The sequence below is a fragment of the Uranotaenia lowii genome, chromosome 2 (genome assembly GCF_029784155.1).
Source record: "Uranotaenia lowii strain MFRU-FL chromosome 2, ASM2978415v1, whole genome shotgun sequence".
In the NCBI taxonomy this organism is placed as follows: Eukaryota; Metazoa; Arthropoda; class Insecta; order Diptera; family Culicidae; genus Uranotaenia; species Uranotaenia lowii.
Genome location: NC_073692.1, coordinates 131,714,127 through 132,002,484, shown reverse-complemented (window position 1 = coordinate 132,002,484; position 288,358 = coordinate 131,714,127). Strand labels below are relative to the sequence as shown.

At 38.7% G+C, this 288,358-nt stretch overlaps 19 protein-coding genes and 1 long non-coding RNA gene across 27 annotated transcripts in view; 11 read left to right on the top strand and 9 right to left on the bottom strand.

Moving 5' to 3' along the window:
- Nucleotides 1-414, top strand: part of LOC129744114 (uncharacterized) — an 865-nt gene extending 451 nt beyond the window's left edge. The window contains exons 3-4 of the mRNA XM_055736498.1: nucleotides 1-180; nucleotides 263-414. The exon at nucleotides 1-180 is cut by the window's left edge and continues 88 nt beyond it. Coding sequence (XP_055592473.1) covers nucleotides 1-180; nucleotides 263-306 — 224 coding nt within the window. The 3' untranslated portion in view covers nucleotides 307-414. The remainder of the gene's footprint in view (nucleotides 181-262) is intronic.
- A 4,702-nt stretch (nucleotides 415-5,116) lies between these two features.
- On the bottom strand, nucleotides 5,117-5,948 carry LOC129744528 (uncharacterized). 2 transcript variants are annotated; one of them, XM_055737098.1, is made up of 4 exons: nucleotides 5,855-5,948; nucleotides 5,668-5,787; nucleotides 5,284-5,554; nucleotides 5,117-5,216 (listed from the first exon to the last, which is right to left on the bottom strand). In XM_055737098.1, exons 1-4 carry the CDS (start codon nucleotides 5,933-5,935, stop codon nucleotides 5,170-5,172), a joined length of 519 nt encoding a protein of 172 aa, XP_055593073.1. In that variant the 5' UTR covers nucleotides 5,936-5,948; the 3' UTR covers nucleotides 5,117-5,169. The 2 variants fall into 2 exon arrangements, with proteins under 2 accessions (XP_055593073.1, XP_055593074.1); XM_055737099.1 differs by having other exon boundaries at nucleotides 5,141-5,223.
- A 6,458-nt stretch (nucleotides 5,949-12,406) lies between these two features.
- On the top strand, nucleotides 12,407-13,317 carry LOC129744223 (uncharacterized). Its single transcript, XM_055736636.1, has 4 exons — nucleotides 12,407-12,511; nucleotides 12,575-12,694; nucleotides 12,865-13,135; nucleotides 13,199-13,317. The coding sequence occupies exons 1-4, from the start codon at nucleotides 12,431-12,433 to the stop codon at nucleotides 13,249-13,251; spliced, it is 525 nt and encodes a 174-aa protein (XP_055592611.1). The 5' UTR covers nucleotides 12,407-12,430; the 3' UTR covers nucleotides 13,252-13,317.
- An 8,542-nt stretch (nucleotides 13,318-21,859) lies between these two features.
- On the top strand, nucleotides 21,860-22,818 carry LOC129744337 (uncharacterized). The gene is made up of 4 exons (XM_055736810.1): nucleotides 21,860-21,955; nucleotides 22,019-22,138; nucleotides 22,321-22,594; nucleotides 22,666-22,818. The coding sequence occupies exons 1-4, from the start codon at nucleotides 21,875-21,877 to the stop codon at nucleotides 22,716-22,718; spliced, it is 528 nt and encodes a 175-aa protein (XP_055592785.1). The 5' UTR covers nucleotides 21,860-21,874; the 3' UTR covers nucleotides 22,719-22,818.
- Nucleotides 22,819-40,948: 18,130 nt separating this feature from the next.
- LOC129741970 (uncharacterized) lies at nucleotides 40,949-41,916 on the top strand. Its single transcript, XM_055733802.1, has 4 exons — nucleotides 40,949-41,044; nucleotides 41,108-41,227; nucleotides 41,410-41,683; nucleotides 41,756-41,916. The coding sequence occupies exons 1-4, from the start codon at nucleotides 40,964-40,966 to the stop codon at nucleotides 41,806-41,808; spliced, it is 528 nt and encodes a 175-aa protein (XP_055589777.1). The 5' UTR covers nucleotides 40,949-40,963; the 3' UTR covers nucleotides 41,809-41,916.
- An 8,094-nt stretch (nucleotides 41,917-50,010) lies between these two features.
- Nucleotides 50,011-50,793, top strand: LOC129741872 (general odorant-binding protein 68-like). The gene is made up of 4 exons (XM_055733683.1): nucleotides 50,011-50,101; nucleotides 50,169-50,288; nucleotides 50,387-50,657; nucleotides 50,726-50,793. Exons 1-4 carry the CDS (start codon nucleotides 50,021-50,023, stop codon nucleotides 50,791-50,793), a joined length of 540 nt encoding a protein of 179 aa, XP_055589658.1. The 5' UTR covers nucleotides 50,011-50,020.
- A 3,691-nt stretch (nucleotides 50,794-54,484) lies between these two features.
- Nucleotides 54,485-55,284, top strand: LOC129749109 (uncharacterized). The gene is made up of 3 exons (XM_055743985.1): nucleotides 54,485-54,586; nucleotides 54,646-54,765; nucleotides 54,838-55,284. The coding sequence occupies exons 1-3, from the start codon at nucleotides 54,506-54,508 to the stop codon at nucleotides 55,156-55,158; spliced, it is 522 nt and encodes a 173-aa protein (XP_055599960.1). The 5' UTR covers nucleotides 54,485-54,505; the 3' UTR covers nucleotides 55,159-55,284.
- A 7,446-nt stretch (nucleotides 55,285-62,730) lies between these two features.
- Nucleotides 62,731-64,530, top strand: LOC129741871 (uncharacterized). The gene has a single exon (XM_055733682.1). The coding sequence runs from the start codon at nucleotides 62,731-62,733 to the stop codon at nucleotides 64,528-64,530; it is 1,800 nt and encodes a 599-aa protein (XP_055589657.1).
- A 75-nt stretch (nucleotides 64,531-64,605) lies between these two features.
- LOC129741870 (uncharacterized) lies at nucleotides 64,606-65,064 on the top strand. Its single transcript, XM_055733680.1, has one exon. It carries the CDS (start codon nucleotides 64,606-64,608, stop codon nucleotides 65,062-65,064), a length of 459 nt encoding a protein of 152 aa, XP_055589655.1.
- A 42-nt stretch (nucleotides 65,065-65,106) lies between these two features.
- Nucleotides 65,107-66,120, top strand: LOC129741869 (uncharacterized). Its single transcript, XM_055733679.1, has one exon. It carries the CDS (start codon nucleotides 65,107-65,109, stop codon nucleotides 66,118-66,120), a length of 1,014 nt encoding a protein of 337 aa, XP_055589654.1.
- Nucleotides 66,121-69,885: 3,765 nt separating this feature from the next.
- LOC129743934 (uncharacterized) lies at nucleotides 69,886-70,708 on the top strand. 2 transcript variants are annotated; one of them, XM_055736176.1, is made up of 4 exons: nucleotides 69,886-69,977; nucleotides 70,046-70,165; nucleotides 70,231-70,507; nucleotides 70,575-70,708. In XM_055736176.1, the coding sequence occupies exons 1-4, from the start codon at nucleotides 69,903-69,905 to the stop codon at nucleotides 70,625-70,627; spliced, it is 525 nt and encodes a 174-aa protein (XP_055592151.1). In that variant the 5' UTR covers nucleotides 69,886-69,902; the 3' UTR covers nucleotides 70,628-70,708. The 2 variants fall into 2 exon arrangements, 1 of the variants encoding a protein (XP_055592151.1); XR_008736741.1 differs by having other exon boundaries at nucleotides 69,899-69,977; nucleotides 70,041-70,165.
- Nucleotides 70,709-80,070: 9,362 nt separating this feature from the next.
- On the bottom strand, nucleotides 80,071-83,800 carry LOC129747223 (uncharacterized). Its single transcript, XM_055741319.1, has 3 exons — nucleotides 80,311-83,800; nucleotides 80,193-80,257; nucleotides 80,071-80,129 (listed from the first exon to the last, which is right to left on the bottom strand). The coding sequence occupies exon 1, from the start codon at nucleotides 83,637-83,639 to the stop codon at nucleotides 80,502-80,504; it is 3,138 nt and encodes a 1,045-aa protein (XP_055597294.1). The 5' UTR covers nucleotides 83,640-83,800; the 3' UTR covers nucleotides 80,071-80,129; nucleotides 80,193-80,257; nucleotides 80,311-80,501.
- A 1,356-nt stretch (nucleotides 83,801-85,156) lies between these two features.
- LOC129747425 (uncharacterized) lies at nucleotides 85,157-85,766 on the bottom strand. The gene is made up of 3 exons (XR_008737507.1): nucleotides 85,687-85,766; nucleotides 85,569-85,633; nucleotides 85,157-85,505 (listed from the first exon to the last, which is right to left on the bottom strand). It is a non-coding gene; the product is annotated as an uncharacterized LOC129747425 (long non-coding RNA).
- Nucleotides 85,767-86,291: 525 nt separating this feature from the next.
- Nucleotides 86,292-87,081, bottom strand: LOC129744242 (uncharacterized). The gene is made up of 4 exons (XM_055736668.1): nucleotides 87,003-87,081; nucleotides 86,824-86,943; nucleotides 86,458-86,731; nucleotides 86,292-86,391 (listed from the first exon to the last, which is right to left on the bottom strand). Exons 1-4 carry the CDS (start codon nucleotides 87,045-87,047, stop codon nucleotides 86,333-86,335), a joined length of 498 nt encoding a protein of 165 aa, XP_055592643.1. The 5' UTR covers nucleotides 87,048-87,081; the 3' UTR covers nucleotides 86,292-86,332.
- Nucleotides 87,082-111,371: 24,290 nt separating this feature from the next.
- LOC129744935 (uncharacterized) lies at nucleotides 111,372-112,130 on the bottom strand. Its single transcript, XM_055737697.1, has 4 exons — nucleotides 112,100-112,130; nucleotides 111,878-111,997; nucleotides 111,545-111,812; nucleotides 111,372-111,475 (listed from the first exon to the last, which is right to left on the bottom strand). Exons 3-4 carry the CDS (start codon nucleotides 111,807-111,809, stop codon nucleotides 111,429-111,431), a joined length of 312 nt encoding a protein of 103 aa, XP_055593672.1. The 5' UTR covers nucleotides 111,810-111,812; nucleotides 111,878-111,997; nucleotides 112,100-112,130; the 3' UTR covers nucleotides 111,372-111,428.
- A 7,282-nt stretch (nucleotides 112,131-119,412) lies between these two features.
- Nucleotides 119,413-120,660, bottom strand: LOC129749794 (uncharacterized). Its single transcript, XM_055744877.1, has 5 exons — nucleotides 120,556-120,660; nucleotides 120,391-120,423; nucleotides 120,189-120,308; nucleotides 119,860-120,127; nucleotides 119,413-119,797 (listed from the first exon to the last, which is right to left on the bottom strand). Exons 1-5 carry the CDS (start codon nucleotides 120,616-120,618, stop codon nucleotides 119,751-119,753), a joined length of 531 nt encoding a protein of 176 aa, XP_055600852.1. The 5' UTR covers nucleotides 120,619-120,660; the 3' UTR covers nucleotides 119,413-119,750.
- A 749-nt stretch (nucleotides 120,661-121,409) lies between these two features.
- LOC129741866 (uncharacterized) lies at nucleotides 121,410-127,600 on the bottom strand. The gene is made up of 3 exons (XM_055733678.1): nucleotides 124,905-127,600; nucleotides 123,226-124,054; nucleotides 121,410-123,107 (listed from the first exon to the last, which is right to left on the bottom strand). The coding sequence occupies exons 1-3, from the start codon at nucleotides 127,598-127,600 to the stop codon at nucleotides 121,410-121,412; spliced, it is 5,223 nt and encodes a 1,740-aa protein (XP_055589653.1).
- A 606-nt stretch (nucleotides 127,601-128,206) lies between these two features.
- LOC129749960 (uncharacterized) lies at nucleotides 128,207-155,547 on the top strand. Of its 2 annotated transcripts, none has more exons than XM_055745115.1 (4): nucleotides 128,207-128,505; nucleotides 154,928-155,056; nucleotides 155,124-155,400; nucleotides 155,472-155,547. In XM_055745115.1, exons 1-4 carry the CDS (start codon nucleotides 128,494-128,496, stop codon nucleotides 155,516-155,518), a joined length of 465 nt encoding a protein of 154 aa, XP_055601090.1. In that variant the 5' UTR covers nucleotides 128,207-128,493; the 3' UTR covers nucleotides 155,519-155,547. The 2 variants fall into 2 exon arrangements, with proteins under 2 accessions (XP_055601090.1, XP_055601089.1); XM_055745114.1 differs by lacking the exon at nucleotides 128,207-128,505 and adding an exon at nucleotides 154,755-154,861.
- LOC129749961 (uncharacterized) lies at nucleotides 148,660-149,572 on the bottom strand. Its single transcript, XM_055745117.1, has 5 exons — nucleotides 149,470-149,572; nucleotides 149,375-149,407; nucleotides 149,171-149,290; nucleotides 148,841-149,108; nucleotides 148,660-148,776 (listed from the first exon to the last, which is right to left on the bottom strand). Exons 1-5 carry the CDS (start codon nucleotides 149,521-149,523, stop codon nucleotides 148,730-148,732), a joined length of 522 nt encoding a protein of 173 aa, XP_055601092.1. The 5' UTR covers nucleotides 149,524-149,572; the 3' UTR covers nucleotides 148,660-148,729.
- A 6,865-nt stretch (nucleotides 155,548-162,412) lies between the features above and the next one.
- On the bottom strand, nucleotides 162,413-277,070 carry LOC129749959 (locomotion-related protein Hikaru genki-like). 5 transcript variants are annotated; one of them, XM_055745110.1, is made up of 13 exons: nucleotides 276,853-277,064; nucleotides 220,596-220,689; nucleotides 217,674-218,217; nucleotides 197,911-198,711; nucleotides 175,497-175,697; nucleotides 174,760-175,097; nucleotides 174,252-174,414; nucleotides 174,015-174,188; nucleotides 173,616-173,813; nucleotides 173,392-173,535; nucleotides 166,877-167,086; nucleotides 166,620-166,814; nucleotides 162,413-166,203 (listed from the first exon to the last, which is right to left on the bottom strand). In XM_055745110.1, exons 3-13 carry the CDS (start codon nucleotides 217,990-217,992, stop codon nucleotides 165,989-165,991), a joined length of 2,958 nt encoding a protein of 985 aa, XP_055601085.1. In that variant the 5' UTR covers nucleotides 217,993-218,217; nucleotides 220,596-220,689; nucleotides 276,853-277,064; the 3' UTR covers nucleotides 162,413-165,988. The 5 variants fall into 5 exon arrangements, with proteins under 5 accessions (XP_055601085.1, XP_055601084.1, XP_055601086.1 ...); XM_055745109.1 differs by having other exon boundaries at nucleotides 220,616-220,689; XM_055745111.1 differs by having other exon boundaries at nucleotides 173,616-173,750; nucleotides 220,616-220,689; nucleotides 276,853-277,060.
- Nucleotides 277,071-288,358: the final 11,288 nt, after the last annotated feature.

Here is a 288,358-nt window from a genome sequence, read left to right as displayed (position 1 = left end):
TGGAACCAAATGCCAGAGCCACAAGAATTGCCGCTTGGAAAAATTGCTTTGAAACTAGGCTGAACCTTATTGCTAAAGCAAAAATACACCCATTTGTGTGTTATCCGTTAGCGTTTGCAGTACACTTGTGGGTCAAAACAATGGTTGATCAAAACTGTCCCCCCGAATATTTCAATGATAGTAAGCGGTTCATTTGCCTTCAAAGATATTGTATATCTACCTACCTTTTACCCCGTTTTTTAAAACTTTTTCCGCCTTTCAGCTGAAATGTGTCGCAAAATACGTGCCGGTGTACCATTGTGCTAGTCACCCAAATATAACCTGAATCAATAACACAGTGCAACACTAGAAGTGGAAACGACTTCTCATTTCGTTTGTATTGAAGTACACAAGGAAATATATTTTAAACTTCAAGGGTTTTTTTTTTCAAACACATGAATAAGGTCCTTTTTGTTTCTTCAGAAAGTTATACTTGTAGAGTTTAGATATACTTGGTTCTATATACGCTGTCCACTTCCCTATTTGCTTTATACCCAACCAACATTTTTTGCTGAACAACCGCTGAAACATTATTTAGTTCTAATTTTAAATCAGCTATCTTGCTGAAAGAAAGCAACCAAAATTCAGGGAGAAGCTGCTGTTCAGCTCCTAAACATCGAGATTTGGAGAAATTAATCAGCGAAGATGCCATGAAACGTCAATTGACGGATCAACAAAAAAAAAAGAACAAAAAGAATGTTGACCGATGTATGTCCGATGTCCGATCATTCGGCAATTGTTAACTGGACTAGTGCCATGCTATTAAACAGAACCATTTATGCAAGCTTGGGAGGACTTACAATCAAAGCCACACCAACGAAGAGATGGACATCCCAAGGCGTGGTTCTATCACCGTTGTTGTGGTCCTTTATAGTGGACGACCTCCTAAACAAACTTGTATCCATGGGATTCGAAGTCATTGGCTTTGCAGACGACGTAGTTATTATAGTTCGGGGAAAACATGAGAATGTGTTGTCCAATAGAATGCAAACTGCACTCAACTACGCACTATTTTGGTGCAGGGAAGAGGGACTGAATATAAACCCTTCCAAAACTACTGTGATAGCCTTCACTATGAGATGAAAAATTACACTAAAACCTCTTACATTAGATGGGGAAGTGTTAAACCTCGAATCACAAGTGAAATACTTAGGCATAGTACTAGACTCAAAACTATCATGGAATCCACAGATAGAGCTTGTAATCGCTAAGGCTACAACAGCTCTATGGGTCTGCCTTAAAGGAGTAGGGAAAAATGGGGACTACAGCCGAAAATTATCTACTACAGCTATTATAAGACCCAAAATCTCTTATGCCTCCTTAGTATGGTGGACCAAAACTATGCAAATTACGGCCCAGAAAAAACTAGCGAAGCTCCAAAGACTGGCAACGCTAGCTATAACTGGCGCAAAGCGAAGCACACCGAATGAGGCTCTAAATGCACTACTAAATATTTTTCCTCTACATCAGTTCATTGAGTTAGAGGTGGAACGTAGTGCCTTGAGACTCTCCAAACACAAAACTCTCTATGAAGGAAATCTTACAGGACCACTCACAGGGACGTGTGGGAGTCAGCTGGACCTGCGGTTCCTCCCAGATCGATCCTATTCTTCACTGATTGGTCAAAAATGGATAATAGAACTTGGGCAGGGGTCTTCGGACCTAGAATCAGGATCTCAATTCCTATGGGAAACTGGCCAACAGTATTCCAAGCTGAAATTCAAGCAATTCTAGAATGCACTTTAGCCTGTTTGAAAAGGGGATACAGGTACACAAGTATCTGCATGTTCTCTGACAGCCAGGCTGCTCTCCGAGCACTAAGTACGTTCACATGTTACTCCAAACTAGTTTGGGAGTGTATAGTTGCACTAAGAAACCTGGCCATAAGGAACAGAGTATTTTTATTCTGGGTACCAGGCCACTGCGGTATTCTAGGGAACGAAGAAGCAGACCAACTAGCTAGGGCAGGATCTCAGGGACTGTTGATTGGACCTGAACCTTTCTGCGGAGCATCGAAAAGTGCCTTGACTATGGAGCTCAAGAACTGGGAAAGCACCACTATTCTTTCCAAGAATTCATTGAACCAAGCGCACGACTCTCAAAAACATATTGAACTTAAGTAAGCACGAATTAAGTACTTACACAGGTCTCTTGCCCGGACATTGTCCAACAAAACAGCATCTCAAATGGATAAACATAATTCAAAACGATGACTGTCGGTTCTGCGGGTTCGAAAAAGAAACTGCAGAGTATCTTCTATGCAACTGCTGCGCCCTCCTAAATGGGAGAGAGCGTGTACTTGGGGCAAAGTTAATAAGCCCACAAGACATATGGTTGCATATCAGCCCTATGAGGTTCTACTAATTACATGGAATTACCCAACATACGGCTATGCGACACAAGACTTACCTTCAGCAAGGTTGACTGTACAATGAGCGTTGACTTAGAGACAAACACTCACTTGCACTCATGCGCCCCAAGGCATAGCTCCTGTTTATACACGCTAAAGGACAAATAGTCAAATAGGCTTAATATATATCACACAAGCCCTAAGAAGGTTATATCATACATCTTTGATATTATACCCGATTGGGATAAAATGCTTAGTCAGCAATCAACTGTCACTCCAATCAATAGTGCAGGTGAACCTGAAAGCATATAGTAACGCGGGGTAAATACCACAATAGATCAGCTACTGGTCGCAGTGGGCTCTCCCCTACAAGGAAAAAAAAAGGACCGAGGTCACCTCTTCATCCTAGCAAAGAATGTTGTTTTGGAGTGTGGGTGAAAGGATATGATCAGGAAACACTTTTGACCAGTGCGATCTTTTTCAAAACCTATTCTCAAAATTGTTATTTGATGAAAAACTCTAACCTGCTAAACCTATTTTTTTTGTAAATCCTTTATTTGAAACGGCTAAAAAAAACATAAACAAAAAAAACAAAGTTCTTTAAAAATTTAATTTTAAAAATCATTTAGGTGGCTTAGTTGAAAATAATACAATCATCTCGCACTTCTCATCAGTTAAAAGGTCATAATAAAAAAAATATCAGATCATTATAACTCAACTCAAGTTTCACACACAAAAACTGAAACAGCTTCATTTTTTTCGAATATTGTGCAACACATTTCCTTACATCTTTGTTTTCATGATTATGACTGAAATTTGTAGTAATCGTGCCAATTCCAATGAATTATGAGATGAAATTTTATCTGAACACTAAATCTTGAGCCCAAGTCCTAGCATATTTAAAAATATTAATTATAAAATCCCTGTCGACTTTTTGACTTTTATGAAGTGTATATATGATACTTTTTCTGACAGTTTTTATGCCCTCAAGATTTATTGAGGGAGCGATTGTTTTTTATAATCTCGTTTAAGATATATTACCTGATTAGTTTGAACCATTTATCAATATACTTTTTACCACGGCCTGAATGTTTTCTAAAAAGCTTAATCAAACACCATACAATTTGAAAAATAATCTTAATCGTTACAGAATATATTAAACCTAATTATTTTAAAACAATGCATGTTTGATTACTTAAAACATGCAGCTGGTAGAATGGGATGGGATTGGAAAAGTGATGAGTTCGATTCTCATCTCTTATCGACATTTATCACAAAAAAAAAATTGATTTTGAGAAAAAAAAATGACGAAAATGACAAAAATGAAAAACATGACAAAAATGACAAAAACGACAAAAATGACAAAAATTACAAAAATTACAAAAATTACAAAAATGACAAAAATGACAAAAATGACAAAAATGACAAAAATGACAAAAATGACAAAAATGACAAAAATGACAAAAATGACAAAAATGACAAAAATGACAAAAATGACAAAAATGACAAAAATGACAAAAATGACAAAAATGACAAAAATGACAAAAATGACAAAAATGACAAAAATGACAAAAATGACAAAAATGACAAAAATGACAAAAATGACAAAAATGACAAAAATGACAAAAATGACAAAAATGACAAAAATGACAAAAATGACAAAAATGACAAAAATGACAAAAATGACAAAAATGACAAAAATGACAAAAATGACAAAAATGACAAAAATGACAAAAATGACAAAAATGACAAAAATGACAAAAATGACAAAAATGACAAAAATGACAAAAATGACAAAAATGACAAAAATGACAAAAATGACAAAAATGACAAAAATGACAAAAATGACAAAAATGACAAAAATGACAAAAATGACAAAAATGACAAAAATGACAAAAATGACAAAAATGACAAAAATGACAAAAATGACAAAAATGACAAAAATGACAAAAATGACAAAAATGACAAAAATGACAAAAATGACAAAAATGACAAAAATGACAAAAATGACAAAAATGACAAAAATGACAAAAATGACAAAAATTACAAAAATTACAAAAATGACAAAAATGACAAAAATGACAAAAATGACAAAAATGACAAAAATGACAAAAATGACAAAAATGACAAAAATGACAAAAATGACAAAAATAGCAAAAATGACAAAAATGACAAAAATGACAAAAATGACAAAAATGACAAAAATGACAAAAATGACAAAAATGACAAAAATGACAAAAATGACAAAAATGACAAAAATGACAAAAATGACAAAAATGACAAAAATGACAAAAATGACAAAAATGACAAAAATGACAAAAATGACAAAAATGACAAAAATGACAAAAATGACAAAAATGACAAAAATGACAAAAATGACAAAATGACAAAAATGACAAAAATGACAAAAATGACAAAAATGACAAAAATGACAAAAATGACAAAAATGACAAAAATGACAAAAATGACAAAAATGACAAAAATGACAAAAATGACAAAAATGACAAAAATGACAAAAATGACAAAAATGACAAAAATGACAAAAACGACAAAAATGACATAAATGACAAAAATGACTAAATATTCTAAAAGAACTCAACTGCTTCTTGAAAAATCTTCATCGGTTGACTTTTTGAGCCTTAGTGAGCATTATCTACTATTTACAAAGCCATTCTCGCTAATTAAAATTTATTTATTTCATTCTTTTTACTTTATACAAGGAGAGAATGGGAAATCGTTTAAATCGGATAAACAATTTATTCAACTTCTGTTCGGATCAGTTAATGACAAGGCGGCACACCGGATCGCAGTTTTCGACAAATTTCACCTAAAACCTGGAGAATGTGAGAAAACGAACAAATAAATAAAAAAATCGAGGCAAATGAACCACTTACGTTTGTCATCGAAATACATGGAGGGGCAGTTGGAATCGATCCCGTAATCGACACAGTCTTGGATATCGCGTGGAAACGTATCACATTTATATGTTCGCCATTTTACAGCTTTGAGAATTGTCGCCTTAGAGCGCTCACAAGCATCCCAAGCGCGTATATTTAAGTCTCTGGCATTCATTTCCAACTTTTCCATATACTTTTTGATTACGTCCATTTGAACAGTTGTACCTTTGATGATGCCGAGCCCTTTCAAATAACACTCGTAGGCGCACTGCAAAAAAAAAAAGATACAATCGATCGCGACGCGAAAATCGTTCATTTTAGATGCATTCTTATTATATGAAAAAAATATCTATTTTTGCGTGTGGCCTTGTGTGGCCTTACGTCGAGAAGACCGTCCGTATTTTTGTCTGGAACTTGCTGCTCTGCTGATTTTACGCAGGCCGCAAACGATTCCTGAGGTAATCCGAGCGGCATAGAACAGCATTTTTCAGTTTCGTTATCCTGTAGGTAACAACGAATTGATGATTTAGTAAAATGAACGTCAAAAGCTACCGGAAAGAACCCTTACATAGTCTCTAAAATCGATGCACTCTTTTGCATTAGCCAGAGCTACCAAGGGTAAAAGCGATAAAACCACTTTTGTAAGCATCGTTGGATACTGAGGTTAGCAAACTTTGTCGAATACAGAAAGCGAGACCATCGAATTATATTGACAATGCCCGGCTGAAGTGGGGATAATTATCAAGTTACTCGCTTCAACTTAGAGGAGTGGACGTCCGTTAGATCTGGAATGAACAAACATGCTCAAATCTAATGCATTGTATCATTTTTTCCCATCAATATGTTCTGTATTAACAAAAACAATCTCATCATCTGCAAACTGGGAATTTATTGTTTTTCAATGCCAAAAGACATACCCTAGTGTAACAACTAATAACTTTTTTCCCTAATAATATACGAAGTAACGGTCTGAAACAGAGTTGCTCAGTGGGAAATTTCCTTGAAAAAAGTTATAAATTGGCACAAAACCATAAATTGACTCGCCATAAATTGACTGCATAGAAGAAACAAAAATGATGTTGATTTTTTCAGAACATAAGATTCAATCTTCCCTCACAAACCTAAAAGTTTAAATTTACTTATGGCAAGGTTACCTAAAAGTTATGCGAAAAATCATGGAGTTATAAACGAAAACGAAGCTTCTTAGCCCCAGGGTTTCACACACACACACACAAACACACACACACACACACACACACACACACACACACACACACACACACACACACACACACACACACACACACACACACACACACACACACACACACACACACACACACACACACACACACACACACACACACACACACACACACACACACACACACACACACACACACACACACACACACACACACACACACACACACACACACACACACACACACACACACACACACACACACACACACACACACACACACACACACACACACACACACACACACACACACACACACACACACACACACACACACACACACACACACACACACACACACACACACACACACACACACACACACACACACACACACACACACACACACACACACACACACACACACACACACACACACACACACACACACACAAACACACACACACACACACAAACACACACACAAACACACACAAACACACACACACACACACACACACACACACACAAACACACACACACACACAAACACACACACACACCGGAAGAACTGACGAGGGTTCTAGCTCGCGCTTACGATGCGGCGATGCCGAGAAGGGCCAAGCATAAAAGCACTAGGCCACCCGTCTATTGGTGGACGGAGGAAATTGCGGGTCTGCGTGCCGACTGCCATAGGGCAAGGCGCAGGATGCAGATCGCAAGGACCCAAGAAGAGCGAACGGAGCGTAGGCCACTCTTCACAAGCGCGAGATCGGCCCTCCGCAGGGCCATCAACGCAAGCAAGAGGGCACGTTTCAAACAGTTAAGCCGTGACGCCAACGACTGTCCATGGGGTGATGCCTACCGGATAGTCATGGGCAGAACTAAAAGTGGGGGTGCACCACCTGAAACGTGCCCCGATAAACTGAGAGTCATCATCAATGAGCTGTTCCCACAGCACGATGTTACCCGCTGGCCAACAGTCCCGTATGACTGGGACACCAGCGCTGAAGAAAGGATAACGGTGGAAGAAATTCGCGAGATCGCCAAGTCTCTCCAACCGAGGAAGGCGCCCGGACCGGACGGCATTCCGAACGTCGCGGTGAAGGCCGCGATCAGGGAATTCCCCGATATGTTCCGAACATCGTTGCAACGATACGTGACGGAACGGGTGTTTCCTGACACGTGGAAACGGCAGAAACTTGTTCTTCTGCCAAACCCGGGCAAGCGTCCAGGAGACCCATCGGCATATCGGCCGATCTGTCTACTGGATACAGCGGGTAAGGTCCTGGAGAAGGTGATTCAGAACCGACTTCAGAGATACACGGAAAGTGAGGGCGGACTCTCGGGGAAACAGTTTGGTTTCCGTCGAGATCGCAGCACCGTAGATGCCATCCGCTCGGTCATCGAGGTAGCGGACAGAGCCAGGCTGACCAAGAGGAGAGGGCTCCGCTTTTGCACGGTTGTCACTCTGGATGTGAAGAACGCCTTCAACAGTGTCAGTTGGACAGCGATTGCGTCGTCGCTCATCCAAATGAGGATCCCGGCATATCTGTATAGGCTTGTGGAAAGTTGTGCAGTATATGACCGGCGAGGGTTTGCGAACACAAGAGGTTTCGGAGGGTGTTCCACAGGGGTCAATACTCGGCCCGGTTCTGTGGAACATCACTTACGACGAACTTCTACGAACGAGCCTCCCATCGGGAGCCAAACTCGTAGGATTTGCAGATGATGTAGTCCTCTTGGCGAGGGGCTCCTCAACAGCGGAGGTTGGGCTACTGGCCATAGTAGCTATCCAGGCAGTGGAACGCTGGATGCACTCCAAGTGCCTGCGTCTAACCCACCACAAACCGAGATGGTGCTTATTGCCAACCTGAAATCACCCCAAACAGGTACCATTGCTGTTGGACCGTGCAATATCGTGTCCAAACGCGCAATCAAGTACCTAGGGGTGATGATTGACGACAGGCTCAGCTTCACGAGCCATGTCGAATACGTGTGCAAGAGAGCGGCAATGGCCACGGCCGCACTCACACGAATGATGCCGAACTCCTCGGCCATCCAAAGCAGCAAAAGGCGGATCCTGGCAAGTGTGACCACTTCGATCTTGCGGTACGGAGCAGCGGCCTGGAGGCAGGCCTTGGAAGGAAGCTGTAACCTGCAGCGACTTAGCAGCGTTCAGCGGCTGATGAACCTGCGGGTTATCAGCGGATACCGGACCATGTCGTCCGAAGCCGCCTGTGTAGTAGCGGGTGTTATGCCCATCTCGGTTTTGCTTGAGGAGGATGTCTATTGCTACGACAACAAAGACACGCCCAACGTTCGAGATCTCGCCAATGAGGACTCGATGTCCAACTGGCAGCAGCTGTGGGACAGCTCAACGAGAGGAAGGTGGATCCATCGTCTGATCCCGCACATCGGGAGCTGGATCGGAAGAAGGCACGGTGAAGTGGACTTCTATATGACGCAATTCCTGACTGGTCATGGATGCTTCATGAAGTACCACTACCGGTTTGGACATGTGGCTTCGCCATATTGCCCAGATTGTGGTGACGAAGAGGAAACACCCGAGCATGTGGTGTTTGTTTGTCCGAGGTTTGCGGCGGTACGTACTTCCATTTTTGCCGCCTGTGGACCCGACACGACAGCAGATAACGTCGTACGGAGGATGTGTGCGGATTCCAACACTTGGCATGTGGTCAGCGATGGGTTTACCCGGATCATGACTGCCCTGCAGAGGAGCTGAAACCAACGGCAGTCCGCGAACGGTGTAGGATGACTCCATCGGCGGGGAGCATCTGAGTAGTGTGCGTCCGATCCCCTGATCGAAGCTACAAAGATAAGGCATCATCTTCTGCGTAGCGGAGTTCAGGGGTGCGCCGCGAACGTGTGTAGGATACCCCAATGTCGGGGGGTATCCGAGTTGTGCCGCTTCCTAAGAGGGAAACTGCGGGGATAAGACTTTACCTTTTTCGTAGCGGACCTCGAGGGAAGAGGGTTAACCACTGTCGGGGGATACCCACGGGTAGAGAGGCTCTCGACGCCGGGCGAGCCTCTCGAGTCGGTGTAGGATGTCGTCACCGTCGGGAAACATCCGAGTCGTAGCGTTCCAAGTCCCGAATGTGTGCCGTGACAGGCGCGAGTCTAGGATAAGCTGCTCTCGATTTGGCACACAACGGGCAGGAAAATCCGCTGGCCAAAAATCCTAGGGTTGCCAACCAAAGGGGGATAAAGAAGACCGGACAACGGTCGGAGTAGACTGACCCCATCGACGGGGGGCTGTCGAGTAGAGTGCGTCCGACCCCACGGTTTGAAGTTACAAAGATAAGATAATACCTTCTGCGTAGCGGATGCCGTGGGTGCGCCGCGTTCGTGTGTAGGATGCTCCACCTTCGGGGAGTATCCGAGTAGAGCGGTTCTCAACGACAGAAGCTGCGGGGATAAGACTTGACCTTCTTCGCAGTGGAAATCGTTGGGAAAGGGTTATTCCACGTTCGAGGAATACCCAAGGGTAGAGTGGCTCTCGACGCCGGGTGAGCTATTCGAGTCGGAGTAGGATGACGTCTTCGTCGGGAATCATCCGAGTCGTTGCGTTAAGTCCCGCGCGTGTGCCGTGATAGGCGCGAGTCTAGGATAAGCTGCTCTCGATCTGGCACACGGCGGGCAGGGTGGCAAACTTCGAACCCTGAAGATAAGGAGTCGGGCTTCGAGTCGTTAGAGGAGAGGTCAGGCCTCAAACCTTCAGGCGGAGAGGTTTGTGTGGTCAACCCCGAGTCTTTATGATAAGAGGTCGGGTCCCGAGTCGTAAGAGGAGGGATCAGGCCCCTTACCAACAAGAGAAGGGGTACAAGTGGTCACCTCGAGTCATTACGAGGAGAGGTCAGATCTCAAGTCGTTAGAGGAGAGATCGAGCCTAGAATCGTGTAGAGGAGAGGTAAACCTCGAGTCGATGCGAGCAGGGGTTGGGTCTCAAGTCGTTAGAGGAGAGATCAGGCCTCAAGTCGCGAAGAGGAGAGGTTTGTTTGGGAATCTCGAGTCATTGTGAGGAGATGTCGGTTCTCAAGTCGTTAGAGGAGAGTTCAGGCGTCAAGTCGTAAGGATGAGAGGTTTTGCTGAAAGTGGTCTCGTTAATGAGTATTGCCTTGGAGCGCATTAGCGCGAATAGACCTCCCACTATTGAAGCATAGTGTACTAAACAGTTCGAGGTGGGAACCAGGTCTGCGGCCCCAGGTGGAGTTTAGGGAGTAGGGGGTATACACGGAGTATATCATGAGTCTTCCCATTGTACCCATGGACCCAGAGTAGCAAACTGGGGGGACGCGGTGGCTCGCCGTGCCTTGGAATACAATCCGTAAACCGGGATTTACCACCTGTGGTTACCAACTAAAAAACACACACACACACACACACACACACACACACACACACACACACACACACACACACACACACACACACACACACACACACACACACACACACACACACACACACACACACACACACAAGGTTTTTTAAATGCAAAATTGAAAGAAATACGTCAAGTTGATATTGACCTAATTTTGACCGTATCACCCTTTACATGTAAAGTTTTCGATTTCTTTTTAATTTGAAGTATGAAATCTTTTATTAATCGAAAAAAATTCTTCAAATCATTCAATTTCTTTTTTTTCTTCCTTCCATCGGCAGTATTATTTTTTAAATAATTTTTAATCCATTCTGCATTTTATAAGCTTTCGACAAAGCTTAAAATTTTCGCTTCTTTATCAATTTCTAAATCATAAAGTTTTTTATTTTTCACTCATCTTTCCTCGTCAGTTTGATATTCTGGTGTAATTTTATTTTTTTCTAATCATTCTGTTTTCCCTTTTTTCCTGTTTTCTCCTGTCAGCAGAGGTTTATTTTTTGTTTCCTTAAAACTTCCACTGCTCTCGTCAAATCTGTTTCCTTAACTGTCTTTCTTCCTGCTCAGCATCCCACATGGCACGAGACGAGACTTGCCCGAATAGGATTAGTTCACCAATACAATACTAATGCTTGCAGCTGCTTTTGTTCTTCAACCGCTTTCGCTATACAGAGAGAAGAAGACCGTATTCTCAGTTCTCTCTCGTATCAACAATGATCACAAACACACGCTTAGGCTTCGGTCTCTAGTAACGACGCATAACGCTAACGCTTATTTCTTATAGAACACTTTCTAATGGTTTCAACCTACGTTAACTATGGGCTCATATTATTTTACGCCTTATATTCTATCCTGATTCCTACAATGTCAAATACATATTTCAACTAAGAAAGGAGATATACTACAAGATATCCAAAATAATGCCTTTTTCAGTAAGTTACAACCTTAAGAGTTCGGACGAATTCGTAAATTTTTTCGTATTCCTTTTGCTTATAAAGTGCTGGCTTTTTTCTAATAATGAATTTCATTTTTTTTATTTGTAGGAAATGCATTGAATATTGAAAAAAAAACCAGATTCCATTTGCACTAAAAAAATTTTATTGTTAAAATACAATATGACTCAACTTTTTGGATTACCGTTTGCTGGATACGATCTGGTTAGAACAAACGAGTTGATCGAAGGGGTAATTCACTATTTACGTAAACAAAGTTTTCCTCAAACCCGTGTAAGACACTATTACTATTATTTTTCGCTGCATTTTTTCTCCGTGTGTTTAATCTTATTTAAGTTTCTAGCATATCGGCGAATTGTGATTCTAATTAGAGAGTAATTAAGACAGAAAATGAAAACGTGTGTTTACGTAATTAGTGAATGGCCCCTAAATATCAATGATAAAGCGTCAACGGATGTTTACTCCTCAAAGCTGAAACAAGTAACTCGATAATTATCACTATACTTTAGCCGAATTTGTCAATATATTTCGATGGTCCGGCTTTCTGAATGTGACATACTTTCCTGAACCCAGCATACAACGATGCTCACGAAACTTGTTCTCTCATTTCTACCCTTGGTAGTTCTGGCTAATGCCGAAGAGTGCATCGATTATAGTGTCCATGTAAGATGTCCTTCCAGGGGGTTTTAGCCTTCATTTTACTAAACAGCAAATTTGTTGTTTCAGGCCTCAGAAATTCAAAACTGCTGTCCTCTGCCGTTCGGACTACCTCAAGAACCGTTAGAGGACTGCATAAAACCAGCAGAGCAGCAAGTTCCAGACAAAAATAAGAAGAGTTTCACCGCCGTAAGATTTAAAATTGCGATGCAAAAATCGTTTGTTATAGATTAATTTTACATGTTCATAAGTTTTCTACCAAAACGAACAATTTTTGCGTCGCGTTCCTCGTGTTTCTGTCCTAAGTCTCAAATAGAGGTAAAAAGTTTTAGAGTCTAAAAGAGTGTGTTCTTTGACAGTGCGCTTATGAGTGTTACACGAAAAAGCTCGGCATCATCAATGGTCAAACTGTTCAAATGGACAAAATCAAGGAGTATATGGAAAAGCTGGAAGTAAATGCCGGACGCATAAGAATAGCCGCTTGGGATGCTTGTGATCAAAATAAGTCCAAAATTCTCGATGCTCTTAAAGGGCATACACTGAAATGTCATCCGTTTGCGTTCAAAATGATGACCTGTGTCGAGTATCTGGTCGATCGCAACTGCCCTGCCGAATATTTCAATGACAAAAGTAGGTGGTCTCTAAAGATATTCTATGTATTTTTTTCGAGTTCTAACATTCTCCATGTTTAAGGTGAAATTTGCCAAAAACTACGTTCCGGCGTGCCATTTTGTAATTCATCATAGAACGAGCAATGAATGTAATATTTATCAGATTTTAAGCGAGATCCCGCTTTGTAGATTATCTAATATATAAAGATGAGTTGGACTATATATGTTTGTTTGTTTGTATGCACCTTATACAAATCCACACCGCTGAACCGATCAGCCTGAAATTTGGTACAGAGATGTCGTTGAACCAGGGTAAGGTTTTAGTAATAGTTATGAGCCCCTCCCACCTAAGAAAAGGGACCCTCCCATACAACTTTCGGTTTTATTTACACGAACCAAAAGTCATGGCACCCGTTTTGGCAACCGCGTTTTTTCCTTTGGCGGGGTTATTTTCACCATCATCATGGGCCGGGCATTAGAAACGACCGTCCAGGAGTTCACGTGTACTGGAAAGCAAATCAAAGCTTGCTCAGCATTAAAAATTTTAACGGTAAAATTTTGGCGGGTTTTTTTTTTGTACATGCTACTGCTGAAAGCATTTTTGGAAGCAATGATGAGCTTACATTTTGGATTGATACAACTAGCCTGTTAATTACTTACTTATTGACTAGGACTTGAAGTGGTTTTCAGAGTACTGGGGGACTTCGAGAGTCTACAAGAATATAGAGTGAACTGAATAGTGAATTTTATTATGATATTTTTATATTTTTAGAATTCCTCAGGGAGAAAGAAAAAATAATAAGATTTATAGTTAAAAATTGAAGGCTTCGATTTCATCGCTTTGATAGCCGTTGGGGAATTTAAACGGGGAATTAGAAAATCGATCAGATAATTAAATCTGAGATTTTTTGTGGTAGGTATACATTTCAAATTCATTGACCAATTTATAATTTTTGAGTTATTTTGGGTTATCAATGTATTCAATTCTACTTTCAAATTTTGAAAACACTTATTGTAAAACCATTTAGAACTGCGAATTCAAACAAATGATATCTAAAAAATTTAACATTGAATTTAACAAGAATAGAAACTTTGAAATAAAACTCAAATAAAACCTTTTTCATAACATTAACATTCAGTTAAGATGATTCGTTTTCGAAAACTTCCAAAAACTATTAGTCCTTATTTAATTTTTGGCATTTCGGCGAGTTATGAAAATTCAAGGTAGAATATTTAGAAAGAACATGAAAGTATTATAGGTGGAAAGATCAAAGCTAGAGCGCTTTGGGTAGAAGAAATTGAATAGTTGGTGAAAATGTGAGCAGGGCTTTTGTTGTGTGAACAGCTTTTGAACTACTTGCGTGATTCTTTGCCGCGCGCCATTTCAATGTTGATAGGAAGCGATGAAGAAACCCATCGCATTCCTACCCACATTGAAACACGGACGGGTCGAACACATGTGAGATTGTGTCCGACCGGGCAAAAAATCACCCAAGCAGCGCTCACATGTGCTGTTCTATTGCTAAGCCAATTCTATCGATGCGTGCTACTTTTTTAGGTACATCGGATGGTTGCTACTTTTGTTTTTGCATATTATCCATCCGATGCCTTACTTTTTTGCCAAATGCATCGTGGTGAATTGTGTTGTAATTTTTGTTATCCCATCGATAGAATTGGCTTAGCAATAGAACAGCACATGTGAGCGCTGCTTGGGTGATTTTTTGCCCGATTTTTTGCCCGGTCGGACACAATCTCACATGTGTTCGACCCGTCCGTGTTTCAATGTGGGTAGGAATGCGATGGGTTTCTTCATCGCTTCCTATCAACATTGAAACGGCGCGCGGCAAAGAATCACGCAAGTAGTTCAAAAGCTGTTCACACAACAAAAGCCCTGCTCACATTTTCACCAACTATTCAATTTCTTCTACCCAAAGCGCTCTAGCTTTGATCTTTCCACCTATAATACTTTCATGTTCTTTCTAAATATTCTACCTTGAATTTTCATAACTCGCCGAAATGCCAAAAATTAAATAAGAATATATCCCAGCGGCGATTAAAATAAGATAACAAAAACTATTAGTGGAACTTTCAACATTTAAGAACAAATACTCATAAAACAGTGTGAAATTAAAAAGCGGTAAAGGGAAACATACAACTGAAAACTTGAAAAATGGGTTTTCAACATGATTCCACAAGATTCGGAAGTCTATTAAGAAATTTTTCAGTAAATTAAACTTTAATATACCATTGTACAGGGAACCATCATGAAAATTGAGAGATTTTTTTTAGAGGGGGGGTGGGAAAAATAAATAACAATTTTACCATTTGAAGATAAAAAAATAAGACGAAATGAAACAAATAAGCGCAGTGAAAACGATAAACACAGTGAATAACCGCAATAAAAACTTTAGAAAGACTAACAAATTTCTTATAATGATGAATATCTTCCACAGTTTTGAAAATTCAAACGACTCATTTTGATTTATTTTTTATATGAACCCGAGCAAGGCCGGGTAAAATCTGCTAGTTCCAAATAAATAAAATATTAGTGAGCAGTAAAAAGATTCTCCTTACAGATATAAAGGGTGAACACGAAATTATGGCGATACCGAAAATGTCATGCTAATTTTCTTATTATGTTTAGAGTCAAACCAAGATTTTAGGGAAGTTTTATACATATATTTACTTCAAAAATCAAAAGAAAAGTTAATCGATGAAGCCTGAGCGTAAAATAGAACGCATTTTCGCTTTTTTATCTTTATTTTCTTAACATACCCTACTCGTCTATGACTGTCTTCTAGCTCTTCCGATGTTCCTGCTTCATTATTTCCCAGTACTGCTCCACCAGGGGCAGCTCCGGACAGTTTGACGGGTCTTTTTTTTTATTAGTTGATCACCCAGGTGGTAAATCCTTTCTACGGATTGCATTCCAAGGCACGGCGAGCGACCGAGTCCCCCCAGTATGCTACTCTGGGTCCATGGGTTCAATTGGACGACTCATGATACTATGTACCCCTACGCCATAAAATCCACCTGGGGCATCTGGCCATAATTCCCATCCGGACCTGCAACGAAGGCTATACCCGAGATGGGAGACCAAGTCCGCGCTCAAGCGCTCATCGGCTAACTCCAGTTCGAGTCAAAACTCCAGCATATATAGATACCCTGCCTCTTGTTACGATTCAAGACTAAGGACCTCTCCTCTAACGACTCGAGGTCCGGCCTTTACTCGCAACTTGAGACTAGCTTGGTTCCCACGACTATCGTGCGCTCCGCCTCTGTTCGAGATCACTGCAAGAGACCAATGACCTCTCCTCTAACGACTCAAGATCTTGGCTTCCCCTGGCTTGGCTCGAGGCCCTTTCCTATTTGCCCGTCCGTGTGCCGAATCGAGAGCAGCTTATCCTGGACACGCGCCTGTCACAGCACACGTTCGGGGCTCTACGAAAAACTACTCGGATGATTCCCGGCGAAGAATTCATCCTACACCGACTCAGGTGACTCACCCGCCGACGACGTGAAGTCACCCTACCCGAGAGTATTTCGCGGCGTAAATACTCTTCCCCCTACGAGTTCGACTGCGAAGAAGGTATTGTCTTATCCCCGCAGCTTTCCTCGTAGGGAGCGCGTTTTTCTCAGATACTCCGCGGCGGTGGAGGTACCCTACACAACGATCACGACGTACCTAAGCAGCTCGGCATACGCAGAAGGTATTTTCTTATCTTTGTATGCTTTACTGCCAGGGTCGGACGCACACTACTCAGGTGCTCCCCGACGAAAAAGTCACCCTACACCGGTCGCGGACTGGTGCTGGTTCCAACTCCTCTGCAGGACAGTCATGATCGGTAGTATTGGCGTCCTCACACATCCTCCTCACGATGTTGTCGGCTGTCATGTTTGGTCCGCAGGCAGCAAGCATGTTAGCACGTACCTCTTCGAACCTTGGACAGTTGAACACTACGTGCTCTGGTGTCTCTACTATGTCACCGCAGGTTAGACAGGATGGCGAGGCCACGTGTCCAAACCGATGGTGGTACTGCATGAAACATCCGTGACCAGTCAGGAACTGTGTCATGCAAAAATCCACTTTTCCATGTCTCCGATCCATCCAGGATCCGATATTAGGGATCAAGCGATGGGTCCCCGGCCACGTTCCGAGCTGTCCCACTGGTGCTGCCAGTTGGACATCGAGGCCTCTCTGGCATGTTTCCGCACATCGGGCATGTGCCTGTGATCGTAGCAGAAGATATCTTCATCTAGCAAGACCGAGATGGGCATGACCCCCGCCACAACATCAGCAGCTCCCGAGGACACCGTTCGGTATGCGCTAACTACACGCAGGTTCATCAGCCGCTGCACTCTGCAGAGCTTTTGCAGGTTACACTGCCTAATCAAGGCTGCCTTCCAGGCTGCAGCTCCGTACCGCAAAATAGACGAGGTCACACTCGTCAGGACCCTCCTTCTGCTGCAGCGAATCGCCGAGTTATTCGATACGGCCCGTGAGAGGGCTGCTGTCGCCATTGCCGCTCTTTTACAGGCGTAGTCTAAATGAGCCGTGAAGCTCAGCCGGTCGTCGATCATCACTCCCAGGTACTTGATCGCACACTGGGATTCGATTGCGCACGGTCCAGCAGCTATCGTCCCTGATTGTGCTGAGATCAGGTTGGTGATCAGCACCATCTCGGTCTTGTGGTGAGCCAGACGCAAGCTCTTGGAGCGAATCCAACTTTCCATTTTCTCAATAGCTACTGTGGCAGTAGCTGGACCTCTTCGGTTGATGGGCCCGATGCCAGGAGAACCACGACGTCGGCGAATCCCACAAGTCTCACACCTGTGAGGAGACGCAGTCTCAGCAGTTCATCGTACACAATGTTCCACAATACCGGGCCAAGTATTGATCCTTCTGGAACATCTGCCGAGACTCTCACTGTTTCCAATCCCTCGCTGGTCATATACTGTTGTTGGCGGTTACGGAAGTAACACTCCGCCATGCTATAGATATATGCCGGAATCCTCATTTTGATGAGCGACGACGCAATTGCTGCCCAACTGACGCTGTTGAAGGCGTTTTTCACGTCAATGATGACCACTGCGCAAAACCGGTCTCCTCTCCTCTTCCTCAATCTGGCTTCATCTGCCCCTTCAATGACTCGTCGAAAGGCATCCACCGTACTGTGACCTTTCCGAAAACCGAACTGTTTGTCGGATAGGCCGTTCGTACCTTCGGTGTAGAGCTTGATCCTGCTCTGTAACATCTTTTCGAAAACCTTGCCAGCAGTGTCCAGGAGACATATCGGGCGATATGCTGATGGTTCACCTGGTGGCTTGCCTGGTTTTGGCAGGAGCACCAATCGCTGCCGCTTCCACACGTCTGGGAAAACCCTATCATCCACGTACTGCTGCAGTGAAGACCGGAACATTTTGGGATGTTCCATGAGCGCGGCCTTCACTGCAACATTAGGGATGCCATCCGGATGCTGAAGGGACTTAGCGATGTCGCGTAGTTCCTCCAGTGAAATCCTCTCCTCTTCGCTCGTATCCCAGTCGTATGGGACCCTCGGCCATGTCACTTCCTCGTGCTGTGGGAACAGCTCGTTGACGATCTCACGCAGTTTTATCGGACACGATTCCTGTGGTGCACCTTCGCTCCGCGTTTTGGCCATGACAATCCTGTAAGCGTCGCCCCAGGGGTTGTCGTTGGCGTCCTTGCAGAGTTGCCTGAATCGTGCTTTTTTACTCACCATAATTGCCCTGCAGAGGGCAGACCTCGCAATTGCGTAGGGTACTCTTCGCTCCGCTCTCGCTGACGGGGACCTCGCTCTCTGCATATGTCGCCTAGCCCGTAGGCAGCTAGTACGCAGGTCTGCGATTTCCGCCGTCCACCAGTAGACGGGTTGCCGAGTGTCCTTCCGCTTGTCCCTCCTTGTCATCGCAGCGTCGCATGCGCGTGCGATTTCCCTCGCTAGGTTTTCCGCGGACAGGTTTTCCAAGCTGCGCTCCCAGTTTAACACCTCGACAAAGACGTTCCGGTCGAATTGTGTTGTCTTTCAAAGACTTGCTCCTGTTTTCGTGCCTCTACTACCTGCTCGCGAACTTGTGCCCACACGATAACGAATCGCAAAATGATCGCTATCCGTGAACCCGTCGCTTACCCTCCAGTCACACGTCCAGCCCGGACTGCTGAAGGTGACGTCGATGATGGACTCGCTCCCATTCCTGTGGTAGGTCGTATTGCCTACATTCCCCAGGTCAACGTCTAGCCTTGCCAGGGCTTCCAGTATAAGTTGTCCCCTGGGGATTGTAAGGCGACTACCCCATTCTACGGCCCACGCGTTCAAGTCCCCGCCTATGACAACGGGGCTCCTACCCGTAAGACCTTCAACGATTCTGTCCATCATGCCGCCGAACCTTTCCAGAGACCACCTCGGGGGGCGTAGCAGCTACAGACGGAGATCCCGTTGACCTTGTCTATAACGAAGCCTTCCTCACCAGCGGACACCACCTCTTGTATGGGGTTGCTGCAATCCGTGGTCCTGCGAAAATATTAAAGATAAAAGTTTCATTGACTTTTTTCTCCATATAAGTTTTCATTTCACAGTTTAAAATTGTCAGATAATCATTATCCTGAAACATACTAGGAATCCTTATTTGAAATTTATTTATTGGGACCTTCAAAAAGAGATCAAACGTCGTTTAAATTTCATTCGTAATGAAAATTTTGCAAAACCAGTAGAGGACATAAAACCCTACTCAAAGCCGTTTTGGAAATTAACTAAAATTCTGAAAAAGCCACAGGAGCCAATTCCTACTTTGAAGGATGGAGATAAACTTCTTTTAACTAATGCAGAAATAGCTCAAAAATTAGCCCAACAATTTGAGTCTGCTTATGATTTTAATTTAATTTTTGTAAGTCCAATCGATGCTCAAATTACTCTTGAATTTGATGATATTCTTTCTAAGCAAAATATATTTGAAAGTTGATGAAAATGATTTAAAAAATAAAAATAAAAACATGAAATCACCGAGAGAAGATGGGATTTTCTATATTCTTATGAAAAAGTTGCCTGAAAGCACTTTAAATTTTTTAGTAAATATCTGCAATAAATGTTTTCACTTGGCTTATTTCCCTAATAAATGGAAAAATGCCAAAGTAACTCCAATTTTGAAACCTGAAAAAAGTGCTTCAGAGCCTTCAAGTTGTCGACCAATTAGTTTGCTTCCTTCTTTAAGTAAACTATTTTTTTGAATAGAATGATGATTCACATTTTCGTCATGGACATTCTACTACACATCAACTTTTGAGTGTAACTAATATGATTAACGCTTGCAAATCTGAAGGTTTATCAACTGGTGTTGCTCTTCTTGATATTGAAAAAGCTTTTGACAGTGTTTGGCACAAAGGTTTAGTAGCTAAATTAGCTCGATTTGATTTTCCTGTATATCTCACCAAAATTATTCAAAATTATTTGACTAGCCGAATTTTACAAGTAAGCTATCAAAATTCATGCTCTGAAAAGACACCCATTAGAGCCAGTGTCCCTCAAGGCAGTAAACTTGGGCCAATTTTATACAATAATTTTACTTCTGATCTTCCTGATGTACCAGAAGGAAAAAGTAGAAGATAATTTGCTGATGATACTTTGCTTTCAGCCAAATGTCGGAATTTACGGGCGGTACGCAGTAGATTGCAACAAAATTTGAATTCCTTTTTGAATTACTTGAAAATGTGGAAAATTTCTCCTAACGCTTCCAAAACTCAACTTATTTTATTTCCCCATAAGCCAAGAGCAACGTTGGTCGTTTAATGGGGTTTCATTAGAATGGTCTGATCACGTGAAGTACTTGGGACTTACACTTGATCGGAATCTAATTTTTTAAAATCACATTGAAGATATTCAATCTAAATGTGATAAATAAACTAAATCTTTTTATCCTCTCATCAACAGGAAATCCAGACTTCGCGTGAGGAATAAGCTGCTCATCTACAAACAGGTGTTCCGCCCAGCGATAATGTATGCAGTTCCGATTTGGTCTGGCTGCTGCGCGACGAGGAAGAAAGCCATCCAGAGGATTCAGAGCAAGGTTCTGAAAATGATTTTGCGGCTTCCACCTTGGCACAGCACCGAAGATCTTCATCGGATTGCGGGCATTGAATCGATCGAAGAGATGGCTATCAAAATCATCTCCAACTTCAGAGGCAAATCGATGCAGTCTTCCATCGCAGAGATTCGTTCTCTCTACAATTAGTTTAGTTTAAGATAGTTTTAGTTTTGAGTTGTAAGTTTAAAATATTATTGACATTAGAGGATGTTCTCCTACACAAAATACTTGATTGCGCTCAGCAAATTTAAGTCGAATAAATAAATTTTAGTGATTAGTAAACTATAGGGCTCTGGACAGTTCATTATTGAACTGAACACCTAATTTAATGTAATAATGGATTATAAATGTAATGATGAATTGGTACGAATAACGACATGTTCAAAAAATGAATTTCTAAAACTATTTTTCTGTTGGCCTACTTATACATATGCAACCAACAAAGTAGTTTACCGAAGGAATTTAGATATCCTGCTGTGCACTCACGTAACTTGTCAATGGTCTTAAATTTAAATTATTAGGTTTGAACGGATGTTCACTCCTCTTAGTTGAAGCGAATAACTCGATAATTATCATTATTTTAGCTGAGCTTTGTCAATATAATGCGGAGGTCGCGCTTTCTGAATTCAAAACAGTTTCCTAAACTCAGTATTCAACGATGTTTACAAAATTGGTTCTATCGCTTTTACCCTTGGTTGTTGTGGCTTATGACAAGAGGTGCGTTGACTACATTGCCCATGTAAGATAGCTTTCCGGGGGATCCTAGTGTTCATTTTACTAAACTATTTATTTGTTGTTCTAGACCTCAGAAATTGAAAACTGTTGTTCTATGCCAAGCGGATTACCTGAGGAACCGTTTGAGGCCTGCTTAAAATCAGCAAAGCAGCAAGTTCCAGACAAAAATATGAAAAATATTTACTCCGTAAGGCCATACAAATTCCCAATGCGAAGCTAAAATCGTTTATTTTGGATAAATTTTTTGAAGGGAAGGTTTATCCAGCTTGAACGATTTTCACTTCACGTTCATTTTCCTATGTTTATTCCTAATTAGATTTTTAAAATTAGAGAAACTGTGTATACAATGGTACAAATATTTTTTGACAGTGCGCCTTTGATTGTTACACGAAAGAGCTCGGCATCATCGTTAACCAGACTATTCAAATGGGCAAAATCAAAGAGTATATGGAGAAGCTGGAGGAAAAAGCCAAATTGTTCAACACACTCGCTTGGGATGGTTGTGGTATTGTCGGATCCGAATTTCTCGATGTTGTTAAAGGGCACTCACTGAAGTGTCATCCTTTTGCGTATTCGATGAAGATTGCTTGTGTCATGAGGTTTATCATTATCCACTGCCCCGTCGAAAATTTTAATCGAAAAAGTAAGTACTTTATTGACCCGTTAAGATTTTCTAATTTTTTTTCGTTTTTTCTAACATTCTTCATTTATCAGGTGAAATTTGTCATGCATTACGTAACCAAGTGCCCGTTTGTCATACTTTTTAGAATACGCAAGCAATGGATCCGATTACGACGAATCGATTAAATTATATCCCCCTGTTTTAACTTCTTAAAAGAGGAAAGAATGAAATAAATAAATTTTGAGTTACCCAATTAGATTCCTGTACAAATAGTTCTAGAACAGAAGATTCTGCTAACAGATACGCACACCGAACCGATCACAATGTTTCCAGTTTCAATTGTATTTGTTCAAGAAAATGTTATGAAGCATGCCAAGTTTCTTAAGATTTTCTGTAAAATACAGTGAATCCCCAATTTTTTCGCCTCCATGGTGCTTTTTATCTTTTTTTGCCTTTCTTTCAGAAAGGTATAGTTATCGGTCGATTTTAGAGATCATTAATTATGGGTCTCAAATATACCTTTATAGTTACCTATCAAACCAGCTCGACAAGTTCTGACGATGTCTGTGTATTTGTGTGATTTTTTGTAAACTTTGTTCCACACAGAGGACTGAGCCAGCAGTCAAATCGCATAAAAACGCACCGTACCAAATTATTGGTACCAGAACGTCAGTGTGGTTCCCGAAATTAAACACTTCACTCCATAACAGACTCGAAATAGGGCAACATTTCGGTTGCCAAACGCGTCTGTTGTTGGCATGCTGCAGATTTAAGGGATGAATCATCCCCGAGGAAGAAAATCCCGGAAAAAAGAAAACAACAACAATAACATACTGCAGATTTAGAATTAATTTTAACAAGGATTATGCTGAAAACTCTGCATTTTGTGCTCAACCATAATTTCTTCATGTTACCAAAGATCCCTTTGATCGACATTCCCGAGCCGCAGATATCATTTTAAGGATTATTAAAAAATTGCATCTGGTTGAAATTGTTGCAATGAAGACGACCATGTTGCCCATATACGTGATTCACCCGTTTCAATTTTCTTCTTCCTGCGGGTTTCTTGACTGACAACTTGGTACGGAAATGTTTGCTTTCTTCAGCCCCTTGGTTCCACACGTTTTGCGAAACTGGGCAGTACAATAAAAATGATTTTTATCTTTAAAAAAATGATTTTTTTCCCTCTTCAATGTATAAAAGAAAGAAAAGAAAACATAATAGTTTGAAAAAAAAATTTCAAAGTTAATTTCATTAAATGATCACTCCAAAAAACGTGTCCATTTGGCTTGCCAGCCATGTCCGACATTCACTAATCAAGATGATTGAAAAACATGGCGCGATAAGCGATGGGCTCCTCTTTTACTATGTGTAATATCCCATAAGAATAATGAGGGTGCCCCCGAATGAATGACAAACATGACAAAACTGAAAATTTCATATGTATGGCACACGGTAATTTTAAATTATTCAGAGACTGATTTGTTTTGTTTCAGGAATCGCACCATGTATGAAGATGAAAACAACTGAGTGCAAAACATTCAAAATTCTGAGTTGTTTTCATCTAGCGAGTTCCAAATCCTGGGACTTTGCAAAGACGTACACTTTTTCGAGAAAAATAGATTAAAACAACTCAGATGAGATATCCAAAAAACAAAATGATTGCAAAAAACGGATGCGACGGTCGGAGTGCATTTGACGAAAAAATAATGGTGAGTAAAACTTTTAATTAAATAATACATGATGTGATAGATAATATATAAAATTCGGATAATAGTGATGTGATTTCAAATAAAGCAAGAAAAAATTAAACCGATTTATCTTTTCTTCTAGGAAGCCGGACAAAATTTCTAATTTTGTTCTACTTTGTTTCCCTTTGAGTTTGAGGAACCATGGAAGGGCAAAACTATTACGATGCGTTCATGGCCGGAAACAAATCTCAAGGAGGATAAACTAAAGTAGGAAGATCCGATGTGGACAGTAGCCGTCACGAATGAGAGCAGATTATGGCCGAATGATTCGTGTAAAATTTACAACGCCCGGCAACTGTTAACCGAACATCTTGCCCTGGTTAAAGGGCTGGCCATGATAATGAACATGGAACGGGGAGATGCCGCGAACCGATATCGTTCGAAAATATTAAACTGTGCATATCTGACTTGGTGTTCGTCAACTGAACGGGAGACACACAACCAGCCTCGCTGAATATCGTTGGCTAACTGACGACCGCTTACTTCACGGCAACTCAGCCGTCATGTGTGTGTGTAGTGAAGGCGATTGCTGACTCGGAAAGGCTATCGGCTGAGAGAGTGTTGGGCTGACAATTATAGGCTACACATCTCCCCCTACACAAAAATGAAAGATGGAAGCAAAATGTTTACACCGAAAAAACAAAAGAAAAGAGAAACATACGAATCGGTTAAAAAAAGTTTACATCAGTGAACTGTTCAGTTTTGCGAATTCAAAATTTAGCGTAGGCGGCAGCCAAACAGACTTCCCCTAGAGCGCACCAATTCACCATGAAAGTCATAAAGGCTAGATTATAAAGTATATAATTCAAAACAAATGTACGAGGGTAAGTTTTGTCTTATGGGACGCATTCGAATATTTTTGTAATTGTTGAGAAACATGGAACTGTCTATAAAGATGCTACCGTTTATTCACACTTCAACCTTGAGATCTGATTTCCGAACCACTGCTTATTAATTATATCCAATTCATTACGCATCGATGGGCAGCACAATTCGATACATGGAACAGTTTCTTTCTATAAAACCGCTATCGATGTATTTCTGTGGGAATGATTGCATTGCATGGTTGCATAAACATCTCAACCTATATTTAGTTGAGCCTCACGAAAATCCAGTTGTATACTTTCCATCTCACCTATTTCAGTTGAAGACCTTTTTTCTTAACTGTTTCTATTGAGCCTTCCATTTCAACGAATATCAAGTTGTAAACAGATTGGTTGAATTTAAATACCGGTCTCTAATGCATCAGATAATCTAACTCGGTCCCGATCCAATCGACCAGTCGAAACCTGCACTGAACTGAAAATCTAAGGCTTTGATTGGATATCTCATCACAATCAATCTTCAGTCGGAACCCTGATTGAAACCCTCATCGCAATCAAACTTCAATTGGAACTCGCATCACGACTGGAAAACTAAAGCATTTTTTAATGAAGGACATGTCCCGCTTTATGCAAATTGAACTGATTATTTGAAAACGATGTATATGAAATCATCAGAAACTTTCCTACGATCTGTCATCTCAAGCCAAAAGAAATTTTCAAACCAAGCGTTCAGACCACATATCAAGCTGGTCAGTAAACTTTCAGAACATTTTTTTTTCATGTTGGTCCTCTAGACCCAACGTAAATTCATAAAGTGAACCTCTAGAACACTCTTCATGTTGGTCCTCCAGAACAAACGAAAAATTCATGAAGTGACCCTTCAGAACACTCTTTATGTTGGTCCTCACGATCCAACGAAAAAATCATCAAGTGACCCTTCAGAACACTATTTATGTTGGTCCTCCCGATCCAACGAAAAAAAAAAACAAGTGAACCTTCAGAACACTCTTCATGTTGGTCCTCCCGATCCAAAGAAAAATTCAAGTGAACCTTCAGAACACTCTTCATGTTGGTCCTTCCGATCCAAGGAAAATTCATAAAGTGAACCTCCAGAACACTCTTTATGTTGGTCCTCCCGATCCAACGAAAATTCATTAAGTGAACCTTCAGAACACTCTTCATGTTGTCCTCCCGATCCAACGAAAAATTCAAGTGAACCTTCAGAACACTCTTCATGTTGGTCCTCCCGATCCAAAGAAAAATTCAAGTGAACCTTCAGAACCCTCTTCATGTTGGTCCTTCCAATCCAACAAAAAATCATAAAGTTAACCTTCTTATTATCGATGATCGAAAATCGTTCCCAAAGTGAACCTTCAGAGCACTCTTTATGTTGGTCCTCCCGATCCAACGTCAATTCATAAAGTTAATCTTCAAAACAACTCAGTCGAAACTCCTATAACGACCAAAAAAAATCAAGCTATTAAAAAATCCATTTTTTTGAAGGAGCTTTAACATTATTTTTGCATTTTATAACTAGACGTCAGGTTATTTTTAACACCGAGTATTCAAAACATTGGTCTCTCATCTCCAAGAAACTTAAGCTGGATATTCCATCTCAAATAAAAATTGGTACACCAAATATTTATTATTTCACAGATTTTAGCTTTTATTGATATTTCTTCCTACCTAACTGGTCCTAAAACTTTTCAACTATAAGATTATAGGAATTAAAAAATGGAGTCTCAGAAATAATTCCCTTCAGGTCCTTTGCTTTCACAATCTTCTTTAAGCTGGTAGTATATCTAATTCAGCAGAGCACATGTTCTTCAAAAAGTTATTGGACAATCGACTGTTTGTTAGATTTCCCTAGTATTGATTTTATTTTTTAATATCTAACCATCTTTTTATTTGAAAAAAAAAGAAGATTCTAAATTTGGCTTGTAACTCCGATTCCGTATTTTAGGATACGATCACAATCCTCTTCAAAAGCAGAATCTTTTAAACGAAAAGGTTTAAAAAAACGGCATCAGCAAAATTTTCGATTCACGCTCACTTTAAACCCTATGGATTTGCTCCATGAAATTATCTGCACCTATTTATTTGAGAGTATTTGTTAGAAAACGCCCAGCTCGCTGCTCTACCAAATGCGATTCCATTCCTCCTCCTAGCTTGTGTGATGCGCAGCGCAGAGCAAGTAAAAAACTTTGTTGTGCTAAAAATGGACAACGCGAGCGAGTTCTTAAGTGAGAAAAAAAAACAATGGAAGGAACAAGATAGAGAGTGAAGTTTCGGATGCTTTTTTATATTGGCTGGGAAACATTCTTTCTGAGAATTCTTAGAAATCAGCAGGTGGGAAAAAAGGATAGTCGGAAAATTATCGCTACGATGATTCTCTCCCCAAGCGGGGCCACAATCTCAGTAAATGCAAACTACCCAAAGCACCCATAGAAGAGGTTGCAAAAATCCAATGCCTATTTAGCACATCTCTGTGCCGATAATGCGCTGAAATGTGCACTGTGCCGAAGATGATATGTTTGAAAAACCGTAACTGGCATAAGGACTCGGCTCCCAACTAAAATGATGCATGACCACTACATTCAAGCAAAACAAGAAAAACATTTTATGGGATTTCGTTCCTATTGGATAATTCATCCCAGAAACAAGAAAATAAAAATTTAAACCACAACGCCCGTAGGGAGAATCGAACTCTGATCATGGTCTTGCCAGCCCGACATCTTAACCAGTGTCCTATTAAAGCTTCATGAAGGAAGAGGGATATTTTTCATAGGCATTCTGCCACCGATCAATCACAAAAGAAACGCACGACAGTGGCTTCCCGGCGTTTGGCCTCCTTTCAAGGTATTCATTTGTCTTGCGATGGAAACGGGAAAGGGAACGGGAGTGGAGGAAACGGGAAACCCATTGAATGAGAACTGTGCTTTGCTTACTGCCTGCTATTACATACACACGCTACATATACACAGCTGCTAAAGCCGGGCAGCTTGGCCGGTGCTTGTTTGCCGGTGAATTGAAGGAATATATTCTTGTTGCTTTTGCTACATACACACGCACAGCTTAGCCGTGGTTGTTTGCCGGCAAATTGAATTGAAGGAATGTTTTTTTTGTTGTTGCTTTTACTGCATACACACGCACAGCTCGGCCGTGGTTGTTTGCCGGTGGATTGAAGGGATTGAATTAGAAGGATGTTTTTGTTGTTGCTTTTGCTACATTCACACGCACAGTGCTCGGTTAGCTGGCTGCCTGGTGTTGGCCGGTATTTATTTCCATCCTTCTTCGTCTTGTGATGCGATAGGGAGGGACGTGAAAGCGTTTTTATTTTGTTTCTTTCAGACATACGCAATTCGGTTAACTTGGGAGATTAATGCCGGTGGGAGCAAATCGAATCAGCGCCGATCGCGTTATCTTCTTGTACCAATGATGCTATGTAATTGACTACACGCCATTGGCACAGAGGCTGAATTTTGGGTGAGCATAACACTCCATTAACACGGATCATCTGATTGAAAAATATCCTAATTTCACACTCCCAAGATCAAAATCAGACTTTATTAAACAGCTCCCTTTCTATCCACACTCACTTTGGCCCGTCGCGGTCATGGTTTTCACCAACAAAAAAAAATTGAACACCAATTCTTTCTTTTAAATCTATCTCAAAACAATCCACTTACTATTTAATTCCACGTCCAGGCACACTCAAGGTTTTTTGATACACTAGGTTCTCCGACTTTCACAGTAAGTAGGCGAGGAGTGAGCGGGGTTCTCAATGAGTTTGTTTATTTTTTGCTGAGTTTTTCGGTGCACCCATAGAAGAGGTTGCAAAAATCCAATGCCTTTTTAGCAAATCTCTGTGCCGATAATGCTCTGAAATGTGCACTGTGCCGAAGACGGTATGTTTGAAAAACCGTAACTGGCATAAGGACTCGGCTCCCAACCAAAATGATGACCACTACATTCAAGCGAAACAAGAAAAACATTTTATGGGATTTCCTTCCTATTGGATATTTCATCCCAGAAACAAGAAAATAAAAATTAAAACTACAGCGCTGGAGTGAGAATCGAACTTACATCACCAATTGTATCGTCTTGCCAGTCCGACATTCTAACCAGTGTACTATTCGAGCTTCATGCAGGACGAGGTATATTTGTCATAGGCTTTCTGTTACCGATCAATCACAAAAAACGTACAACGGTGGCTTCCCGGCATTTGGCCTCCTTTCAATGCATTCCTTTGTCTTAAGATGGAAACGGGAAAGGGAACGGGAGTGAAGGAACGGGAAACCCATTGAATGAGAACTGTGCTTTGCTTACTGCCTGCTATTACATACACACGCTACATATACACAGCTGCTAAAGCCGGGCAGCTTGGCCGGTGTTGTTTGCCGGTGAATTGAAGGAATGTTTTTGTTGTTGCTTTTGCTACATACACACGCACAGCTTAGCCGTGTTTGCCGGTTGATTGAATTAGAAGGATGTTTTTTTTGTTGCTTTTGCTACATTCACACGCACAGTGCTCGGTTCGCTGGCTGCCTGGTGTTGGCCGGTATTTATTTCCATCCTTCTTCGGCTTGTGATGCGATGGGGAGGGACGCGAAAACGTTTTTATTTTGTTTCATTCAGACATACGCAATTCGGTTACGCTGGGAGGTTAATGCCGGTGGGCGCAAATCGAATCAGTGCCGGTCGCGTTATCTTCTTGTACCAATGATGCTATGAAATTGACTACACGCCATTGGCACAGAGGCTGAATTTTGGGTGTGGTTTGTTTGTAAACAAACTTCATGAGTTCTGCTTAGTTGCATAGCCTACATAGCCAAAATGGCTGAATCGGGAATTCGATATTCGGTAACACCTCCTGAATATATACACACCTTGGGCACACTGGCATTCACCACACTTGAAAACACTAAACAAAACAAGCAAAAAAAATGTGAACCTCCCGTTCAGTCCCTCGAATTATTATGCTGGCAGGATACGCCATAGGCGATGGAAGCGCTGCCGAATTTGGGTGATGGTTTTGCACTAGTGCAAGTGGGATGCAGCTAAAATTTCACCCAACTTTTGACAGATCTTACGGGTTTTTCTTAAGGAGAGAAAGAATATCTTTTCGATTCCATCGCCTATTGTGCAAATCTGACTTGGTGTTCGTCAACTGAACGGGAGACACACAACCAGCCTCGCTCAATATCGTTGGCTAACTGACGCATGGTTGCCACATGTACAGATTTATCTAGACAGGTACAGATTTTTGAGCTTATTTTTGGTACAGAATCTGTACGTACAGATGACAGATTTTTAAAATTTGGTACAGATTTGTACAGATTTTTGACTTATAAAAACTGAAAAGTTTCTACATTTTGCTTTCATCCAGTTTATTGAAAAATTTATGGAAAATAAGTCAAAAGTTAGCCTTTATTATTCTGACGATAGGAATTTCCAAATTTGCTACCCATAATTAAATGTCTGATTGTAATCCCCCATTGGTTGAGCTCATTTTCTCACAAGTTATTGCCAATAAAACCAAAATTCGTAATTGTCTGAGTTTTGAGACATTGGATGCTATCCTAAGAACGAAAAGTTATTTAAGATAAAACGGCGGATCGAAAAATGTCGTATTAAATTTGACGCTCAAAAATCTTGTTAATAATATTTTGTATAAACATCATGAACATTAGGAATTTTTCGTTATGAAAAATATTTTTTAATGTCAGTTTTTTAAAGAGAGAAAATAAAAATGATTAAATGAGTTTCTCGAAAAGTGTTTAAGTAAAAAACTGTACTATGTGCAATAAATTATCTATCTTTTTTAAGATTAAAAATAAGGAAACAAAATCTTCAGATGTCAACACATTGAAGGCAGAACTTTGTTTTCTTCGGTACAGATTTTGGTACAGATTTTTGAGTTTTCGGTACAGATGAAAAAGATTTTTTCGATGAGCGGTACAGATTTCGATGTGGCAATGTTGAACTGACGACCGCTTACTTCCAGACGGCGGCAACGCTATTCAAACCGTATGGATCACATCTCTCAGATTTCCCCTTTTTTTCCGATCGTTTTTACAGATTTAAGCTTTTTTCCTCACATTTAAGCTTTCGTCTCATATGCTCTCAAGGCAAAAAAAGCTTAAATCTGAGGAAAAAAAGCTTAAAAACGAGATTCACGAGCACATATTTAAAAGATGTTGGTCACACGATACATAGACAAATCGTGTAACGTTGCAGGGATCTGCTTACTTCACGGCAACTCAGCCGTCGTGTGTGTGTGTGTGTGTGTGTGTAGTGAAGGCGATTGCCGACTCGGAAAGGGCGATCGGCTGAGAGAGTGTTGGGCTGACAATTATAGGCTACACATAAACGACGTCTGGAAGCAGCGTTGCCAGATTGAAAACCGCTCAAGTCCGTAGATTTGACGAAAATCGAAACATGAACTGATTTCGCCAAAATCAAACTTGATTACCTTTTTTTTTTTTTTTTGGTCGTCAGGTAGAATTTTTAGTCATCCGCAGAATCCCTTGAATCTATTCGATTATCCGTAGAAAATCCGTAGGAAATGCTGAAAATCCGTAGATTTCGAGCATCGATCCGTAGCTCCGTAGAAATGCTTAAAATCCGTAGAAATTCGGAGAAATCCGTAGATCTGGCAAGGCTGTCTGGAAGTGGTGAAACATAATTCTCCGTTCAGGGAATAGAACGGGCAAGTTGCAGATGACGAAAAAATCATGGTAAGTACAACTTTCAATTACTTACATAAAAGATTTTATATACGACAATATACAGTATTTACAAAAAATATCTTTTTAGAGATATATGCCTTAAATAACTAGTAAACAAGTTTTAGTTATAATTACTACATATTTAGTTAATTTTTTTTAGTTTTATTATTGACACTTTATATACAATCCTTATGGCATATTCGTGTCTTGCGATATGAAAATTTACAGAGTTTATGAATGTTTTATTCTTTCAAAAATTTGAGTAGTACCTACATGTGATTTAGAAAATATTAAATGTTATTTTAAATGAACACTCAGGCAAATTATTTTTATGATTCTCATAAGATGCATCTTATGAACCGCTTTTTAGAGTGTAAAATTGATTTTCATAAGAGTCTTATGAAATTCTTCCAATTTTCAAAGTAAATTCTTATGAAAAATAGAAGAAGCGGCATTGTGAAAAAATAATGAAAACATTCATTCCATCAGTCATTATTTTTCATCGCCACACGAAGCGTGAAACCATTATAGAGTTCCTAAAAGATAAGTGATTATCCATTCTAAATGGTAAGTTTATTTTTTTAAACGTTGACATTATTTGTAAACTCAAACACATTATTTTTTGTTTACTTTTCAGCATATTGACCGGGAAAAAGTAAAAACTCAAAAGATCCGATGCGGCAGAATAAATGTGTTGGAACCGGGTGTTTGTGTGGTGCTGTTAGTGATAATGATGTAACAAATTAGCTAGAAAATAAATAAAATGTTTTTAATATCAATTATCTTGAGTTATTATCATCAAACATGACCTTTTCTGTTTCCATAAGACCCTCTTATGAAAAGCAAAAACCTCTCAACGAAGTAGGCGTTCATTTGAAGAATTCATTCGCGTCATAAGACAATCTTATAAATTTCAATGATTTTTCTTATGGCGCCAGTTTATAAGAGAATCTTATGGCAAACTTAATAGTATTTTTTTGAGTGAACAAATAAAAAAAAATTCACCCTTAAACCTCTTAAACTGTGACAAAGTTATACCAGTGGTTATACTGTGTTAAATTTTGTCATTGTAAAAAAAAATTACGCGTTACACGGCCGTAGGGACACTAGGTTGAGGGGGTTGAAGCAAGGCATTCTACTTTACACATTCAAAATTTCAAATTCTCAATCTCATTATTATTATTATTATTATTATTATTATTTCATTTATTCATCGAACATATTTGTTTAAATGAATTCTAATATATATAAAAAAACAGATCAGATAGAATTAAATAGACTGGACTGACGAACACGACGAATAAATCGACTAGCTGGTTCATTGAACTGGTGCAGATGTTCAGCGTCCTGGAATACTCGCATCATCGCACTCAATGGCTCATTATAGCCGTAGGATGTTCGGTGGACTCGAGTTGATAGCAACGAGTGAGATCGTAAGGTCCTTAATGGCGCACTAAAGCATATCATTTCCAGCAAGTGTGGTGACTGGACCTCACCGTTCAATACTTTAGCGACGAATGTTGCTTGTTGAATCCTTCGGCGGCGTTCCAGTGTTTCAATACCCAAAAGCTGGCAGCGGTTAGGATAAGCGGGAAGATCCTCAGGATGGTGCCATGGCAGATGTCGTAGGGCGAATCTTAGAAAACGCTTTTGTATGCGCTCAATTCGTAGGATCCAACACAGCTGGTAGGGGGCCCAGACGATTGCAGCATGTTCTATTATGGACCGGACGAGTGCACAGTACAGCGACTTTAAGCATAGCGGATCAGTAAATGCTCGTGCTATTTTTGAAATGAAACCAAGTTGTCGATTGGCTTTATTTATGACGGTTGTTCGATGGCTGTTGAACGTGAGCTGTGCATCAAGGGTAACACCTAGATCGTCAACTTCCAATACCCTTTTAAGATGCTGATGATCGATGCTAAAAATTTATGTAAATTGTATGTATGTAAATTACAGCTGGAATTCCATCAGGTCCGGGAGCGAATGAGGCTTTCAATTTCTTCGCGGCATTTACAATTAGCTCCTGGTTAATTACAAAAATGTTAAGCTCTGTTGCATCAACTGGAACATAAGAGTTGGCTACGCTGCACTCAGATTCGGAGGAAACAGTGTCCGAGAAAACCGATCGGAAATGCTCAGCAAATAAATTGCAACAGGTATCTGAAGAGCTAGCAACAGCATCATGGTAAAAAACGGAGGTCGGTAAGGGGCTCGTTTTGCGTTTTGAGTTTACGAAAGTCCAAAAACTTCGCGGATTACTGCGTAAACTAGACTGTAAGCGTAAGACGTGGATCTTATACAAGGATTCATTGAGTCTACGGTAAGCAACGCTTGCTGCTTTGAACTGTCGTTGAAAATCCTCAGTTCGATTTTTTCTAAGTCTCCGTAGACAAGCATTTTTTTCGCGTCGTAGTTGCCGCAGGGTGGGCGTACTCCAAGCCGGCGACATAGGTGCTTTAAACTTCGGAACGTGCGAATTCAACCAGGTACAGATCAAATTGCAGAACGAATCTGTCATTGCATCAACTGACAAGTCTCCAAAAATTGCATCCCAGTCAACACAGTTCAAGTACTCAATGAGCAACGCAAAGTCCGTCTTTCGGAAATTTAAAGGCCTGTTCCTAGGTTCGGAGGTATTTGGAGAACCGTAATTGGTTGACAGAGCAGCGGGTAAATCAAAAACGATGGGCGGGTGATGCAAGTCTATCGGTACGAGAATATCGGGAGCATTTCTTATTACGATTTGTTCCTCACAAGGGCCAAAAACGAGATCAAGTATTCGTCCGAGATGATTACTGATAGCGTTGAATTGATTCAGATTGAGCGAATTCATTCCATCTATCAAGGAGCTGGCGGCAGCACTGATTGGTGTAACATTTAAGAGTTTAGCACCCGCATCACTCGCCTCCCACAACAAACGAGATTGATTATAATCCCCACATACCACGACGGACTCATCAGCAGAAGCACGGGTGCACAGCTCGCGAACAGTAGCTACGTGGGACTCCAAAATGTGCATACAGTTACACTTATCGGGTGGCACGTACAGTTGCGTTCAAAAAAGAATGAAATCGCGTGAAGCTGCGCACCCACTTCCAACTTTGACAAGCTGCCATTTCCCTCTCGGTTGATATTTTTTCATGAAAATTCCCACAATCTAGTTCAACTATCCAATTAACACTCTACAAAATTTGAAGTCTTTACAATGACGGGAAACAAAGATAGAGCTGTTTCCGTAAAAAAGGGAAATTTGGAGTTGTTTCACTTAACTTGCTGTATCTTCGACAATTTTCCTTGAAAATGCTTGAAATTTGGTCCAAGGATGTGAAATTATTTGATCTACTACCAGGCCAAGTTTCGTCAAAATCGATGAACGTGATCAAAAATGGTGCCGGGTAGAAAATCAGGTTCATTATCGCCCAGCAGACGATTTCATTCTTTTTTGGACGGATGTTTGTATGGAAAACATCGTAATCCATGTATTCTTGGTTTTTCCTTCCACAAAATCAAAATTTATTACAAACAAGGTTGTAAATTGATAGAAACTACATTCCTGCTTTGTTTAGAAATAGAAATTGTTCCAACAGAGCTGGTATTGAAACACAAGAGCGAATTGAATACTCGCTGTAATTGTATATCAATTTGTTTATCGGAATAATTAGCAGGTCATTTCTGAATCTCTGTTCTTCTTATTTCGAACTCTATTGATAAATTTTCTTTTCCGAAACAAAGCACGAATGAAATTTCTATCAATTTACAACATTCTTGGTAACAAGATTATGATTTTGTTAATAAAAAAACAAGAATACATGGATTACGATGTTTTCCATACAAACATTCGTCCAAAAAAGAATGAAATCGCCTGCTGGGCGATAATGAACCTGATTTTCTACCCGGCACCATTTTTGATCACGTTCATCGATTTTAACGAAACTTGGCCTGGTAGTAGATCAAACATTTTCACATCCTTGGACCAAATTTCAAGCATTTTCAAGGAAAATTGTCGAAGATACAGCAAGTTAAGTGAAACAACTCCAAATTTCCCTTTTTTACGGAAATAGCTCTATCTTTGTTTCCCGTCATTGTAAAGACTTCAAATTTTGTAGAGTGTTAGTTGGATAGTTGAACTAGATAGTGTGAAATTTTCATGAAAAAATAACCACCGAGAGAGAAATGGCAGCTTATCAAAGTTGGAAGTGGGTGCGCAGCTTCACGCGATTTCATTCTTTTTTGAACGCAACTGTATATAGCACAAAAAATAAACTTTTTCCCGTTGATATTCGCTGCAACACAGACTTGTTCCAAGTCATTTCCGTAATCAGTGGTGACAAAACTGCTCACGTGGTGTTGTTTAACGGCAATCAAAACTCCACCAAAGCTTTTTTTCAAACTATTTTTTGAGCTGCGGTCGCATCGAAAAACAGAGTACCTATTGCTGAATAGTTGGGCAGCATTGATTGAATCCGTGAAGCCAGTTTCGGTCAATATGATGACATCGTAGCTGCAATCGATAGTTGCCAAATAGAAGTCCTCTGTTTTGGTGCGTAGGCCCCGAACGTTTTGGTAATAGCACCATGCTGTGTCGTTGGGCTGAGTAGACGGAGTCCTGTTCGATGCAAGGCTAGAAGGCAAAAATGCATCACTGGGTGAAGTGCTCGAAGCAGACGAATACTTGCCGTGACATGGCAATTGGAAGCCTCCCTCTGAACCACCTGACCGATCAACGGGACGACTTGTAACAGGAACGGTCGGTCGTTGGTGGCCAGAGAAGAGAACTTCCGAATTGGCATGAGAAATGGTGCGTCCCGACGTCCAATTGAAATTTACCGGAGCAGCATCGGTGACCGTATTATCATCGGCAGCAAGCTGCAGCAGTAGGTTGCCATCATCAAATATTGGTTCGTAGTCACGGGCAAAATTGAATACATGCGGCCCATACGATGCGGGGCTGGAAGGTTGAAATGCGTGACGAGGGGGAAATCTTAACACAGACGAATACTTGCCGTTGCATGGCAATTGGAAGCCTCCCCCTGAACCACCTGACCGATTTTGATCAATGAGTAAGGTTATTCAAGAGTAACAATCTCCAGCTTCATTTCATAATCAATTCCGAAGTTGTTTCAATTCATATGCTGATTTCAAACATAAATACATTTTAAAAGTTAGTTTAATTTTAATTTCATACTTATTGACTATTATTGTAAATAACTAACATATTAGCCAACCTAATACATTTCAAAAATTATAAAAAAGAACTCAACCTACTGTTTAGATTATGTTGAAAACCGGAATTCCTATCTAAACAGTTTACCAAGCTTTTTATATAAACATCCCACGAAGTTTGAAATATTGGTTATTGAAATTTTGCTAATTTTGCATTTCAGCTGGAGCATCACGTTAAAAACGACAAAAAGGTGCGGCTCAAATTGAGATAGCCTTCTCCAAAAATGCTCAACGGGATGTCATCATTTTCAACCGGGTGTTCAACCGAGACGGGTCGGATCGGTTCGAAATCAATGGGGTGCAGCTGCCGTACAAATAATTTCTGAACCGCATCCGGCAGCTGAAAATCCACATCTACAATCTGTGTCAGTTTCTGCCCCAGGATCGGGTGCCAGATTCCACCCATGGAGACTTCGGTTTTTAGATCTGAAATGTACCAGCTGTGGGAACAGCGGCCCGTAAAACAGGAAGAGCAGACGAATGTTGCCGTTTCGTACGTGGACAGTTTGACCCGACTAAGAAGGTGGAAGCCAAAAGCGAGGAGCTACATGCTCAGATCGAAAATATGCGCGTTCGCAAAACTTCGTCATAGATCAGGAAGATTGTAATGTGCGAAAGCCTGGAAGGAGTACGAAAATATCTATCTTGAATACAATTCCACCAAGAAAGAATTGCAACTCAGCTAGAGGTAAAATTAAAAAATTGTTTTTCTTTTTGACTGAGTGTTCCGGACGTGGTGGTGATGAAAAAAAACTGATTTTTAAGAGCAGATGCTGAGCACCTTTAAACTGCAAAAAATTTTATATTTAGATCGGGTGTAAGGAAAAATAATTAAGTAAAACTTACAGAATCAGTGAATCAGGTATAATTTAACCACGCGGGAACAAACTTTAAGTTCCTTTCGATGTAATAATGGGTTTGTGGCTTTCGGTAGCCCAAAATAAAAAATTCATAATTAAGTTTGGTTGAGTTTATATTGGGGCAACAGTTAGAATAAAAATCCCACACTTCCCCGTCCATGTGCGTGCACTTACATCAGGATTTCACAACAACGACATGCTAACAGGGTGTCTCCTTCCGTCCCGCCTTGCGTGGTCCTCCTTGAGATCTGGTGTCGTGTTTCCAAACGGCTTGGATGGCGCCACCTGTATGATAGTTCCACCTGCATGACAGTGCCACTCTCCTCCCTGATTTTGCTGACGTCACTGATATGGATTTTCGCGGGACTGCCTTCGCGCACCGCTGGAGCTGCCCAAGATGAAGTCCAGCTCTTGGAACTGCTGTTGCCGTCCCGGCATCCGCGCCAGGGAAATCGATGAGCACCTTCACCTTGCCTTGCAGCCGACCCATTTATCTCCGGATGAATCATCGGGCGGGAACTTGATGGCTAGTTGGCCAAAGTCGATCTGTCTCACACCGGATGGAGAATGAAAACTTTTGATGCCACACTACTGCTGATCCGGACCCCCTTTAGCAGTTCCCCTCCTATTGTCGATCTGATTGTTCAAGTTTCACTGAGGATCGATTCCGCTCTGGCCGAAGAAGGAACTTGTCACCGAAACACCAACAAAATAGTGAGGGGATGCGGGTGGAATTATTCGCAATGTCACCGTGGTTGATGGCACGGAAAAGGCGCTCCGCAAGTGACAAGTGAGGAGAATCAAGGGTGTCAAAAAAAAGGCCGTCTGTGTGGGAAAGCGCACGTTAGATGCATTTCACTGGGTTACGGGGGTTTCACTGCTTACTTGTGCGGCCCACGATTATTTTTGCCCGTTTGTTGCTTTGAAATCCTGTCTTGACGACTCCAATTTCGGTTTCTCCTTAGCTCAACAGCTCAGCAAGCAACGTGGCTTAGTGCGCGTCTGGATGAATCTGCGAACAATGCATTCCCGTCAGAGTTTCGACTGATTACCGACTAAAGACAATTTAAGTGTGCTCATGATTTTAATTTAAACTTTTTAAGTTCAATTGGTGCTCAAATTACCCTTGAATTTGATGATATTCTTTCTAAGAAAAATGTATTTGAAAGTTCTTGTGAGACAAATTTTGATGAACTGAAATGGATTTTCAGAATATTTAAAAATATGAAAGCTCCGGGGGAAGATGGAATTTTCTATATTGTTATTAAAAAGTTGCCTCAAAGCACTTTAATTTTTTTAGTAAAAATCTTCAATAAATGTTGGAAAAAATGCCAAAGTAACTCCAATTTTGAAACCTGGAAAAAGTGCTTCAGAGCCTTCAAGTTGTCGACCAATTAGTTTGCTTCCTTCTTTAAGTAAACTATTTTTTTGAATAGAATGATGATTCACATTAATCAGAAATCGATTTTTCCTTGATAAACAATTTGGTTTTCGTCATGGACATTCTACTACACATCAACTTTTGAGTGTAACTAATATGATTAACGCTTGCAAATCTGAAGGTTATTCAGCTGGTGTTGCTCTTCTTGATATTGAAAAAGCTTTTGACAGTGTTTGGCACAAAGGTTTAGTAGCTAAATTAGCTCGATTTGACTTTCCTGTATATCTCACCAAAATTATTCCAAACGACTATAATCGAAACAAAAAAAAAAATCCAATTTTTTTGACTAGCCGAACCTTACAAGTAAGCTATCAAAATTCATGCTCTGAAAAGACTGGTGTCCCTCAGGGCAGTAAACTTGGGCCAATTTTATACAATATTTTTACTTCTGATCTTCCTGATGTACCAGAAGGAAAAGGAAGAAGATAATTTGCTGATGATACTTTGCTTTCAGCCAAATGTCGGAATTTACGGGTGGTACGCAGTAGATTGCAACAGAATCTAAATTCCTTTTTGAATTACTTGAAAATGTGGAAAATTTCTCCTAACGCTTCCAAAACTCAACTTATTTTATTTCCCCATAAGCCAAGAGCAACGTTGGTCGTTTAATGGGGTTTCATTAGAATGGTCTGATCACGTGAAGTACTTGGGACTTACACTTGATCGGAATCTAATTTTTAAAAATCACATTGAAGATGTTCAATCTAAATGTGATAAATACACTAAATCTTTTTATTCTCTCATCAACAGGAAATCCAGACTTCGCGTGAGGAATAAGCTGCTCATCTACAAACAGGTGATCCGACCAGCGATAATGTATGCAGTTCCGATTTGGTCTGGCTGCTGCGCGACGAGGAAGAAAGCCATCCAGAGGATTCAGAGCAAGGTTCTGAAAATGATTTTGCGGCTTCCACCTTGGCACAGCACCGAAGATCTTCATCGGATTGCGGGCATTGAATCGATCGAAGAGATGGCTATCAAAATCATCTCCAACTTCAGAGGCAAATCGATGCAGTCTTCCATCGCAGAGATTCGTTCTCTCTACAATTAATTTAGTTTTAGGATAGTTTTAGTTTTTAGTTGTAAGTTTAAAATATTATTGACATTAGAGGATGTTCTCCTACACAAAATACTTGATTGCGCTCAGCAAATTTAAGTCGAATAAATAAATTTTAGTGATTAGTAAACTATAGGGCTCTGGACAGTTCATTATTGAACTGAACACCTAATTTAATGTAATAATGGATTATAAATGTAATGATGAATTGGTACGAATAACGACATATTCAAAAAAAGAATTTCTAAAACTATTTTTCTGTTGGCCTACTAATCCATATGCAACCAACAATGTAGTTTACCGAAGGAATTTAGATATCCTGCTCCACGTAACTTGTCAATGGTCTTAAATTTAAATTATTAAGTTTGAACGGATGTTCACTCCTCTTAGTTGAAGCGAATAACTCGATAATTATCATTATTTTAGCTGAGCTTTGTCAATATAATGCGGAGGTCGCGCTTTCTGTATTCAAAACAGTTTCCAAAACTCAGTATTCAACGATGTTTACAAAATTGGTTCTATCGCTTTTACCCTTGGTTGTTGTGGCTTATGACAAGAGGTGCGTTGACTACATTGCCCATGTAAGATAGCTTTCCGGGGGATCCTAGTGTTCATTTTACTAAACTATTTATTTGTTGTTCTAGACCTCAGAAATTGAAAACTGTTGTTCTATGCCAAGCGGATTACCTGAGGAACCGTTTGAGGCCTGCTTAAAATCAGCAAAGCAGCAAGTTCCAGACAAAAATATGAAAAATATTTACTCCGTAAGGCCATACAAATTCCCAATGCGAAGCTAAAATCGTTTATTTTGGATAAATTTTTTGAAGGGAAGGTTTATCCAGCTTGAACGATTTTCACTTCACGTTCATTTTCCTATGTTTATTCCTAATTAGATTTTCAAAATAAGAGAAACTGTGTATACAATGGTACAAATATTTTTTGACAGTGCGCCTTTGATTGTTACACGAAAGAGCTCGGCATCATCGTTAACCAGACTATTCAAATGGGCAAAATCAAAGAGTATATGGAGAAGCTGGAGGAAAAAGCCAAATTGTTCAACACACTCGCTTGGGATGCTTGTAGTACTGGCAGATCCGAATATCTCGATTTTCTTCAAGGGCACTCACTGAAGTGTCATCCTTTTGCGTATTCGATGAAGATTTCGTGTGTCATGACGCTTATCATTGTTCAATGCCCCGTCGAAAATTTCAATCGAAAAAGTAAGTACTTTATTAACCCGTTAAGATCTTCTAATTTCTTTTTCGTTTTTTCTAACATTCTTCATTTATCAGGTGAAATTTGTCATGCATTACGTAACCAAGTGCCCGTTTGTCCTATTTTTTAAAATACGCAAGCAATGGATCCGATTACGACGAATCGATTTAATAATATCCCCCTGTTTTAACTTCTTAAAAGAGGAAAGAATGAAATAAATAAATTTTGAGTTACCCAATTAGATTCCTGTACAAATAGTTAGAGAACAGAAGATTCTGCTAACTGATATGCACACAGGACCGCTCACAATGTTTCCAGTTTCAATTTTATTTGTTCAAGAAAATGTTATAAAGCAAGCCAAGTTTCTTAAAAAAAAAGTTCTGACGATGTCTGTGTATTTGTGTGATTTTTTGTAAACTTTGTTCCACACAGAGGACTGAACCAGCAGTCAAATCGCATAAAAACGCACCGTACCAAATTTTTGGTACCAGAACGTCAGTGTAATTCCCGAAATTAAACACTTCACTCCATAACAGACTCGAAATAGGGTAACATTTCGGTTGCCAAACGCGTCATTTAAGGGATGAATCATCCCCGAGGAAGAAAATCCCAGAAAAAAGAAAACAACAACAATAACATACTGCAGATTTAGAATCAATTTTAACAAGGATTATGCTGAAAACTATGCATTTTGTGCCCAACCATAATTTATTAATGTTACCAAAGATCCCTTTGATTGACATTTCCGAGCCGCAGATATCATTTTAAGGATTATTAAAAAATTGCCTCTGGTTGAAATTGTTGCAATGAAGACGACCATAATGTCCATATACGTGATTCACCCGTTTTGATTTTCTTCTTCCCGCGGGTTTCTTGACTGACAACTTGGTACGGAAATGTTTGCTTTCTTCAGCCCCTTGGTTCCACACGTTTTGCGAAACTGGGCAGTACAATAAAAATGATTTTTATCTTCAAAAAATAATTTTTTTTCCCTCTTCAATGTATAAAAGAAAGAAAAAAAACATAAAAGTTTGAAAAAAAAAATTTCAAAGTAAATTTCATTAAATGATCACTCCAAAAAACGTGTCCATTCGGCTTGCTAGCCATGTCCGACAATCACTAATTAAGATGATTGAAAAACATGGCGCGATAAGCGATGGGATCTCTTTCACTATGTGTAATAATATCCCATAAGGATAATAGAGGGCGCCCCCGAATGAATGACAAACATGGCAAAAGTGACAATTCCATCTGTCTGTCAGTCAACAAAAACGGCTTGAATAAAATTCCAATCGGTGACTGTGATAATTAATTTTCAGTTTACCAGTTCAGCTTTCGGCCAGATCGGATTCAAAAAAAAATCTGGGGTTGTCTTTCCAAATGTATATTCATAAAAAGGGATTGCACCATAAGGTAGAACCCCGAAAGTGAATGACTCAAGCATAAGGACTTGACTCGCACATCGTATATTTCGATAGTGAATGTAAGTCCCATCCTTCGCCCAACGATAGATTCTCAAGCACATAGTGCAATAAAAATGTTTAAAGGGTGATACGGTCAAAATTTGGTCAAGGTAAAACGCGTGTAAATCGGTGAAATCGTTTATTTAAAAAATCAAATTAAATTTCTTTTTCAAGTTTAATTAGTATAAAATTCAGTAAAAATATTCAGTAAGGCTTCCGCTTTTCCAAATCCGCTTAACCCCTGCCATCAGATTTTGTACAGCCACACCTTGTCCACCTTCTTCGCCACAGAAAGCCAGTTTGCCTTGAACTGCTGCTCGTCCTTAGCAGTTTTTTTTTGTCTTCTTTAGGTTCCGCTTGACAATAGCCCAGTATTTCTCAATTGGGCGGTGCTCTGGCGTGTTGGGAGGGTTCTTGTCCTTGGGAACCACCTGCACGTTGTTGGCGGCGTACCACTCCATGGCCTTTTTACCGTAATAACAAGATGCCAAATCCGGCCAAAACAGTACGGAACAACCGTGTTTCTTCAGGAAAGCTATGAAAATGCTGCTTTTCAAGCCACAGGTACAGATGGTTTGCCAAACCAGATATTTTTTTGCGAACTTTGACAGTTTCATGTGCTTGAAAATATCTGCTACCTTTCCCCTTCCTTTTGCCGTATAAAACTCCTGTCCCGGAAGCTGCTTGTAGTCGGCTTTAACGTAGGTTTCGTCGTCCATTACCGCGCAGTCAAACTTCGTCAGCATCGTCGTGTACAGCCTCCGGGATCGCGCTTTGGCCGTCGTATTTTGTTTATCATCACGATTTGGAGTCACTACCTTCTTGTAAGTCGGTAGTCCGGCTCGTTTTTTTGGCTCGATGCATGGTTGTAGACGATACACCCAGCTTATTTGCGGCATCTCGGGAGAGAGGTTAGGGTTTCGCTTGAAACTACCGGCAACTCTCTTTGTCGTCTCAGTGGCTTCCGGTTTTCGATTTCCTCCTGATCCAGACTTCCTGGCTGTCGACAAACGTTCCCCACTTTAATTACATTTGTAACGGTTGATTTGGCAACTTTTAGCGATTTTACCAGCTTTGCGTGCGAGTAGCTCGGGTTTTCGCGATGCGCGAGCAAAATTTTGATGCGCTGCTCTTCTACCTTGGACGGCATTTTGACAACTGAAGAGTGAATTCTAGAATCAAAATAGGAGCAACATTCTACACACACACCTTCAAAATGAGGGGTGTTCAGGTTTTTTAAATGCAAAATTGAAAGAAATACGTCAAGTTGATATTGACCAAATTTTTACCGTATCACCCTTTGAGCAAATTAAACCAAATTTGTCATGGGAGGGTATTCACGAACGGGGAATGTTTCAATTAATATTTGGTACTCCTCCCTCCTTCCAATAAGGATATAGGAAGCGAGGAGGGGTCTACCTTACAGTTTTTTCATAACTCGAGAACTTATCAAGCTAATGGAACCAAATTTGGCATGGTAGGGTATTGGAATACGAGAAATGTTTCTATGTTTATTTCAGACCCCTCCATTCTTCCAGAGGGAAATTAGGAAGAAAAGAGGGGGGCTTCCATACCTTTTTTATTGCATAACTAGAAAACTATTCGAGCAAATGGAACCAAATTTGGTTTGGAAGGGTATTGAGGTACGAGAAATGGTTCTCTGAACATTGGGTACCCCTCCCTTCTTCCAATGGAGAGATAGAGAGGGCTCCTCTACATATTGTAGTATTTAAAGTAATATTAAGATTGTACTACTAGTTTTAAGAATATATATGTAGCCTACGATGTTTGGTGAAATAAATAAATAAATAAATAAATAAATAAATTTTCAGCATAACTTGAAAACTAATGAAGCAAATGGCGCCAAATTCGACATGGGATAAATGTAGCTAAATATGATATTTTTATACCATTTTGAGAACCGTCTTTTCTTCCAGTGGAAAAACATAAAGGGGGGAGGGTGCTTCCATACAATTTTTTACATTAGTCGAGAATTTATTCAGTCTGGAACTGAATTTGGAATGAGAGGGTACTTGAGTACGAGGAATGTTTCTATGAATATTTGGTTCTACACTCAGAAAAATACTATTATGTATGCCATAAGATTCTCTTATGAAGTGGCGCCATAAGAAAAATTAATGAAATTCATAAGATTGTCTTATGACGCGAATGAATTCTGAAGATGAACGCCTACTTCAATGAGAGGTTGTTGCTTTTCATAAGAGATTCTTATGGAAACAGTAAATCACTTTCTAATAAGAAAAATTCTCGATATTTCATGCTGAAAACATTCACTTTATTGTTTGCCAAATTCGTTTAAAATTAAATCCTTCATTGTCACCATCAGCAGCGCATCAACAGACGGCTCCATCAAAAATTTTTTTTGCCGCATCTTAATCCTTGACCTTTCGTTTTTTGCCGATCAGTTTGCTGAAAAGTAAACAAATAATGTATTTTAGTTTACTAATATATTCAACGTTCACACCAAAAGCATCAAATCGAACTTACCATTCCGGAGATAACAATAACATTTAACATTGAAGGAAAACTATAATAACTATGAACTGGCGATTGCTTCGTACTGTTAGATAATGAAAAAAAAACTGATGCTATGAACGAATGTGTTCATCATTTTTTCACAATGCCGTTTCTTCTTTTTTCATAAGAACATCGTATGAAAATTGATAGAATTTCATAAGACTCTTATGAAAAATTAGTTTGGACGCAAAAAAGTGGTTCATAAGATGTATCTTATGAAATTTATAATAAGATTTCCTCTGAGTGTACGCCCCAATACGATTTGGTTGGTATAACTGGAAAACTAATTAAGCTATTTGCAAATTGCAGATTTGACATGGGAAGATATATGAGTACGAGATATGTTTTTATTAATGTTACAGACCCTTCTGCCTTGCAGTGTGGAGAGGGGTGGAGACGGTGGAGTTCCATATAAGTGTTGCTGTATTGCTTAAGAACTTATCAACCAACCTAATCAACTTACTTAATTTGATATTGATTGATTTTTGTTTTCGAAAAAATGAGTTCCCTTCCTCCTTCCAGAAGTTGTGGAAGGAAAGGAGGGCTTCTATACAATTTTTGTTATGGCATAAATTGAGTTCTTATAAAGCAATAGAGACTATATTACGTAAGAGAGGTTGTAATTTGAGACCCTCCCTTAAACCTTAATATCGAAAACTTATCAGACAAACGGAGCGAAATGTGACGTTATTTAGATGCTAAAAATGTATCTATAGTATCTATAGTTTGTGAGCCCTTTCCGCATTGGAAGGGGGGAAAAATGATGATTCCATACCAGTAAACCATACATTTTAACATAATTAAATAATCAGTGAAGCTTAGAAAAATACAGCAAAAATTCCAGATCTTGTAAAATAAACTTAGAGATCAAGTTTAAGAAAGTAAGATTAAATCTTACACTTTTTTACATAACTCGAGAGCACATCAAGCAAATGGAAACAAATTCAGCATGAAAGGGTATTTGAGTACAAGAAATGTTTCTATGTGTTCAGTCCGACAAGCGGACTGAGATGAGAGCGAGAGGAGATGCACGGGAGTGGAGCGCCAGCCAATCAGCGAGCAGCAGCCGGCGCGAGAAAGGTATAAAAACGCGCGCTCCCGCGCGTTGCATCATCAGTTTGTTTTTAACCATCATCGCGGTAACATCGATCCAGCAGAGCGACCAGCAACGGAAGAGAAGGAAGAGAAGAGCCAGCCAGCAGTGGCCTTCTCTGAGACCACCCGAGGAGAGGAAGCCGACGATACTCATCGTACAGTGGCAAAGTGAATTAGTGTAAAAGGTCCGAAAGAAATAAAGTCAAGAATGTTCCATCGCCAGTAGAAGTGTTGTTGTTCCTCTGTGCTTCCTCCTCGCTTGCTTTCCATCCAATCGGCTCTTATCAGAGCCCCCCCCCCCCCCTTAGAAGAGTTTAGTTTGCGATCCCTGCGAGCCAGTGATCGATCGGCCTTGGCCCCCAGGCAGCCAGTCTTCGGACCTGCCTCCACTGGTGAGACAGCCACCAGGGGTTATCTGGAAGAGGCTCGCTCCCGCAGGGGGAGTGAGTCCCACCAGTGGTCGTTTTGCCAAGCGCCGCACCCTACAGTCCAATGGCTTTTCATGGCCACAACATGAAATGGTCCTTCGAGCCGGATGTAGAAGCCGGTACCTTCTGACGGAATACCTCCGTCAAATTGAGTGAGAGTGGATCGGAAGCAAACAGTTGAGAGTGGAGCAAAGAGAAGCTAAGTTCGAGCAGCAAAATGGCAACAACGATAACAGATAGGAAGAATCCGAGTCAATCAAGTACGAACTAGGTACTTGATTTGTTGTTCTATACCCGTGGCTTGGTACAACGCAACGTGCAGCGAGTGCAAACCATCCTGAAGAAGGCGGAAGGGGACAAAGCTGAGCTAACCCCAGTTCAGCTAAGAGTATACCAGCGGAGTGTGGACCGATCCAAGGCCGAATTCATCAGGCTGCAGTGCGAGATCATCGGCCTGTCATCACCAATCGAACGAGAGCGGCAGGACGAAATCTACTTCACCTTTTTGGTCCTCCACGAGGAAGCGTCGGTGGCAATCGAAAGTTGGTTCGACAAAGCGAGACAACAATCAGCTCTGCAACCACAGTTAGCCAGAAGCCAGCAACCGTTGGTCATCATCAAAGAGGCGAATTTTTCACCGAGGCATTCCAACGAGAGCAATCAACCCGAGGAAGCAGAACCAGATCCATCAGTATCGCCAGCTCAGGTCCAAGAATCAGCGAGTGAACCAGTGAGCAGCGGCGTGTTCCCAAATGCCGCGCCTTCGAGTTGTCCAGCTTCGAGAAACATCTTTTCTGGCGCGGAGTATGTTCAGTCCACCCAGCGGACTGAAGAATGGGAGAAACCGAGAGAATGGAAAAAACCCGTTGCGCGACGCCCAAGTAGCGAGAGCTATAAAAGCAAGCGGTCGCGTCTCCGCGGTGCGAGTTTTGATCCAACTGTCGCGCGAGCAACATCGTCCCGAGAGAGCCGAGAGCGGCTCAGAAAGAGAGCCAGCCAGCAGTGGGCTGCATTAAGGCCACCAGAAGGAAGCAGCAGTCAGCGTTGCTCGTCGCATACAACAACAATAATAATAGTGTGAATTAGTGTGAATAGCTACCAAGAGAAAATAAACAATAGAACAGCAGTAAATTAGTTCTCTTTTGCTTCGCTCCTGCTCTTGCTCTGATTCCACAATCAATCGGCTCTTTTCAGAGCCCACATTCGAAAGAGTTTGGATCTCGGTCAACCAGGCGATCGAGATCCCCCCGAGCCTTGGCCCCCAGGCAGCGTTGTGACAACCTGTCTCCACTGGTGGGACAACCATGCGTGGTTGTCCCTTTGAGGTCCAATCCCACGAGGGGGGCGGACAAATTTGCCACACCAGTGGTAGTTTTGCCAAGTGCTCACAGTAAGCATACAGTCCACCCTCTCCACTATGGTTATATGAGACACCTCTCTTCTACCAGCGGAAAGAATAGAAGGGGAGGGGGGGGGCTTCCATACAATTTTTTACATAAAGGGTGATACGGTCAAAATTTGGTCAATATCAACTTGACGTATTTCTTTCAATTTTGCATTTTAAAAACCTGAACACCCCTCATTTTGAAGGTATGTGTGTGTAGAATGTTTCTCCTATCGCTAAAAGTTGCCAAATCAACCGTTACAAATGCAATTAAAGTGTTTGGGGAACGTTTGTCGACAGCCAGGAAGTCTGGATCGGGGGGAAATCGAAAACCGGAAGCCGCTGAGACGACAAAGAGAGTTGCCGGTAGTTTCAAGCGAAATCCTAACCTCTCTCTTCGAGATGCCGCAAATAAGCTGGGTGTATCGTCTACAACCGTGCATCGAGTCAAAAAACGAGCCGGACTATCGACTTACAAGAAGGAAGTGACTCCAAATCGCGATGATAAACAAAATACGACGGCCAAAGTGCGATCGCGGAGGCTGTACACGAGGATGCTGACGAAGTTTGACTGCGTGGTAATGGACGACGAAACCTACGTCAAAGCAGACTACAAGCAGCTTCCGGGACAGTAGTTTTATACAGCAAATGGAAGGGGAAAGGTAGCAGATATTTTCAAGCACATGAAACTGTCAAAGTTCGCGAAGAAATATCTGGTTTGGCAAGCCATCTGTACCTTGAAAAGCAGCATTTTCTTAGCTTTCCTGAAGAAACACGGTTGTTCCGTACTGTTTTGGCCGGATTTGGCATCTTGCCATTACGGTAAAAAGGCCATTAAACTTGAAAAAGAAATTTAATTTAATTTTTGAAATAAACGATTTTACCGATTTACACGCGTTTTCCTTTGACCAAATTTTGACCGTATCACTCTTTAACTCGAAAACTTATCGACCAAATGGAAAATAAATTTACATGGGAGAGTATTTGAGTACGAGAAATGTTTGTATGATGAATCGAGGCCCCTCCTTTCTTTCAGCTGGAAGATGTCAATGGGGGAAGGGGGCTTCCATACCATTTTTTTGCATAACTTGAGAATTCATTGAGAAAATAAAACCAAATTTGGCATCAAAGGGTATTTCAGTACGAAAAATATTTCTATTAATCTGAAGTACTCACCCCTCCATCTAATGGAGAGAAAGAAAGGGAAAATGAGTCTCTCTTACAAGCGCATAACTTGACTAGCCAACTAACCTGCCGTGATATGATGAAATGACGAAGATTTGAGAATGTTTGTTCATCCCTGATCTAACGGATGTTAACTCCTCTAAGTGGAAGCGAGTAATTTGGCAATTATCACCACTTCAGCCGAGCATTGTCAATATAATTCGATCGTCCCGCTTTCTCGACATAGTTTCCTAACCTCAGTATTCAACGATGCTTACAAACGTGGTTTTATCGCTTCTACCCTTGGTAGTTCTGGCTAATGAAAAAGAGTGCATCAATTTAAGAGACTATGTGAGGTTTCTTTCCGGTAGCTTTTGACGTTCATTTTACTAAATCATTAATTCGTTGTTACCTACAGGTTAACGAAGATGAAAAATGCTGTTCTATGCCGCTCGGATTACCTGAGGAGTCGTTTGGGGCCTGCGTAAAATCCGCAGAGCAGCAAGTTCCAGACAAAAATATGGACAGCCTTCTCGACGTAAGACCTCACGCAAAAATCTATTTTATCCATATAAGAATCCATCGATCGCGGCCCGATCAATTTCAGAAACTATAAATTTCAATTTTTTTTTGCAGTGCGCCTACGAGTGTTATTTTAAAGGGCTCGGCATCGTCACTGGTACAACTGTTCAAATGGACAAAATCAAAAAGTATATGGAAAAGCTGGAAGGGAATGCCAGAATATTAAATATACTCGCTTGGGAAGCTTGTGACCAATCTAAGTCCACACTTCTCAAAGCTGTAAAATGGCAAACACATAAGTGTAATACGTTTCCACGCAAAATGCAGGACTGTGTCGAGCTCGTGATCGATCGTAACTGCCCCCCGAATCATTTCGATGACAAACGTAAGTGGTCAATTTGTCTCGAAGATTTTTATTTATTTGTTCGTTTTCTAACATTCTCCCGCTCTTAGGTGAAATTTGTCGAAAACTGCGTTCTGGTTTACCGCCTTGTTACGCAACTGATCAGAATAGAAGTTGAATAAATTATTCCTCAGATTTGAACGATTTTCCATTTCTCACCTTCTATAAAGAAAAAAAAAATGAAATAAAAAAAAATTTACTGCGTGTGTTGCACCCTTGAAAATGGCTTCGAATATAGCAGAATAGGCGCACTCATGCACACAAAGTCAATCGATCACGACTTCTTAAGTTACAAATTGAGTTCTTTGAGAACATGAAGTAAAAATACGTTCCTGAAACTATCTGAGAGAGTATGGCTAAGTGAGAAAACTTTGAAGGTGGATAATATTCCATTTTTTTTATGTTTTTCATCGCAATTTTCTGTCATTTTTGTCAATTTATCATTTTTCTCATTTATGTCATTTTTGTCATTTTTGTCATTTTTGTCATTTTTGTCATTTTTGTCATTTTTGTCATTTTTGTCATTTTTGTCATTTTTGTCATTTTTGTCATTTTTGTCATTTTTGTCATTTTTGTCATTTTTGTCATTTTTGTCATTTTTGTCATTTTTGTCATTTTTTGAAGTTTTTTGGTATTTCTATTTTTCTTGTCATTATATATAATTTTTGTCATTATATTTTTTATCAAAATATTCAAAAAAGGTTTTTATGGAAGCCTTAAGTACAATTTAGACTCTGCTGATAAGTTTGATGAAAAGTTTTTGATTTTTGTTGAGAATTATTGGGTTTCTACCAAATTTGCCCTGATATTGCCCGGATTTTCGGTGAAAAATTTCGAAATCAAATACCCGGATTTGGCTTGGTTTTTTGAAAACATTGCCTGGATTTGCCCGGCCCGGAATAAGTGCTGAAAAAAATCTCTAGAAGGAATAACTCGAAAAAGTAACGATTTTATCAGAAATCCATGGCAAAAAAACCGCGTGAAAAGAAGCCGTTTTAGAAAAGCTGAGCAAAATCAAACCGCGTAAAAAAAGACCTTAGTGTAATGTAAAATCAATATCTAAGAATCAGATTTTTAATAAGAAATCATAACTAGTTCTAGAGCAGCTATTCGGAATTTACGATAGACTTCTTAATAAATTTTTTTTTTCATAAAAATTTTATACCTGACCGCATGGTCGTAGGAACGGGGGCAAGCGAGTTATTCTTCTATACACTCAAAATTTTAAATTCAGAATCAAATTGTGATCATAGAAAAAGGTAAATCGAGAGTAACAATCTAGACTAAAAACTAACGCCAAACCTTAAAAAATCCATCCCAAGTCCAAAATTCTGTTACACTTTTTCAAAATTTTCTCACTTGCTCATCGATATTCTGAATATTCAATTTTGAATTAAATTTAACCCACTTCGGAGGTTCTGATTCCATAATTCCCAAAAACCAAAATTGTATTCCTATTTTCGTATTCCGGACTCTGTATCCAGTTCAGGATTCTTGATTTTCAGTTTGAATAATCATAGGAAATTAGAAATGAAAATTGGCTTTGAAATCCTGAAAAGAGATATTTTGTATTATATTCAAATTCGAAGTTCTTAAACTTGATTCTTACACAATATTTAAAAATTATAAGCTTCGAAATGCTAATCCAACATTGAAAATTCAGATTCATTCTTTGTAAATTGAGGGCTTGTGATATAGCTCAGTTGGCAAGTCTGTTGTCTCCTGAGCCGATGTCCGCGAGTTCGAGCGTAAGAGTAAATATCAATCACAGTTGTAACGGATAAGTTTTTCAATAACGATCCGCCAACTGCAACGTTGATGAAGTCGTGAATGCCATAAAGATGGTAAAACGACTATAATCGAAACAAAAACCAAATTCTTTGTAAATTTATATTCAAATTCTGATTCACAATACAGATTAAAAATACTTAATTTTAATAGTGAATTTAGATTAAACATGAACTTCTGAATTTAAATAATAGATTCATGAATGAGGGCTCTAAAACTTGGCACAATAAGATTCGAAAATCGTATTTTTGGTACTTATCAGAAATCGTAAAGAAAATTGGATACACATTCAAAGCATAATTTATAATTCAGGTTTAGAACTCAGATTTAGAATGCAGATTCAAAATTCAGAAAAAGGTTTAACTTGTAAATAAATTTTACAATCAACATAAATTGTTGAGGAATTCAAGAGATCGTGACCTTAACATATTACGGATCAAATTCGAGATATCTGGTGTTTTTGCTTGCCAACAGTGTGCTACACTTCGATGTATATATAACTCGAACAAACTGAATTTGAGTGTCAAACACCATTCTACAAAATTGAATACAACATTTGCGGTAACTTGAAATTCTAAATTTGTGAAATTTAGTATACGGGTTTCTGAGATATAGGATGCCAAATTTCGGTGTTTCATGTCATTTTTACGGTCCTGAATGTGTTGAGATTGCTAGTCAATTCAATTGAAAATCACAAATAAAAGGTAGAATTTGAGTACTTTGTTTTATCAAAAAATCCCTAATTTTATTTCAAAAAATCATCCACAGGATGTTTATTATGGAATTGATTCTTTATGAAGAATACTTGCTGTAAAAGAAAAATTTGCACCTAAAAAATCTACTCAAAATTCTATATATTTTCCCAGTGTATTGTTCAACATTACAAATACATTAAAGACACCTAAATTCGGCAGTTTATGTTTCAGAAATCAATAAGCAAAATTCTGCTATTTTAATATAGATATTTGAGTTACAGGAAGTTTTGTGTTTAATTTTGTAGAATGAGGTGTCAATATTAGATTCATAACGTTTGAATTATGCTTTTAATACGGCATACTAGCGGCAAGCGGAAAAATGAGATATGTAAATATTGCAGTTTTTTTTAAAGCCAAATTTCAAACCTAAATCATTTATTCGGTTCAAGTTTGTATCAAGATAAAAATTTCCCGAAAATCTGATGATTTTTATCTCTTAATTAAAAAAAAAAATAATTTTATCTTCATCAAAGGGCAAAATCTTTGAATTTGCAAAAGTTTGGAATATTATTTGGTTTGAGTATAGAATAAGTTTTTTTTTTCAAGAAAAGAAATACTCTATTAAAAAAAGCTTGTTTTATGGCCAAATCAACTAAGTTTGATATACCAGACTCTTTAAAAAATATCAACCTTCGATGAAAGTGAATTTATACCACCTTTTAGGTTTAGAAACAATTTTAAAAAGTTACAATTTAATACGAAAACTTTAAATGTCAAAGTACTTAAAAATGATTAATCATATAGTTACAAACATAATTTGTTTTGATTTTTTATTTCGTATTCGTGAATTTTTGGGCAAAAAAGTCATAGGTAAACATCAGTCACCAAACCCCCCCCCCATGAGTCGGTTCTTCCTACGGCCCTGCCTGATCGTGTTTTCGCAGTTAGTACACTTGTTTTAAAAATATATTTATAAAGCGGGAAAAAATTTACGTCCGTTTGCCGCTAAAACATCGAAAATGTAAGGCGTATTACAAGTGTAAAAATAATTATCAAAACTGAATTTATTTTTTTTTGCGGTAAGAACAAAATAAAGTTTGGCTCTTTCAAACTCGGTAATTTTCCTAATTTACAATTTTTGGCTCTTCTGTCCCAAAAGGTTACCGACCACTGGGCTAGTCTAATGTCAGTTATTAGGCTTCGATAGTTTATCCAGCGGATGTTTGCCCGTTTCAATTGAAGCGAATATAATTCGATAATAATAATCACCTTAGCAGAACTTTGTCAATATAAATCGGTGGTCCCGCATCGGTAGGTGACATAGTTTTCCGAACAAAGTATCGAATAATGATTACAAAATTTGTTCTACCGGTTTTAGCTTTCGCAGCTTTCGCTGTTGCCGAAGATTGTATCGATTACGATGCCCACGTAAGACAGATGTTTCAAGTAAACTACGCAACTTTTAAAAAAAAACTTTTTCGTTTTAGGCGGCGGAAATTGATCAGTGCTGCAGTGTGCCACTCGGGTTGCCCGCGGCTCCATTTGAAGGGTGCATGAAAGCAGCAGAGAAGCAAGTTCCGGACAAAGAAATTCACAGTCTTCTATCCGTAGGTTTTTTTTTATCAAAATGTTTTTGTAACGGTAATTTTACAAAAAAAAAAAATCATTTTCTTCGACAGTGTGCCTTTGAATGTTACACGAAAGAGGTCGGCATTGTCGCCGATCATGCGGTGAAAATGGACAAAATTAAAGAGTACATGGGAAAGCTGGAGGCAACTGCCGGCAATCTGAGGACGGCCGCTTGGGGAGCTTGTGCTGAAATTGGGCCCAAAATTGTTGAAGCCCTCAAGGGACACACACTGAAGTGTCATCCGTTTGCGCTCGAAATGAAGGCCTGTGTCAGTTTTCTGATAGATCGCAACTGCCCTGCGCAATACTTCAATGACAAAAGTGCCATTTGCCAGAAAGTACGTTCCGGGGTGCCACCTTGTCATCATTGATGGAATGAGAAAAGCAAGTCATCCGATCACCAGCTGAATGAACGATCAATCTGATAAACGTTTTCCCCCTTTCTAGAACAGCATAACAATTAATGTATGAGTTTAAATATATTCACTGAAAAAGTACATTTTTAAAGCGTGAAACATTTCTTCATTCAGAATCGGAGCAAAAACAATTGTTTGTATTTCAGTTATTCATTATTGGATTACAGATCTTTTTTCATATTTTTCATGAAGCGTTTTCTTCTTAAAGGGGTTTTTTTTCAATATGTCTTTATTTGTATCAATTCATCATTACATTTATATTACATTATTTCAATTAATTAGGTGTTCAGCTCAATAATGAACTGTTCAGAGCCCTATAGTTAACTAGATATTAAAAATTTATTTGTAAGAATTAAATTTGCTTAGCGCAATTAAGTATTTAATTGATTTAATGTAGGAGAACATTCTGTAATGGCAAAAAAATTTTAAACTTAAAACTAAACACTATCCTAAAATTAAACTAGTTATAAAGAGAACGAATCTCTGCGATGGAAGACTGCATCGATTTTCCTCTGAAGTTAGAGATGATTTTGTTGGCCATCTCTTCGATCGATTCAATGCCCGCAATCCGATGAAGATCTTCGGTGCTGTGCCAAGGTGGAAGCCGCAAAATCATTTTCAGAACCTTGTTCTGAATCCTCTGGATGGCTTTCTTCCTCGTCGCGCAGCAGCTAGACCAAATCGGAACTGCATACATTATCGCTGGTCGGAAAACTTGCTTATAAATAAGCATCTTATTCTTCAGGCACAGCCGGGATTTCCTGTTGATGAGAGAATAACGAGATTTAGTATATTTAATCTCCTTAAAGGGTGATACGGCCAAAATTTGGCCAAGGGAAAACGCGTGTAAATCGGTGAAATTTGAATTTAAAAAATCAAATTAAATTTCTTTTTCAAGTTTAATTAGTATAAAATTCAGGAAAAATATTCAGTTAGGCTTCCGCTTTTCCAAATCCGTTTGCCTTGAACTGCTGCTACGATTCAAAATACGATTGAGAAACTGCTGATGAAAAAAAATGTCTTCAAGTATTTTTTTTCTTGATTTGTATTGAGTATATTCCTGGGTTTTGGACAATTTGGAATCAAATGCTCGGATATTGGCAGGTTTTAGATAAATAGCCTGAATTTGTACGGCCCAGGTGCTGAAAAAAATCTGGCAACCTTATGTATAAATTTTCTGTGGAGGTAGTTGGAACAGTTTACAAGACTTCTTCAAATGCAAATCAAATAATTATTTAAAAAAAATAAAAAATAAAGTTGCTCCTCCGAATAAATCCCTAAAAATTCTCATATTATTTATGAAATTCCAAAATCAGATCCAGCACTCAGCTATATATTTTTAACAAACTTGTTCAAACCATGTTCAAAATTAGTACGAAGAACTTGATTTTTTGAACATTTGTGAAATACAGTAAGGTGCATTCGAGATGATTAATGTGCGCTTCCACGAAAAGGCATCAATATTGACCGCAATATATCTTCCTACGGATACCATACAGTATTGTTCCGATTTTGTCAGCCCCATCTTGAATTTAGGGCTGACAAAACAGGGTACCTGACAAAATCGGGAAAAAAACTTTTCTTGAAATTAATTTCAATTTGTTTGGAGCGTAGACTTTGGCCAACCTCCCCCCCCCCCCCTTCCCCCTGAAGTCTGATCAAAATGTTGTCAAGTTTCAACCTCCTTCCATTTGTCATCAATGATAACTCTTATGAACTTTCAATCATGAAGAACGAAGCGACTGATGATCAAGCAAGCCTTGGAATAGTTAGTCTTTAAGTTGAAGAGAAAATAAAAATTAGTCTTACTTTGTCCATCATCGAAACAAGTTGTTTCTCTCGATCTACTGCCTAGTCCAATAGGTTATGGGCCTACGATTTTTTCAAGTTCCCTGCAAGTAGTTTCTTGAAGATTGTTGAGGATGGACGGAAGTCGGTTCAGCATTGAAAAGCTGAGGAGCGGAGGATATGAGTCCTGGAGGTTCAAGACCGAAATGCTCCTGATTCGAGAAAACCTTTGGAAGTTCGTGAGCGGCGTTGCACCGGAACCTGCTACGGAAGTCTGGATCGAAGGCGATGCGAGGGCACGGGCCACCATAGCCCTTTTGGTGGACGATAGCCAACACCCCCTTATCCGGAACTGTACAACTTCAAAGGCGACTTGGGAGGCATTGAAGAACCATCACCAGAAGCAGATGATGTCCTCGAAGGTGTCAATCCTGAAGAAGATCTGCCGTTCGGAATTCAAGGAGGATGACAGCATGGAAAATTTTCTTTTCCACATGGACGAGTTGTTCCAATGTTTGGAAAACGCCGGTCAAGCCATGGACGAGCAAATGAAGGTTGCCATGGTGATGCAAAGCATGCCCGACTCCTACGACGCGCTCATCACCGCACTTGAAAGCAGATCTGACGACGAGCTGACGATGGATTTGGTCAAACGAAAATTACTCGACGAGGCACAGAAGCGGTTAGAGAAGGTACGTCCCAGTGAAGCACTTCTCAGAACGGGCCGAAACGAAACCGGAAGGAAGGCGGTCTGTAACTCCTGTGGGAAGCCAGGCCATTTCAAGCGGAATTGCCCCGAATCACCTGCCCAAGGAGAGCGCCCTAGAAGAGGGACGAAAATGCAACCGAAACCGAAAGGAAAAACTGCCAACGTGAGTAAAGCAAATCCATTTGCCTTTACTGCACGCAACGAGACACACCAGAAACGTTCCTGGATAGTAGATTCGGGTGCCACATCTCACATGTGCTCGAATCGAAAGTTTTTCACCGAACTACGAAACTGTACAAGTTTGACGATCACCTTGGCCGATGGTAGCGAAACGTCGGTGAAGGGTATCGGAACCGGTCATCTGTTAGCATACGACGAAGCTGGAGCGATTCAAGAAATGGTCCTGTCCGATGTGTTTTACGTCCCCGATTTGGAATCAAACCTGATTTCAGTCGGAAAACTCATCACGAAAGGGGCAGAAGTAATTTTCACGAAGCAACGAGGCTGCGTTATCCAAAGCGGCGGCCGTGTAGCAGCTGTAGCAGACAAGATTGGCGGTTTATTTATTCTAAAGACCCCGGAGGAGAATTCCCATCAAGCGATCCTGCATCCGAAAAACTGTATCCACAGTTGGCATCGAAAGTTGGGTCACCGTGATTGTGAAGCAGTCCAACGAACAGTGCGTGAAGGTTTGGCAACAGGCATTTCCATCAGCAAGTGTGACATCAAGAAGACGTGCGAGTGCTGTGTGGAATGTAAAATGGCGCGCTTGCCATTTCCCCCGAAAGCGCAGAGAGAATCGTCAAAACCTTTGGACCTCATCCACACCGATATTTGTGGTCCTATGAATACAACTTCGATTGGCGGATCAAGATATTTTTTGACGATGATCGATGACTTCAGTCGTTTCACCGAAGTCTATTTCTTGAAGCGGAATTCCGAGGCGAACGAGAAGATTCAAGAGTACGTTGCAAAAGTACGAAACCGTTTTGGCCGAATCCAGTGATAATTCGCTCCGACCAGGGTGGCGAATATAAGGCGAAACCGTTGGGAAAGTTTTACCGAGCCGAAGGTATTGTTCCTCAGTTCACTGCTGCATATTCCCCGCAGCAAAATGGAGTTGCTGAACGGAAAAACCGAAGCCTGGTAGAGATGGCACGCTGTTTGATTCAAGATGCCCAGTCGACCCAAGTACTGACCAAGTTGTGATTAGCCGTGACGTCCGATTCATCGAGATGGAAGAAGATGACTTAGCTGAGACGAAAACCGTGGAATACGAGTCGATTTTGGTTCCTGCCAACGAAGAGCCAGAACCCGTGAGCGAGAATGTTTTGTGCGAAAACGATGCATTTTCCGACGATGAAGACCGAGAATCCGACACCAGCGCTTACGATACCACGTATGAAATCGAGAGTGATGCCGAACGAACACCGCTGAGACGTTCAACCCGTAGTACCAAAGGTAAAGTACCTGTTCGTTTTCCCGAAACTACCGGTTTGGCAAGGAAGATGTTTACCGAACCGAGGTCGTACAAGGAAGCCATCAATTGTGAAGAATCCGAATTTTGGAAAGCCGCCATGAACGAAGAGATGCAGTCGTTAACCGAAAATGGAACGTGGGAGTTGGTCCCAATGCCGGCCGATCGTAAACCAGTCGGCAACAAATGGATTTTCAAACGCAAGCTGGACGAGAAAGGTGAGGTGATCCGGTACAAAGCCCGTTTGGTCGCCCAGGGCTTCACCCAAAAGTACGGTACCGATTACGACGAAGTTTTCGCACCAGTGGTTCGTCAAGTCACATTCAGAACCTTGTTGACGGTCGCCAGCCAGAAGGGTTTGTTGGTGAAGCATGCAGATGTGAAGACCGCTTATCTGAACGGGGAGCTCAAAGAGACGGTCTACATGCGACAGCCGCCTGGTTACGAAAAGGATGGTCCGAGCACCGTATGTCTCTTGAGGAGGAGTCTCTATGGCCTTAAGCAAGCAGGTCATGTCTGGAATAAGAAAATGGACAGCGTTCTGAAGCAGCTCGAGTTCAAGCAATCAGCCAACGATGCTTGTTTGTACGTGCAGGACAAGGATGGAAAACGAATTTATCTCGTCGTTTACGTAGACGATATGGTCATCGCTTGTGAAGACGAGAAGCAGTATGAAGATTTGATCCAATCATTGAACCGATTCTTCACTGTAACATCCCTGGGAGATATTCACCATTTCCTGGGAATTCAAGTTCAGCGTGACGAAGTCGGGTTTACTCTCAGCCAGAAAAGTTACATCAAGAAACTTTTGGAGAGATTTGGAATGGATCAAGCGAAGCCGTCGAAAATTCCGTTGGATCCTGGCCATCAACAGCAAAAGGAGGAGACGGAGAAGCTGCCCAACAACCAACAGTATGCCAGCTTAATCGGTGGTTTGCTGTATGTGGCAGTGAATACTCGACCGGACGTAGCTGTGAGTGTATCGATCCTTGGTCGTTCTGTTAGCAGTCCCAGCCAAGCGGATTGGAACGAGGCGAAACGGATTCTGCGATATCTCAAGCACACTGTAGACCATCAACTAGTCCTTGGAACGAATGACCAGAAGCTGACAGTCTACGTGGATGCGGATTGGGCCGGAGACGCGAAAACCAGGAAGTCCAATTCTGGTTACATTTTCCTGATGGGTGACGGTCCGATTTGTTGGGGCTCGAGGAAGCAGAAGTGTGTTGCCCTAAGTAGCACCGAAGCCGAGTTCATCGCCCTTGCAGAATGCTGCAAGGAACTTTTGTGGGTTGATCGTTTGCTACGGGATTTTCACATGGTCCGATCAAAGCCGATTACCGTTCATGAGGATAACCAATCCTGCATGAAGCAACTGGAAGGAGGGAAGTTCCACAACCGATCCAAACATGTGGACACCCGTTATCATTTCGTGCGACAACTGAAGGAAGATGGGATTATCAACATCGAATATTGCCCTACTGAACTGATGATTGCCGATATGTTGACGAAGCCCTTAACTCAAGTAAAATTAAGGAAATTCCGAGAAGCTGCTGGAATACATCCGTCGAGGAGGAGTGAAGAACGAAGCGACTGATGATCAAGCAAGCCTTGGAATAGTTAGTCTTTAAGTTGAAGAGAAAATAAAAATTAGTCTTACTTTGTCCATCATCGAAACAAGTTGTTTCTCTCGATCTACTGCCTAGTCCAATAAATCACCCCCAACCAGGCATGAAAATTTTCAATCATTCACGTGGACGGCGAAATTTATTTTGGATCACTATACTGCCGTTCTAAGCAAGAATGTCCCATGTGACTTTTGGGACATTTTCACTGTTTTGCTGGAAACGGTCTTTTTTAGTGTTAACTTTCGAATAAAAACACAAACAAGTATACTTTGTTCTGAACTTATACGTAATTTTCATCAAGATGGTTGTCTCTATGTTGATAGTTGTACGCAAGAATGTCACACTAGAGAAAATTCTATGAAAAATGCAAATTTTATCAAAAAATTGTCTTAAGATGATTTTCGTTACATCGAAAAAGTTTACGACAGCGCGCCATCTGTTTGTGGATAACACCTGTTCGAATATTCATCGTACCCCTCGTCCGTCAACGCTCGATCAACGAAAGAAAAGAGAAACGCAAAATATCGAAAAACTTGCTGCACTTCCGCCAAAGAGATTATAAAAGGAAGAAGGTGACAGCCCGAATTTCCTCTTTGCTCTGATTGGCCAGCGAGATATCAACAATCATCATTTGTTTACTTTGGATCAATCGTATCATTTTTTAGTTAAGTTGTGGAAGAAAAATAGAAATTTAAAGTTTATTGAAGTTTAAAAGTTTAATAAATTAGTAGTACCGAAGAGAATAAAGTGAAGATTAATTAAAACTGGACTTACCTGTGAGTGCGCTACCCAGAAAGAAAAATTAAAAAGAAAAATACTTACCTGGACTATGTCGTGCCTACTATGGACTCCACAAGCAACTGCGGTCGGGAAGACTTAGCCCTCGCACGAAGTGTAACCTGTATACGACGCTCATTAGACCGGTTGTTCTCTACGGGCACGAGACATGGATATTGCTCGAGGAGGACCTGCGTACACTCGAAGTATTCGAGCGACGAGTGTTAAGAACCATCTTTGGCGGCGTACAGGAGAACGGAGTGTGGAGGCGAAGGATGAACCACGAGCTCGCGCGACTCTACGGCGAACCCAGTATCCAGAAGGTGGTGAAAGCTGGCCGGATACGCTGGGCGGGACATGTTGCGAGAATGCCGGACGACTGTCCTGCAAAACAGGTGTTCGCTACGAATCCGGTAGGAACAAGACGAGCGGGGGCGCAACGAGCGAGGTGGTTAGACCAAGTGGAGCGTGATCTGGCGAACGTGGGGTGCCCGAGAAATTGGAGAACGGTTGCTATGAACCGAGTGAATTTTAGGAATTATGTTCGTCAAGTTATGTCGTGAGACGGAATACTATGTAAATAAAAAAAAAAAAAAAAAAATGGGCTTGTGATATAGCTCAGTTGGCAAGTCTGTTGTCTCCTGAGCCGATGTCCGCGAGTTCGAGCCCAAGAGTAAACATCGAACACAGTTGTACCGGATAGTTTTTCAATAACGATCCGCCAACTGTAACGTTGATAAAGTCGCGAATGCCATAAAGATGGTAAAACGACTATAATCGAAACAAAAAAAAAAAATAATAAAAAAAACTTACCTGGACTCTGGAACGTGTACCTGTGGAGGAAATAATACTTACCTGGGACTCTGGAACGTGATTGAATATAAAGTGAGTGAATTAATCTACTGCTGCCTGCTATTGCTATCGACATATGGTCCTTCCAACCGGATGCACATCGAAATCCGTGCATTAATCATCTGAACGCCGTCATCGTCACCTGGCAAGAATCACGTGTCTGGAAGGTGTCCTCAAGGCGATCCTGCTGCAATTCTAATTTACAAGGCATAGAATTGCCTTAAAAAGGTAATTACCATTCCAACCCGTTTACTTTTCCACGTTTTGTGCTACCTGGTCGCTTTTTGCAGCCCACGATGTCCAACGATCGTCGCCTTAAAAACCTAAGGACCCGGCACAGGAGTTTGCTGGCATCCTTCTCTAACATCCGGGCATTCGTTGAAACCTACGACGAAGAACAACACGAATGTCAAGTTGCTGGTCGTCTAGAGCACCTGGTGTCGTTGTGGAATGATTTCAACGGAGTGCAAGCGGAGTTAGAAACTCTGGATGAAGCCGAGATCGACAACCATCTGAAGCAACGCGTCGAGTTCGAATTTTCATTTTTCGAAGTCAAGGGATTTCTGTTATCGAAAAATAAACATTCTCCGTCGACGCCAGCATCCTCATCCTCTCATTCTGCGCCTCATAGCCCTGCTTGGTCGTCACACGTAAGACTACCCGACGTGAAACTTCCGGTCTTCAGCGGTAGCATCGACAGTTGGCTAAATTTTCATGACTTGTTCGTCTCGCTGGTCCACTCTTCTCACGAACTTTCAAATATCCAAAAATTCTATTACCTCCGCTTTTCGCTAAGTGGAGAAGCCTTGAAGCTTATCCAAACTATCAATATCAGCACAAACAACTACATCGTCGCTTGGACCCTTTTGGTTGAGCACTATCAGAAGCCTGCACGGTTGAAGCAATCGTATGTGGATTCCTTGTTCGAGTTTTCTTCTTTGAAGCGTGAATCATCTACGGAACTGCGTTTTCTTGTCGAAAGGTTTGAAGCAAATGTGAAATTCCTTACACAACTGGGGGAGAAAACGCAATTTTGGGACATCCTTTTGATAAGAATGCTTAGCATCAGACTCGACCCGACTACTAGACGTGACTGGGAAGAACACTCATCAACTCTATCGACTGTTACTTTCCACGACCTCACGGAATTCATCCAGCGACGTGCCAGTGTCCTTGAAGCCCTTTCGAAAAACGTAGAACCAGTATCGAACAATGTCGTCAAGAAACCTCCTACGCGCGTGATCGCCAGCCATGGAGCAAATCAATCCAATTTCCGAAAGTGTGTAGTTTGTTCCGACCACCATCCGCTATATTTATGCTCGACCTTTTCAAAGCTTAGTCTCGAAGAGAAGGAGAGGGAAGTCCGCCGACACCAGCTGTGCCGAAACTGTCTCAGAAAGGGCCACCAGGTTAAGGATTGTTCTTCAACAAGTGTCTGCAGATACTGCCGAAACCGTCACCACTCGCAGCTTTGTTCTACTGGAATCTCCAAGACTTCCGACACAACGAAGCAACGACAACCAACTACTTCTTCGAACCCACCGCCGTCAGTGTCACTCTCTGCTGCTTCAGCCGAGGCTCCATGTTTCACAACATCCAAAACCAACCGCAAAACTATTCTCCTGGCAACTGCATTACTCACCCTCGTAGATGACAACGGTACAGAGCACGTAGCCCGAGCACTTCTCGACTCCGGAAGTGAATCTTGTTTCATCACGCAATCTTTCTCTCAGCTGATCAAGGTCCATCGTCAAAAGCTGAACTGTCCCATCGTAGGAATCGGCCAGTCCACAACGCAAGCTCGCTTCAAAATTCGTTCTTCTATTCGCTCCCGTGTGTGCCAGTACTCCCCCACATTAGACTTTCTTGTGTTGCCAAAGGTCACTATAGATCTTCAATCAACCGAAATAAACGCATCATCGTTGAAGATTCCACCTGAAATAGAGCTAGCCGATCCGTCCTTTCACAAAACCAGTCGAATCGATATGATTTTAGGCGCAGAAATCTTTTTTGAGCTGTTCGAAACCTCCGGAAGAATCAATCTTGGTGATGGCCAGCCAACACTCATCAATTCTGTCTTCGGATGGGTTGTCTAGGGTGAGTGCGAACAACTTCCACCAACCCGACCAATTGTGGCAAATCTTGCGACAATCAGTGACCTCAACAATCTCATGGAGCGTTTTTGGTCGATTGAAGACGACAGCTCCTCGCCAAGCTACTCCGTCGAAGAAGCAGCTTGCGAAACTCACTTCCAGCAGAACGTCAGGCGCACTCCAGAAGGGCGATACTGCGTCCGTTTACCAGTCAAGAATAACGTCCTCGATAATCTCAGCGACAATCGTCGAACCGCTCTTCGACGCTTCCACATGCTCGAGAACAAGCTCAACCGCGACGAGGGTCTAAAGCAACAATACAATAACTTCCTGGAGGAGTACGAATCACTGGGCCACATGCAGAAGGTATTCGACTACGAGCAACCACTCACACCTTGCTATCATTTACCCCATCACGCTGTCATCCGTGAAGACAACACCACGACGAAAGTACGCGTTGTCTTTGACGCATCATGCAAAACTCCCAGTGGCCCTTCCCTAAACAACGCTCTAATGGTCAGACCCATCGTACAGTAAGACCTATGCTCTATTATCATGCGCTCCAGAATCCGGCCGATCATGCTGCTAGCTGACATCAAGCAGATGTACAGACAAATTCTCGTCGACGAAGGTGACACCCCCTTGCAGCGAATAGTGTGGCGAACCTCACCCGAGGCACCAATGCAGACCTACGAACTGAAGACGGTGACGTATGGGACAGCGAGCGCTCCCTACTTGGCTACGAGAGTACTGCAACAGCTGGCAGAGGATGATAATGAGAGGTTCCCCCGGGCAGCGAAAGTTCTCAGAAGGGACTTTTACGTCGACGATCTTTTCTCTGGGGCCGATTCTATCCAAGACGCCATCAATCTCCAAAAACAGCTTGACCAGTTACTTCGCAAGGGATGCTTCGAGCTTCGCAAATGGGCTTCCAACGTAGCAGCTGTTCTTAAGGATGTCTCTCCAGAAAACCGGGCGGTCCAATCTTCTGTAGATCTCGACCGAGATCAGTGCCTGAAAACGCTTGGCTTACACTGGGAGCCAGCACCGGATCACCTACGCTACCGAATCAATCTTCCAGAGTCTCCACCGGAACAACCGTTGACCAAACGCATCGCACTTTCACATATTGCTCGCCTTTTCGATTCCCTCGGACTGCTGGGTCCAGTAGTCACTTCCGCTAAGCTTTTCATGCAAGCCCTGTGGGGCTTGAAAAACGACGACGGTAAATGCTGGGACTGGGACCAAGAACTTCCGTCTGCGGCCACATCATTTTGGAAATCGTACCTCTCCCAACTTATCCTACTTAACGAACTTCGAATAGAACGTTGCATTTTGCATTCAAATCCAAACTCAGTGCAACTTCACATCTTCTCCGACGCCTCTGAGCGTGCATACGGCGCATGCGCTTATGTTCGTTCCACCGATTCTTCAGACCTCGTAAAAGTTGCACTTCTGACGGCTCGATCAAAAGTCGCACCCCTGCATCATCAAAGTATCCCACGTCTCGAGCTCTGTGGTGCACTCATTGCCGCCGAACTTTACAAGAAAATCATGCTATCGCTTCAGCTTCAACCAGAAACCTTCTTCTAGGTCGATCCAACGACGGTCCTCCACTGGCTCAAATCTGCACCATCAGCCTGGGTGACTTTCGTAGCGAACCGGGTGTCGAAGATACAACTCGCTACCGAGAATTGCTCCTGGAACCACGTTCCAGGATATGAAAACCCAGCAGACCTTCTATCACGCGGCACGACAGCTCAAACTCTCCTCCAGTCCGACCTGTGGTGGCATGGGCCTGATTGGTTGAAATGCGTCGCAGATAAATGGCCAACTCAACAACACATCAGCCAATACAATTCTGAAGTCCTTCAAGAAGCACGAAAAACACCAATTTCTGTCATCACTGCAACTTCTACGGAGTCTTTCATCAACGATCTTACTGAGCGGTTTTCCTCATTTCGCCGAATGGTCAACACCATCGCTTACTGTAGGCGATTAAAACTCAAGAATGCCGATCGTCCTAGCAGCACAATACTGTCTTGTGAGGAAATCGAAGCATCCGAAAACGCACTCATCTCACTTGTCCAACAGCAGGAGTTCAGCATCGAATGGTCACAGCTACAACAAGGCAAACCTGTCCCAACAAAGTCCCGCCTTAGATGGTTCCATCCGTTTCTGTCTGTTTGAATTCGAGTTTTAACTGTTGAATTTAATGTTATTCACTGAAAAGAACACTAAAATAGAGGGCAGAGGAGGAGCGAGAAGCCTTGAGTGTTTTATTCAGAGAAATTTTCACTAAACACTTTTCGGTAGGAACTACTTACAGGATCCTTACTCAACTATACATTTCTATAAACAAAGAGGAACGTATTTCTCAAATTACGGTTTAGCATGAGTTTTTGGGAAAAAAATAAACTACGCAAGCTTTTAAAATGATAGAAAAATTGTAGCCGTGTGACAGTTTTTCGTAGAACTAGCATCCGCAAGCGTTCTGATTCTACGCAAAAGTGTCACACGGAGCATTTTTGGCTCTAATTTGCTGTTTTTTTTAGTAGAAAATGTAATTTTTTTTGGCATGGGACAATCTTGCTTAGAACGGCAGTATACCCAAGAAAATATGATCAGTCATGGGTCATGTCATAACAGAATAATGTGAATGTAAATACCATTCATATTCACCTGATGTAAATAAATTTCACGTATGAGAAGAATGGCAATGAATAAAATTTGGGAACCAAATGGAAATAAAAAAAAGGCGTCTAGAAACGGTTATCTCTATTTTCATTTTTTATACTATTGTTAGTTAGCATTTGCCATAGTATTTGCCATAGCATTTGAAAATCAGCTTGGCAAACAAAGTTGCAAAAAATTGCATTGGTGATATTTCTCATGACCCATTTTAACTATGGTGTCATAGTCATGACCGATATATTGGAAATTTCAATGATCAATGACAGAATGGAAAAATCTTTCTTTGACAAAATTCATAGCATGCTTTCATTTAAAAAAAAAATCTTAAACTAACGACATGTGAGAAAAATAATGGGTCACTGGTCGCAATTTTGGGCTCATGAATCATGGCCGTAGGAACGGGGGGGGTTTTGGGGGTTAAACCCCCCCCATGAAGGTCCAAAAATACCAAGTGAAATTTTTTTGCTAAACATTAAATTTGAAATTTCTAATCAAATTTTGATGAACAAAAAATTTCTCACTTGTTGATAGTAATTGAGTCCCAAATATTGAATCCCAATGAAGTTAGACTAAGCTTACCAGATTGTCCGGATTTGGACCAGATTTTCTCACTCTATTTGCAGAATCAAACGAAAATTTCAGTTGAGTTATTAGAATTATGTATTTTGCGTCAAAATAGTGTTTTTTAACCAATTTTGTAAATATGAACATAAACGATTTTTTGGCAACCTTAAATCGGATTCTGAATCGGATGATATGTTTCGATTAAATAAAAACAATTTGCCACGTGTTTTTTGGCCGGATTTTGGGGAAATTTTAAAACAATATGCCCTCATTTCACAAGGTCTTAAGACAAATTTGCCCGGATGTGCCCAAACCAAATACTTGCGAAAAAATATCTAATAAGTATCCAGTTTATTGTTCTTGATTTCCGAGTTGGATCATCATTGGTATAGAATCATCAAAAATCACATTGAAAACCATATATTCAGAATCAAATAAAATATTTCTGGTTAAGGGTTCTGATACTAATTTCGCTTTTTGGTTTCAAATTTAAAAAATTTCTTTTCTGGAATTTAGATCAAGGTTCTGAATTTGAGTTCAAAATGCAGAATTAAGTCTTAGAACTAAAATCCAAGCTTTGTATTCGGGTTTAGGTCAAATTTAAGTTTTATATTCAATTTTAAAATATCAATTATTAAATTCAATTAAGGATTCAACGAGATCGCAGTTCCAAAACTTTGATTCTTGATTCAAAATAAAAAATTTGAATTCAATCAAAGTCAGCTTAGAAACATAAACCTGGTGAAAATCACTTATAAAAAATAAGATCTGGATTCATTTCAAAGAATTTGTTTTTTGAATAATCTAGATTAAAATTTTGAAAACATTAATCACATGATTAAAATTATGAAATATAAAATAATGAATGCTGATTTTTTAACTTGTTTTTTATCTTCAAGTAAAACTTAAGCTGAAATTTTCATTTAACATTTTCTTATATATATTGCAGATTCTTCAAAATCAAACGTTCTATCTAAAATCTTAAACTTTATTCGGTTTACAAGAGTAGAATAAAACTTATTTGAACAGTAAACCTTATTTTTTACTTTTATTTCTGAATATTTGATACATTTTCACCCATGCTTAAAATAGTTATGCTTTTGGTCCAAAAGAAATAGTTTCGTAATGTCAGTGAGTAAAACAGATTTTTTTTTCTAAATAAAGCGTTCGAAATCCTTTTTTTATGTTTCGATTATAGTCGTTTCCACATCATTGTTCAACTCTCGACTTTTCTCAACGATGCAGTTGGCACATCAATAATTGAAAAACTATCTGGAACAACTGTGTTCGACTCTTGGGCTTAAACTCACGGACATCACCACTGAAGGCAACTGATTTACCAACTGAACTATATCACAAATCCCCACATTTTTTAAAGCTTCATAAAAAAAATTGCCATCTCCTAGGACTTATTTATAAGATAAGTAACTTTGAATGCAAAACAACTTTTACTTGAATACTTTGTACTTAGAACATATACATTTTTTTCACTTGTGTCTACATTGTTCAAGTAAAAATGTTATGGGAAAAAAATTGTCATCAAAACCCCCCCCATGAGCCGGTTCTTCCTACGGCCCTGTCATGAATATAACATTATCCCGTCCCCGCCCCAACCCTTAAAATACCAACCCTTAAGGGGCCGTTCAAATATTACGTAACGCAATTTTCGAGCATTTTCCACCCCCCCCTCTCCCCTACGTAACACATTTGTCTCAAAATTTCTAAGCAAAATCCACAAAGCGTAACAAACTGCTATACCCCCTCCCCCCTGAAAGCGTTACGTAATATTTGGATGGTCCCTAAAATACTAAGTGGTTAATGGGTGGTTTTCTACGTGGGTCAGGACAACTCCAAAAAAAACAAATAGTGTTAAATGACTGGAAATTTTAGTTAAAAAGCAGAAAATTTCAACTAAATTCAAAGGCTGACAAAATCGGGATAAAATGCTGACAAAATCGGGGGTAGACAAAATCGGGAACTGACAAAATCGGAACAATACTGTACCATGAAAATAAAGCGTTAAATTTGATAATTACATGTGGGGACATTTAATTGTTGTAGAATTAATATAAATGCAAGCGGTTCATTTGCAAACCTCTAAGTTCTTTGTTCTAAAAATGATTCTCCTACTTTTGCTGCTGTCGGTGATGTCAGTCAACTCGCTCGAAAGATGTATAGATTATGACTCCAGAGTAAGTTTCCAGCAGCCTAATCATGTTCAGCAGTGAATCGGTGCTTAATTTGTTTATTTCTAGCTTAGGCCAACGATATAAATTCCTGTTGCAAAATAGGGCTTGGCTTACCGATTGATCCATTTCTGGAATGTTTGCAAACAGCCAACGACCTGGTACCGGATAGAGAAAAGCATAATTTTCTGGCGGTAATTTTTTCAACATTTGTTTGAGTCGTTGGATTTTTTTAAAGCAAAGTTTTTTTTTTCAACAGTGTGCTTTCGACTGCTACGCGGAAAAAGTGGGAATCATCAAAAACAATACTGTCGTATTAGAAAAAATAATCGAGTACATTGACGAGCTACTGGGGAGTCAGTTTGGAGTAGACTTGAGGAAGACCGCCTGGAGGACCTGTGCTACTTTGGCTCCCAAAATGGCAGCAGATATCTCCGGTCACAAGTACAAGTGCAATCCGTTCGCCCTGGAAGTGCAAACCTGTGCTCAGTTCGAAGTCAATCGTATTTGTCCGGCAACAGTTTTCGATGATGAGGGTGGGGGCAACAACTGTGGATTAAATGTGGCAGGTGACAACACTCACAATTGTCTTTTTTCTTCCAGTTGCGGTCTGTCGAGAAGTGCGATCTGGAATACCGCATTGCATCCACAAATGAACAGGAATATATCAATTGATTTTTATTTGAATGCTTTGTGAATAAATTTATTCCATAGAATACACCATTATAGGTTGTGGAAGTGGGCGTATTGTATTTCAATGGTTTAAGTTATGTTTAAAAAATGTGAATAATACTTCTGGAGGCGTTGGGATTCGATCCCCGGTCGTCTGGTTAGGGTATTTCGGGGGAATGAGCACCTGCTAAGGGAAATGACCGAGTATGCGGAATACATAAGCTGAACACCCGAATACATTGCAACATGTGCTTCGTATTTCTATCTCCTACTCATATTCTGTCCATGAAATTACTTTTTATTAAAAAAAAACTTTGAAAATATTCGATTTTCTACAAACGCTTTTCAAAGCAACCTTTGAAATCATTGGAAGTTAAACGCCCCAGTGTAGGCAAATGATTCTCCAAAACATTATTGGATCAAAACGACTCAAAAACATCAAACTGTTCTCAGGGAAAATAAATTCATTAAATTTGTGAATACATCCGGATAAAAATCGGACTGTTTGATTAAAATCCGGGAATCTTGGCTGATACGTGCTCGCCTCGATATTTTTCTTGAATATTTGGGCACGCCTGGATAAAATCGAGAAATCTGGAATGCTTTAGTTCTTAAAACCGGCGATATTAATAAAATTTTGAAATCGTAACTAAAGAAAAAAAAATTGCTAAATTGATAATCATTATCATTGTTTTGATGGTAAAGGTAAAATTGGACACTTGTTGAAAAAAAACATTTCAATAGATTAATCTAGCTTAATTTCAATATAGCTGAATGTCAGTTGGAACATCTGAGAAGTTTTTTATATTATTAAAATTGATCTTTTTCATTCCATTAAAGTAATTCAAAGGTTCTTTATTCAACAGTTGAGGAATGAAAATGTTATGGCCAGTTATTTGATCACAAATTTAAAAAAAAAAACTTCAAAAAGTTGCAGTATTCCTCGAAACACATAAGCCAGTTTATTTGGATAAATTTTGTTAAAAAAATTCTGTTAGACGCAAAATACATAACGCTATTTAAATTGTTGCTTTGATTTTGCAAATAAAGTAAAAACATTTGGGCAAAACCTGGGCAATCAAGCAACTTTAAAGTCTAATCTTATGGAAAATTCGATTTTCGAAACTAAGGACTGACTAAGTTTGTAGTACTTGAATCATACTTCAAGATGTGGTATTTAGTTTATGGATCCACTCACCCCATTTTATCCTACAAATAAGTAAACTTAAGGAAAATTAAACTTGAAATTGCGATAGCTTCGGAAGACAAGGTCGTAGAGACTTAAATAAGATCTAGGGCAAATTGTACGTATTGAGTGTGGCAATAAATGTTGTGAACATCATATCTATGTTAGTTCAAAACTTACAATAGTTATGTATGAAAAACATATTTTAAATATGTTTTTAACATAAAGCTTTATAACTCTGCACTGAATAGAGATAGAGCTCTTATTATCTAGGCAAAGTTTCATATTTTGATGATATCTACAACTATCTAAATGTTCTGAAGACATCTAACAGCTTAGATAAAAGACAAGAGTGTGTAGCCGATAATTGAGAACACGACACTCTCTCGGCTGAGTACTATTCCGAGTCGGCATTCTCCCTCCACCGTCCTTACTACACGCAAACATATAACGACTGAGCTGCCTTGTCGTGAGCGGTCCGCAGACAGCCAATGATATTCATTGGGGCAGGACACGAGTCGCCCGTTCAGCTGGAAGAATACCAAGCTAAGATTGCACAATGGCGAATCCTGCCAGGATAATTTTTAGTCTGGCTGAACCGGCTGAACGGGAGGCTCGAAATGTCGCGCAGTGTGTTTTTACTTTGTTTTAATAGTGAAATAAAGTGTGTGTGTTGGTGCCTTCATTGGATCGGTAAGTTTTTCATTTTGAATAGAACTCGAACGAAACGAATCATGTATTCGAATGTTGCGAAAGCTGTTATTTTTTTCTCCGTCAAAATGGCGGAATGTATTTGAAAGCAAAGTTTTCAGCGTCCATTTTTTGTGAGCAAGGGGACCATCAAGTTGAATTTGTTATTTGTCAGCTGATTGTTTGATTTTTACGGGGATTTGTTTTGAACGAAGAAGATTCATGCGTGTTATGATTGGTGGCTTGCTTGCTTGCAGCTAGAGTCGGTAAAATGGAAGAAGGATTTGTTGTTTCATTTCATCATTGCATCGAAAGCCGTTCGGAGTACGCAGTTGTGATAGTGGATTTCGCACATGCGTTTAAATTTCGTCTCTCCCTATCACTTATTTCTCTGGTCAGTTTGCTATGATTTGTTTAACAACGGAGTATGTTCTTGGTAGTATGAGTGTACACTTTGATACACATATTTGAACAAATTTTCGTTGCTTGAGAGACTGAAACCGTATTCGTTTGTGCTCAGTTTTAAACCAGGTCACAGCCAGTTGTACACCTTTTGCTGCATTTTTGTTAGTTAATGCGCTCAGTTTTGTAGCGGTAGTGCACCATTTTTGTCGGTGGAACACTGAATATTCTATCCGTGTTGCGGATGAGCGAGTGATGAATGAGATAACAATACATTGACAGCGAACTGAGCGAAAACTGAGCGAGTGGAACAAAATAATATGATAAAAGCTAACATTACCTCGTACCATCCTCAGCTAGTTTTTTTCGTTAGCTTGTCCCTCCACTTCCAGCAACGTCCGATACGTACCTCGAGAAGTTACCAAATTGTTCGGGTACCAAATGAACGGACTTATAAATTTGCAAATCTCGACGTAAATTGATGTGGTCCCATGATTGTTATGAATTTGTGCTGAGTTTATCGAAATGACGTTTTGGGGGTTAGACTAGCGAAAGATTCATAGCATCTTGGTATGATTTTTTCTCACAATAAGCACTTTCAATTAAACGAGATTAAATCGTTCTGCAACTTTTTGTCATGCTGATTTTGAAGACTTGCGATTTAATGATGTGTGTTTATAAGTTCAATCTTTATCGAACGTTTAGGTTTCTACTGCATACACACAAAACCTAGCTGTTCAGATCCAAGTTTTTCACTGGTTCCAACTGTTTTTCAGTCGGCGCATGTTTTGGCCCTTATCACTGTTTTTAATAACGAAAGTACAAAAATTTGTTAACGTAGGCACGTTAAACACAAGACAGAATTTAATCCATTGATGTTGGGTTTGTTGCTAACATGCTATTAAACTAACATCGAAATTATATGTTGGATTGGGAGGACCAACATGAAGAGTGTTCTGAAGGTTCACTTTATACGCATACATACGTTGGATCGGGAGGACCAACATGAAGAGTGTTCTGAAGGTTCACTTTATGAGCATACATACGTTGGATCGGGAAGACCAACATGAAGAATGTTCTGAAAGCTCACTCTATGAATATACGTTGGCTCGGGAGGATCAACACTTCATGAATATACTTTGGAGACGGAAGGTCTAAAATAGGCCGACAGGCAAATTTGAGATTGAACTCTTGAAATGTTTGAGTTATTCAAAAATACAGAAAGGGATCATTAATGTCATGTTTTCTCAGTTGAATCAAAATAGGTAGAAAAGAGTTATCAAGATTACATCTTTAACAAATCCCTTGAGCACACAAACATTAAAGATACAATTTGTGAGTAGTCATCTAAACAAATCCGAGCTTTGGGTTGAATCCAATTGGAAGGTGATAATCTGTTAGAGTTATCCAAGTTCTATTAAAGTATCCTATGGAGAACAATTACGAAAAATGAATAAAAAAAACCCTTTTTAGAGAAGGCACGAGAGATGTCACCTTACTCTTTGCGATTTATGAGTGTATGCGGTCTATGACAATCAGAAACTCGCAGTAAAACCATCAAAAACGAATAACCCGTTGTAACCAAGCTCCAAATAGATCGGAAAAGGTTCGATTGATAGAGGCTGTTCTTGATAGTGTACGATTATGGGCGGTCTATCTGGCTTTTGCCCTACCGCCGATATTGTCTGTCGGTAGGTAATGAAACCGATATGAATTTTCGAATTTCCTCGTTCTTAAAAAAAAAAGAAATATTTTCATGAATAAATACACAAGGAGATGTTAACTGCGCTTACAAAACATTGTTTGACTCTAGCTTTAAGAAAAGAAATCATGTTGGTACCGCAACATTTTGTTCCGTTTTTTTATTTTTGTGTAGGGGGGAGATGTGTAGCCGATAATTGAGAACACGACACTCTCTCGGCTGAGTACTATTCCGAGTCGGCATTCTCCCTCCACCGTCCTTACTACACGCAAACATATAACGACTGAGCTGCCTTGTCGTGAGCGGTCCGCAGTCAGCCAATGATATTCATTGGGGCAGGACACGAGTCGCCCGTTCAGCTGGAAGAATACCAAGCTAAGATTGCACAAAGAGCACCAGGAAAAAAGTTCCATTTCAGGCCCTTTTGGACCACTGTGCAGTTGAGTGATGGGTAGAAGAGAGGAGGGGTTCCTTTACAATTTTTTGCATAACTCAAGAATTAATCGTGCAAATGGAACCAAATTTGGCATGCGAGGGCATTTGGCTACGAAAAGTGGTAATACGGATATTTTAGACTTCTATCTCCTTCAATTGGGGATATTGTTAGGGAAGAGGGGAGCTCTCATAGAATTGTTTTGCATAAACCAAGATCCTGTCTAGCAAATGGAAACCATATGGGTACGATAAATAGTTCTATGATTATTTAAAACACCACCTTTCTTCCAGGGAGTAAAGAAGAAGTGGGGAGGGGGGCCCTATACAACGTTGTTGGAATAACAGGAGAAGTAATTAAACAAAGAAAATCAAACTTGACATGAGAAGCTATTTGAGTACGAGATATTATTATTATTATTATTATTATTATTATACTTTATTGTCCAGTAGCGTAAGGTTTCCCTTTTTAAAATTACTACATCCGATTATTATTTGTGCGTTTTAATCTACTAACGGCTGTAAAAAGCTAAACAGTCCTTCTTGAAAGCTACTTCTGTTGGTGACCTTTGTATCGTCGTAGGTCGCAAGTTATGTAGCGGGCATCCAATAAGGTTTCTTTGCAGATGAGAGACATGTTCGTATCTTTTAAGGCCGTAAACATAACGAACACATGAGTTCAGTGCGACACGAAGCTTGTTATAAGCGGGGGCATTTATGTTAACGCAGAAGACATCTCCAAAAATGAAATGTGGAAAAATCAAGCTTTTGAAGAGCAATAGCTTTGTTTCAGTTGAAGCTGAGTACGATTTTTGGTTCAGGGTCCTCAATGAAGCATATATTTTTCCGCACTGTTGTGTAACCATATCGCTCCACTTTAGGTTTCGTTGAAAAATTGTACCAAGGTTAAGGGCTCTGTCTTTAAACTCTAATACAATTCCGTCCATTACCACATTTTCCACAGGTCCGAGGTTATTATTCTGGTTTCTGGCTAGCATCAGTACATTACTTTTGCTGTGATTAACATGCAGTAGATTTGATGAAGCCCACGTGGAAACACGGGTTAGATCATCGTTCATCATCCGTATAAGCTCATCAGTCGAGTAGTCATATCTAGCTATGTATAGTTGTACATCATCAGCGAAAATTTGGATTGAGCAATATTTTAAGACATCTGGAAGGTCGTTGATGTAGCAGGAAAACAGCAATGGTCCAAGCACAGATCCTTGCGGATCGCCGGAGATGACAGATGCACTATTTGAGCGACTATTTCCGCAGAAAACTATTTGTTTTCGTCCTCGAAGGTAGGAAGATAATAGTTTAATGACATTTGCATTGAACTTGAAATTAACTGAGAGTTTTTGACACAACTTCGAATGATTAATGGTATCGAAGGCCTTAGAAAAATCTAACAGTAGTAAAACTGCAGTGCCTTTACAATCCAATACCGCACCAACATCATCACTCACTCGTAGTGTTGCGGTTTTAACACTTTGTCCAGGTCTAAATCCAGCTTGAAACATGGACAGGAGATTATTTTCGTTGATAAAAGTTCGTATTTGGATTTTTTCAAATGCTTTTGAAAGCGAACGTAGAATGCTTATTGGGCGTAGATTGTCAATAGCATTTAGATGCGATTTTTTCTTAAGTGGAAGAAATTTTGATGTCTTCCAGCCTTTTGGAAATTGTTGTGTTGAAATAATTTTGTTAAAAAGATGAGTAATGGGTTCTTGGATTAGCGGTAATAGGATTTTTACAAACTCGAGTCCCACGGCATTGGATTTAATAATCCAGATAGCATTCACGACTTCCCAATCAAACAAAGGACGAAAAGAAAAACTGTTTCTTATTTCAGGTAACACCAGGTTAGCGGTACTTTCGCATGAAGCAGTGTGATTGTTTAGCAACATTTGGTTGATTTCATCAGGATCAAATAAGCATGGTTTAGGTCAGGCATGTCAAACTGGGGGTTCGCATGCGGCCCACGACCTTAGTCAATGCGGCCCGCGTAGCCCCATCTTAAATTTTCATAAAATTCCCTACTACACAGAAGTACGCTGGCTTTCCTGCCACAAAATATTAAAAATATTTGTTTTGCTACGAGAGGAAATAATATTATTTTTGGAAATGAAAGGTGAACCTGTTGAACATTTTCAAGCAGACGACTGGGTTCAGGATTCGGCATTTGACGTTGATCTCACTGGCCACCTGCAAGATTTTAACTTAAAGGTTCAAGGATAAACTTTCGGTGAAGAATCTTTACCCACGCCTAGACTGCGAACTCGTGTCCAGAGATGTGTAGTAGAATTACATCCACGAAGATGATTTGAAACATATTCGGTTTTAGTTTTAACGATGAGTGAGTGAAGTTGCCCGGTTTCGTAGAATTTTGAAATGAGTCCTTTTTTGAGCTTCTGTTACAGTAGGAGCATTTAACCAATCTTTATAAGCAACGTTCCGTTCATAGATCGCTAAGCGCACGGCAGGCGTAAACCAAGGGTTATCTTTCTTCCGAGTCTTGGAAAAACGAACTGGAATATGCTGTTCATGCAATCATTTTATGCTCTCAACAAAAAAGTCTAGCATCGGTGTTTTCCAAAGCATAGAATTCCTCCCACGGAATTGATGTTGCAGCATACTGCAGAGCAAGAGCGTCGAAATTTACATAGTTTCGGTAGGTGGTTGGTGGGTTCTGAACTAAGTCTACTTCAAAATCAAAGCTAGCATAGATTAAATCGTGGTTCGACATCAAAGCAGGGAAGTTGACTTGATCGAAGCAAATCACGTCTTGTACGTTGTTGGAAATGATAAGGTCAATTTGACTACATCCACTGTCACTAAAATGTGTGCCCAAATCTCCTAGAGTATGTAGCGAAAATGTTCGATGAGGGGTAATTGTTGTCGTGAATACTGTTGCGCACCGCACAAAATCTCTAGAGTACACTATGATTTCTCCACCGCGCTTATGAAAACGATCGTTTCGTGTCGAAGAGTAGCCTGTTATGGAAATATCTTGATCAGTGGTATCTGAAGTCAACCATGTCTCAGTAAAGCAGGCGATTCCGATTTTGTGATTTTTAAGTGCTAGCTTTAATTCATCGAATTTCGACATTTTTCTGGCACACAAGCTTTGCACGTTACCATGACAAACATTCAGTTTTCCATCCAGTAAGGCAGCATTCATTACAGCCCCTGGGATGTTAGAGGAATGATTTGCTAAAGTGGTCATTAGACTGCCCCAAATTTGTATGGGAAATTTAAAACCTGTAAAATGTTACACACTGCAGGCTAAAATTGATCCTGGGCCTAGTGCAAGATCTCATGCCAAATTTGGGCCTGATCGGACCACGGGAAGGGGTCGCTCAACGAGCCTGAAGTGCATTTCACATTGAGTGTCCTGGTCGGACATTTAGCCGCCTCATTAAAACAGTGATGAATATCATCCTTAAAAAAGTTAGCCAATTTTTGAAGCTTAATAACTTTTTTATCTTAACTTTAATTGAAACAAAACCTTCTGATGAAATGTTTGTCATAATTTAGGCTTTAAGAAAACCCGTTTTTGAAAGAAATCGGTCGAAGGAGACAAAAGTTATTGACGAAAAACTGGTTTTTCATGTTCCTCTCGAACAAAATGTCTCGAAATCCCATACAAACTTCAGGCTTGTTGAGCGACCCCTTCCCGTGGTCCGATCAGGCCCAAATTTGGCATGAGATCTTGCACTAGGCCCAGGATCAATTTTAGCCTGCAGCGTATAACTTTTTCAAAAGTCGGGTCATTTGGGGCAGTCTAGTGGTCATTATTGGAAAGCACTAGTTTCAAGAGGACTGAACTATATGAAAACTTTAATTAACAATTATCGAAAACTCTTCTCTATCAATTTCTATCAATATTTGCACATACATATATAATTTAAAAGGATACAATCAAAATTTAAAAAGCATTGAATACAAACTTTAAAAGTGTAGGGATTCACTCCTGATTCAGCTGGTCCAAGGAACGAACGCCTATCGGGGGTCCTTCAGCGGTTTTTTCACATGGACGATGCCCATTCGGGTGTGGACGGAACTCAGTTGATTTGCCTTCTTCAACCTCACAGCAGCGATTTTTATCTTCCGAGCAGCGACGGTTAGATTCTCATTGGCGCAGATCCTGCGATCCGTAGTGAACCCAAGCTGGAGAAGGTTGAGGTTGAGTTTGCTGAGGTTTGCGGAATAGAACTCATCTCTCGTGTTCCGCAACGAAAATTGTACTGCGATCAAACTGTCGGAACCATCGGAGCGTTTTCCAGTCAGTAGTCATTCGGCGCAAATGAACTGGCGGATTATTCGTGCCCAATCCAAGTTGGGAGCAGATGCTCGCGAAATAACTGTAGAGATTTTCGTCTTTCAAGTATGGGATACCGGCGAGAATCAAATCGTTGCGATTTTCCATAGTGTTGACAGTTTCCGAAATTTGGTCGACACGTACCTGCAGGTTGATGATAGATGCATCCGTGCTGCTGAACTTTGTTGAGCATTCCTTTTTCAGTGATGATATTTCTTCGGACACGGCATATTAAGCTTCCCCTGGAGTTCATCCTTAACGGCATCAATCTTGGTGTTGATTTGGCTTATCATCGTTTTTGTTTCGGTAAACTGACCCAGCAGCATCTGTACAGCGGATTCCAGAGACATTTGCTCTTCCTCAGCGCATCTCCGTTTAGCCTTGCTTGCCGACATTGTTGAAATAACAAAGAAACAGAGCTTGTTGATCACCGTTTGTGGGAAATAAAAACTGTTCCGTAGTACGTTGTATGCGAACGAACTCGACTGTAAATACATTTATTATTAAATGGTGATAATGTAAACAATCTTTTATGAACTTACAAATAAGTTTCGCCGTTTACCCTAAGCTCTAGCTCTGGCAACCCTAAACCGTCGGATATCACCGGCTATTTGAAGCTAATGGACGAAAATCATATTTATCATCGGGTACAAAACAAGTATTCTTGCGTACTTACGCTTTTTCTTTTCTACCGCTCTAATTGAGCTCAACCCGGTACACCTAACCGGAACAACCGAACGGTCACTCAAACTATCAAAGGAAATACAATATTTTAGTGGCAAATTGCGCAGTAAGGAATTTCTATCACCTAACCTCTTCTGACTCACAAACCCGCGAGCACTCAAATCACGCGCAACTAGCCAAATAGATTTCACCTACTATAACAAAATACATTAAAAGATTATCGGATCAACTAATAATGAATACATACTGTTTTCTCTAAAACTATTCACTAAAAACTAACTAACTGCCAGGTCAGGAAAAAACGTGTCGCAGTTTCGATCAATTTTCTAACAATGACAATTCTTTTTCGGCGCCAACGCGTTGACGTTTGTCCGATCTCCGTACCAAGGTTGCCAGTTCTACTAACACCCCAACCCGTAACGTCGTAGTCAATCGACTTTACTCTCCTCCTGCACGTCCAACAGAGCAACCTTTACCGCTGGTCTTTGAAGAGTAGATCCGTCGCAAGTCTCCACCGACCTTGTGAACTTGTCCGTCTCGTCCTGGATAAGTCCTCACCACTTTACCTCGGAGCCATCCGTTGCGCACGGACTCGTCTACGATGACCACTAGATCGCCGACCTTCAGCGGCCGCGTTTCCGCGAACCATTTCATCCTGCAGGCTATAGTAGGTAGATAAGCTTGCACCCAGCGCTTCCAAAACTGGTTCGTTAAGTGTTGAATAGCCTTCCAGTTTGGTCGAAGAGGTGTAACATCGTCGATTGGTACTCTTGGTGGTTTGCTGTCCTCGCCGGAACTTAACCAAAGGAAATGATTTGGAGTCAGCACTTCTTCCTTGGGATCCTCCAGCGGCACGAACATCAGCGGATGGGAGTTGACTATCAATTCTGCATCCGAGAGCAATGTTCGCAGTCCTTCAACGTCTAGCCTTCGATGGTGCGAGAGAGTATCAATCGCCTTCTCCGAACTGGTTCTCATCCGAGGAATGTAGTAACGTAGCTTGATCTCGTTCGGTACCGTCTCGGTATTGGCATGGCCGTGCCTTTGGTGAAGTCGGAGGATCAAAAGAGTAGTGGTGACATGGTGATCTTTTGGTATTATCACAGGATTTCGAAAGTCGAACGAATAATAAGCCGCCAGGTGGTCGATTCTGCTCGCTTTCCGAAAAACACCGGACTCATCGATCATCGGTGTTAGCTTCGCTAGGACACTTTCCTTGCCGATACGCCTCCACTGCTTCGATGAGGGCTCAGAACTGCTTCTAAGCGCTTGAATTTTTCCTGCAAACACCTGTCGCTGCACAGCCCGCCAAATGGCTGTTTCCGCCGACACATAATAATCACCATTCAGACCACCACAGAACTCACTAGATTCCACAGGATCCCGTTTGAAGCGCTTAAAGCGGTGCGCAGAACGATACAGGTTAGCAATTCGGTTGAGTAGACCACCACACCGCGAGCAATTTTCCATGTTGACTACAAAATTATCTCCAGTAGTCACCCCAACCCGTTTCAGAACGTGTTTGGAGTGCGACTGCCAACTAGGTATCTCAAAACCAGCTGATCGGTTGACCAGACTCACTTCCAAAGCCAGTTTCGTTGCCTCTTCAATGGCACAGCTCGCAAGGAAATCGTCAACATATGTGTTGTCAACAATTGCTTTAGCAGCTTCCGGATAACGATCTTTACGTTCCTGGGCGTTTCCATTCTTAGCAAACTGTGCTGAACACGGAGAGCACGTTGCCCCGAACGTTGCGATGTCCATGTACACGTCGAGCGCAGCTTCTGGATTCTCCTGATACAAATATCGTTGTGCTTTTCTATCTGCCGGACGAATAATCAACTGGTGGAACATCCGCCTTATGTCCCCAGCGATGGCATACTGTTTTTGTCGAAATTGGCAGAGGACAGATAGAAGCTGCTTCACCAAATCCGGACCTTTCAAAAGCTGGGAGTTCAGAAAGATTCCTCCATACGTAGCCGCAGTATCCCAGACTACACGCACCTTTGTTGGCTTGCTCGGATTTCGCACTGAGCTGATTGGCAGGTACAAAATCTTTCTGTCGTCACTGTTGCGGAGCTCGTCTGACGCTGCTTTGTGAACGTACCCCTTCTGTAGATAATCGTTGATTTGTTTGTCAATATTAGTTTTCTGTTCGGCATCTTTCAGCAAGCGCCCTTCAAAACAACCGTGTCGACGTACTGCCATGCTAAAGTTGTTCGGAAAAACCGGCACATCGCTTTTCCAAAGCAATCCATCTTGGAACTTTCCGGATGGTGTACAAACTGTCGTCTTTTCAAGCAATCTTCTGGCCCGTCGATTTTCATCGGATTCGCGTGGATTCAATCCGGATATCGCCAAGTTTTCGAATTCAAGATACTGCTGAACCGGTTCATGGAGCTCGCGGCTATTGGGGCACTCGCAGACGTGAACGAAAGCACTACCTATCGTCTCAGGCGCTCGTCTTCCACCGAATATTGCCCATCCGAGGCGAAATTTAGCAGCAATAGGTTCTCCTCCGGATCTTTCCCTCTTCTTCAAAGCTAAGTTGAGCTGGGCATTGTCGACACCGATAAGAATTCGTGGCACGGCCGTCCGGTAGCTGCTGATGGGGAGTCTACTCAGATGGGGGAACTGCTTCGAGAGACTCTCATAATCCAGGCTCTGCTTCGGTAATTCCAAGCTCTCAACGGTTCTTACGTTCGCCAGCTGATGGATGCGATTGTTCGATGCACCTGAGATACCTATCTCGACCTTACGAGAGTTACTCTCACTTCTCGTGACGTTACTAGTCCACTGCAAGCAAAGCGGAATTCTTTCGCCCACCAAGCCCAGTTCGTCGATAAGTTCGTCTTCGACCAGCGTCAGGTCGGATCCGTCGTCCAGAAAAGCAAATGTGGACACCGACTTCCCGTTCGCGTGAAGAGTCACCGGAAGTATTTTGAAGAATGTGGTGCCTTGCTGGTGTTGATGATGGGCAGTTACCGATACCGAAGATTCCGATCCTTGACTCTTGAGAGTCGAACAACTTCCTGGATGTAGCAGTTTATGGTGGGGCTCAGGGCATCCATTGGTCCCGCAAGGCTGCTTGTTTCGGCAAGGCCACCTTCCATGCGGCGCCAGACAACGGCTACACATTCCCGTTTCACTGATAAACCTCAGCTTCTCTTCGAGCGGCAACGTTTCGAACTGCTTACAAGTTCGGACTCTGTGCGTTGTACTTTTGCACATCAGGCACGGTTTTAGCTCCGGACTAACTTTCGAAGCCGGTGGTCCAGGCGCTGAGGACACGGAGGCGGAATGTGCGTTCAAATAAACTGGCTTCTCCTTTCTCACAACACCTTTTGTGGCTTTCTCATTCACACCAACACCCGACGTCAATTTCACCTTGCATGCCGCTGTTCGATAAGCCGACACAAACGCACAGAAATCACCAAGCGATGGTTCCGGAAGAGCTGCTAACTTCATACCCCATTGTAGCTGCAAGTCGGGTGGAAGCTTAGCAACAAGCTCTGCCAGCAATAGTGGATTGTCCAAATGGGTGTTCAGTTTCGCTGACTGCATGTACGTCACCATGTTGCGTACCTCTCTGCCGAACGTCACAAGCGTCTCCAATTTCGTCACAGACGGCTGAGCGGTTTTCCGGATCTTGGATAGCAGACAGTATACAATTTGGTCTGGCCTTCCACACTCGGCTCGTAGGATGTCAATAATTTCCGGGATTGCATCCGGCAGCGTTAGAATATTCTGAACCTTTTCGCGAGCGCTACCAACAAGACTTTTCTGTAGCCTAGCAAGGTTCTCGTCGGGTTGTATGCCACACATGGCCGTTGTCGATTCAAATGAACTCAAGAACATGGGCCACTCGAGTGGGTCCCCGGAAAACTTGGGGAGGTCTCTAGAGACAACTTGACGCGCCGCCAGTTGCTGTGGCGTAATCATGCGACCTGTAGCATGAGGAAATCCTTTACCCAAATCTGCTGACACTGATGGTGGAACTGTAGGCGGGTGCTGCTCGGATGCTTGCCAAGCACACGGCTGTACATTCAAACCAAAGTTCGGATGCCTGACTGGGTTGTTGATAAAGACTCCTCCCTGAGGGTGCGCAAACTGATAATCAGCACCAGATGACGGCATGTCAGGAATATTCGGAAAATACATCGTCCCGTAGGGGTTATTCATCACTGGAAATCCAGGGAACTGCGACGAGCTCGGCGGTGGCAATGTTAGCGGATTCACTGGTACAGGTGGAACTGGATTCTGAGCCACTGGCGGAAAACGTGGATTCGAATCAAGATAATTGCTCCTTGGGCCCGGTGCTATAGCTGGGGGAGGATTTCTTACTGGAATCTCTGCTTGTTTTGGCGCAGTGCTTGGTTGAATCTGTTGACCTGATTGAATTATTGCTTGCATTCTTTGCCGCTCCTCTCGCTGTTGGATGGCGGGATGTGGGTTCGCACTTGGAGCCACTGTCTCGGGTTTCTGCTGGACTGGGGTAGAAGTATGCACGAATCCGCATTGTTGTTCCACCCAACCGGCGATACTTCGATGACTTTTTCCTCCTACGCTACGATCACATCCTTCATTGAGCTCTTCCAAAGCTATTTCTGCTTCTAGCTGCTGCTTTCTAGCAAGAAACTCGCGATCCCGTTCCGCTTTTTGATCCTCCAAATCCTTTTGCTCTTTCAGGTGCCTTAAACGAAGATGAGCAATAGCATTGACTGAGACGACTGATCCGGCATTCGAATTAGACGAGGATTGAAGTCTTCCGAAATTTGGATCGTCCTGTCTCCCTCTTATTGGACCGGTGGTATTATCATGACGTTCAGCGGCGCGAGCTGAAGCAAACGTTGTGTGTGCTTCGGGCGAGTTTATGTTGCCGGTTTGAGTCGAATTAACTGCGTTGTGACTAGCTACGCATCTGCAGCAGAGCCAGCTTCGATCGGCTATGGTAGCCGTAACACCGGCGCATCCATAATGTTGCCATTGCGAACACTCGTCACAAGCGACCATGCTCTGCGCTGAATCCGGGCGGCGACATGTCACGCAGTTGAACAGCTCTCCGGTAGGGCCTTCCATCATTGGTTCCAGGTTTAGGTTGCTCGTTGCAGCTTTATTTTCGAGATTTGTGGGAAATAAAAACTGTTCCGTAGTACGTTGTATGCGAACGAACTCGACTGTAAATACATTTATTATTAAATGGTGATAATGTAAACAATCTTTTATGAACTTACAAATAAGTTTCGCCGTTTACCCTAAGCTCTAGCTCTGGCAACCCTAAACCGTCGGATATCACCGGCTATTTGAAGCTAATGGACGAAAATCATATTTATCATCGGGTACAAAACAAGTATTCTTGCGTACTTACGCTTTTTCTTTCCTACCGCTCTAATTGAGCTCAACCCGGTACACCTAACCGGAACAACCGAACGGTCACTCAAACTATCAAAGGAAATACAATATTTTAGTGGCAAATTGCGCAGTAAGGAATTTCTATCACCTAACCTCTTCTGACTCACAAACCCGCGAGCACTCAAATCACGCGCAACTAGCCAAATAGATTTCACCTACTATAACAAAATACATTAAAAGATTATCGGATCAACTAATAATGAATACATACTGTTTTCTCTAAAACTATTCACTAAAAACTAACTAACTGCCAGGTCAGGAAAAAACGTGTCGCAGTTTCGATCAATTTTCTACCAATGACAATTCTTTTTCGGCGCCAACGCGTTGACGTTTGTCCGATCTCCGTACCAAGGTTGCCAGTTCTACTAACACCGTTTTTTGTCGGTTAACGGTTAGGAACGATGAAACGATAGTTTTTTGTCGGTTAACGGTCAGGAACGATGAAACGATAGTTTACCGGGACAGTTCTTTAGATTTGAGTAACGCGGATTGGAGTTTCAGTATTTTACAATCGGGTTTTACATCACTTTTTAAGGTTAATACGGAGGCTGATTAGAAACAACACATATCGAAACAAGTGTTGCCAAAAACTTGATATGTTTCTATGAACGTTACAGACCCTTCTGCCTTGCAGTGTGGAAAGGGGAGGAACGGAGAGCTTTCAATATAAATGTCGTTAGATTGCTTAAGAACTTATCAACCAATAAAACCAAATTTGATATGAGAAGGTATTTGATTACATAAAAATGGGATCACTTTTTTTATCTTTATTATTATAGTTTCATCCTTATTGATTCAAGAAAGTTAATTGATATCAAGCTTAATGTAATGTACACTTTTGGACCTTTTCTTTAAAATCAATTGACCCATTTGTGCACACAATGTGGCAATGTCCGTGCTTCATGACATATTTCACCTGGAAGGAAACACACGTTAGTACATGTAAGTTGTTGCAAGTCATCCTCAAAGACACATAACTTACTGAGGTGGTGATAATACGTTTCCGGACAGTTACGATTGACTAAAGACTGAATACAGGATTCCATTTCCAGGGCAAATGGATTGCACTTGTCCTTGTGACCAGCCAAAGCTGCCGCAATTTGAGAAGCCTTTTTGGCACAAGTTTTCCAGGCGACCTTCCTCACATCGTTATGCAAACCTTGTGGGTACTGATCAATATACTCGATAGCCTTTTCCAGCAAAACTGTATTATTTTTAATTGTTCCAATATTTTCGGCATAGCATTCAAAGGTACACTATTTTAACGATGAAAACATTAACAATAATTGTTGTACAATAGTTAGTAAATTTTTTAAATATTTGATTCATAACACCCTTAAATATTTACCGCAAGAAAACTAAGAAATTGTTTACGCGGGACTTTTTCTTCAGCTATTTCCAAGCATTCATTGAAAGGATCAATGGGGAAGGGATAATCCATTTTGCAGCAATCACCGATAATCCGGCCCTGGAAAAAGCAGGGATAAAAAAAATGAAATTAGATCCACAATTTAGCAACTTACCTACCTGTGTGTAATATTCCACACATTTCGAAGTGTTGACCGAAGCCATCGGGAGCAATAAAGTCAAGAGGAACTTTAAAATCATTTTTAGATCTAAGAACTAAGAGAGTAGGAAATGAACCCACCTGCTTATATTAAATTCACCTCGCAAAACAGCTATAATTATCCTATTTTCCGCTCCATTTCAAAAGTATTATTCCAGTTATTTGGATTTTTCCAGATGAACAGCCATAAGTGCCAGAAATTAGTATGGGGAAAACCAAACATGATCAATCTTATACAACTCGAGCTGAAATTCATAATTGAACCATTAGTTAGATGAATATTGTTTTGATATAATAAACTTGCGACACACTTTAGGTTGAACACAACATGGCTGAAGTAAGGCGTAAGCTCTTTGTCATAATATAGACGAGTTTTATTTGTGTTTTATATGTTTGTAGATAAATAGTGTCAAATAAGTAAGATTTATTTATTTAATATTAGTATTTTAAGTTCCTTATACTAAGAGAGTTTGAAACAACAGGAAAAATTTCTTTTTATTAGTATACATTGAAAATAATTCAATGAACAAATGCTTTTAAATCTGAATCTTAATAACATTAGCAAAATAAAAAAACTTCGAATCTATCGAAATTGTTTTTGTATAATAGCAATAAGATTTCGAATCATAGACTTGGTAGGCTGTGGAAGAACAAAACGAACGCGTTTTTTTTTCGACAGAACAAACTGCAATTCCAAAAATTAAAAATTTATGAAGTTTTCAAAGAAATTATCGAAGATCGAAGCTTTTATGATTCAAATTCTTTGAAGAAGCGATCCCGATAGTCTCCCCAACATCACCTGATCCATCTCAGCCAAGAATTTTCGACACCTGAAAGAAATGGTCAAGTGTCAAACATAGGCTCCTCCGTAGGTGCAAGAAACGTTGGCTAAGGTTTTAACAGCAGTTGAAGCCATTTCTGTGCCCTGGATCGTTCGAGGTCAACATTTCCTTTGCTTTGGTGAGCCCGTTCTAACTTTATATGTGATTTCTGCTTATATTTATTCCGTTTATCTAAACATTGGTCCCTTGTTATCATGATTTGGGAAACCGGAGTACACTGTTTCAAATTGAACGCGATTGTTTTTAGAGGATTTTTTGTGAATTTGAGCAAGTTTAAGAAGATAGAAATTTGAAAAGTTACTTGATAACGTTAAATTAAGTGTGTGTGATTTCATTCAGCTCTAGCGTCAGCGAAAATTGCCTGCACATTCGGAATTAACTGAAAATTTCTATTCCGACATTTGGTTTTTGGATGACGCGGTAACGAAAAATGTCTTAAAATTTTTGGATAATGAAGCGTTTGGAATGTTTTACTGTATGTATCTTTGTTACGATAGCTAATACTCCAAAAATTGTTCATCCTAGATTTTTTTATCAAATTGCAAAAACCTGCAAAACCTGGTTTCATGTAATTTGCAGTATTTAGTTAAATATTTCTATCATAAAATACATAATATAAATATAAAAATATTTTTTGTAACGAATTTAAAGAAACAACTCTGAAACACATTTCCACTTCGTTTACCTCAAACGAATAAAATAACCTTGAAACTAGCATGCCATTTATCAAACGAAAGTTACAATTTGATGTTAACTATATTTACAAGTAACCTTATCACTGCAAAGTTCATTCGGTTCTGAATGATCGGATGATAAGAACAACTAAATTGAATAATAGGGTAGGATAGTATTAACCCTGTCTCAGTTTACATAAAATGATTGAGAGAAATGAAACAAAAGGATCTAGTTGAAAAATACATGTACCAGTTGTGTAGTAAAGTTACAGTTCTTATGTTTGGTAAATATTTTCAACCAAACTTGTTACATCATCTGTAAATTTAAAATTTTTACAAGAATGTCACCAAAGCTTGGCAAAATAGTTTTTTTTTTAAATCTAGATCGCATTACACTGGTCAAAAGTGTCTACTGATCATATCCTTTTACCCCCATCCACAAGAAAATTATTTTGCTAGGATGCAGAGGTGACCTCGGTCCTAAAACATGAATTTATTTTCTATCATCCCTTTCTCTTATTTTCCTTTCTATCTATTGACTACTAGGACGTGGCCGGCGCCGTTATTGATGTTTAAAGAGAAAGCATCAGTTTTGTTCATTGTGAATGTGTTGTCAATCAAAGACACCATTCGTTTAACCTCTGGACAAAATTGATGGCCTCGGCCAATCACGGAGTAGCAACCATTGGCGATGTGGAACTTGTTCTACTGAGCCACGCCTACGATCATGGAATTCGAAATGTGTTTTTTTAGTAACGATTCCGATCATGAAAAAGTAAATTAATAAAACCCTACGAAGTTTTAAGTTGATGAGCTGATAAGAATGATTAATTTTGAACATAGATTATTTTATGGTGCATTTCGAGTTCAATGATTTAAGGTGGATGTGAGTAGTCAATCAAGCTAAGTAAGCTAAGCTTATAGCAATAAGATTTCGAATCATAAATTTTTCAAAACTATTATTATTATTAAGTTTTATTAGTGACACTTTACCATCTTCGTGGCATTCGTGTCATGGTAAATTTTTCAAAACGAAAATTTGTTGGAACAAAGAAAAATGCATTTGAACAAAAAAAAATAATCTCAAAATTGTTTTTTATGCATGTTTCCTTTGGAATAAAAACATTTAGCTGCTTGCATCGCTAAGCATTTTTTTATACGAGATTTACGGTCTTGCCTTGGGCACAGACACAGACTTTTTTCTAAATTTTCTCTATTTTTTTTTATTTTAAACACCAGGCATTCCTGGACCCCTTTTATGGTCAAGTCAACACTTCAGCCAGTTGTCAAAACTTTTTCCAATATGGCTGAACGTGCGATTTGGCTTACGAGGAAAGCTTCCCTCCAAAGCATCCTATCCTTATCTACTTTTTGCCAATCTGAGACCACCATACTAGAGTCTTCATAGATAACAGCCTGATGTGGTGTTTGGAATATGATAGTCCAAGAAATGACTTCTTGCCCCCATATGGTTTTTCGATGTCTTTTGGGTCACCAAGCATCGGTGTAAAATTTAAGATGATTTGGTTGATTCCTGAGTTAGCGCAACGCGTTTCAATTTTGTATGGAAATTTGTATGGAAGAAGAAATTTTTTCACATTAAATCATCCAGAAAATTCAAATAAGCTTGAAATGATACTGGTCTTTGATTTTGACTTTTCTTAAGCTTCATTATTTGCTGACATGACAAGCAGCTAAGTTTTTAAAAGTTATAACCATTTGAATGAAAATTTTGTTTTCCCATATAATTTTCCATACATAATTAAAACTTGTTGCGCTAACTCAGGACTGGATGGATCACTTTCAAAATTTTTATTGCTATTTCTGGGAGCAAAACCAACCAAAAAAAGTTATGGGAGCTGTAAAAACTTAAGAATTTATCAATGATAGGGCTTTGTAATCTTTTTTGTACCTGTTTTAAGGGACTTTTGGTTTCTAGGGTGTTTATGATGGTTTGGTACTCCTGCTTTCTTCCCGTAGGAAGTAAGTGACATGATGTCATTTTCTGTTTGCAAAAAATAAGAAAAAAAAACATTCCAAAGATAACCAAAAATGCTAAAATCCACAGACAAATGTTTGCTGTGTTCCATAGTGTGAGATATGGATAAATTAAATCGATATTTATAAATAGTTGTTGATAGTTGATCACCCCTCACCACGACAGGTTACATTCCCGATCGTTCCTCTCGCGAACTGTTCACACTCACACTAGTTTCCTTCTGTTCCTTTCTCAGCTTTGTTCTTGCACACATACACCTCCTTATGTGGCATTCCAACGGCATCAGTTTCAAACGGTAGCCATGACAATCAGCAGCGATCATTCCGTCAGGTTTCCTGTCGTAGCCAGCTGGACAACCGGAGATTTCCTGCTTGACGTTGATGCGGATTTTACACATACCAGATAAAAACCCGCGTTCTTAAATTTCATCTAGGAAATTTGAAAAAAACAATTATTTTCTTAGATTTGAACAAAAGCAAAACTTTTTGAAAACGAAGTTGAAAGTCACAAAAAAATCTCATGAATTTCACCCAATCAACCAACTAAAAGTGATTATAGAAAATGTTTTCAAAAACTTATATTAACACATTGCCGTACGTAGTACCTTTTTCCAGCACCGCCTCCCACACAAGTACACCTGGGGATCACCGTACCAAACTCAATCACAGATCGACCACGTTTTGATCGACAGCCGGCACTTCTCGGACATCATCGACGTCAGATCCTGTCGGGGCGCCAACATCGAGTCGGACCATTATCTGGTGATGGTGAAGATGCGCCCAAAACTCTCCGTAGTGAACAACACGCGAAACCGGCGCCCGCCTCGGTTAAATATCGGGCGACTGAAGCAACCTGAGGTCGCGGCAGACTACGCGCAATCGGTCGAAGCAGCGCTGCCGGCAGAGGGCGAGCTTGACGAAGCCCCTCTCGAGGACTGTTGGGATACCATCAAGACAGCCATCAACAGTGCTGCGGAGAACGTCATCGGTTATGTGGAGCGAACTCGACGGAACGACTGGTTCGACGAGGAGTGTAGGAGGGTGATGGACGAAGAGAATGCCGCGCGGGCGGCAGTGGTGCAAAGAGGCACCCGTCGAAATGTGGAAAATCACCGACAGCGAATTTTCCAGGAGAAAAAGCGCCGCCTGGAGGAGGAGGAGCTCGAGGAGCTGGAGCAGCTGCATCGTTCCCAAGAAACACGAAAGTTCTATCAGAAAATCAACGCATCCCGCAAAGGCTTCGTGCCGCAAGCCGAAATGTGCCGGGATAAGGACGGGGGTATCCTGACGGACAATCGTGAGGTGATCAAAAGGTGGAAGCAGCACTTCGATGAACACCTGAACGGCGCACATGCAGGAGATCAAGACGGTGGGGGAAGGTCAACGCCAGCGTAGCCAACGACGAAGAGGAGCCACTCCCAACGATGAGTGAAGTTAAGGAAGCCATTCGCCAGCTGAATAGAAACAAGTCGGCTGGGAAGGATGGCATCGCAGCTGAACTCATCAAAATGGGCCGGACAAGTTGGCCGATTGTCTACACCGGTTGATAGTGCGGATCTGGGACATAAAACAGCTACCGGAGGAGTTGAAGGAGGGGGTAATATGCCCCATCTACAAGAAGGACGACAAATTGGACTGGGAGAACTACCGAGCAATCACTGTCCTCAATGCCGCCTATAAAGTGTTGTCCCGAATCCTACTCCGCCGCCTAACGCCGCAAGCAAACAGATTCGTAGGAAGTCATCAGGCCGGCTTCATGGAGGGACGGTCATCGACGGACCAGATATTCACATTACGGCAAATCCTCTAAAAATGCCGTGAACACCAAGTCCCTACGCACCATCTATTCATCGACTTCAAAGCCGCATACGACACGATCGACCGTAACGAGCTATGGAAAATCATGAACGAGAACGGTTTTTCCGGGAAGCTGATCAGACTGATCAAGGCGACGATGGATGGAACGGAGTGCTGTGTGCGGATTTTGGGTGAATGGTCGAGTTCATTCGAATCGCGCAGGGGGCTTCGACAAGGTGATGGTCTATCCTGCATGATGTTCAACGTGGCGCTAGAAGGTGTTATTCGACGAGCGGTGGGCGAAATGCGGGGCACGATTTTCAACAGATCCAGTCAACTTATCTGCTTTGCCGATGACATTGATATAGTCGGCAGATCATCTGCGGCGGTGGAAGACATCTACCGCAAACTGAAACGCGAAGCAGGAAGGATTGGGTTGATGATTAATACGTCCAAGACGAAGTACATGCTGGCCTGCGGATCCGAGACCGACCGGACCCGCTTGTCCAGTAATAACAAGGTCACGATCGACGGCGACGAGCTGGAGATAGTCGAAGACTTTGTCTATCTCGGCTCACTGGTGACCGCAGACAATGACACCAGCCGTGAGATCCGGAGGCGAATTATCAGCGGAAGTCGTGCCTACTATGGACTCCACAAGCAACTGCGGTCGAGAAGACTTAGCCCTCGCACGAAGTGTAACCTGTATACGACGCTCATTAGACAGGTTGTTCTCTACGGGCACGAGACATGGATATTGCTCGAGGAGGACCTGCGTACACTCTGAGTATTCGAGCGACGAGTGTTAAGAACCATCTTTGGCGGCGTACAGGAGAACGGAGTGTGGAGGCGAAGGATGACCCACGAGCTCGCGCGACTCTACGGCGAACCCAGTATTCAGAAGGTGGTGAAGGCTGGCCGGATACGCTGGGCGGGACATGTTGCGAGAATGCCGGACGACTGTCCTGCAAAACAGGTGTTCGCTACGAATCCGGTAGGAACAAGACGAGCGGGGGCGCAACGAGCAAGGTGGTTAGACCAAGTGGAGCGTGATCTGGTGAACGTGGGGTGCCCGAGAAATTGGAGAACGGTTGCTATGAACCGAGTGAATTTTAGGAATTATGTTCGTCAAGTTATGTCGTTAGGCGGAATACTATGTGAATAAATAAATAAAATAATGTTCAAAGTGGAGGTACTTAACGAATAATTAATTTGATTGTTATTGTTTCATTTTATTTAGTTTCTAATTGGCTCTTAATATATTTATTTAAAGGTCATAAAGGAATTTCTGTTGTTGGTTTTACTTGTAGCTAGCGTACCCGTTACAACCTGTGAAGATATTTTGTTTTGGTATCCAGATGGATTAATTTGGGCTTAAATGTAACAAGAAAGTCCTATTTGTTTTCTAGTCTAAAATATTTGTGCATACAAGTCCTCACATTAAATTAGCTCAAAATATAAATTACTAAATTTTCTAGAAAAGCAAAAGACATTTTTTCATAATAAAACCCTGGAGTGGTCTTTACTTCAGATTTTCTTGATCAAATTGATGTAAAAGATTGATTTTTAGGGTGAATATACCAACCTGATACATTGAAACACGCTACAACTAAGTCCTCAGGATACTAGGGGAGGAGCGGGCTATATGCGCCTATTAAGCAGAATACTGATTTAATCAAATATCACATCGAATATGTGTACAAAAACTATAAACACGTGTGCAGGCATCTGTTTTCTATACATTGGAGTATTTTTTATGTTAAAATTTTCTTTTGTTTCCAAGATAATGATTTTATTATAAGTGTTGTCTAAAATGCCGAATCTCAAACCGTGCGGGCTAAATGCGCCTATTTATGTTTTGACAAAATTTCTGTTTTTTGGGCAATATTTCCGTATAATTTCATTGAAACTGCTAGAAAGTAATAATTCCCGTACGATAAAGCTGAAGTTTTATAAAAATCTATGTATATTATAATTTTATGGGTTGCCATACTATAGAGGCAGTTCATCCATGAGTAAAACTTTATCAAATCTGATTTTAAATCTTCAATTCTCTCTTAAGATGTTATTCAGAGCTTAGATTTGAAGTTTCAATGAAAGAAATTATGGATTTATTCTGTTTAACCTGTTATTTTAGGATGGAGGCATTTTACAAACATGATGGGGACATACAAAAACACTCTATTATTCCACTACAAAATCATTATTAAACCTCCACAAAAGCTGAAATATGTTTAATTTCTTAAGTTCATCTGAGTAAGAAACAAAAACCATCCTAGTTTTTGTTTTAAGCTTCTTTACGTATAATTTTTAAAAGTCGAAATATTACATCAAAATGTATCAAAACCTTGTATGATTTTTTAATTTTTTTTGAGGTTGTAAATTCATAAAATTCTTTCTTGCCTTATGTTCTAAGCGTATCACCCTCAAAATGCATTGGTCAGATAAGCTGTCTAGTCAGCCATTTCATCAAAAAGCCGTAGGGTCATTTAACCCGATAGGCCCATTTAGGAAACCTTTCCCCTATTTCTGATCTTGGCAGAATCAGCGATAAGAAATTTAAACACATTTTTCAAATGCAATAATAATCACTTTGTTTGCGACATTACAACTCTTTTCTCTTACTTTGTATCAATCTGATGTCTTCAACAAAGTCATAGACAAGGAATTTCCCTATTATACCATTTTATTGACATTTGGAGTTAAAATAACGCTAATGGTAAGACAAGTATTTTAACAGTTATAAGTGTGATTTTGACTTTGAACCATGAAAAAGGTTAAAAAAATCTTAAAAATAAATAAAATGTTCTCGACCCAGTTGAAAACTCAAGGTATATTCAGCATTTTCAATCAGTTTTTAACAAAAAGTTAAACCGTTAAAATAAATGGGCGAAGTTGAGGTTAGTTTTAAAAAAGAAGTTACACTAAGTAAATTTCGATATTCACGGTGTCTCTGTAAGAAAAAATTGTTTTCCGAAAATTAGCATCGCTAATTTTTGCATCATTCGACATCGGGACTTTCCCCATTCATTCTGAGGATTATTTCAAATTTGGGCTCAAATAAAAGGAGAAAGTCCCAGATTTCGAATGCTGTAAAAATTAGCGATGCTAATTTTCGAAAAATAAACTCTTTGTCCAGAGACACCGTGAATATCTAAATGAACTTAGTGTAACTTTCTTTTTTCAAACTTACCTCGACTTCGCATAAATTGGTTGAAAATGCTGAATATGCCTTGAATTTTCAACTAGGTCGAAAACATTTTATTTTTTTAAAGATTTTTTAACCTTTTTCATATTTTTTTCAAAGTCAAAATCACACTTATAACTGTTAAAACTTCCTCCACCCCTCTAGACCCGTTGCGTAGTATTTTAATGGTCCTCAAAACATCTAGAGTTAAAAATTTTACTCGGGATGTATGCATGTTAAAAATTTGTATCATAGTTTTCCGTATTAAATGTAGGTATTCACACATCACTCATAACTAAATAAAAGCCGAACATCGTAGCGAAAGCACGCGTGATTTTTTATTTATTTAAATTTTCTTTATATTGAACGTCGATGGTAGTTTTACATCGACATTGATTCTAAATGGGGTATCTTTAGCATAGTGCCCTTTAACACAACACACTGGTAGTCCTTCAACTAAAAGCATCTGAAATGTGCGTATTCTAAATTTTAGTCAAAGTGCCAATGTACATGTAAATCGACAGCCCTTTGAATTTAAAAAAAATGTTTTTATTAGGTATATTTTGATTAAATTTTTAAATTGGTTTTGTAAATAAAAGAGCTTGTCGGGACTTGAATTGATCAAACCTGTAATAAGCAATCTCAAAAAGACAAACCAATACGGAAAATCCAAGGGCACAAGCAGTACCAATCCATACCAGGTTGAGGTCCTGAAAAGTGATGATGGATTGATCAATTTTTTTCGCTGGAGTGTGTTTTAGCTCGAAAAAGTGAACCCAGTGTTGCCAAATTCCTGACTCTACCATGATGTCCTGAAAATCTACATAAACGTCCGCCAGTGGCAACATCACGTCGAAGATATAGGTCCCAGTTTTCGGCAAGAGCGGTTCCTCAATAGTGTAGTATTTATATGGATGTTTTTTCGCCTGTCTGCTCAAGCTTATCAAAATGTCTTGGCAGTTCATTTGGAAAACGAGGTCCGGGTCACTCGGTGGGTTCATTACATCGTATTTAATGACTGGATTACTGAGAGGAATACTCATTTTTGTGTAGAATTCTTTGGTCAATTCATCAGTAACTTCACTGCAAATTGTCCGACCAGATTGATTGAGCTGGGCCAACGTTTCCATTTTTGGTTCGTACTCCACTATCATCAGGTACGAAACCAGCGCAAGGGTGTAGGTATCCTCAACCACCGCCAGAATGATGTACAATCCCGTTATTACAAAAATCGAAAACTGTTTTATCAATCGGTTAGGAACAGTTTGAATAAATTTGATCAAAGCCAGAAGACAACCAATGATCGCTCCAAAAGCTGACCAAACAGAAGAATTGAAGGGATACAAGACGCGCCAAAAACTCTTGCCAACATTTTTTCTGGCCGCAACCAAACAAGTGCCGTCGAAGCCAGGAGCACGCACATGTTGAACTGCCGGGTGACTCTCGTACTCACCAGCCACCATATGGATTTTTTGGTACCATGATCCTGCATAGACGATCGTAAATACAGGCTCAAACTTGAGGCTCCAGCCTTTGTTTTTGGTGAACTCCTTCAATAATTTTACTATCGGTGTAGCTGAATCCTGAAATATTCCTCCGGACGAAACGCTAAATGTAAAATTGTTCCTCGCAGGAAGCATCCCAAAATCAAGTATTTCATCTAGGCGCTTTTTCTTCGGCGACATTATATAGAACTTTCTCGAGTAAAAGTTGAATACCATAGCTTCGTCACCAATCAGCAACGCATTGGACCTAGTTCTCAGCTGCGTGCAGATAGACTTAAATCTTTCGAAAAGTAATGGTTTGTCTTCGTATCTATCATCGCCAACAAAAATTAAACGACTAGAAGCTTTCAGCTGGAACTTCCGGAATAGATTCTTGGCGGCGTATTCACCCATTCCATTTATCAGCACCAGATACATGGTACAAATGGTCACAATTTCAGCACCTCCAGTGAACAGCAACATCTGAGGACAGCTCACACGGGTAGAAAAACTTTGTAGCAGCTCCAAATAATTCGGATTGTTCCAGGCTTTTCCCAGAAAGCACAAGGTACCGTCAATCGTTCTGGAAGTGGCCCCAACATAGTCAGCCAGTTGCATCGCTGCAGGCGTTCAGGTGAAATTCCGAATCAAAATGGGTCCCTACTAACTCATGTGTCATAAATTACGCGCACCAGGAGGTCGTTGAATAATTGATTGATCACTTTATCGAACAAATTGGTGTCCACTATCTGCAGAATTATCGAATCAAAAAGATTAAGATCAAAGGGTAGCATCATGTCAACGCATTTAGCTCTTGGGGTTTTTCGTTCTCTACAAATTGGAGGGGTAATTGGCCTATCTGTTTTATCACAAAGTTCATCTCATTTCAATGGCGGTAGGCGATGACTCGTAGATATCGCACGTGTTTTTGTTTTCGCTCCGTCGCGAAATTGATTTTTTTAAGTTCAAATAGTTTGACATTGTAAAATTGTGAATTTTTCTCGGGAATAGTGGACTATGCTTTGATCAATAATTGCTTTTTCCATTGTATGTGTCCGACCTGATTTTCCGTTGATTTCATCCACCTCCACCTGTTGACATCGCTGAATGATCCGCTGCAAGAGGAAACACATTTCCTACTTCAACAATTGGTGAGTTCGTTCCGATGATCCTTCCCTAAGAGCAAGTTCACTGGTGTTGGGAGAAAGTGGTAGAAATTTTGACACTTTTAGCACATTTTGAAAACTTTACCATGCGAAAACATTTCAAGATCTGTGGCCCTCAAGAGTTTTTACAACACGTGTTGTATTCTCGCATGCTGTGAAGCAAAAATAGCAATATTTCTATCACAAAGAGGAGATAAGGGCATAATGAGCACCCAGGGCATAATAAGCACTCTTTTTTTTCTACAAAAGTACGTATTTTTCTTGAACAAATTTTCATGAGGATTTTCGTTCTACCTATAGTATTAATTTTTCACCAAAAAAGAAATATCCTTTTCATTTTAACAGAAATATTAAATAATAACCATCTAGGTTATCAAGTGAAAAAAAATATTATAATATTTGAGCACCACCAAATAAGCTTTTATGACTTTTACATCATCTTAATCTGAAATGTACGCTTTGTAACATGATTTACACATTGTTTCTCAATTTTTTCAACATCATAAAATTTTTAATATTTCACATTAATCAATTAAAAAACGCGTTTTTACTTAAATTTGTTGACCTGGGGCGAACAGAGCACTATCCATCAGGGCAAGATGAGCGTTTTCTGCCGTAGATTCTAGCAGCGAATTCAACTCGATGAAGTCAACTGAATAATAGAGCTACAGCTTGATTTGTGAACCTGTTTGGCCTATTGGTAAGGTATCGGAGAGGTAATCAGAAGACTCGTGTTCTATTCCTGTTCGAGGGGATTTGTTTTTCACATACCATTCATGATTGATTTTTTTTATTGTTACATTATGCGGCTAGAAGCATCATCCGTCAAACAAAACACCAGAAACATAATGTATGAGCATGTGTTAATTGTTTGAATTCTACAAACAGACCTAGATTATTTTGTTATTGCTTTGTTTGATGAATCTACGCCTCACCGTTTAGTGCAAAATGCATTGATCATGAATGATAAATGGGAAAAAATCAGCTTGACCAGGAATCGAACACGAGTCTACTGATTACTTCTCCGACACCTTGCCGATAGGCCAAACCGTCAGATGAAACAAGTCAGGCTGTAGCTTTATTATTCAGTTGACTTCATCGAGTCAAATTCGCTGCTAGATTCCCCGGCAGAAAACGCTCATCTTGGCTTGATTAATGGTGCTTATACTGCCCCAGGGAGATTCTCATTATGCCCCTACAGAGACTGGTTTTCAACTTTCGGCAAAAAAATTTAAAATGCATTTAATTTTTCAAATTTCATCCAATTAGGCAATAGACTATTTGAGTGTCTGAACACATAGTTTGCGCTCAATCTCTGAGCGGATAGGACGTATTTTCGGTAACGCATATCAGAAGTCGATTTCAAAAGTTGTATTTCGAATATCGTATCGTTGGAGCGTTTAGTTCCACGATGGGGCGACGCGAAAATACGTTTCGAATTGATTTTTCGCGAGCGCCAAAATCCCCAAGTTATGAAGAAATTCATAAATTTATCGCACAAAAACTCGGGTTAACACGTGATAATGTACTGTTGATTCAACCAAACCGTCGTATCGGTTGTGTCTTTGTTGAGGTCAACGACCTCGAACTTGCGCATCGCATTGTCGAAGAGCACAACGAACAACACGAAATGAAAATCGACGAAACAACTTACAAAATTCCAATAGAGATGGAGGATGGAGCTGTAGAAGTGAGGATTCTGGACTTACCACGTTCAGTGACGGCTGAGCAAATCGCTGAATTCCTTGGAGGGTATTGTGAAGTGCTCTCGATTCGGGAGTTGTTATGGGACGAGAAATATTTCTTTTCTGGAACACCAACGGGTGTACGCATTGCCCGTGTGATAGTTGAATCCAACATTCCGTCGAGCGTTACGATTGGCGGCCACATCACCTGTCTTTCGTATAAAGGACAGAGACAAACTTGCCCTCATTGCAACGAATTTGTGCACAATGGTATTCCTTGTGTGCAAAATAAAAAACTGCTGGTGCAGAAATTCACCGCAGACAAATTGTCTTACGCAAACGTAGCGAAGCTACCCACTTCAGCAAACACCAACCGCACCACACAGATGAAATCGACTACGAATACCACGAAACCACAAACTGTGTCTGTTGACCAGCCCACTATCCATCGTCCTCAATCTCTTCCTCGACAAGTCCAAGTTGAGGGGCCAATGCACAAAAAACCAAAACACGTTGCTCATCAAATGCTTCCGCCTTCACATCCCAAACCTACCACCAGCTTGGACATTACAGATGGAGAATCCGACTGTTCACAATCCTCACTCCGTAGCCGTCTTCGTGAGCGAACACCGAATAAAAAAACTAAACCTAACGATGGCGACGGATCGCAATCCGAAGGTCATGCTCTATAGTGGATTTTGTCAGCTGTAATTTGGCCACCGTTAACGTTAACACGATCACAAACCCGACTAAAATCAACGCACTTCACACCTTCATCCGCTCGAATCATCTGGATATCGTTTTTCTCCAAGAGGTGGAGAACGAACGAATCTCCATACCCGGATTCAACGTAATCGCTAATGTAGACCATCACAGGAGAGGCACAGCTATTGCTCTTAAAGACCACCTCCACTTCTCTCATGTAGAGAAAAGCTTGGACGGCAGGTTAATTGCTCTTCGTATTGGTACCACAACTTTCTGCAATATATACGCACCCTCCGGAACAAATATGAGAGCTGAACGTGAGAGATTCTACTCCAATACACTGCCCTATTATCTACGTCATCACACGCATAACGTTGTGTTGGGAGGTGATTTCAACTCTGTTATCAGACAGAGTGACTCTACCGGAATCAACAATATGTCACCTGCTCTGAAATCGCTGATCCAGCAAACCCAAATGGTAGATGTGTGGGCAACACTAAGACCTCGAGATGACGGATTAACTTACATCGCACACAACTCAGCATCTCGACTTGACCGATTCTATATTAACACCAATCTTCGTAACCACATCCGAACAGCTGATTTGCATGTCCTCTGCTTTTCAAATCACAAGGCGCTTGTTTCACGGATATGCTTACAAATGCAAAGCCGCCCAAAAGGTCGTGGCTACTGGTCCCTTCGACCCCAACTGTTAACACCTGAAAACCTCGAGGAATTTCGAACATCATGGCAGTACTGGACCCGACTTCGACGAAACTACAATAGTTGGATGCAGTGGTGGATCTGTTTTGCAAAATCGAAAATAAAGTCGTTTTACCGCTGGAAGTCAAAACTAGCGTATGACGAATTTCACCAGAAGCAACAAAACTTGCACATGCAACTTCGAAGAGCCTACGACGACTACTTGCAAGACTCGAGAATGCTTCCAACGATAAACCGAATAAAAGCTGAAATGCTCACACACCAACGTCGCTTCTCCCAAAACTTCTTTCGAGTGAACGATACCTACGTAGCTGGTGAACAAATCTCAACGTTCCATCTAGGTGAGCGAAGAAGGAAAAAAACTACGATCAATCAGCTGTTAGATAATGAAAACGAGATGATTGTAGGAACCGAAGCAATACAGACTCATCTTCTCAACCATTTCACACAACTATACGCCCGTGATCATGTAGATGTAGATGAAGCAGCTGATTTCCAGTGTGACCAAATTATTCCGGAAAATGATGAACTCAACAATTCCTGCATGGAGGAAATAACAACGACCGATATCTTAGCAGCAATCCGAACTAGTGCTTCCCGAAAATCCCCTGGACCGGACGGTATACCAAAAGAGTTCTACGCCAGAACTTTCGAGGTAATACATCGTGAAATGAATCTAGTTCTGAATGAAGCAAAATCTGGTAATATACCCAGTGAGTTTGTGGCCGGTGTTATAGTACTGGTGAAGAAAAGTGGCTCCGGAAACAATGCACGATCATATCGACCTATTTCACTCCTTAATTATGACTACAAGCTTCTATCCCGTATCATGAAGAAACGTCTTGACAGCATAATGAAAGTACACCATCTACTTAGCGATGCACAAAAATGTTCTAATTCCGACAAAAACATCTTTCAAGCAACACTAGCACTCAAAGACAGAATCGCACACATCAAATCATGCAGAGGGAGAGGTAAGCTCATTTCGTTTGACTTAGAGAATGCCTTCGATCGTGTTGACTACAGCTATCTATATCAATCCATGATATCTCTGGGTATAAACAGAGAGTTTATCAACCTGCTCTCTCGCATATCAGATCTCGCCTCGTCTCGCCTATTGGTTAATGGACACCTCTCTCCAAATTTTCCCATACAACGATCAGTTCGGCAAGGAGATCCAATTGCCATTCATCTGTTTGTGTTGTACATACAACCACTTATAAAGAAACTTCAAAGTATTTGTGGTACAGATCTCATAGTAGCCTACGCAGATGACATTAGTGTGGTGTCCACTAGTACGCACAAGATAGACAGAATGAGAGAAGTGTTTGTGAGTTTTCAAAGAATATCCGGAGCAAAACTAAATCTAGAAAAAACTAAGTGCATTGAGGTTGGTGATACTCGGCGATCATCTATGAACGTACCATGGTTGAACAACGATAACACCATCAAAATTCTGGGAATTATCTACGCAACAAACTCGATACGACTGATGATAAAGTTGAATTGGAATGAATTGGTTTCGAAACTCCGTCAGCTGATATGGATACACTCCATGCGACTACTCACCTTGAAACAAAAAACTGTACATCTAAACACCTATATGCTGTCCAAAATATGGTATGTCTCGTCAATTCTTCTTCCATCAAACAGACACATAGCTTACCTAACATCTGCGATGGGCAGTTATTTGAATCGAGGTGTTCCTTCTAGAGTCCCGATACAACAGCTGGCAAGAGACATAACTCAAGGAGGTCTCAAACTTCAACTGCCGGTATTTAAATGCAAAGCACTCTTCGTAAACCGACATCTTCGAGAAGCCGACTGCATGCCGTACTACCAACGTTTCGTAGACAGTCAGCCAACAGACATTCTTCCAACTGATGTACCCTGCTTGAAGACTATGATGCAAATCCGCTCGCAACTCCCAACTTTAGTATTGGAGAATACCTCGTCAGCAAAAATACACAACCACTTTGTGAGTCAAACAGATAGACCTAAGGTTGAGTCACAAAATCCAACATTAAACTGGGAACGTGTATGGAAAAACGTAGCAGATCGAAAATTATCTCCTGAACAACGCCATCAGCTGTTTTTTATGGTGAATGAGAAACAACCACACCGAAAACTTCTTTTCCATATTCGCAAAGCAGACACAGAGAACTGTCAGCACTGTAACGCACCGGTAGAGACGCTGAAGCATCGATACAGCACGTGCCCACGTTTAGCAGCGGGATGGCAACTACTTCAATGAAGATTAGGAACGACACTGAATAATCGAACTTTAACATTTGAAGAACTGCTAAGACCAGAGTTGAAAAACATTAGTCAAAGAACACGAGTGTACATCCTTAAAAGTTTTGTTAATTATATTAGGTTTATTAATGCGAGTGATTCAAATCTTGATGTAAGTGCTTTAAATTTTTATCTAGAAACAGATGATACACCATAATGTAAATTGTTGATCAGAAACTTTTGACTAATAAATAAGTTAAAAAAAAAAACACACGAAACAATGTTGTTATTCACATATTATAGCTGTTCTCTATGGTTAAATAAGCGTTTTCCTTCAGGTGGCCATTATGCCCTTATATCACCTACGGCTGGAATAGAAACAGTGGTGTAAAAAAATACAACGCCCAAAGATCTTGAAAACATATTAGCATGGTAAAATTTTCAAAATGTGCTATAAGTGTCAAAATTTCTACCACTTTCCCCCAACACCAGTAAATTTTCTCTAAATGAATACAGTCAATCGCGAAACTGAGCGTACATTCATATTGGAATGAAAGTTTTCCTTCAGCATAGCATATAAAAATTTTCATTCTATGTTTTATTACTGTCGGTGTATATATTAGATAAACATTTCCTTCGTTGTTAATCAGTTAAATATGTGAATAGAAAACTTACAAAATGTATTCATTTGTGCATCGCAAAATTGGGCGTACACTTTTCTATTTCAAAATTTTTCGATTGTTGATGTTTTGTCACAGCAATTTAAAGGGTGATACGGTCAAAATTTGGTCAAGGGAAAAAGCGTGTAAATCGGAGAAATAGTTTATTGAAAAAATCAAATTAAATTTCTTTTTTCAAGTTTAATTAGTATAAAAATCAGCTAACATTGTCTACCGTTCGGCTAGTGAACGGTAGACAATGTGCAACTCGAGACCCCATACACCCAACCTTCGGGTAGTGGTCATATCACATCTTGTCTGCAACTCCGATTCTCTACCTCCCCGTGGTGCTAGCTGGGGTGCGAGCAACCTTAGCGGAGATCGGGTAACCAACCCCGGTGGATGCTTTGGTCGCATGCAGACTGAGTCAGGGGGCTTCGTACGCGTCTGTTCTCCATGTCAGGGGCGGCTTGCGGAGTGCAACAACGTCCTGGTGGTGTTCAGGACCCAAAACAGCAACATCACGACGGTCCTCCTGCGAGATAGTGGGGTTAGCTGCGGGCCTTGCGAGCCCGTGACTACAAAAAACATAAGCAACGTACAACGAACAATAAATTTCGGATATAAATCGGCAAAGACCCACGCGACGAAAAGGGACTAGCGATTGGAAACTTGGAACATTGAACTGCCGATCTCTAAATATAGTATAAAATTCAGGAAAAAATATTCAGCTAGGCTTCTGCTTTTCCAAATCCGGATTGCTGGGCCTTACTCTTAACCCCTGCCATCAGATTTTGTACAGCCACCTTGTCCACCTTCTTCGCCGCAAAAGCCAGTTTGCCTTGAACTGCTGCTCGCCCTTAGCAGTTTTTTTTGGTCTTCTTTAGGTTCCGCTTGACAATAGCCCAGTATTTCTCAATTGGGCGGAGCTCTGGCGTGTTGGGAGGGTTCTTGTCCTTGGGAACCACCTGCACGTTGTTTTTGGCGTACCACTCCATGGCCTTTTTACCGTAATGGCAAGATGCCAAATCCGGCCAAAACAGTACGGAACAACCGTGTTTCTTCAGGAAAGGCAGCAGACGTTTTTTCAAACACTCTTTCACGTAAATTTCTTGGTTGTCAGTCCCGGAAGCTATGAAAATGCTGCTTTTCAAGCCACACGTACAGATGGCTTGCCAAACCAGATATTTCTTCGCGAACTTTGACAGTTTCATGTGCTTGAAAATATCTGCTACCTTTCCCCTTCCTTTTGCCGAATAAAACTCTTGTCCCGGAAGCTGCTTGTAGTCGGCTTTGACGTAGGTTTCGTCGTCCATTACCACGCAGTCAAACTTCGTCAGCATCGTCGTGTACAGCCTCCGGGATCGCGCTTTGGCCGTCGTATTTTGTTTATCATCGCGATTTGGAGTCACTACCTTCTTGTAAGTCGATAGTCCGGTTAGTTTTTGGCTCGATGCCCGGTTGTAGACGATACACCCAGCTTATTTGCGGCATCTCGGAGAGAGAGGTTAGGGTTTCGCTTGAAACTACCGGCAACTCTCTTTGTCGTCTCAGCGGCTTCCAGTTTTCGATTCCCCCCCGATCCAGACTTCCTGGCTGTCGACAAACGTTCCCCAAACACTTTGATTACATTTGTTACGGTTGATTTGGCAACTTTTAGCGATTTTGCCCGCTTTGCGTGCGAGTAGCTCGGGTTTTCGCGATGCGCGAGCAAAATTTTGATACGCTGCTCTTCTTCCTTGGACGGCATTTTGACAACTGAAGAGTGAATTCCAAAATCAAAATAGGTGCAACATTCTACACACACCTTCAAAATGAGGGGTGTTCAGGTTTTTTAAATGCAAAATTGAAAGAAATACGTCAAGTTGATATTGACCAAATTTTGACCGTATCACCCTTCAATTGTTTTTTTTTTGTCAGTGTGCAATCTAAAAAGTCATCAAATGCCCAAGCGAATGTTTACATTCGTTGAAATTTATATCTTTTTTTGCCACACACAAAATTGATTCGCAAAATTCGAGTTTTCATCCGATTGCCATCAAATATTCAGGGATTGAAGAATAACTATTAAACTTCATTTTACCATTTTACTCGTATTTTATTTACAGTCCACTCGCAAATGCCCGCACCTTGGCCTTAACCCCAGCCATAAGATTCTGCACTACCTGTGAATCAACCGTTTTTTGAATGTAAACCCATACTTTCTTCAGTTTCTCGACTGTCTTCACTACCTTAGGTCGTTTAAGAAGGTGCTGCTTCATAATCGCCAAGTACTTCTCGATGGGGCGGAGCTCCTTGGGGTAGTGCTCAAATCCGGCCAGAAGATTGTTGGGACGTTGTGGGCCTTCAGGAGAGGAAGCAGCCGCTTCTGGAGGCACTCTATCATGTACTTTTGTTCGTTAATCGTGTCCTGGGTCACGAAAGGTGCACTCCGCTTCCCGCACGTGCAGATGGCTTGTCAAAACCAGGAATTTATTTGCAAATTTGGACATCTTCTGAGTGTGGACATACTCTGAAATGCTGAACCTTGGCCTTATCCTTATCCTTGGCCGTGAAAAACAGGTTGCCGGAGATCTGTTTGAAGTCGGCCTTCTCATATGTTTCGTCGTCCATGATGCAGTATTCAACTTTCGTCAGCATGTTGAGGTACAACTTCCTGGCATGGGTTTTGACGGACTTGTTCTGCTTCTCGTCGCGATTAGGGGCCTTTTGTACCTTGCATGTTCGAGCATCAGCCTTCGTTTTGGCCTTCTTGACAAAACTTAGGCTTAGGTGCAGCTTCTTAGCCACATCCTGAACGAATGCGTTCAGGTTTCGGTTGAAGACTCCAATTATGCGGTTCTGATTTTTGGTTTTGTACGGAATATTTTTTCCTTCACTTCTGGGCTTCCGATCGGTGTTCAATCATTCCTCGAACCGCCTAATCACTCGCGACACCGTGGAATTCGCGATTCCCAACGTTTTAGTGGTGGAACGTTGCGTTCTCGTAATGAATGCGCAATATTTTATCACGCACAAGCTGATCTTTCGACTATATTTCCGCGAGTTTTGATCACAGGACTTTAAAATTTGCAGGATGTAAACAATGCATTGCAATACACTATGAACTAAATCCACCCAAATGATCATTAAATTCTACCCAACGGTTAGAAAGTTAGAGCAATTTCATAGTGTGGTAATTTCATCGTGGGTACCCTTTATACCATAGATATAGTGAACCTTCATATAAGAGAAGCGAAATCTGATCCCTCTTAAAATAAAATATGTGGCAACATCGCCGAAATATTGTACAAAAAAAATCCCCAGCACTGTTTTCTGGCTCAATGTTCAAGCTCTAAAGTGAACGCTCCTTCAATCCAACAAAACAACATTGAACTCGATGCCCGAAGGATCGCGATAAACGGTATGAATGACTTGAATTTCGTGAATAATCTTATTTTTATCGCCGCCGGGATATATTCTTATTTAATTTTTGGCATTTCGGCGAGTTGTGAAAATTCAAGGTAGAATATTTAGAAAGAACATGAAAGTATTATAGGTGGAAAGATCTAAGCTAGAGCGCTTTGGGTAGAAGAAATTGAATAGTTGGTGAAAATGTGAGCAGGGCTTTTGTTTTGTGAACAGCTTTTGAACTACTTGCGTGATTCTTTGCCGCGCGCCGTTTCAATGTTGATAGGAAGCGATGAAGAAACCCATCGCATTCCTACCCACATTGAAACACGGACGGGTCGAACACATGAGATTGTGCCCGACCGGGCAAAAAATCACCCAAGCAGCGCTCACATGTGCTGTTCTATTGCTAAGCCAATTCTATCGATGCGTGCTACTTCGGATGGTTGCTACTTTTTGTTTTCGCATATTATCCATCCGATGCCTTACTTTTTTGCCAAATACATCGTGGTGAATTGTGTTGTAATTTTTGTTATCCCATTTCCCCCCCTCTTTAGCCAAGTGATTATGTTATCTTATTTTTATCGCCGCCGGGATATATTCTTATTTAATCAAAAATTAAATAATAAAAAAAAATTTGAACTATAACAACAATCACAATACCTTCCTTGGTAGAGTTTTCAATAAGAAAGATAAAAGCTCTGCGACAAAATGCTCGGATCGATTGGAATCGATTTTGACAGTTCTTTGCTCGATTGGAATTTTGTGTTTCAGATGTCACTTCTCTTATGTACAGGTTCACTACATAGATTTATCTTGAGTACCTGAAAAATGTCAATTGCCTCATTTGGATAAATTTGTTTGATAAGAATTTACGAGTTGTGTCAAATAAAATATGAATAAAATCTGCCTCCTTTTCCCGACTCCGCCCTTAAAAAGAGGGTCTCAAATTATTCATACGCTAACATAGTTGATAAGTTTTAAGGTATACAATAGAACTTATATAAAGCCCCTTCCTTTCCTGCCCTCTCTCCACTGCAAGGCGATCCTCACAACCCTTATAACAATCGTTGAAACATATCTCGTACTCAAATACCTTTCCATGCCATACTTGATTCCATTTGCTATCTAAACATAAATTGAGAACTTAGGCGAACAAAATTGAACCGGTCAATCAAATGGAACCAAATTTGCCATCGGAGGGTATTTTGGTACGAGAAATATTTTTATGATAATTTTAGACCTCTCCCTCATTCCAATAGGGAAATAGGAGAGAAAAACGGGAGCTCCCTTACAATTTTTTGTATAATTGAAGAACAAATTGTACAAATGGAAGCAAACTTGGCATGGGATGGTATAAGGGTACGACAAATGTTTCCTTGAACCTTTGGTATCCCTCTCTCTTTGCAGTGGGAAGATTGGAAGAAGGAGGGGGTTCCTGTACAATTTTTTTGCATTACTCAAAAATTGTTGTAGTAACTGGAATCAAATTTGGCATGGGATGGTATTGGGGTACGAGAAATATTGCTATGATTATTTGAAACACCTCCCTTCTTCCATTGGAAAGATAGAACGGGAGAAGTGAGGCTCCTATACGATTTTTAATACTTATCTCGAGCACAATCAGAGGAAATGAAACCAAATTGTCAATAAAAGGGTATTTGAAAACATCAAACGATTTCTATTGGTATATAGAACCACCACTGAGCATACTGACTGGACACTTGATTTCGATTGTAGGATAACTTTTCCAACAGTACACAATATAGATTCCAGAGTGCGCATCCAACGCTTTTAATGATATGCTATCCCAGTTGAAAAGTGCCACCGAACTTTCAAGGAAAACAGACAGCGGGTTATTGGGAACGAAAAAATGGCTATGATTATAAGAAACGCCTGCCACCTTCAAGTAGTGGAGGTGGGAAGAGAAAAGGGACCATCTAAAGTCTGCTTCATTTAATATTGGAACAAATTCTTTTGCTCATTGTGGCGCTCCTAGTGGACGGATTTGGAAACTTTTTTCACCCACGTATCGGGAAATTCATTACCTTTCACCATGTATTTATGTCATAACACCAAACGGTAGCATTTTGTAAACAACCGCCATGGAAGCCGAACGGAGAGATCAAATTGTGCACAGTTTTCTTACGAGTACGAGTACGAGAATTTCTTCGAAACAGCAATGAATATTTTTTTAAATTTTTTTTTATGAAAGAGTAAAGAAAATGCTACATTTGTATGAAAAACAAATTATGAATTCGTTAATAAATGACTGAACTACACGCAATCGTTTGTGTTCCAATATTAAATGAAGCAGACTTTACATCCGTCGAACTTGGTCAGCACTTGGTCGAACAGCTTTCGAGCACGGATTCTGGCCACATTGTTCTGCTTCAGCATCCGACTTGGCTGTTTGCTGGCTCGGAATGACCTTATTCCTTCCCGGAGACGAATTCGTCGCACCGTACTGTGAGCGGCCTGGAACTTATTGGCCAAATCGCGGTCCCGAAAGATTGGGATTCCTCTTGACGGCCTTGATGACTTTCCCACGCAGTTTCCGGTCGACAGTTCCACTCCGACGCTTCGAATGCGGCTTCCGAGCCATCGTCAATGTTTCCTTGTACTGCTTGATAACACGCCATACGGTATTTCTGGGCATTTTAAGCTGTTTAGCTAGCTTCGATGCCGACAACAATGGATTTTCAAGAAAACTGTGCACAATTTGATCTCTCCGTTCGGCTTCCATGGCGGTTGTTTACAAAATGCTATCGTTTGGTGTTATGACATAAATACATGGTGAAAGGTAATGAATTTCCCGACACGTGGGTGAAAAAAGTTTCCAAATCCGTCCACTAGGAGCGCCACAATGAGCAAAAGAATTTGTTCCAATATTAAATGAAGCAGACTTTATTATGAGAGAGGCTGTTTGCATATGAATAATATAATAGGAAAGGAGACAAGTTTTTTACATTTTGCTTAGGAAGAATAACAACAAATTCTAAGGAAATTAGAGCATCAATTGGGCTCACAACGTTTAAATTCAAATCATGATTAGACTCAAATTGTTGGGATAATTTTTTTAGCTTTTTCTGTACTAGGTAAAAGAAGTTTATCTCCGTCTTTCAAAGTAAAAATTGGCGTATGGAGCTTTTTCAGAATTTTAGTTAGTTTCCAAAATAGCTTTGAGTAGGATTTTATGTCCTCTACTGCTTTTACAAAATTTCGTTACGATTAAAATTTAAACGACAATTGATTTCTTTAAAGTTCGCAATAAATGAAACGATTTCCGGTAATCGGCGAACGCAGAAGGACTATGACAATAAACTTTCTCTTACTATCCGACTCAGATGGTACACTGGGTAAGATATCGGGCTGACGAGCCGATGAGATGTTGCAGCGAGTTCGTTTCTCACTTTTTTTGATGAATTATCTAAAAGGATGAAAATCCCACAAAATGTATTCCTGGTTTCGCTTCATTTTGCTTTGGATCTCGAGTCTGTATGCCAGTAGTGCTTTTCCAATCATACCATTTTTGGTACAGTGCAATTTTAAGCGCATTTTCGGCACACAGATTTGCTAAATAGGCATTGGATTTTTGTATCCGCACCTTTGGGTGTAGTTAGCACTGATCGGTACTAATATTTGGCAACCTCTTATAAAAAAAGCAATATATATTTTCTATATTCAATATCGTTTTTCGTAGAACGCATGTTGTTTTCACTCACAAACCTAAATTTCTGTGGATTTTTAAAGAGAAATAAATGGATTTTATAAAGAAAACATTTTGTCAATCATGGAAATTTAATTTCACGCTCCTCAATCTGATATTTATTGAATACGTTCAGTCACATAAAGGAACCCCACTGTCGAACTCATCACACAGTGGTTCTAAAAATATATATAAAAATTTTTTCAAAATCTGTACATGATTTCCCAACAGACCTTTTCAACACTTACCAATTTTCCAGTATTCTGCGGGACAGTTGTAGAACATCGCATTCTTTATGCATAACATGTATTTGCCTGCAAGAGCATCACACTCGTTTGGCGTCTGGTTTCTGCGATGGTTGATGACCTCCTTATCCTTGTGACAATGAGCCACGGAAAATAACACCACATCCTGTGCACCTTTTTCCAAGGGACTGATCAGTTCCAGCACCTTTTCCTGGACCATGCTTTTCCCATCGAAAAGTCCGTACGCCAACCCAAGACAATCCCACATGCACTGTTGATGAAGGTTTACATTACTTACCTACTACTATTATCTAAATTGAAATGCGTCATACAAACCGTTTGAAATTTCTGATTATCAGCAATCGACGAGTTATGTTTCGAAATGCAACTGTCTACGATGGGTTTGTGGAGCACGAAAGGTTCCGGTAAAGTGCAGCATTTTTGCACTGTTTTTCTCTGAGATTTTTTTTTTATATTTTGATTAATAAGACAGATTTGAAGGTTTTAAATGATTTTGTAAAAAAAATTGTTAAATACTCATTTTTATGACTGAATTACCAAGTTTTTATCGATGCACTTTACTTTATTGCTCTTAAAAACAAAATATTAGTTAAGCATAGGCAAAAACTTTTTGTAAATCACTTTAGCTCACCCTACTGCTTTCCATGAAAAATATGATAAATAGTATCAGTATAATGTTCTTCATCCTAAAAACCTGTTTGATTTACTTTACTTAATGAACAGCTGTGGGGAACAATTCCTAATAAGCTGCACAGTATTTGTATAAAATAGATTGGTATAAAAAACCTGACTTAGGTATTTACTTAACACACTTCAAATTGCTGTTCCTGTTACCATAAAATTGGTAAGCATAGGGAACACTGCCAGATGCAATCTTACTTTGATAAACTGTTTGTCCGCTGATTGTAATAATTAAACCTGTATTTCGACGGCTTTTAAAGGTCAATAACAGCAGTTTCTGTGACGAAACTGTCAGTTACGAATCTGTAACCGTTTAAAAAAAAAGAAGGTCATATCAATTTTCCTGAATGTGTAGTGCTCGCTGTTGTGTCATTCGTTAAGGTGCATTTACACGACCGCGTTCACATGAACTGTGAACCAAGCTTAATCACTAAGAATTTTGTTTAATTATGAACAAATCGCTGAAAACGTTCAGCCAATAGAAGACAATGGGGATACTAGATCCCCTTTTCTTATTTTCATCATATCTTTTTGAGAAAGTTTAGCAACTCGACATCTTTTGCATTTCCTGACAGAGTGTAATTTCAAGTTTATATGCTCCAAAAGTTAGGACGATATATGAACTCGTAGATGAACTAGAAGCAATTTCGTAAGACTAAAAAAGTGATATTTTTTAAGTTATTTACAGGAGACTTGATCCTTTGCTGAAGGATTCTTGATCCATAATTCAGGTTGCCCTGATCTTGGGCAGAAATCTAGTAAAATCCATAGATGATTATTTTTTGCCATATTAGTTCTCATTCCACAGTTTGTTAGTATCAGATGAAGAGAATTCTAATGATTTGCCTACTACCCTAGAGTCATTGCATACATTAAGGCGAATTTTTTCAGTTTCTGTATGAATACAGTATTTTTATTCCTTTTCAACAGATAAAAATTAGTTATTGGACAGATATTAGTTATATCATGATAACCAATGATAGCGATCCAATCGGAAGAAAAATATATCTTTTTGGACTCTAGGGATTAATTATACCCATAACAAACATTTTGGAAAACTTCTTCTTAAAAAAATTGAAAGTTTACTTTTGCTTTGAAAATATGGCATTATGCAGTTCATATTATACTCTAACGATTGATATATTGGAATAAATATTTATATTTAATTTTTTCAGGTGAGGAACATTTTTAAGAGATTAAAAAGATCTTCAAATAAAATTTTGTAGAAATTATGAAACAAAGCTCAATAGCTCGAAATTTTTTTTTTATTTGTTGAGATAACAGCATTGTTGTTTTGTTCTATTTGGCACATTTTTCTAGAACATTCGATATTTTTGAGACATTCCTGTTCCGAGATAAAGCGAAGGAATCAAATATCCCCAGGGATCAAGTATCCTCATTCTCCCCTACTATTTTGCAGAAAAATTTCCCAGAAATCTTACCACATTACTGGAAAATATGCAATCGATATGCCAAATTTTATTGTTGTTTATCTTTAGCAATGTGCGTGTTAACTAGAAGTACTCAATTTGAATAAGTTGGGTAGTTACTAATTGGTAATTTGTGTGTTTAATTATTTAATAATTAACAAATAACACATGTAGTGTAACCTTAATGAATAGTTCGGCGGAGGCTTCTCAAGAAAATTTTGAAGATGCTCATCAACACTGTGAAAAAAGTTTCAACTTAAGTGACCGGAACAAGAATACCACGTAATTTACTTTTTTCCGATGAAGCAATTGGCGTTGAGGACCAAAAATATGGATATGGGTGCGGATTAGAAAATAGTTTTTTTTTCTCAAAATTAATAATTTGCAAGAGAATAATTATAATGTTTCAACAGGTTTTATAGAGTTTTTACGAGGTTTTCCTTTGGCATTCGCGAATTTGACATTTGAACAATATACCCAGAAAAATTTATTTTAAAAGCCACCAGATTTTGGTTTAGAAAAATAAAAATTTTTGTTGGGAAAAGGCACAAATATATTTTTGGCAGTGTTCGGCATTAAAGCGCTAATCGCTAAATTGCCTGCTCCGTTTTTGTTAGATAACTATCGTTTTCATTAATTTTTTCACCAAACTTTTGTACCAGCAGATAGACAAACGTAACCACAAGTAATTAGTCAAGGAAGAATGCTGATACATGCTTTTTTAAAGTGTCTGGCGTTAAATCGCTAATCGCTAATTAGTCCGCTACTTTTTTGTCGACAAATTTATTTTCTTACGGGATTTCAGTTGAATAAAAAGGATAAACAAACTCTACTAGGTGCAATTATGCGAGCAGGAATGCTGATTAATGTTATTTTCTATAAAGTGATGGAGTTTTTTGAGCTGTAAGTTCTCCAGAAATAAAGTTAAAAAATTAATATTAAAACAAAAATGTAGCGGACTAACTAGCGAATAGCATTTTAATGCCGACCTCTGATTTTTGGTCATACTGCCAAGAATTATTGAGTTTTTTTAACTTATGGTTTGATTTAAAATAAAAATAAACTCTTTTTAAAAAGATTCATGATTCTTATCAAGAATCACAAAATGCTGGGTAATACGAAAAGAAATGCATTCATTAGAAATAAAAATCAAAATGTATGTTCAAAATGGGGTAACGTGGGCCACTCTGAATATCTCAGATGTGCGTTGAGATAAAAATCTCAATTCAACTGTCATCGTCGTCGCTTTGCATAAGCATATTTTTCTACATGTGGTTTACTTAAATACGCATCATATGTTTCTTTTATTTATCGAGCTTAGAAAATTAAAAAAAAAATTACTTACATAATTAAACAAGCACTCACAAATTGCATAGATGAGGAGCCTAAAGTTTATGACAAAAATATGCTCATACGCTTATGATCTTAGTTTTGTCATGTTCTTTCACGTGGAAAAGGAACTTTTGATTAAGCATCAATGAGTCACACAAACGCAACCAATTTGCAAACCATAGCTCGTGGGGAATCGTGGGCCACATTTTCTGGGGTATCTTGGGCCACCTATTTAGTTATGTTTTTATACACATTCAGAACTTTAAATACGTTTTCCTTATCTGTAAAGTTTTCTTATGCCAAATGAAGAGTTATGAAAAATATTTTGTCCATCCCATGAGTATGGTACGACCTTAGTGCTATCCTATTTTTAGAAAATGTTGCCGGTTGTTTTCCAAAAAAACAAGAACAGCATTTGATTCTTTAGACTTTTATCTCTCTTCTACAAAATTACGAAGATAATCGATCGACGCATTTGATAGCAGTAGTGAAAATGTCTAACTGCTATCGAAACGTACTCTTACCCCACCTCTGGGGCAAAAGTTCGAATGATGTGGGGTAAAAGTACGACCATTCAAAATTCCACAATTCTGCATGAAGTCAATAGGAAAATTATTATGTATTAATCTCTGCTTACAGCAGCAGCATCTTTGTTCGCTTCTGAAACAAATCCTATACATGGGCAAAAACCTGTGCGAATTTGGAGTTCTCCACAACTGTCCATATTCAGCAGGTTTTTGAAATCCAGTTTTCATCGTATTTGAGCAATTTTTCGCGCGAGCAAGTCTTGAAGAAACAAAAATATGCGCTGATGTTTCCAGAGCATTTAAAAAAGAAGTTAAAATTTTCCGTTCAGATTTACTTCAAAAGACCCTTCGTACTTTTGCCCCATTTACAGTTCATACTTTTGCCCCTTCAAGGTTTCTTATGATTCACAGTTTATTGTGATGAATAGAGAAATAGTAATTCTATTCTTTTTTCGGCATTCGATAGTTAGTGATTAAAAACAACTAAAAAGACACAGTAAAACTTTCATTGAAAGCCAGACTTTTGATTACATAAACATGTTTGCCGTTTTTTGAAATATTACATCTGTTGATGTGTGCTCAAACGATTCTTTTAGTCAAACTCGTTTTTCTGCTTTGGGAGTTGCTTTAAAGCTATATTTAGAAATGATAGATGTTAATATTTACATTCATTATAAAATAAAGATTCACTTACATTCTAGTTTTCGTCCTACCAACATCAACTTATTTCATCAGTTTACCATTCTTTCTACTTTGTTTTTAAATTCAATTTTCACTGCTCAAAATAACTTCCACTTGTACTTTCCTGTCGCTGCTTACTGACCGTTATTTTTTCACTTTCACTACTTTTCTACCTTCGTGCTCTTCCTTCCGTCGATAATGCAGTTTGTTGCTATTTGACAAGGGGTCTCTCGATGTAACAACATCATTCAAGCAAAAAAGCTTCTTTACCTCATTTTTCGGGGTATTTTCATTTTCTACGAAAAAAAATTATGGCTGGTTGTAGGCAGTTCAAATCACAATCAATCCACGCCAGAGTTTTGAATTTTACTGTTCTCGGTTTGTGATAATCCCAAATCGTACTTTTACCCCACATTACTCTAAGGAATTTTACCGAAACGTTCGAGAGCAAAGTTTTAGAAATTTTTCTTTCTTTTTTATTTCCTCAACTGAAATTGCTTTCTTCTTCTTCTTCTTCTTCTTCTTCTTCTTCTTCTTCTTCTTCTTCTTCTTCTTACATCAACATGGCCAAAACATGTAGGCATCCTGGAAAATGAAAAACTATGAATTTATGTCATTTGGGAAAGTATATATGGAATATTGATACATTAAATTTTCCTCAGCTGAAATTGCTTTATAATAACTAAACGAATACTGAAATTTCAGTTTTGGGTCAACTCATGACCTTTGCCTGTTATTTGGTCAATTTGGATTTAATGGCCCACGATTCCCCACCATTTTTCAAAATTCAAAAAAAAAAATTGCTTGAAAATAACTTATTAAAAATAAAAAAAAATAATCCTGAGCTGATGTCCGTGAGTTCAAGCCCAAGAGTAGACATCGATCACAGTTGTACCGAATAAGTTTTTCAATGACTGTCCGCCAACTACATCGTTAATATAAGTCACGAATGACATAAAGATGTTAAAACGACTATAATTGAAACAAAAAAAAGAGAAAGGAGATTTGGCAACAAATCTTCCTAACGTGATTCAGGAAAATACTGTCCTGAATTAATGAATTTTGTTAGAGTTCCTGTGGGTTTGTAGTAATTTCATCCAACTCCACAGGGAAAATGAAGAGTCACGAGTTTCGGGTTGGTTTTCATTAGAATTTTGTGAAAATAAAGCCAATCCCCTGTGATTCTAAAAATCATTATTCCGAGCGGGATAATTGCAATCTTAGTGTGTAGCTGGGGAAAAAAGTGTACAAACCGCGAAGAAATTCAATATCTTTCGTCACACATGGACCAAATCTATGAAAATATACATTGCTTTTGTGAAAATTTCCGGAAAATCGATTGAACATAGTTTCAAATGCCGCACAAGCTTACGAACGGAGATATAGTGCCTTTTTAATCCCCAATTTCCCTACATTTTGTAAACAATAAAGAAAAAAACTAATTTAGACTTAGAAATTTTAAACAAAGACAGACCTATCTTGTGCGATTTTTTCTAAAGAATCGAATGAAGGCTGTTTGAGCCACCACCCGCTTGGAAATATGGAGTTAAAGCTGTTTTTACCCTCACTTCCCCTACATTTTTCAATGATTTCAGAAAATATGTTGGGGAATCGAGGGTAAAAACAGCCATAACTCCATTTTCCAAAGCGTATGGTGGCTCAAACAACCTTTATTGGATTCCTCGAAAAAAATCACACAAGATACGTCCCATTAGATTCAAGTCTTTCAAGTCCGAACATACGTTTTCCTAATAATTTGAAAAATGTAGGGGAAATAAAGGTGAAACAGCCATAACTCAATTTTTCGAAGCGTGCGGTGGCTAAAACAGCCTTCATTCGATTCCTCGGAAATAACCCCACAAGATACAACCCATTTGATTTGAAAATTTCAAGCCCAACATGCTTTTTCTGAGCTATTTGAAAAATGTTGGGAAATTGAGGATAAAACAGCCATAACTCCTGTTTCCAATACGTGCGGTGGCTCAAATAGGCCTCGTCAGATTCCTTGGAAAAAATCACACAAGATTCGTCCCAATAAAATTCAAATATTTAAGTCCGAACATGCGTTTTCATAACGATTTGAAAAATGTAGGGGAACTGAGGGTAAAAACAGCCATAGCTCCATTTTCCGAAGCGTGCGGTGGCTCAAACAGCCTTCATTCGATTCCTTAGAAAAAATTCCAAACGATAGGTCTGTTTTCGTTCAAAATTCTCTAGTTGAAATCAGTGTTTTTCTGGAATGTTTACAAAATATAGGGGAATTAGGGGTTAAAAAGGCACAATATCTCCGTTCGTAAGCTTGTGCGGCGTTTGAAACTATGTCCAATCGATTTTTCGGAAATTCTCACAAAAGGAAAGTATATTTTCATAGATTTGGTTCATGTAGGACGAATGATATTGAATTTCTTCACGGTTTGTACACTTTTTTCCCCATTGTGCAACGTGTTTACAACTTTTCTATCACAACAGAAGCTAATTGTTCTACAAATCAAATCCATTATTTTGAAGGAAAAAACACGTTCAACCGACGCCTACTTCCTTAAATTGACTCGGTAATTGAGATGAGCAGATACTTCGGCAGTGGTGAGTTTTTGCAAATACACTGGAATTTTTTTTTAAACGATCTTGTTTGACACGGTTTTATTTTAAACGATTTTCTCGAAATAAGACGATTTCTGAGGTTTTTGACATTCCCGTTTTCTTACACACCACTCTTGGATGGTAAATTGATTCGGATATTGCTTCCCGATGGAAACATGTTCACTTAGAGACACTGCGGAAGTTCCGGAACAACCGTGGCTCAAAACCTTAAACAAATCAATCCAAAACAAATCTTTGAGCTTCCCGATTTCACTCAAATCGCCTCAGAATGGTCAACCCGGTTGGATATGATCGATGCAGTCCAAGTTTGCCACTTTACTCGAAATAAGCGATGAATTTTCCCCGGTTGTTTTGAACTTTTTTAATACGATGATTTTTTTTGCACGTACCCAACTATCGTTTAAAAAAGAATCCAGTGTACAGAAAAGCTTCCTTCATCGTGAACTCCAACGAAACAATATTGGAAAATTATGTCAAAGTAATGAAGGCAGGCCTATATTTAAACCTGGCAAATTAAAATTAAGGCTTGATTTGGTTTAACTTAAGGTTGCCAGATTGCCCGGATTTAATAAAAGTGCAATCATCATAAGTGGTACTTTTTTATTTTCGCATGTGAATCGCTTAAATCTAACATACTGATTGCGGCGAAGCAGATGCCGATTTGTTCGCGTTCGCCAATTCGCTCTCACTATGTCATCGGCCTGATGCAAATATATGTGTGACACTCTATATGAGATTAGAGGATAAGGTTCCTAACTAATTCAATAAACGTGGAGTTGAGCTAGAATGGCCACGTTATAATATGCATCGAAAGGAGGATGATTATTTAACAACATGGAACACCTTAACGCCAACGAGGCATTTTATGTTTTATGTGTCATAATAAAAAATGCCAAAAATCAAACGTCACACTCGAAAATCTAGTAGTAGACATGATCATTCACATAACGGAACCCCACTGTCGAACTCATCACAAAGAGGTTCTAAAACATGAAAAAAAAAATTTCAAAAGCTTAACCAACATGTTTTTCTGATGAACTCTTACCAATTTTCCAGTACTTGTCGGGACAATTCAACAGTATCGCTTTCTTTATGCAAAACATATATTTGAATGCAAAAGTATCGCACTCGTTACCCTTTTCGTTTTTACGGTGGTTGATGATGTTACTCTCCTTGTGACAACGAGCCACGGAAAATAAAACCGTTTCCTGGGCAACTTTTTCCATTGAACGGGTCAACTCCAGAACCTTTTCCTGGACAATGCTATTTCCGTCGAAAAGTCCGTACGCCGACCAAATACAATCCCAGAGGCACTGTTGAAAGAGGATTACCTTACTGGCTACGACTGTTTGAATTCAAATTCATAGTACAAACCGTATAAAATTTGTCATGGTCATTTATCAACGCTTTGTGCTTCGAAACGCAACTCTCTACGAAGGATTTGGTGAACATGAAAGGTTCCGGTACAGTGCAGCATTTATTCAAATCTGGAACCTGCGAATATTTACAGAACTTTTTAATGTTTTGAATGTTTTACATCAAATATTTCAAAAATATATGATTGTGACTAGCTTACCAGTTCTGTATCGATGCATTTTCCTTTATTGCCCTTAAAGACAGAAAATAAGTTAGTTGATTAATTTATTTAATTAGGGACATTTTACCAACTTTTCGGCATTCGTTTCTGACAAAAAATAAGTTAAGTATTGGCAAAAACTTTTTAAAAAGTACCTCGGCTTACCCTACAAATTTCCATGAAACACGCAAATAATACTATTAGTAAAATGTTCTTCATCCTCCGCATTTGTTTGCTCAACTCTACTCTATGAAGAGTTGTCGGGTACAAATTGCGATGAGCTGCACAACGTTTGTTTAAAAAGTTTGCTATAATAATAGATCTTACTTAGGCACACAGAAAATTGCTGATACAGTATGACCCATTAAAAATGCGAAAACCCGTTATCAAGCTACAAAAGCTCTTTTCTTTCAAGACTTTTCTATTTATTGTTCATGTTCTCTATTATTTTAACGTTAAAATATTGAAATAATCTAAAACATAAATTGGTTGGGCCTACCATGGTGCAGAGAACACAGGAACAGGAGAAACGTGAACCACTAGTAATATAAAACCATTGAAGACCATATGAAGAAGCTCAATAATCAAACACTAATTTACAATTTACGCTCTATTTATTCACAAGTCACATGTAAGTTTTTGGCACAATTTATTAACGCGACTTTTACGGAAATTCAAAACGGTTTACTTTAACATTTATTATTTTACAGCAACATTTAATATTTAACTAATTTCTACTTAACATCTGTACCAATGGCGGTTTTTCTTAAGACTAAAGACTGGATACAATACAAATTATGGTTTCTTCAGTAAGGGACAAACATAGTCCACAATCTCTTTCTAATCTGCTCATTAGAGATGCTGACAGTTGCATCTCGACATCATTTAAACGTTCGTCTTCTTTAATGATCCAGGGTCGTATGAAGGGTCATTGATTTAGGCTGACATCGCTCTCGAGTAATCCAACATCCTCGCCCATCCTGAATCGCTCGCGGTTCTGAAAATAAAAGAACGAAATCTCACGAACACAAGGGGGAGGTCTGATCTGTTTGGTTTTCACGGGCAAGTTGGTACTCTTTTTCAGGCTGAAAAGATTCTGGTAGTATGCACAGCTTTTCAACTGGGCGCGTAGAAGGTCCTGTAGCTGTCTTCAGAGTAACTACTCTAACAACACCGTCGCATCCAGGATGCAGCTTTTCAACACGTCCCATCTTCCAGCGGCATGGCGGTAGATTATCGTCCTTGATAATCACTAGTTTCCCAACAGTTATCTCGACAGGTGACTTCCATCTCTTGTATCGCCCTTGCAACTGCGTGAGATACTCTGTTCTCCATCTATCCCAAAAATGTTGTAGCTTTTTCTGGATAACTTGGCTCTGATTAAGCCGATTCATCGGTACCTCGCTGTAATCCCTTTCTGATAGCTGTTGAAATGGTTCTCCAATTAAAAAATGTCCTGGTGTCAACGGTTGAAGGTTTCCTGGGTCATCGGTTAACGCAGTGATCGGTCTCGAGTTTAAACAATTCTCCACTTGAACAAGCAACGTGATCATATCTTCGAAGGAAACAGCGTTTTCTCCAAGAACCTTGAGAAGATGCTTCTTGGCCGATCGAACTGCAGCTTCCCAAAGGCCTCCAAAATGGGGTGCAGCGGGGGGAATAAAATGCCATTGAATATGGTTGTATGCGCACTCCTTGGCTACCTTCTCCTGATGTTGGCTGTTACGGAAATGAATCAGCAGTTCTTGTAGAAAATAACGAGCTCCTACGAAATTCGTCCCATTGTCCGAATAAATATCCGAACAATATCCTCTTCTTCCAATAAAGCGGCGTAATGCTTGAAGAAATCGATCCGTCGATAGGTCCGAAACTAACTCGAGGTGCACTGCCTTCGTGCAGAGACAGATGAAAACTGCTACGTAGGCCTTAACTGCTGGTCGTCTTGGGGCTAAGCGAACATATACTGGTCCGAAGTAGTCCACACCGGTCTTGGAAAACGGTCTCGATCTTGTGACACGAGCTAAAGGCAATTCACCCATGAACTGCTGGATGGGACTAGGTTTGGCGCGGAAACACTGTTTACAGTTGTGTATAATTTGCCGAGTAACATTTCGACCTCCAAGTGGCCAATACTTTAAACGAACAGAGCTGAGCAGCAACTGTGAACCTGCGTGCATCAGCTTCTGATGGTAGTACTCGTACAATAGAACTGTGAAAGGGTGTTTTGCCGGTAAAACTATTGGATGCTTGGTATCTTCCGACTCCTCCGACTTCCCTAATCGGCCGCCAACTCGTATTAAGTTCTCTGCAGAAATTCGAGGAGCAAACCATCTTAAGGGCGAGCTTCGATGAATATCCTTTCCTTCGACCAAGCACTTCCATTCTTCAGGAAACGTCTCCAGCTGTATTCGGCGGATTATAGCGTATTCGGCGTCTCTAAGCTCTGCAACGGTGAGAAAACCCTTGGGATTTGTCTCATTTTTCTTCAAAATACGCATCAGTCGCATCCAGTATGCGGTGCAGCGTACAAGCTTGGTAAACGATGAGAATTTTCCAACGTATTCTGCTCCAAAATCGGTTTGACTTGTTGTCAGGTTCACTGCAACATGCCGGACTTCTGCATCTGCTCCCTCAGTGCAAAAGCTGCTGGGTTGTTCCGGATAATTATTTCGCAGTAGCCATTCGGGACCATTCCACCAAAGTTTGTTCTCCTGGATCTGATCGGGATTTAAACCACGGGAAATAAGATCTGCTGGATTCTGTACCCCCGGAACATGTCTCCAAACACAGTTCTCCGTAGCTGATTGGATTTTCGCTACACGGTTTGCAACGAACGTAGCCCACGTCGTTGGAATCGCCTTCAACCATTGCAGCACGCAAGTTGAATCTGTCCAGAAAAAACATATCCATTTCGACCTTCAACGCCTCTCGTACCTTGCAGGATAATTCCGCTGATAATAGTGCCCCGCACAACTCCAACCTGGGTATCGACTGGCATTTCAAGGGTGCAACCTTCGATTTCGACGCTAGAAGATGTACGAAAATCCTTCCTTGAGCATCGGTGCTCTTGATGTATGCGCAGGCACCATACGCCTTCTCCGATGCGTCCGAGAAGAAATGCAGCTCCATCTTAACACAATTTGGGACGACTGCACAGCGCTGTATCTTCAACTCGTTCATCAAGTGAAGCTGCCGGTGAAAAATACGCCATTCGCGTTCAACTTCAACTGGAACAGGATGATCCCAGTCAAGCCTTTTTCCTTTCTCATTTAATTTCCACAGCCTCTGCATGAAAATTTTTGCGGTTGTGGTGACAGCTCCTACCATACCAAGTGGATCGAACAACATTGCGATTGCCGACAGAATTTTCCGTTTCGTTAGCCTTTCGTTTTCCGGGGTAACCAATATGGTGAAGTTGAATCGCAAAATGTCAGTTCGGGGTTGCCACACAAGTCCTAGGGTTTTGACTGCCGGGTCTGGATCCAATTGTATTTCGGTCGTGTGCGGCAACGCTAGGTCTTCGTCGTCTACTGATCGCAAGGCCGTCGGCGAATTGGATGCGAACTTTCTTAATCGAAACCCTCCACGTTTCGTTAGGCTGATTAGTTGTTCGCAGAGTATTGAAGCCGCATCTTCGTTATCCGTTCCAGGCTTCCGAAAAGTACTGGCGAACGACAGTATTCTTGCGAACGTCGCACGTGCACCCCGATGAAAGCTTTCCGAATATTTCTTCCCTGACAGTTCTAAAAGGAGCGGTCGTGCGATGTACAGCGAGGCCTCGTTTTACCTCATGCGAAAGTTTGTTCGTGGGTATGAAAGTTTTTTAAGCTTCGTGACAGTTTTTGGAAAATCTTCGTGACAGTTTTCAATGCGTTGAATTTTGCATGACAGTACTACCTACTCCGTCCGACTGTAGCCGAGATTCGCTTTGGATTATCATCCACGCTCGGGCCGAGTTAATTTCGAACGAGCGTAGGTATGAATTTTTTTCACGCTTAAGAGGGGAGGGGGGGGGGGGGTGATCACCCCGATCACCCTCCTCATAGGACCCCATAGGATAGAAGGTAATCATATCGCCTAACCTGCACCGGCACCACACATCGCGTTTCGCCTCGGTCGTATACTCCTGCTCGATGGCTCGTTCGATCTATTCGAACCGAGCAGCAGCGCATACGGCCGGGCATGGGTACGGTATGGGCAGGACAGTCAACCGTGACAGTCCTGCCCAAAACTGTCACGCGCTGCATCCGACAGTTAGATGAAATTATTTTTGAAACAGGAGGCCTGAAGGGATTAAAACCGAACTGTCGGTTGGGTTCGCTACAGCTTAAGTCACAACGTTTTCGGCAGCGCAAGCTTTGAGCCGATTGCTCAGATACAGCCTGCGTTCCCGCACGTGTGTGGTGTAGCCGAAGCGTTTCGATTCGTTACCGACGGTACAGCAGCAACCGAGTGGTAAGGAAAACCGAGACAGTTTGTTCGACAAGAAAAAGGCTGTCATAGCAAAGCTGTACTTTTCGGAAGCCTGATCCGTTCCAGTCAAAACGTCATCCATGTAGACGTCTTCCATTATTGCCTTGGATCCCATTGGATATGATTCCTGCTCATCTGTGGCCAACTGCTTCAGTGTTCTGGTAGCGAGAAACGGTGCCGGCTTTGTACCGTATGTAACGGTGGTAAGTTCATACGTTTTCACGTTCTCCGATGAATCTTTCCTCCACAGAATGCTTTGTAGCGGCATGTCTGCTCTATCGATACCTATTTGTCGGAACATTTTCTCGACATCTGCGACAATCATTATCCGCTTCATTCGGCAACGCATGATTAGGGCTCGTAGCTCGTCTTGGATCACAGGTCCTGCCAGGAGTGCATCGTTCAGGGAAACGCCACTGCTGCTCTTACACGATGCATCGAATACCACTCGAACCTTCGTTGTTGTGCTTGCCTGTTTGATGACTGGATGGTGTGGTAGATAACAACGCTTCTCTGGGCCCACATGCGCCCTACGCATGTGCCCTAGATCCACGTACTCCTCCATGAACTGGTTATAATGATTCCGCAATTCTGGATCCCTCGCCAATCTCTTTTCTAAGCCATCTAGTCGCTGAAGCGCTATGCCACGCGACTCGCCCATCCTCGAAAGCATCTCATCGTTCTTCGGTAAGCCTACGGTGTATCGTCCATCAGAACTCCTCTGGATAGTGCGAACAAACTGCGCCTCGCAGCGTTGTTCTTCCGGGGAAAATATGTTCGGAGACCCTATCTCCTCACACGACCAAAACCTGGTGAGAAGTTCGTCTAGATGAACTGTAGAAGCTGAATTGCAAACGATGCGCCGTGCTGAACCCTGGTGTTCAACTGCTCCGGTAACCAACCAACCGAATACTGAATCTATCAGCATTGGCAGCCCCTCGCCAAGCGGAATTTTGTTGTCGGTTTGCAAAAAGGAGAAGAAATGCTGAATGCCGAGTACCAAATCCACCGATTTTGATTGGAAGAAACCTGGATCCGCTAGTTCCACACCCTGTGGGAACTTCCACGAAGAAACCGTCACGCTAGTAGTAGGCAGATCTGCTGTAACAGCTGGGAGAAGAAGAAATTCCATACTTCTTGCAAAACTAGATGTACGTGACTTCACAACTGCTGAAATCTGGTATTTCACAGTTGTGCTTGCCTTGCCGATTCCGAGTACCGAGATGTTTGAACGCCTGCGGGAGATCTTCATCCGTTGACAGAGCCTCTCTGACATGAAGTTGCACTCCGATCCGGAGTCTAGTAGAGCCCTCGCGTGAAAGGCCTTCCCTGTATCGTCTTCAACCAAAACGACTGCTGTGGCGAGGATTATCGTCGACGAGTGGTTCCTGGCAACATTTGAAGAGACAGTTCCTGCTGTTGTCTCTGCAGGATGAGATGACTGTTGAACTCTTCTGGCGGGTGATGCTGATTGAGGATTCCTATAACCTCCACCGTCTTCTCTGAAGCACACTAAAGTGTGATGCTTTCCCCTACACTTACGGCACACTTGCATAGATCTGCATTCTGAGGCTTGATGACCACGTCGAAAACAATTCCTGCATAGAGAATGCTGCCTCAGTAATTTGTCACGAGCGGATGCATTCAACCTTGAAAACGCTGGACAAGTGTAAAGCAGATGAGATTCTGAGCAAGCGATGCACGTTCCGGATGACATCTGTGCTGCGCTATAACTTGTTCTCGAGGCGAAGTTCTTTTTAGGCAACTGTGAGGGCTCCTGCTTGGTATCCTGGGCTTTTGATGGTAGTGAGGCAAGAATTTTGACTCGCGTTTGAAGGAACTGTGTGAGATCCTTGACAGTGTCCTCGGTCTGATGCGCACTGTGCTCTTCCCAAGCACGACGAGTTACGGGATCCAGCCTCGAGCATAATACCTCCAACAGCAACAAATCCTTATAATCCTCGGGCTTCACCAGCTGATCTAACGTTTGCACCACACGTTCGAAGCCTTCCAGCAACACCTGAATTTCTGATGACGATTCCTTGGTAACCTTCGGGAGTTTGAATAGATTTCCAACTTGTCGACGTTTCAAAACCTTGCTATCGTTGTATCTAGTCATCAGTGTTTCCCAAGCGATGTTGTAGTTGGCTCTCGTTAGAGCCAAAGGGTCGATGAGTGCTCTGGCTTCCCCGGCTAGGCATCCTTTTAGATAGTGGAATTTTTCCACGTCAGGTAAGTCCACCTTGGAATGGATCAGCGATAAGAAAAGATCCCGGAAACTCAACCACTGATCGATGTTGCCGTCGAAAGTCTGCAACCTTATCTGGGGTAGCCTTACATGTTCCGTGACTGGCTGAATGGATGAATCCATGATGCGGGTGGATTGCAGAACGCTGGTGTTCGCGGTGTTTCCTTCCAACTCCTTTATCCGGTCTAACATGCTGGCCTTGGCATCGTAGTAACGGGTGGTGAAGTCCAACCTTATACCTGGACAAGCGCCTTCCTTCGACGAATACTCTTCATGAATTTCTACATCCATGATAGCATCGTTGACCTTATCCCATAACTCATTCAGCTTTTCCAACCTGACTTGGATTTGCTGAACAGATGTAACCTCGCCCAAAGTGTTCGAAAACGCGGTTATTGCCTTGAACATCTCCAGCATTGCCTTCAATCTGGTTTGCAGATTCCTCAGCGGTGGGTTTCTGGTAGACGATGGGGCTCCGGAAGTAGCCATGGTTCTCGGTTTAACGGATTCACGCAGTGGTACACAGTGATAAAATGACAGGTGAGTATTTGTACTACGAACAAGCTTCGGCAATGAACATACACTGTAGAGCTTAACTTACTTTAAAGAAACTAAAGTTGCACTCCTCTACAGGTATCGATCGACTCCCGAAAGCCTTGACGTATTACGCGTGCGTTGCCTTCAAAGTGGATTTGCCTCAATATTATTCGCGGTTGGAATGGTTGCCCTCAGATCAGATTTGAATTCAGGATACAAACGGGGAAAATATGGTGTAGTATTCCGATTTGAACAAGCTTCGGCAAAGGACATATACTGTAAGCTTAATTTACCTTAACAAAAATAAGGCTGAACACCTTTACAGGTATGCACGTCCTAGCCGCAAATTTCGATACGAGGAATAATTTCACGCCTTGGTTTCCGTGTGAAAATATTCTTATAGCCAACTCGTTCGTACCCTGACCGAAAAATTCGATGAACGGATTCAATTCCAAAATTATTTGAATCCAAAATTTTGCTGACCAGTGTATTTATGTTGTGTTGCACTCAATCGCTCTAGTGCATTCGCAAGCCTCTTGCATGAATAAATACCAAAGCCGAAACCTCAAACTCATTCATACATATAACGGTATAGACACGGTTGTGTTCGTGAGATTTTGATTGGTTGTTCAGTTTCGTGTTGTAGCCAGCACCGGCTGGTCGATTATTTTTATCGGGTTGATCGGGAAAAAGTGCTTGACTCACCTAACAACGGTGCAGTGTCCGGGACGGTTGAATCGCGGTTGTGTTTCTGGCCAAATGGTGACAAAACGGGTGCTAATAACTTAGCACAGAGAGCTAGCCAGTAGCCTGCTGCTGGAAGGAGTCTCCAGCTTCTTCGGAGGATGATGAAAACGGTGGGTATTGTGACCTTGACCTACAGCAACAATGGCGCCTTCCAACCTTTGGAACGGCAGGTGTTGTTTTGGAGCTGTACCCTCAGGGTTCTGGGGGAACGAAGCCAGCCAGCTGGATGGGATTGGCAATGAAAATCACCAGGTAAATTTCATTGAGAACCGGGTGATGAAAATTGGGGATCTTTGGTTGTTGGTGCTAATGATGATTGTGATCAGCGCTGCTGATGATCATCAGCGATAGTGGTGGTGAGCCGTGGGATGGTGATGAGCCGTGGTGATCAGGGTTGCCAACATTTATTTTCAAAAATCAGGGAACTTGCGAAATAAAAATCAGGCAAAATCAGGCAACGTAAAAGTAACGGAAATTTCGCTCAAAGTAATGTCCTTTTTTGGTCATCGCTCCACATTTACACTCCAATATGTGTTGTGAGCCTACTTAGTTGAATAATTCTGCTGCATCAAAGCAATCAAAAGATTCCCTTCAATTCTCTTTTTCAATAAGAATTAACGGGAATCTTTCGATTGCTTTGATTCAGCCACATTTTCACTTTTTCACTTCAGCTATGGTGCCTACTCTAGTTCCTTATTACCCATTTTTCATGACATTCGCAAAAATCAGGCATATATTCAAAAATCAGGGAAAATCAATGGCTTATCAGGTTGTCAGGCAGAGCCTCGAAAAATCAGGCAACGCCTGAAAAATCAGGCACATTGGCATCTCTGGTGGTGATAGTGATGAGCAGTGAGATCAGTGGATGATATCACGGATATCACTTCTGCCGCCAGTGTTGGTTTCGGAATGCCTCGCTGATGTATTGGTGGTGTTGCGGTACAGATGTGGTAGTGATGTCGATGCTGTCCTCCTCGCGTGTTGGGGTTGGTGAGATTCTCCAAATCTCACAGATGTTTTGAAGCGAAATGGTAAACAAATGTTGTGTAATATGCACGAGAAATCCTAGCAATTGGCTGAACATAAACTGTTCTCGGGTAATTTACCTGGAGAACCGTTTTCAGCGGCTCGATTGCTGGATACCTGCTGCCTGGACCGATAATTTGGGTGGTGATGATATTGGGCCAATATTCCAGGTGAGTTTGGTGCGAATGTTTTGATTCCGAAGTGTTCAGAAGTTGTGCTAAACGCAACGTTTTGTTTGAACGGCGGCAAGCGAAGTGTAGACCTACCAACGGGTTTCGTGAGCTGGTGATCGTAGGTGATCGCTGCTAATTTGCGAGTTCAAAACGCGCACCTGGTGTTGGGTTTCCGAGTCTCCTTCTCGGGGAATGTCCAGAGCAATGGCGAATGTAAATTGTGCCTCCGTGGTGTGATTGGTTGGGCTTGTTGATCCGGCCGATGGACCAAAATGTTGGGGTGCGGGATACCTTAGTGGACTGTATTTTTCCTTGGAGGATTCCTTGTTGGGTGGAGCTATTCCATCAGCTCCTTCAGCGATACTTGTGAGCTCAATAATCAAACACTAATTTACAATTTACGCTCTATTTATTCACAAGTCACAGGTAAGTTTTTGGCACAATTTATTAACGCGACTTTTACGGAAATTCAAAACGGTTTACTTTAACATTTATTATTTTACAGCAACATTTAACATTTAACTAATTTCTACTTAACATCTGTACCAATGGCGGTTTTTCTTAAGACTAAAGACTGGATACAATACAAATTATGGTTTCTTCAGTAAGGGACAAACATAGTCCACAATCTCTTTCTAATCTGCTCATTAGAGATGCTGACAGTTGCATCTCGACATCATTTAAACGTTCGTCTTCTTTAATGATCCAGGGTCGTATGAAGGGTCATTGATTTAGGCTGACATCGCTCTCTAGTAATCCAACAAAGATGTTGCAAAAATCCAATGCCATATTTAACTAGCAGATCTATGTGCCAAAAATGCGCTGAAAAGTGTACTGTGCCAAAGATGATACGATTTGAAAAGCACTATTGGCATGAAGACTCGAGCTCCGAAGCAAAATTATGCATGACCACAACACTCAAGTGAAACAGAAAAAACATTATGTGTCATAGTCATCCTATCGGATAATTCATCCCAAAAAATATATTGAGGATCGAACTCACTGCTCGAACATCTCATCTCAGCTTGCCAGTCCGATATCTTTCCCAGTGCACCATCTGAGTCGACTAGCAAACCAAAGTTTATCATCAACAGTCCTTTTGCCAGTGTCGATTACCAAAAAAAAACGCACTTCATTGGCTGTCTGCTGTTTGGTTTTTTTCCATCATTCTTTGTCTTTGATGAAGAAGGGATGAGAATGGGAGGGGAATAGGGTGGAAATGGGAAACTAGTTAGAAGCTGGTTTCTATTGTCGGCCGATTTATGTACACACTCACAGCTCATCTTCGCTGGTGGTTTTTTGCCGTCGGTAGGAAACAGTTTTTTTCTAATGCCGGTTTACATACACACACAGCACTCCCTACATCACTCGACAATATCTTTCCTGGCTGACTGTTTCCATCCTGCCTTGTCTTGTGATAGGAAATAGGATATGTTTTATTTGGTTTCTTCCCGACATATGCAATGCGGTTGTGCTGGGAGGACAATGCCATTTATAATACCGCTTGTTAAGGGGGGGGGGGGGGGGTAGGGTCTAACACTTTCAAAAAATCGATTTTTTTATTTTTTATTTTCTTATTGTAAAACATTTCAAGAATGTTGTGTCAAATTTTCAAGTCAATTGAAGCAAAACTATAGAAATTATAGGCCTTTATCTCCTCCTATTTAATACTACAAGAAAGCAAGAGCAGAAACTTCAAATGAGTTTTTCTCGAAAGCACATTTTTAAAGTCCGTGGACATCGTCATTTGAAAACCAATTATCCGATTCTTTTCAAATTTGGAACATATTTTCTACATATAAAATACCAGACCCCAACGTTTTTCTTTTTTATTTTTTTTTACTTTGGGGAGATTTTACAGATAAGAAATGGCGGATTTTTTCGTGAAAAATCGTAGTTTTTACTTCAAACAGCCACAAAAATTGCATAAAAAATTTTTTAAGTTAAATAAAAACGTTGCTCTATTTTGCTCTGATTTTTTTACTTCAGATGATTCTGTGCTGAGATACAGTGTCCACCGCAAATCCTGTTTTCTAAAAGGCATCCTCGAAAGTGCTCCGTCACCGGTTCATTTTTCAATATTTTTCTACGAAAAAATTACTAAATGTTGTTTTAACAATGCTTTGTATAATGCAAAAAATTTGAATACATATGTTTGAACGATAGCTCTAGAAAAAAATCGTGAAAATGGTGTTTTTTTTTAACCGTTAGACCCTACTCCCCCCTTAATGCCGATCCGGCAAAGAATTTATTACCGATAATTCCACCTCCAAGGAAGTTCATTATTGGAGTAGAGTCTTGTTTGTGGGTGTAATATTTGTTGCTTTCTAATCCATCAGAATGATTTATTACTATCTGTTTTGTTCAACAGCCTCGATAATAAGGACTGTATTCGAAAAAAAATGCAACACTTTCACTTGTGTATAACTTCTGAACAGATGGGTGAAATTGATGAAATTTTCAGTGAAACTACCTAGTAGTATGATGTTTACATATGCAAAATTTTGAATCGATCTGTTTAGTGGTATGAAGATTGCGTCTAATAAATAAATTCATTTACCAAATATTTGGGCATCGTATGCGCCATCTATATTGCACACAATGAACCATCGTTTTTCTTAATCAAGGCTATTTTCGTTGACGTTCTTCATTACTTGCAGCGTGACCTTCAAAATAACTCAAAATTATCTGTTTCATTGAAGTTTAACAGTTTTTCCAATTTTTACAAGAAAACAACATTATAGACTTTTTATCACTCCACCAAAATTTTCGCATGACACGATTCCAGATCCAACCAGAAAATGTATTAACTTTGAGAAACCTTTAAAAGAGCTATGGAAGGAAAACGGTCTATTCGAAGGCATTTTTTTGTGTATATTTGTCCTGTACCACTTATCGATTTGTATTTTCCACAGAACGTAAGCTAAATTTAGTGCTAGATATATATTTTAAAAAAATCACTTTCTTCTCCAAAACATTCAGGTGAGGCTTGTCAACGAAAAATTTTCTACAGGAGATCCACCAGGTTCCCGCTTGAAGGTTCGTTTTGATTTCCTCAACGTATTTTATTCATATACGGGTCCACCATTTTGCGCAGGATTTAACCACTGTTCGATCTATTTTTGATTGTTGGGCAAATCAGACACAAAAATTGACCTGCTTAACCTCGTCTAAAATTTAAAGGATTCTATTGCGCTTGTTGGAAACCCTTTATTCCTAATCCTACCTACCCACCTCAGGGTCCGGCGCCGATTGACCGACGCGTAGGGCTGAGATAAAAGATCTTCACTGCTGGCGATCCGGAGCCGGCGAGTTCACTTGCTGCCACCCAAGGTTTTCGACTGTGTGGATTTTAGCGGCTAGATTACGCCGCCACGAGCTACTGGCGCTGCCTCTTCTTCGATGCCCATCTGGATTCCAGTCAAGCGCCTCTCTGCAAATCTCGTTTTCATCTCTTCGCAGCGTGTGTCCAATCCATATCCACATACGTTCCCGAATACGGGCCGTTCTGATCCGGGTTTCGATGTCCTTCTTGGTACCACCATCAGGCGTAATCTGGCTACCAAGATACTGGAAGCACTCCACTTTCTCAACCTGTTGTCCAGCTACCGCGTAATTGGAACGATTATCTTTATTGATTTCCATCGACTTGGTCTTTTCGATATTGACTTTGAGACCTGCTGTCTTGGAACTTTCGGTGAGGTCGTCGAGTTTGCTCAGCATTTCCGGTTGTGTTTGGGGGAGCAAAACAATATCATCAGCCAGGTCAAGGTCGTTCAGTTGCTCCATTGTCGAAGGAATCCACGGCAAACCTCGGTTTCATCTGCAGTCAAACGATCCAGTCAAGAGATCATCCATTACGATGAGAAAAAGAAGCGGTGATAAGATGCATTCCTGTCTCAATCCAGCAATTACCGCAATTGATTCGGACAAGACACCGTCGTGCCATCGTGCAGGACCTTGCACGAAAATGCCTCGTACTGTGCTTCGATGAGATGGACTACTTTCTCTGGGACTCCTCGTCGCCCCAGTTTATCAGTGGCCACAGAGCCACCCAGATGTTTTCATGGTTAAGTCGGTCGAATGGTTTTTCGAAATCAACGAACACCAGCAGAAGAGAATCCTGGAATTCGTTGATTTGTTCCAGTATGATTTGTAGCATTCCCAAGCAACCAAAAGTCCCATAAAACAGGTACAAACACGCTTACTCAGCCCCATCATTGATATGAAGTACGTTCCATGCAGCTCAAAATTTAAGTTCTTATTGATACTTTCAAGTTCCAAAGAAGTCTTAATGATCATCTATTCAGCTTCCAGCGGCCTCTTAATTCAGCTTCCAAAAAACCGCAAAATGAGCAAAAATATTTCTCTCTATCTCAACTGAACCGTTGGCTTCGGTTCATATCACCTTCTCTTGATTATTTACTGTGTTTTGTACCGGTGCCGCCATGATGCCACGCGACGGATTTCAAACTCGACAAATTGCTCAATTGCTACTTTCCTACATTTCCTAAATATATCGCATCAGAATGGTCACTCAAGTACAAAATTACTTACTGAAAAAAAACTTGCCCGGCTTGGGGATCGAACCCCGACCTTCGTGGTGAGAATCGAACACGCTACCACGAGACCACGCCTAGATGTTGTTCTAACTGAAACTAAAACTCGAAGAGGTGATTTGATTTTGAAAGCACATCAATGCACTTTTTGTGACTTATCAAATCCCGTTTGAGCGCTTTTGTGCCCTTTATGTGACTTACCAAATCCCGTATTGAGCACTTTTGTGCCCTTTATGTGACTTAAGTCCCGTATAACGTACGTATAGATCACTTTTGCAGCTTTCAAGTTCGTTAATGAGCACATATAGTTCACTAATGAGAATTGGGCAAAACAAGTCACATACAACGTACATATTAATCACTTTTGCAACTTTCAAGTTCATTAATGAGTACATAAAGCTCACTAAAGGGAATTGGGCAGTTGATTCTCTTTGTCAGCCAATATGTAACTTTCAATGCCTTCATTCAAGTAAATATGTGACTTTTGGTTGCTTGGGTTGTGATGTGGTCCACACATGATCGTCCGGCTCGGAATCCAGCTTGTTGCCGTCAGAGTGTAGCGTCCATTTTCTCCTGGATCCTGTTCAGGATCACTTTGCAGAGTACTTTGAGTGTTGTATTAATGCGACTTACTGTTGGCGCTCCGAGCTGTGGGTTCTGTTGGCCATCGCTCTTCGCGACTCGAAAGGGTTTTCGAAGTGCTGAGTCCATCGTTTGAGCTGATCTGTTCGATCGGTCAATATCTGATCTGCTCAGTCTTTAAGCGGCATTCTAGCATTAGTCCTTGCACCACTAAGGCGGCGAGAAATATCATAAAGTAATCGGATATCTCCATTGGTGGCGGCTCTTTATCTCTCTTCGTCTAGGGTGTTTGTCCAGGCTCTCTTGTCTCATCTACAAGCTCGTTTAATTGCCTTTTCCAGCTCCGCATATCGTAGGCGAGCGGCTGCTTTGGTTGACCCGGTACATGCCTGCTCAATTCCGACTTTCGCCTTTCTCCGATCAACTACCATCCTCCAAGTTTCTTCTTCCACAAACTTTACCGAGAGTACCATGGCTCGTCGTGATAAAAGCATTCTTGATTCCAGACCACTGTTATTCGACTGTTCCGTCTGTTGGCAGCTCCGAGGCTTGGGATTCAAGCTGTTCATCGTATGCCCTTCTCATCTCTGGATTCTCCAACCGGTGGACGTCGTATCGACATCCGACTTTCTCCTCTCGCCGCTGGACACGCACGACTCTCAGTCGTATCTCACCAAGGACGAGGTGGTGATCAGATGCAATTTCTGCGCTTCGTTTGTTGCGGACATCAAGAAGGCTCCTTCTCCATTTTCGGCTGATGCAGATGTGGTCAATTTGATTTTCTGTCCGGCCATCTCGGGATACAAAAGTGACCTTACATATGTGCTGGTCGATGGGGGAAAAGCGAACCACCGATCACCATGTTGTTATTGCCACAATATTCTACAAAAAGTTCCCCGTTTTCGCTCATCTGTTCTATTTAGACCATGAGTGGCCAACATTTTCAACAGGCGGGCCAAATTTCTGAAATGAGACTGGCGTGCGGGCCAAAAAAACATGTTTCTGGAATATTCTAAATAAAACAAATAATAACTTTTTTTTTAAACACTATAAAAATCAAAACTATTGCATTGTTATCATCAAGTTTAGATAAAGCTTGCCTGATTACCCGATTTTATCCGGGTTTTCCCGGATATTTCATAAAAAAATTGGGCTAAGTCTGGTTCGGTCGGTTGCCCGAATTTCATTGAAAAATGCCCGGATTTTCTCTCCTTTTTTCCGAATCGAACAAAAATAATTGTATTGTAATTTTTTTTTAATTTAAGCCTCCAAAACTAGAATTTTTTGAGCAAGGGGGAGGGGGGGGGGGTAGGGTCTAACACTTATTATTATTTATTTATTTGTATATTAATGCAACTTAAGATTGAAAATCTTTTGATTTGTTACATTTTGTATGATAGTTTGTTTGATGATTATTCTATTACTGTTTCTGAAAATGTGCCTACTAATCTACATGTGTCCTAATTTGTATCGTTAAGTTTTGCCAATAAACTCTCCCTGAATCCTCTTCTTTGAGTTATGTTTTTAATCACGTTCGGTAGCTGATTCCAGTTAACGATACCTCGAACAACAAATGAACTATTATAGTAAAAAGAATTGTGGATTGGAATTTGAATACTGGAAGAACGCGAGCTTCGTAGTGGTATTAAAAGGGATTTCAAATACATTGGTTTACCAGTAGTTATTAAGTTGTGCATGACCATACAAGAACGAAATTGATAGAATTTTTCGAAAGAGCAGCCAAGAAGATGTTTTTGTAAATAAGTTACTCTTGAAAATCTAGACAGCCTAAATACGTATCTCACGCAGGCATTCAAAGCCACTTTCAGTCTGTCAAGTAAAAATGCAGGCACATTGCTTAGAACAAAATCTCCATATGTAAAGTGGGGTAAAACGAAAGTTTTGAAAAGTTTTAACTTAGATGAACGTCCAAAAATCAAGTATTAATGTTTAATTGCTTAAGCGTACAATATATTTTAGAACACTGGTTTTTTATTTGCATTCTCCAATTCAGACTGTTATCAAAAATAATACCAAGGTTATTTACTTTTTCAACAAAAAATCAGGGATTCGTTGTTAAGAATTAAATCGGGAGGAATAAAAGAACGTTTCGATTTGTCAATCAGTAGGGCTTGAGTTTTAGACGCATTTATAGGAAGTAAGTTATTCAAAGACCACTGATGCAAACTTAGAAGATCTTGATTAATTTTAAAGGACAAGTCAGATCGATTGTATTTGCCGTAGTGGCAATAGTATAGTTGCACATCATCGGCAAACATATGAATACAACAATGAGTGAGGACGTATGGAAGATCGTTTATGAACAGAGAAAACAGAATAGGGCCGAGTACGGAGCCTTGTGGAACACCTGATTTAATACTTTCAAATTCTGAAAGATTATTCTGATAATAAACTGCTTGTTGACGATCTACCAAATATGATTTAATTAAATCTGCGGCAGATAAACTGAAAGAAAAATACGAAACTAACTTGTTATACAGCTTTGCATGGGACACGCGATCGAAGGCTTTGGAAAAGTCTATCAATAACAGTACAGCGATCCCTTTTTTATCAATGCATTTGGCAATGTCATCATGAACCTTTATCAGAGCAGTTTCTGTACTATGTTTTTTGCGAAAACCAGATTGAAAATCATGTAAAAGTGTATTATGATTAATGTGCAGTGATATTTGTTCTTTCAAAATCTTTTCAAAAACTTTAGATAATGAACATAGGGTGATTTGCCAATCGTTGTCCCCTTACCCATTGTTGCACAGCATGACTTAAATTGTCAATATTTCAGCTGTTTTTCAACTTTTCCTCAAAAATAATACTGAATCATGTAATTCGGAATGTTTTCTGATGAAATGAGGCTTTTGTGATATTTTCTTCTGGTAAGTGTGTATCTTACGACAGTTTTAATTTTTCTTGTTTTTTTCGCGCGGTTTTTGTGCTAATTGTTAACAAAAACATTAACATTCCTTCTACGACAAATAAGGTTTTACGCCAGAACAAAACATTTTTCGAATCAGTTTTCAATACGAAACGTTTGTTGAACAATTTTAACACCATGATTTTGAAAAAAAATTATGTTCCATACTTAACCAGAAAATATGTTGGATCGTACAACAATTGGTCCGCTAAATCTCCTCCTGCCCCATTGTTGTACATAATTCCGCTGCAAAATTTGTTTGGTAATTTCAAATTTATAAATTAGTATACCTCCAATAACTTTTTTGGCTGTTTTTACAGCTAAAAATAGCAATAAAATTTTTGGAAGCGATTGATTAAGTCCTGAATTATAACAACGTGTTTTGAACTAGTAAGGAGGCTTGTACGGAAAACCCCATATTTTCATTCAAAAATCATCAGAGATGTACAGAAAGTTCAAAAAACATTATTTTTTATTTTTTAAATATTTCTTGGTACTTGCAATACATTGCATTTGAACAAAAACTAAACCTAACTTGTACTAAATAGGTAAATATTTTTTAATTTTAGTGTTTTGACAGCTAATTTGAATGCTGGTTAATCGGATGAAAATAAGAATCGCATTATACTGCTTTGCATAGCCAATTTAAAACTTTCGCAAAAACATGTCATGAAATTATTGAAAGCTTCAGAAAGCCATTCCTGAAATTTTACAATACTTTTCAATGGATTACAATTTTTTATTTCGAAATGGTTATAACTTTTTTCATGAAATGCTTTGCTTCTTCTCATGCTGGCAGAAAATTAATCTTAAGAATGGGCAAAATCAATAATTTAAAACAAAATTCATTTAAAACTTATTTGAATTTTCTTGTATATGCGAAAAGTTCTTCTTGCATACAAATTGTCATACAAAATTGAACACGTTCATTGACTACATGTAACTAAAACAACTCGAATTGTCTATTGATATGACAAGTTTTTTTTCTGAATAAGTGGATATTTACGTTTAACTAGTAATTTTAGTAAATTTTGTGCTTTAATTAAATATTTTCCACTCCGAATTTTCACATTTTTTGCACTCAATGTTGATTTTTAATAATTAATTGAATAATTCAAAGACACTTAATATATCCATAAGTTTTTTTTCTCTACCGTCCAATCTTAAAAATGAAGTTTTGAAATTATTAAACTCGTTGAAAAAACTTATGTATGTATGAAAGTCGGGAAATTTGCATTGTCTGAAAAGTGTCAAAGTCAACTCAACTGCTTTGGCTTTGAGAGACTACTTTTTTATCAGAATTATTTTGAAATCCTTTAACTCGACCATTTGCTCAACATTTTATACAAAGAATCTATAAGCTGTTCTGAAAAAATCTTCTCTAATTTCGTGACGACAAATCTAAAAGAATTTTATTCCATGTCAACAGCTCTCCCCTTGATATTGTTAATAATACTGTCAGAATATTTTACAGGAGGAAAACTACGACCCTTAATCCCAAAATCTAAAAGTAGAAGGTTGGAAGACCCGAAATATTACTTATCTGACGTGCAATTTTCTCAGGAATTCGAATCTGCCGTCGAGTTGCCGTCACTGGAGACATCTATGTGAAGCTTTATTTGGTCCTTATCATCCAGAAAAATAAACAGTCATAGCTTTGTGAAAATTAATTTGATCCAAAACCATTTTTCAGCCGGAAAACTCTTGGGAAGCATTTCTATGTGATGTGATTGTTTCCTGAAGATTAATGAAATGCTAAAGAGGTTACATTAATTACAAATAAACCCACTTATATGTAAAAGATATTTAAATCAATTAACTTTTCGAAAAAAAAAATCGAATTCAAAATTGTATATCATGAGCATAAATCAGTCAAACGATATGAAGCTTTGGGCGTGGTTGTGTCAATTTTCAAGTTTTAAATTGAGGTTCATTATGTAAAAATCGATCGACTTCCAAGTGAGTCCTAAATCATTTGTTTTATAAAATCGCATCTTCTTCATAGGGGTAAAAGGGGGCAAAACAGATCACGTTCTCTAATCATTTCACCTGTTAGTAGCCACTTAAAAATTAAGCATTAAATACCTTTCATTTCATTCTATGGGATTTTAAAGACATAAGTTTTATGTTGGTAGGACATATAAAAAAAGGCTCAACACTGGGCAAATTAGGTTAAATAACACTCCACGCAAATGGCTTCGGGTAAATTAAAAGGTGGATTTGAGTTTCTGAGAAAACATCACGTGTGATAAATGCTATTCCAGACACTCAAACCGACGGCTTTGTGTTTTTTAGGCCGAATTGGGATTGGAAAGTGCATTGGACGGTTTATATGGAGGACCACCCCCCCTCCCCCTCATAAGGGGCCGTCTAAAAATTAGATTGCATTTGAACTTGAAGTTTCCATAATAAGCTTCCGTAACAAATATCAGTCTATTCGACCTCATGGTGACTGATTTTTAAAATGTGCAACCATTGGAAAAAATCGGACAACATTATGCACGACACAAAATTTGCCTGTGCAACTATTGGGCACAGACAAGCTGTTTTAAATGATTTTTTAAATTTTTTTGTCTCTTTTTTCAAACACTTGAACTTTTCGATCTTGTTGACCAATCCTGTAAGAGTGCATCGACAAAAAAAATCGAGTGAATTTGGTTGAAATGACTAAAATACAGAATAAACACCAAAATCATGTGCTTAGCTGTGCAACGATTGGCAAATCACCCTAGTATACTTATGGGTCGTAAATTGGAGATTGTATCGCAGTTATGTTTTTTAGGTAATGGAATTATTTTAGATTTTTTCCACTCTGTAGGGTACTTGGAAGAAAGTATTATCGAATTGAATAAATGTTTCAAAATAGGGAGTATTTTGGGAAGTAAAATGAGTATCAGTTTAATCGGGATATTATCAAAACCAGTTGCATTAGATTTGATGGATTGCACAGCACTAACTATTTCAAAATCTTCAACCAATTTGAAGGTAAATCCATTTGAACTGGCACGAATTGTGTACGTACTCGAGCATTCAGTAAAATTAGTGGAAAAATAGGAATTAATTTCATCCGCAGAGAAGTAATCATTTTGGTGAGTGTTAGATGATCTTTTCGTTAGTCCGAGATTCCTTATGTTTCTCCAAACAGCTTTAGGCGGGAGTCTGAAATTTATTTTCTTACTATCCAAATCCCTTTTAGCATTTTTAATAAGAGTATTCACTTGATTCCTTCTTCGTTTAAACGAATTTAAATTGTCGGTGGTTCTATTGTGTTTCCAATTTCGGTAAGCTAAGTTTCTATTTATGATAGCTAGTTGTATATCATTGGTAAACCATAAATTTTTCTTGAATTTTCTAAACTTATACGGAAAAAACCTCTCATGAAAGTTAAAAAGATCCGTGTTCAGCATGTTCAGAATATCATCCGGATCACTTATAGTAATATACGTTTCACAACTTAAGTCTTGCAGAGCAGAATTTAAGCCTTCCAGATCGTAACATGAATAATCGCGATACCAATATCCGACAATCGACTCCACTCGCTCAAAATTGAGCGTACAAAAAATTAGGTCGTGGTGTGATATTCCTGGGAGGGAAATTTGATTGAACTTGTTAACTACTTCTGGTGAGTTCGTTAAAAGCAGATCAAGCATAGAACAGCCTGTATTATGAAAGAAAGTTGGTTCCGTCCCTACACAATTGAATGATATTAGCTGTAAAGAATCTTGTAGTCGTTGAGAGTAGGAAGATCGCTTTAGTAAGTCCATATTAAAATCGCCTATGAAAAAGGTATGCTCGTAAGTTAGTCCAAATTCATGAAAGTGGTTTATCAAAATTTCAGAACAATCATTTCTCGGGGGATTATAATAAACTCCTAACAAGATTCGGTTGGTGCCTATCAATAACTCAAAAATGATGTACTCTAAAGAATTTACAGAATCAGTTCCAAAAGAAGATTTTCCAAGAATTTTATGTTTCAAGTTATTCCGTATATAAACGCAAATACCTCCACCATGCCGGTTTCGGTCGTTACGAAGGACATAGAAACCTTCGATATAAATTTGAGAATTCCGAATTGAATCATTCATCCAAGTTTCGGTCATACAAATAACATCCGCTTTGCTATCCTGAAAAGTATCTTTCAATTCTTCAAATTTGGTCATGCGTCGTGCACAGAGACTCTGAACATTTATATGACATACATTCAATAAATGGTTGCTCATAGCAGCATTCAGAACTGCCTTAGTAATGTGTTGAGAGGTATCATTAACAGGAGAACTATCCATTGTCGATTGAGAGATATGTAAAGAGGAGTATCAGAGAGAATGTCTTGGCAAAACTTAAAACTAATATGAATGACACAAAAATTACATAAAAAACCATTTCTGATATTTAAACTATAAAATCGAATGAAGTGTAAGATGGGTATACTATAACATCAATGTGAACAAATAAAAATATTAGGAAAAGGAAGTATTAAACGTTGTCATTTGGTATAAATTTTCGAAACAACTAAGTTTAACCAATTTTGATTATCATACCATACGTGAAAGTGTGTAAAGCCAGGACAGCTTACAAAAACAGCAGCAATACCACGGTTTCGCAACCGCACAAGTCAGGAACAGCATCAGCTGTACCAAAACAGCAGCAACAGCAACATAACTTTTAGGAGCGGAAGGAGTCAAGGGGATATTAAGGAGGGAATCAAAGGAAGAAGTGGGAAGGAAAAGAAAAGCTATTAAGGAGAGGTTTGATGACGTCGGCCAGGTAGTTGATCAACTCGTTGAATTGGTGTGAAAACAGTAGAACCAGTCAGTTTGACGAAAATGATGCCATCTCTCGTCTGTACGTTCTGTAGAGCACCAGTCTTCTTTAACTTGATTGCCTCTGCTCGAATAGCTCTCGCATGTTGGGTCAGATTCTCGTTCATGAAGATACGGCTGTCGTTGTCAAAGCCAACATTTCGCAGGGTCAAAGAGCGATTCCTCAAATAAGCACGATAAAAATCATTCTTTGGATTGCGCAAAGCAAATTCACACAATATCAAAGGTGTTGAGCCGGGCTCTATCGGTGATTTGGAAAGACGTAACAGTTTTGCCAAGGGAACGTTTGTGAAACCAAGCGTCGTACAAATATTCTGGAACAATACTTCTAAATCTTCGCCTTGTAGGTAGGGTATGCCGGAAATTATAAGCTCACAGTTTCTTTCCAGTTTTTCAGTGCATTCCAAATTTAATTGTAGGTCAGCACGTATAGATTCGATGTCTTCGTTGAGCTTGGAAACATTACTTGAACATTCCTCCTTCAAAGTCGTTAGTTGACCTTCTAAGCCTTCAATCCGTTGTCGTAGCTCACCGGTGCATTGCTCGATCTTCGCTTCGATGTTGGTTTGGATACGATCGTTTTCCGCAGTCATCATACGACGCATCTTGTCCCACAAGTCAGTAAGGGATTCTATTTCCTCGGAGTCGCTCGAAACAGCCAAATCCTCTTTAGAGCGTTTAGCTGCTCTTCCATCCGTAAACAAAGCCGGTAGCGATGATGTAGATTTTGTTTTTTGTGTTGTTTGCCGGCGAGTGCAAGGAACGTTGACAGGCATGATTGTGTTTTTATCCATTTCTCTTTTGTCTGAACGCCTTTGATATTTTTGAAGGGTTGAGCGATCGAACACTAGTTTGTAAACGAGTGATACTGAAGGGATAGCACTAGCAAAACTCGACTGTTTTTCTGTTTTCTTTAGAAATACTGGAAAATTTTGGAATCACTTTCACCATCCACATAGACTCCCACACTTTATAAATATTTCTGTTCACGCGGTTTTTAGTAAGGTGTTGAACGTTGGGTTTAATACTCGATTTTTAGCGATCGTTTTCAAGCACGCGTTCGGCACATTGCCCTTCAGAAACAGTTCTACACTTTCAAAAAATCGATTTTTTTATTTTTTTATTTTCTTATTGTAAAACATTTCAAGAATGTTGAGTCAAATTTTCAAGTTGATTAAAGCAAAACTGTAGAAATTATAGGCCTTTATCTCCTCCTATCTAATACTGCAAGAAAGCTAGAGCAGAAACTTCAAACGCGTTTTTCTCGAAAGCACATTTTTAAAGTCCGTGGACATCGTCATTTGAAAACTACTTATCCGATTCTTTTCAAATTTGGAACATATTTTCTACATATAAAATACAAGACCCCAACGTTTTTCTTTTTTTGTTTTTTTTTTACTTTGGGGAGATTTTACAGATCAAAAATGGCGGATTTTTTCGAGAAAAATCGTAGTTTTGACTTCAAACAGCCACAAAAATTTCATAAATTTTTTTTTAAGTTAAATAAAAACTTTGGGGTCCAGAAAAATATCTATTAAAAATATTTTGGTCTGATTTTTTGACTTCAGATGATTCTGTGCTGAGATACAGGGTCCACCGCAAATCCTGTTTTCTAAAAGGCATCCTCGAAAGTGCTCCGTCACCATTTTCAATATTTTTCTACGAAAAAATTACTAAATGTTCTTTTAACAATGTTTTGTATAAAGCAAAAAATTTGAATACATTTGTTTGAACGATAGCTCTAGAAAAAAATCGTGAAAATGGTGTTTTTTTATACCCGTTAGACCCTAACCCCCCCCCCCCCCCCACCCCCTCCTTAAACAAACCATGAAAGGTTTTTTTTCTTGATTTTTGTTGAGCAGGAATATTGACTAAATTTGTCCGGATTTTTTGTAAAAATTTTAAAATCAAATGCCCGGGCTATGCCAGGTTTTAGATAGAATAGCCCGGATTTGTCCGGCCTTGATACGTTTTGAAAAAAATCTGGCAACCTTAGTAAAGATTCATCTTAATAAGTCATTTTTGTTACTTGCATATTTTTAGAAACTTTGCTCCATTTGAAAAATAGTGGAAATATTACGCAATACGAAATAAATTATCCCTCGAAACTTATGTTCAGGTACATCTTTTCAAAGCAATTGAAACCTCCTTGGTTATTTGAAAAATGATCGCCCTTTTCCAATGATTTTCAAGTTCACCGTTCTTTTTAGAAAAATTTGATCGAAAATTTTTAAAAACCGCGGAATGGAATTGTTGAAATAAAGTAACTTTCCTATGGTTTTTACATTTAAAAGAATACTTTTTCAACGAGCTCTAGTTATATCATAAATAATATTGATTTTTCAAAGTACGGAACTCAACCTCAACTCAATCCAACTATTTTAAAATTTTCCAGTATCTCGCTTTAACAAGTGTATTTGGAAAACTTTCTTAAAACAGGACGAATACGAATTTGATTCTTTGATAATCATAGAACTTTTTGTAGGGGAGGAGCGGGCTATATTCGCCTATTAAGCAGAACACTGATTTAATCAAATATCACATCGAATATGTGTACAAAAACTATAAACATGTGTGCAGGCATCAGTTTTCTATAAATTGGAGTAATTTTTATGTTAAAATTTTCTTCTGTTTCCAAGAAAACGATTTTATTATAAGTGTTGTCTAAAATGCCGAACCTCAAACCGTGCGGGCTTAATGCGCCTATTTATGATTTGAACAAAATTTCTTTTTTTTGGGCAATATTTCCGTATAATTTCATTGAAACTGCTAGAAAGTAATAATTTCCGTACGACAAAGCTGAAGTTTTATAAAAATCTATGTATATTATAATGTTATGGAATAAAACAAAAGTTAGGGTTGCCATACTATGGAGGCAGATCATCCATGAGAAAAACTTTATCAAATCTGTTTTTAGATCTTCAATTCTTTCTTAAGATGTTATTCAGAGCTTAGATTTGAAGTTTCAATGATAAAAATCATTTATTTATTCTATTAAACCTGATATTTTAGGATGGAGGCATTTTACAAACATGATGGGGGCATACAAAAACACTCTATTATTCCACTATATAATCATTAATAAACCTCCACAAAAGCTGAAATATGTTGTATTTCTTAAGTCCATTTGAGTAAGAAACAAAAACCATCCTAGTTTTTGTTTAAAGCTTCTTTACGTATAATTTTTAAAAGTCGAAATATTACATCAAAATGTACAAAGCCTTGTATGATTTTTTAAATTTTTTTGAGTTTGTAAATTCATAAAATTCTTTCTTGCCTTATGTTCTAAGCGTATCACCCTCAAAACGCATTGGTCAGATAAGCTATCTAGTCAGCCTATTCATCAAACAGCCGTAGGGTCATTTAACCCGATAGGCCCATTTAGGAAACCTTTCCCCTAGGTGAAAAATTTGGTAAAAAATCGTTCTTCTGGGAGATTTGTCAGTACCAAACCGGATCTACCGTGACTGCGGGTATTTCCGTGCACCTAAGCGGTTTTTGTTTTTCAAGGCTGTGTAAAAAATTCGAATGAATGATTCAAAAGGTCATACACCCACCATTAGTTAGGATTTTTTTTTATGTAATTTAAGGAAAAAATATCGTAGATGATGGAATACACGAAAAAAGTTTGGTAAAATGCATCTGAAAAATGTGTTTCGTGTACATAATTCCGTGCACTCTCTCTTGCATGTTTTTAATTCCGTGCACTCTGAACTTTGTTATTTATCTACAGTTTGTGTTGATTAAATAAATGCGATGACTTTCAAGCTATAATAAACCTGGTAATTAATCTGGTTACACCCCAGCCGCTCCCTATTAAATACTTTCGTAATAAGTGAATGACTCCGAAGAAAAATTTAGTAAACAAAGTATTGCGGACTCAACTTTACATTAACGCTTTGCAACACCAGAAAGTGACGTTTCAACCGAAGAGTGCTGGCGTTTTCATTTTTTCTTGGGCTGTGTAAAGCATAAAATGCTGTAGGTATTTGACAGCATTGTGCGTAAATTCAATGTTTACACGATATCATAAAATTATGTTGGATATAAATAATTTTTCTCATAGAAAAAACATTTTTTTCGGAAAATGCACGGAATTATGTGCTGCACGGAATTACCAGCAGTCACGGTAGTTGAATTCTACTACCCAACTGTAAATTCTGATTAGTTTTTCATTATTGATGTATTTGTACATCAATACAAAGCAAGATGCCAATTAAAATACATTTGGAGTTGATTAAATTATAATAAAGCTTAGCATAAAGCTTAAATTACAAGTTGGAAAATTTTCACATGAAGCTTTCGATATTTTACAATATTTGCAAAAGTAACTTTAGTTATAATGTTGATATGATTCGGTGATTTTTTACGATTTTTAAATGATTTTGGTACGATCTTATTACCTTTCTGAGGCTATCCAAACTCCTCAATATAAAAACTAGCGTCCGCTTGAATGCTCTTTATACCAATGATATGTAGTCAACAAATCCCAATCGGAAAACATTGGAAAATGTGTAATGGAATTCACAGATAATGTGTCAATTTTGGTTATTTGAATATTGTAATTTTAGTTGCTTTTTTTATTCAGTGATGGTTAGACTGCCCCAAATTTGTATGGGAAATTCAAAACCTGTGAAATGTTATGCGCTGCAGGCTGAAATTTATCCTAGTCCTAGTACAAGATCTCATGCCAAATTTGGGTCAGATCGGATAACGGGAAGGGGTCGCTCAACGAGCCTGAAGTTTGTATGGGATTCTGAGACATTTTGTTCGGGAGAAACATGAAAACCCAGTTTTTCATCAATAACTTCGGTTCCCGTCGACCGATTTCTTTCAAAAACAAGTTTTCTTAAAGCCTAAATTATGAAAAATATTTCATCCGAAGACTGCATTTCAATGAGAGTTAAGATAAGAAAGTTATTAGGCTTCAAAAATGGGCTGACTTTTTTAATGATGGTATTCATCACTGTTAATGAGTCGAGGCGGTCGAACATATTGACGCCTCATTAACAGTGATGAATACCACCGTTAAAAAAGTTAGCTCATTTTTGAAGCCTAATAACTTTTTTATCTTAACTCTAATTGAAATGCAGTCTTCGGATGAAATATTTGTCATAATTTAGGCTTTAAGAAAACACGTTTTTGAAAGAAATCGGTCGACGGGTTCCGAAGTTATTGATGAAAAACTGGTTTCTCATGTTTCTCCCGAACAAAATGTCTCAAAATCCCATACAAACTTCAGGCTCGTTGAGCGACCTCTTTCCGTTATCCGATCTGGCCCAAATTTGGCATGAGATCTTGTACTAGGCCAAGGATCAATTTTGGCCTGCAGCGTATAACTTTTTCAAAAGTCGGGTCATTTGGGGCACTCTAGTGATGGTATACTTTTTGATAAAATTAGGTATACAAGGCCCTCAGAGACAAAGTGAGAGACAAATAAGTGCAAAATTCATAATGCCAAACGATTCTCGATAATTTAAGTTATATTTAGTAAACTTTTTAGATTTTTATAATTATGTCCTCATACTTTTACGTTCGAAAGAAATTGACAAATATTCGAAAAATTTATGAAAAATGGCTAAAAACAACAATTTAAAAGAATGTTTTCTCGAAATTAGTTTTTATACACTTCTACCCCTTTGGCTTATATCACTTCAAAAAGATTTTCAAATCTCTGTTTTCAATTAAGTTAGTTTAGATTCAGATATATTTATCGAAGGAAAAACGTTAAATTCTTAGACCACGGCTTTTCCAAAAAAAAGCTTCGCGGGCCACAAAAAGTTGGTCACATGTGGCTCGCGGGCCATGGTTTGGCCACCCATGATTCCCATGTCCCATGATGCGCTCAAAGTCCTGATTACCAGAGCCAATCTTTGCGTTGAAGTCACCTAAGTGGATTTGAATGTCACTCTTCGGGATTTTCTCAACCACGCTATCCAGTTGACTGTGAAACTGCTCTTTCTCCTGCAATAAGCTCCCACTATAGCATCGGCCTGATGCAAATTTACGTGTGACACCCTTTATCAGATTAGGTTCTTTACTAACCCAATAAACGTGGAGTTGAGCAAGATAGGCCTCGCCATAATTCGTATCGAAAGGAAGATGATTTTTTAATAACATGGAACACCTTACGTCCCCATTCAACGCCAACGAGGCCTTTTATGTTTTAACTATGTGTCATAATAAAAATGCTAAAAATCATAAATTACACTCGAAAATCTAGTAGTGTTGATGTAACATGATCATTCACATAACGGAACCCCACTGTCGAACTCATCACAAAGTGGTTCTAAAAACATGAAAAGAAATAATTTCAAAAGCTTTACCAACATGGTTTTCTGCTGAATCCTTACCATTTTTCCAGTGCTCGTCGGGACAATTTAACAACATCGTATGTTTTATGCAAACAATATATTTGGATGCAAGACTATCGCACTCGTTCGGCTTTTCGTGTTTGCGGTGGTTGATGATTTTACTGTCCTTGCGACAACGAGCCACGGAAAATAAAACGGTTTCCTGAGCAACTTGTTCCATCGAATGGGTCAGCTCCAGAGCCTTTTCCTGGAGAATGCTATTTCCGTTGAAAAGACCGTACGCCGATCCAAGACAATCCCACATGCACTGTTGAAGGAGGTTTACCTTGCTAGTTACGACTGTTTGAATTAAAAATTAATAGTACAAACCGTATAAAATTTGGCTTGGTCAATTATCAAGGCTCTGTGCTTCGAAACACAACTGTCTACGAAGCTTTTGTTGAACACGAAAGGATCCGGTAAAGTGCAGCATTTATGCAAATCTGCTATCTGAGAATATGTGAAGAATTTTGTTATTGTTTTGAATATTTTATTTTAAACATTTTGAAAAATGTATGATTGTGACTAGCTTACCAGTTTTGTATCGATGCATTTTCCTTTATTGCCCTTAAAGACAAAAAATAAGTTAAGTATTGGCAAATAAAAATTTAAAAAGCATTTCGGCTCACCCTACAACTTTCCATGAAACACGTTAATAATGCTATTAGTACAATGTTCTTCATCCTTAGAGTCTGTTTGCTTAACTTTACTCAATGAAGAGTTGTCAGGAACGAATTGCGATTAGCTGCACAACGTTTGTATAAAAAGGTTGCTCTACTAATCGATCTTATTTAGGCACACACAAAGTTGCTGATACAGTATGACCTAAACATAATGCGAAAATCCGTTATCAAGTTTAAAAAATACTTTTTGAGATATTAACCAAATTTAAAAACTTTTTTATTCGTTCAGGTATCACTGATCACTAAATTTTGATTCTTCTTGTTTTTCTTCATGTTCACTACTATTTTAACAAAAAATATTAAAATAATCGGGTCGGGCCTACCATGGAGCAGGGAATGCAGAACACAGGAACAGGAGAAACTTGGACCACCAGTACCATACACCCATAGAAGAGGTTGCAAAAATCCAATCCCTATTTAGCAAATCTCTATGCCGAAAATGCGTTGAAAAGGGTACTATACCAAAGATGATATGATTGGAAAAGCGCTACTGGCAGAAAGACTCGAGCTCCCAAGCCAAATGATGCATGACCGAACGAAAGTTTATTGTAATAGTCTTTCTGCTACCGCCGATTACCAAAAAACGCACTGAATTTGCAGTCTGTCATTTGGCCAGTGATTTTTTAATCGTTATGTGCCTTTGACGGAAAGGGATGAAAATGGGAGGGGATTGTGGTGGGAATGGGAAACTAGAAACTGTTTTCTACTACAGGTCGGTTTACATACAAACGCACAAGTCATCTTGTCGTCAATTGAAAACAAAGAATGGTTTTTTCAATGCCGCACAGCGCTCCCTACATCATTCGACAATATCCTTGTTGGCTGGTTGCATCCTGTTTTGTCTTGTGAAAGGATATGGAATTATTGGAAAGCTTGTTAATGCCGGTCCGGCATTGAATCTTATACCGATAATTACACCTCCAAGGAAGTTCATTATTGGAGGAGAATCTTATGTGTGGGTGTACGTTTCAAATGAGCAGTATCGTTGGGAGCAAATTGCTCCTTGATGAAGAAACCATGAACTCGGCACAAAAAAAACTTTATGAGTTAAATGCCTTAATGAAACTACTTGTAAATTAAAAAAAAAACAAGAATTAAAAAAATCAAAATTGTAAGTCTTGATTAATTTGGATACTAAACATTTACCTTGAAAAAAGATTTCCCTGCACAAATTAAAAATTATAAAGGATACTTATCTTTGCGCAGCACTTCTCCATTAAGCGTTTGGAGTGAACAACAAAATCTTTTCTTTCATTGCTTCCGGAAGCGTGTTAAAAGTTTTTTGAGCACATGAAAATCATAATGTAAGATCTTCGACGATTCTTCAGCGAATTATTCATTTTCCTGAAACTCAAATGGCAATTTGCAGCTCGAAATGATTGCTCAGCAGAGAGCACTGCGATCAAAATGATAATGTTATGGATTCAAATGTCAAAACGTGTAGTTTTTTTTTAGGTTTTATTTTTGACACTTTACCAGCATTATGGCATTCGTGTCTAAAAACGTGTAGTGGTTTTGCAAAATATTAAAGAAAATTAAGAAATCTCTGTGTTAAATGAAAAATTTCCTGGGAATGAATCGGATTGCAAGTTTGATTTAGTTGAATCCATTTCATTGTTCAGTCTTCGTTTATTTAAGTTCTCCAAAAAAAAAGTATTGTGCAACATCCTTAAAGTCAACCCGGAGCGAGCGAGCATGTTTCAAGTAGCACATTTATGAAGCAAGGCCAAATATCAACTGCCACGAAATCTAGAGAGAATTGTTCATAATATTTTCAATCAACTTCAACATTGATTTGTTTTTGAAAATTAACATGTTTCAAAAACAATTTTTTTAAGATGTACATCATGTTTTGAAGAAGAAATCTTTGAGTGTGAGAAAAACTTATAATAATTCGATTTCCTTAAAGAAAAAAACCTACCGAAAAATTGAAAAAAACGATATCGATAACAAATGTTAATATGAAAAATCTGTAATTTTCATTGTGTGCTGTAAAATGAGCTCCTGATTTCTTTCTGTACTATTACTATCTACAATTTTTCTAAAATAAAAAGTTTAGAAATAACTTCAACTTCTATTGCCAGAAGCCTACATTTTGAAATACTTGATTTACAACAAGTTTTTTAAGATGAAGAATTCCGTTCGGATGTGATGTCTGAGCTATCAAGCATGTTTAGAAAAGTGGTATATTTTATTCAGCTTTTATGAAAACGGGAGCCATCTTCTTTCCATTCGAAGCAACCGCTTCAAATTCCTAAGAATTTTTTTCATGGGTCATACTGTATTTACTGTACTGTAACTATCAATTTGGTAAGCATGGGGAACATTGCCAGATGCAGCCTTATGGCGATAAACTGCTCATTCGCCGACTGTTATAATTAAAGTTGTATTTTGACTGCTTTTAATCACCGATAGCAGTGCTTTAAGTGATGAAATTTGCAGATGACAAATTTGTTGCAATGGGAAGTTTTTTTTTATATGCCTAAATGTCTAATTCAAACTAAAGTGCCGTTTGTTAGATTTGGGTAGGATTTTAAAATTTTATTCTTTTCAGAACATAACTTGAAATTGCTCAATGTGTCAATTTTCATATTCATTTTGTATGGCATATCCCAGCTAAAAGAAAATTGAAGTGCTTTTCGGTACCACAAATTATCCTTTTTTTTACTTTAGTCTATGAGATGTTACAAATTATCCTGTTTAATCAAAAATTGCTTGTGTTTCAAATTCGTTGAAAATCACGTAACATTTCATAAATATTTTTCGTGTTGTATCGAATTATGTGTTGATTTTGTATAGGAGCCGCCTGTTTGAAAAATCATACACGTTATTTATTATTATGAATCGTTTTGCGATTTTTAAATTTTCATGTGTTCTTTAGTTCATGAACAATTAATCAAAATTCTATGAGTGCTGTCATTTTCCACGAATATTCCATGGGGCACTCGATCAAAAAAAAAAAAAGGGGAGAGAACCTGCGACATAACAAATCAACTTTTTGTTTCAAATTGAGCTTATGAATCAATTTGTATGACCATTAACTGAAAATTGTTTGAGTTGTATTATATTTTGAATCCGTCGAAACCAACTGTTGATTGTTAATAATCCGAGCTTCTGTGGATTTCTATAGCAAAGACTTCCGAAATAACTCATAAGTTATATGCTTCAAGCATACAGAATGACCAAAACTACTGTTTTTGCGACCACCATAATGCATGGAGGTGGGGGGGGGGTCTTAAACTCCAAATGAGTTTCGGAAAAAAAAATGGTTGCTGGAATGGTTCCAAGGACTACCAAATGGCTCTTAAGGTCAATTTTAAGCACATTGATTAGATTCTAGTGGGAACGACGTTGAAATTAGTAGGGTTAGTTGCCCTACTTTGGACCCTTTAAGCGGTGGTTTTTAAATAATCATGTTTTTCTCATAAATGGACGAGAGGTTTAGATCTTGCAAAAAAATTATTTAAAGTTCATGATCTTATCTTAAAGTTTTAATGAGAATTTTCAACACAAGTTTCGCCATTTTTGAAAGATCTGCAAAGATATCGATGATCAAAATTTCCATCTTTGAACCTACTGTTCCTATTTTGGTACTGTACTGGTACCTTTCATTGGACCTATTCCTAAAATTCCTATTAAAAGTATGATTTTTCGAAAACAAATAAACAAATTCATTAAAAATGTAATATTTAATCGAATATGATCATAAAAAAGTATTACAGCTTTTTAATGATTAAAAACACTTAAATTTATGTTATGAATATTTTAAACCCTTTCACTCCCCTTCAGCTCTATCAGCAGAACAAAAGTTGGACTTTTTTTGTTTACTTACTTGTAGTTTATTTGCGTAAAGCTGACAAAAATTTTAGGAATGTTCAATATTGGTTCTGAATTAACAAAAAATAAATAAAAAAAATGAATTAAAAAAAATAAAAAACAAAAAAAAATTATACCTCAATTAAAAATTCGCACCTTTGTTTATTTGTTTGGTATTGACCCAAAGTTTTGGTGATATCAGATTTTAAAATGGAACATCAAAGTCGAAAGTTTCTTATATTTGGACCCTCTACAAATTTAGCAGGTTTTCCATAGATTTTCATTTATAGTAATTTAATTTTGGCTTTTTCGGTCTTGGATGTAGATCAAACAACGATGGTTTTTGAAATACCCGACGTTTCGACCAGTTTTGTTGGTCTTTTTCAAGGGAATTAGCTGGTTTACCGAACGTTAACAGTGTGATCATAGTGACACGGATGAAAACTTTTTCGTTTCATCCGTTGAAATATACGAGCAGCTATCAATGGACTCCTAGCCGTTGGACAAAACGAAATCGACAAAAACAACAGACAGCAAATTCCCTTGAAAAAGACCAACAAAACTGGTCGAAACGTCGGGTATTTAAAAAACCATCGTTGTTTGATCTACATCCAAGACCGAAAAAGCCAAAATTAAATTACTATATTTCATTCCCGGTCGAAAACATAAACCTAATTTTCATTTATTTTAGGAAAATAGGTAGTATGGTTCATATTCTTCACAGTGATAGTAATTTCCCTTTAAACTTTGCCTTGGACAGTTAAAAAACGTGATTTTTCGTTATTTACTCTAAATTCTCTAAACGCGCCCCACTAATTGAGCGGTCAGATTTACCACCGATGAAGAGGTACATTTCTGAAAACGTTGAAAATATTATCGGAAAGACTTTTCATGGCAAAAACCATACCGCAGGATTTGGTCAAAATAGGAGATCATTGTGTCCATAGAAGTATCTTAATTTAATGCTAGCAAAATGAATTATTTACAATTTTCGGCATTTTAGGACTAAAGTAGGCTCTAGGTCCAAACTAGGAGCTGTTTTAACATATTTTGCTCTAGTGAATCCAAAAAAAACCAAGCATGTTCTGAGCCTCTAAAAAGTCTTTGTAGAACGGAATTAAACATTTATTATTTGCCTAGCCTAAGATAACATCATGAAAGAACCCGATTTATTGGAATATAAATACAGGTAAAATGTTTATTGCATTCTATTTGTACATGCAATCTATAAACGCAAACGGTGATAAATCTTGCGTTAAAAAACAGATAATTACCGGTTATTAGCAGGCGTTCTAAACTTTGAATAATTATATGACAAGTGTAATGGTTTGATTGAATCAAAGGTTGTGAATAAACATCTATACCTAATTTCATTTTGTAGAATTGAGAACAGATCATCCCACAGTATGTTCCAACTTCAACTATGGCCAGTATCATTTATAGGGTGCTTTTTCTACTTTCGATCTCAGCTTCACTCTATTCGATTGTTTACACACTTGAATGTTTAACCCCGGAAGAACATGTGAGTTGTCATGCAATCACTTAGCAATTTTGGACATTTTCTGATTGGATTTTCTATGTCAAACAGGCTCAAGGAGTGAAAAAGTGCTGTCTTATACCGAATCCATTCGACGTTATCCAAACACCGGAAATGGTCGAATCAATCGAAAAGTGCGTATCGGAATTCGGAGAACTAAAAGGCGAACGGAAGAGGATGGTAATTTGACAAATTGTAATTGTTAAAAAAAAATCCGTAATTTATAAAGCGTTTCTTCAATTTTTAGTGCACCTACCACTGCCAAACGTCGCTGCTGCAATTGGTGAATAAAACAGCGGTAAACAGGGCAAAATTTCTTAATATGATTAAAAGTGCCATCGTCGTCGGTGGGAAAGCCCGGGAGGAAGTGATGGCCATTGCATCCGAGTGTCTAAACCAAGCTCCCATGATGGTCAGAGCGATCACGAATCACTCGTTGGGTTGCAATCCACTGGCCTACATGCTGGACGAATGCATCATGTCCGGCCTCTACTATAACTGTCCGGATGAGTTTTGGAAGAAAGGTGAGTTTTTGTTTTTTTTTCTAGAAGTGGAGTGATTAAGAATTTAAGTTTTGCTTCTTAAATCATTGCAGACGAAATCTGTGACCACATCGCTGAGCGTTATGCTGTATGCAGTTGAAAACATCTTAACAGAACGCAGCATTTTTTCTACGGTCGCCATGTGATCACCATCTGCTGGCAGCTAAATTTACATTGTTTTGAAATCTGACAGATAGTGATGCTATAAAGTAGATGGAAATTTCTTTCAATTTCAAATTGTCAGAATAATACTGTACATACATTTTATTGTTTTAATTGATTTTACAAATGAAACTAGTATTCTTCAATTGATGAGAGTTCCACAATAACAACTGCAATATATAGTAATTGTTAGGTATCTATTTGTTCCTGAACTGGTTGATATTTGCTCGTATCAGGGGGAGGGGAATAGAAATTTGCGGAACAAAGCGGATGTTGATGGCTATCGGTTTTATTTTTTGCATTCAATGAGTGTTTATGTGTATATAGAGTATGTGTAAATATGCACTGTTTGATAAAGTCTGAATATTTTGCTGAATTGAGAGGGTTCACTTTCCGTTGAAATATGAAACTGCTCAGGTTGAGGCAAACGGATCAGGTTTTCGATAGATTGTTTTAAGGTTGTGTGCAATGAGTAGGAGAGAAAGAGAGATAAATATTGGCGGATTTGCGTGCAGTCACAGGTTGCATCGAAACATTTTGGGTTTTTGGTTCAATTTTTGCTGTTAAACTAGTGGACTTATTTTGCCATTTTTCTGACAAACATCAGAAGACTTTGAGATATACAAATAATCTTCAAAATGTTGTTACAAATTTCAAAAGATATGTCTAAGGGATCGCTTTTTTAAGATTGATAAAATTTTACTAAGGATTTTTTTTCAACTTTCATAGGAAGTTTTTAAGAAAAGCCGACGATGCTGCATCGTGAAATTTTTTTTTACCGTAATCCGGGGTAATATTGATCACTTTTTTTCAATATATTTCGATTAATTTTTTTCTGTTAAGGAGAATGTGGCATGTTTTATAATTTTAAAACCAGTACTGGACTCCTATGAACGTAAAACATAGATGCAGAAATTTAATGGGCCTCTTTAAATTTGATTTAAAAATCGATTTAGTCTCTGTTCAGAATTTGATGCTTTGGGGTTACATTGATCAGTCTCTATTCTGACGGTTTTAACGTGTTTTCTTGATCATAAAGGATACAAAACAACCTCATAATATTTAAAAATGCTAGTTTGTCAATTTAACCTTGATTTTTAGCGTTTTATTTTAAAAATGTAAAATCAAAAAACTAAGATGCTGCCTACATTAAGGGGCAAAATAATTATAATTGCTTAATAGTTTGAGCTTCAAAATAAAAATGAAATTTTACCTTCACACATTCCCATACACTGTTTCCATTTTAATTTTTTCTTTCAAGTTTACGATTTTTAGGGTTTTTATCCATTTGTCCAATACGGGCTTACTCTTGGAAAATGTCCTTATTTTAAAAATATAAAAAAAATTCATTAAATTACTATAAAATTAGCACTATAACCGTTCATATACAAAGAAAAAAAGTTGTTCTTTCACATTAAACAACCCGTTTGCTTCCGAAGGCTTTTTGGAATCATCAGGAGAGCTGTTTGTTTGCGAGCCTTGAAAAAATAGATATTTTAAGATTTTGAAATTAGATTTTTTAAATACAAACCAAATTTTGCCTATTTGATACTCAATTAATAGGCTTTCAAACGTAGAAAAGCGTTTTCAAGAATTCAAACTATAGATTGAGTTGTTGATGATAATGTGGAAAAGTTTATTGTTGGTCAAAGTTACTCCGGTGATCAAAGTTACCCCGTTTTACGGTACCTACATTTATTAAGTACGGCAGACTAAAAAACATAAGCTTCATCGTGATCATAAGCATCAAAAGATCCAGAAATGAACCGAATGTCTAGAGTTCGTGATGAAAATATTATTTATTTCTTTATTCAATTTATTTTAATACGTTACTGTTACTGTTACTGGAAAAACTGGACTTGAACAAAGCTATTCAAACTGTTTTTTTTGCTGTTATTTATTTTTTTTAGTATTTCAACTTAAATTTTAACTCCAAATAAAGTTAGGCTAGAACAACTTAAACAAAGCTTGTGAAATCGTTAAAGATAGGCTATTTTGCGAAATATTCCCAGCTTCTTTCTATTGTCTGTAATAAAACTTTTTTGTTGGCTGAAAAATGTTGTGAACAATGGTTAATACGCACAGGAAGGGCTTATGTGGAATGTGGAGTAAATTTAAAATCAATCAAATATTATGCGCTGCAGGCTGAAATTGATCCTTAGCCTAGTACAAGATCTCATGCCAAATTTGGGCCTTCTCGGAAAGGGGTCGCTCAACGAGCTTGTAGTTTGTACGGGATTTTGAGACATTTTTTTCGGGAGGAACATGAAAATCCAGTTTTTCATCAATAACTTTGGTCATCTTCAGCCGATTTCTTTTGGATACGGGCTTTCTCAAAGCTCAAATTATGATAAATATTTCATCCGAAGTTGCATTTCGATTAGAATTAAGATTAAAAAGTTATATATTATGCCTAAAAATTGGGGTTACTTTTTAAGGGTAATATTCATTACTGTTAAAGTATAATGTAATCAATGTTAAATGCATGCTATTTAATCAAATAATGACCGTTAACAATTATTTTTTTGCGTAAGATTGAAAATCTTTGGATTTTTCAAATATTTGGTTGTGGATGATAGTTCGGATAGTAGTTCAGGCGAAACTGTAGGGGATAGTTGGATTTCTTGATCCCTTTTCCTGTATTCACTGAAGTTTAGTTTTATGATTTTAAACAAACTTTATTGAACGAAAAACGTTATCGTTGAGGTAAAATGTCTGACAATGGTGACGTGTGACCCCTCTACAATCGGAAACGATCCGGCCGAAGAAGGTCAGTGTCTTCGTACCGAAAGAATGTGAGGCGGAGTTTTCCAAAGACGGCAGGAAAGACGAGACCTGGATCCCCGAAGAAACGAGCCCGGGATCCTAAGGTCCGGCGGGATCCGGATGAAAAAGAAGAAAAGGAGGAAGGCCGAGTTCCCGAAGCGTCAACTGGATGGCAGACGGGAAAAAGGCCACAAAAGCCAAAGCCAAACTCAAGTTCTAGCCCCAGACAAGGGGGAGGTGTTGGTGGTAAATGCACCGGAAGGTACCTACGCCGATGTCCTCCGCCAGATGAGGACAAGCGATAGGCTGCTGAGCCTAGGAGGGGATGTGAGCAGAATCCGGCGAGATGATTCTCGAGCTCCGACGTGGCTCAACTGTCAAAAGCGCGGAGTATAACTTCCGGAGCGAAACTTACGGTTGCTGCATCAAACGCAGCACATAAGTGTGGGTGGCTAAATATGGGGTGGTCCATCTGGTGGTTTCCGTTGTGTCAAGGACGGACACAAACAAGTACGTGCAGCAAACGATGCAAGGGAACCCATTGGAGTGGTCTGTGTTGGCGGTGCGGTGAAGCCGGTCATCAGGCGGTTAGCTGCACCAAAGATGCAACTGTCACTGCCACTGTCACTCAGCACACCAGCTGTTGCGGCAGATGGCATACGAGGAAAAAGTTGGACGTAGCATTATTGGCAGACCCGTATCGCAGAACCTCGGATGGCAAGAATGGGGTAACCGATAAAGCCAAACTGGCCACGATATGGGTTACAGGAGATACCCCATACAAGAGGTCATGTCGGCTAGAGAGGAAGACTTCGTGATAGCCAAAATCAACGGGATCTTCGTCAGTAGCTGCAACGCCATCCAAGCCCTCTGGAGAGGTGCGGCGCCAAAATCGTTGAAGGTCTCACGGGTAGAAGCCCCGTCGTCATCGTCGGGTTGCCTTATAAACCCTATTACTGTAAGCCCTGGCAAAGCTGAACGTAAACCTGAAGAATGTAGGCCAGTCTTCCGAAAATTACTCGGAAGAAACGCTCATGATAGGTTTCTAGTTGGAAACATTCAAAGCCGATTGCTGCTGCCTGTTGTTCCCTAGAGAATCGGCAGAGCGACAATGCGAAGTCAATGTAAACAAGATTCAAAAGCGAGAGCAGACTCGCATCTAAGTCGATCTCTCAAGCTCACTACCTGGTGTATCAGAAGTGATTGAGACACTGACTGATACAAGATCCAATTCGAAAATCCACTCACTCACTCACTCAAACTCAATCAATGCGGCCTTGCATCGGTTCATACTGCCTGCGTACTTTCTGGCAAAGCGGCAGAAACATATGTTCATACGTACTGCCTGCGTGTTTGAATGACTATTTTAATCCTCCCTAACAACAGCAACAACAAAGCAAGATGTATCAGGCAGACAGCATTCGATCATCGATCAGTAAACGAGTGAGTGAGTGAGTGATTGAGCAAGAAAAGTTATTGACTGAAAAAAGAAACTGAAAATCAGGTAGCTCCTCACTCAGTTGAGAATTCCAACTGGAGAAGAAACGTCTCTCTTTCAAATTTTATTTCTTTGATTCTCGGAGCAGCGCTGTCGAACACAATCTTTGCCCCACTGGGAGATAAACCTACCGACAATTTAGGTTTTGCTTTCGCTGTTGAAAACGTTTCAGTGTCTCTCATGAGAATTGAGTGATATTCGGAACACTGATGTAGGCAATACAAGGACTTACCGAGGGGAATGGGAGCGAGTCCATCATTGACGTCACTTTCTGTAGTCCAGGCTGGACGAGTAACTAAAAGGTAATCGACACGTTCACCGATAGCGATCATTTTGCGATTCGTTATCGTGTGGGCACAAGTACGCGGAGGCACAAGTAGGAGAGGTACGATAAAAGGAGCGGAACGTCTTTGTCGAAGTGTTCAATTGGGAGGGGAACTTGGAAAACCGGTCCGCCGAAAAACTTGACGAGGGTACTCACACGCACATGTGTGACGCTGCGATGACGAGGAGGGCCAAGCTAAAAGACACACGGCAACCCGTCTACTGGTGGACGACGGAAATCGCTGACCTGCATACTAGCTACCTACGGAATGTATGCTGTTCGATTCACAATGTGCATCGAAAACTTATTCGCACCAAAAGTTCAACCATCTGCGTGTGATGATAAGACACCCTATTGAACCATCATCAACGATCATCAACTCGACCGAGTTTGTAGCGGAACAATAAACACCGGCCGGCGTGCCGGTGAGATTTGTGGCTTCACACAATAGAGCCATCGAAAAAGTGATCGATTGTGTGCTGTATGGTTTTATCACACGCGCTGGGGGAAAAAACTACCGACAAACAGTCTTCGTTCGTTCGCAGCCGTCTGCACATCTTCATTCGCGCGCAAGTTTTCCAAATCAACCTGGAACTTGCTTTGAGTTTGCCAGTTAATTTCTTAGGCTAAGTGCAATTATAATTTAAGTGGAAAAATAGCATAAGATTAAATAAATTTAAGTCCAAATCGCTTAGTTTGAATATAAAAACTGTTTTTTACACAATTGGACTAGTTTTGATCTCAAACGTGAAGAAAATTAAACCGTTTTGTGGTGTCAGGCATGAGTGTTCCGTCGATTAATTGCATGCCAGAACTAAGTTCTTCGATACACCAAATCTTCACGTAAGTGGTTCCGGATTTTGTCCACTGCCCTCCCGGGGTTTCGACATATGCAAAGAGCGAGAATCCCGTCCGCGAGAATCCCGTCAGCGAGAATCCCGTCAGCGAGAGAGGAACGAAGAGTGCAATAAGCAGGTGCGAGGTCTGCCCTCTGCAGGGAAATCAAAGCGAGCAAAATGGCACGTTTCAGGCAACTCTGCAAGGGCACCAACGACATCCCCTGGGGTGACGCTTACAGGATTTTCATGGCCAAGAAGCGGAGCCAGGGTGTGCCGCAGGAAACGTGTCTGAACAAACTGCGTGAAATAGTCAACGAGCTGTTCCCACAGCACGAGGAATTTACATGGCCGGGGATCCCATATGACTGGGATATGCGTTATGAGGAGCAGATTTCGTTGAAAGAGCTGCGTGACATTGCTAAGTCCCTCCACTTGAACAAAGCTCCGGGACCGGATGGTATCCCTAACGCTCATGGAACATCCTGAAATTTTTCGGTCATCATTGCAACAGTATGTGAATGAGAGGGTATTGCCAGACTTGTGGAACCGGCAGCAACTGGTGCTCCTGCCAAAACCGGGTAAGCCACCAGGTGACCCATCAGCATTTCGCCCGATATGTCTCCTGAATGTGGTTCAGAGCAGGATACAGATCGACACCGAAGGTGCGAACGGCCTATCCGAAAAATAGATTGGTTATCGGGAAGGCCGTAGCACTGTGTATGTATTCGACGTTTCATCTAAGGGGCAGACGAATCCAGGCTCGAGATGAGTAGAGGAGACCGGTTTTGCTTAGGAGTCACCCTTGACGTGAAGAATGCCTTAAACTAGGGTTGCCTTCCGTCCCGCAAAAGCGGGACATGTCCCGCTTTTTTGTTGAATGTCCCGCTGTCCCGCTTTATCCTCAAAATGTCCCGCTTTTTTCTTGGAAAAAGTTTACAAAGTTAACTGACTGACACCGAAAAAAATCAAAATTTAATCTCAATTTCAACTTTTTCTTAAAATAAGCAGCATTTTCCATAGCTTATATAAAACAATACAGAATAAATCTAAAGCTTTTAGCAACATTAAACATTAAACATTAAGATTCAGTTAAGTGTTTTTGCAGGACGTAAGACAATATATGAAAAAAAAATTGTTAAAGTTGCCTCCAGATAATTATACAAAATAGAGATACACTTTTTCGCCGGAATCTTAGTTAAATTTGCAAATATTATACACCACCTTCAATTGTCCAAAGTATATAAAGATGGAAGTTTTCTTGATGTTCTCAAACTTTTGAACAAATTACCAAACAAACTAATTTTATAAAAATTTCACAATGGTTTTTAACGCGGCATCAAATCCGCCGTTCACATGTACGATTTGAAATATTTACACCCAAATATTTAACTTGTTTATATGCGAGAACCGTGGAAAAAAGCGGTGCATATGACAAAAATCACTGTAAATAAAAGTCATGTAAGAAAAAATCAGCAAAATCAATCTTTGTTAAAAAAAAACCTTTGTGCAAAATTTCGGCTGATGGTAAACGTATAAGTTTTGCTACACATTTGAGCTTTTTTTAAAATTTTCTTAAATGTCCCGCTTTTTTCCGCTGTGTCCCGCTTTTTTTCGTGAAATGTCCCGCTTTTTTCTGAAAGTATCTGGCAAGCCTACCTTAAACAGCTTCAGTTGAGGATTCCGGCATGTATCTGTAGGATGGTTGTTACTGTGTACATTTTGCTATTTATGCTTTTTTTGGTCAACACAAAACAACAACCATCAACGATGAGAAAATTCATCTCGAGCCTCAAGTTAGCAGAAGTGACTTGTTTTAAAATATCATCACAAACCGAAGATCATCAGAATCCATCTACAGCATGTCAATACAGTCGTTCGCGTCACTTCCGCAAAAGTTGATCATTGACAGTCCAGAAGTCACACTGTCGAGAAATACTTAAAGTAATGTGGTGGAATATTAATTCAGAAACACCAACGAATGGGAACGTTGCTATGGTTGTCCGGAAAAAGTATTGCATGCTCCATGAGAAGAGTAAAAATCGACATCACGAGAACGTAATTTCCAAAATCACCATTAAACCTTTAGCGTGCTGACATCAGATGAGAAAAAGGATCAGGCCAAAAGCCGTTGAATTGCACACGCAGATCAACAGCTTGAAGGCACTCACAAATCGTCCTCGGTCAGCTCGTTAGCTCCTTCCAGCAGATCGAAACTGACCTGCTCAAATTGCACACGGAGATCATCAGCTTGAAGGCACTCCTAATTGTTCGGCTGCTCGTTAGATTTTCTTAGAAGATCGGAACGAGCCATACACGGCACGAAGGAAACCAATGGCGTCCTGCGTACCGCCCTTTGAATTGCATCTAGTTAAAAGGAAGGCTCTCAATAGAGGGCCTTTCATGCAGATGCTGAAGCGGACGCACACAATCGTACTCTTGAGCACCGGATAGAAGACCTATTCGTCAGTCCCATGTCACAATCACCAACCCAGTGAACGGCTAGACTCAGTATTGCATGCGCCGGATGGCAACGGACGTCGTTCGACCATCTGGTAAAAGTTGAACGAGTTGGTGCGAATTGTTTCGGTGGAATCCTCGGCAAGTGTACGATCGCGGGAAAGGCTATTGGAGTAGCTTCGAAACAGGAGGTTGTCTACCTAGAAGAAGACGATTGATCGTCTTACCAGTGATTGGAATTGGCGAAAGGGAGGCGCCATTCAAGAGTGTCTGTGTTCAATCTAGGGCAGTGATCATCACCAGTGAGAAGTGAGGGGAGTATGTGTCACAACGACCGATGCATGACGGTGCTGAACACCAATACTCAAAGAAGCAGTAAGTGGCACTACAGCCGGCGTGAGAAAGCAATGTGCGTGAAATAATCAAAATCTCCGATCTGGTTGTAAACAAAGCGGAATCCTGCATGAGTGTTTAATGATGGTTGATGATTGTTGAAATGGCTCGTAGCTGATGCATGAAGAAAAAAACGAACATCAACAACACTAAGGTGTCCGTAAAGCCAGTGATGATCGGTGAAGCAGCTGATTGATCATCTTCACTGCAAGGTAATTTAGCTTGTAAGATTGATTGTTAATACAAATTCATGCAAGTCCAAATGAATACAAAATACAATTAGTCTTATTTCTACACCGTCTTAGGCTTATCTTAGACTTCAAGGTTATCAAAGTTACATGATACGGATGAACTCGTCCTAGACGAGGTGCCAAGTGTTGGCGTCCTGGCAAAAAAGTTGGTCAGTATGTTGGTGCTCCATGAAGCATCTGTGACCAATAAAGTGCTTCCAACACCAAGCATTTCCAAGAAAGTCTTTCTCCATCGCCTAATTCTGGATCAATTTGCGATTGAATGTCTCAGTTAGCAAAGAGGCTGAACTTACTTTACAGAATATCAATATTATTCTGGTCATATTGTTGGGCTCTACTTTGAGGTTACAATGCAACAATGTTTTGGCCTGGGCGGAGTGAAAGCACTTCGTTGAAATAAATTTTTAAGTTATTGGTTCCAAATAAATAGCTCCCTTGAGGCACACTAGATGACTTCCCTGGAGGAAGAGTCAGAACTAGGAAATGGGATTTAAGCATCATGGACGTATTGAAGTCGCCAATGGCGAGTATATTCTGGAGAACCGAAAGAGAATCTTTTTCAGATGCTCTGTAAAGAAGACGCAACTAGAGCAAGATCGGGATGCAGATACAGTACGCAAACGTAGATTTTTCAATCACCTAACTCGATGCGAATCCACGCTTGTTCCAGATAGTCCTGGATTTATTGTAGATAAGCAGATCAGGCAGTGTTAACTCCACGACAAGTAATACCTCATCTCCAGTAAAACCAAAATTCAGCCTTTACTCCTATTATGAGTTCTCAATATTTCAACGTCATTGGCATAAGATGTGAACACCAGCGGCGATGACTCGATTTGAGTCCTATTCTGGATCCCATTTGAGTCCTATTCTTTGCGCAGCGAATGCTGAAGACTCAGTATAGGTTTCACGATTCTCGGAGTTGGAAGAGGGTCAATTCGAATTCAATTCATCATCAAATTGCTTGCGGGAGTAGCATGGTGATTACACTAAAATTAACATGTGTTGGACTACAATATATAACGCAAAATAATATTTAAAAAAAAAACAGAATATTTGCTGAATATTTATGCAGTCTGAAATCCCTTCCAGAGCCATTTTGATGATTGATTTGGCAAAATGACCCTATCAGCACGCAAAACCTCTCGTTGCCAACCTGTGACGGTGTTTCAGCTAAGGTCTGTTTTGCGTGACGGCGAATTTAAAAGTGTTTTAAAATACTCTTAGGTTCCATAGATTGATGAGAGTACAGTTAGTAAGTATAGGTGTATAAGATATGATTTCAGAGTGGTTAGAGTAATTGATATATGTTGTATGTGTATAGGTAGAAGGTTAAAGTCAGTTCAGTTTGCCGAAAACCTTTCTTGAGCCCTATTTCCTATCCACACGGCCACGGCCACAGTGCCTCCTATTGATAGCTATTGAAACTACTCTAACTGAGAAATAGAAACTTAATCATAATTCTCTAGTTTGTTGATACCTACATCGTTTAGGTGGGAGTTTGAAATTAGTTTTGTGTAAAGTAGGAACAAATATCTTTATCTGGTATAACCTGCATCAGGGTACACATTCTGCTAGGATAAAATACAACGACTATGGTCTTGGCTTTGGATGGCATTTCATTACAGTAATTTCCTACACTTGGGGATAATCAAACCGCTTAAAATTGTACTCTGATGAATAACATTAAACCATTTGTTTTGTTTTGTTTTTTCTTTGGATCAATCTTGCTGCTGCTTCCTGTCTTGTCTCACAAGAACCGTATGCTATATGTCCTGTATAAACGTCACTATTTATCACATGAATCATCCCTATATGAACTGGTGTAAGGTTGCACGCACAGGTCCTAGGGTCGAAGGGTCGGCAACGGGTACCGTAGTTATATCTCCTCGTAGCTGCGGCACTGCGTAACCGGTCCGGACCAATCGCCCTCCGGGGTACATCGAGGACGTTCCGGTGGACCTCCGTTGGCCCCATGCTCGACGAATCCGGGCCGACACTGCACCGTCAGATAGTCCCCAGGGTCGTAGTAGAACTTCAGCGGCGCTATCAAACCATTCGGGGGATCACCCGGGTACGGACACTGGGCCTTACCTACGCGGGACAAAGAAAAACCACAACGGGTTAATGGGCCGGGATTGAGGAATTAAATTATAGCTGAGACACTAACTAGAGGGGATTCTGCACACTCATAAACACGGAACGTCGTGACTCGGGCCAGTCTCAGAGTATCTCGGAACCAATTCGGGAGGGATATCAATTGATTGCGTTCGACAGTCAAGCAAACTTTGGGATTAGATTTTTGGCGATACATTCGTTTCTGAGGTCTCGAGCAAGCGGAAGAAATCTGTTTTTTTTTTTCTTTAACCGTGTTGTTTCTAAGCAAATTCCTAGGGATCTACTGCTGCGACTCTCGGTCACAAGATAATGGTAGGTACATCAAACACGAACGAGGAAGAGGGATAGTGGCGTAGAAACAGCGAATAGATTTGCCGGAATGGTTTACTTACAAAATGGTGGCGGATGGGACCAGAAACCGGTCTCCGTGCACACAATCGACGCCTCACCGACCAACATGTGACCCTCGGTGCAACTAAACGTTACCAAAGCTCCCACGGCGTAGCGACGCTGTCCGAATGTGTTCAAGCCACTGGTTCCGTCGATTCTTCCATTTATCGGGACAAGCGGCTGAGGACATTGAATCGCTGAAAATGAAAACCCAAAAAATAGAACCTTACATGACACAACAATAACACAAATATCATACCGCGACATCTGGGGATGGGTCCACTCCACCGGCCATTCGGTTCGCATTCTAGCCCGGGTGGACCGCTGAGTCGATAGCCCCAGGCGCATCGGAATACGGCCCGGCCCCAGGCCGAAGTGTTCAGCTCCACCAAACTGAGGTGCGGATCCTCCAGGAACAGCGGCGGACATTGGATCGGGTGACAATTCGGGGATGGAGAGGACCAGTTTCCTAGAAACAATAAAATTAGGTATCAATAGAATTAATAATGTGACCGTAGCTGTGCTTAAGGTCAATCGACTATTTGAAAATATATGAACTTAACATATCCGAAGAGGTTCTTCTACTATTGACTCATTTATGAATTGTCTGATGCTTCAGAAGTTTACTTAAGCTTGAGCTTATCCAGCGTATACGGACGAGATTTTCTCATGGCAACGGTTTATTTGATTGAGACATGCCCATTATTGGATTGCAGGAAAAGTAGAGAAAATAAAGAGAACAAGGTCGTAGCTGCACTTCTCATATCAAAACTGTTAAGAATTTTATACCTAACGTACCTGTCGTTGACGATCTTCTCCAATACCTTTAAACATGCAGCTAGCGATGTGACACCTCTCTAATAAAGAACATCTTGTTTGTCACCTTTTTTGTGGACTGGACTTATGAGCGATTTTTTTCCAGATGGCAAGGAATTTCTGTTGTCCTTGAGGGTGTCCACGATGAATTGTCCACACTATGAAATTAATCTCACTTTTTAACCGTTGGATAGAATTAAATGAAAATTTTAGTGGATTTAGATCAAAGTGCATTGTTTACGTTGTTTACATTGTTTACAGTTTTAAAGTCCTGTGATTAAAACTCACGGAAATGGAGTCAAAAGCTGTTCGTGCGGGATAAAATTTTGCGCATTCATCGCGAAAACAAGGATCTCTCACATCATTCCATGGCTAAAATGTTGAGAATCGTGAATTCCACGGTCTCACGAGTGATTAAGCGGTTCGAGGAACGATTGACCACCGATCGGAAGCCCAGAAGTGAAGGAAAAAGTATTCCGCACAACACCAAAAATAACAACCGCGTAGTTGGAACCTTCAACCGAAACCTGAACGCCTTCGTTCGGGATGTGGCAAAGATGCTGCACCTAAGTCGAAGTTTTGTCCAGAAGGCCAAAACTAAGGCTGGGCTTAGAACGTTCAAGGTACAAAAGGCCCGAATCACGATGAGAAGCAGAACAAGTCCGCCAAATCCAGTGCCAGGAAGTTGTACCTCAACATGCTGACAAAAGTTGAATGCTGCATCATGGACGACGAAACATATGTGAAGGCCGACTTCAAATAGATTGAAAAATTCTTGTTCTAGATACCGTTTACAGCTGAATAAGAAATCTAGAGAACTTAAGTCCTTTCTGCCGGGGAATGGGATTTTTCGTTTCTCGAAGCTGATGTTCGGTGTAAATGGTGCACCTTTCTTTTTCGTTTTTCTAACGGGAGATTTCAACGATTCTGAAAGGAATATCCAACTCAATAGTTTACGTGGCCTGGTTATGTACCGAGTTTTCCTCAGGTCTAATATTCGAGACCGAATATTACCCAAACCTTCCCCACCCCTCAAATAGTTGAGCTTTTGGCCACTTTTCCAGTCTTTTGCGAAGTTTTCGATAGAATCTGCAGGCTTCACATGTTTTCTCAAATACGATTTGATAAGAGCGCAAATCTTCGGTGCAATCTGGACTTTTTTGGATTAATACCAAGCCATCGTATGTTACCACTTCTATTTTACCCCTTTATTTTGTGTCATTAACGCAACCAATTGACCGCCAGTCAGTCCCCAAGATCCTCGATCAAGGATTATTGATCAAAATAATAATAATGATTGAATTCAACTCGAATAATATTATTCTTAAGTTTACTCTTGGGCTCGAACTCGCGGACATCGGCTCAGGAGACTTGCCAACTGAGCTATATCACAAGCCACTCTTTTTTAATACTCTATGGCTACGATAAGCTAACGTTCACTTACATGTATAGTCGCACCTACATATCTACTGAGTGCCGCTGTAAACAAATCCGCCAAAACAGCTGATGCTCGACGGGGCCCCGGACTCCTTCATTCGTTTTACACATGCATGTATTCTGTTTCCATGGAATTTAGTATACTGCTGCGCTTGAGGGCACATACACTTCCTGCCTCGAATCAGCACCAATACTGTCTTGGGTAATTTCCTCAATCCTTGCTGGTCTTGTTTTCAAAACAACCTCAGCGTCGGCGTCGTCACAGTTTGCCTTCAAGCCAAGGCCGGATTAAAGGGGGGGCAAAAGGGGCAATTGCCCCGGGCCCCCCGGCTCAGGGGGGGCCCCCCGAGAGAAAAAAAAAAGTTTCAAAATTATTTTAATCATACTACTACAAATCCATGAAAAGAAATCAAAACTAGAAAATCGGAATGAAAACTTGAAATATGAAAACTAAAGAGCCCCGTGAAATAATATCTAGATTAGTTTTTGTCTTAAAAAAGTTAAGGGCCCCCCTAGAGTAAGCAATGAAGGAGCTCTCCCACATTTTGCGAGCTGAGAATATCAAAATCTTCTGGACAAAACCAAATTCGAAAAAAAAATTAAGAATAATATGAGTTAAAACACCTCAAATTTTCATTTTTTATCAAAACGTATCAGTTACGACATTCTGTACAGAACAGGTAAAATAAAGAAAAAACATCTCCTCATTTTCATCACATTCAAACGTCTTGCACAACAATAATGTTTGTTATTACGTTAAAGTTCCAAGTTTTGGTTTACTGCATTAAAATAGCAGAACATTTTCAACTGATTCAACCAAAATTTTATCATTTACTGAAGAGAATATCCTGATTTCAGCATATCATTTTCCAAATTATCATAAATACGTCCTGATAGTTGAGTTGTTATTTAGTATCATTGAGTGATTTTCTTAAAATGAATATTTCTATGATCTTAACCTTATGTTTTTCCAGATTCAATTCATTCGGATTTTCAAGTCTTGTGTTTTTTCTTCAGTTACTGAAGTTCAGTTTCATAATTTTTCTGAATTTTGATAATTCAGGATCTTTGTTTAAGGTACTAAACTCATGTGGATTCTTTATCTGATTTTTTTCAATGATAACTGATTCTGTGTTTTAAACATTTAATCTTCATTCTCAATTTTTTTTCAACCGATCATTTATGCACTAATTCCCCTTTGGCTTTTAGGGCCAGTGATGGTAAATTTCGCCCGTCACGCTTGACTCGACTAGTTTTGTTTTATCAAACGACTGGCACTGTTCTCAATTGACGGAGCCTCACTACTCGCATGACGGATAAAGCACGACAACAATCAACATTTCTCCATCATCGACTGGCGAAGCTCCTACACAAGGTCAAAATTTCTCCTGATAGTGACTGGCAAATCTCTTCACACTTCGATCGGCTGCTGACGGCTGATGCAACTAATTGAACGACTTGCTGGCAGAGAGCAACAATAGCAATAAAAAACCGAAAACGGGCTTGCTGGCAGAAGCAACGATAATAATAAATTCTTTTCTTTTTCGTCTTCGGTCGTCTTCGGCTTGCTGGCAGGAGCAATAATAATAATAAATGCGTTTCTTTTTCGTCACCGGTCGTTTGAATGCGATTGCTTGACTAGGTCATTCTTTTAGCTTCAAATGACTGGGGAATGAATGACTGACAAACGAAGTGACTGGTCGTTAAGGAACAGTCAATTGAGTTTGACGGACCAAGAGGCTTCACAGTCACAGCTTCACGCCTCATGACGATGACTTTGGCCAAGCCTGTTTAGGGCATCGAATGAAACTTTCGTCACATTTAAAATAACAATTTGAGGAAAAAAATACTATCTGATGAGTCATATTCAAAAACATTTCATGAAAAGATTTGTTTTTGTGTTTCAAATACATAGAATTGAAATTCACATTTGGTGTAATTTCTGCTTTTGCTCTGATTGGAACTTTGTATCTATTTTTTAATTAATTAATATTTTGTTTCTCAAACCTTGATTTGAAATTATGATTTAGATTTGAGACGCTGAATTTTGGTTCTGAATATAACTTATTTAAAGTTTTGAATTTTTAAACTCTTATATCTGTATCTCAATGGAATGTTGATTTAATTATTTTGTTTGTTTTTTTTTTAAATTTTGTTTTCTATGTTTCAAATCTTCAGTAAATATTTCTCGAATAAGCACAAACCAAACAATCGATGATAATATGAAAATCATTTAAAATATCTATCCGGTCATTTTTTTTAAATTAGAGAATTTTAGTTGGTGATAAGGGTATTAAAAAATGAGAATTAAATTTATCAATATGGAGCTTAAATCAGAGTTTTCATTTCTAAGAAATTTCTAAACTCTTCCGCAATGTTTGCACATGATTGATTAACAATTTTTATTCGAAGACACCAGAAATTTTTTTCTACGCAGACAACATGACTATTTGAAGATAGTATACTGGACTCATCTACAGTTTTTTTGCACGTTCAAAAGGTTTTGTATTTTCTGGGTAGCATTTGAAAAAAAAATCGAATTATAGAGGCCCCCCGAGAAAAATTGCCCCGGGCCCCCCGATGGCTTAATCCGGCCCTGCTTCAAGCGATTACACTCACACTAATTGAACCTCCTTTCGAAACATGCAAGACTTCCTTGGAGCGTTTTAAATCCTATTAGAAAACGCTGTCGAATGGGTAACTAACTTGGACTTGCTTCTATTCACAATAATACAACGATCATGCTCCTATGTTATTGTCGTCTTTTCCACTTTCCGCGCACTGATATTCTCCCTCAGTTTGGGGATCAACAATTTGTTGCCGACTTCCAGGCGTTCCCTAATGCAGCCAGCATATATTATGAAAGGCCCTCTGATGAGGACCTTTCTTTTCTTGCTTCTAGATTCAGCGAAACTGGCTTGAGTCGATAGGTTCCTTGCTGGGAAACGAATGCCTTTTCTGATCGCCTTTTCCTGATGCCTCGAAAGTGTTATTTCAGTGGAATGTTTCACTGTATGATGGTATTCAACTATGTACGGTATGTGGTAATCTTTCTCAAGCCTGTCCATGTTTTTGGCCAATCTGAGACCGTATGTAGACGAATGGTTACTGCGATGAATGTTTGGATTACGGAACCTGGACTGAATCTTTTGTGATTTGTGCGTTCGCCCGACTTGCTTGTGGTCATGAAATGAGATTCAGTCAGGACACGCTTTCTGTCTAGTGTTCCGGCAATCAGTGGTGTCTCTGTTAAGGCCGATTTGTGTCTCCCGATATTGAAACCAGGCTTGATCTAAGCGTTTAGGCCACAAACGAAGAACCGGCTTTAATGGTTAATTTTCACAGGCTGAGACAATCTTATTTTGTAGCGGAAGTGATTTTGACAGTTCGTTCCATGGCAAATGTGCATGTCGTGGTTGATTTTAGCGGTTCATCAGTGTGGTTTAGTTTTAACGGTAGATTTTATAGGCGATGGGCCCGCTCGCAATCCCGGTATACGATTTCTCATGTGTTAAACAGAGAGAGCAATGGCCTTCACTCCAATTTTACTCCGATTAGCTGTCATTCTTATGGAAATCTGTGTAAGAGTAAAGAGCAAGCTTTATTCTTTTTAGCAGGCCCAATCCCAATATGATGCACGATTATTTCGTTTATGCAATCTGCAGCTAATTTAGTTCCGGCAGCAAGTAATGTTACACGTGTTCTTTGAGTAGTGAACAGACGCCAAATCCGGCCAAAACGATCTTGCAGATCATGGGCCGACGGCTAAGGAATTCTCGGACGTTATCAGTGTTAGTGGTCATAAACGGCTCGGAAAGCATGCTAAACTCACATATGGCCTATCACACCATTGCCTTTTTACCGAATTTTTCGTAAAAATTGATATCTCGGTCTAGTTAAAACTTTGGCCATCCCGAAATGTGTATTACTGTACACTCGGAAGCGTTTTGTTATCAAACTTTCAATAGGTTTCGTCATCGATGATAACACACGCCGATTTTCCACACAGTAGTCTATAATATAATTTACGAGCTCTTGTTTTGACGGAAGCAGCTTGTTTTTGACCCCGTTTCGGCTTCTACTGCTTCTTATATGTATTTCTCTAGACCTCATCTTAACTTAGCACGAGTGACAGTGATGAGAGGGAATTCCAGTTTATTGGCCACATCCCGCACTGAGGCCGTCTTCTAATAAACGTAGACACGCATGACTTTCGGGTCCAAAGTTTTGTCCACCGGACCTAGTTTGTCCACGAAGCTGATTTCCTCTCCCTCTTCCAAATAATAGTACACCAATTGTGCGCGATATTATTGCTGTTTTCAGGGAAATGCTTCTCATTTTCAAGGAAAATTATGAAAACTGGAGCTCACGATACACAAAATTTTAAATTGAACCGTAAAAATCACACGGCGAAAATCAACTGTTGTATGAAATAGCCTGTAGTAAAGTCAGGCTATGAATTCAGAGTAAAACTGATGTTCAAAACAGCTCAGATTCTAATCAAATCTTATGCTTGCTTACCTGATGCTAGACAAGTGGCATTGGCCGTTCCCTGTAAGGTGTATCCTAGGGGGCAACGATATAGAGCCCGTTGACCAAGTTTTATTCCTTCCAACCTCAAAGACAGTGGCGGTTTCGGTTCCAGTAAAGATGTACACTGCGATACTGTAACAAGAAAAAACGAAAATTTAAGTTATTGCGTAATCATAAAAAAAAACATCAATTCAATATCATTGGTTCAGCACCTGCAACAATAATCACAATGCTGTTGGTGAGACCCCGTGGTGAGGCACAGGTGTAGGTGCCCGAGTCCTGGCTTTGGATGTCCTTGATAGTGAGCCGATAGCGGGAGGCTTTTTCCTCCGGAACCGCCGACCAACCTACATGGAAATAATCCGGAATGGGGTTGTATTGATTAACGGTGATTTCCTGCCAGGGGAATTCTACGTATGGTTTGTTTTTAAGGAACACGTTTTCAATGCAAGAGGTTAAGATATTGATAAACCGGGAAAAGAGGGAACTACTGTCAGAATTTCTGCTTAATTTGATAAACGCAAAGCAGAATGATGAAATAAGACTTTTTCTGATGGGGATTCCGATTGGATAATGTGGATAAAGCTTGGAGCTACGAATGTATTTCGTACCGGTTAAGTACTGTCGGAACCATCCGGTCCAGGTCCATTCAGGGGATCCTCGACGTCTCGGGTACATACAATCCAGATGAATGGTGCTGGTTGGCAGAACAGCTAACACACCCGATGGTTCGTACGCAGCAGATCCTACTCCGACTTTGATCCGAATCGATGGGGGACTATCATCTACAATTAAAAACAAAAACTTCTTTGTGAAATAGGCTCTTTAAGATATTGTGTATGATTCACCTGAATAATTGGTTAAGAGGGTAGTTGGCACACAAGATGGCATTTTTGGGGCCCATAGGCCGTTGGAACACAGGACCTTCGTTTCGCCTAGCAGTTTGTAGAGCCCTAAATCGCGACATCTTGCCTGCAGTGTATGGCCATGAGGAAGATCCCATCCGAGCGTCTGAAATAGACGGACCAAAAGGCTTAGTTATTTTGACTGCCTCGATTGTGCAAACATAAAGGAAGTTAAATTTTCCCCAGTCAAAAGTAACTCTAATTGCAATAATCTTGCAATAAATTTAAGCCGTCCACTTTACTGGGACATTGGTTTAAATATTTATGAGTGCATACACGATTAAGCCTTTTCGAAAACTGGGCTCTTCGAAAGTTTATTTCTAACTTTTAAACGGCGCAATAGATGGTACTGTATCAAGTTAATTTTTAACGTATGTTTTTTAATGATGATAGCTATAAAACCGAGTATCACGTCTCTATGGAAATCACCACCCTAACTCAAACTACTTACCACGGAAACGTTCTTGTAGCTCAACAGCAAATGGGGCGGAATGTGATCTACCACACAGCGTTTGTACAGGGGTTCAAATTTCAGCTGTCCATGCTCGTCCACCTCGTGTTCGTTCATTGCGCATAGCGGTCCAATCCAGTGGCCCTTGATGCATTGGATCTTGCACAACCGATGACCCCCCAGAGGCCCTACCTCTCCCGGAAAGCGAACCTCGGATACCTCCCGGAACTGGTGCAGCTCCGGACTTTCCTCGATCTCCTCACTCTCTTCCTTCTCGTCGACGCTCTCGTGAGAGTCCGGCAGCGGTGGAACGTAACCTCCGTCCTCGTCGTATTGACCTACAAAGGTAAACTGGTTGAAACTTAAAGCGTATCCAAAAATCCCATCGGAAGCGATCACGCAAGCCTAAGCGAATGGATGCTGCAAACTTTGGGAGTTGATATGAGAGTGCTAAGCGATGCACGCCTGTGATTGACTAATGTCGGTTAACTCGTGAACTAGAACTATTGTTTCTATTGATGTGAGCATGTGGGTTTTTTTTCTGGAGATGATCAATAGTTCTAGATAAGCAATATTGCTGATAAATTTTGCGTAAATTTTCAAAAAGCAAGGCATTAAACGAGCTACAGTTTTTGCAGTTTAGCCAAAAATTAAATGAATGTTCGATATATCATGAGAGCAAAGGACAAAACTGGATGAAAAGAAAACTGCTTAAAGGTTAGAAACACACCGCTCACCTTTGTTGGCGTTTCGACTGATACTCTTACTGCCACTATCGCTGCCACCTTTCGGTCGGCTCAGAGCACCGGTGGCCTTACCAGACTTACGCTTCACCCGAGATACTAGGGATTTGTTGCTCCCGGAAGGCTGATCGGTTTCGTTGATCGGGACAGCTTCATCGTGAGGTCCCTGGTCCGAATGGTCCGTTTCCGAGTTATCTATAGATTCGAGTTGTTTGCTAGGTTTGAGTGTTTCTGTGATCAACCTGGTGTGTACGTTTAACTACTACTTCTTAGTGGCGCCGGAACTTGATAGAAGCTTTTTGATGAGCTATGATCAATTCGTTCTTGTTTTGAAAACCCATTTTTGTTGAATATATTGGAAAAAAACCTCGGAATTTCATTCCAAGGCAAATATGAAAACACATTTTTATTATCTGAATAGGTCGTAATTGCTTTAGGTTCTGGAGTGTCAGTAAGATGAGAAATTCAATATGCGAACTACCTACAAAGACCTTACCAAGGCGTCAAGATAAACTTTAAAGCAGGCATGTCAAACTCGTTTGGGTGTGCATTAAAAAATTTCTATGACGTAGAGGGCCGCAGCCAAAATCATTTAGAAAACATAACATATTAGTTTCGCGGAGATTAGATACAATACAATGGAATATAGTTATCAGTAAACTTGGAAATAAATTTTGCGTTAAATTTTTATTAAAGATTTTAATGTTTAACATTCTTATATTATAATGCATTATATCTATTGTCCTGATACTTGACATCTTTTTTGAGATACTAGTTTATAAATATCAGGTTGAAGTTTATTTGTCACTGACACTTTCATTACTGATGATAAATTTATATCAGACTAGCTGATCCCATACGAACTCCGTTTCGCATTCAACTTGGAATATGTCATTAGCAGTTTGTATGAAAGTGAATTGCCAAGCATTTTCCAGAAGCATTTCCAAATTTATTGTTAAGCAACAATTGCAAAAATGTTGGACGATTACTTTTTATGTCGTGTGCAACTAAATTTGAAAACAGGAAAACCCCCGTGTATGAATTTTTGTCTCGGTGTGATAAAAACTCACTAAATTATTACAAAAACATATTTATCAGTTATTGCAAAAACAAATTCAACCGTTCATATTGTGGACCCCCTTTCGTGTCGGTCGATACAAATATTGAAATCAGAAATTAATGGACCGTCTCAACCCTCGTGTATAAACTGTGACATGATCGTTGCATAACAACGCAATTATTGCCAAATAATTAAATTCCTTTCAGTGACCTCTGTTCAATCTCTGATGTCTGAAATCAATTGTCCTTCCCTCAAAACTCCCATGTGCAAATTTTCTACCCAATCCATTGCATAATAACGTAAATATCATAAAAAAGTAGAAAATTAATTAATATTGATGACCCCTTTCGTCGACCCCTGGGATAAAATTTGACACCTGAAATCGATTGCAGTCCCTCAAAACTCTCGTGTATAAATTTTCATCTGAATCCGATGTATAATAACGTTAATATTATAAAAACAATGAAGTATATATGGACGACCCCTTTGAACAAACCTCTAACTCTAATTTGGATAAGTGGAATCAATTGTTCGTCTCTCATAACTCCTATGTTCAAATTTTCATACAAATCCTATGTATAATAACGTCAATATCACTAAAAATTTGAAAAGTTATATGGACGACCTATTTTGGCGGCCCCTTACACTGCATTTCATAACTGAAATTGATTGGTTGTCACTCAAAACTATCGTGAATCAATTTTCATCTCAGTCCAATGTATAATAACGCCAATATCGCAAAAAACTTTTAACAGTTGATATGGACGACCCCTTTGTCCCACCCCTGTTCCTAAATTTAACACCTGGAATCGATTACTCGTTCTTCAAAACATTCATGTGCAAACTTTCATCAAAATCTGATGAATAATAACGCCAATATCGCAAAAATATTAAATAGTTGATATGGACGACCCCTTTCGCTGACCCCTTACACAAAATTTGACACTTGAAATCGATTCCTCGTATTTCAAAACACTGATGTGCAAATTTTCAACACAATCCGACGAAACATAACGTCAATATCGCGAAAACAAGATTTGTCTTGTATGGACGACCCCCTTCAGAAGGGGTCATCCGAGAATCTGAAAACATTTTTCATCTTTCCTGGTCCTAATGAACATCCATGCCAAATTTCAGATCTCCAACTCTTAAGACGGCTGAGTCTATAGAGGACAAACAAACAAACAAACATACAGAAATTGCTTTTTATCTATATACTAGCTGATCCCATACGAACTCCGTTTCGCTTTCAACTTGGAATATGTCATGAATAGTTTGTCAATTGCGAGGCATTTTCCAGATACACTTCCGAATTCATTGTTAAGTAATTATTGCAAAAAAAATTGGACGATCACTTTTTCTGTCGTCTGCTACTAAATTTGAAATCAGGGATCAATTGACCGTCCAGAAAACCCCCCGTGTATTAATTTCAACTTGATCGTTGCATAACAATTATTTTCGGTATCCTTTTATAAAATCTTTGATATCTGAAATCGATTAACTGTCCCTCAAAACAGCCGTGTGCAAATTTTCAAAGCAATCCATTGCATAATAACGTTAATATTGCTAGAAACAGTGAAAAAATAATTTATATGGACGACCCCTCTTGTCGACCTCTGGCAAAATATTTGACATATGAAATCGATTGCCCGTCCCTGAAAACTACTGTGTGCAAATTTTCATCCCAATCCGATATATAATAACGACAATATCGCAAAAATATTGAAAGGTTAATATGGACGACCCCCTTTGCCGGCCTCTTACACTAAATTTAATACCTGAAATCGATTGACCGTCCCTCAAAACTATCATGTACCAATTTTCATCTGTTAAAAAGTCATAAATAAAATTAATAAATAATAATAATAATTTTCATCTGAATCCAATGTAATAAATATCACATTAACAGTGAAGAGTTAATATGAACGACCCCTTTGGCCGACCCCTTACTTTAATTTGGATAAATGAAATCAATTATTTGTCCCTAATAACTCCTATGTGCAAGTTTTCATCCAAATCCGATGTATAACAACGTCATAATCACTAAGTTATTGAAAAGTTAATATGGACGACCCCTTTTGCCGGCCCCTTACACTGAATTTGATAGCTCAAATCGATTGTACGTGACTCAAAACTATCGTGTACCAATTTTCATCTGAATACGATGTATAATAACGTCAATATCGCGAAAACAGCGATCAGTTCATATGGATGACCCCTTTGGCCGACCCCTTACACAAAATTTGACACCTGAAATCGATTTCTCGTCTTTGAAAACACTCATGTGCAAATTTTCAACACAATCCGACGAAAAAAAACGTCAATATCGCGAAAACAATATTTGTCTTGTATGGACGACCCGCTTCAGAAGGGGTCATCCGAAAATCTGAAAACATTTTTCATCATTCCTAGTCCTAATGAGCATCCATGCCAAATTTCAGACCTCTAGCTCTAAAGACGACTAAGCCTATAGAGGACAAACAAACAAACAAACAAACAAACAAACAAACAAACAAACAAACATACAGAAATTGCTTTTTATATATATAGATATAAAAAGCAATTTCTGTATGTTTGTTTGTTTGTTTGTTTGTTTGTTTGTTTGTCCTCTATAGGCTCAGTCGTCTTTAGAGCTAGAGGTCTGAAATTTGGCATGGATGCTCATTAGGACTAGGAATGATGAAAAATGTTTTCAGATTTTCGGATGACCCCTTCTGAAGCGGGTCGTCCATACAAGACAAATATTGTTTTCGCGATATTGACGTTTTTTTTCGTCGGATTGTGTTGAAAATTTGCACATGAGTGTTTTCAAAGACGAGAAATCGATTTCAGGTGTCAAATTTTTTGTAAGGGGTCGGCCAAAGGGGTCATCCATATGAACTGATCGCTGTTTTCGCGATATTGACGTTATTAGACATCGTATTCAGATGAAAATTGGTACACGATAGTTTTGAGTCACGTACAATCGATTTGAGCTATCAAATTCAGTGTAAGGGGCCGGCAAAAGGGGTCGTCCATATTAACTTTTCAATAACTTAGTGATTATGACGTTGTTATACATCGGATTTGGATGAAAACTTGCACATAGGAGTTATTAGGGACAAATAATTGATTTCATTTATCCAAATTAAAGTAAGGGGTCGGCCAAAGGGGTCGTTCATATTAACTCTTCACTGTTAATGTGATATTTATTACATTGGATTCAGATGAAAATTATTATTATTTATTAATTTTATTTATGACTTTTTAACAGATGAAAATTGGTACATGATAGTTTTGAGGGACGGTCAATCGATTTCAGGTATTAAATTTAGTGTAAGAGGCCGGCAAAGGGGGTCGTCCATATTAACCTTTCAATATTTTTACGATATTGTCGTTATTATATATCGGATTGGGATGAAAATTTGCACACAGTAGTTTTCAGGGACGGGCAATCGATTTCATATGTCAAATATTTTGCCAGAGGTCGACAAGAGGGGTCGTCCATATAAATTATTTTTTCACTGTTTCTAGCAATATTAACGTTATTATGCAATGGATTGCTTTGAAAATTTGCACACGGCTGTTTTGAGGGACAGTTAATCGATTTCAGATATCAAAGATTTTATAAAAGGACACCGAAAATAATTGTTATGCAACGATCAAGTTGAAATTAATACACGGGGGGTTTTCTGGACGGTCAATTGATCCCTGATTTCAAATTTAGTAGCAGACGACAGAAAAAGTGATCGTCCAATTTTTTTTGCAATAATTACTTAACAATGAATTCGGAAGTGTATCTGGAAAATGCCTCGCAATTGACAAACTATTCATGACATATTCCAAGTTGAAAGCGAAACGGAGTTCGTATGGGATCAGCTAGTCTATATATATAAAAAGCAATTTCTGTATGTTTGTTTGTTTGTTTGTTTGTTTGTCCTCTATAGACTCATCCGTCTGAAGAGCTAGAGAGCTGAAATTTGGCATGGATACTCATTAGGACCAGGAAGGATGAAATTTGTTTTCAGATTTTTGGATGACCCCTTCTGAAGGGGGTCGTCCATACAAGACAAATATTGTTTTAACGATATTGACGTTATTTTTCGTCGGATTGTGTTGAAAATTTGCACATGAGTGTGTTGAAAGACGTCCAATCGATTTCAGGTGTCAAATTTTGTGTAAGGGGACAGCCAAAGGGGTCGTCCATATTAACTGTTCGCTGTTTTTGCGATATTGACGTTATTATACATCGTATTCAGATGAAAATTGGTACACGATAGTTTTGAGTGACGTGCAATCGATTTGAGGTATCCAATTTATTGTAAGGGGCCGGCAAAAGGGGTCGTCCATATTAAATTTTCAGTATCTTAGTGATATTGTCGTTTTATACATCGGATTGGGATGAAAATTTGCACATAGGAGTTATAAGGGACAAATAACTGATTTCACTTATCCAAATTAAAATCAGAGGTCGGCCAAAGGGGTCGTCTATGTTAACTATTCACTGTTGATGCAATATTGTCGTTATTATACATCGGATTCAGACGAAAATTGGTACACGAGGGTTTTGAGAGATGAGCAATTGATTTCAGGTATTCAATTCAGTTTAAGGGGCCGGCAAAGGGGGTCGTCCATATAAACCTTTCAATATTTTTGCAATATCGACGTTATTGTACATCGGATTGGGATGAAAATTTCCACACGGTAGTTTTCAGGGACGGACAATCGATCTCAGATGTCAAATATTTTGCCAGGGGTAGACGAAAGGGGTCGTCCATATAAATTAATTTTTCACTATTTATAGCAATATTGACGTTATTATACAATGGATTGCTTTGAAAATTTGCACACGGGAGTTTTGAGGGAAGGGCAATCGATTTCAGATATTGCGTTGTTATGCAATGATTTAGTCGAAATTTATACACGTGGTTTTTGATTCCTAATTTCATATTTAGTAGCAGACGACAGACGAAGTGATCGTTGCTTTGCAAATGACTTTCATAGAAACTGTTCATGACATATTCCAAGTTGAAAGCGAAACGGAGTTCGTATGGGATCAGCTAGTATATATATAGATAATCTCGAAAGATGAGGAGTTATTGTAGCTTTGATTATGGTAAAAAACTGCCCACATACATAGGTACTTGCAAACATAGCTAGCATTCTGGCAACAAATTTCCGTAACTCAACTAAGAGTTTCTTTGGAAATTTGGTTGATCCATAACCGTAACTTCGCTTGAAAGTTTTTTGTAAACAATCATCATAACATGCAGTTATGATATTTTTTTCTTTTCCTTGAAGTTTTAAGTTCAAATCTTGTAGGTGGCCAATGAGATCAACGGCAAATGCCAAGTCCTGAAACCAGTCGTCTGCTTGAAAATGTTCAATAGGTTCACCTTTCATTTCCAAAAATAATATTATTTCCTCTCGTAGCAAAAATAATCTTTTTAATATTTTGTGATAGGAAAGCCAGCGTACTTCTTTGTAGTAGGGAACACAATCGAATTAATGTCCAATGTTTTCCAAACTTGTCGAAAATTGGCGATTTTTACAATGTTATCTTCATACTTTTTTGAACGGACAAACAATACAACTTCCCAAAAAGTATATGGAAAATCGCACAACAAAGAAACTTTGAAGCGTGCTATCTAGAAAGCAGCTTTTGCGCACCTTTACCGGTTCTGAGGGCCTCATATGATGTGATAGCAATTGTTCACGAAAAACTGAACTTTATTTATTGACGTCAAGTTTCAAATTTAAAATCGAATCCGTATAGAAGTCAAAAAAATATCTGCAAAGAGCAGTTTATTGGTCAGATTAGAGAAAGAGATAATTTTATGAACAGTAGCTGAAGATATTAAAAAAAACACAATTATTTTTTTCATTTAACAGTATTTCAAAAACTGCTCTAATCATCATCATCATCATCGGATTTTTTTTAATTTAGTGAACGATATGGTACTAAAAATGACTCTCAACTTACTTATTAAAAATATTGTTAATTAGTGTTATTAAAAATGTATGCTGTTTATACTCACGTATTCAGATAGGTTTGAGACAGTTAGAAGACTCCAGCGCAAAGTGGTTCAAATCCCCAAAAAGCCGGAAAAAAGCCAATTTTTCAAGTCAGCAACAACCAAATTTTTTGTATTGGAATCGAATCTTCAATATTCTAGGAACGTTATGATGTATTCAGATATTTTTTAGGACCTTTTACACACCTTCTATGAATCAAACATGAACGGCAACTTTAACACAAGAATTAAAAATAGGATTTTTTATTCTCAGCCCAAAACAACTTAAAAAAGCATATAAATCTTTAAAAATTTATAAATGTTTATACCGAAGTGATGTATTGTAATCTTATTCACAGTTTGGAGATAAAAAAAGTTCTTTAATATCATGAACTAATAAAGTTTTGCTTGATTGAAAACCCAAAATTAGATAATAATTTTTTTTCGATTTACCCTATTTATTTTTCGGAAGCAAAAATAAAGCTTGCGCCGTGGTAAATTATACACCGTTGGATAGGTGAAAGTCTCATCGAAAACATATCTTAAAATCAGCTTCTAGTTTTTGCTATATTTTGGATACGATATCATTGAGTGGAACGCTGTTTGGTATAAAAATGCAAAATTTAAAGTATTTAGACAGAGTAAACCAAACATTGTTTGCTTCGATACATATGCAAATTCACCTTTAAACATCAGTTTTAATATTTGTCCAACCAACCTATAAGAATTTAGGAGCCCATACTTAATTTTTACAAAAATATTCATAATTAATTGAAAAATATTCAATTTCTCAGTATAAAGCTCAAACCCCATTTTAGCAATTATTGAAAAAATAACAAATTTTGAAAAAAAATCTAATTTATAATTTTTTCCAACTTTTCGCCTATAATCTTTAACAAAATAGCTTTTTAATAATTTTTTCCCACTTTTTTTGATTTTGAACCACTGTGCAGCGGTGGGATATGTTTTTGTTCAATTCCGGTACAACCAACACACTAACAGCAAAATTTACTGAACGTTAGACAAGTGGTCACTGAAATAAAATTATTCAGAGCTACAAATTTAATCACGGAAAATTTTTGATTATTTAGGATGTGCTTTTTTACAATGAATAATGTTGATATTCACGCTTACGTACATCCTCAATTTAAAAAAAAATATCGCAATATGTCTGTTGTTCCTTTGGTCAAACAAACATAATTGAACCAAAATACTTGGAAGATATTTACATACAGTGAGGGGCAAAATAAAGTGTCCAAATTATTTTTTTTCAATTTCTTTTATTTTTTGGTTAAAATTCAACGAAAACACATCGTAATCATTTTTAAAATATTGTTTATTATGTTCTTTTCAATTTTTGTTAATGTTGCGCTGAAAAAAAAAAGAAAGTTTTTCTGATAGATAAAAAACAGTTAATATTCCAAAAAAAAACAGGGGCAAAATAAAGTGTCCAGATCAGTACAGCTTCAAATAATTCAAACTGAAGGCAAACAAGAACGATTTAATAATGGGTATGGCCTCCTTCAGCCTTCAACACCTCCTGCAAGCGCTTCGGCACACTTTCAACAAGGTTGTGCAAGTGTTGTTGGTCGAGTTCCTCCCACGCATGCTCCAGGGCATCAAAATAAGTACTTTTATTTGTCACACCAGTCTTATCAATCAGAGCATCGAGGATGGCCCACAGATTTTCGATGGGGTTCACATCAGGGCTTTGTGAAGGCCATTCAAGGGGTTTGATGTGGCAGGAACGGGAAAATGACGTCATCAGATTGGCCGTATGCTTCGGATCGTTATTCTGCTGTAAAACGAAGCGCTCTCCGAGGCCCGTCTTGATGAGGGATACCTCGAGGTTTTCCGGCAGGACATTGCAATATGACTCAGCTGTCATGATTTCATCAATTTTTACCAAATTTTTACCACCCCACCCCAAGAAAAGCACCCCCACACCATCACGTTACTCATCAAGACGGGCCTCGGAGAGCGCTTCGTTTCACAGCAGAATAACGATCCGAAGCATACGGCCAATCTGATGACGTCATTTTCCCGTTCCTGCCACATCAAACCCCTTGAATGGCCTTCACAAAGTCCTGATCTGAACCCCATCGAAAATCTGTGGGCCATCCTCGATGCTCTGATTGATAAGACTGGTGTGACAAATTAAAAATACTTATTTGGATGCCCTGGAGCATGCGTGGGAGGAACTCGACCAACAACACTTGCACAACCTTGTTGAAAGTGTGCCGAAGCGCTTGCAGGAGGTGTTGAAGGCTGAAGGAGGCCATACCCATTATTAAATCGTTCTTGTTTGCCTTCAGTTTGAATTATTTGAAGCTGTACTGATCTGGACACTTTATTTTGCCCCTGTTTTTTATATTAACTGTTTTTTATCTATCAGAAAAACTTTCTTTTTTTTCCAGCGCAACATTAACAAAAATTGAAAAGAACATAATAAACAATATTTTAAAAATGATTACGATGTGTTTTCGTTGAATTTTAACCAGAAAAATAAAAGAAATTGAAAAAAAATAATTTGGACACTTTATTTTGCCCCTCACTGTATGTTGTTTACGCTATGAATGCTTACACACAATCTTACAGCTCAAACTGTGGTTCAGAGCAACAATGTTATGCGTGTTTTTCTGAGAGGAAATTTAAACTTCGAAAAACATTTGCATTAAGTTGAAACGATGCATTCATTTTAAGTTTTTTGCAGTAATATTTTACATAAAAATCAGTGGAGTTTTTTTGTGACAATTTAAGACGGGGCAACGCGGGCCGCATTGACCAAGGCCGCGGGCCGCATGCGGCCCACAAACCCCCAGTTTGACATGCCTGCTTTAAAGCATCAAACGTCTACTCTGATTCTCTTCTACTATGCCATAAACAGATTGAATTTTTTTGCAAGGGAGAGACCGTATGATCTCTATTGACAAAAATTATAAAATGCTAAGGAAATCGTTTGCCTTTATCACAACGAGCCATGGTACTCTCGGTAAAGTGTGTGGAAGAAGAATTGAATGGATATCGGATTGAAACCTGGAGGATGTAGTCGATTATCGGAGAAAGGCGAAAGTCGGAATTGAGCAGGCATGTACCGGATCAGCCAAAGCAGCCGCCTGCTTACGATATGCGGAACTGGAGAGTGCAGTTAAACGAGCTTGTAGACGAGACAAGAGAGCCTGGACAAACTCCCTAGCCGGAGAAGGAGATAGAACCGCCGCCATTGGAGATATCCGATTACTGTATGACATATTTTTTGCCGCCATAGTGGCGCAAGGATTAATTTTAGAATACTGCTGAAGCAGGTCAGCTGTTGACAGATCAGCTCAAACGATAGACTTCGCACTCTAACAACTCTTCCGAGTCACGAATAGCAATGGCCAACAGAACCCGCTGCTCGAAGCGCCAACAGTATGTCGTATTTATGGCGTCAACTCGGAAGCGCCCTCGTTGGCTGAAATAAAAGCGGCAATCAAAAACATGAAGTCCAACAAAGCGTCTGCGATCGAGTGCATCCCTGGTGCAATACTGAAAACCGACCCTGCCTTGTCAACACAAACGTTGCACCGTCCTTTCGCTGATATTTGGGATACTGCGAAATTCCCGGCTAACTGGATGCAGGGTATCCTCGTAAAGGTTTCTGAAAAAAGGAGACCTGACAGAGTGCGGTAACTGGCGAGGCATAACTTTGATCAACCCTCAAAGTACTCTGCAAAGTGACCCTGAACAGGATCCAGGAGAAGATTGACTGACACGGCGACACGCTGGATTAAAGCTTAGTTCTTTTAGAAATGGGACAGTTACGAATGCGTGTATCTCAAAAACCTTTCGTTTGATCTGAAAACTTTCTATGAAGGAAATGAAGGTAATTTTATGATAATTCATGAAAAAATTTGAAAAAAAAATTTAAAGGTTTGTGTAAGAATAAATCTTACTTTATTCTTGGTACCTACCATCGGCTAGCGCACACTTTTTTCAGTCATGATATTGATCAGTTTTTCAAATTTATACTTCGTCTAATCTGTATTTTAGATCACTACACCCTCTTCCTTCAATTTCCGCTATTTTTCGGACCAATACTTCTCTTTTAAAAGAAACTGAGGGCAATTTAGTGGATACAGATGTTTCGAAATGAACAAAACTGATTATTTTTGAGCCACTTTTTGAGCGTTTTTAATGGAATTTCTGCTGGCAAACTCTGGCAATAACGAAGTAAAACCATCATGAGATTAAACTTAAAGTATAATCGGTTAGTATAGATCGTAGTTTGCGAAGAGTACATAAAAGATTACTCTTTTTAGGCTTTTAAAAACAGCGAAAACCATAGTTTTCGTTTTGAATATTTTTATTTCTTTCCACAGGAGCAGAATCTTGGCAAATCATAATATTTCATAAAAAATAACCAGCAAATACATACTTTAATATACTCGGGACTTTGCCACGAGCAGACATGGTATGGGACTAAACCGCTGGAATTTGTTTAAAATAGGGTATTTCAAAAGTTTTGTCGTTCATCAAAAAGCATCTGTCCCATAGCCTCGGAACCGGCTATACAGCTTACGAGCTCTGGAACTAGCAAAAATTTATTGTTTGAGGTGTGGTTCGAATGACTCATTACCAGGCAAAACTTTCAGCTTATCGGAGAAAAAAATTTTTGGAAATTTTAGCGATCTACTCTTAGATTTTCGCTTTTTGAAAATTAAAAATGCTGGAATGAGACTTGATTCTCTGATGACCCTTAGCCGAAATTGCCGATCATATGCTTCACTCCAATGCTTGATTTGAACATTGTGGACATTTTTGACAGTATTTACATAGTTTTCCTCCACTTACATACAGTAATTCTTCGAATAATCAACGGTTTTGTCAGCTATAAATTTGAAAATGATGGATTTTGAATGAAACTGTGCAAAACTATTTTTTTCCTTTTTCACTTGCATCGTAAATATCTCAAAAACGCGTAATTTTTTAATTTTGAAAAAAATAGGTCGGATAGTTCTTTTTACAGGCAACAAATTCCTGCCAAAATTTTGAATGTCCGATTACTAGTAAACGAGCTATTAGCAAAAGAAAGTGTCCCATTTCTAAAAGATCTAAGCTTTACGTTCCGGTCGATCATGTGTGGATCACATCACTATACTACGAATAATAGTGGAACAAATCAACGAAATCCAGGACCCTCTTCTGCTGGTGAAAACATCTGGGTGGATCAAAGACGACATCTCATCGAAACACAGTACGAGAAATTTTCTTTCAAGGTTCTGCACGACGGTGTCTTGTTTCATTCAATCCCGGTAACTGCTAAAGCAACTAAACGACATTGACCTGGCAGACGATAGCGTTATACAAAGACATCTGGATATGCAGAGTAAACTTCACCGCAGGCTCTAAGGCAGCAGATCTCAAAATCAATGTCGGAAAGCACAAGTACACGGAAATCAAAACAGAAAATCTTCCAAATTTCGTGGTAGCTGGGCAACAGATTGAGAAAGGTGAGTGCTTCGAGTATCTTGGCAGCAAGATAACGCCTGATGGTTGTACCAAGAAAGACATCGAAACCCTGGTCGGAAAAGCCCAATTTGCGTTTGCGAGTCTCCGAAACATCTGTCGGTCACGCCAGATCTCTCTGCGCTCTACGGCCTCTGATTAGCCAAACTTTAGCTTATGATGATTGGTTAGCGACAGCACGGCGGAATGTGGAGTTTTTTTTTACACTAGGAGCATGAACCACCTAAGGCATGGGTTCGATTCGTATCTGTTCAGAATGGAGGTAGGCTTAATAGCGGCACGTTATCCAAACATACGGGAAAATTGTGCCATACTGTTGCCGAAAATAAATTTCATTTGTGTCAAATAGTTATAAAAAGTGAACATAAACAGTTATAAATTCGAATAACTATCAAGAAATCTTCGGATAACCAGAGCGTGATCCAGATGGTGCTACTCGATATAAAATCTCCAAACTTCTTGATTGTTGTCGGCCGGTCACACAAAGCGGGGAAGAAACGTTCGGAGGACCATTCATGTGCGTTGGTCTCTGGAAGATATTCAAGCTAAGTATTTTCGTTATTCTCTACCTTTAATATGATGCAAATTTAGTTTCAATACAACAATGCTTTCAATTTGAAAAATATTCATGAATATTTGTGCCACATAAAAAATTTGCATAATAGTTTCATAATTTTTATGAAATTAAGATATTTTATCATCTTTAGATTTGATTGATGATCTTTTCAAATTCTTGTCGTTTATTCAATTTAAAAAAAAAATGAATTAAAAATATAATGTTAATGAGTATCACAATCACAGAATTTTTGGAATATTTTCACTAGTCATTCTTTTTTATATACCAGGGAAATAGAGATTTTCTTAAAAATATTATGTTTAGAACTCAAAAGAAAAACTAACTCAAATTGGTGTTCAATTTTTGTGAAACTACGAATTAATTACTTTGCTTTGGTTTAAATGAACCGGAAGGATTACCTCGTTTAATGGGCAATGATGTTTAAGAGAAACACTTTGCTTTCTTTTTTTATTTTAATCCTATATAAGTTATAATTTTTTTGAATATTCCAAACAAAAGAGTTCAAGGTTCGTTTTTAGGTTTCCTCCCAAGAATATATCATTTTCTGTGTAATTTTACCCAAATTGAAACATTAAAAATTTTACTAACTTACTTTGGAGACAGTAAATACGAGCGAAATCAGTCAATTTTACACAAGTTTTCAAGTTTCTGTTATTTTTCAATCAAAACAGTAAAGTATAGTAATACTTGTGATTGATTTGCGATAGATCTCAAAATTCGTCAAACACGTATTCAACTTGTTTATTCAATACATTTTATTTCTTTTAAATGAGAAATAGATTTTTTTTTTTAAGTTTTTAGAATAAAGGCAGATTTTTTTTTAAAATTAAGTTTTAGTAGTGATGCTTAAAGTAAAATTGAGATGGGAAATATTATTGGGGAAAAAGTCATAAACTAATTTCATTAGGCAATAGTAGGAGTTTTGAAGAATAGGTTTAATAGTTTTAATTACACTAGTCAAAAGTGTCTCCCGATCACCTCCTTTTACCCAAACCTCCAAACCAAAATTATTTTGCTAGGATGCAGAGGTGACCTCGGTCCTAAAGCACAAGATTGATCTTTCATCCTTTTCTATATTTTCCAATCTATCCATTGACTACTAGGACGTGGCCGGCGCCGTTATTGATGTTAAAAGAGAGAGCATCAGGTTTGAGCATTGTGAATGTGATGCCAATCCCAGGCTCTATTCATTTGACCTCTGAACAAAACTGATGGCCTCGGTCAATCACGGAGTAGTAACCATTGGCGATGTGGAACTCGTTCTACTGAGCCACGCCTACGATATTGGAGTTCGAAATGTATTTATTTTCATAACGATATTTTCCAAATAATGAAAACATTAAAAGAAATAATTCCATCTAGCATTGGTATATTCATACGAAAGAAAATGTTGAAGAAGCATTTCGGACTCAATGATTAAAGGTGGATGTGAGTAGTCAATCAAGCTAAGCTAAGCTAAGCTAATTTTCATTGGAAAATTCAATAATCATTAACCATCTTATCAAATTTTTCCAAAACAAAGAAAGAAATAAAAAATAATATTTTGTCAGATAAAATATAGTTTTGGAAACACGTACAAAATTGAAAAAAGCTGTGAAATCTGTGAATATTTCCAAAATTCTGTGCTCTGTGACGCAGATTCTGTGATGAAAATTTGATCACCATTCTGTGAAATTATAGATTTTTCTGCCAGTAGAGCCAGCTGGTTGGAAATGTCTTATCACTATCACTTTGGACAAGTACACACTAGCATAAAGCTTTTTTTATAAACTCTCCTACCACCTTATTGGTTGATGTAGAATCTAGAAGAACGGAGAGAACATATTCCAAACACAATGTTCGATCAAAAGTGAAGCAACCAAACTATACAAAGGTTTCTAAGGAACTGCTCTCTCAATACCGAATCGTTTTTTCTCTGATTGCCAGTAGTAAAATTTTAACCATAAATGTAACGTATCTTTACAGTATGTAAAAGGTGTCCACGATGAAATTGCTACACTATGAAATTGCTCTAACTTTTTAACCGTTCGGAAGAATTTAATGAAAATTTGAGTGGATTTAGTTCATAGTGCATTATTTACATTTATGCATAGTGCATTGTTTACATTTAAAGTCCTGTGATCTAAGCTCGTGGAAATGGAGTCGAAAGAAGAATCTCGCGCATCGTTGTTCGCAGGTCCTACAGTGGAATAGGGGTTTCGGAATCGGATCAGCAGCAGAACTAGAAACGCGTGTTTCTCTTCAGAAAGTCAAACTACAAGTGAAGCATATTTATTCAAGATACATATACAGTGAGCGTCAAATATAGAACTATTTCTCTACACGATGTTGTCTCCACACAGTGGGTCCAACGCTCCTCCTCAACATCGGGTTACTTCACCTCCTTGACCCCGATGGCTGTTCGAAGCTGTCGAAGTTTCACTGCGCCGAGTGGTTTGGTTAGCAAGTCGGCCTCCATTTAGTCAGTTGGGCAATATTGAATTCTAACCACTCCGCTGGTCACCAGGTCCTTCACGAAGCAGAACTTGGTGTCGATATGCTTCGACTTCCGGCTCGTCCTTTCAGTTGCTGTCAAAGCTATACAGCTTTGATTGTCTTCGTTCACTACCACGGGCAATTTAGTGGTATGAATAAGGTTTAGCAATTGCTTCGGCAGCTTTTACTTAGCTCGAAATCAAGCAAAGCAAAAGCCCAAAGCATTTGCTTAGTTTGGTATGAATAAACATTTGCTTAGCGGATGTGTACTAAAGTCTTAGAACATAGCTTTTGCTTCGAAAAATAGAGCTATCCAACCAGCAGAATCTGAAGTTTTCTAAAGTTAAATGAAAGAAGACGATCAGAAAATTTAAAAGTCCGGCTAAAATAGCCATGAAGTCGACGGTGCGGATGGTGGGTGTAAGAACGACCGGAAAGTTTTTGGTTATTGCGTGCTCGTATGTTGATGTTTAAAGAAAAATGAATACATATTCGAATATAGTCAAACAACAAATGGCCTAACTTTAACATTTATCATAGCTCTCCCACACGTATTCGGATCGGGATAATCCGATGTATAAAAAATAGGCAATAGGCGCGCATCTTAATTTAATTTTTTTTTAAATCTTAGAATTATAAAAAAATCATATAAATATGGAAGTCTGAATTATGTTTTAAATTATTACAATTTTCTTCCAATTTCAAGCCGATTGGGACTTCTTCCACTATAGCCGGAATTTTTAATTTAGAATATTTACTGATTGATTTGTTTAGTTTCATCTTAGACGAATCATTTCATACAACAACAGGAATATGAAAAAAAAAATCTGGATTATCACTCCGACTTTTCTTTATTCATGTTGAGAATGCCTTTTTGAATTGTATTGAAGTGTAATATTGCTAATTTAATAAATTCATGACATTGCTAAAGAATTTTTTATTGGAAAAGTCTGCTACCGAGCATGCTTAGAAAATAAAGCAATGGCTAGGAGATTTGTCGAGCGATTACTTCAGATTTGGGCTTTATTCATACCAAATTAGCTTGTTCTAAAAGTAAAAGCTCCTGACAGAGAAAACAGCTGTCAAAAAAAACTTTATTCATATCAACCGAAGCAATTGCTTTAAGCGACTGCTCGACTGCTCGATTTAGTTTAGCAAAAGCTATTGCTAGGTTTTTTTCATACCACCTATTGTAATGGTTCGCCGAGGTCAGTCATGAGCATACGTAGCCATTGTAGCTCCTGTAGGGAATCAGCAAGCGCGATATATTCGGCTTCGGTACTCGAAAGTGCGACGCATGACTGTTTACGACAACACCAGCCGATTAGACCGCCGTTCAGTTTGAACATGTAGCCAGTATTCGATTTGCGATCGGCCACTTCGCCAGCCCAATCCGCGTCGACAAAACACTCCAGTTTAAGGCCTCCTCCTGAACCGAGATGCAGCTCACAGTTCAAAGTACCTTTCAAGTAACGAAGGATCTTTTTCGCCTCGATCCAGTCGGCCTTCGTTGGTGCGGATACACGTCTTCCCAATATGGATGTGGCGATCGAAATATCAGGTCGGGTGTTAACGGCAATGTACAACAGTGCCCCAATCAAACTTTGGTACTGCGTACGATCTAACAGTGTGGCATCCTCCTCCTGCAGCTGTTGTATATAGCCACTAGCCATCGGCACTTTGGATGTATTGGCTTCATCCATGCCGAAACGAACAAGGGTCTTTTCAATATAGGATTTTTGGTTAAGGACATACCTGTTATCCACACGTCGCACCTGGATCCCGAGAAAACACTTAAGATCTCCAAGTTCAGCTGTCTTAAAATTCTTGTTCAGGACTCCCATCAGCGACTGGTATTCTTGTTCGTTGTTGAATAGCACGATCATGTCATCGACATACAAAAGTACATAGATGCATGCACCCTCGGATTGCTTCGTGTATAAGCAAGGATCCGCTTTCGACCTTTGGAACCCGTCGTCCGCCAAAACGCTATCGATCTTCTGGTTCCAAACTCTCGCAGCCTGTTTCAGGCCATAAAGACTGCGCTTAAGACGACATACAGCAGAGGGATCTCCACTCTCGAAACCCGGCGGCTGCCGCATGAAAATCTCTTCTTGCAGCTCGCCGTGGAGATAAGCAGTCTTAATGTCCACATGTCTTGCCATCATCTGACGTTTCGTTGCCACAGTCAGCGCCGCCCGAAATGTGGTTTGCTTTACAACCGGAGCAAATACTTGGTCGTAATCGCAACCGTATTTCTGCAGATAACCCTGCGCCACAAGCCTCGCTTTGAAGCGCACCACCTGACCAGTTTCATCCTCCTTACGTTTGAATACCCAGCGGGAACCAATTGCTTTCCGGCCGGGGGGTAACTGCGTCAGAACCCAGGTGTCATTCTCTGCTAATGATGCCATTTCTTCAGCCATGGCTGCACGCCACTGCTTACTGTCGGGACTGGCAATCGCTTCTCCGTAAGTCTTCGGTTCCGCCGTCGAATTTGCCACTAATCCAACCAAATCATGGTAACGTTGCGGTGGCACACCTATGTTGGATCTAGTGGATCGTCGAACTTCGATCGGCTCCTCCTCAATGTCGACAAACTCCGAAGATTCGTCAAATCCGAAGAACTCCTGTGATGTTTCACTATCGTTATCACTTTCATTGCAAACGACCGATCGAGTAACACTTTTTTCATTTTCAATGTTCACTTTATCGTTTTGATTGTTCACTTCAACGATCGGACGTTTGATCATAGGCATTGATAGTTCATTTTCTTCATCACTTTTTATGTCCACTTTCTTTTTAAACACTGTTCCGCTTTGCGGGATTTCTTCAGCCTTTTTGGCTAACACTGTTTCCTTCTTCACCGCCTCCGGTTCAGCGTCACACTCTCCGTCGATCTCCATGAAACGCACGTCTCGGCTCAGCACAATTTTGCCGGTAGCGAGATTCTTCCGCTGTATTTCACCGAGAACTTCCGGATCTCTGTGGACCCCTTTACTAGCAAGTTTCCCGATAGAAATAAGGCTACTTTCCAACTCCGGAGCGAAAATAACATCCGTCAGGATGATAGGAACACTTTCCCCAAGTTCGTTTAAACACACGATTCGGCAATCTCCGATGCCTTCTACACGGAGCGGTTTTCCGTCAGCTGACGCTATTCCCGGACGCACACTTGTGTCCAACTTCACGAACGCGCTCTTACTGTTCGAAACATGCGACGTTGCACCTGAATCTAGGAGCCACGCACCCGCACCGTAATCTCCACAACGAACCATAAACGTAATCGAACCACTTGGTTCGCTTTCGCGCACTGTTTTCGCTCTTTCTTTCCGATTCTTCTTCGCCTTATTTTCTTCGCCTCTATTTTCTGCAAGGTGGGCTTTGCAATTTTGCTTCTTGTGCCCCGGTGCACCACAAAAATAACACACAAGCGATCGGCGCTGCTGATTGGAGCGCACCTTCAGCGCTTGCTAATCCACCCCCAATTGCATCTGCTTTTCGGCCTCATCGATGAGTTTGAGCTTCACCAGCTCCATGGTCAACTCATCATCCTTGCGCGCTTCCAACGCTGTTGTCAGCGGGTTGAAAGATTCCGACAAATTGCGCAAAATCAAAATCACTTTTAAAAGTTCTGGCAACTCCAGACCCGAACTCTCCAAACGAGCATACTGACGTTCGATGCTCGCGAGAAAACTCTCCATATTATCACCAACTTTATAGCTTTGGTTGGTAATTTGTTTTAGCAGTGCAGCTTTCTGCCCAAACGTCGCTTTGGTATGGTGCTCCTTCAGCGCTTCCCATGTTGCTCGCGCCGTCTCTTTCTCGCGAATCAAACTGAACTGGCTCTCTTCCACTAACAACTGCAGAGTAGCCAACGCTCTCTCGTCACCTTCCCGCCAAGCGTCCGTTATGGGAGCTGGTGCTACGCCCGGTTCGATGAATTTCCAAAGTTGGTCTCGCCGAAGCAAAGCTTGTACCGAAAACGACCACGACGGGTAATTCGAATTATTCAGTCTTGCGACACGAGCCCACTCCATTTCGCCAAAAGTTCTCGAAAAACACTTCCGTTTTTAACACACGACTTTCGCGAAAAAATAACAATGCGAACCGACGCACAAAATGACTTCTGGTTTCCGAAAAAACGCAACTGATCCGTCCTCACTTTAACAGGGACCGCAACCTGGGCACATAACCTGTTCGCAGGTCCTACAGTGGAATAGGGGTTTCGGAATCGGATCAGCAGCAGAACTAGAAACGCGTGTTTCTCTTCAGAAAGTCAAACTACAAGTGAAGCATATTTATTCAAGATACATATACAGTGAGCGTCAAATATAGAACTATTTCTCTACACGATGTTGTCTCCACACAGTGGGTCCAACAATCGTTTCATCGCTTAAACGTTGGAAATCGCAAATTCCACGGTGTCGCGAGGGATTAAGCGGTTTGTAGAACGATTGACCACTGATCGAAAGCCCAGAAGTAAAGGAAAAAGTATTACGTACAACACCATAAATCGCAACCGCGTACTTGGGGCCTTCAACCGAAACCTGAACGCCTCCGTTCGGAATGTGGCTAAGAAGCTGCACTAAGCCAAAGTTTTGTCCAGAAGGCAAAAACTAAGGCTGGGCTTCGAACGTTCAAGGTACACAAGGCCCCTTATCGCGACCGCGAGCAGAACAAGTCCGCCAAAACCCGTGCCAGGAAGTTGTACCTCAACATGCTGACGAAATTTGAATACTGCATCATGGACGACGAAACATATGTGAAGGCCGACTTCAAACAGATCCCAGGCAACCTGTTTCTCACGGCCAAGGATAAGTTCACCGTTTCGGAGCACGTCCGCACTGAGAAGATGTCTAGATTTGCGAAGAAATTCCTGGTTTGGCAAGCCATCTGCACGTGCGGGAAGCGGAGTGCACCTTTTGTGACCCAGGACACGATCAACGGACAGTTGTCTCCAAAAGCGGATGCTTCCTCTCCTGAAGGCCCACGACGTCCCAACAATCTTCTGGTCGGATTTGGCCTCTTTCCACTACTCCAAGGACGTGCTAAAATAGTATGCGGACAATAAGATCAATTTCGTGCCGAAAATGTTCAACCCTCCCAACACTCCGGAGCTCCGCCTCATCGAGAAATACTGGGCGATTATGAAGCAGCACCTTTTTGAATGACCTCAGGAAGTGAAGACAGTCGAGGAACTAAAGAAAGTATCGGTTTACATGTAAAAAACGGTTGATTCACAGGTTGTGCAGAACCTTACAGCCAGAGTTAAGGCCAAGGTCTGAGCATTTGCGTATGAACTGTAAATAAAATACGAGTAAAATGGTAAAATAAAGTTCAATAGTTATTTTTTAATTCCTGAAAATTTGATGGCAGTTGGATGAAAACTAGAAATTTGGGAATCAATTTTGTGTGTGGAAATTTCATCGTGGACACCCTTTATCTTAAATTTCTCAAAAAGATACAAAGGCTCACCGTCAGGACTTGAACCCCCAATCTTTGCTCCAGTACAACGGCACGTTAGCCAATTAGATAACGGTGAACGTGATGGAATCGTCCGACGCAAGCGTACAAGTCGAGCTCCATCGATCAACTGCCGGACCTTCCATCGATACACTTCATGGATGCAGCGTTGCCAGATTGCAAACCGCCCAAATCCGTACATTCGATGAAAAACGAAAAATGAACTGATTTTGGCGAAAGGAAACCTTTTTTTTTCGTCGGTTTCAATTTTCGTTTGTCCGTTGAATCCCTGCAATTTTTTCAATTATCTGTAGAAAATCGATTCCTAAATCCGTAACAGTGCTCAAAATCCTTAGATCTACGGAGAAATCCGTCGATCTACGGGGAAATCCTCCGATCTGGCCATACTGCTCGCATGTGTCCTAGTCTCCTATTGATGTCTCTAGTTTCTCTATCACCATCCATCGGCTCGGGGTTTTGAACCAAGCATGCACATGGTCGATTGCTTTGGTCTTGCCGCTACTTACGGTCAAATTGGTGAAGCAACCAGATCTGTTCAAGGTTCCGAGCAGACCAGTTACACAGGGAGGTGTTGCTCTACTTCAAACTAAACCTTATGATTCTTTTTTGGTACAATTTGTACCTGAAAATTATCAAATTTTCAAGATGATGGATAATTTTAGAGAAACATCAGGATCAAAGAAAAGGAAGAACATAAGCCGTAAATTTCATAAACTTCTCGAAAAAGATACAATGGGTCTCCGACAGGACTTGAACCCGCAATGTCCGCCTTAGTACAACGCTCAGTGGTTTAAAGCTCGGAAAACGTGGTCATGGACTTTTTGAAAGTTTAAATGTCAAAATAGGTTGATGGTGTGTTCTGCAATGTTTCATTATTTTAAAATGGGCATATTTTGTTTAACAACCTGTAAAACAAACATGTTCCGACGCCACTTCTACTCACGGTTCTTCTTACACTAGCGAAAGGAATCAACGTTTTGCATAAAATCAGTCCCTATTATATTAAATTTTTGGGCAGTTGTTCTTTGAAGACCGAATTTGATGAATTTAATCGAAGTGAATATTTTGAAACTTGAAAAGAACAACCACGAACTTCAACACGTTTTTTGTTTTCCTCACATGCCACAAGCAGCCAATTGTTTGTCGCCTTTAATCTCGGAATCTGATTTTAAGCCGACCGTTCTCTGCTAACAAACTTTCAAAAACACACACGTCAACTCTCGGGACCTAGCATAAATAAGTAAATCCCATGGAAACCACAAACTTTAAACTAATTGCTCAACCAGCAAGCTCCGGCAATGTGCTCACCTTGTTTGTTGTGCCGGGTGATGCTTTTGCTTCCGCTGTCACTTCCGCCGCTACCCTTGGCCCTGCTTAGAGCTCCCGTCGTCTTGCCCGACTTCCGTTTGACCCGAGACCTACTGGCCCCGGCAGCAGCAGCACCCATCAGTTCTTCCGTCCCATCCACCGGCAGATCTTCTCCCTGTCCAACCGTTTCCCCGATTTCGTTCTTATCCACGTAGCGATTCTTCTCGGCATCATCGTCGTCCAGTTCCATTTGATTGCTATTCAAGAAGACATTATCAAACACGCTGTGGTCACTGTCATTCTCGTTGAAGATGTTATTAATCACTATGACCGGTGTCAGCTCCTGATGCAACAGGGAATTATCCTGCTGTCCTAGATAATGTCCCCCGATGGCGTTTGAGGATCGTCGGAAGCGAACTCGGCCACCCGGCCGAGATGAGAACGAGACACTCCGTCTGGCACGGCTCTTGCTTTGGTGGCCCAAGGACGAGAAGGATGCTGCGGCCAGTGATTCCCTGGCTTCGGCATTCTGGATCCCCATCTCCCACCAGAAGGGAGTATCGTGTTGTTCCTCGTGCAGGGCGGCACTCTGATGCTGGTGGGCGTCAAGTGCTCCTCCAGAGCTGCCGGCAACGTGCGCTGCCCTGCCCCCATCGACCAGTTCCAAATCGGCCGTGGTAAAATCCTGAGGCAGATAAACCTGGGTCGTCTCGAACGTCACGAAGGGCGCCTCCGTCGATGGCATGTTTTTTCGGGGCCGAGAAATTTTGAATTCCGGCGGCGGACAGCCGGTCGTTGTTTCTGGAAGGAGAATAATAATTACATTTAATCTTCTAAAGTACTTTGATTATTTTATTGATAGAAGATTTTCGATAATGAAAGAACTAACTAATGAACCAAATAATGCTCTTCGTTCAACTTAAATTGTTAAAGAATTTAGAGGACGAATGACCAAGTTTTTTTTAAAATCCTCTATAAACAAAAAATATAGAATAGAATAGAATAGTTAAAGAATTCGTGGTTTTAAAAATCAACATTTTATCAGCTTCTACGAGCGCGTTATAAAGGATGTTTTACGTAAGCTTTTCATCATGGAAAAAAAAACGCTACATAAAACTAACCGGTCATCTTCAAGATTCAGTCAATTAAATATGTACATATATGACCCATTCCAGCGTGACGTCACTCCACGTCACAACGTTTGCAAATCAATTTTTTGGTATATTGTACAGTGAGCGGAACAAGAATAGTACCACTATGTGTTTTGCTTATTAAAATATTGATGATTGAAAATCACCAAAATTTTCTTCAACAACCGGGTTTGAAATTGTGCAACGGATAAGTCAATCGTAAGTTTACTTTTTATGAAGCAATTGGCGCTGAGGACCAAAAATATGAAAACAAGTGCGAAATAAGAATAAGAATAGTATCATTTATGTTTTTTTTTACAAAAATCAAGATTATTTCGTAATATTTACTGTGTAAATGTTAATAATCATGCTTCTACAAACTATTTGAATAGATCCCTGCATTTTTAGACGTTTTCCAGCATTCCAAAGGTTTTAAAGGGTTCTTTTAAGATATGCTTCTCTATATTAAGGAATTTAATATTTGTGCTGTTATTCTTTACCAAACTTTACCTTTTTCATTAACATAACGTGAACTGATGAAACAAACATTCTGGATTCATTTTGTACCAGAAAAATGAGTTGGTTTTTTAGGTTTATTTAGGCACATATTCATCATTTCAAAGTAGTTTTTCAACACAGTTTTGTTGGAGTTCATACTGCAGAAAGCTTTTCCGGATTTGCAAGAAATCACCAGTACAAGAATATTTATACAACCGCCAAAGTTCCTACTCATCTCAATTTCCGATTCAATTGCAAATCATACTAATAATACTGCCAGCCGCCTTGTCCATCGAGCTTCTTCGGCCTACAACATTATTCTAATTACTGTTCATTTTTAGTGACCTTGATGCAATTCTAATTTTTCGATTTTTTGAATCATCCAGCACACCTTAATTAATCCCGGATATTCGAAAGTGGGCCTCAATTTGGTTCAATAGCAAGATAGTGCTACCACCTAGACTTGAATTTGGAGAAATAGTGTTTGACTATCTAAACACTTTAGTATTTTTAAATAAGAAGCCTGTGTTTTGGATACAAATTCAGCCTAGAATCTATGTTTCGTCATTTTTCGTCAAGTTCGTGAATGTTAATGAAGAAATTAAGCAATTTGATGAAGTAGTGCAGCTCAAATATCACATTCCTTAGCACTAGAGGAGCATCTCTTAAAACCCCATTTAAAACCTTTGGAAATCTAGAAAACTCCTAAAAATGCTTGATAACAATCTTCACCGGAAATCGTGTCGATGGTAGCTGGAAGGTTGAACTGAGGATCTGCTAATAGAATCTTTGGCATTCTCCACACAGTTATGTCGATTGAGGATGTTTACAAATATGATGATAGTTCCTTCATGATTTTTTTTTTGGAAACAACAACCCAGGGCCCAAGGCGTGCTGTTCATGGAAGTGCGCAAACGAACCCATGCATTAGACCGTGCTTGTGAGGTGGAAGGCTGGCGGGTTCTTAAATGTGTCAGTCAATAATGGTAGCCTGTGGGGAACCGGGACGCCTCCCAACGTATTGAAGTCCCTGCTACACTTGAGGAAGGCACTGGCGCAGTGGACGGAATATTTCTCTGGCTACTTGTGGTACTAAACATGAATTTAAACAACAACACAAAAAACAGAAGGCAGACAACTGACGTTTGCTTGGACGGAGGAGGAGAGGATAGAAAGTCACAGGTAGAGGTCTTTGCGAAGAGAGGACTCCTTAGGTCTCCTCTGTCATATCCTGGCAGTTATTCTGGCAACACTGTATGCTGTCAGCCGAGCACGCGGTGAATATCTACACCCAAAATAATTTGAAAATTAATTCCACGGTATTTTTAACGTAAACTGAGCTTTTGATGCATCCCATCGATTCTACGTGAATCTGGAGTAACTATTTTTTTTCCTCATGAATTTCACGTAAAGTCTAAGGGACTGGCTTTTGAAATCAATTGAGGAATTTTCTCAAACGTTTGGTTGTAAATTCTTATAAGAAAAAGAGCTGCCATCAATCAGCTTGTTGAGCTTTGTTTGAGTTGTAAACATTGGGTTGAACGTTTTTCCGTAATTTCGTGATTTTTCGGTAATTTTGTGGTTTTTTCGGAACCTTATCAACAGTACTGATGCTAAAATTTTCACGCCCTTGTAGATCGACAGAAAATGGTAAGTCAAAGCAATAAAAATTTGATTCCAACTGAAAGAAAATATTCTTCCTCAGCTCGAAAAGTGGTACGATATAAGAAGTTCTGGCACATCGAGAAAGAAGAAAGTGTGTGCTGGAACGAATACTAGAGGGTATAGCGCACGCATTGTAAATGGTGAGATATTTATCATTTAAAAATGTTTTACTATTATTGAAATAATTAAGTCATTTTCTTTTTCAGGATTTTGGAAGCCAAAGTGAGCTGGGCCGCAAGAGCTATAGCGGAAATCGAATATTATTTTATCACCTAACAAGTGCAGTAAAAAGAAGTGCAAAGATAGTGGTTGAGTTTTGTTTGGAAGAAGTGAAATAAATTAAGTTGAATAAAATTTTTATTTTTTTTATTACAATCAACAGAGAGAAGAAAAAAGCCATTAACTAAATCAACAACTATTTCATTTCCAAACTAAAATCATTTTATGCGTTCTTCATCTTTACATCGTATCAAAGTCACTTGAAATTCACGAAAGTTGTAGCTGAATTTCATAAAGCACGTATTCTTATTGAGGTGCGTTCATCTGTTATATTGGTCGAAACTACGTGAAAATCAATTGGATAAAAATTATGTGTGTTTCACGTAGCCACGACGTGCGGATTATTTTGGGTGTATTGCGTAATAAATTCATTCCTTACATCAGCCACCATATGTAAAGCACTGACCACACTGACTTGACTCTTAGAACAAAAGTTCAATCATTTTCTGTCTAATTTTTTGTTGTCAGCTTTTGCAGGTTCGCAATACCGACGGCAGGTGGCGAACCTGAAAAATTTGACAAAAAATGCCCTGTAGGAAAAATGGTCCTGTTTAGCCCGATTTTATCGTAGAAATTGCGTGTTTTATTTTTAAAGTTGGGTGGCATTTCCTAACTGGGATAGCATTTCTTCAAATCGATCGATGCGCACTCTGGAATCGACATTGCGTACTGTTGGAAAAATGATTTTTTTTTGTTTTTTTTTCTGGAAAAATTATCCAGAAAACGAAATCGAGTGTCCAGTCAGTATGGTCAGTGTGTAAAGTACGCGTTTCTATCGTAGAGTAAAATTAAAAGTTAATAAGTAGTTTACTCGTGCGTTTTACTTTACTCCGGATACGGATTGTCTTCCTGCTGCTTTTGCCCTGCTGCAAATACAATATCTTCTACTAAGAAAAGTCGTGAAGGATTTAGAATAGAAGATTGGCTGGGAGGTTGCCAAGGAAGCGGGAAGATGCCCGGTCGCATCCCCTGAAAATCTCAATAGTTTCCAGCAGGAGGAGCAGGTCCCAGTTGTAGGAAAAGGTGCAATGAGGTGGGGGGCGTCAAAAAGTGTGGCCTTTTAGAGCCAGCTGACATGGTCGAAAAGATGAAGGAGTTTGTGTGAAGCACCAATCACGTGCACTGCACACGCACATCAAGACCTGGGTGCAAAATTGATGGTGCTTCTAAAGAATGCCGTCAATGAACGAACGGAGCTGGTACGAAAGTCGAGGCTGCGGAGAAGGACCTGGAGGAAGTAGAATTGATTGCTTCTCAAAGACCTTCGAAGGAAAGGGATAAATAAGTAAACAAGTTTAAAATCCCAGATAAAAACAGGCCTTCAAAGGAGTCAAAGCCGAAGAGAAAGCTCCGCTGGAGGCTGGGGGATGGTTCTAAGAAGAAAAGAGAACGCAAAAAAAAGTCGTCGCGAAGCCTGTACGACCCCCAAAACCTAAACCTCAACGGGTGATGTCTAAGGGTGATGCCCTTATCGTGGAACCAAAACAAAGTACGAACAGTGGGCCAGGAACCACACTTTTGCGGTCAAAATTGACTACAGGCCAGAGGCTTCGTTGTAGCTCATCGGTGTCTTCGACAAAGTTACTCAACTATATTTGCGCTATCTATTGATGGATTTGAATTAGTTCTATTTTTCTCCGCAAGGTGGCGCCAAAATCTAACTTTTTACAGAAGCAAGCTACAGGCATGATGACTTCTACAAAGTTGTTCATTATACTTTTCACATCCACTTTGTAGAACATTGTTAAGCTCTATGTTGTGTACTTACCTTGCAAAAATAATAATTTAAGGAAACCTTTCAAAAAATGGTTTTTTTCACATATTTTTGTTTTTAGCTATACAATACCTCAAATTTCCACAGTATTTGATTGGAATGGACTCAAATGAGATATTCTAGTGGAAAACATATTCGTTTCGTAGATTTTTTCTGTCAAAATCCCAAAAAATAGGGTAAAATTATACATTTTTCAAATTGCAATAACTTGCTTGCGAGCAGTTTGGCGTACCTCATTTTTCGAGAAGTGACAGTTGTGATTATGATATAAATGCATGTAGAAAATTTCGGTGGGTTCTCGTGGGTTCCTTGCCAAATGATTAAATAAAGTTGGTTAATTGTCAATGCAAATTCACATATTTTAAGACCTTTTTCAAAGAAAACATCCGCATTTCTCGTAGATAAGTTGTTTTTTCGTCGTTCAGTTATTGGATAAATCTATTGCATGATGATTGAATAAATAATTCGCACTTTTTTTGCACTTTTAATAAAAATTTGTAAAAATATTTTTTTTAAATTATTAAAAAAACAGTTTTCAATAATTTTTATTTTTTTTTAAAATTTTTTTATCAAATTTGCTTAATCGCTTAATTAAGCATCGCAATTGACCAAAGCAATAATAAAACGACGAAAATTTGAATTTTCTACGAGAAATGCGGATGTTTTCTTTGAAAAAGGTCTTAAAATATGTGAATTTGTATTGAAAATTAACCAACTTTATTTAATCATTTTGCAAGGAACCCACGAGAACCCACCGAAATTTTCTACATGCATTTATATCATAATCACAACTGTCACTTCTCGAAAAATGAGGTACGCCAAACTGCTCGCAAGCAAGGTCTTGCAATTTGAAAAATGTATAATTTTACCCTATTTTTTGGGATTCTGACTGAAAAAAACTACGAAACGAATATGTTTTCCACTAGAATATCTCAAAAACAAAAATATGTGAAAAAAACCATTTTTTGCGAGGTTTCCTTAAATTATTATTTTTGCAAGGTAAGTACACAACATAGAGCTTAACAATGTTCTACAAAGTGGATGTGAAAAGTATAATGAACAACTTTGTAGAAGTCATCATGCCTGTAGCTTGCTTCTGTAAAAAGTTAGATTTTGGCGCCACCTTGCGGAGAAAAATAGAACTAATTCAAATCCATCAATAGATAGCGCAAATATAGTCGAGTAACTTTGTCGAAGACACTGATGAGCTACAACGAAGCCTCTGGCCTGTAGTCAATTTTGACCACAAAAGTGTGGTTCCTGGTCCACTGTGGACGTATGCAGATTTGTTCCGGAAGCTACGCTCGGAGCCTAAACTATCTGCTCTTGGCGAAAGCGTCACCAATATAAGACGAACCCAATAAGGCGAATGGCTCTTCGAGCTAAAGAAGGATCCGGCTGTAAAGAGCGCCGACTTCAAGGAGCTGGTTAAAAATACCCTGGGCGAGGAAGCGACCGCCCGAGCGCTATCGCAAATTACAGCTGTAGAATGGAAGGACCTGGATGAGTTCATCACTGCGGAGGTGCTCGAGAAAGCACTCTCCAACATAAACGGCATGAGCTGCGAACCAAAAGCCATAAGGCTTAGAAAGACGTACGGTGGAATGCAGATTGCAACGATTCGTCTGTCAACAACAGCGGCTAATACGCTACTGACGGTAGGGATTGTGCGAGTATGGTGGTCAGTGGGGCATTTTAGAACCGCGATCAGGATACCGAAACAGATGCTTCAATTCCCGGGACTGTGGTCAACTATCTCGAAACTGCAACAGACCTGAACTGTTACAAAGCTGTCGAATATGCGGTGAAGAGGGGCTCGAGAATGTAAAAATCAGCCGAAATGCAAGCAGACGAATGGCAATGTCCACGAAACTGATGGTTCGGACTGCCTGGCAAAGGTAAGCTAGTAAACTGGAAATAATCCAGCTAAATCTTACCCATAGCGAGGTAGCACAGCTTCTGCAGGACCAAACGGTAGGCGAAAAGAATCATACAGAATTCCGTCTGGAAGCGATAATTGGACAGCGGACAGGTCTGGCTAAGCTGCTGTCTGCGCCATGGGGCATTTTCCTATCCAGAACACGGACGGATTCAGGATTGCACAATTAACAGCATCTTTTTCTGCAGCTGTTGCGTTCCACCAAGATGGACGATCGTGGAGGTCAACTCACTCACGAAATGATAGGAAGAGTTCCTGTAGTGAACAGACTTCAACGCTTGGGCGGTTAACTGGGGTTGTAGATGCAACAACCCTAGGGGCCACGGTCTACTAGAGTCCTTAGCGAGACTGGAAGTTGAGCTGTGTAACACTGGATCTATCAGCACCTATCGCAAGCATGAAATACCAGACAAAACACACCGTTGCGAGACCATCATTAAAAACTAACTGAGTGTGCACCGAAGCTTTAAACATGTAGGAAGCATCGCAGGGCAATAATGCTGAACAGCTTACGGAAATGATGGTAGCGGTGTGTGACATGACCATGCCCAGTAGGAAAACACCCAAGTGATGACGACGACCATCTTACTCGTGACTTCAGAAATTTCTGAGCTTCGTAATAACTGCCTAAAAAGCAGACGACGAGCTCAACGGGCGAGAAACGAAGCCGATAGAGAAACGAGAGGTGCTGTTTATCGAGCAGCCAGTGTGACACTCAAGCGAACAATAGCTCGCCTCATAAAAACAAGCATCGCAAATTGTTACAGAGCGTTATGCCAGAGCGTAGATGATAACCCATGGGGTCAAGCCTAAAGAGTTACACTGGCGAGATTCAGTGGCCCAAGGTCGCCGACCGAAAAGTGTCCGGAAAAATGGGAAGAGATTGTTACACCCGCAGCATGGCCCGACGCAGTGACCACTAACCCCGTACGACGCGGGAGACCACGACATCGAGCCAGTAACGAACGAGAACTTTTGGCTGTCGTTAAAAAACTTGTGGTCTATAAAGCCCGTGGTCTGGACGAAATCCCAGATGCAGTGCTAAAGAAGGCAATATAGACGATTCCGGATACTTTCAAAGTGGTGCTACAAAAGTGTCTTGACGAGAGATCTTTCCCCAATCTGTAGAAAACGGCGAAGTGGGTGCCTGGGAAACCCCCAGGGCGTCCATAATCGTACAGACCCATATGTCTGCTGAACACCCTGGGTAACCTACTGGATAGGACAATATTAAACAGACTTATTATCTACACAGAAGGCGAAAGTGGACTGTTGGACAGACAGTTCGGTTTTCGAAAAGGGAGATCTACGGTGGACGTCATCCGAATGGTGACAGAGTACGCGAAGCGCGCATATAAAAAAAAGCCAGGTGACAGGTGTTCGTCACTGCGCCATTGTGACGATCGACGTTGAGAATACCTTCAACAATGTCAGCTGGGAAGTGTGTGGGTTATACTGAACACTACTAAAATGCACTGTGCATATATGAGAGCCCTTCCCTCTAACTCGCTAGTCGTGGTTATGCATCACTATTACAACAGACTTTATTTGGGGCTACCCGGTCAGCAGTCAGCTAAATATCAGCTTGGCATTAAGAGGTTTCCACAGGAAGCTATCGCCAAAGCGCTTTACAGGATGTATGTTCCCAATACCCTCTGCAGGATAATAGGAAGCTTCTTCGAAAATCGAACCTTACGTTCGAAACCGAAACGATGTACTGCTCTAACAGCGGGTGTTCCACAAGGGTCCATATTTGGACCTGTGCTTTGGAATGCCATGTATTACATGGTGTGAACGCTAAAACTACAAGAAGGCGCGCAGATAGTCGGATTTTCAAAAGACATCGTGCTCATGATCTGGGAAACATTTGAGGAGATAGAGTAGAAGACCTTGCAACGGTGTCCGTGGAAAGAGTTGGCCTCTGCATGGAGGGAGTTAAGCTTTAGATAGCCCACCAAAACCGAAGTTCTGCTCGTTATCAATAAGAGTTGTGCCGCACATGGAGATTTCAGTTGGGGAACACACGACATCTTCGAAACAGCAGCTGAAATACCTTGGAGTAATGGTCGTTAATCGCTTAAGTTTTGGTGTGCATGTCAAATATTGTTGTGAGAGAGCATCGAAAGTCATCGATTTATTGGCCTTGATTATGCAGAACTGCCATGGTCCAAGTAGCAAGAGATGTCTCCTTGCGAGAGTAGCACTGTCGAAACTACGATGCGGAAGAGCGGCTTAGAGCTTCGCCACAGAGGTAGAGCGCAAATAAAGAAGCACACATCGGCTGATAGCCATGCGAGTTTCCTGTGCCTACAGGACCATATCAGCAGATGCAGTTTTTGTCATCCCGAGTAGGATGACAGAGGATAAGGAGTGTTACGAAGCAAGAGCTGTTAGAGGAATGCGTAAAGGCTAATCCGGCGACTTTCAGACTGGTTAAATCAGAAGTATGGAGAGGTCAACTTCTATCTGACGCAGTTCTTTTCGGGTCATGGGTGCTTCCCCATACGTAAATACGGAGGAATCGGCAGAACATGCTATCTCACAAATCATGTGCGATCTAATACGATTAAGGAAAGACGATGAACGGAAAGTGAGAGATAGTCAACCAAACTTGCCAACCTGAAGGAAGGGCTTGGGCCTCGTATGACACCACAATTCAAAAACAACGTGATCTTAGGGCACGGATATAACCCTAATATGGACTCATACGTGTGGTGGGGCTTAAAAGGTCTCACGTACTCAGCAACGATCAATTCTGCAGCAAGAAGAAGCGGAGAAACCATCCGAGGTGGTCGTGACGGGATTCAAGCTTGGTAGTAGCTTTGGACTGCAAAAAACCTTTTGCTCTGCTATTCCGGTTCTCGAAACCAACCCGAAACTCCACATCTGTTTCCAAGTTTCAAATCTTCCTGCGCTGTCATCGTAATTTTTGTGAGGAGTATGCGGTATAAGATTATTTAAAAACAAAATTTTTAAACAGCTTTTGCAAACCTTGATCAAACTTCAACATTCTTTTTTTTGTTTTTGACTTTATGTAAGTCGTATAGGCCATAAAGCTTTCGAATTTCCCTGAAAATCCTCACCAAAATTGGAAAAAATAACCTCACTCTAAAACACTCAATGTCTTCTAATAATCCCTACCCATCTGAGCTGGCTTTCCTCATTTCCGTAACAAATAGAAGACTGATGGGAGTAATTAGATTTACAACCCATCTGAATATAATGGAACTTGTTTTGTTGTTCTACTTCGTTCGGTTTGTTGTTGGCCCTATCTACTCGACTCTATTGAGGTTGTCACTTAAGAGCATATTTGCAAGATTTTTGTTGTTGTCTTAGAGGTAAACCAACATTTAGGATGTGCTGCAGCATGCACATTGCACATTGCCCGAACGTAACATTCCGATGATGTCTTATCGTCGTTGTTCATTATTGCCACTTGGAAGGATTCCACACCGGAAGATATTTCTTGATGCCTGCCATCAGCAGCCTGAGCAGTGCATCATCATCGTCATCGTCATCATCATCATCGGCTGGTTGGGCTGTGATATTGCATCTAATTTGATGATAAGTCTACCATGTGGAAATTTTGGCATCTGCATATTGTGCCGTGGTCGAGTCTTTCTCCGGTGAAGTGCAAAATCTAGGTCAACCTCTCGTCAGTCTGATAGAAGCATATCGCAGCAGGACCCGGAATGATTATTATGCATAAAATGCTATAAATCATCTTGTAACCAATTAGGTTGTGTGCTCGCACCGGGAAGAGCCTCGTTACAATTCAGTTCTCAATGAAACTTGATGGAGCTTGAGAGCTCGAACACATTCCGCCGGTTAGGTTTGGTTGTGCATTTTGATGGCGGAATTATAAATTTAATTAATTCATGGAATCATGTGCTAGATTCCCGTCGATGTTGTCCGGTTGGCAGGATAGGGTTAAACTTATCATCAACGAGAAATTTGAAAAACTATTATATCGGCGATGAAGTATCGATTCAATTAGTTTTTTGGTTTCTACTTAAAAAAATTATACATTTCCAGTCAACCATGAACTGTTTATTTTTATCCGGATTTTGTTAAGTCGTACCTTTTTGATTGAGTTTTAGGAATGTTAGGAAAGGGCCGAGGTTACAGATAACCCTAAAACAAAAATATTTTTTAAAAATCGGAAAAGTGTTCCTAATATTACAGGTGATCCTAATTTTACCATATGGTTTGATTGATCGTACAGTTATGTTTCACTTATCTCAAATGTGGTTGTGTAACGCAACAAGGATCAAATAATCAAAACTAATCCATTTACTGTCTGTCCAAAATAATAATAATTCTAAGACATTTTAATTATTACAAAATATCCTATCAAAAATTTATCAATTTGTAAAATACATTATTATGGTAAAAAGGACGTTTGAATTATGTTTTTTTCAAGAAAACACCTAAAAATGTTATAATTAAAATTAAGAACATCTTTAAATAAATTTGTTTCTAATGTTGTTCTCAATTATAGTCAAAACCTGTCGACTGAAATTTGCGATTAACGAGCATACGTCAGGCTGAACATTTTACCAAGGGCAAAATTAGGAATATAACTTTTGAAAAATTTAGCAATCAATTGTGCTAAATTAGGTTAATCGATGCACTTTGAAAATAATATAATTTTTTGTTTAGTAAGGCTGAAATTCGAACCTAAACATTGTTGAGTAATGAATTTGAAACTTGAAAACCGAGGGCTTGGGTATAGCTCAGTTGGCAAGTCAGTTGCTTCCTCAGCTGATGTCCGCGAGTTGGAACCCAAGAGTAAATATCGAAACAGTTGTACAGTATAAGTTTTTCAAAGACTGTCCGCTGACTGCAACGAATGCCATAAAGATGGTAAAATGACTATAATCGAAACACCGAAATAATTCAATCGTCTGAAGTAAACATGGTTACTCCATGAAAAAGTATAGCGAAATCAGGCGCTTCTATTCTACCTACTTTGAAAAAGTAAAACATCCTTTCACACTTGTTTTGAACGACTTTTTTTTAATATTATGTTAATCACATACCTTTCACATTGATCACAAAGTTCACGGAATCACTTGGCTATCCTTGGCTATATATTTATTTTTTCGCTGAGACTTCTGCAAACAGTTGTGAGAGTAACAGAAAGGAAATTGCATCTGTTTCTGATCGGTCTTCGATTCTATTTTTCCAATGAAAGGATTATAGTCTCTTGGTGACAAACTGTTCGCAACACTGTGGAATGATCAACGAGATGGATTGAATTTTTAGTCGCTATCCCACCGACCTAAATTCACACAAATTTGAAGATAGCGAGAAAAGCAATCAAAATGCCGTCGGAATTCCAGGACACCATGTTGAGTTCCAGCTGACATAAAACCATCAATCAGCAATGGAAGGGTATAGACTTCGTTTGGGGCCACCAAGCAGGACAGATGTCACTTTTGGACTGGCAACGAAAACTAACGAATATGGTGGACGATAGAAGATAAATACCATGTGATGAAGGAAAAACAGGAAGACCCATCATCCTGGCAAAACGGTAAAAAGCACTAAAACAATCATCATCCCTCTCTAAACACACAGTGAAGAGAAGGTACTGGAATATGCCTTATACAAGGGAATCGCGAATTTGCCATTTGAATAGGTACTGGAACATTTTTAGTCACTAACGAGTGCATTCGTTAGATAGAAATAAGTCACAAAGTGTTTTTTTGGAGAACCTCTTTGGAAACGTTAATGAAAAAGTGGTACAATTGCTAATAATATTTTTTCATATTCTATTGACACAATAAAAAATGCTGGTTTTTATTCTATGAACATTTCAAATAGAAACATGTTCAAATGAAATTATATTGACGAAAAGAATCCCAAAACATTCTCTTCAAAAAAGATTAAAATTTGGGGGTTTGGGAGTTAAACAATCCCCCCCTTGTGAGTCCAAAAATGCCGATTGCAATTCTCTTTTCTAAGCTCATAATTTCAAATTTGATATCAAATTTAGATGAACGACCAAAATGATTTAAGAGTAACAATCTTGACTCAGAACTAAAACATAAACCTCTGAAACTTATTCTAGGTCAACAATTCTACTACAGATTTTCGTAAATTTCGATACTTGTTGTAGGAAAATTAGTCCAAATATTTAATTTCAATAAGATCAGACTTAGCTTATCAGATTGTCCAGATTTTGCCCGAAGATTGTGCCCGAACTTTATTTGCAAAAGCAAACCAAAACTTAAATTGAGTCATTCGAATTATGTATTTTGCTTACAATCTTTTTGAGCAAATGTTATAAAACTTGCATTAACGATTTTTGGAAGCTTTAAATTAGATTTTAAATTGACTGGGGTGTTTGTCTAAAAAAAAAAAACAATTTTTGCAAACATTTTTCTTCATAATTTTAATGGCCCGCACGGCCTGGATACTCGCCGAAAAAAATCTGGAAAGCTTAGGTTGGAATTACTCCAAATTTTGTGGTTTTAGAGCTGCTTATTAACATTAAAATTCGATGTCTGTGATCAGATTTCGGATTCTGTATCCAATTTATTATTCTTGAATTTCAGTTTATCATCCATAAACACAAAATCATGAACCGATTCTTGATTTTGCATTTTAAACTTAAACAAGTTGTCCATAGTCCATAATAGAAACTCTCCATTTCGGAATATAAAAGAAAATTCTTGATATTATTGACATTTTTTAAGATTTGGGTTTAGCATTTTTATTTTTACCTTTAACCAGAATCGGAATTTAAGATAGTTCTTTAATTGTGGTTCAGAATTGAAACAATGTCATTAAGTGCAATTTTAATTTTAATTCACAAGTTGAATTTCGTACATAACTGAAGAAAGAATTTATATTGATACCCAGAAGTTCAGCTATCAAATAAGAAATTTCTGGTCAAGGGTTCTGATACAAATTACGCTTTTTGGTTGGTAATTAATATGTTGGAATAACTATCTGGAACTTAGATTCAAAAATCGTTTTCGAATTCGGAGCTCAGATTTTATTTTGGACCTAAGTTTCAGACTAGGAGTAAAAAGTTAAAAACTCAGATTCCGCTGCCCGTGGCGTAGAGGATAGACTTCTAGTCTTCTAAGCCAGCGGGCATTAGATCGAATCCCGGTCACGGCACACATAGTACACTTTCTGTGGGTTGGTGGTTTTAGGATTTGTAAGATGCTAGCCTTCATATCCTCGAAAGATATACGCTTAGAATTAAGAAAATGGAAACTCTTCGAGGAAACATCAAGTTTCATTGAGATCCTGTATGTGTTTTACTATAAAAAAAAAATTCAGATTCAAAAATATAACAAAGTTTTATAATCAAGATAAAAATGTCAATGTGAGAATTTTATTAAGGACTCGAATAGCAGGAGTTCGTAGTTTCATAATTTTGATTCAGGATTTAAAATTAAAATTTGTATTCAATCAGAGTCAGCTTTAAACCACAAACTATAAGAAATCCCAAATATAAAATATTATTAGGAATCATTTTGATGATTTAGTTGTTTGAATAATCTAGACTTCAATTTCAAGAAAATATTCATAAGATTCTAATTATGAAAAGAATTATTAGCTAATTATAACTTTTGTTGGTGAAAGAACTTGTACTTCATCTTCAAGTGAAAAAAACAGCTGGAAATATATTTTATTGGTTTCATAAAAACAAAGAAAGTTTCATACTTAAACTTTAAATTTTAATCGACTTTTCAAGAGTAGAAACTAAATCTGAAATGAACCGCAAAATGGTTATGTTTGTGGTTAAAATGAATCAGCTTATTTCTAGCTAATTTATGTAAATGATTATAATTTTAATGGCATGTTCGGCGTAATGAAAATCTAGAGCGAATGTTATTTTATAGAAATTGAAAGAAAGGTGGATAGACAAGCATTAGTGCGCCAATAGGAGAAAGCTTGATAGGTGTTGAAATTTTAGGGTAGAGGGCATGTTGATGAAAAGCTCCCATAAATTGTCCCGCCTTTGCTCTACACTAGCTAACTATACATGAGAAACTCAGAAAGAGAATTCCCATGTATAGCGAACCCAGTGCAGTGGTTTGAGAGCGTGGTTTTACCATGCGGCGGCAACGCTATTCAAACCGTATGGAGCACATCTTTCAGATTTCCCCTTTTTTTCCCCTCGTTTTGACAGATTTAAGCTTTTTTCTTCAGATTTAAGCTTTCGTCTCCTATGGTCTCAAGGCAAAAAAAGCTTAAATCTGAGGAAAAAAAGCTTAAAAACGAGATTCACGAGCACATATTCAAAAGATGTTGGTCACACGATACATAGACAAATCGTGTAACGTTGCAGGGATCTGGGTTTTACACACACTTCAAACGAGCAAAAACGTAGCAACCGCAGAGGGCGGCAACGTTACACGATTTGTGTATGTATCGTGTGACCAACATCTTTTAAATATGTGCTCGTGAATCTCGTTTTTAAGCTTTTTTTCCTCAGATTAAAGCTTTTTTTACCTTGAGAGCATAGGAGAAGAAAGCTCAAATCTGAGGAAAAAAGCTTAAATCTGTCAAAAAAGGGGAAATCTGAGAGATGTGCTCCACACGGTTTGAATAACATTGCAGGGCCCTGAACAACCCATGGGCCTGCTGAGCTTTCCTTATGCGAGAACAGTTCTAGCGACGTTGCTATTTTTCAGATTCTTGTTGCGAATAGTTGCTACTTGACGATTTTTTCGCTTTTCACATTAAAAAGATATAACAAACAATCATTTGCAAGAAGTAAAAAAAAAATACAACAAGAAAATACGGTTCAAAAATTGACACTTGGCCAAAAGTACTAACGCAAAATATATAAAATGTAAAAAGCGAAAAAATCAACAAGTAGCAACTATTCGCAGCAAGAATCTGAAAAATGGCAACGTCGCTAGAACTGTTCTCGCATAAGGAAAGCTCAGTAGGCCCGTGGGATGTTCAGGTCCCGGCAACGATACACGATTTGTCTATGTATCGTGTGGCCAACATCTTTCAACTAAATGTTGGTGAATCTAGTTTTTAAGCTTTTTTTTCCTCAGATTTAAGCTTTTTGCCTTGAGAGCATAGGAGATGAAAGCTCAAATTTGAAGAAAAAAGCTTAAATCTGTCAAAAAAGGGGAAATCTGAGAGGAAATCTGAGAGATGTGCTCCATACGGTTTGTATAACATTGCCGGGAAGTGGCTATATATACATGGGAATTTTCTTTCTGAGTTTCTCATGTATAGTTAGCTAGTGTAGAGCAAAGGCGGTACAATTCATGGAAGCTTTTCATCAACATGCCCTCTAGCCTAAAATTTGAACACCTATCAAGCTTTCTCCTATTGACGCACTAATGCTTGTCTATCCACCTTTCTTTCAATTTCTATAAAATAAACCTCTCTCTAGATTTTCATTCCGCCGAACATGCCATTCAAATTATAATCATAAAAATTACGGCGATTAAAATCATAAAACAATTTATTTAAATACAAAAAGTTTTCTTGAAAATTAAACCTTCAAAATAAAAAAATCAAGAAACGAAGGGATAAAAAGTCTGTCCTTATTCATTGTACTAATGATTAACAACTCAAAATGAGGAACACATCCTACGCGTGAAATTGGGCCTGCGGGAGAAACGTCAAAGTTAGCTATTTATATGGCTCCCATAAAACCGTTATAAATCTAAAAGTCATTTATCTGACTATCATGTTTCATAAAAGCTTTGGTGATCAAAAATTTACAGCATAATGATTTTATCCAAGATTAAAAAAACTAGTGATGATGACGTTTCTAGAAAGGTCCAAAAAGCCAGATTTTAGCTTTATAAACTTCTAATGATGTATAGAATGCGCTTCAGCTTTTCATGAAAATTAATGCTATAGCTCTAACGAAGTTATGCTGACCATAATAAAGTTAAACAAATCTGCTTGAGAACAATAAAAAATAAAGCCAAATCTCAATAAATTTAAACTTATCAAGAGGTTGTATTCAACAATACTGCCACTAATAACAAGTCCGTTCCATTTAAGTGTTTTTAAAGTGAAATTGAAATGTTTTGAAAAATTTCATATTTTTCACGCAGTTATGATCGAAACAATTAACAGCCTATGTTTATACCGTGACAAACCAATACTTTTGCATCATTATTCGTGCATGAATATCAACATTTTGTTTGATTATATATTGAAATCTATACTCTGGGTCGCATATGCGATTATTTTCACGGTAGGTAACTAGTTAGGATGAGCTTATCACGGTCTGCTCGAGGTTTTTCTCAAACATTCCAGGTTGCCCGTTTTTTTCCGGGCTTTACCGAATTTTCAAAGTAAAAAGCCCGATCCGGCCCGGTTGCCTGAATATCAAGGGAAAACCTCGGATTTTTATGACAATTTTAGAAAAATCACAGATGAATAGATGTTAAGTCCCAACGACCGTTTTGAATCAATCTTATGTTTTTTGGTTGAACCACTAAATAGATATCTACAAGGACACCGGAAAGAACTATCAAGAAGAAAGTGCAAACAAATTAACAAACAATGAGTCAGTTATGAAAGGTTCGTATTACTAGTTGATGCAAGTTGATGTTGATGGTGAATGATGTTTGTAACACACTTGTGATTTGCATAATGAAAATATTTAGCCCAAGGCTGTTATTCTAATTGCTTCAAACTAGCACAAAGCACTAAACAGAAACAAATCTGATTCGGGAAAAGTGCCCGCTTAAAGAAACCTGGAATGAGTATTGCTGTATGGGATTGTTAATTTTAAACTCAACTGGATAAAATAACTGGTTCCTCTGGCTTGTCCAAAGTTGTTAGTTTGCTTCTATAAAAAAAAGAATGAAGGTAAAATGAACCACATAAATTTACTAGCACAAAAAGATTAGATAAATTGAGACCATATTACTACGATGTTGATTTATTTATTTTTGAGATCATATACGATTGTGCTTTTCCAAAAATGAGGCACTGATTTGATTCGATTTATTTAAATGATAGCATTTGAAATTTTACGCAGGTTTCTGGAATTCTATTATTCGAGCTCGTCCATTTGTTTGTTAATTCGGTAGTCTATGTAGTGAAAAATTGTGCTACTGCTGTTTCCTCAGCTTAATGTTATTCTTATTGAATCAAACAATTCATCTAGTTGAAGTATTTAAGTCTTCAAGTAGATTAATTTATGAGTGCATATACCATTGCGACCTTTCGAAAAATGTGCTATCAAGATACAGTGCAATCGAGTACGCCGTTGAAAAGTTACAAATCAAGCAATAGATGGCTCTGTTTTTTGTCAATTTTTAATGGCTTCTGAATTTTTTCGCAAGATTCTGAAGTTTTTTTGTTCGAGCTTGTACATCTCTTCACCTGTGGTAAAATCCACACCTTAAACTTTAATTTAGTTCACAAAATTTGATATTTTTGCATCAAACAGCAAATCGTTTCTGACTTGTTTTAGCGAATTAAATTCGCATAGTATTTTTCAAATTGATTGATAATATTTTAACGAGACTGATGTGTCTTGGTAAAGAAATTTTCATATGTTTATTTTTTAACTTTTTAATTCTATGAAAAAGAAAATATCTAGATGTTGGCTGGATTTGCACGTACCTATATTGTCGTTTTTTTTTGTTTACATTTAGGAAACCAAGGCCTGGATTTTGCCAGGTTTTGGGTAAAAATGCCCCGATTTGCCAGGCCTATGATATAAAGAGGAGTGTGGGTAAGGAACTCTTCGAAGGGATCCCAAGTAACCATGAGCACTAAAATAGCAGATAATTTTGCCCAAAATGGCTCACTGTACTAAGAGAGAGCAGAGAAGCTAGCAAGCTGTTGTTGGATATCATTATGACGTTAGTGCTTATGGCTTCTCGGGTTTCACTTGATTATTCCATACAATTACGATCTCAAAACATAAACTTTGACAACATTGCAAAACATACTTGCACTTTAGATAACATGCAAGAAATTGCTGTACAGGTACAGGTACTGTAGGCTACAGAACACATGCAACTGTTACAGTAGCAACCAAGGTTTTTAGAAACACAAGGTTCTCCGACTTTCACAGTAAGTAGGTGAAGAGTGCGCGGGCGATCAATGAGTTCACAAACATTTGCTCAGCTGTTCAGTGGTTTGTTGGTTAACAAACTCTGTAATAAATTTTTCGATGGGACCGCCTTGCGGTGATTTTTACGATGGGAGAAGTTTACTTGACGTTTTTTTCAATGTTCATCAGAACAAAGTACTAAATAAAGATACCGATAATTTTACGTTGACTCCACCGATAAACTCAAAAATGATGAAAATGCAAATCGGACGGACTTTCCATGAGCGGAAAAAAATTGCCTTCTCACAGAATTCATACAAATATGGTAGTTTTTAACAGGATAATATCCCGTATAACAGTTTCTTAGATACACGGGTAAATATTAGCCTCATGGAGCGTTATATGAACTTTCCCCCTAACATTCACACACACACACGTTCAGTTATTTAGTTCACTTACCGGGTTCAGCCGTTGGCGTCGGATTCTGGTTCTGGTCCTGGGCCGCCGCTGCCCCAGAGGAAGATCCGGCATCGTCACCCGAAACGCTTCGAAAGCAAACACTCGTTAGGAGCAGCGTGACGAAGAGCAAACATTTTGCGATTTCAATTTTACAATTTTTTCCCACCGGCGGCAGCCGGCAACAACGGCTGGCTGTCACATGGCCGTCGCCGCCATTTTCCGGGGCCATCTTCCCACGGACCTCCACCTTCGAGGCCGCCCCAGCCATCGCCGGGGAATTCACTCGTGACAACGTTGATTGCTCAGGGTTGGGAATCATTTTCTCACTTTGACACTTTTTTCTGCACCCGACCAGCTTGGAGCTTAGAGCTGGCGGAGTGTCTCCCCCCCGTTGGGAGTTTCCACTTTTCACTTTATTTTTTTTTTAACTTTTTGCTTTTTACATTTGCTACACACTATCTGAATCAGTTCTTGAACACATTTTTGGGGGCGCTGACTTTTTGCGATATGCCAAAACAAAACAGTGACGGCTGGATTTTCCTAGCTGAAAGTTAGTGTGGGGATCGGAGAAGGAAAAATTACGTATGATAAATGATTTCACATTTAATTCATTTTGAGACAATATTTCGTGAAAACTAGTAGCTTTCTCATATTTGCAGGAATATTCAAATATCGGCGAGATTCAGGTTTTTTCCGAAATATAAAAACTAAACTAGAATCACCAAGTAAATTTTATCATTTTTGTCATTTCTGTCATTTTTGTCATTTTTGTCATTTTTGTCATTTTTGTCATTTTTGTCATTTTTGTCATTTTTGTCATTTTTGTCATTTTTGTCATTTTTGTCATTTTTGTCATTTTTGTCATTTTTGTCATTTTTGTCATTTTTGTCATTTTTGTCATTTTTGTCATTTTTGTCATTTTTGTCATTTTTGTCATTTTTGTCATTTTTGTCATTTTTGTCATTTTTGTCATTTTTGTCATTTTTGTCATTTTTGTCATTTTTGTCATTTTTGTCATTTTTGTCATTTTTGTCATTTTTGTCATTTTTGTCATTTTTGTCATTCTTGTCATTTCTGTCATTTTTGTCATTTTTGTCATTTTTGTCATTTTTGTCATTTTTGTCATTTTTGTCATTTTTGTCATTTTTGTCATTTTTGTCATTTTTGTCATTTTTGTCATTTTTGTCATTTTTGTCATTTTTGTCATTTTTGTCATTTTTGTCATTTTTGTCATTTTTGTCATTTTCGTCATTTTTGTCATTTTTGTCATTTTTGTCATTTTTGTCATTTTTGTCATTTTTGTCATTTTTGTCATTTTTGTCATTTTTGTCATTTTTGTCATTTTTGTCATTTTTGTCATTTTTGTCATTTTTGTCACTTTTGTCATTTTTGTCATTTTTGTCATTTTTGTCATTTTTGTCATTTTTGTCATTTTTGTCATTTTTGTCATTTTTGTCATTTTTGTCATTTTTGTCATTTTTGTCATTTTTGTCATTTTTGTCATTTTTGTCATTTTTGTCATTTTTGTCATTTTTGTCATTTTTGTCATTTTTGTCATTTTTGTCATTTTTGTCATTTTTGTCATTTTTGTCATTTTTGTCATTTTTGTCATTTTTGTCATTTTTGTCATTTTTGTCATTTTTGTCATTTTTGTCATTTTTGTCATTTTTGTCATTTTTGTCATTTTTGTCATTTTTGTCATTTTTGTCATTTTTGTCATTTTTGTCATTTTTGTCATTTTTGTCATTTTTGTCATTTTTGTCATTTTTGTCATTTTTGTCATTTTTGTCATTTTTGTCATTTTTGTCATTTTTGTCATTTTTGTCATTTTTGTCATTTTTGTCATTTTTGTCATTTTTGTCATTTTTGTCATTTTTGTCATTTTTGTCATTTTTGTCATTTTTGTTATTTTTGTCATTTTTGTCATTTTTGTCATTTTTGTCATTTTTGTCATTTTTGTCATTTTTGTCATTTTTGTCATTTTTGTCATTTTTGTCATTTTTGTCATTTTTGTCATTTTTGTCATTTTTGTCATTTTTGTCATTTTTGTCATTTTTGTCATTTTTGTCATTTTTGTCATTTTTGTCATTTTTGTCATTTTTGTCATTTTTGTCATTTTTGTCATTTTTGTCATTTTTGTCATTTTTGTCATTTTTGTCATTTTTGTCATTTTTGTCATTTTTGTCATTTTTGTCATTTTTGTCATTTTTGTCATTTTTGTCATTTTTGTCATTTTTGTCATTTTTGTCATTTTTGTCATTTTTGTCATTTTTGTCATTTTTGTCATTTTTGTCATTTTTGTCATTTTTGTCATTTTTGTCATTTTTGTCATTTTTGTCATTTTTGTCATTTTTGTCATTTTTGTCATTTTTGTCATTTTTGTCATTTTTGTCATTTTTGTCATTTTTGTCATTTTTGTCATTTTTGTCATTTTTGTCATTTTTGTGACAATTTTCAAAAGCTGTGTAAAAATATAAAAGAATCTAAATTTAAATATGTTCAAAGCCACATTGCCCCGGATTCGCTCGCGGATTGTTGCAAGCCTTCCATTCCTTAATTGTTCCCTCTTTCTGGTTCACCGGATTCAGTAAACGATTTCTTCATTCGGTAGAGCTCTCGCCAAAACGAAAGGCAGCAGCAAAATCTCGGTCCAAAGGCTTAGATTCGGTTTATTTTTTGTCCTAGTGACGACTGCCTGTGGAGGTGATGATGTTTGCTCAACCGGAAGATCCATTCGGGGGATTTCTGATTGTGCAAACATGGCGTGAATTTCACGCCGCGCTTCCGTCGTTGGCAATAATATGCGCCATGAAAGTTGATATGGAAATATGTATAATTTTTTTCCCTGTCGAGTGTTTTGACGTGGTGTCTCTGTGCTTCTGTGAATTCCCTGCGGGTGTGAGTGCTCTTTTTTTTCGTTACTTTTGTGTTGAACTTTTTACCGTCTTCCCGGAAGTGGCGAATGAGAAACGTTCTGCGCTGGGGAGGATGCCGAAACGTTCCCGGCCAAAGTTTCCTGCAACGAAACGGATGAAAAACAGGATATGAAACTATGTGTGAAAAGTGGGTGGACGGTGTTGAGAAGTCGGGTGGACTACCGGTGGATGTTGGACGAGTACACCCCCAACCGGAGGGACAAGCGTAAACTCTGAGTGCAAACCAAACAAGCTTAAAAAGAAAAGTTATTTTTATCCGGAGCTTTGCGCTGCGCTTCTAAGTGATACGACTTCTTTATTGAGTTTTGAAATTTGTCATGTGACGTGATGTAGAAGAAGCTGGCTAGGGTGCGATGATTTTTATTTAGCAGAAGCTGAAAAAATAAACTGCAGAAGATAGGCGAATTGCTGGTGACAGGACAGCAAACGTTAAGATGAGATTAGTTGATTACAGTTGGCAAGATATAAGCAATTTTTGAGAACCCTTAAACTTTGATCAACATATACTTCGTTTTGAGATAGAGAAGCAATTTATACACTTAATAGACTTTCAGAAGAAAATTAATTGTCTACGTTTCAAATAAATTCTGTTACAGAAATCACTCACTCGAAGCACATCTCACAAGAAGGTCGCTTCAACCGAAAAAGATGACATTTCGCCACATATGTATATCAACCCTATTGAATATTAAAAATATGCTTAGCTATATTGATCTAGATTAGTTTCACAACCATTACTTTCTGGAGCCAATTCAAAATTGAAGTTATAATTTTCGGAAAAATGTTTGATTTTAAATAACAGTTTTACGATACCCAGTTTTGATTCTCATAACTCATTGAACAGTCTATTTAATCGCTCTAAGATTCCCCATCAATTTGCAATGCATTCAAATAGAAGACGAATATTGGTTGTGGAGTTTCGGGAAGCAACAATTCCAATTCTTTAATGCGTATAAGACTGTATTAAATTATTTCTGTAATTTATAAAGATTTAGTTTGTTTTCTCTCTAGCTATAATATAGAATGCTTACGTTTAATGCTTTTTTGATGAATCTCCTTCTTATATAGTTCGACTTCAATCTCTGAAGCAATCGTTCTAACCTCCTAATACAAAATTACCTCTGCGTCAGACACACGTTGGGAATCCTGAACCTGTTGTGATTATATCACTGTAAAGTAATTTTTATACACTTATATTCATTTTCAGGAAATCACCTAATCACCGACGTTCATTCCAGATTAATATCGGACGTTTTATCTACTTTCTCATGCTTTAGGAACTACTGTAATTTTAATTTAATTTTGTAATAAAGAGTTTCACATAACAATATTCATCTTCTCAACTTACGGTAACGAATTAGCTTTCTCGTTACAAGAAAATATATTTAAGAATTCAGTGAAATATGGTTTCGCTATTTATATGACTTGCAGCTTGATAAAACTTATCGGCTATTTTTACTCTTCATACCTAGCTTTTTATAACTATTATTGTTACTCTACGGGTTGTATTTTCGAACATCATTGATGTCGATTTACCGAAATATCACATGACTGCTGTTGAGTTTCACTGAGATGAGACGTGTCGACTACCTGTGTCGTGACATTGGTATTATTTATAAATGTAATTACGTTAATCAAATTGTGCTCTCTGGAGCTACTTTGAAAATTTAAATACTTGAATAAATTCCCTAAGCACTTGTTTATTTCAAATCCTTTTTCATTATCATCAAGCAATTTTACCTACATCCGATTTCTGAGCTCGAATCTTTTGATAGAGATTTTTGAATCTCTATTTAAAAAAAACTAAATTTTTGAGTATTTCCAATCATTCATAGGGTAAGTGAGCACTATTTTGGCATGGTCTTTTTCTTGGCATGCCAACATGTCTTTTCATGTTTTTCAGGTCCAAATTGAGCTAAAAATTTTGAATATATTTTCATTGCAAAGAGGATAATTTCTTTCAAATCTGTGCATACCGAATTTTTTTTATTGTTTGTACTTTATTAAAGATGTTAATTTTTTTCGATCTGCATCTGTTCAGTCCGCAGAGCGGTCTGAAGTAAGGACGCGACGCGAAGAAAGAGAGCGGGGAGAAACAACATCAGCCAATCAGCGAGCAGCGCGCGAGGAGCCGAGATTATAAAAAGCGCGGTCCCGTCGGTCACGCAAGTTTAGTTAATTTTCGACCGCCAACACGAGAGCATCCCGAGAGAGAGCAGCGAGAGAGAACCAGCCAGAGAGGAAAAGCAGCAAAGAGGAATAAGCTGCTCGCACCATCGTCGTCGTGCTCGGACGGAGCCGATTGCGTCGCGAGAGCGAAACGGTGTTCGCTCATCCAGAGAACATCCGAGAAGGTTCTAGAGTGGATAAATAATAAATATTAGAGAAAAGTGAACAGTAAATAGAGAAATATGAAGTGCTAAGTGACAGTGTTTTTCTTCGTGCTGCTGCTCCAGTTCCTTGCTTCCGGTTCTCTGTTGCCACACCCCAAAGGGCTCTTTTCAGAGCCACTACGAAAGAGTTTGTTTACTGTGGCAACCACCGATTAGTTTGGCATTCCAGGCAGCCTGTCTACCGACCTGCCTCCACTGGTTTGGCAACCACAGGGGTTGTCAAGTGAGGCCCAATCCCACAAGAGAAGCGGGCAGCCAGTGGTTGTTTTTCTTGCCACCCACCGTGATACAGTCCACCCTCTCCAGCATCCAAGGCAATTATGTTGGAAATCACCGTATGAAAATCAGATGAACTCACCATTCTAGTGCAACTGTTAAATTCACATGCGATTTCAAGCGCGGACATTCCCTAAAAATTCGTTTAAAACTACGCACAAATTTTTTCATACTAATTGGGTTGTATGATAAGACCGTTTCTATCAACTTAAGCTTCGAAATAAGTTGGAGAACATAAGTGATTCGACTAACCAAAAGTCATATCCAAGCATTGAAAATGCAAAAATAGCTATTTGGGAACCATGAATAGAAGGTACATTGGTATGCGTGCGAACAGCATTTGCATTGCATTCTGCCGAGCAAATGCCACGTGGTCTCCTACAGAACACAGTGGTTCGAAATAATAAACAAACTAAGTGAAATTAAGCAACTCACAAGACTTAAGATGTTTTTCTTATCTAAGAACTGTTAGATCGATGGCAATTTATGATTTTAGTATATAAAATACATAATTTATTGAGTTTTGGAATCGTTTTCTATTTCTTGGGAACCATATACTCAAATTTTATTTATGGATTTTGGATCTAATTTTTTTTTCTTGGAAACCGAAGTTGGAAGTTCAGGAAAATATCGTTTTATATCCAATTATTCCTTAAAATATTAGATGTGAGTCGAATTAAAAAAATGATTTAGCAAGGTTTACATCCTAACACCAATTTGGCGTGTCAAACCACTGCGCAACGTCCCGGGCATTCGAGATGGCTCTTGCTAGAAGCTCATAATCTCAGCTAAAAAATTCAAAAGGGCAGAATTTTAAAATACCGTTCTATGAATTTTTGAATTTCTTACTTTATGAAGCCACCCTCCACAATATGAAGATAGTTGTTTGGTAGTGAAAATAACCCTATGTGTCGCAATCGCAAGTCTCCAAGAGTATTTTACTATTAACTTATGGTCTATAAAAACTCAAAAGGAATAATTTAAACAATGATTTATAAATGACAACACATCACGATGCACAGAACCATAGGAATGTCTTAAATGAATCTGTCGTTAGGGTTAGCATTCCTGAATTTGTCCAGTTAGCATTCAAGTCAGGAAATTCTCCAAAAAAAAACTGAGAAAATCTAAGCAACTTTTCCAATATTTTGAAAAATCTAATCGATGAGAAAAGTTCAAAATAAGATATTTCAATTCAACGTTACAATAGCATTTTCACAACAATCACGTTCAAGTCGTTTTTTTAATAATTCGTTTATTTGACACGGCTCAAACCTTTCAGTATTACTCCCGTTCAAGTCGTATTTGATTTTTATTTTGAACTGTAAATTTTTTTTTAAAATTTCGAGGAATGTGAATCAATCGGGGCCAGATACGAATATTTTACCTCAATATTCTGGCAGCTGGACTACACCAACTTTTTTTTTAAAACTTTACGTTGAAAACCTGGGCTAGTCTAGATAAGCCCATGCCATCTGAAATACTTTTCCTAGATTGATTGGCTTTATTCAGATTTTATCAATCCTTCATAAGTAACTTACTGTATACATATTGGAGAAATTTTTTGGAGTGTTCAGTTTAAAAAGTTTGCTTACAAAATATGTTAGTTTAGATTTCATCAAAGGGATTTAATGTTCATAAAAAAGAGAAAGTTTAAACCACTCGTGGACATAATTCGTTTCTGAATCGGTCCCCCTGATGAAGGTTTGGTTGTCATTCATAAACCAATGATTCTTGTTCATACACAAATATTCCGAAACACCCTGAGTTGTTTATAACCATCACTTTGTTCAAATGAGTAGAAAGTTTAAAGTTTTAAAAATTAAAAAAAAATTTGCGGAAATTCTGGACTTCCGACTTTTTTAAATGAAAGCTTATTTTGTGCTTCCCTTTCAACCAAATTTCATCAATGTTTTCTAAAGCCTTTTTGTTGTATGAGTGAAGCCCGGTGTTCTATCGTCGCATAGAACTTTACGCTCAGCTGACGTCATTCTGTCAGTGGCCTTATATTGAGAATAGCCAACGATTCTGTTAACTGTCAATTGAGCATTGTTGGTAAAGATCTATTGCACATTGCTGGTGGCCAAGAATCGGATCATCGAAACGGCAAACAATTGGTACAGCGGACAAGTAATTGGAGCACCGCAGTGAGTACTTTGCATGCATTTTGCTCACATTAATAAAAGTTCCATAGACAAAACATATTTTTGTTGAACTCTAAGCAAGTTAGCAAGTAAATTCTTTAAAGGATGTACTATGGTGCACTCAATAGGAAGGTCGGAATGTTGAAAAAAGGGCAAACCATGCCTTAGGTGCCAAGGTCGGGTACATTTACCCTACATGATCTGGATTCGAGCAGACTGAAATAGACATTTAAAAAGATCATAATAATAAAAAATAATTTCCATTGTGAAAAGTTACTTCATCTCTATGGTTCATTGCCTTTAAAAAAAATTAAATCTGTACTCCAGCTCAGCAATATCAGTGAGCCGAATAATATGACAATTTTCTTCAAAGAAAATCTAAATTTTACAGAAGTCTCTGCAGCCTCCGTTTACAGTTAATTCAAACTTAACATGAAATTTCCTCAAATGATAGTAGATACTAAACAAAATGAACTTCATTATTTGTCGAAACATTAAAATAAAATTTGATGGTGAACTGTTTTCCCAGAGACTTGTCATTTGTATAATTTGAAAACTTCTTAGCTGGATAACTAAGCAATAATATCAAAGTTGAAAAATCAAAATTGTACCTCCGAGAATTGTTTGAATTCCAATCTTCTAGTATCAGTGGTTTAATTTATTATACCCATTCAAATTGAGGTAAAAAAGCCACTGTATGATTAATCTGTTGCACAAAACATTTGTGTTATGCCATTACACATGCCACACTACTCTCTGGAGCCACACTTTGGATGGGTTCCAAAAACTTCTGGTAATAAGTATGACCCAAAAACTTATTATATATAATAAACTGTAGCAGTTGTCGAAACTTTAGTATTTTTATGAGATAATTTTTTTCTACAAATCATAGAATTAGCGCGACTTATTCAAATCTATGAATAAAACTTTCATAAGTGTCTAAAAATGATAATTTGAATTGAGAACTTCAATGGAGGGATTTTGAATAATGTTTAATATTATAGACAAAAATCGATGATTATAGAGGCAGTATACAGTGCTTTAAAAATTCTTTTATTTATTTTTTGTTTTAAATATTGATTTTTGACAGATTAGTGTTTTTGTTTATGTTCCCAGCAAGTCCCGGTAAAATGTTTGATATCGAATGAAAGTTGATAACTTCAAAATTCATGTGCAAAAGAAAAAATCGTGGAAACTCGCGCAATTTTGATATTTTTGAGTTTGAAGTTTAAAACTATTGGTAGTTTTTTTCCACAAAAAAAGTCACCTAGGGCTTCGTTTATTTTAATTTAAAGCTCAATGAAATTTATGCTCTGTTTTCGAATATTTTCAATTATTCATTCACTTTGAAAAACAAATAAAAAAGTTCTAGGTGTTTTTGAATTTTAAAACATTTTTTACCTGGATTATCCATCATTTCATATAAATGTTAGAAAATTTCTAAACGAGGATTATGAAAAATTACGGAAACGAAAAAAAATTTGTTAAATTATCTCAAAAACTTTTGATTAGTCAACATAAACGCTTTTTTGACTTCAAACCTAAAAACATATTTTTGGCCAACTTTTTCTTCTATGTACTCCTGTGTGCGCCGCACGAGCTTACGAAGGGAGATAAAGAATTTTTTTTTATCCCCAATTCCACTATATTTTGTAAACGATTCAGAAAACCATCGATTTGGACTTAAAAGTTTTGAACAAAAAAAGTCCTATCTCGTGTGTTTTTTTCCAAGAAATCAAATTAAAGCTGATTTTACCCTCAATTCCCCTATATTTTTCAATTAATTGCGTTCGAACTTGAAAATTGTGAATCAATTGAAACCTATCTTTTGTGATTTTTCCGAGAAATCGAATGAAGGCTGTTTGAGCCATCGCACACAAAAAAAAATGAATTATGGAAGGTTTTACCCTCTATTTCACTGTATTTTTCAATTAGTAGAGAAAAAAGCATGTTCGGATTTGAAAATTTTGAATCACAAATGGGACCTATCTTGTGTGGTTTTTTTTAGAAATTGAATGAAGGCCACCGCACGCATCGTAAAATGGATTTATGGTCGTTTTGCTCTCAATTTCCCTACATTTTTAATATAGTACAGAAAAAGCTTGTACGAATTGGAAGATTTTGGATCAAATGAATCCTAGGTTTTTTCGAGAAATCATATGAAGGCTATTTGAGCTACCGCATGTATTGGAAAATTGAATTGTGGCTGATTGTACCCTCGATTACCCTATATTTTTCAATAAACTATAAAAAAGTAAGTTTGGACTTGAAAATTATGAATTAAAAGTACCTTTTCTTGTGTGGTTTTAACCCTCAATTTCCCAACATTTTTCAGTTAATTCAGCTTGTTCGCACAGGAAAATTTTGGAACAATTCTGTACTGTCTGTTGTGATTTTTTTTTCCGAGGAATCGAATGAAGGCTGTTTGAACCACCGAACACAGAGGAAAATTCCTTGAAAATAGCTCACTTTAATCATTTATAAAGCTACAAAATAAACAACTTAACATTGTAAACTCTATGTTTTTAGAACGTTGAAACCTGCCCGATTCTTATGCAACCAAAAAATGAACCGAACTCAACCGACTAGAAAGATGCAGGTGTTCGAAAACAGCTATTTTTCTTAGTTTTTTGAACCATTCTAACTTTTTTGGGTTAGGTTCTACGATGTTGACGTCTTCAACAAAATTGTTACATTTTTTACATTCTAAAAACTTGCCAAAGACATAAGTGCTCTAAAATGAAAAATTCAAAAAATAATATTTCTATCTCACTGCTAGGTGATTTAATCATTTTTATCAAAAGCTCATTTTAAAGTGATTTAAATGTAGGTAAAATGTCCCGAAGACACTATGGGTCTAAAACGCTCCGTTTTGGCGTAAACAATTTTGATCACCTTTTTACATCGTTTTCCCCCTGTGTGGCACCGCACGCTTCGTAAAATGGAATTATGACTTAAATATTTGGAAAATGTAGAAGAAAGATGGGTAAAAACGGCCTTAACTCCGTTTTCCGATGCCTTGCCGATGGTGGCCCTAATAGCCTTCATTTTCTAACTTTCATGTCAGAACGTGTTTTTTTTCTGAAATATTGAGACAATTTTGGGGAGTGAAGGTTAAAAAAGCCATAACTTCATTTTACGATGCGTGCAGTGGCACAAATAGACTTCATTCAATTCCTCTGTAAAAACACCCAAGATAAGTCTCATTTCAGCTCCAGAGTAATCTGTCCGTACAAGCTTTTTTCTGAACTATAATAAAACGTTGGAAAATTGAGGGTAAAATGGCTATAACTCCATTTTCCGATGCGTGCAGGGGTCCTAAAAGCCTTCATTTGACTCTTCGGGAAAAATCACACTTGTTAGGTGACATTTGACTCTAAGTTCGAACATGCTTTTTCTCAATTAACTGAAAAATGTACAGATTAAGGGTAAAAACTTCCATAACTCCATTTCACAATGCGAGCGATGGCTCAAAATTCTTCATTCGAATCTTCGGAAAAAATCACATAAGATAGGTCTTATTCAATTCAAAATTTTCAAGTCCAAACATGCTTTTTTATCAATTAATTGCGGCGTCTGAAGCTATGTCCAATCGATTTTATGGACATTTTCACTACAGAAAACTATCTATTATATAAAATTCTCTTGTAACGGTGTTTGTAGTACTACTCCTCCGAAATGACCCAACCGATTCAAATGAAATTATTTTTAGAATATTCTGTGGGCATGCGAATCGGTTTATATCGAATAAAAACAACAAAAAGTCGCATTAATTGTCCGTAATCATTAAATTTGTAATAAATTGAATGAAATTAAAGTCATGGCCTTCAATTTTTTCGAGATTTTCTTTACTTTGGGCGCCAGGCGGGTGGTTTGTTTTTCGTCTCTATGGTCAAGGCGTCGCAAGCAAACGTCGAAGGAGGTTAGTAACTATGGCATAGCATACTGTTTAGAGGGAATATTTGGGCGCGCATTTCTCAACCAAGCATAATTCCGATGCACGTGGTGACCACATGAAGCCTAGATGTGTTTTTTCTTCTTGATTCCTAGATCATTTGTACAGCACATATGTAGTAATGAATGACGCCCAGATGTGACCCAGATTAATTTTTTGCCGATCAAATCAAAACCATTCAAACGATTTGAAAAAATTAAAACTTCAATTCGTGTTATTTCAAGAAGGAATTGTTGTCTAAATAATATGAATTTAGTACTGATTCGTATGAAATAATGGTATGACTCTTTGCGGACATTTGAAAAAAGAAAAGTGGAAAGACTTGGTTTATAATCCAAAACGCTAGAAATATTTTTCAAACATGTACAAATGTGCTCAACAGAAGTTGTATCATGCGCCATTAAATTTATAGAACAACCACAAAATCCGTTGCAAATGAACAGACACATGAACTGAACAAGAGCCTGTCCTTTAAAATGGATTATATAAGATTGATGTTCATTTGAAGGCCGAATGCAAAGAAATACAAACGTTCAACATTTACAAAAAATGTATACATGATTTCTAAATTTATAAATGGTGGGCCCAAATTAACAATCTGACTAAAGAAACTTAACTTATTTTAAAATCATTCACCAAAAAACTGTTTACAGGTTCCCTGTTTGTTTACACAAAATTCAAGTTCGTACTTAATATAAATGTGTGTTTTTGTTTAACATATTCTGGTTACGTAGATGAGACTTTAGATCCGATTTTTTGTTGACATTTTTTTTGTGATTAATATTTCAGAAGCATAATTTTTTTGAAAGCAGAAGCTGATTTTTTTTTTATTTTGATAAGTTTTTGGTATGACCTTAAAGTGTTGAAAATAATATTAACTCCTGTCATTTCACACGGTGAAACAAGTGGCAATGCGCCTTTAAGTCATGAAACATATTCCAATTTTTCTCTAAAATAGTCAGATAGGGTTTCCCGAGTGTTAAATCTGAACGGATATTTAAAATTTTTAAATGTCGAGGTAAATTTACATGAAAATTTCCAGAAAAAAGAATAAACTCATGAAATCATCGTAGCCTTGAAACATTAGTTCTTTTTTATGTATTTAATTTTTTAAAACCTGCGTTCCAATTAAATCTTATTGAATCTTGAAAATATCACATAATCTTAAACAGAATCGCAAATCACCTTCAACACTGTTTAGGAAAATTTCAAATAAGACAACAATGGTTTGAATTGGCAGGTATGTATTTAAGGATAAAAAAGAAGTTAAAAATGCTTTAATTCGGTTGAATAACAAAAAATTTAATCATATCTTTTCTCCTTTCAAAACCAAATTAAATTCCTTTGAATATTAACCCAATAAATCAAGACTTCTTGATTTAATAAGAATATTTTGCTAAAAAAAGGGCGAACCTTTTTTGGGACATGATTTTGATGAAAATATGGATATAAATAACCCCTGCTTCCAAATGTGAGGAAAGTGAAGCTGCTTGAAAATGGTTTGAAAAAAATCATTTCTAATGTTTTTATTTCTTCAGTTCTAAAAAATATACCATCAAAAGCTACTCGGGAGCTAAAAGTGCTGCGCTAGGCAGAATATTGAGCAAACACTCCAAAAATTGTCCCAATATTCAAAATTCTTCTTCCATAAAGTTTCATATGCAATAAATTCCAATAAATGAGAAATTTTTGATAACGATTTAAACTTTAAAGTGAACTCGAGCAAAGCGAAGTCAATCAACTAAATTGTATACAATAAATGAAACATAGATATAATCAACATATGTTATTTATGGAACAAGTTATAAAGAGTGGATTTTTTTTAGCATGAGGTTTGCCAAGTTTGATGGTAACGTTGAGTGCTGAAAAAATCGAATTTGCAACGGGAAGCTGATTCCTGATATCATTCGGCAATATTCAAAGCATCCGAATAAAAGAAATGTAAATGAAAAAGATTCATGTAAGAAGTATGTAAAATTTATTGGAGATATTTATTGAATAATCAGTTAAAAGACCCGTAGAATTGAGTTAAAATTCCTAGATTTGATTCCGATATGATTGAGCGGGCCAATTCGAGCAAACGGAAAAGATGGATATGTTTAAAAACTAGGGCATGTTCAAGAAAGCGAGACGATTAACAACTCAAGATGCTTTGATGCTTTTTTTAAGTCAAACAGCGAAAAAAAAATTGAAATAGACGCCAAGTTTAAAATGGTAAGACGAAGTTTACCGGGTCTGCTAGTCTATATATATAAAAATGAATGTTTGTCTGTCTGTCTGTTCCCTATAGACTCGGAAACTACTGAACCGATCATCGTCAAAACTGGCATCTGAGGGTTTTTGAGGCCGGGGATGGTTTCTGTAATAGTAAAAACTCCATCCGACTTAAGGAAGGAGAGGCTTCCATACAAAATTTGTAGTTTTTTGAAACAAATTAAAGTCATGACATCCATTTTCTTGAGATTTTTTTTTCCTTTGGGCGGTTTGTTTTTCGTCTCTATGGTCGAGGCGTCGCAAAGCATACTGATCAGTAGGAATATTTTGGCGCGTATTTCTCAGCCTGGGGTTTGTTTTTCGTCTCCATGGGCGAGACAAACGTCGACGCAAGAGGATAGTAACCAAAGCACACTGTTCATTGATTGCTGGAAAATTTAACAATAAGGCGCCTGTTTCTCAAACACGTGGGGCGATATGCAACCTAGATGTGTTTTTTTCTTGCTTATTTGATTTGTACACAGCACGTGGTAATAAATGACGCCTAGATGTGACACGGATTGGTATTTTATCAATCGAATCAAAACCAATTGAAAGATTTGCAAAAATACTTCCATATTTAGTTCGTGTCAATGTAGGTAGCATTCGACTTTTCATTCAAGGAACATTAGAACATGTTCAAACGTTCAACTTTTTTTGTTAAAAAAAATTAAAAATTATGTTTTCTTCTAGAAATTGTTACTTCGGCCCAAATACACAACTGAAACGAATTTAGAAATGAAAATGGGAGCTTTTTATTTTAAATAATTCTGAAAAAAACCATCGTACTTTTTGCTTACATACCAGTTCAAGTACGTACTTAACATGAAAAGTGTTTTTGTGTTACATGGATGCATAAAAGAGACTTTTGATCCGCTTCGTTTTTGAAAAGTGAGACTTTACAACTGATATTAAACTGGACGCAAAATTTTTAAGAGAAATTTGTAGTTTTCCCTAAAAGTGTTAAAAACAATATTCCCTTCTGTCAACTTACACGGTGGGGCAAGGGCAAACGTCGAACTTTTAAGAAATTCATCTTCAAAATGATTCAATATGTTGGAAAGACCAGAAGGGGTATTCCGAATGTTGAAACTGCAGCGGATATTGAAAATTCTTAAATGTCTTTGTAAATGAAGGCCATTCTCTTTGAACAGCATTCCTTAAAAGTGGAGTAACAAACATAAATTTATATTGCAGGAATACTGCAGATACATATATCAGTGAAACTTGATAGAACAAAAAACAGGAATTCGTATTAAAGCCATTACTCTGACGCATCTGTAAATAAGCTTTGCATTGACACTTGCCCCAATATACGGGACAAATGTAAACTTAAAAATTTGTTTTTGCCTACATTTTTGAATATTTGACTTTCAAAGAGAAAATTAAAAAAAACGCTGAGAACTTATTTAGTGATGCAACTGATATTTTTTTTAAATATTTAAATGTTTACCGTAGTAAATTTATTTAATAAAAAAAGAAATTTGCACTGTATTGAATTCATAACTAATTCAATATATTTTTCATTACCATGATAAGTGCTGTTTGGGTAACGAGCCGGTTAAATTTGCCTACCTTCTTCAAGCAGTGGGGGACAAAATTGAAAAAGATGGGAGAGCTTCCATGTAAATTTAAGATAAAGAGCTTTTCGAAGAAGGGACCATATTTTAAAAAGTTTTTTTGGGTACAGAGTACAAATTTCAGATCTTGAAAAACGAGTTTAGAGATCAAGTTTCAGTAAATAATACATACCATCTTTGAATTGATTCGCGTTCGGGAGGCCGAGCAGTACGCTTCGGTTTTGTGTGCGCTCCGGTCGCGTTTACAATAAGCATTACTTTGGTTTCGAGTGCTAATCGAGGGTTAATTTTGATACTTGGTACCGTTTGGTCTTTTTCCGGAAGTGAATTGGTCAGATTCCTGATAATTAAGAAGTTTAGATTTATGATGATGAAAGTTTTCCGAAGAGGTTGTGCTTCAAAGTCGTCGATTTTTTCTTCCCCGTTATGTGCGAAAGTTCGTTGGCGTCGCGCGCGATTGTGTTTGTGTGTTATTCCTGTTTTCGGCCTGCTTGGATTTCCGGATAATCAGAAAATGTGCCCAATTGAGGCGATCTTTTAGGACGTGACACATACCTACTTTCGTGGTTTGCATTAATCTCTGATTGACAAAGTGATTTTTTGGGTTTGATGACGTGCTTTGCTTTCGACCATAATTTTTCATTCTGGAGAGGTGAAGCGGGATTGAGGCTTTGAAAGTTTGGTTACGTCGTGCATAGGTGTTGGTAATTTTTCAGGTTGCAGAAGTGGAATGAGAAAAGTGCGGAGAGTATCAGCGATAGAATGAGCTGGAAGAGTGGATTTGCTGAAGAAAAAACTGTGAGAGAAAGCGGGCTTTTTTGTTTTTGAGTAGTGTTTTGCGAAAGCGCGGTATTCAAAAGCATATTCGACACCGTAAAAAAGATTCTGGAAGAGATTAGCTTTTTTAAAGGAAGTTTTATCCAAATGGATACTCAATCCCGGTGGAAGAGTTAAGGTTGTATTGAGAGGTTTTGTATAAATTGTAAAAATGATCTCGGTCGCGTTTAACAGAGTTCAATAGTAGACTTGGTTCATATTTTTATGATTTGCAAGTGCAGTGAGCTTTTGTGTGTGGGTTGAAGACGAGGTTTCGATTGCTTTGTTTAAAAAAACCGGAACACAAATTGACTTTGAGTGTTGTGAATATGAGATTTCTGTGCAGAATACCTAACACACAAAATCCAAACTTGCTGATGATTGCAAGAAACTGTATCCTTTTAAAAACTATTATAATTATTTTATATTCTTATTGTATGAATTATTATTTTATTTCTTTTAAACATTATTGTTATTATATCATTAGATAAACCTATGCTTATATTTTTATTTTATATATTCCAGTATTATATTATTCCTTATTCTTCAGATCAATATATGATAAATCATATATTTTAAGAAGGAATGCATCTGGGGATAACTTGAAGAAACTATTGCAAGCGGAGTGGGTTGCCAACCATTGCAGGTTTCTGAGGGTTGGATGCCTTCCTTCGACGAACCATCGGCCGTGGAAGCCCTAGAAGTAATTCGAAGGCCGAGCCACACAGACATAGGCAGGACCTTGCTTCCGATGGGGGAACCATACATACATACATACATACATAATACATACCATCTTTGAATTGCTATTCAGAACAGAACTGCAGCTGCAGCTCTCATTTCAAAGTTGTTGGTTCTGAAGTATGATGAGGTTTGATTTAAAACAATGCTCTCTAAAATCTAAATTTTAATAAATTTTCACAAATTAAATGTATTTCCGGAAGGTGTAGCAAAGCACAACGGGTCAGCTAGTATTTTCATAAATTTGGTTCATATAGGATGGAAGATATTGAATTTATTCGCGGTTTATACAATTTTTTCACCATTGTGCATTGCTTTGGATAAACAATTTGAGGAAAATACGATTGTTACACTAAAACATAATTAAAAAACTACTCCCTGAAAACAAATTTCATGTCATATTTTCCTAATTTCAGGAATTTGGCGGATATTAATAGCTTTTGTTGAAGGGTTTCACCTTTAATTTTTGAAGAATGATGAAAATTTCCGAAATACTCAATTTTTTTCATATAAGGTTTAAAAATACTTTAGCATTATTAATATGCAACCAACAAGAAATTCGATCTTATATTTCTACCACACGCTCTCCCGTCATTCAACTCATCCTTTTATCTCTGACCAACCCAGATTTCCTCAGCAGCGAACGATTTAATATGCCAACTATCTTGACATCGTAGCTGCAGCGTAAAACATTCAACTTTTCACACTCAAGAGTCGACCGGCCGGATGCTAAGTTATGCGAACCAGATCGGGCCATCGGGAAAACAGGAAGGTAGAGATACATAGGTATCTAACTATATTTATTCGAGTGTTGAAGTGCTGTTCCTTCCCATGTAGCCATACCTGGGCCCTACACGTGGAATACATTTCCGGTAATCTCCAGAAGCGTTCATCATCACTCTAGCACATCTAGCAACATCATCATCATCGTCGTCATCATACTACAGGTAGGATCCACTTTGGGTTCGTTCGAGGCTTGTTTGAAGAAACAGTGCTCTCATGAATTTTTGTTTTTCTACAGTCGCTTCCTGATGAACGTGCCGAAGATATCGGAGCTAGACTCCTTCTCGAACGAACTATCGAACGGAATCGAGAGCGTGACTAGAAAAAGGATACGTTCAATTTCGATGCAAAAAACAACACAGAGTTGACTCAGCGGATCGTACTCGGTCACATTCGAGGTGTTGTTTTTTTTTCATTTCCTGTCTGTAGATGTTCTCAGAAACACAAATAACTTTCGTTTTGTAGGTGGTCGAGAGGAGACACAAGCGCAGTTTTTTCCAACACAAAAAAAACTACAAAACACAATCATTTTTATAATATTTTTAAGTTTACAAAATTTGAATAGAATCTTTCTTATTAGCTTTCAAAATTCAAAGATGCTTTAGAACTTTTTGTTTCACAATATTGAGTTTGACGATGATATTGAGTTTTAATCCAGAGAAAGATATGAATCAAATTTTACCTATATTTTAAATGCTCATCGTCTTGGAATGAGTGTTTTTATAATGTCTGATCAACCGGGGCATTCACCAGATTCTTCGGTCAATATGTAACAAACATCCAAACCAATCGAAATCAACAAATCCCACGCCCCACGCCTCCCCTTTCCAAGGATGATTTCGGAGTTTATCACCATGCAGTTGACTTATGCTTTTCTTACCATCTTGGTCGTCTCCTTCATCACATCAAACCTTTTGCGTTAGGCCCGTAGTTGTTACTTTTCACTGTTTTATTTTTGCGATGTTGTCGTTTTTGTGCAATGGATTGGTTTAAAAAATTGCACTCGGGAGTTTTGGGGGAAGGGCAATCGTATTCAGATTTCAAAGTTTGTAAAAGAGGCCACCGAAAGAGGTTTAATTTTTAGGCAAGAATTCCGTTTTTATGCAACAATCGAGTCGAAATTGATAAACTGGGTTGGGACGGTCAATCTGATTTTAATATCTGTATCAGACGACAAAAAAGGGGGTTTTCCATATTAACTGTTAAATTTGTTTTTGCAATAATTACCTACGTGAGTTTGTATAGCATCGAGACAAAAATTCTACGGGGTTTTTTTGCACGGTTAATTGACTCCTGATTTCAAATTTAGAAGCAAACGACAGATAAAGTGATCGTCCATACATGTTCAACAAGTTTGCAATTATTGCTTAACAATGCATTCGAAACGCATCTGGAAAGTTGGCAATTGCCATTCATTCAAACTGTTCATGACTAATTCTAACGAAAAAACGACTCACTATAAGTACTTAGGTTTAACCATTGATGATAAGCTCAAATGGGTCGATCATATCGATAACCTGAAAAAAGAGTTGAGTGCTACTTGCGGATTGTTCTGGAGGATTAGAAAGTTTCTACCTACCAAGCAAATGATAACTATGTATCATGCCTATGTGCAATCGAAATTGCAGTATATGATTGCCATATGGGGAAGTGCGTCAAAATCCAAACTGAAGCAGTTACAAACAATTCAAAACAGATGCTTGAAAATAGTATACAGTAAACCACGGCTATACCCAACAAATCAGCTATTCCAAAACTCAGCAGCATCTATTTTCACCATCAAACAATTGAGAGAAGTGCAGACACTAGTTCAGATGAAAAACTTTCTCGATAACCCCAGAGCACACAAAAACCTTCAGTTCCCGACACTAGCGCATGGATACCAAACAAGAGGTCAAGGAAACCTCCAAATTCGAAGAATGAATACAGAAAAGGCTAAACAAAGTTTCTCAAACTTTGGTATCTCTCGGTATAACGCCCTTCCACTTCACATTAAATCAGAAAACAGCATAACAAGATTTAAAAAACTTGTAAAAGTTCATATTAGAAGTCAAACGACTTCGCCTTAGCCCCCAACGCCATGTCCAGTAACTAGAAAATCTCGTCGAAAGCATCCCCTCAAAAGAGTATTTTCTCACTGGGGATGCTCATTCGTCCTCCTCATCCTAAGTTCAAAGTTTTGCCCAATTATTCTTATCACACGCTGTATTTAACCCCGAAACCAAATGTTTGCTTTATCATTTCCGCCACCACCGCCACAACCGCCACCACCGCCGCTACCGCCAGCCACCGCCCTACAGCCACCACCACCGCCACAACCACCCCCACCAGCATCGCCACCAACGTTGCAGTACATAAAAAAAACAATATTCAAATAAAATTTAAAACAGTGGAAGTGATAAAATTGTGAATCGAAGTGCAATCAAATCATTGTAAATGAATTGTCAATTGATTATTGAAAAAATGAAAAAAAAATTATGAAAATAAATGGAGAGGAGGTTTTGTGCCTACGGGAGAAGGAATTCAGGAAAGAATTACACTCCCGCGGGCTTTCCTCTATCTCATAAAAAAAAAGCGAAATGGAGTTCGTATGGGATCAGCTAGTTAAAAAATAAAAAGGAGAAATAACACATTTAACTACTCAAATTAATTGTTATTAATATTTGAATCAATAATTTCAATTGGAAGCAGTATTACGATAAAAACAGTCATACGAATGATTGAGTAAAAATTTATGTTGGATTCTCGAAGCTGATGCAATCGCTAAATCAGCCATTTATCCTTTTGTGGCTTCGTATAATCTGATGGTTGGCTTGATCGTATTTTCGGGACAGAATCAAAATATTTACTGTTACCCCCCAAGATTTTCACTTTTACCCCATTTGGGGTAATTTACCCCGGTTCCCCGACCGCTGCTGTAGACGCTTAATTTAATTGAAAAATCTATATATTTTTTCCGTGCATCTACAAAAAGGGTGACAAATTGAACTGTGAAAACGACCGAGCGATCACTGTCCTCAACGCCGCCAACAAAGTGTTGTCCCGAACTCTACTCCGCCGCCTAACGCCATAAGCAAACCGATTCGTGGGAAGTCATCAGGCTGGCTTCATGGAGGGACGGTTTATGACGGACCAGATCTTCACATTACGGCAGCGAACAACACGAGTCAAAACAAACATCATCGATCATACACGCAAAAAACATTTAACGCATAGTGGATTAGAGCTAAATCAATTAAGTTACGCAATTTTTAATTTGAAAGTCTTGTATCTAAATTCTATTTAATATGATTAAAAAAAGCTTGAGATGGTAAAAAAGGAAACAATAATGTTTACAAATAGCAAAAGCAAAAATTAAAAAAAAAATTTCACATTTGTAAAGAATTTGTGCGCGAAAACGTGGATAAACATATAAAACAAATGAAGCTGGAGCAGGTAATAAAAATTCTTGCGAATTGAGTGGACCGCTGAAAATTATAACACAAAGCGAATTGAGGGAGCAGCTTTAAAAAGTGAGTTGAGATGACAGCTTCAAATTGTGACACAAAGCGAGTTGGAAGGATAGCTTGGGAAAAATGCGATAGTTGAAAGGGTAGCTCGGTTTTGTATCAAAAAGTGAGTTGAGATAGAAATTTAAATTTTTTGTCAAAGGCTATCTAAAGGTCTATTTACTTACACTTCTCGTCAAAATAAATGTGAAAAACCTCATTTCTCCAATAACTCAAAAATGTGACTAAACTAGATTTTGTAACATGCTGGAATTGATGGGGATTGGTTGAAGAATGAAAATCCAACTGGTCTGCACACTTGTACAGGAAGAGGATTATTCAAGATGATCGCTGCGGATGCGTAGCAGCTTAAGCAGATCCGCAACACCTGCTATTCGAAAGCCGAACGTTCGAGCACGAGAGAAGAAGTTCAATGGCTCAACTAACGAAACGAGGACTAGTAACAGATATTACATCTATTCTGAAAATAATACTATTTCCTGTACTAAAATTAATAGCTAAATTTATTGATGTGTAAATTTAATTCAGTATGAACAATTGGCTAGCAAGGCGTAAAGCGAACAGCCATTTATTTTAAGAAAATCCAACTAGTTTTGTTGTTTAAAACCTCCTAGAACTGTTTTTATTGCGATTCCCCCGCCATGATGAAATTTCCGCGGTGAAACCGGAGAAACCGGATTAAAAAACAGCAGAAGAAGGTTTAACATTAAACGTACCGGACGGGATCGAATCACATATATTGAACTTCAAATGACTATAAATAAAAATTCTCTTCAAGACTGTTTTTATTTTCAAAGTGCACACATTTTTTCATTAATTTGTTTTTTTTTAAGTTTGTAGATTTCGAAAAATCTATGTGGTATTAGACTGAGTCGATTTGGGGTCATTTTCGATTTTTTCTGGAGACTATGGGGTCTAAATCTTCGTTGTGGTTCATTCAGAATTATTAAGTAACGTTTACATGAGTAGGTATATTTTTACTTTTATGTTTGTATGGGAAATTTGAATATTTTGTACTGAATAATCAACACCTTTTTTTATTTTTTCTGATAAACCAAGCCTGCTTATAGTTTTTGTACCGATTTATAAATTTTTTAATGAAATTTTCCGCTGAACAGCTTTGTCGAAGACCGTGACTTAGTATCTTATTACACATAAAAAATATTAAGTGTTTATTGTGGACATGTTTTTTGGCATTGAAAAACAATTAATTAAATTAACATCACACTGAAAACGACATACAGAGCGGTTTGCTTTCAAAATGATGATATAGTGGACGCGAATATCCTTTTTTCCGTTTTTTTTTTTTTTCAAAACACTCTAACAAATTTGGAAATTTCAGAGTAAAATATGATACTTAATCAGATTTGGCTGAGGGATTTTGTAAGAACAAGTCAATTACCATCATATTTTTTAAAACGTTTTTATTGATAAAACTTTATAGTTTCTAGTTTTTGAAAAAAAATCATTGTTGTTCCAGCTTATGCTACCTGAAAAAGAATTTTCCTGCTACCTCAAAACTAAACGGCAACTGGTGAAATTAAAAATGTTTTCGACGACAATTGAGACACCAAATAACCTCACCTTGAGTTTGATGAACGTTCTTTTTCTATATAAAGGTAATTTACAATTTCCATACTCCTTAAGCTGTGAAATAAACACAAAATTTCTGTCCGCAGAGCCAACAGGAGGGCAATTGATATTTCGAATAAGCTCGTTCATCAGCTTAGTACCAATAGCATAGCAAAAGAGAAAGCAACTGTATTTAGAATGAACTAAACCAGAAACATTTATGTATTCCTCTCCAAAAGCCATTGACCCACATTCCAAAACCTGGTACAATTTTTGAAATTGTAGAAACTTTCTGCAAAATCATCATGAATTTGATTATTTCTATTTCCAATCAAAACATTTGACATGAAATCCGAATAAGGAGTGTAAAATTTCAAACAGGAAGGTCAAGAGGAATTACATTGGTTTGTTCCACAGATTCCTTTACGTGCATTTCATTAAAGCTCAATCTGAGGATTAACTGTGTTCGAATGTTGCATAGCATTTAAATTTAACATACTGTTACATTCATTAAAATCAACATCTGTCAGCATAGCTTCTTTTTATTGAATTGATAATTTTCCATAAAGGGTAATACGGTCAAAAATTAGGTCAAGGGAAAACGCGTGTAAATTGGTGAAATCGATTATTTTAAAAATCAAATTAAATTTTTGTTTCAAGTTTAATTAGTATAAAATTCATGAAAAATATTCAGTTAGGCTTCCGCTTTTCCAAATCCGAATTGCCGGGCCTTACGCTTAACCCCTGCCATCAGATTTTGACCAGCCACCTTGTGCACCTTCTTCGCCGCAGAAAGCCAGTTTGCCTTGAACTACTGCTCGCCCTTAGCAATTTTTTTGGTCTTCTTTAGGTTCCGCTTGACAAAAGCCAAATATTTCTCAATTGGGCGGAGCTCTGGCGTGTTGGGAGGGTTCTTGTCCTTGGGAACCACCTGCACGTTGTTGGCGGTGTACCACTCCATGGCCTTTTTATCGTAATGGCAAGATGCCAAATCCGGCCAAAACAGTACGGAACAACCGTATTTCTTCGGAAAAGGCAGCAGACGTTTATTCAAACACTCTTTCACGTTAATTTCTTGGTTGACAGTTAAATGAAAAGCTATGAAAAGCTATGAAAATGCTGCTTTTAAAGCCACAGGTACAGATGGCTTGCCAAACCAGATATTTCTTCGCGAACTTTGACAGTTTCATGTGCTTGAAAATATCTGCTACCTTTCCCCTTCCTTTTGCCGTATAAAACTCCTGTCCCGGAAGCTGCTTGTAGTCGGCTTTGACGTAGGTTTCGTCGTCCATTACCACGCAGTCAAACTTCGTCAGCATCGTCGTGTACAGCCTCCGGGATCGCGATTTGGAGTCACTACCTTGTGTAGCCCATAGTTGCGGGAGCAACACGCTCTCGGGCGAGATGCCTTTCCGAGTCGGTTATCTCCCTCCATCATAATGTATAAAAGCACACACACATAGAACGGCTAGGCTGTCGTGTCGTGTCGTGAACTGTCTTCTCGCCACGGCAGTCTACCAGAGATCTTGAGTGAGGATGGGTGCGTGTCTCCCGTTCAGTCGACATAGAGCGAGCCATAAGTTACACATACCTTCTTGTAAGTCACAGACTTCCTGGCTGTCGACAAACGTTACCCAAACACATTAATTACATTTGTAACGGTTGGTTTGGCAACTTTTAGCAATTTTGACAGCTTTGCGTGCGAGTAGCTCGGATTTCCGCGATGCGCGAGCAAAATTTTAATACGCTGCTCTTCTTCCTTGGACGGCATTTTGACAACTGAAGAGTGAATTCCAAAATCAAAATAGGAGCAACATTCTACACACACACACCTTCAAAATGAGGGATGTTCAGGTTTTTTAAATCCAAAATTGAAAGAAATACGTCAAGTTGATATTGACCAAATTTTGACCGTATCACCCTTTATGAATATAGCTAGAAACGACGTGAAAACATCTGTTTGCTTATGCCGGAAACATAAAAACTACTAAATTGATTATTTTCTTACAAGATTTAGTCATTTTTATAATTTGTAATTTAGCAGTTTCCACCGCAAATTCTATTTCAAAACCAAGTTGAATTCACTGCCAAGTAGGAAAACACCTATTATCACCGTTTTGTTAGTTCCATAAGTGAAAATTAGTTGACGCTGCATGTCAAATAGTTATGCTGCAAATCGCCAATAACTTCAAATTTTCTTTCAATTTCTAGAAATACATTAAGCTTGACAGATTGTCTGGATTTTTCCGTATATTTCAGAAGAATAAGAGAAAAGTCTGCCCCGATTTTACCAGTACATCGTTTTTTCTTTCGCAAAACCAAACAAAAAATTAAATAAGTCAATGTATTTTTTCTATTTTTAAGTTCAAAAATGATATTCTTAGAGCAAGTTTCATCAAAATAATCATGAAAGGTTTTATAAAAGCACAGATATTTGAGGCTGCTGCTGGTGTTTGTTTTGATTTGGCCTTCCGGTGGAATAAGACGGAACTGCCTATAAAAGCGCAGATATTTAAGGCTGCTGCTGGTGTTTGTTTTGATTTGGCCTTCCGGTGGAATAAGACTGTACTGCCTAAAGAAGCGCATATGTTTAAGGCTGCTGCTGGTGTTTGTTTTGATTTGGCCTTTCGGTGGAATCAGAAGGAATTGTTCTGTTGTTTTTGTTAGGATTTGGCTTTCCAGTGGAAAAAGACGGAAAGGATTTTGAAGCGCTGATTGTCAGGCAGCTCATGCTGATTGTTTGATTTGAGTTGGCCTTTCTGTGAAAAAGATAGAATTGGTGCTGGAACCGCACATTTTTAAGGCTGTCGTTGTTGATAGTCTGCTTCAATTTGGCCTTCCGGTGAAAGAAAACGGAGATTGGTAAGGAAGTACAGATTTTCAAGGCTGCTGTTGCTGATTGTTTGTTTCGATTTGGCCTTCTGGTGGAAAAAGACAGAATTGGCGTTAGAAGCGCAGACATTTAAGGCTGCTGCTGCTTTGATTTGTTTTATTTCGATTTGAATTTTTAAGGCTACCCAAGCAACCAAAAGTCGCGTTTTTACATAAAGATGGAACTCCGAAGTTCACATTTGGCTGAAAAAATGTTTTACGGGAACTTCAGGTGACTCTTGTCGCGTAAAAGTTACTCTGGAACTTCCATCGCCCTTTGAAAGGTTAAACTATCGATAACAGAACTTCTAGGCGCTTTCAATGGAACTTCTTTCAAGAAGGTCGATAACGTTCGCGTAACATTCCAAAACGCACCTTTAAGATACTTGAAGGTGTTTTAAAGATCCTATATGAGAAATCTAAGCAACATGTCAAAAATGTTTTTCAAGAAGGTCGATAACGTTCGCGTAACATTCTAAAGCGCACCATTAAGATACTTGAAGGTGTTTTAAAGAACCTATATGGGAATTCTAAGCGACATGTCAAAAATGTCTGTCAATTTCTTGTCATGGTATTTGTTTTGTTTAGATCTGTACTGATATTTACAAATGGAATTTAAGATTTTTTCGAATTTTTCTTATAAATGTTAAATAAGATATTCGAATAAATTTTTGATGATGCGAATTTTTGTTATGGTTCATATTGTGTACTGAAAGTCCTTTGAACGAAATAAGGTACCTTCTATTGACCAACCCACTCAATCATCTCAAATGACATTAAGTTTAAATACTAATCATTACAGTGGCAATTAATTATTGCTGGATTGGTCGAGAGGCTGGTGAGTTTCATTGCAACCTAGAGAGCAGCGGTTCAATTCTCTAGGCGTGTAAGCAGCTTTTGTAATCAAAACAATATAATTAAAATCAATGAGATAGACCATGATAGACCGGCAACCTAGCAATCTGACATGTGGTTGTCAGAGCAATCTGTCAATCGGATTTTTTTTCGGTGCGTAGAAGTTCCTTGACATTCTCTTAGAAGCTGAATAGCGTTCTCTACAGCCACCTAAACGAACTTGGAAGTAGCTTTAAGAACTTAAATTTTGGGCTGATTAGCATTCTCTTCAGACACAAACGAGAGCTGATTAAGCTTCTATGGAACCTTTTTAAGGGAATTCTGGTTGCTTGGGTAATGCTGCTGATTGTATGTTTTGAATAAGCCTTCTGGTTGGGTAGGCTGTTTCTATGAATACTATCGAATTATTCCGACTCTGTTCAACAAAGACAGAGTGACAAGAAAAGCACAGTTTGAGAAAGCTGATGCTAAGAATGTTTCTTAAATATGCGGATTTTTCCGGCTCTGGTAAACAAAAGCAGAGCGACAGGAAAAGCAGCAATTGGGAAGGCTTTTGTGAAAAACATTTATAGATGGAATGAAGAATATTCAGAAAATAAAAATTAAAATTTGAAAAGCTTTGGCAGAGAATGAAATGTAGAATTGAAATGAGGGATATTTGGGATATAAAATATTGTATTTTAGAAAAACAAAAGTCTGTAATTTAAAGATTCTATTGAGAATAGAGTTGAGAAGGAATGTAGAAATGAGATGAAGAATAAGCAGAAATTAAATAAATTTTGTAGGATTGAGAATAAAGATGTGGAATATGGAATAAAAATATAGGATATTTGTGGAGTGCTAATAAACCGTTTAGTAAAAATGCGAGTTATATTTCTACATTTACAGAATGTACCCTCTGATAGCTCTATCGTCAGTCGATAAATCATTGATAGTCCTTTCCCATGAATGACGACAGCGTTAAGCTGTTCAGTCAACCCTGAAGAGAACATCAATGACGATTCATCATCATGTGTGTAACGCATTACATGTTTCTCACTCACACGCATGTGAGTCGTCAAGCCGTCGCATTCCTCCGGTCGTCAGTCAGCAATCGTACGCGCAACGCGGTACTTCGAGTGTCGTGCAGAGGCTCCATCATCGTCAGGTAGAACCAGAAAGGAAATAGAGAAGCTCTCCCAACGCGCCGTTCGGCGCCATGCCCTCGTAGAGTATTCTTGGTAAGTGCTCGAATTGTTAATCCTCCATTCCTGATCCGTAACCTGGCCCCACATTTGGCGATCCAGCCAGGAGCGGTATATTTTTTTTTACAATTATACCGGAAAGAAGCACGCTATGATTAGTAAGTACTGTTCTCTCGCTATGCGCTAAGCAGCCATTTTGTTTTCATGTACTGTGATGCTCTCGACTCGACCGAAAATTGGTTTATGCAGTAAAAAATTTTTTGTTAAGAACGATTGTTTTTCAATTATTTAAAACAGAAGCGATGAAGCTTTTATTGAATTTTAATCTACTCTCTTCTTGAAAGTTAAGCTAGTTCAATTTATAGTCTGCAAACATTTCTAGAAACATCCGCCTCTGGAATGAAAATAAAAAAAAAAAAAAAGAAATCGTTTTTTATTTGATAAATGTTGACTAGAGTTTTGTATTTTGGACCTTAAAAGAAAAACGACACGCCTGAAGTATTTCGAATTGACAATAAATAGTGAATCAGTTCATTTTGCTTTTAGTATTAATTGATGCTATAGCTTTTGTATCCATTATTTAACCAATGCATGATGACCAAAATATCATTAATAGAGTATTTCCTGAGACAGATTGTGGTAGGGTAGCTTTTTGTTTTTGTTTTGAAAAATGTAAACACCAACTGGTCGCCATTTTGATCTTTGACGATAAGCACTGTTCATTGCTTTCTATTAAAAACTCTTTTAATTAGAATCATTAACATACCTTCATGTCTCAACTTGTTATGAATTTACAATTAATTAAATAAAAAGTTTATATTCTCCTCAGCAAGATGCACTTGCAAAACCACTACAATTGCATTGCAAATTTTATTTCGGTCTATACGGTCATTGAACATGCTTAATGTTGTTGTTATGCTTACCCTACCACGATATGCCGAGAAAATGTAAACATGAAAAATCAGCTGTTCGTTTGACAAGTGGGGAAATGCCTTATTGGTAGTTTGGCGCGACGTAGACCTCCGCCATGATTATAGATTGTTTCAACAGATTGGCTTGGTTATTCCAACTGTTTGGCGAGACGAAGACCTCCGCCACGATTATAGAAAGTTTCAACAGATTGGTTGTTCCAACTGTTTGGCGAGACGAAGACCTCCGCCACGATTAGTGAAAGTTTGAACAGATTGGTTGTTCTAACTGTTTGGCGCGACGAAGACCTCCGCCACGATTATTGAAAGTTGTTCAAACTGTTTGGCGCGACGAAGACCTCCGCCACGATAAGTGAAAGTTTGAACAGATTGGTTTTTCCAACTGTTTGGCGCGACGAAGACCTCCGCCACGATTATTGAATGTTGCAACAGGTTGGTTGTTTAAAATGATAGGCGCGATAAAGACCTCCGCCACGATTATAGAAAGTTTCAACAGATTGGTTGTTCCAACTTTTTGGCGCGACGAAGACCTCCGCCACGATTATTGAAAGTTGTTCAAACTGTTTGGCGCGACGGAGACCTCCGCCACGATTTTAGAAAGTTTCAACAGATTGGTTGTTCTAACTGTTAGGCGCGACAAAGACCTCCTCCACGAATGGAAATCAAATGCTTGACCTACTTAACAAAATAAATTTGATGTGAAGTGAACTTCTATCTATGAACTGATTATTTTGTAAAATTTGATTTTCATCAATGAAAATTGAATGCTAATGTGTTAAATGCTAAAAGCTCTGCGTGATGTGGACTTCCACCCAAAAAAAATGAAAAATATTTATTGATGTGTCTGGCGCATAGAAGATTTATTCACAATGATGGATGTAGATGTTTAAGCTGTGTTCTTTGCTAACTTTGAATGAATGCTAACATATTTATGCGACGTGGATTTTTAGCTGGTTAAACCGACAATTTCAAAGTTTGATGTTATGCAATGCGCTATTGAATAAAAGCTTTCAGTAGGCTTCCGCATTATAAAGAAAAAAACGAGTATATCTTGCACAGGCCCTTCTGGGTACTCTGATGGACCGTAAAGGAAAGGTCAAATGTTACTGAAATGAGAAAAAAATAACCCTTGAAGTCCTAAACGTTTTAAGCTTCGAACGGAGGGTGTATCACCTGAAATAAAATAACAGCCTCACGTGTATAAAAAGGAAACATATTATAGCTTCATGTTTTCGAAGCATGAGGTAAGTGATTTTGGTTACATGGATGCGATTGATTGAGCGCAATTTTTGCTCCAAAACTCCGAACATTTCGACTTTGATGCATGCAAATGCAATTGATTGAACGCAACTCAATGTGATGTGTTCTATGGATGATCAAGTATCCGCCAGGGAGTTTTTATTTAGAAAACAGAAAAATCAATTGAAAAAGTTCAGAATCTTTCCTTCTCACTTATGGCACAGAATATTAGCTTTCGTTGAGTTTAACGCGTTAAAGGAATTACCACGGAAACCTGTTTTGATGATCATTTGCAAAAGTACTTTTATAGTCGACGAGCTATTATAATAGTGGGTCGAACAAGATCAAATTGGCTTAACTTGATCTCAGAGCAAGGATTTGATAGAGCGTTTGATTTGTAATGGACAGATTCCTTGACACAGGATTAAAAAAAAACGAGAAGCACAGGTATTGGTGTGACATTGTTGCATTCTGTACTTTCCTGAATGTTATTTTGGCTAAATTAATATTCAGCATTATGCTTGCCACGGTGTTAAGAAAAAGGAATGGTTTGCATCCTAAAATAGTCAGGTTAGCGTTGTCACAAGAGTTCCGCGAAAGCAAAGGATGGTGGCTCGAAAATGTTTTCATCTAATGCTGCTCTCAGCTTGGTGGGAGCTCGTAGGTTTTTTTTTTTTCGTTTGAAGGCAGTTGATTCCGTTCCATTTTAGTTAAACATGATTCCGGATTCGGTCGTTTCTCGTATTTTCTTAACCTGCCTAGAAACCCATACTAAACAACGGACTTCTGAGTTCGTGCTTTTAAATCCACTCTGAGAAACTTCGGCTTCGTTTCTTTGCACCTTACTTCAGCACTAGGCAGATGGTTTGCTTGTTGATTGAGTTGCAGCTGCTGTTGATTAGGTGACCAATTAGGATTTTCCTCCTCGATCAAATTTTCGACTCAGCGACACCGTTGTTAAGGACGGACCGTATAGTAATTCCAATATTTTAATATACCACTCAGGAATTGCCGCAACGGGGACACATAGTAACCTGGATACTCCTTCGCTGATATCGAACGTCGGCACCGTGTTTACCAAGAAACAATGCATTCTTTGGTCCTTGTTTCCTCGAGTAACGGGATTTGCAGCTTGTGGATTCTAGAAAAATTTCTTTTTTTATAGTTACCAAATAGCGTATTTCGAAGAATTTCTTATCTTACCTTAACAAAAATTAAAATAAATGGTTAGTTGATTCAGGTTGAGTCGATTGAATTTGTTTACGATTGGTTTGTTTATGTTTCGTGTTGCACGCTTAAATTGATTCAATAAGGAAAAGAAACATTTTACCCATCAGTCCCGAATTGTGTTAGGGGGGCTGAATGAATATTCTCAAAAACCAGGTAACACTTTTAAAAACGGTATAATACAAATGCACCGATAGCAATCAAATATTCGTATTAAAAACGAAGCCAGCAAATATGTACATAATAAACAACTATCTTGAAAATTTCGTTAGTTCAAAAGAAGTGTGGCCAGTCGTAATGGCGCGTTTCGGATTGGTGCTGTATTTAATGTTAATAACCATAGAGTGTAAACAAAATCATACAGCCGGGTACAGATAAGACTTGGAGTTCTTTGAGAGTAGTTAATTCTTGGGTTGTATTTTGAAAGCCGTAGATGCCAATCAATAGTTTTTTTGTTTTATTCAGAGTAGGAGGAGGATGTGGAGTGCTAATAAACCGTTTAGTAAAAATGCGAGTTATATTTCTACATTTACAGAATGTACCCTCTGATAGCTCTATCGTCAGTCGATAAATCATTGATAGTCCTTTCCCATGAATGACGACAGCGTTAAGCTGTTCAGTCAACCCTGAAGAGAACATCAATGACGATTCATCATCATGTGTGTAACGCATTACATGTTTCTCACTCACACGCATGTGAGTCGTCAAGCCGTCGCATTCCTCCGGTCGTCAGTCAGCAATCGTACGCGCAACGCGGTACTTCGAGTGTCGTGCAGAGGCTCCATCATCGTCAGGTAGAACCAGAAAGGAAATAGAGAAGCTCTCCCAACGCGCCGTTCGGCGCCATGCCCTCGTAGAGTATTCTTGGTAAGTGCTCGAATTGTTAATCCTCCATTCCTGATCCGTAACCTGGCCCCACAATATTTGGTAAAAAAAATCAGTTCCAAAGAAAAAAAACAGAAGTCGACGCGTAAAAATGTTTTAATCTAATATATAAAGATGAGTTGGGCTATATATGTTTGTATATATATATGCTCCTTATACAAATCCACACCGCTTAACCGATCAGCTTGAAATTTGGTACAGTGATGGAAACGGACATGAGAAAGGTCGAGGTAATAGTTTTGAGCCCCTCCCACTTAAGAAAAGGGACCCTCCCATACAACTTACGTTTTTATTCCCACGAACCAAAAGTCATGGCACCCATTTGTCAACCGATTTTCGTTTCCTTTGGCGGGATTGTTTTCACCATCACCATGGGCCAGGCATTAGAAACGATCATCCAAAGTTCACGTGTACTCGAAAGCACTTCAAAGCTTGCTGAGCATAAATAATTTTAAAGGAGAAATTTTGGCGGGTGTTTTTTCCTTCTACTGTTCAAAGCACATGGTACCGGTGCGAGGCATTTGATTGCAATAATGAGCCTTCATTTAGGATTAAAAAAAACTACTTGCCTGTTAGAAATATATTGAGAAGAACAGTCAAGTGGTTGAGAATACTGCAGTGTGTAAAGTATGGATACATTAATTCATGTTCATTATGAATTGACTTCTTTCGTTGAATAACTATTTGGACTGAAAAATAATGTTCCAGCTTTTAGGAACCATCCATTTTCATATTTTCGGAACTCCTCATAGGGAAACAATTAATAAAACTGAGGGTTGTAAGTTCAAGGCTGCGATCTCAACACTTTGATAGCGGTGTAGGAATTTAATTTATAATAGGAACTAAACAATTAAACGTTCATTTTATCCAAAAAATCAAAACAAATCCAACGCACGAGACTTTTAGTAATTGAATCTGAAGTTTTTAGTTTTGTACAATTCAATTTCATTTGAAAATTTTTAAATTTTAAGTTATTATTGATCATCGATATGATCAATTCTACCTTCCAATTATAAAAGAATTTAAAAAGCACATTGGAAACATGCAGAGAAAGTTTTTCATAAGGTTTCAGCGGAAATCTATTTAAAAATTGCTAAGTACAAATTAAAACTTAAATGCGCATTCCATTCTACGGGGAGATCTTGAAAAGAGGTCGTTAACATTTGTTTACAATCATAATACATGGGATTTTCACTAGATAACCCATGGAAAAGATAAAAAAATGATATCATTTGAAAAAAAATGTAGATAATTCAATTCAAGCTTCCTGAAAAATGGTGGGTGTAAAATAAAGTTTCCAGAATTGCCGTATCGGGACAAAGCCAATTTTGTCGAAAAATCAGGCCAAATCCTGCATTTGATTTCAAAATGTTCAAACCGATATCCTGGCAATATCTGGGCAAGCTTGGTCAAAACCGTGGAATTATTCAGTAAAAATAAACTTGCCATTCATAACTTCTTTTTGAACGTAAAAATGAAAAATATAATAATTGAATTTCAGTTTATGTTAAGTTTTAAAAGTGATGTGATTAAATCCGGGCAAAATCCGGGCTTTTGCAACAAAATCCTGGAAACCTGGCCGGACCAGACTTACCTCAAATTTTGAGTCAAATGTTCTGGCAAATCCGGAAAAAATCCAGGCAACCTGGCAACCTTACAGTGAAATGTTTTTCGTGATAGAATGGATAAGCTTTCAAGGGAAATTAGTTCATATTTTTATTAGCAAACCTAAAAACTATTAGTTATTCAATAACATGAAAACGATTTGCTTATAGTCCCAATTAAAACTTTAAGAAGACCAACAAAACTTACAAAGCTCACATGGCCAAACATGGTCCAATTTGTTATGATGATGAACAAAAAGCTTTCAAATTTTCAAAAAGTCAAACGACTCATTTCGATTTATATTTTATGTGAACCCGAGCAAGGCCGGGTAAAATCAGCTAGTTGAGAATAGAGGTGAGAAGGAATGTAGGGATGAGATGAAGGATATGAGGAAAGAAATTAAATTTAATTAAAAATAAATTAAAATAATAGTTGTGTTTGGCAACACTGAAGATAAATAAAATAAAATAAATTTCATTGGCAACGTTTGCTTATTTGGCAACACTAGGCAAACAAACAAAACAAAGTCAGTCATTGAACTATTCTTGTGAGCGACAGACATGTTTAAGCGAATCTCAGAATTAAGATTCGTAAAATCACGACAATGGCGCGCTTCTTTAGGCAGTTCCGTCTTATTCCATCGGAAGGCCAAATCAAAACAAACACCAGCAGCAGCCTCAAATATCTGCGCTTCTTTAGGCAGTTCCGTCTTATTCCACCGGAAGGCCAAATCAAAACAAACACCAGCAGCAGCCTTAAATATCTGCGCTTTTATAGGCAGTTCCGTCTTATTCCACCGGAAGGCCAAATCAAAACAAACACCAGCAGCAGCCTCAAATATCTGCGCTTTTATACGCAGTTCCGTCTTATTCCACCGGAAGACCAAATCAAAACAAACATCAGCAGCAGCCTCAAATATCTGCGCTTTTATAGGCAGTTCCGTCTTATTCCACCGGAAGGCCAAATCAAAACAAACACCAGCAGCAGCCTCAAATATCTGCGCTTTTAAAGACAGTTCCGTCTTATTCCACCGGAAGGCCAAATCAAAACAAACACCAGCAGCAGCCTCAAATATCTGCGCTTTTAAAGGCAGTTCCGTCTTATTCCACCGGAAGGCCAAATCAAAACAAACACCAGCAGCAGCCTCAAATATCTGCGCTTTTAAAGGCAGTTCCGTCTTATTCCACCGGAAGGCCAAATCAAAACAATCAGCAGCAGCAGCCTTAAATATCTGCGCTTTTATACGCAGTTCCGTCTTATTCCACCGGAAGGCCAAATCAAAACAATCAGCAGCAGCAGCCTTAAATATCTGCGCTTCTTTAGGCAGTTCCGTCTTATTCCACCGGAAGGCCAAATCAAAACAAACACCAGCAGCAGCCTTAAATATCTGCGCTTTTAAAGGCAGTTCCGTCTTATTCCACCGGAAGGCCAAATCAAAACAAACACCAGCAGCAGCCTCAAATATCTGCGCTTTTAAAGGCAGTTCCGTCTTATTCCACCGGAAGGCCAAATCAAAACAAACACCAGCAGCAGCCTCAAATATCTGCGCTTTTAAAGGCAGTTCCGTCTTATTCCACCGGGAGGCCAAATCAAAACAATCAGCAGCAGCAGCCTTAAATATCTGCGCTTTTATACGCAGTTCCGTCTTATTCCACCGGAAGGCCAAATCAAAACAATCAGCAGCAGCAGCCTTAAATATCTGCGCTTCTTTAGGCAGTTCCGTCTTATTCCACCGGAAGGCCAAATCAAAACAAACACCAGCAGCAGCCTTAAATATCTGCGCTTTTAAAGGCAGTTCCGTCTTATTCCACCGGAAGGCCAAATCAAAACAAACACCAGCAGCAGCCTTATATATCTGCGCTATTTGTGCTTATTCTACCAACCACGCCATTGTCGTGATTTTACGAATCTTAATTCAGAGATTCGCTTAAACACGTCTGACGCTCACAAGAATAGTTCAATGACTGACTTTGTTTTGTTTGTTTGCCTAGTGTTTCCAAAATAGCTAACGTTGCCAATGAAATTTATTTTATTTTATTTATCTTCAGTGTTGCCGAACACAACTATTATTTTAATTTATTTTTAATTAAATTTGATTTCTTTCCTCATATCCTTCATCTCATCCCTAAATTAAGTTCAATTTGAAATGTGATGATTTGTTTCGGTTAAAAAATAACGTTTCAAGTGTTTTTCGTATAGATTTTTGTTTAATTATTTCTAGGTTTTGACCAAATTTGCCCGGATAATGCCTGGATTTTGGGTTGAAAATTTTGTATTTCAAGACCCAGATGTTGCCAAGTTTTCTGATAATATATCCAAATAAAATTGTTAAAAAAACATTATGCGGTCCATATAACTAAAGGGAAAGCTTAGAGATACAATTTAAAAAAGCATGCGAAAAATCAATTCATGAATATATCGACCTTCCATTCGAATTAGGTAAGCAATTTGCTCTACTCATCGAACTACTACAGTAGCGTCCATTACCAGGGGGCTCATACGAGCTTTTTGGTGTGGGGGAGTGTGGTGGGCCGCTACAAAAAAAAAAAAAAAAAAAAAAAAAGGTACTTTACATTAGATCACCACATGGTAGTACAAGAAAATAGAAAATCCATTGCTCAAAAATCACATTCCCAAAACCAATTCCAACACCATTTCGTAAGAAAAGCAACTGCTCCAACCCAACTTCACCTCGATCCAGCATCCCTACTGGAATGGTAATGGAGCAAGGTTTCGTTTGATGTTCCTTCTTTCGTTTTGAAATCGTTTTGCACCCTTGGAGATGGATTTTATTTTTGCAATTTCATCTTTCTCTTCCGTCGTCGTCGTCGTCGTCGTCGCCATCATCGTTGCTTTGCAAATGGGAAAATAAGTGGAAATTCCTGACTCTTCCAGGAAAAGCTCCTAACTGGTAGTTCAGTTTACCGGTATGAGACCATCATTTGACACAATGTTGTTCGAAAATGGAAACTCCAGCTACATTTGCATCGTGAAGTGAAAACATTGATCCGATTTGAAGGTTATCGAATTGGTAATTCGTACACCTTATCCACCGATTTCTTCAAATTAAAGTTTCGAAATTTCTAAACTTTATTTTTTTCAAAATAATTAATATTATAGTTCACTTTGAGTAAAATAAACAAATATCATGAAAAGATTATCAAATTATTTGTATTTGTTTTTACATCCAAATTATTTATAAATAAAATAAATTGTGATTATCATATTTCATCGTTAAATTTTATGCTAAAATATAGTCATTTATGTTAAGGGTTCAATTTTCGAATATCTTCTTCTAAATTGGGATCCCAAAAAGTACTCTACATCATAAAAACCACAAACGGGATCCAAAAATGCATTCAACGGATGAATGGTTTAAATTAAATTTTAACCGAATGCGATAACTCAACCCGGGCGTTACATTTTCGATGTCACTCGAAAGTGTGCAGGCAGAATCTGCAGCGGACAAGCGCTCGTCTCACAAAAGATCAAATTTATTGTAACCCTTGGAAGTAAATCATAGCCCACGACCAGAAGGGTCGGTTTTGGTTCCATTCCAGTCATCATCCTCATCCAGTCACTCTCTATGTAGTCCAACAAACGATACGACTAAATCCAAAAACCAACGAGCGCGGGTATTTGCATAGCGGCACAAGTGTCTGCTTACCGGAACCACTTTTCCATCAGGGAGTCCCTCTTCCCTCGCCTCGGGTGAAGCTTTTGATGTACTACGTAGAAACCCCATCCATCCTTCATCCATCACGGGTTTCACTTCAGCAAAACTGATGCCATTTGCACTCGTAACTACTCTCCAGGGTGGCGGGTTTCCGAAGAACAGTAGCGGAGTTGTTGACCAACTTTAAACCCATCAGAGCTCGCAGCTACCCCTCGGTGCTAGTTATATGGCGACCGTCGCAATGGCATCACAAGTACCAGGCACTTAATCACAGCGACTCGTGCTGGCATTTCATATCACACACACCGGAAATGGGAACAAGTCAGGATGATGCATCGTGGGAACGAGTAAGAAAAAAAATCCACAAATGGGAATAGCTTACGGAAGCAAAGCGAAGCATGACTTTTTGCCAGCCTTAGAACCTCTTAGAATGTCGTTCAACAATTAGGAATTCAATTTTATCATTAGCGATGATGGCGCTCGCTAGGCTTTTTACTGGGGCGATGTACTTTGAAGAGATGTGTAATTTTTGAGTGTGCTTTGGTATGATTTCAATCCAATTTTTTTTTTTTTCAAATGAATAAGCTTCCGAAAAGAAAAAAGTATATGATAGTTTTTTTTATCGTTTCGTTCGCCCAAAACTCAAATTTACTTAAATAATTATTTTAATTCCCATTAATATTATCCTCAAATTCAAGAACAAACCTCACAGGAGATTTCAAGCGAGTATATCTCTCAAAAAGTGATTTAACTTCAACTTTTGAAATCTTTGTGTACTCGGTCTTGGCACCTTTTTTTCGACACTCCAATTTTCTTGTTGAGTGCACCATAGAACATTCTTTGAAGAATATAAACACTTGCTAACATGCTAAGAGCTCAACAAAAAAATTGTTCTTCATTGAACTTTCATAAATGTGAGATAATTTCCAGTGAAGTACCGTCAAACAGGGCATCATGGAACAACGATGTTGAATGCACTTATCAAATTTTTAATTGTTATTTATCGTAATAAAGTTATCCTCCAATGATAACAAGATGATGATGACATAGTCTTTCACATCGGGGGATAGTTTTTTTTTAAGTTTTAGAACCCCATAGAAAATTTTAAAAAATCGAGCAGTACACTCAGAAAAATACTATTATGTATGCCATAAGATTCTCTTATGAAGTGGCGCCATAAGAAAAATTAATGAAATTCATAAGATTGTCTTATGACGCGAATGAATTCTGAAGATGAACGCCTACTTCAACGAGAGGTTGTTGCTTTTCATAAGAGATTCTTATGGAACCATTAAATCACTTTCTAATAAGAAAAATTCTCGATGTTTCATGCTGAAAACATTCACTTTATTGTTAGCCAAATTTGTTTAAAATTAAATTCTTCATGGTCACCATCAGCAGCGCATCAACAGACGGCTCCATCAAAGTTTTCTTTTGCCGCATCTTAATCTTCGACCTTTCGTTTTTGCCGATCAGCTTGCTGAAAAGTAAACAAATAATGTATTTTAATTTACTAATATATTCAACGTTCACACCAAAAACATCAAATCGAACTTACCATTCCGGAGATAACAATATCATTTAACATTGAAGGAAAACTATAATAACTATGAACTGGCGATTGCTTCGTACTGTTAGATGATGAAAAAAAAACTGATGCTATGAATGAATGTGTTCATCATTTTTTCACAATGCCGTTTTTCTATTTTTCATAAGAACATCGTATGAAAATTGAAAGAATTTCATAAGACTCATATGAAAAATTAGTTTGGACGCAAAAAAGTGGTTCATAAGATGTATCTTAAGAAATTTATAATATGATTTCCTCTAAGTGTAGATGTGCAATTTTTTACATTTTTCGATGCCGTAAAAAAATTTACCCAGAATGACGGATTGGCTTAATGATATCACCTACAAACTTTATATTGCAACACTGCAACTTATCCTATAGCTACACTGTTGGTGGAAACTATTGTTCAAATAATCACCAAATTTCTTGAAATGAATATTTTTATAATTCTGTTACCTATCTGGGGTCAGATGCATCAAATCAAGATACCTTGTAGATCTCGTTTCCATATGCTGGAATATGATTGTTTTGCATCGCGCATCAGTTAATTTAAAAATTTCATCCTTCCAAACATTAATTTTTATGAATTAAGCTAGTAGAATTTTGTATGCTTTTTTAACCCTAAATGTATGCAGTATCCTTATGCTTTTTTTTAAAAAAAAACATTTTTGACAGAAAAAAATGTAAAAGTTAATCCGAACAATACCAAAAATTACTGCAATTGGTGTTTCATGTGTTACGACACCTAAATGTATCAAAAACTATAAATTTTCAAACGTTTTCCTTTGATTTGTTACAACTTACCCCTTTTTCTGAGTAGGGTGAACATCGCATGTTTTGTAAACTTAAACATAACTGGTGAAAACAATAATATTTTCTGACTACGTCAATTTGATGTCCCATCAACCTTAAAACTTTTGATGTACAAGTGTTATGTTTATCTGTGGACATTAAGTTTTAAGCAGCCATTAAATTTGAAAAGTGCTGCATGATGCCCCAGTTGACGGTACTTACTGCGGGTATTCTTGGCCGGCGTACTATTTTTTTTTTTTGACGTTTCGATGATCAAATTCTTGGCCACTAGAAATGTGAAACCATATTACTTAGTTTTTTTCTCATTACCTTTTTGTGATGTTATTTATTTTTCTTTTAATGTCTATGAATTTATAAGAAACTTCTGGATCGATAAAACATTTAGCGATCCAATTCAAACCTACGTGCCACCAAAACACTAAATCACAATAATAAAACAGATCTTCACTTTTTGCGCTTCATCATAACAATCTTTTCAATTGAGAAATTTATAGAAACAAAAAGAAAAGTCGCGCGTTGTGACACCACGATTTGAATCCATAATATTTTGGAAACGACTCTATCAAGAAAAAATAATCAAAAATCAATATGAGGCGCTTTAGATAATTAATTTCTAGACAGTTTTTTTTTTCTGTGATAGACATTACCAACTCTAAATTTTACAAACACAAAAATATCTTAAATACAAGGGGTGGGGGGGTTTTAAAACTTTCCAAAATTATGCTAACGTAACACTCGTGGACGGCCCCTAAACATAATTCAAAAGGTAGAACTTGAGTTCTTTGTTTTATCCGAAAAATCCGAATTTTATTTTTAAAAAAATCATTTACAGGATTTTTATTATGGAACTGATTGCACAAATTTCTATATTTTCACAGTATATTGTTCAATATCATAAACACATTAAGGACACCAAAATTCGGCATTTTATATTTCAAAAATCAATAAAAAAAAATCTGCTAATATAATATAGATATTTGAGTAACGGGAAGCGATGTATTAAATTTTCTCAAATGAGTTTTCATTATAACATTCATAACGTTTAAATTATGCTTTTAAATGGAGCATACTAGCGGCAAGGGGAAAACAAAATATCTCGTGTGAAGTCCGCAATGTTTTTTAAAGCCACATTTCATACTAAAATCATAAATTTGATTCAAGTTGGTATCAAGAAAATTTGATTAAAAAATCTGATTAATCTGTTACTTTTTTTTGAAAATTTGATTTATTTTCATCAAAGGTTGAAATCTTTGAATTTGCAAAATAGTTTGGAAGATTGGGCTTGTTTGATTTGAGTATAAAATAAGTTTTTTTTTATTAAGAAAAGGAAGACTCTCCTGAAACAAGCCTGTTTTATGCCCAAATCGACTAAGTTTGATATACCAGATGCTAAAACAAATTCGAAGGTTTTAACCATCGATGAAAGCAAATTTAACTCACCTTTAAGCTTTTTAGTAAATTTTCTAAAGTTACGATTTAATACAAAAACTTTAAATGCCAAAATACTTAAACAACATACAAACATAATTTGTTTTGATTTTTGTGTATTCGTATATTCGTGAAAAATCATAGGTCAAAATCAGTCGCTAAAACAACATACCTTTCATTTAAAAAAAATCGAAAAAATTATTTTTCAAGTTATTGCATTTTGTTTGAAAAATCTAAGAAAATGTGACTTGAAGATCTTTTTTATCACTTAAAAATGTATGCCACACGAAAAAATTATAATAAAAGTATTGATTCCAATATATTGATCATTAGAGTGTAATACGAACGTCATAATGCCATATTTTCAAAGCAATAGTACACTCTCATTTTTTTAATAAATTTTTTTCCAATATGTATCTTGGATCCCTCGAGTCCAAAAAGATATATTTTTCTTCTGAATTTATGTTGACCACTCCTAAGCACACAATTTATATAAAAATGAATTTCTGTCTGTCTGTCTGTCTGTCTGTTGCCTATAGACTCAGATACTTTCGGAACGAGAGATATTTCTGTGATTGTTTGAGACTCCACTCTTTTTCCAGTAGGGAGATAGGAAGGAGAAAAGGGGGTTCACTTACAATTTTACAAGAAATATTTAAAAAAAATTATTGCGGGAGCGGGAGGGGGGCTTCCATTTTTTTTGTATATCTGAAGAAAACATCGAGCAAATGGAACCAATTTTGGCATGAGATTAAATCAGATGTTCAGGATCACCCCTGATGGCTAGGATCGATAGCATCAGATTTTCTTTGTAGAATAAAAAAAAACTCACTCATTCAAACAACATTACAAATAGTGGACTGTATTACTTCGATTTGACTCTAATTACAAACTATAAATTTTCCGATACAATTTGGTCCCTTTGGACCTCCGACACTGGCCACTGAGGCCTCTAACTCAGGCCCCATGGGCCGCTGAATTTGTTACTGTAGTCCGTCTCCGGTGGTGGTTGGCTGGGAAAAGAGTCCGAGTCAAGGATCGACGGTGGCTCGATCCTTCGGAAAAACCTCTTCGTGTCCGAGGAAAACCGATGATTTTGGCGCGCATTACCGCCGTTAATGCGCGCAGCATCGCCATGTTGCTACTGGGCCTTTTCGGGTGTTAGGGTGGTTCAACGGAGCTCGTTCGCTCCAGAACATGCCGCCCGCCTTGAAAGGTGACGGAACGGATGCATTTCAACACCTTCCTTGTTGGGCCAACCGCTGATGATGTACTTCGACCCTCGTTTTGGCTTCGATCACACCGATGACCTGCGCTCGTTGCTATGATGTGCCGCCCGCCGTTGACCCACATCGCTTTCGACCTCGCCTATGCTGTTGCCTATTGCCCTTTTTGATTGCAACCTCTCTGGTTGTCCGCCTTCGTCCGATGGTAATCTTGGTAGGTGCCTGATAGCTTGGGAAAGGAAGTATCACTCTTCAAATTTTGTCTGATATTTCAGAATACTTAACCTCTCTGAGCGTGCGCTGGCCTTTGCCACGACCAGCGTTGTGATTCCAACTCATGCTCTGACTTGATTCCGAATGCCTTTCTGACTGTTCAAACTCTGAGCTTTCCAAGCTCTCTGACTTTCAAAAAACTGACATAAGCCGAACAATCAAGTTCCCAAGCTCTTCCGACACATACTCAGACTTTATAACTGACATACAACTAACATAAAAACTGACTCAACATACATTTCTTTCCAACTTATTTCTGACAGGTATTCTGAATGAATTGCTGACTTTTCTCAAAATATTTATCCGACAACCAATACTGAATGATTTTCCAACAATATTCTCAGACTGATTTTCTGAATGTTTTTCTGAACGTGTTTCTGAATGGGTTTCCAACAATTTTCACTGACCGTTTTTCTAAATGGGTAGCTAAATGGCTTTCTGAATGGGTTACTGACTGGGTAGCTGAATGAGTTTCTAACAAAGTACCGAATGAACCGCTCTGACAAAAGTCAGACTGACATACCAATTCTCGACCAATAGTCAAACCGTATCTTCAATGACTCAGACTCTGATAGCTTCATTCCAATTGATTGATTGTGTGTGTAAGTGATGTGTGTGTGATGCAGAGTTGCGTTAGAGAGTCCTGGTACTTAATCCAGGATGATGCTTGATGAGAGACCGCCAAATGCTAGTTCTGATCCCGTCGATCAGACTAACCGAAAACCGAAATCCAACGCAACTCTGAAGTGTACCGAATGATATAACCGACTGATACCGAATAATTGAATCCCTTGGATTCCCGATAACTCCTGATGGCGGAGTGAATGCACTAAAAACTTCCGTAAGTAATTTGTGTATTCGGAGGCGCGCTGGAAAGCCCTGGTATTGCCATGCCCGATTGAAGCAGAAATGACACAGCAGAAGTAACCGTCATATGAACATCCTGATCCCGCGATCAGGTTAACCGTAAAACGAATTCCAACGCCTACTCCGAACATTTCCGAATGTTAATACCGATTGATGACCAAATGATTGATTTTCCAATTGAATTATTACCGAATGGAACCCCGTTTGGTTCCCTTTATGAGTTTTCCCCAATGATGTTCAGTGTAAATTGTATGTGTATTACAAAGTGAATATCTGAATGATTTGCTGACCGACTTCAAATGACTGACTGTGTCTCCGAATGATTTTTAGACCGATTTGAACCCAACTGGTTCCCGAAAAATATGAATGGTTTGCCGATTGATACCGAATATGAATCCATTTGACTCACAAAAAACTGAATGATTTTCTGACATTTTCGAGGTGAACCTGATCCGCTGTGCTCAGGCTCCTCTATACTGAATGGTGTTCTGATAGTCTGAATGGTTTGCTGACTTATTCGAGGCGCACCTGATTTACTGTGTTCAGGCCCCTCTATACTGAATGATTTTCTGACCGTTTACTGACTTGAACCCAACCGTTTTCCGAAAATTATGAATGACTGTCTGATTGTTGAATTAGCGTATAAGCGTTCTGAATGATTTTCTGAATGAGCGAATAGACGTAAGGGAAGGAAAAGTAAAAAAAAATATATCCAAAAATGTTGCTCTTGTGTAATTTAGGCGAACCTGGCTCACGCCCCTTTAAACTTAGACATAACCGACACATTATTCAGCTAGGAGATAGAATGGATGTACATTTACTCGTTACACGATACAATAGAAATAGCCTTGAAATTACATGAAACAAAGGTACGTCCAAAAGCTGAATGAACTCTCAATTCCAAGTGTGATGAAGGAAGAGACGGAGTTTGTTTTGGGAGAAATTTCGTTTTCACGTAACACAACTGTTCTTTTAATATCCACGACAAGGATTCCAATAGTAGGAAGATGTACTCGGAGGAGACCTGGATATTAAACCACACAAGATTTACTGAGCAGGATCCTGTTCAAATCATGAACCATTTATCCCATGAATATGAATGCTTTTCGTTTAGCTGAAACCAATTTTTGACTGCAAGCAGTGTTATCGCGAATGATAAAGTGGCATAATCTTAGATTAGAAGAATATTGCATTATGCACTTTTTGTATCCGAAAAAAAAAACATATCTGATTTGTTTCCTCCAATAAAATGCTGGAGTTCTGATAAAGTTACAGAAGTTCGCTGGAATATCTTATGAAGAACTTCGAATTTAACTAATGTAGGATGTTTTGCGTGGTGAAATGCATAAAATTCAAAGATACTACAAGGCTTTACCTGATTTCATTCCCAGTGCTCGTTTTTCTAGCAATCACGATGATATTTCCGCGCAATGCTAGCCCAGATCAATGACTGTTTCGGAACATGTTGGTATTTTCGTATCTTTTTGATCCGGCTGATTAATGCTGCACGAGTTAAAGTGGCTATAATCCAATCATCTGTCCAAAGTGAAAAAATGACTGACACTTGCAGGGGAGAATCTATCGTCCATACACGGTACACCAAACAACCTTTGGACCAATAATAACAACTCGCGTTTCACCATCCGAAATCACTGAAAGCACACCGTTTTTTCATCGTTCTTTCTTACCATTTCATTTTTGTTATTGACATTTCTCTGCAATATCGTTTTCCATTCTGTTCCATCATTTTATAGTATTCAAAGATGGATTCTGTAAATCTGTGGTGAAGCGTTCAAAGATTGTGGATGTTTCAAGACAAGAATCCTTATGAATCTTATTTAAATGATATTTTTCTGGACAATAAAACGAATTCATCTAGTTTAGAGTATCCAATAACCTCTGCGAGCACGTGTAATACACTTTTTCTTGAATTATCATTTTTGATGAAACTGAATTGAAATACTTTCAGCAGTTGCTTAACACTTTAGAACAACTTTGATGAACCATGGTTTACAAATTATAGCACATTGTGGTAGATTTCAAAATGTCATTTCTTTTTATTATTTTATTTTGTTTTACTCTTGGAATCCGATAGGATTAGTGATGTTGTGGGTACCGATCTTGTTATTTTCCTTTAAACGAATTTTGTCTGACTAACATGAAGCGAAACAAATTGATTCAAGGAGCGAATGTGAAGGTAGGCGAGATGATTCGGAGAATTATCATTTAACGACGATGAATGATGATGGATATGGTGGACACGAACTTTATTTGGTGGATGATTGACGCGGAAAAGTAGACACGAATTTTATTCCACTATTGGGATTTGATATGCTCTCGTGCTCGTACATACTCTCATCAGTTTTGGTAAGGCTTTCATAGCCAAAATCGAATTCGTTGGACTGAAAACTACTCTTTTGAAAACAACCGCTCGATGAAGTTCATAACATTGCTCTCACACTTTCTCTTTCACACTTTCATACATACCATACCGTGCGTACTTACTGATGCTACCCGCTGATTTATGATCCGGCTCGAAGGACCATGTTCAGGATCACCCCTGATGGCTAGGATCGATAGCATCAGATTTTCTTTGTAGAATAAAAAAAAACTCACTCATTCAAACAACATTACAAATAGTGGACTGTATTACTTCGATTTGACTCTAATTACAAACTATAAATTTTCCGATACAATTTGGTCCCTTTGGACCTCCGACACTGGCCACTGAGGCCTCTAACTCAGGCCCCATGGGCCGCTGAATTTGTTACTGTAGTCCGTCTCCGATGGTGGTTGGCTGGGAAAAGAGTCCGAGTCAAGGATCGACGGTGGCTCGATCCTTCGGAAAAACCTCTTCGTGTCCGAGGAAAACCGATGATTTTGGCGCGCATTACCGCCGTTAATGCGCGCAGCATCGCCATGTTGCTACTGGGCCTTTTCTGGTGTTAGGGTGGTTCAACGGAGCTCGTTCGTTCCAGAACATCAGAGTTTTGATAGAGGTACGATAAATTTTTCCGTGAATCTTTGTCATCCGTCTTCCCTTCCAGTGAGTTGTTAGGAAGAGTGAGGCTCCTGTATAATTTGCATGTCTCGAGAATACTGTATGTAGGTGGAGAACAAAATAGGTTTCTACTGATATTGGGTACAACTCTTCAACTTTCAGTTAGGAGATAGGAAAAAGAAGGGGCTCTCTTACAACTTTTTGCAACATTTGATATCTAATCAAGGAAATGGAACCAAATTTGGTATGAGAGAGAATGTGATACGAGAAATGGCTTCATGATTATTTTAAACCCCTCCATTCTTTTCATTGGAGATATAGGAAATGAGAAGGGAGACTCCTATACATTTTTTTGGACAACTCGAGAACTTATTGAAGAAATGCAACCAAAGTTTACATGGTAAAGGATTAGGGCACGAGAATGTTATTTTTTATGACTTGGTACCTCTTCCTCTCTCCAATGGGAAGAGGGAAATGGGAAGGGAGGCTTTCAACAATGGTTGGGGATCACTCGAGAACTTATTATTCAAATTTAACAGACGGTTTTTGGGTACAAATTTTTTCAGTGATTATTTAATGCTCTTCCCTCCTTTCACTAGAGCAATAGGAAGAGGGGAAAAGGAAGCTCCCATACATTTTTTTGCGAAACTCGAGATCTAATCGACCAGATGGTAACGAATTTAGATACAAGAAATATATCATACGCAATACGTCTTTTATCTAATCATTCAAGAGCTTATCAAACAAATGGAATAAAATTTCACAGGGTAGAGAATTTTTTTTTTGGTTTTATTTATGACACTTTACTACCTTGTGGCAAAAATAGAGTATTATATGGGTATGAATTTGTATGATAAAATGATTCAACAGTTACTTGAAACCTCTTTTCTCATTTTATGGGGTAAGAAAGGGAGAGGGAAGTTTCGCAATTGGAAAAAAACCTTGACAGAAAATAGTATTCAAGTACAAGAAAAGTTCCTTTTTTTTTTGTTTGAAGGAGGGATTCCATACAGTGTAGAGATGGGGATGGGAGATGTGACTCCCATGCATGCTTTTCGCTTAGTTTGTAAAATAGTCAAGCAAAAGGAATCATATTTTACGTGTAAGGGTTTTGTGTACACAAAATGTTTTTTATGATAATTTAATACCCCTCCTGATTTCAGATGATCAACAGGAGAAGGAAAGGTAGGATCTTATTCATTTTTTGCACATAACTAACACGAAAAGTTATCAAGTAAATGGAGCCAAATGTAACATTTATTTTCCTCTCCCCACTTTGGAAGGGAGTGGCAAATGAATTTTTAATTTCAGATTTAAAACAATGATTAAATCAAATTTTTGATCATGTTTTGGAAAAAAAGAACATTAATCTTCTTTGTGTTCTTATTTCAAGTTGCAGCTCTCATTGTGAAGATATTGAAATTTAATTCGAAATAATGAACAAGTAACCTAAAGTTATTTACACACATTTGATTGATTTTTGGCAGGAGCAGCAAAGCGCACCGTATAGCTAGTTTCCTTATAAAAGAACTAAAAAAAGTCCCTTTATCAAAGAATTAGAAAATTGCGCCTTTATGTAGGTTTTTAAAGGGAGAATAGTATAATAGACAAACTTTTAGATTTTTCTTTATCAGACACTTATAAACTGTAAAATAAAAACTTATATGACCAAAAAAAGTCAATGGAATTTTAATCTTTCGATTTTGCATGATTTTTTCCAAAGCTTAGGGCACCCTGATTAAAAGATCAATCCTCCTTTAAATTTCAAAATATCACAATTTTTTTAGTCCCACGAAAACGCTCTTCTAGTTCATCTACGGGTTCATGGTTCAATCTAACTTTTGCAGCATATAAACTTGAAATTACACGCTGTCAGAAAATGCGAAGACGGCTCTGAATTTTTTTTTTTCACAAAAATCTATGAAGAAAATGAGAAAAAAAGAATCAAGCATCCCCATACTCCCCCACGGTTTTAACCTAAACAAAAGCGGTTTAAATAAGTTATTCAAGAATGCCTAATGAATTTTTATGTGTGTTTTTTATTGATGGCTCCAGAAACTTTGATTTTTGGTTATCTAGACAGGGTTTAATTTGAATCTAAAAAAAATTGTAAATCAACTTACATTAAATTGAAATGATGCATTTTATTTCCGTTTACTTTTTATACACAAAGTAGGTCAAAATAGAATACATAATAAAAAAAAACTCTAATCGAGTTTAAATTTAAAACTAAAGTCTGCTTCATTTAATATTGGAACACAAACAATTGCGTGTAGTTCAGTCATTTATTAACGAATTCATAATTTGTTTTTCATACAAATGTAGCATTTTCTTTACTCTTTCATAAAAAAAAAATTAAAAAAATATTCATTGCTGTTTCGAAGAAATTCTCGTACTTTTCCCGTAATACGGTACATTAGGCGGCGCACACCCTTTTCGTCCACCGTTTTGGCGATTTGATTCCACCAGTTCTTCATTTGAGTCATGTTCCTAACAAGTTTTCCCTTTGCCTTAAGCCTACGCTTCGTGATTGCCCAGTATTTCTCTATCGGCCGGAACTGGGGGCAGTTTGGGGGCAGTATTACGCTGACCCCGTTCGTTGCGTACCATTCCATAACCGTTTTGCTGTAATGGCAGCTTGCGAGGTCCGGCCAAAACATTACTGGACGGTCGAGGGCACGAATAAACGGCAGCATCCGTTTCTGTAGGCATTCTTTTTTGTAGACTTCTGATGTCATTGTCTTGTCAGTGAGAAAGACTTTGGTTTTCTGTCCACAACTGCATATCCCCTGCCAAATCATGTACTTGCGGGCGAATTTATCCGCAAACACGAACTTAAATTTTGCAGGTACATCCCCCCGAGCCGTCGCCAAATAAAATTTTTGACCTGGGATTTGCCCAAAGTCCGCCTTCACGTAGGTCTCATCGTCCATCAGAATATATCCGTCGAACTTGGTCAGCACTTGGTCGTACAGCTTTCGAGCACGGATTCTGGCCACATTGTTCTGCTTCAGCGTCCGATTTGGCTGTTTGCTGGCTCGGAATGACCTTATTCCTTCCCGGAGACGAATTCGTCGCACCGTACTGTGAGCGGCCTGGAACTTATTGGCCAAATCGCGGTCTGAAAGATTGAGATTCCTCTTGACGGCCTTGATGACTTTCCCACGCAGTTTCCGGTCGACAGTTCCACTCCGACGCTTCGAATGCGGCTTCCGAGCCGTCGTCAATGTTTCCTTGTACTGCTTGATAACACGCCATACGGTATTTCTGAGCATTTTAAGCTGTTTAGCTAGCTTCGATGCCGACAACAATAGATTTTCAAGAAAACTGTGCACAATTTGATCTCTCCGTTCGGCTTCCATGGCGGTTGTTTACAAAATGCTATCGTTTGGTGTTATGACATAAATACATGGTGAAAGGTAATGAATTTCCCGACACGTGGGTGAAAAAAGTTTCCAAATCCGTCCACTAGGAGCGCCACAATGAGCAAAAGAATTTGTTCCAATATTAAATGAAGCAGACTTTATTTGAACTGAAAACTACTAAGGGGTGACTATGGGTCAATTTTCATTTGCTCATTACTTTTCCAAAAATCAATGCTTTTCAACAATATTGTGCGCACTTACACCTTCGCCAATTGCGAACATTTATGCATTGTCATTGCATTGTTAGTTGAATAAGGAGAGATATTGGGAAAATAATTCTAAAACTACGTTTTTTGGCCCATTGTCACCCCGCACGCCCAGTAGGGGAAAGGTTGCGCCTACGGCCGTTTGACGAAATAGCTGACAAGACACCATATCTAATCAATGCATTTTGAGGGTGATACGCTTTGAACATAAGGCAAAACAGAAATTTATGAATAAACCATCCAAAAAAATTTGAAAATTTATACAAAATTTTGATATCTTTTGATGTAATATTTTGACTTTTAAAAATTCTACGCAAAGAAGCTCAAAACAAAAAGTTGGATGGTTTTTGTTTCTTATTCAAATGAACCTTAGAAGTTAAACAAATTTAAGCTTTTATAAATGTTTCATAATGGTGGGAAAGTGGTATAAGAGAGTGTTTTTGTTTGCTCCCATCATGTTTGTAAAATGCCGCTACCCTATCATAACAGGTTAAATAGAATAAATATATGATTTTTATCATTTAAACTTCAAATCCAAGCTCTAATTAACATCGTAAGAGCAAATCGAAGATCTCAAAACAGATTTGATAAAATTTATCTTAGGAATGAAATTCCTCCATATTATGGCAACTCTAAATTTTATTTATTCCATAAAGTTATAAAAGCCATAGATTTGTATAAAACTTCAGCTTTGTCGTATGAAAATTATCAGTTTCTAGCATTTCCAATGAAATTATACGGAAATATTTCCAAAAAACAAAATTTTTACCTAAAACAAAAATAGGCGCGTTTAACCAGCACGTTTTGAGGTTCGGTAATTTTGACAACAGTGATAATAAAATCAATTCCTCAAAAACGGAAGGAGATTCAAACAAAAAAAAAACTCCTATGTATAGAAAACAGATGTCTGCTCATGTGTATATAGTTTTTGTACTCATATTCGATGTAATGTTTGATTAAATCAGTATTCTGCCTAATAGGCGCATATAGCCCGCTCCTCCCCTAACTGAATCTTGATAATTTTTAATCGATTTGAATTTTTCCACTGATCTTTCTTGCAAACAAAAACATCTTTTGTTTCACTTTTTTGTTAAAACCAAAATTCTAACCTTTTTTGAACCACAGAAAGACCTTGAAATTTTTTGTGGTTCGAAAAATGTTTAAACCCTTTTCTAGGAGAAACTTTTTTTTTGTTCGAACTGATGCTGCTATTTGTCTTCACTTCAGTTTAAACTGGAGGTATGGAGCTAAATCACAGTGCAAACTTTTAGGACTTGTTGAGAGAAAAATATTTTTTAGTAAATCACTGTCTTCTCAGCGTTGACGTTGAATTTTCATTAAATTTGTAGACTAAAAATCTTTTTGCTGAGCCCATTTTTGAAAAGTTTTTTCATAATTCAAATTTTGTCCTCGATGGCAAGTTTTTTTCTACAAACGTTGAAAAACCTGTTTCAAAGAACATTACATTGCTGCATTTTGAGCGATTTTTTTTCAATCACAAAAAAATCATAACTACACAAATATTTGTATAAACTTCGTCAAAGTTAGACTTTACATTCTTGATTTGGGAATTTTTTTAAACAGATTTTTTTTCCATGAATTTTATTTGAAAGCTAGTGGGATTATAGCTGATTCATGAAAATCTTATAACTATGTTAATGTCGATTGCCTATTTTCAAGAAAAAGACTTAATTTATCGATGTTTGGCAAGATTATTCTATGAAATTTTCTAAAAAAAATTTTGGGTCGAATCTCAGAACAAAAAATATTGTTTTTGTTGAGAATTCAGAATTTTTTTTTGGTGACTTCGATGTTTAGTCATGTTGATAATGAATCTGAAATCGTAAAACTCCCAGTCTTTATTATTGAAAAATTAAAACAATAAATAAATTTTTATGGTTTTATTTTAACCTTTTTGGGAGATAACAGAACAAGTAATTTTCCGAATTAAATGAAATAATTCAATGTTGGAAAAAATGCTTGTTGGCTGGTAAACGGTGGATAATGTGCAACACGAGACCCCATAGTGGTCATATCACCTCTTATTCACAACTCCTATCTCTACCTCCCCGCGGTGCCGGCTGGGGTGCGAGTAACCTAAGCGGAGATCGGGTACCCAACCCCGGTGGATGCTTTGGTCGCATGCAGACTGAGAAGGTGGCCGCACGTGTCTGTTCCCCAGGTCAGGGGCGGCGTGCAACAACAACCGAGCGTCTGTTCTCCAGGTCAGGGGCGGCTCAAACAGCGTCTGTCTTGCAGCAAGCGGCTGAATTTATGAAATGCGGCTCCCGCCAGCTAAGTCCAAGATGGCAGCCCCATCGCGGGATAGGGACTTTAGGCTAACAACCTACTGCTCCCGATTCATAAATTGTTACGGAATCCAAAAGAAATGACCGATCTGGAACTTTGGCGACGACTTTTAGCATGAAAACACGGACACGAATTGGAACTTGGAATGTTTTAACCCTTGCCCAACAAGGCAAACTGGAACAACTGGCTAGAGAGGCTAGCCGCCTCAAGCTTGAAATTCTGGGACTGAGCGAAGTCCGTTGGCCTAATACTGGAGAACACAAGACACAATCCGGGCAAGTCCTGCTTTACTCTGGCATACGAGGAGAACATGCTACTCGGGAACGAGGAGTTGGTTTCCTGTTAAGCCCGCAGGCCTACGCGGCCCTCATTAGATGGGAACCGATAAACGAAAGAATAATCGTAGCCAGATTTAGAACACGGGTTAGAAACCTTACAATGGTCCAGTGTTATGCGCCAACTGACGTTGCCGATTTGCAGGAGAAAGAGCAGTTTTACAGTCAACTGAACAGCGTGGTGGAGAGAATTCCGAAGGGTGACATTCAAATCCATTTGGGCGACTTCAACGCAAAGATTGGCTCCGACAATCAAGACCTTGAGCGCATCATGGGGCGCCATGGCCTAGGACAGATGAGCGAAAACGGAGAGCTGTTTGTAGAATTTTGTGGCAATAACAACATGGTGATCGGTGGATCGCTCTTCCCCCATCGACCAGCACATAAGGTCACTTGGGTATCCCGAGATGGCCGAACAGAAAATCAAATTGACCACATCTGCATCAGCCGAAAATGGAGAAGGAGCCTTCTTGATGTCCGCAACAAGCGAAGCGCAGACATTGCATCTGACCATCACCTCGTCCTCGGCGAGATACGACTGAGAGTTGCGCGTGTCCAACGACGCGAGGAGAAAGTCGGGTGTCGATACGACGTCCGCCGGTTGGAGAATCCAGAGGTGAAAAGGGCATACGTTGAACAGCTAGAATCCCGAGCCTCGGAGCTGCCGACAGACGGAACAGTCGAAGAACAGTGGTGTGGAATCAAGAATGCCTTTATCACGACGAGCCATTGTACTCTCGGTAAAGTTTGTGGAAGAAGAAGTGAATGGATGTCGGATGAAACTTGGAGGATGGTCGATGATCGGAGAAAGGCGAAAGTCGGAATTGAGCAGGCATGTACCGGGTCAGCCAAAGCTAGGGTTACCATACGTACTCTTTTAAGAGTACATGTACTCTTTTTCGATCGAGAAATGGGCGTACTCTTCTTTTTGTGAAATTTTACCAAATGTACTCTTTTTTTTGTTGAAAGACATTTGATCAGAAAAACCAACATATTTCTTCCATTTTATGAAGTTGTTTCACATCTTTTGCAAAAATACGAAAGGAATACAGCTTACAACAAATTATTTTGACATTTTGTTGTAATAATCCTACACATTTTAAATCTTTATAAACAATGAGCGCGAAAAGCGCCTTTGAGTATGCAAGCAGAAGACAATATGCTCAAAATTAAGGTATAGTAGAAGAATATTTTAAAAGGAACATGTAATTGTCATGTAAGTCACATAACCTCCAAGACATTAAAAGTTTTTTTTATTGTATTTAAATATCTCGGTGCCTGAGATAGCACGATAAATGTGTAGTTGAACCCTGCTTATCCGAACAACCATTTTCATCCAAAGTCCATATACAAATGTGTTTCATAATCACGATATTTTGTTAAGGTATTAAATCTTGAGGAAGAATTACCTTATTTGGTTAAATTCCAAAAAAATGGATATAATTAATGTTTTTGGCAAGTTAAAACTTGCTAGAAACGTCGGTTATATAGTAGAATAAAATCCACGTTTTTAAGAACCAAGCTTTGCGCCTGAATGATATGCAAAACCAGAGCAAAAGGATAAGGGTATGTCAATGTATTTCGGTTCATCCGAGGTTTCACTGATCCGAAGTGGTCCCTCTCCCGATTACCTTGGGTAAGCGGTGTTCTACTGTACATCCTTCTGCATACCATCCGGGCGGAAAATCCGAGAAATATAAGGATCTTGGGTCAACCTGATGACTGGGATAATGCGAGACCTCAGAAAACTAGAGTTCGGATAAGCGCGGTTCTACTATTTAACGTTTCTCTTGACTTTTGGATAAATGATCTTAATGTACTCTTTTTCGTGTCGCGGTATATGGTAACCCTAGCCAAAGCAGCCGCCCGCTTACGATATGCGGAGCTGGAAAAGGTAGTTAAACGAGCTTGTAGACGAGACAAGAGAGCCTGGACAAACTCCCTAGCCGAAGAGGGGGAAAGAGCCGCCGCCAATGGAGATATCCGATTACTTTATGACATTTCTCGCCGCCTCAGTGGTGCAAGGACTAATGCAAGAATGCCGCTGAAAGACCGAGCAGGTCAGTTATTGACCGATCGAACAGATCAGCTCAAACGATGGACTGAGCACTTCGAACAACTCTTCCGAGTCACGAATAGCGATGGCCAACAGAACCCGCAGCTTGAAGCGCCAGCAGTAAGTCGCATAAATGGCGTCAACTCGGAAGCGCCCTCGCTGGCTGAAATAGAAGCGGCAATCAAAAACATGAAATCCAACAAAGCACCTGGGATCGATTGCATCCCTGCTGAAATGCTGAAAGCCGACCCTGCCCTGTCAGCACAAATGTTGCACCGTCTTTTCGCTGACATTTGGGATACTGCAACATTCCCGGCCGACTGGATGCAAGGTATCCTCGTAAAGGTCCCGAAGAAAGGAGACCTGACAGAGTGCGGTAACTGGCGAGGCATAACGTTGATCTGTACAACCCTCAAAGTACTCTGCAAAGTGATCCTGAACAGGATCCAGGAGAAAATCGACGCTACACTCCGACGGCAACAAGCTGGATTCCGATCCGGACGATCATGTGTGGACCACATCACAACGCTACGAATAATACTGGAACAAATTCCAGGACTCTCTTCTGCTGGTGTTCGTTGATTTCGAAAAAGCATTCGACCGACTTAATCATGAAAACATCTGGGCGGCTCTAAGGCGACGAGGGGTCCCAGAGAAACTAGTCCATCTCATCGAAGCACAATACGAGGCATTTTCATGCAAGGTCTTGCACGATGGTGTCTTGTCCGAACCAATCCCGGTAACTGCTGGAGTGAGACAAGGATGTATCTTATCACCGCTACTTTTCCTCATCGTAATGGATGAGATTCTGACTGGATCGATCGACTGTGCACCGAACCGAGGATTGCCGTGGAATCCTTTAACAATGGAGCAACTGAACGACCTTGACCTGGCTGACGATATTGTTTTTCTCGCCCAAACACAACCGGACATGCAGAGCAAACTCGACGACCTCACCGAAAGTTCCAAGGCAGCAGGTCTCAAAGTCAATGTCGGAAAGACCAAGTCGATGGAGATCAACACAGGAAATCCCTCCAGTTTCATGGTAGCTGGGCAACAAGTTGAGAAAGTGGAGTGCTTCCAGTATCTTGGTAGCCAGATAACGCCTGATGGTGGTACCAGAAAAGATATCGAAACCCGGATCAGAAAGGCCCGATTTGCGTTTGCGAGTCTCCGAAACATCTGGCGGTCACGCCAGATCTCTCTACGAACAAAAATCCGAATCTTTAACTTAAACGTCAAATCCGTATTGCTGTACGGGTGCGAAACTTGGTGCACATATGCGGTGACGACGCGAAAACTGCAAGTATTTGTAAACCGCTGCCTGCGGAACATCATCCGCGCTTGGTGGCCTGGCAACTGGATCTCGAATGAGGAACTACATCGCCGGTGTCATCAAAGGGCGCTAGAAATCGAGATTCGGGAACGTAAGTGGAGATGGATTGGGCACACGCTGCGAAAAGATGAAAACGAGATTTGCAGAGAGGCGCTTGACTGGAATCCAGAAGGTCATCGAAGAAGAGGCAGGCCCAGAAACTCGTGGCGGCGAAGCCTAGCCGCTGAAATCCGAACTGTCGACGAGAATCTTGACTGGGACCAGGTGAAGTCGCTGGCTCCGGATCGTCAACAGTGGAGGTCTTTTACCACGGCCCTATGCACCGGAGGATCGGCGCGGGATCATTAAGTAAGTAAGTTGGAAAAAATTAACTGCTGAGCATATTCATCCTAAAACTATATCGAAAAAATTATGTTCTCACTAACGGACTTAAAAATGCCTAGCTGTAGATGAGTGATTTTTCGATGACTCTGCCGATCAGCTTTCATGGATTTGAATTTGAAGTGGTGGTTAAATATGTATAATAAGCAAAAATGTAATGTGGACAAAAAATCTTCAATATTCCGTCAATAAATAAAATAGCATTAACACTAAAGTTTTTTTACGAGGTATGAATTCCGTCGATAGCGTATAGAACATGGAATATTTTCGCTCAAAACGTGTTGATTCGCGAGAGTCATGTAAAAGAACCGTACCAAAGACAAAAAACCTTGTTAGAAAAGCTAAGCAAAATTAAAAAATTATGCCTTTACTTGAACACAATAAATGCTAAAAATTCTCGAAAAAGTAAAAAATCTGAACGTTTTTTGGACAAATGAAACTGCAAACAAGTGCCGCGTTTTGCTCATCCCTGCTCTAGTCAATTTCATTTTGATATTTCCTTGCTGAAGTTTGGAAAACCCATGTTAATTTTTTTTAAAATTTATTGTATAATGATATTTTTCAAGAGCGGCTCCAGAGAGCAGGATGTGTTATTTCGATAATTGCACGAGCCTGAAAATGTTCACTTTGAGGAAGCATGGCGTTTCATTGAGATGCATGTGTGATTGTGTTTTATAAATTGTTTACCTTAACTTTAATTTGATATAATTATCATTATTTTAACCTAAAATCACTAGGTTTCTTTTTAATGAGGCTCCAGAGAGTAATCAGAGTGACTAGTTTTACCATTGGTCTAGTCCATCGACATCTTTATTTTCTGGGTATAGACAAAAATATTTTTCCTCGAAATATAAATAGATATTTTTAATTTAAAAAATAGGAACTGTTCTAAATTAGCTCAAAGTGATTTATTATCCATATGTTTTCAACTACAAAATTTAAAGTTTCTTAAATTTATCCGGAATTTTTTATAGCAAATGAAATAATGGAAGCAACGAAAGCTGGAACTCATAACTGATTGAAATGATCGTCTCTGGAGCCACCATTTTGAAATGTTTATGATCACAGTACTAACTGCCGAAGAGTGTGATCATCAATGTCTTTCAATTTTAGCTAAAATGTTAGAAATTGTTTAGGGTCGAAATGCCTGTATAGACTCCGAATTCCGTAGAGAGTGACATGTTCCATCTCACTTCCTACGGAATTTTGAGCCTCTAAGAATAATTAACAATGGAAGAAACAAATTTTACAGCCCATTCGACATATAATGTAAATTGTTTAATAAAGTTTTTGTTCGTTTCGATTCTAATATAAGTTAAACTAGTCTAAAGCATTGATTAAGAAATCAGTCTGAATGATATTAAGTCGTCTAAGACTGTGAAAAATAAATAAAAAAAAGTAATACTAATAATAAGATCGATTTCAATTTTCATATTACAATTGTGCAAAACGAACAGTTTTCATAATCCAGTGATAGCATAGCCTTATCAATATTAATCAAACTTAATTTCTTAGATAAATATTTATGCCCATAAATGCTATAGAATATACACAGATTAAAATGTTTCAGTTCGCAGTTCAATGCATATTTTGATTTAATCAACTTTCCTCAATTTATGGCTGCACATTCTATCCTTGACAGATTCGGCTGCCAATATGGACAGCAAAAAAAAAATACCGGAAGATTAATTCACAGAATTTGAATTCACATGATGTTATTGAAAAGATAAATGGTAAGAACCCATATAAATAACATGAGGACATACAAGGTTTTCTAGGGATGCTAGAGAAATCTAGAAATCAGAGAAAAAAATGTGCTTCTGAATACATACTTAAAACAAACAGTTAACTGATACAAAATTTGTGAAAAATTTAATAATCGAATTATGATTTAGCAATAAAAAAAACACTCAAAATCTCTCCACAAGTATAAAAGTATCAACATTCAAGCATCCCTAGCTACAGACTCCAAATCACAGGGATGCTGTTTTTCCAGTACATGCGCATCGTTTCCCACACCCCACAATAATGGGAGCTTTCTTCTCGAACACTACCCTTGCGAGTACAACACAAAATTCCCGACTGGAACGAGACCTCCCCACAAAAATAACTCGATTTATCATTTTTCCAATCCTGCCTGAATTGCGTCTCTGACTGAACTAACATTGAATCTGAAGCTCCGATACGTTCCGTTCTGCATTCGCCAGACGATGTGTGTGCTCTGCATACTGATTAGACTACACACAAAACACAAACTTCTGCAAAGTTCTAAGTTGTTCTACGGCAGCAAATCGTTTGGGCAAATACAGTTTATGTAATCACTTTTCTTGTAGATAATTTTTCTTTCTCAATTTGCACAGAACTTTAGCACCATGATTGTGCATGGAAGCTCTTGTTGTCTGGCACTGACACTTTAATGAGAAAAATGGTTTTCACCTGAATTCCTGGATAACTTCAGTTCTCCACAACAAAAAACTTCTTCAAACAAAGCACGAGATCATCAATCTAAACCCTAACACTTACCTTTCACCAAACTTAACCGCAATTCCTTTTCAAACAAAAAGGACCTTCAAAGTTTTTCCTCCCAACACAAAAAAAAACACTTTCATCTCCAACCTTCTTTTTTTTCTGCGGTGAGCCCCCAAAGTTTTGCACTTTTCACTAGCCAACCAACCGAGGAAGAAAGCTTCCCAACCGCTCGAAAGTTGTCCGAAGACTGATTTGGAAAAATTTGTCCAAGGAAAACCTTTCGCTTCAAATGGAATGCTGTTGATGATGATGCTGCAAGAACCGCTGTGTGTGCATCCTCCCTTCAGATTTCGACCCCGAAGTAAAGGTAAGAGAACGGTCATGCGTTCCGCGTGGCACCCGAACTGAATCAAAACAAAACGAATGAGGATTTCGATCACCCGGTATTGTAAACTTGCTCTCCACGCCCGAGAGAATGGCAGCCGAAAATCCACGTGTTCGACAGTCGTACAGATGGTTTTCCTACTCTCTGGAGCCACGCTGTCTGGTAGAATCAAAACAAAAACATTCTCTTTCACCACGCTGAGTTTGAAATGTGTTCCGCTCTTTTTTTTTCATGCTTGAAAGAAGGAGTCGCATTTTTTCCCTGGAATGGAAGGAGTAAAAAAAATGTACACTTACCTATAATGGAACAGGGAAGATTTTGAAGCCCGTATTAGGGAAAATAAAATTAATAAAAATCAAAATGATTTCAAAATATTTTTTAATAATTTATTTCTAATAGCCACTAAAATGTACACTATTTAATTTCAAGGAATAAGGTAAGATTTCAACAAACTTTTGTTCGAACGATAATCTTCAAAGTAGTATCATATAAAAAACTTATTCATGGCGGTTACGTTTCAATTTTTTTAATTACTATTGACATTTTATGGACAGTAGCAATACTCTAAATAACGGTTAAGAACTTCATTAAAATCTTCAAATTCACTTGAGTTCTTTAAAACATGAAATTGATAAACTCTAAAGTCACAGAATTTCAGAACAAACAGTCAGTTGTAGTGTAAACCTTTATTATTATTATTATTATTATTATTATTATTATTATTTATTTCAATTATGTAACGTACCTTCTTTTGGTTTTTGTGCCTATATTTCAATTATTGATTTTGGAAGATTTTGAGGTCCTTAATTCAAATAATTTCGTCTGATTTGGTCTATCACTTCTAGGTTTAATGATATGGAAACTTAAAAATTCATCAGTTTTGAGTAAATTCACCACGGAAATTAAAAATTACTCGTGGTCTTGGAGAAAGTTGATCATTGAATTGAAACCTGTATTTTACAAACATTTGTAATGTTCTATAGTTTTGTCAAAAAAGTGCCTGTATTCATCTAATAAAATTTTACAGATATCCAAAACCCAATCTTGAAAACCCGAGCTGATAGATAACGACTCATTGCATATAAGGAACCAGCACTCCCAAATTATTCAAAATCATCTCTTAAATTCTTTTCATCTTTGAAAATGCGTATTTTGTTCATTATTCGAAATTATTCAAAATTAATAAGAATAAAAATAATAAATCGATGGTTTCTTCCGGCGAGTCTTTAATAAACTACCTTCGCGTGGGGTGAGAATGGCCCAAAAATTGTGGTGTTTGAGTTGTTTCCTAAATATCTATTGAAATTTAGCTTATTTAGAAAATAAAAGGAAACAGATTTGTTTTTAAATAGTACATATGGTCGGGACCAGACCGAACTGAACGCCATTAGCATTTTTCCGAATCACTCGAGTTTAATGTACAAATATTTTCAACTATTAACTGAATCAGTAAAACTGAAGGGGGGGGGGGGGGGGGTGGTAAGGTCTAACGGGTAAAAAAACACCATTTTCACGATTTTTTTCTAGAGCTATCGTTCAAACAAATGTATTCAAATTTTTTGCATCATACAAAGCATTGTTAAAAGAACATTTAGTATTTTTTTTCGTAGAAAAATATTGAAAAATGAGCCGGTGACAGAGTACTTTCGAGGATGCCTTTTAGAAAACAGGATTTGCGGTGGACACTGTATCTCAGCACAAAATCATCTGAAGTCAAAAAATCAGAGCACAATATTTTTAATAGATGTTTTTCTGGACCCCAACGTTTTTATTTAACTAAAAAAATTTTTTATGCAATTTTTGTGGCTGTTTGAAGTAAAAACTAGGATTTTTCCCGAAAAAATTCGCCATTTTTCACCTGTAAAATCTCCCCAAAGTAAAAAAAAAAAACAAAAAAGGAAAACGTTGGGGTCTGGTATTTTATGTATAAAATATGCTCCAAATTTGAAAGAATCGGATAAGCAGTTTTCAAATGACGATATCCACGGACTTTAAAAATGTGCTTTCGAGAAAAACATGTTTGAAGTTTCTGCTCTTGCTTTCTTGCAGTATTAGATAGGAGGAGATAAAGGCCTATAACTTCTACAGTTTTGCTTCAATTGACTTGAAAATTTGACACAACATTCTTGAAATGTTTTACAATAAGAAAATATAAAAATAAAAAAATCGATTTTTTGAAAGTGTTAGACCCTACTCCCCCCTTAAAAACCAGAATCAGTAGTTTATAATCCAAGGAACGCATTCCAGTGAATTATTTTATTTAGATTTTTCGGTGTCGCATAAGAATAACAGGAGTTTCAAAATCTGCAGTTAAAAAATTTCTCATGGCGTTCAGTTCGGTCTGGTCGAAGGCAGGCCTTATACAACTGCACTAAAAATTGGTTGAAAAACATTAAAACACCCTCTTAGAGGGGGTGACTGTGGGCCATCTTTGCAATAGTTGCCTGATTTAAGGAAATATGTTATCAAAAAATTGAAAAAAAAATGAATCCACCGAGGTTTTTCATTCAACAGGAGCTGATAAAATCATTTTTTGTTCTCTATGTCATAATCAAAACCATTGTATTTTTATTTGAATTACTGTTAAACATGTGTTTCAAGTAAAAATGTGTTAACGTGGTACACGGACCACCCTTTTAAATGTTCTCTCTTGCCGGTCCTTGTTGATTTTAATTGTCTAAAAACAACAATTTTTTCGAAACATAAATTTTATTGAAACATATCGATATTCTCTGAAAAAAGATGATAGTTTAAAAAAACGTTTATTATTATTTAGATTTCCGTTTCTTACGCGTGTTATTTTTTTTTGTTCGCTTTTTTCGGTTTAATTTATTTTCTATCACTGTTTGCAATTTTCTCGGCTTCATCAAGCACGAAATTTAGTTTTCAATTCAATTTTCCTCAAGACTTTTCTTCAAGGTCATTAACAGTGCTGGGAAATGTGGCTTTTTTAGAGTTGTCGCTGAAGACATGCTTTTATTTTCCGAAGTCTGAAGTACTAATCTCCAATTTTCGCTTCATGGAACGAAAAATAGGAACGTCTAAAGGCTGCGAAATATGTGATACATATAAAAGAAATGTTCTGTATTTTCTCGCAATTCTAAATATAACTCGTGTTGAAAAATGCAAACTAACGTTATCTCCGATTGATGCACAACAATAAATTGAATATTTATGGTTTTCGGAGCTCAAAAAGTAAATTCAAGGCTGTGGAAACCGCGATTTTAGCTTGGCCCATTTTCGGTCCATTTGTACATTTTAGACACTGATAATTCTTGACATATTCATCCAATTTGTAGAAGAAACACTGATTCTGGTTAAGCAGATCCTAATGAACGAATTTATCAGAAAAAGAGCTATGAAATTTTCTGGTGTTAGTTTACACATGACAAATTTGTGGAATGTACTTTGTTTGTCATTAGGACACTGAATTCAGACGATTTTTTAAATTAAAACAGAATATTTATGAGACAAAATTTTTAAAGCAAAAGAAGAAATTATATGGCGGCTATCATGTGTAAAAATTTGAATACGATATTTCTGATACTTAAGAAGATATTTCAAAAACAAACATTTTTCATTTTGGCCCACAGTCACGAAGGTATTTAAAAATGCTGAAAAATGAATTTCAGCTGTGAACTAGACTAAACATTTCAAATCAATATTTCCGAAGCACTTGAAAATGAATGAGAATTGTAATTTCAAATAAAACTAAAATTTAAAGTCTCAGACATAAAAATCAGTGCTCAGAAAAAGAAGACATAAAATGTAGTTAACACAAGATTTTAAAAGACATTCAATCCTATTTCTCATATTATTTTCAAATCAGGTCAGTAATTAACCTTGATTAAATATTGTTTGGCAAAATGATAATATGTAATTATTAATTTTTAATCATCTTGATTTACGTTTTCTTTGATTAGTAGGGTGATTTTTTTTATAAAATAAAATTATTTTGAAGAATTTGGCTTACCAAACTCAAATTTTTTGTCAAATTCTGTCTGTCACCTCTAGTTTTAGTGACATAGCGATTATAAGTTAAAAATACAGACACCTTTCGTTTTTGACAATACGCTCGATAATTTTGTGTTGCCAAAACCGGACGGCTTTTTTTATCAACTTTTTTTAACCTATTATTAAAAATAATTCATTATTATTATTAAAAACTGAATTTTTCATCATGTTTTCAAAATTTTTATACATTTTTTGTTATTTTTCATCATGCTTTGGGCACATTTAGAACTTTTTTTGTTATGTTTAGAATGTTTGTTATTTTTATCATATTTGTTTTTTTTGTCATTTTGCATTTTTTTTATATATTTGGTGTTAGTTTTATTCTTTCGTTTGTATTTCGAGTTTTTTGAAATTTTTAAGTTTTTTGTAATTTTTGAGTGCTTTATAATTTTTATTTATTTTTTGTAATTGTTGTTATATCTTATCAACATTCAAGAACGTCAAAACGTATTTTTTTGCTTTTGTCTAAATTAAATATATTGGTCCTGTTTGTTTTCACTCTATATGGTAATGTCGTTCCAAAACAACCGTTCGATTTGGGCACATGTTTCCAAAATCGAATGTTGCCAAAAACGAACTAAATCTGTTCATCAGATTTGAGTCAAATCAGACTGATGAACCAAAAAAAAAATGAAAAACGAAAACTGACTCTGAAATTCTTTATTATCCTTCATTCAATCAAAAAATAAGTTTCAGATTAGGTATTCTTATTTCAGAGAAACAATGATCTAAATATGTTTAATTCTGATGTTCCTTAGGAATTTTTAACATTATTAAAGATTTTTTTAAAAATGAAAGGTTTAATTTCATATACCAAACCTGTTGAAAACAGCTAATTGACTTGATTTATGATGTTCAAACATGTTTGAAAGTTCGTTAAAATTCCCGTTTATTGCAGAAACAAGAGAAGTAAACAAGTAGAAATCTTCTATAACTTTTTTTGAAGAAGTAAAATTTACTTTCGGTCTGAGGGAAAGTTGATAATTGATTTAGAACCTAAATTTATTTTTTTTATGTTTTAAAGTTTTGTCATTAGAGTGCAGAAATTTCGAAAATGATTTTTACCTTTTTTCAAAAGTTATTACAAACAAAAGCTGTTAGCTATTAATGGATACAGGGCACCCATCAACCATCAACCAATATTAGCTAATAAATTCTTTGTACCTTGGGAAAATGTGAATTTTGTTGCCGTGTGTAATTTATCAAAACCCTTTTGCTGTGAAGTTTAGCATTTCGAAGAACCAGAATAACAAATCCAAATTGAAGCTGCAATTGATTTTCTGAGGAATATTTCGGATCAGCAGAAAATTTGTAATGACATAAATGATTTTTTTTTATAATCCAAGGGCTTTGTGATATTATGTTTTAGATTCAGTTGACTATCGTGTATAGTAAAACATGTCACAAGGCTACCTGCTACCAGCTAATTGATGCGTCAAATCATGAATGAATTTTGAAGTAAAAATGGTTGATTGAAAATTGTAAACCATTTAGGTTGCACTTCTTAAAGAAAAACCCATTCAAGTGGAATTTTTATGTGTCGATCAGGTAAGGCTTTTAAGTATCGAGATTTGAGTTTAAGAACAATAGTTATGTGGAATGGCAACACAAAATTTACAATTACTTTTTAGTTTCAATATAGTGTCTTAAAATAGAATGTCTGAGGAACACTTATTTGAGATAACTTATATTAACTATATATAATAGATTTTAAATTTGTAGAATTTGTTCTACTAATTACCAAAATAGGGGAGATAAGGGCATAACGAGCACTTATCTATGATTTTTAGCCCAACAATGCACGAATACAAAAAAAAATAAAACAAATTATAGTTATAACAAAACGGTTATTCTTTTTTAAGTACATTGACATTAAAAGTTTTCGTAATCAATTGAAACTTTAGAAAATTGGCCCTAAACCTAAAAGGTGAGCTAAATTCGCTTTCATCGATGGGTAAAATCTTTGAATTTGTTTAGGTAGATCAAACTTAGTTGATTTGGGCAAAACATAAGGATTTTTTAGTAGAGTCTTCCATTTCTTAGTAAAAAAGTGGAGGAGGTAGTAATTTGGCTACGACCGCTAAACGTAGAATTACGCAATTGTTTTTTGTCAATGTATAGAATAATATGACGGCAATATGACGTGACAAATTTCACTCATTTAACAGAATTTAACCATGTGACATAAACCTATCACCAGAAATAATCTGAGCATGCAGTACATGTGACATAATCGGATCATGCAACATAATCAGATCATGTAACATAATTCGACCAGGTGACCTAATTCAACCATGCAATAAAATCGACCATCTGACATAATCCGACAATGCAACATAATCGACCATGTGGCACAATCTGATTATGCAATACAGACCCCGTTCGTTTTTGGCAACATTCGATTTTGGCAACATTCGATTTTGGCAACATCCGATTTTGGCACATGTGCCAAAATCGAACGGTTTTTAAAAACAACATTACCTTTTAGTTTTCGTTATAACAGGACCAATTTAATTCCGACAAATACCACTAATACGTTTTTGTGTTCCGAAATGGTGATAAAATGCAACCATAAAAACAAAAGTTTTTTACAAAATTTATGAAGTACTAAAAAATGACAAAAAGATGAAAAATTCAAAAAGTTAAAAAACAAATTCAAACAAAAGACTGAAAATGACTGAAAACAACTAAAAAAATGATGAGAACGACAAAAACAGCAAATATGACAAATGAAAACTTACATTATAAACAAAACAAGAAAAGTGCAAAATGCATCAAAAACATGATGAAAAAAAATCAAAAATGACTAGAAATGGTCAGAAATTTACTAAAAATATCGTTTTTAATAATAATATTACTTATTTTGTAAAAATAGCTGATAAAAAAGTTGAGAAAAAAAACCGTTCGATTTTGGCAACATTCGATTTTGGCAACACAAAATGTACGAGCGTGTTGCCAAAATCGAACGGGGTCTGTATAATCAACCATGTGACAATATCCGATCATGCAGTTAAATCGAAGATGTGACATTATTTGATCATACAACATTTTCGACCATGCAACATATTTTGACCATGTGACAAAATCCGACCATGCTACAAAACTCGATCATGCAACATAATCCGACTATGTGACAAAATCCAACCATTCAACATAATCGAATCATGCAACATAATCGGACCATGTGACATAATCCGATCCTGTGACATAATCGACCATGCAACAAATATGTGACATAATCCGACCATGTGACGTAATCGGACCATGTGACATAATCGGATCATGCAAGATAACCAGACCATGTGACATAATCCGATTATGTAACAAAATTGGACCATGTGACATAATCCTACCATGCAACATTATCGACCATGTGAAATAATCGGACCATGCAACATAATCGACCATGTGACATGATTCGATCATGCAACAAAATCGACCATGTGACATTATCGAATCATGCAACATAATCCGACCATGCAACATAATCGGACCATGCAACATAATCGGAGCATGTGGCAGATTCTTATCATGCAACATAATCCGACCATGCGACATAATCGGACCATTTGATATAATCCGACCATTCAACAAAATCGGACCATGTGACATAATTGCCCATGCAACAGAAATGGACCATAAGACATAATCTGACCAAGCAAAATAATCCGACCATGTGACGAAATCCAACCATGCAACATAATGGGACCATGTGACATAATCGACCATGCAACATAATCCGACCATGCAACATAATCGGACCATGTGACATAATCCGGTCATGCAACATAATCCGACCATGTGACAAAATTAAACTATGCAACAGAATCGGACCATGTGACATAATTAACCATGCAACATTATCGACAATGTGACATAAATCGATCATGCAACATAATCGGACCATGTGACATAATCCGATCATGCAACATAATCCGACCATGAGACATAATCTGATCATGCAACATCATCGAACTATGTGACATAATTGCCCATGCAACATAAATAAACCCTGTGCCATAATTCGACCATGGAACATTATCGACCATGTGACATAAATTTGAATCATGCAACATAATCGGACCATGTGACATAATCCGATCATGCAACATAATCGGACCATGTGACATAATCGCCCATGCAACATAAATGGACCCTGTGACATAATTCGACCATGCAACAATATCAACCATGTGACATAAATCAATCATGCAACATAATCGGACCATGTGACATAATCCGACCATGTAACAAAATCCAACTATGCAACATAATCGCCCATGCAACATAAATTGACCATGTGACATAATCCGACCATGCAACATAATCCGATCATGCAACATTAATTGACCATGTGACATAATTCGACCATGCAACATAGTCCGACCATGCAACATAATCCTACCATGTGACGAATTCCAACCATGCAACATAATCGACCATGCAACATAATTCGACCATGTGACAAAATCCAACCATGCAACATTATCGGACCATGTGACATAATCCGACCATGTGACAAAATTAAACCATGCAATATAATCGGACCATGTGACATAATCGGATCATGCAACATTATCGACCATGTGACATAAATCGATCATTCAACATAATCTGACCATGTGACATAATCCGATCATGCAATATATTCGGAATATGTGACATAATCCGACCATGCAACATAAATCGACCATGTGACGAAATCTTACCATGCAACATAATCGGACTATGTGACATAATCGACCATGTGACATAATCCGACCATGCAACATAATCCGACCATGTGACGAAATCCAACCATCGACCATGTGACATAATCCGACTATGCAACATAATCGGACCATGTGACATAATCCGACCATGCAACATAATCCGACCACGTGACATAATCCGATCATGCAACATCATCGGACTATGTGACATAATCGCCCATGCAACATAAATGGACCGTGACATAATCGGACCATGCAACATCATCGACCATGTGACATAAATCGATCATCTAACATAATCGGACCATGTGACATAATCGCCCATGCAACATAATCCGACCATGCAACATAATCCGACCATGTGACATAATCCGACCATGCAACATTATCGACCATGTGACATAAATCGATCACGCAACATAATCGGACCATGTGACATAATCCGACCATGCAACATAAATCGACCATGTGACGAAATCTAACCATGCAACATAATCGGACTATGTGACATAATCGACCATGTGACATAATCCGACCATGCAACATAATCCGACCATGCAACATAATCCGACCATGTGACGAAATCCAACCATCGACCATTTGACATAATCCGACTATGCAACATAATCGGACCATGTGACATAATCCGACCATGTGACATAATCCGACCATGCAAAATAATCCGACCATGTGACATAATCCGACCATGCAACATAAATCGACCATGTGACGAAATCTAACCTTGCAACATAATCGGACCATGTGACGTAATCGCCCATGCAACATAAACGGACCATGTAACACAATCCGACCATGCAACATTATCGACCATGTGACATAAATCGATCAAGCAACATAATCGGACCATGTGACATAATCCGACCATGCAACATAAATCGACCATGTGACGAAATCTAAACATGCAACATAATCGGACTATGTGACATAATCGACCATGTGACATAATCCGACCATGCAACATAAATCGACCATGTGACGAAATCCAACCATCGACCATGTGACAAAATCCGACTGTGCAACATAATCGGACCATGTGACATAATCCAACCATGCAACATAATCCGACCATGTAACAAAATCCAACTATGCAACATAATCGCCCATGCAACATAAATTGACCATGTGACATAATCCGACCATGCAACATAATCGGACCATGTGACATAATTCGATTATACAACGCCACTTGCGATGACCTGTAGGATCCATGCCACTGCCACTGGAGTCCTCCGCCACTGAACGCCTCCGCCGCTGGCTGTCTACGCTGGTGTGGTGGCCGTCATCGCTGCTCACCATCATCGTTGCTCACTGGTCCACGGTTGCCACTGAACTACTGCAAATCGATATCTGAGTCGGATTACCACTGGTGGGGTCCACACTCAGATCGAAGTGCAGCAACGGTCTGTTCAGCTTGACGGCTAACTGAGAAAGAAACCGAGTCGGTCGACGGGCCCTTTGTTTTATACCTTTCGTAGGTAGGGAAAAACAAAACCCATCAAAGCAGGCGTTGGTGATGACGTCATAATCCTTTAGATAGGATGTCTGTCAAATGGAAAGCTTTCGTGACGCGAGATCTGTTCGCAAATTTCAATTTGCCCCCCTATAGTGTTGCCGTAAGACGTAATTCTACGTCAAAAACTGAAACCCAAAAAGGCGGATTCCATTTTCGAATATCTGCGACAACCTTAGCAGCTATTGCAGAATCGAAAAAAAGGTTTTTGTTTAATTTCAGTGTGTTTAACTTTGATATAATAGCCGGAAAAATACGCTTTTACGGGAAACAACCAATCCATCAGTTTTTGTGCTGGATCCAACACCAACGTCAACGTTTGAATTGCGACCTTTTCTGTTGTGATGAATGATGATATCACCAACTCGTTCAGAAACCCCAGCCTCTCCGGTGGAGGAGTTTTCAATGGACCCAGTCTATCAAGACTAGACGACAGCTTCACGAACTGAAGGAATCGGCCGCCAACATTCCACCCGTCATACCCTTATACTGAAATGCCTTAATCAAACTATTTGTAAATTTTCAATAATAGGGTAAATGATCTTGAGCGGAACCAATTGGCTCAATTCGACGCAACTCGGAACAGTTGATCAAGCGGTATGGCTTTGGGCTATATCCCAACAAATATTTTTTCAGTTCAGCGGATAGATCTTGGTTTCTGCTTTCTAATGATGATTTTTAGAATATTTTAGAGTGAATCCTTATAACTCTAGAGCTGTTTTACTGAAGTAAGAATTCTGATCTTGAGCGGAACCACGCTGATCTTGAGCGGAACCAAAATATGATCTTGAGCGGAACCATTTTCTTCTGTCAACATCTTTAATAGCTCTTATTCCTAATACTTGTGTAACTGTGAAAACTTCAATTAAATTTCATCTTTGAAGATTTTAAAGTTAAAAAATTAATCTTTTTACGTGA

Bases quoted from the DNA above. Each gene is read 5' to 3' on its own strand.
- LOC129741871 (XM_055733682.1), top strand. From the start codon at position 62,731: ATGTCCAACGATCGTCGCCTTAAAAACCTAAGGACCCGGCACAGGAGT.
- LOC129744935 (XM_055737697.1), bottom strand. From the start codon at position 111,809: ATGTGGGATTGTCTTGGGTTGGCGTACGGACTTTTCGATGGGAAAAGC. The intron at 111,476-111,544 runs GTAAGTGTTGAA...ATATATTTTTAG, and splicing joins CGCAGAATACTGGAAAATTG to AACCACTGTGTGATGAGTTC.
- LOC129741866 (XM_055733678.1), bottom strand. From the start codon at position 127,600: ATGGCTACTTCCGGAGCCCCATCGTCTACCAGAAACCCACCGCTGAGG. The intron at 124,055-124,904 runs GTACAGCTTTGC...GTCGTTCGCCAG, and splicing joins ACGGATCAGGCTTCCGAAAA to TACTTTTCGGAAGCCTGGAA. The intron at 123,108-123,225 runs GTTCGTTGCAAA...AATCCCGATCAG, and splicing joins ATTCCAACGACGTGGGCTAC to ATCCAGGAGAACAAACTTTG.
- LOC129749959 (XM_055745110.1), bottom strand. From the start codon at position 217,992: ATGATTCCCAACCCTGAGCAATCAACGTTGTCACGAGTGAATTCCCCG. The intron at 198,712-217,673 runs GTAAGTGAACTA...TTCTCCTTCCAG, and splicing joins GACGCCAACGGCTGAACCCG to AAACAACGACCGGCTGTCCG. The intron at 166,204-166,619 runs GTAAGTAAACCA...TGTCCCGCGTAG, and splicing joins GTCCCATCCGCCACCATTTT to GTAAGGCCCAGTGTCCGTAC.
- LOC129744528 (XM_055737098.1), bottom strand. From the start codon at position 5,935: ATGCTTACAAAAGTGGTTTTATCGCTTTTACCCTTGGTAGCTCTGGCT. The intron at 5,788-5,854 runs GTAAGGGTTCTT...TGTTACCTACAG, and splicing joins GCATCGATTTTAGAGACTAT to GATAACGAAACTGAAAAATG. The intron at 5,555-5,667 runs GTAAGGCCACAC...TTTTTTTTGCAG, and splicing joins ATACGGACGGTCTTCTCGAC to TGCGCCTACGAGTGTTATTT.
- LOC129743934 (XM_055736176.1), top strand. From the start codon at position 69,903: ATGATTCTCCTACTTTTGCTGCTGTCGGTGATGTCAGTCAACTCGCTC. The intron at 69,978-70,045 runs GTAAGTTTCCAG...TTTCTAGCTTAG, and splicing joins GTATAGATTATGACTCCAGA to GCCAACGATATAAATTCCTG. The intron at 70,508-70,574 runs GTGGGGGCAACA...TTTTTCTTCCAG, and splicing joins AACAGTTTTCGATGATGAGG to TTGCGGTCTGTCGAGAAGTG.
- LOC129744337 (XM_055736810.1), top strand. From the start codon at position 21,875: ATGTTTACAAAATTGGTTCTATCGCTTTTACCCTTGGTTGTTGTGGCT. The intron at 21,956-22,018 runs GTAAGATAGCTT...TTGTTGTTCTAG, and splicing joins GCGTTGACTACATTGCCCAT to ACCTCAGAAATTGAAAACTG. The intron at 22,139-22,320 runs GTAAGGCCATAC...ATTTTTTGACAG, and splicing joins ATATGAAAAATATTTACTCC to TGCGCCTTTGATTGTTACAC.
- LOC129741872 (XM_055733683.1), top strand. From the start codon at position 50,021: ATGCTTACAAACGTGGTTTTATCGCTTCTACCCTTGGTAGTTCTGGCT. The intron at 50,289-50,386 runs GTAAGACCTCAC...TTTTTTTTGCAG, and splicing joins ATATGGACAGCCTTCTCGAC to TGCGCCTACGAGTGTTATTT. The intron at 50,658-50,725 runs GTAAGTGGTCAA...TCCCGCTCTTAG, and splicing joins GAATCATTTCGATGACAAAC to GTGAAATTTGTCGAAAACTG.
- LOC129747223 (XM_055741319.1), bottom strand. From the start codon at position 83,639: ATGGTGACGTACATGCAGTCAGCGAAACTGAACACCCATTTGGACAAT.
- LOC129741870 (XM_055733680.1), top strand. From the start codon at position 64,606: ATGGAGCGTTTTTGGTCGATTGAAGACGACAGCTCCTCGCCAAGCTAC.
- LOC129741869 (XM_055733679.1), top strand. From the start codon at position 65,107: ATGCTGCTAGCTGACATCAAGCAGATGTACAGACAAATTCTCGTCGAC.
- LOC129749961 (XM_055745117.1), bottom strand. From the start codon at position 149,523: ATGAAGAACATTGTACTAATAGCATTATTAACGTGTTTCATGGAAAGT. The intron at 149,109-149,170 runs GTTTGTACTATT...CTCCTTCAACAG, and splicing joins ACCAAGCCAAATTTTATACG to TGCATGTGGGATTGTCTTGG. The intron at 148,777-148,840 runs GTAAGGATTCAG...TCATGTTTTTAG, and splicing joins CGACGAGCACTGGAAAAATG to AACCACTTTGTGATGAGTTC.
- LOC129749109 (XM_055743985.1), top strand. From the start codon at position 54,506: ATGATTACAAAATTTGTTCTACCGGTTTTAGCTTTCGCAGCTTTCGCT. The intron at 54,587-54,645 runs GTAAGACAGATG...TTTTCGTTTTAG, and splicing joins GTATCGATTACGATGCCCAC to GCGGCGGAAATTGATCAGTG. The intron at 54,766-54,837 runs GTAGGTTTTTTT...TTTCTTCGACAG, and splicing joins AAATTCACAGTCTTCTATCC to TGTGCCTTTGAATGTTACAC.
- LOC129749960 (XM_055745114.1), top strand. From the start codon at position 154,763: ATGGCCAGTATCATTTATAGGGTGCTTTTTCTACTTTCGATCTCAGCT. The intron at 155,057-155,123 runs GTAATTTGACAA...TTCAATTTTTAG, and splicing joins AAGGCGAACGGAAGAGGATG to TGCACCTACCACTGCCAAAC. The intron at 155,401-155,471 runs GTGAGTTTTTGT...AAATCATTGCAG, and splicing joins GGATGAGTTTTGGAAGAAAG to ACGAAATCTGTGACCACATC.
- LOC129744242 (XM_055736668.1), bottom strand. From the start codon at position 87,047: ATGGCTTCGGTCAACACTTCGAAATGTGTGGAATATTACACACAG. The intron at 86,944-87,002 runs GTAGGTAAGTTG...TGCTTTTTCCAG, and splicing joins GTGTGGAATATTACACACAG to GGCCGGATTATCGGTGATTG. The intron at 86,392-86,457 runs GTAAGTTATGTG...GTTTCCTTCCAG, and splicing joins AACGTATTATCACCACCTCA to GTGAAATATGTCATGAAGCA.
- LOC129741970 (XM_055733802.1), top strand. From the start codon at position 40,964: ATGTTTACAAAATTGGTTCTATCGCTTTTACCCTTGGTTGTTGTGGCT. The intron at 41,228-41,409 runs GTAAGGCCATAC...ATTTTTTGACAG, and splicing joins ATATGAAAAATATTTACTCC to TGCGCCTTTGATTGTTACAC. The intron at 41,684-41,755 runs GTAAGTACTTTA...TTCATTTATCAG, and splicing joins CGAAAATTTCAATCGAAAAA to GTGAAATTTGTCATGCATTA.
- LOC129744223 (XM_055736636.1), top strand. From the start codon at position 12,431: ATGCTCACGAAACTTGTTCTCTCATTTCTACCCTTGGTAGTTCTGGCT. The intron at 12,695-12,864 runs GTAAGATTTAAA...GTTCTTTGACAG, and splicing joins ATAAGAAGAGTTTCACCGCC to TGCGCTTATGAGTGTTACAC. The intron at 13,136-13,198 runs GTAGGTGGTCTC...TCCATGTTTAAG, and splicing joins CGAATATTTCAATGACAAAA to GTGAAATTTGCCAAAAACTA.
- LOC129749794 (XM_055744877.1), bottom strand. From the start codon at position 120,618: ATGCGGAGGATGAAGAACATTTTACTAATAGTATTATTTGCGTGTTTC. The intron at 120,424-120,555 runs GTAAGCCGAGGT...TCTGTCTTTAAG, and splicing joins GTTTCATGGAAATTTGTAGG to GGCAATAAAGGAAAATGCAT. The intron at 120,128-120,188 runs GTTTGTACTATG...CTCTTTCAACAG, and splicing joins ACCATGACAAATTTTATACG to TGCCTCTGGGATTGTATTTG.